The sequence below is a fragment of the Bombus vancouverensis genome, unplaced genomic scaffold (genome assembly GCF_051014615.1).
Source record: "Bombus vancouverensis nearcticus unplaced genomic scaffold, iyBomVanc1_principal scaffold0028, whole genome shotgun sequence".
NCBI lineage: Eukaryota > Metazoa > Arthropoda > Insecta > Hymenoptera > Apidae > Bombus > Bombus vancouverensis.
Genome location: NW_027468919.1, coordinates 528,926 through 813,215, shown reverse-complemented (window position 1 = coordinate 813,215; position 284,290 = coordinate 528,926). Strand labels below are relative to the sequence as shown.

At 38.2% G+C, this 284,290-nt stretch overlaps 7 protein-coding genes and 3 pseudogenes across 28 annotated transcripts; 5 read left to right on the top strand and 5 right to left on the bottom strand.

Moving 5' to 3' along the window:
• Positions 1-41,919: 41,919 nt before the first annotated feature.
• LOC143304253 (uncharacterized) lies at positions 41,920-48,616 on the top strand (annotated as a pseudogene).
• A 16,012-nt stretch (positions 48,617-64,628) lies between these two features.
• On the top strand, positions 64,629-191,592 carry LOC143304254 (uncharacterized). 19 transcript variants are annotated; one of them, XR_013060986.1, is made up of 5 exons: positions 186,812-188,356; positions 188,494-189,140; positions 189,239-189,554; positions 190,336-190,421; positions 190,511-191,219. XR_013060986.1 is itself a non-coding variant. In XM_076626657.1 (5 exons), the coding sequence occupies exons 3-5, from the start codon at positions 189,885-189,887 to the stop codon at positions 191,367-191,369; spliced, it is 192 nt and encodes a 63-aa protein (XP_076482772.1). In that variant the 5' UTR covers positions 186,817-188,356; positions 188,494-189,140; positions 189,239-189,884; the 3' UTR covers positions 191,370-191,592. The 19 variants fall into 19 exon arrangements, 7 of the variants coding, with proteins under 7 accessions (XP_076482766.1, XP_076482767.1, XP_076482768.1 ...); XR_013060983.1 differs by lacking the exon at positions 190,511-191,219 and adding an exon at positions 191,275-191,592 and having other exon boundaries at positions 186,813-188,356; XR_013060981.1 differs by adding an exon at positions 189,661-189,895 and having other exon boundaries at positions 186,813-188,356; positions 190,336-191,219.
• Positions 134,880-138,657, bottom strand: LOC143304257 (omega-amidase NIT2-A-like). 2 transcript variants are annotated; one of them, XM_076626664.1, is made up of 4 exons: positions 138,374-138,657; positions 136,224-136,408; positions 135,654-135,822; positions 134,880-135,379 (listed from the first exon to the last, which is right to left on the bottom strand). In XM_076626664.1, the coding sequence occupies exons 2-4, from the start codon at positions 136,305-136,307 to the stop codon at positions 135,246-135,248; spliced, it is 387 nt and encodes a 128-aa protein (XP_076482779.1). In that variant the 5' UTR covers positions 136,308-136,408; positions 138,374-138,657; the 3' UTR covers positions 134,880-135,245. The 2 variants fall into 2 exon arrangements, with proteins under 2 accessions (XP_076482779.1, XP_076482780.1); XM_076626665.1 differs by lacking the exon at positions 138,374-138,657 and adding an exon at positions 136,916-137,570.
• Positions 165,534-172,997, top strand: LOC117161846 (uncharacterized). Its single transcript, XM_033343584.2, has 8 exons — positions 165,534-165,616; positions 165,868-165,965; positions 166,223-166,376; positions 167,246-167,391; positions 167,518-167,743; positions 168,262-168,486; positions 168,567-168,674; positions 172,379-172,997. Exons 3-5 carry the CDS (start codon positions 166,277-166,279, stop codon positions 167,575-167,577), a joined length of 306 nt encoding a protein of 101 aa, XP_033199475.1. The 5' UTR covers positions 165,534-165,616; positions 165,868-165,965; positions 166,223-166,276; the 3' UTR covers positions 167,578-167,743; positions 168,262-168,486; positions 168,567-168,674; positions 172,379-172,997.
• Positions 191,593-192,641: 1,049 nt separating the features above from the next.
• Positions 192,642-193,916, top strand: LOC117164952 (uncharacterized). Its single transcript, XM_076626650.1, has 2 exons — positions 192,642-192,683; positions 192,825-193,916. The coding sequence occupies exons 1-2, from the start codon at positions 192,642-192,644 to the stop codon at positions 193,359-193,361; spliced, it is 579 nt and encodes a 192-aa protein (XP_076482765.1). The 3' UTR covers positions 193,362-193,916.
• Positions 193,917-195,037: 1,121 nt separating this feature from the next.
• LOC117165262 (survival motor neuron protein-like) lies at positions 195,038-200,739 on the top strand (annotated as a pseudogene). Its single transcript, XR_013060972.1, has 7 exons — positions 195,038-195,341; positions 197,535-197,615; positions 199,185-199,367; positions 199,493-199,607; positions 199,997-200,294; positions 200,415-200,494; positions 200,563-200,739. The product of XR_013060972.1 is annotated as a survival motor neuron protein-like (transcript).
• On the bottom strand, positions 196,155-197,265 carry LOC143304268 (adrenodoxin-like protein 2, mitochondrial; the record flags this gene model as incomplete). Its single annotated transcript, XM_076626675.1, is given in 4 exon segments — positions 196,155-196,484; positions 196,852-196,984; positions 197,149-197,211; positions 197,214-197,265. Coding segments are annotated over 4 exon segments (339 nt in total), but the record flags the coding sequence as incomplete, so codon positions are not given.
• On the bottom strand, positions 200,659-204,748 carry LOC117161851 (katanin p60 ATPase-containing subunit A-like 2). The gene is made up of 8 exons (XM_076626648.1): positions 204,552-204,748; positions 204,422-204,494; positions 203,938-204,135; positions 203,574-203,862; positions 203,229-203,322; positions 203,058-203,170; positions 202,645-202,844; positions 200,659-202,494 (listed from the first exon to the last, which is right to left on the bottom strand). The coding sequence occupies exons 1-8, from the start codon at positions 204,553-204,555 to the stop codon at positions 202,221-202,223; spliced, it is 1,245 nt and encodes a 414-aa protein (XP_076482763.1). The 5' UTR covers positions 204,556-204,748; the 3' UTR covers positions 200,659-202,220.
• Positions 204,749-232,937: 28,189 nt separating this feature from the next.
• Positions 232,938-236,723, bottom strand: LOC117161850 (omega-amidase NIT2-A-like). The gene is made up of 3 exons (XM_076626663.1): positions 236,283-236,723; positions 235,713-235,881; positions 232,938-235,438 (listed from the first exon to the last, which is right to left on the bottom strand). Exons 1-3 carry the CDS (start codon positions 236,364-236,366, stop codon positions 235,305-235,307), a joined length of 387 nt encoding a protein of 128 aa, XP_076482778.1. The 5' UTR covers positions 236,367-236,723; the 3' UTR covers positions 232,938-235,304.
• A 40,788-nt stretch (positions 236,724-277,511) lies between these two features.
• LOC117161854 (glutathione S-transferase pseudogene) lies at positions 277,512-278,559 on the bottom strand (annotated as a pseudogene). The gene is made up of 2 exons (XR_013061009.1): positions 278,382-278,559; positions 277,512-278,124 (listed from the first exon to the last, which is right to left on the bottom strand). The product of XR_013061009.1 is annotated as a glutathione S-transferase pseudogene (transcript).
• Positions 278,560-284,290: the final 5,731 nt, after the last annotated feature.

Here is a 284,290-nt window from a genome sequence, read left to right as displayed (position 1 = left end):
ATATGTCGGAGATGAAAGAACACCGGAGCCTTTGGAATTTTGGATAATCCCGCAACATTGTAACCTAGAGTCTACTATAGCTGTAATTGAACAATTGTAGTTATTCAACCCGATTGTAATTGTTCGAGAGTCGTGATAATGAGCTTGGGCTCGAGGCGACAGTCAGTCGCTGAACGTAGCCGCGGTCACGGGATGAACGCTTTGTCTAACAAAGGTATGGAGTAATTCTATAGCTCTCCTTAAAAGAAATATTCGTGGCGACACGCGACAGTAAACATTCCAGCGGTTTCTGTCCTGTGGCTCGCCACACGCAGACCCTATTCTTCGAGTAAGATGATTGCCAGATGTCGATGCGTCTCCGCAGTACATGTTCGGCTAGCTCGAGGGCCCGTTATAAATCTTAAGGTTTAGTTAACTAAAGTCCTTCAAACAGACAAACAGTCTTTGTCCCAACTACGGGAAGATAGGGGAGACATATTTTTCAACGAGCGGCGTCTTCCACTAGCAACTTTCCCTCGAGGGCGGCTAGCATCTTTTTCTAACCACCGATATGGAGATTGACCAATTAGCAACGCCAATTTCCCTTACTTTCTGAACGAAGGCTTTTCTCGACGAATCCGATGATCTCGTGTCCTTAGACACACCCCATTATAGTTTTCCTCTGTGGCATGATCGGGACGGGAAAGACATTCTTTCTCGCGATCTCATTGATGAAAGGAGTAACTCTTTACGACCAGTGAATATTACGCGTCCGACTTAGATTTTGTGAGTACGTTCATCTATCATCCCGTCGACCGCGGATTCGTTATTGAACCTAGGATCATTGTCATTAGTTTCTCGAGCACCTAACTACCGCGGTTACTTGTCCGGTTCTATAATAATCGTATTTGCACTAGTCAATGTCTTCTCCATTGCATAACGACAACGTGTAACCCAAACGAAGATTCGTTTCACGCCCCTAACCCTAATTCTAATGTAAACCCGACATCAGAAGTGGGATCAGTGCCGGTTATAACAGTGCAAGAGCTTACGACCATCGTGCGCGAGTCAATTCCGTCGCTAGTGCAAAAATCGAGTGTGGAACCTAACAATTTTTCGACTCCGCTGCCTGGTGCGCAGCTACCAATCTGATTATGGAGAAAGATCCTTTACAAAGCAGTGCCCTGAATATAATTTCAATGCCGAGTGTCGAATTGACTTCTACGTAGTGGAGGCGCTAACTGGTACATCAAGCCATCCGGGTGAGTCGTTTCCATTTTACCCCGATTTCGGAGCCGAGTGTTCGCTAATTAAAGAATCCGTAGTCTTGAGAATTTCTGGCAAAAGAACGATTGATATAGTAGTAATGCGAGGAATAAGAGATATTGGTACTAAACGTATCGCTCAAATCTTGCCCGTTGCAGGTGTTAGTGGTTAGAGATAAATTTTTCATGTCCTGGCTGATAGTTATTTAAAAATACGATATCGCGATTGCTCGTCAAATTTTAAGCCAAGATCTTGACGTAATATTACACAAACTAGCCTCGCTATGTGTAAAACAAAAATAATTCATGCCCGTAATAAAACCGCTGAAAACGAGATCGATGTCAATGAAGTTGACAATGAGGTACGTGGTAGTGATAAAAGTCGATTAATCTTTCTTTTCGAAAATTCAGAGATTCATCCGTTACGGGTTCCCTACGTACTCGTACAAAAAATACAGGACAGTTAGAAGTACAATTAATTGATCCTAACATCGCCGTACAAGGAGTCCTAATAGACTTCGCGAGCGCAGAGTAGTACGTGATAGAACAAGCGACTTAATTACAGCCAAAAATCATAAAGCCTAGTAATTCACCGTTCGCGAGCCCCGTGTTACTCGTGAAGACGAACAATGGTTCAGATAGATGATAGACAGATTTTCGAGAACTAAATAAATATACGGTCGCGAATCGGTATCCTTTACCCCTCATTGCGGATCGAGTCGCGAGATTGCAAAAGCGAGATTTTATTATCCTGGACATGGCCGGTGGGTTTCTCCAAACCCCTATTCATCCTAATTCTAGGAAGTATACAGCATTGATTACCCTCGATGAACAATTTGGATAATAAGTTGTTGTTTTCTTCGAATTCTTTTGTGCCTTTGTTCGATCCATTCGATGTCCTTTATTTGCATAACATAAGTGCGTGCGCGTTTAATGTTTCTTCCGGAAGTCATTTTCGGGACGGCGATACTATGCTGACTCCGTCGAAAATGGGGATTCTTATATCTTCGGACAACCCTAATAATTTTGCAACTCATACTTGTCTAAATATTCTAATATTTATGTTCTTCCTTGCTACAATTTTGTAAACCATCAAAGCGTTTACTACGGAAACCCTCAGGAGTAGTCGCGTGCCAAGTCTTCTGTAGCATTTGACCCTTTTTAATTGTGGTGACATAAGAAATCATTTGGTCGGAGTGATCTGTACTACACTTTCCTTCATTGTATTCAGCAGCGGCTGCTGATTTCGATGTTGCGAACAAACGAAACGAGAGATCGTTCTTGAGATTCCTTTGAAAACACGTATAACAGCCAACGTGCCATTCGTACGTTGTCGTCTATTTGGATGATGTCCTAATTATTGCCGACTCGATAGATCAAGCTCTAAAAGTATTGCACACCGTACTAGATACCCTTGTAAAAGCCGGATTCTCCTTTAACTTTTCAAAATGTTCTTTTCTAAAGGCATCGGTACTCTATTTGGAATATGTAATTTACGACGGAGAAGTTCGTCCAAATCCGGGTAAAATGCACGCCTTGAGTTCTTTACCTGCGTCAACGACCGTCACACAGCTCAGGCAGTTCATAGGTTTAGCCCTTTATTTCCGAAAATTCGTCCCTAAATTTTCACGGGTAATGAAACCCTTGTATGCGCTTACTTCCGATAATAAAAACATGACTTGGACAGATAGGCATGGAAAAATAAGGCAAAAGGTAATTTCCGCCCTGACCGACGCGCCGGTGTTAATGGTATTTGACCCGAACTACCCCATAGAACTTCGTATCGACGCTAGTTCGGATGGATATGAGGTTATTTTAATGCACAAGAGTGAAGGTAAAAATAGAGTAATTGAATATTACAGTATAAGAAGTAGCCCTGCGGAATCTAGGTATCATTCTTACGAACTAGAAACGTTAGGAGTTGTGAACGCCGTCAAGCATTTCCGTCATTATCTCCACGGACGAGAATTTCTTGTCGTCTCCGATTGTAATCCTTTGAAGGCATCCAGTAGTAAGGTAAATTTAAATGACAGGGTTTACAGGTGGTGGGCTTACTTACAAACTTTTACTTTTGACATTCTGTACCGGGAAGGTAAACGAATGGCCCACGTAAATTTTGTCTCGCGAAATCCCGTAGACTTGGATCACCTTACGATCAACGAAGTCATAGAGAAGGAAATCAATCTGACCGAAATCTCCGAAGACTAGCTATTAGTGGAATAACGTCGCGACTCCCAAATTTCTGGGATCGTCAATAAATTACAGAATGAAGAGCTCGCGGAAGACGTCGCGAATACGTATGAGTTACGGTCCGGTACCCTTCATCGTAAAATACAGAGAAAAGGCAGAACTCTCTGCTTGTCCATTGTCCCCAGAGGTTTTAGATGATCTGTTATTAACCATGTGCAACAGTCAATTATGCACTTAGGTTGGGATAAAACGCTTGAGAAACTGTGCGAGTGTTACTGGTTCGAAGGAATGGCGGAGTATGTTCGCCAATTCGTAGAGAACTGTCACGCTTGTCAAGTTTCGAAGGCCAGTTCAGGTAAAATACAAGCTGAATTACATCCTATACCTAAGACCAGCATACCTTGGCATACAGTTCACGTGGACATAACGGGCAAACTAAGCGGTAAAAGTGGTTCGAAAGAGCATGTCATTGTTTTGGTCGACGTCTTCACTAAATTCGCATATCTGCATCATACTCGTAAAGTAGATTTCCTTAGTACCGTTAAAGCACTTAAGTACTATATTTTTATTCGGCAGTCCCTGTCGGATAATAGCGGATCAGGGAAGATGTTTTACGGGCAAAGAATTTCGAGACTTTTGTCAAGATAAATACATTAAACTCCATTTAATTGCGACCGGAGCTAGTAGGGCCAACGGACAGGTAGGGCGTATTATGAGTACGCTAAAAAAAACATGTTCACAACAATAGAAACCAACTGGCGGTCCTGGCAAGACGCGATCGGGGAAATACAACTGGCCTTAAATTGTACCACCAACCGCGTGACTAAGTCAAGCCCGTTGGAACTACTAATCGGTAAAACAGCGAGACCCTACGGCTTATCCCTACCCGACAATATCGAAGAAAGAGAAGTAAATATCTCCCATATAAGACAGCAGGCGATAAAGAATATAGAAGCAAGCGCCAAATACGATAAGGATAGGTTCCACGAAAACAAAGCTAAAATAGTTAGGTTCAACCTTGGCGATTTCGTATTAGGCAAAAACGAGGAAAGAAACCAGACGAAGTTAGATCCGAAATTCAGGGGTCCATTCGTAATAGCAGAGACTTTGGAAGGAGATAGATATACCCTAAAAACCTTAGACGGCAAACGATCATATAAGGACAGACACGACAGACTGAGAAAAATGCCAGAAGGTTGCGTCCCTGCTGAGTTAGACGTCTGCGGTGATGACAACGGCGGTGATAATAACGATGCAAGTACACTGACCTCAGAGGATCATTAACACTGCGTTGTGGTCATAGTAATACACCGAGTGGTTTTATATGCTTTTTGTTGTAAACCGTTGAGTGGGTTTACGTGCTTTTTGTTGTAAACCGTTGAGTGGGTTTACGTGCTTTTTGTTGTAAACCGTTGAGTGGGTTTATGTGCTTTTTGTTGTAAACCGTTGAGTGGGTTTACGTGCTTTTTGTTGTAAACCGTTGAGTGGGTTTACGTGCTTTTTGTTGTAACCCGTTGAGTGGGTTGATGTGCTTTCTGTTGTAACCCGTTGAGTGGGTTGATGTGCTTTTTGTTGTAACCCGTTGAGTGGGTTGATGTGCTTTTTGTTGTAACCCGTTGAGTGGGTTGATGTGCTTTTGGTTGTAACCCGTTGAGTGGGTTGATGTGCTTTTGGTTGTAACCCGTTGAGTGGGTTTATGTGCTTTCTGGGTGTAATGCACCCAACGTGGCAATATGATCCAACAAACTGAGGTTCACCAGTGTACGAAATCGAAAATGATCTGTTGTGTCATTACGGTCTGACTGGCGACTCACAGAACGCACCTAACACTTTGAATACAAATTATAACATTACAAATTCCTATTCTCTTTTATTTTTCTGTTGTCAAACCTCCGAACGAAACTTTGTTATTGCACTGGATCCTTGACTTGCTTGGACATTTAGTTAAATCGTAAATAATGTCAGTTGAATCTAATGTAAGAAAACACGATATTTTAGTTACACACGAGGACGTGTGATAGTCAGGAAGGCCGTGTCGGAGATGAAAGAACACCGGAGCCTTTGGAATTTTGGATAATCCCGCAACATTGTAACCTAGAGTCTACTATAGCTGTAATTGAACAATTGTAGTTATTCAACCCGATTGTAATTGTTCGAGAGTCGTGATAATGAGCTTGGGCTCGAGGCGACAGTCAGTCGCTGAACGTAGCCGCGGTCACGGGATGAACGCTTTGTCTAACAAAGGTATGGAGTAATTCTATAGCTCTCCTTAAAAGAAATATTCGTGGCGACACGCGACAGTAAACATTCCAGCGGTTTCTGTCCTGTGGCTCGCCACACGCAGACCCTATTCTTCGAGTAAGATGATTGCCAGATGTCGATGCGTCTCCGTAGTACATGTTCGGCTAGCTCGAGGGCCCGTTATAAATCTTAAGGTTTAGTTAACTAAAGTCCTTCAAACAGACAAACAGTCTTTGTCCCAACTACGGGAAGATAGGGGAGACATATTTTTCAACGAGCGGCGTCTTCCACTAGCAACTTTCCCTCGAGGGCGGCTAGCATCTTTTTCTAACCACCGATATGGAGATTGACCAATTAGCAACGCCAATTTCCCTTACTTTCTGAACGAAGGCTTTTCTCGACGAATCCGATGATCTCGTGTCCTTAGACACACCCCATTATAGTTTTCCTCTGTGGCATGATCGGGACGGGAAAGACATTCTTTCTCGCGATCTCATTGATGAAAGGAGTAACTCTTTACGACCAGTGAATATTACGCGTCCGACTTAGATTTTGTGAGTACGTTCATCTATCATCCCGTCGACCGCGGATTCGTTATTGAACCTAGGATCATTGTCATTAGTTTCTCGAGCACCTAACTACCGCGGTTACTTGTCCGGTTCTATAATAATCGTATTTGCACTAGTCAATGTCTTCTCCATTGCATAACGACAACGTGTAACCCAAACGAAGATTCGTTTCACGCCCCTAACCCTAATTCTAATGTAAACCCGACATATATATATAATATAACATATTATATATATATATATATAATAATAATATATATAATAATAATATATATAATAATAATATATATAATAATAATATATATATAATATATATATATATATATATATATATATATATATATATATATAATAATTCTATATTGAAAAAAATATGAAACTAACATGATATATATATATATGTCGGAGAAGCCGGGGGGATAGGGTTGTCGGTGTTTGAGGAGTCTTCATTGAAGGTAGCCATCGTTGCGGTGTAACGAAGATACGATTTATTGACACAGGTATGAATAACACAGGTTTGACAATCTATCACGGCGGTGAGACGTCCGCGACACTAGTGACAGTGATCTCAGGTTCAATAACGAATCCGCGGTCAACGGGATGACAGATAGGCGTTCTCGCTGAATCTAAGTCTGACTCGTAAACGATAATTGCTGAGCGTAAAGACGTTACTCTTTAGTCGACGGGAGCGCGTCAAAGAATGCGCGTCCCGTCCCGATGATTCCACAGAGGAAAACTATACTGGGGTGTGTCTAAGGACACGAGATCATCGGATTCGTCGAGGAAAGCCTTCGTTTAGGAAGTAAGGGAAATTGACGTTGCTGCTAATTGGTCAATCTCCATATCGGTGGTTAGAAAAAGATGCTAGCCGCCCTCGAGGGAAAGTTGCTAGTGGGAGACGCCGTTCGTTGAAAAAAATGTCTCCCCTATCTTCCCGTAGTTGGGACAAAGACTGTTTGTCTGTTTGAAGGACTTTAGTTAACTAAACCTTAAGATTTATTACGGGCCCTCGGGCTAGCCGAACATGTACTGCGGAGACGCATCGACATCTGGCAATCATCTTACTCGAAGAATAGGGTCTGCGTGTGGCGAGCCACGGGACAGAAACCGTTGGAATGTTTACTGTCGCGTGTCGCCACGAATATTTCTTTTAAGGAGAGCTATAGAATTATTCCATATGTTTGTTGGGCAAAGCGTTCATCCCTTGACCGCGGCTACGTTGGGCGACAGACTGTCGCCTCGAGCCAAAGCTCACCGTCACTAATCTCGAACAATTACAATCGGATTGAATAACTACAATAGTTTAGTTACAGTTATAGTAGACTTTAGATTGCAATGTTGCGGGGCTATCCGAAGGTTCCGGTGTCCTTTCATCTCCGACATATATATATATATATATATATATATGTCGGAGATGAAAGAACACCGGAGCCTTTGGAATTTTGGATAATCCCGCAACATTGTAACCTAGAGTCTACTATAGCTGTAATTGAACAATTGTAGTTATTCAACCCGATTGTAATTGTTCGAGAGTCGTGATAATGAGCTTGGGCTCGAGGCGACAGTCAGTCGCCGAACGTAGCCGCGGTCACGGGATGAACGCTTTGTCTAACAAAGGTATGGAGTAATTCTATAGCTCTCCTTAAAAGAAATATTCGTGGCGACACGCGACAGTAAACATTCCAGCGGTTTCTGTCCTGTGGCTCGCCACACGCAGACCCTCTTCTTCGAGTAAGATGATTGCCAGATGTCGATGCGTCTCCGCAGTACATGTTCGGCTAGCTCGAGGGCCCGTTATAAATCTTAAGGTTTAGTTAACTAAAGTCCTTCAAACAGACAAACAGTCTTTGTCCCAACTACGGGAAGATAGGGGAGACATATTTTTCAACGAGCGGCGTCTTCCACTAGCAACTTTCCCTCGAGGGCGGCTAGCATCTTTTTCTAACCACCGATATGGAGATTGACCAATTAGCAACGCCAATTTCCCTTACTTTCTGAACGAAGGCTTTTCTCGACGAATCCGATGATCTCGTGTCCTTAGACACACCCCATTATAGTTTTCCTCTGTGGCATGATCGGGACGGGAAAGACATTCTTTCTCGCGATCTCATTGATGAAAGGAGTAACTCTTTACGACCAGTGAATATTACGCGTCCGACTTAGATTTTGTGAGTACGTTCATCTATCATCCCGTCGACCGCGGATTCGTTATTGAACCTAGGATCATTGTCATTAGTTTCTCGAGCACCTAACTACCGCGGTTACTTGTCCGGTTCTATAATAATCGTATTTGCACTAGTCAATGTCTTCTCCATTGCATAACGACAACGTGTAACCCAAACGAAGATTCGTTTCACGCCCCTAACCCTAATTCTAATGTAAACCCGACATCAGAAGTGGGATCAGTGCCGGTTATAACAGTGCAAGAGCTTACGACCATCGTGCGCGAGTCAATTCCGTCGCTAGTGCAAAAATCGAGTGTGGAACCTAACAATTTTTCGACTCCGCTGCCTGGTGCTCAGCTACCAATCTGATTATGGAGAAAGATCCTTTACAAAGCAGTGCCCTGAATATAATTTCAATGCCGAGTGTCGAATTGACTTCTACGTAGTGGAGGCGCTAACTGGTACATCAAGCCATCCGGGTGAGTCGTTTCCATTTTACCCCGATTTCGGAGCCGAGTGTTCGCTAATTAAAGAATCCGTAGTCTTGAGAATTTCTGGCAAAAGAACGATTGATATAGTAGTAATGCGAGGAATAAGAGATATTGGTACTAAACGTATCGCTCAAATCTTGCCCGTTGCAGGTGTTAGTGGTTAGAGATAAATTTTTCATGTCCTGGCTGATAGTTATTTAAAAATACGATATCGCGATTGCTCGTCAAATTTTAAGCCAAGATCTTGACGTAATATTACACAAACTAGCCTCGCTATGTGTAAAACAAAAATAATTCATGCCCGTAATAAAACCGCTGAAAACGAGATCGATGTCAATGAAGTTGACAATGAGGTACGTGGTAGCGATAAAAGTCGATTAATCTTTCTTTTCGAAAATTCAGAGATTCATCCGTTACGGGTTCCCTACGTACTCGTACAAAAAATACAGGACAGTTAGAAGTACAATTAATTGATCCTAACATCGCCGTACAAGGAGTCCTAATAGACTTCGCGAGCGCAGAGTAGTACGTGATAGAACAAGCGACTTAATTACAGCCAAAAATCATAAAGCCTAGTAATTCACCGTTCGCGAGCCCCGTGTTACTCGTGAAGACGAACAATGGTTCAGATAGATGATAGACAGATTTTCGAGAACTAAATAAATATACGGTCGCGAATCGGTATCCTTTACCCCTCATTGCGGATCGAGTCGCGAGATTGCAAAAGCGAGATTTTATTATTCTGGACATGGCCGGTGGGTTTCTCCAAACCCCTATTCATCCTAATTCTAGGAAGTATACAGCATTGATTACCCTCGATGAACAATTTGGATAATAAGTTGTTGTTTTCTTCGAATTCTTTTGTGCCTTTGTTCGATCCATTCGATGTCCTTTATTTGCATAACATAAGTGCGTGCGCGTTTAATGTTTCTTCCGGAAGTCATTTTCGGGACGGCGATACTATGCTGACTCCGTCGAAAATGGGGATTCTTATATCTTCGGACAACCCTAATAATTTTGCAACTCATACTTGTCTAAATATTCTAATATTTATGTTCTTCCTTGCTACAATTTTGTAAACCATCAAAGCGTTTACTACGGAAACCCTCAGGAGTAGTCGCGTGCCAAGTCTTCTGTAGCATTTGACCCTTTTTAATTGTGGTGACATAAGAAATCATTTGGTCGGAGTGATCTGTACTACACTTTCCTTCATTGTATTCAGCAGCGGCTGCTGATTTCGATGTTGCGAACAAACGAAACGAGAGATCGTTCTTGAGATTCCTTTGAAAACACGTATAACAGCCAACGTGCCATTCGTACGTTGTCGTCTATTTGGATGATGTCCTAATTATTGCCGACTCGATAGATCAAGCTCTAAAAGTATTGCACACCGTACTAGATACCCTTGTAAAAGCCGGATTCTCCTTTAACTTTTCAAAATGTTCTTTTCTAAAGGCATCGGTACTCTATTTGGAATATGTAATTTACGACGGAGAAGTTCGTCCAAATCCGGGTAAAATGCACGCCTTGAGTTCTTTACCTGCGTCAACGACCGTCACACAGCTCAGGCAGTTCATAGGTTTAGCCCTTTATTTCCGAAAATTCGTCCCTAAATTTTCACGGGTAATGAAACCCTTGTATGCGCTTACTTCCGATAATAAAAACATGACTTGGACAGATAGGCATGGAAAAATAAGGCAAAAGGTAATTTCCGCCCTGACCGACGCGCCGGTGTTAATGGTATTTGACCCGAACTACCCCATAGAACTTCGTATCGACGCTAGTTCGGATGGATATGAGGTTATTTTAATGCACAAGAGTGAAGGTAAAAATAGAGTAATAGAATATTACAGTATAAGAAGTAGCCCTGCGGAATCTAGGTATCATTCTTACGAACTAGAAACGTTAGGAGTTGTGAACGCCGTCAAGCATTTTCGTCATTATCTCCACGGACGAGAATTTCTTGTCGTCTCCGATTGTAATCCTTTGAAGGCATCCAGTAGTAAGGTAAATTTAAATGACAGGGTTTACAGGTGGTGGGCTTACTTACAAACTTTTACTTTTGACATTCTGTACCGGGAAGGTAAACGAATGGCCCACGTAAATTTTGTCTCGCGAAATCCCGTAGACTTGGATCACCTTACGATCAACGAAGTCATAGAGAAGGAAATCAATCTGACCGAAATCTCCGAAGACTAGCTATTAGTGGAATAACGTCGCGACTCCCAAATTTCTGGGATCGTCAATAAATTACAGAATGAAGAGCTCGCGGAAGACGTCGCGAATACGTATGAGTTACGGTCCGGTACCCTTCATCGTAAAATACAGAGAAAAGGCAGAACTCTCTGCTTGTCCATTGTCCCCAGAGGTTTTAGATGATCTGTTATTAACCATGTGCAACAGTCAATTATGCACTTAGGTTGGGATAAAACGCTTGAGAAACTGTGCGAGTGTTACTGGTTCGAAGGAATGGCGGAGTATGTTCGCCAATTCGTAGAGAACTGTCACGCTTGTCACGTTTCGAAGGCCAGTTCAGGTAAAATACAAGCTGAATTACATACTATACCTAAGACCAGCATACCTTGGCATACAGTTCACGTGGACATAACGGGCAAACTAAGCGGTAAAAGTGGTTCGAAAGAGTATGTCATTGTTTTGGTCGACGTCTTCACTAAATTCGCATACCTGCATCATACTCGTAAAGTAGATTTCCTTAGTACCGTTAAAGCACTTAAGTACTATATTTTTATTCGGCAGTCCCTGTCGGATAATAGCGGATCAGGGAAGATGTTTTACGGGCAAAGAGTTTCGAGACTTTTGTCAAGATAAATACATTAAACTCCATTTAATTGCGACCGGAGCTAGTAGGGCCAACGGACAGGTAGGGCGTATTATGAGTACGCTAAAAAAAAAAACATGTTCACAACAATAGAAACCAACTGGCGGTCCTGGCAAGACGCGATCGGGGAAATACAACTGGCCTTAAATTGTACCACCAACCGCGTGACTAAGTCAAGCCCGTTGGAACTACTAATCGGTAAAACAGCGAGACCCTACGGCTTATCCCTACCCGACAATATCGAAGAAAGAGAAGTAAATATCTCCCATATAAGACAGCAGGCGATAAAGAATATAGAAGCAAGTGCCAAATACGATAAGGATAGGTTCCACGAAAACAAAGCTAAAATAGTTAGGTTCAACCTTGGCGATTTCGTATTAGGCAAAAACGAGGAAAGAAACCAGACGAAGTTAGATCCGAAATTCAGGGGTCCATTCGTAATGGCAGAGACTTTGGAAGGAGATAGATATACCCTAAAAACCTTAGACGGCAAACGATCATATAAGGACAGACACGACAGACTGAGAAAAATGCTAGAAGGTTGCGTCCCTGCTGAGTTAGACGTCTGCGGTGATGACAACGGCGGTGATAATAACGATGCAAGTACACTGACCTCAGAGGATCATTAACACTGCGTTGTGGTCATAGTAATACACCGAGTGGTTTTATATGCTTTTTGTGGTAAACCGTTGAGTGGGTTTACGTGCTTTTTGTTGCAAACCGTTGAGTGGGTTTATGTGCTTTTTGTTGTAAACCGTTGAGTGGGTTTACGTGCTTTTTGTTGTAAACCGTTGAGTGGGTTTACGTGCTTTTTGTTGTAACCCGTTGAGTGGGTTGATGTGCTTTCTGTTGTAACCCGTTGAGTGGGTTGATGTGCTTTTTGTTGTAACCCGTTGAGTGGGTTGATGTGCTTTTGGTTGTAACCCGTTGAGTGGGTTGATGTGCTTTTGGTTGTAACCCGTTGAGTGGGTTTATGTGCTTTCTGGGTGTAATGCACCCAACGTGGCAATATGATCCAACAAACTGAGGTTCACCAGTGTACGAAATCGAAAATGATCTGTTGTGTCATTACGGTCTGACTGGCGACTCACAGAACGCACCTAACACTTTGAATACAAATTATAACATTACAAATTCCTATTCTCTTTTATTTTTCTGTTGTCAAACCTCCGAACGAAACTTTGTTATTGCACTGGATCCTTGACTTGCTTGGACATTTAGTTAAATCGTAAATAATGTCAGTTGAATCTAATGTAAGAAAACACGATATTTTAGTTACACACGAGGACGTGTGATAGTCAGGAAGGCCGTGTCGGAGATGAAAGAACACCGGAGCCTTTGGAATTTTGGATGATCCCGCAACATTGTAACCTAGAGTCTACTATAGCTGTAATTGAACAATTGTAGTTATTCAACCCGATTGTAATTGTTCGAGAGTCGTGATAATGAGCTTGGGCTCGAGGCGACAGTCAGTCGCCGAACGTAGCCGCGGTCACGGGATGAACGCTTTGTCTAACAAAGGTATGGAGTAATTCTATAGCTCTCCTTAAAAGAAATATTCGTGGCGACACGCGACAGTAAACATTCCAGCGGTTTCTGTCCTGTGGCTCGCCACACGCAGACCCTATTCTTCGAGTAAGATGATTGCCAGATGTCGATGCGTCTCCGCAGTACATGTTCGGCTAGCTCGAGGGCCCGTTATAAATCTTAAGGTTTAGTTAACTAAAGTCCTTCAAACAGACAAACAGTCTTTGTCCCAACTACGGGAAGATAGGGGAGACATATTTTTCAACGAGCGGCGTCTTCCACTAGCAACTTTCCCTCGAGGGCGGCTAGCATCTTTTTCTAACCACCGATATGGAGATTGACCAATTAGCAACGCCAATTTCCCTTACTTTCTGAACGAAGGCTTTTCTCGACGAATCCGATGATCTCGTGTCCTTAGACACACCCCATTATAGTTTTCCTCTGTGGCATGATCGGGACGGGAAAGACATTCTTTCTCGCGATCTCATTGATGAAAGGAGTAACTCTTTACGACCAGTGAATATTACGCGTCCGACTTAGATTTTGTGAGTACGTTCATCTATCATCCCGTCGACCGCGGATTCGTTATTGAACCTAGGATCATTGTCATTAGTTTCTCGAGCACCTAACTACCGCGGTTACTTGTCCGGTTCTATAATAATCGTATTTGCACTAGTCAATGTCTTCTCCATTGCATAACGACAACGTGTAACCCAAACGAAGATTCGTTTCACGCCCCTAACCCTAATTCTAATGTAAACCCGACATATATGTCGGGTTATCATTAGGATTTAAGTCGTGTAATGTTTCTTCATTTGAATTAGCCATTGTTTAACAAAACAGAGAATATATTTACACGAATAAACAAGATTTTACAAGATATTATGAATAATGAGTTTTAAAATGATATGATTGATTAACAAATGATAAATTTAATTAATAATTAGATTAAAGAATAATAAGTTTTATCGAACAATAAGAGGAACGAATAATATATTTTACGAATGATAAATTTAACGAATAATGAAATTAACGATTGATAGGTTTTACGAATAATGAATTTAATTTATGCTATTAACAATGTTCCGGGGTTCAAACGAATCCACGGTCAACGGGATAACTCTAAATAATTTTTATAACACAAAAATACGTTTGCTGAATCACTCGGTAAATTACTTGATGTATCACTTTCCAAGGCGATCACACGAATGAATATCTGATTAAAATCTTTTTCGTTATACGACTGCATTTGTTTGTTATATTCTCGCTGGAGACATCGAGAACGTTCCAATCGTTGTTGCTAGGCAATATCTGTCAAAAGTTTGTTGTATACTCTTTGGAAACATCGAGAAAGATCCAAACGCCGATACTAGGCAATTTCTGTCTGGAGATTGATTCCAAATACAACGTGTCCCATTATATCAGCATCTCTAAAGTACAATTCTATGTGATTTCTAGGGAGAACAATACAACCAATCCACACCTTCATCAAGCAAAACGTTTATCCCGTGACCGTGGCTACGTTCAGCGACCAGTTGTCACCTCGAACCCACTTTCGCTTTTCACAAATGTCAAACAATTACAGATGACAATTGCTTAATTACAGTTATGATAAAATCTAGGCTAAAGCATTAGAAGGCTTCCTCAAAATTGCATAGGGAAGGCTCCGGTTTTCCTTTCATCTCCGACATATATGTATATATATAACTGTACATAATACATTATAGAATAACATAGTATATAATTTTATATTTTAAAAATATGAGGCATACTATTTAAGATTGTCATCGATTTAAAATCAAAGTATGAAAAGGATACCCTGGAGAGAGTAAAACACAGAATCATTCTAACTAAACATTCAGATCGTACCGACACCTAGATATCGTCTTACAATTAAATCTCGGTCTCGAATGGATTAAAATGAAATACATACTTGCAGCTTCAACATCTTCAATATCGAGGAGATTCAAACTTTACAAATAAATGTAAATTGCGATGTAAAACAAAGCGATGTAAAAAGGGAAAAAGGAGGAAAGAAGGAACAGGGAAGCAAAGAGAAGAAACGAATTTTTCATTTTCTCGAAACTGGATCAAGTTTCAGGAAGACCATCCAAGTAATTGATGTCCTCTGTAATTATTTGTTAATCATGCGCGGAATCAGAACGATTCGACCTCGTTCCAAAGCAAATCGTTACTAGAGTAGAGACGGGAATTAATAATTCGTGTCAATTGTTCGATCGTGTTCACAAATTCAAATGCGGTTGAGTGGCGGAAACCATTTATAACACGTCCCATACAGCGTAGATCGCATACACGTCTTAGGATGTATTTTTGGTACTTATATATACTCTATATATATTCTTACTCTATATATACTTATATGTACTCTATATATATTCTCTATCTTAGATATACCATAAAATATTTCGTGAAATCGCGTATTCGTGTCTAATGTCAGGGATTCTCTTTCCATAAGTCTGCGTTTTTTATATTATCTTTCTTCCTTATCAGTAGGCATTCTCACAATTTGTGATTAATACTGCTCGTACAGGAATGTTAGGTTTTTGACGTTGTAAAATTTCACGTGAAATAATAATGCCTATATATTGACTAATTTATCAATTAATTAAATCCGTGTATATCAAGTTTTCTATAATTTAGTACTTTCGTGTAACTACAGAAATTTGATGCAATATAAAACTTGATTAAAACAGCGATTCATTAGGAAACGAGAATAATGATGCAAATATTTTTTGTAGCCATTATATAGGATTTCGATCGCATAATTAATCAGTATCAACTTACCAGTCTTTAACGGAAGAACAGAAAGAAGGGCAGGCGGTACACAGACCGCAATCATGATCATTTTCATGTAGACTGTCAGACTGCCGTACATCTTCGTTAGTCGTAAGAAGTCGCGATGAGAAGCGTAAAAGAAGTCTAGTAGTAGTGTAGGTACTGCACTAGCCAGAAGTATCTGCGACAGAAATCAGAATACACTCGTTTTCGCATGGTTGGATCAATTTCGCGTGGGACTAACCTGATTGAACCTAAAGCGGGATAATTGTGTTAGGGAAGTGATACATTTACACTGTACATGAGAGTGTGTGTGTAAGGGCCAGAGGGCGTCAAGGTCTTAGTGGAGATAAAAGACTGTTGCCAGATGTTAGAAGAATCTAGGATAGTCGGTTGGCGACAAGCGTGCGTGCAAGACGTTCTTCAGAGTGTAATATAGATGTATAACTGTTGTGTAGGAAATATAGTCAATTATTTGTATTCCCAAATCCTCGAATTTCCTTAACATGGTAGCAGAGCGTGGTTACTAGTTTTGCAAGATATTTAGTGCGTGGTTACGATCTTGCGAGTGAGTGTTCAGTAAAGAAAAAAAACTTTCAGAGGAACAAAATATACTTCGAGCACGTAGGAGCGCTTGAGTAAGAAAAGAAAAAAAAAGAAGAATCAATTAAAATGGAGAGATCGGAAATCATGATACCTATATTCGATGGTGAGGATTATGGAATGTGGAAGCAAAGAATCACGATGTTTCTCAAATATAAGGAATGCGAGGTTGTGACAACTAGAATGAAGAACGAAAGAGACGATGAAGACTGGGACAAAAAGGATTTGAGGGCGATAAATATAATTTATAGTGCAATATCGATCAGACAATTGGAGTATGTTAGGGAAGGAAAAACGGCGTATGATATAATAAAAAGGTTCGATGAAATGTACTTGAAAGAGTCGACGGCACTGCAGATCGTATGCAGAAGGAGATTGGAAAACATAAGACTGGAGAACTACAGTGATTCAGCATCATTCTTTAACGATTTCGAAAAATTAATAAATGAATTAAAAAGTGCGGGCGCAGAAGTAAGTGAGAGGGAAAAGCTGAATTACATGCTGAATACGTTACCCGAAGAATACAGCTACATAGCGGACATAATAGAAGCATTGAAAGAAGAGGATCAAACGGTAGCGTATGTAAAAAATAAAATAGAGATAGCAGAGAAGAAAAATAAATCCAATGGAGGAGAAAGGCAAACCAACGCCTTTTCTGCAAAAAAGGAAGGATGCTTCAGATGTGGAAGATTAGGACACTTTGCGAGAGAGTGTCAAAATGGCGTCTAAGCGGGAAGCAGTAACGGCTATTGGCATGGGCCAACACGTGGTCGAAACAGAGGAAGAGAGAACGAAGGCAATACGAGCAGAGGAGGGGGGAACTTTCATCGTCAATCAAGAACCGGCACGGGAGAGCATGGAAACTCTAGAGCAGGCATATGGACAGCAACGGCGCACGCAGCAAACAGCAGTGAGACGAATGAAATAAGTAGGAACGAAATAGTGTGGCTATTATATAGCGGTTGTACCGATCACATAATTAATAATATAAATTATTTCGATAAATCTATCGACCTAAAAGAACCGGTAAATATATATTTAGGCGATAATAGACCGATAAAAGCGACAAAAGTTGGGAATGTTATAAGTTATTTTGAAGCATTCAGAAAACAAAATAAAGTAAATATGAGGAAAGTATTTTACGCGAAAGAAATGTCCACAAATTTGATTAGTTTAGGTAAACTAACAGACAATAAGAATACGGTTATTTCCAAAGGAAATATTGCGAAAGTAATAGATGAGGATAATATACTTACAGCTGTAGCGTTCAAAGAGAATGGGACATATAGAATAAAAAGTATATTGAAAGGGAAGAAGCACATAGTAAACAGCGCCGAACGTAGTGGTATGAGTAAAAAGGAAAGATGGCATAGGATGCTAGGACACGTAAATTTTAAATATTTAGAGATTTTGGGTAAAGAGCAGCTAGTGACTGGCATACCGAATGAATTTGAAAAGGAACTTTTGAAATGTAGGGTGTGTATAGAAAGCAAAATGCATAACTTACCTTTCAAAAATAATCGAACTAAGGCTAAGGAAATAATGGAAATTATTCATACGGACGTATGTGGTCCCTTTAATACTACCGGATTCAATGGAGAAAAATATTTCATTTCATTTATCGATGATTATAGTAAAATAGCTAGGATCTATTGTATAAAATCAAAAGATGAGGTCTTCGATTCTTTCGCACAGTTCGTAAATGAAGCCGAAAATTTAACGGGCAAGAGGTTAAAAATATTAAGATGCGATAATGGTAAAGGATATTTAAATAATCGAATTTATAAATTTGCTAGGGATAAAGGTATAAGAATAAATAATTGCTCAACATACGTACATGAATTAAACGGGACAGCGGAAAGGTATAATAGAACAGTGATGGACATGGCGCGTTGCTTGTTAGCGGAAGCGAAAGTACATAAAAGGTACTGGCCGGAAATAGTTTGTACAGCGGAATAACACCAGCTCAGATAAATGACCCTCTAACTTACCTTTGTCCTTGTCACGTAATTTTTGGGTTGGTTGGTGAAAATAAAATATAGTTGAGTCGTAACCCAACTATTAACTTGGTTTTAATCAACCTTTATTATGAATTCAGCAATCACAATGTAACACGGACTGAATTAACATAAATCACAATTCACTCCAACCACGTTATGTAAGACTTAGTTACAACAATACATTAAGTACGCGACTTATAAGAGTAGAGACCGACATAGATATGTTGACTATTCTAAGGATACAGAATAAGTGAAGTCTTACTGACGATACTGTGTCTGAGGAAAGCTAGGGGTGGGGGTATCTAAGGACAAGGGACGGAATTTACGACAGGAAATACTCGCTTGGTCCGAACCACCTTAACTATAAAAGTGCCAAGGCCCGTGGTAGGCACTTAAGACTATTGAGGGTGCGTGCCAGGGATATGCAGGTATCTGGGTGCCATCCTGTCCGTGGTGTATGGCCTGGTCTCTGATATGAATTGACGTTACATACCCCCCTTCTTAGATTGATTTTGGTCCTCCAAAATCTTAGTTTTTCTTTAAGATTGTTCTATGGACGGTCTTGAGAATGATTTACATCTTGAGGTTGTTTTTCGACGGGATTGTTCTTCTTCAAGTTTTTCTGTAATCGGTTTTCCTAAACTTCTCCATTTATTCTGTTCTTCTTTGAGTTTTGGTACCTGGCTATCCTTCTCTTTAAAATATTTAATTTTATCAGAAAGCTCTCCTTCCGCCAATTGTTCTGTCGTACCTTTCCTGTAGATAATAAAATTTGTATGTCTTCAATTTTTCCTTCCTATGGTGGTGTTGCCGCTGCTTCCAAAATAGGTGAACATTCAATTGGGTGCTTGTAAACTTTTTTTTGCGAGTGATTCATCGAAAGCTGTCAGATCTTCCAAATTAATTTCTATCCATGATTGACCCAAATTATAATTACGTTTTAAAATATCTCTATATTTGTAATTGGAGTTTCTCTCGTGGAATCGTGTAATAAATTCCATAAACTTCTTCTTCGAATGTTGAAAATTAGTTCGCGTCTCATTAAATTCACCTATCGAGTAGTTATCGAAAAAGAATATTCCTGGGTCATCAAACCCTTCTATTATAACTTGATTTTTTTTTCTTTCTTTCTTTCGTTCTTTCTCTCTTTTTTTTTCTAACGTAAATCACATTTATCGTCTGGTATATTTTTTGCGGTAATTTCTGTCTGTACATTTTCTTCTTTTCCCTTACTCCCCTTTCTCTTTCTAATGAATTCTTTTTATTCCGCAAAATAGTTTTTGTATATTCAATTTTGTTAAGTGCAATCTTTATTTCTGATAACTTACTTTTATTAGATAATTCTTGTGAATCTTCTACTACATCTTCCATATCATTTTGAGTGCGGCTTCTACCTTCAGTAAATTTAATATCTTGAACCGTATCATTAATTTCAATAGCTCTTTCGGTATCAAGTAAATCGCACTTATTATTTAATATACCTTTTGAATTGACTTCTGTCTCTGCAGTTTCTTCTTTTGTATCTTCTTCGAGTTTTCTTTGTTCTTCTAATCCACCCTTCTCATTTTGTAGGATCTTCCTTGTATCTTCATCTTTTTTAACTTCGACTATATCCGATCTCCTAGGTCTGCCTCTATGTGAGGTGGTATAGTGATAGGTGCGTAAGGAACTACTCTTGGTGTTTTTACGAACAATAGTTTATTAGAACTAATCAACAATCAGAGTTAACAATTAACGATCAACAATTACACTTAACAGACAACAGGTAACAACTAACAAATAACGATAGACACCGAGAGGTCATTCGACGCGTTGCTATCAAATAGTACCGAGAAGTTACACATTTAATGGCGCAAGACAGACTGACTCTGCTTTTGTTTCGGATCGCGCAGATTCTTCCCTTCGTAGCCCATCGATATCCCCACTAGCGTGCATTCATTAGATGTGCCGCCAGTGCTGGCACGTGTATGCTCTTCCGAGAATTCGGCGGAAAGAGTGTGAAGATATCGATGGTACATTGGGCACGTCGGTGTTGCGCTTTGGCGGCGTCGCGCTTTGTATCCGGAGCCGTTGAAAAGTTCCGTGGCCCGTGCCGCCACATATGTTTCGCTTCATCAGTTGCTATTACACCCGTTACTCCAATATCATTTTCTACAGATTTATACCTATCGCTATCACTAGCTGTGGTCGTTAAAAGAACTTCCCTTCGTTGACGAGTATCAGTTGTTTCGTTTTCACTATCTGAACTTGATTTTTGTTTAACACCTCTTTTTTCTTCTTTGGCAAATTTATTTTCTATATTTTCCGATGCCTTTTGTTTATTAATTATTTCAGACTTGTCTTCGATTAATTTCGTCTTTAAAGCGCTTCGCAAAATTGTATTTGTGTTTGATTGTCTGGTTTGATTATAAACAATTTCTTCAAATTTTGGCAAAGTAGCAGGCTTTGCAGCAACATTATAACGACTGCTCCGTTTACTACTATCTAACATAGATGGAGATGGACTTTTGTCATCTTTATTCTCTAAAGACTTCTTTTGTGTATTAGCATCTGAATTTCTCGACATAAGATCTGCTGAATTTTTTAATTCTGTAGTGTCACACGCAATTTTCGCTGTCATCATTTGGTCTTCCTCTATAAGCAAATGTTCATTATTGTAAGCATTATCTCTTGTTTTTTGTATGGATACTAATGATATATTTTGTTCAACGTTGTCTATTGATTTTGTATCATTTTCAGCAGTTGATTTACTAACTGCTTCTAATTCCTTCGTTTCAATTTGGTTTTCTTTATTTGTATCGCCGTCCAAAATATTTCTCATTGAAATATTATCCTTCTTGTTATGATCTTTTTCTGCTTCTCCTAAACTTTTACTTTTTTTTTCGAACCGTTCTTGTAAATTTTGAGTATCTTGTGACGAAGATGGTGACAAATCATTATACAATACTGCAATATCTTCTTTCCTTCGTTTCACAGACTCTTTCTGGTTTTCTGTCGAGATATTTGCATCAAACATTAAGTCTGTTTTAGTGAAAATGTAATCCTGTGAATCGGTGTCGATTGATACTTTCTTTTCACAAGAATTTCCTACATTAGACTGCAATTCTTTTGGAAATTCTTTCAAAACCATCTCTTCATTTTCTACAGAAACGTTTTTCGTCTCCAAGCTTTTGTTCAAACTATTAGAAACTAAACTATCCTGACAACTCCCACTAGTCGCTTCTTTAATAGTGGCCTTTGATACAGTTCTCGTTTGTATTCTTGCTAACTTATCGTTTATTCGTGCGATCTCTGCTACGAGTCGGTTAAATCGTTGCGTGGAAGTCTCGCTCTCTTTCTGCCATGCGTCTATTATAGCTCTAACTGTTGGGTCTATCCCACTACTAGTTAAAGCGGCTTCAACCATTTCGGTATTACTTTCTTGTGGCGTTGCCATTGTTATACTACTTGTACTGTCTGTGCTATTTGGCAAAAGAGTTCAGCGTTCGCTCACCTTGATCGTTTAGCCCGTAGGAAAGGTTCCGTTGCGGTGTTCCTTTGTCGAAACGTCAGAGGTCGAAACGTCTGCTCTGTTGCAGTGGTCCGTTGATCCTCAATCTTCGAAGTTGACCGTAGCCCGAAATGCGTAATTTCGTTTTCTCGAAGCTGATGGATCCTGGCACGGATCGCCAAAATGTCACGTAATTTTTGGGTTGATTGGTGAAAATAAAATATAGTTGAGTCGTAACCCAACTATTAACTTGGTTTTAATCAACCTTTATTATGAATTCAGCAATCACAATGTAACACGGACTGAATTAACATAAATCACAATTCACTCCAACCACGTTATGTAAGACTTAGTTATAACAATACATTAAGTACGCGACTTATAAGAGTAGAGACCGACATAGATATGTTGACTATTCTAAGGATACAGAATAAGTGAAGTCTTACTGACGATACTGTGTCTGAGGAAAGCTAGGGGTGGGGGTATCTAAGGACAAGGGACGGAATTTACGACAGGAAATACTCGCTTGGTCCGAACCACCTTAACTATAAAAATGCCAAGGCCCGTGGTAGGCACTTAAGACTATTGAGGGTGCGTGCCAGGGATATGCAGGTATCTGGGTGCCATCCTGTCCGTGGTGTATGGCCTGGTCTCTGATATAAATTGACGTTACATCCTCATCGACGTCAGTGATTTTAAAGCTAGTTATAAAGTGCACTTCTCAGCCAGCGTCCACGGCAGTCAATATTATTTAACGGGTCTTAACGCGATGTAAAAAGGGAAAAAGGAGGAAAGAAGGAACAGGGAAGCAAAGAGGAAAAACGAATTTTTCATTTTCTCGAAACTGGATCAAGTTTCAGGCTGCTCGCCAAAGAGTCTGTAGCTAACGAGACAAGATTAGACAAACTACGCTTCGTAAATAATGTCAGTTGAATCTAATGTAAGAAAACACGATATTTTAGTTACACACGAGGACGTGTGATAGTCAGGAAGGCCGTGTCGGAGATGAAAGAACACCGGAGCCTTTGGAATTTTGGATAATCCCGCAACATTGTAACCTAGAGTCTACTATAGCTGTAATTGAACAATTGTAGTTATTCAACCCGATTGTAATTGTTCGAGAGTCGTGATAATGAGCTTGGGCTCGAGGCGACAGTCAGTCGCCGAACGTAGCCGCGGTCACGGGATGAACGCTTTGTCTAACAAAGGTATGGAGTAATTCTATAGCTCTCCTTAAAAGAAATATTCGTGGCGACACGCGACAGTAAACATTCCAGCGGTTTCTGTCCTGTGGCTCGCCACACGCAGACACTATTCTTCGAGTAAGATGATTGCCAGATGTCGATGCGTCTCCGCAGGACATGTTCGGCTAGCCCGAGGGCCCGTTATAAATCTTAAGGTTTAGTTAACAAAAGTCCTTCAAACAGACAAACAGTCTTTGTCCCAACTACGGGAAGATAGGGGAGACATATGTTTCAACGAGCGGCGTCTCCCACTAGCAACTTTCCCTCGAGGGCGGCTAGCAACTTTCCCTCGAGGGCGGCTAGCATCTTTTTCTAACCACCGATATGGAGATTGACCAATTAGCAGCAACGCCAATTTCCCTTACTTTCTGAACGAAGGCTTTTCTCGACGAATCCGATGATCTCGTGTCCTTAGACACACCCCATTATAGTTTTCCTCCGTGGCATCATCGGGACGGGAAAGACATTCTCGCTCGCGATCTCATTGATGAAAGGAGTAACTCTTTACGATCAGTGAATATTACGCGTCCGACTTAGATTTTGCGAGTACGTTCATCTATCATCCCGTCGACCGCGGATTCGTTATTGAACCTAGGATCATTGTCATTAGTTTCTCGAGTACCTAATTACCACGGTTACTTGTCCGATTCTATAATAATCGCAGTTGCACTAGTCAATGTCTTCCCTATTGCATAACGACAACGTGTAACCCAAACGAAGATTCGTTTCACGCCCCTAACCCTAATTCTAATGTAAACCCGACATATATAATAATTCTATATTGAAAAAAATATGAAATTAACATAATATATACATTACTACATAAGTTATATATAAAATATGTATATCTCATTTTTTAATCAGGCGATGGATCGATTTGAAATCGTATTGATTTCGAGGATTATTATAGTTCTGTGGGAATTTTAAAGCGTGGTTTGTCTAATCTTGTCTCGTTAGCTACAGACTCTTTGGCGAGCAGCCTGAAACTTGATCCAGTTTCGAGAAAATGAAAAATTCGTTTTTCCTCTTTGCTTCCCTGTTCCTTCTTTCCTCCTTTTTCCCTTTTTACATCGCGTTAAGACCCGTTAAATAATATTGACTGCCGTGGACGCTGGCTGAGAAGTGCACTTTATAACTAGCTTTAAAATCACTGACGTCGATGAGGATGTAACGTCAATTTATATCAGAGACCAGGCCATACACCACGGACAGGATGGCACCCAGATACCTGCATATCCCTGGCACGCACCCTCAATAGTCTTAAGTGCCTACCACGGGCCTTGGCATTTTTATAGTTAAGGTGGTTCGGACCAAGCGAGTATTTCCTGTCGTAAATTCCGTCCCTTGTCCTTAGATACCCCCACCCCTAGCTTTCCTCAGACACAGTATCGTCAGTAAGACTTCACTTATTCTGTATCCTTAGAATAGTCAACATATCTATGTCGGTCTCTACTCTTATAAGTCGCGTACTTAATGTATTGTTATAACTAAGTCTTACATAACGTGGTTGGAGTGAATTGTGATTTATGTTAATTCAGTCCGTGTTACATTGTGATTGCTGAATTCATAATAAAGGTTGATTAAAACCAAGTTAATAGTTGGGTTACGACTCAACTATATTTTATTTTCACCAATCAACCCAAAAATTACGTGACATTTTGGCGATCCGTGCCAGGATCCATCAGCTTCGAGAAAACGAAATTACGCATTTCGGGCTACGGTCAACTTCGAAGATTGAGGATCAACGGACCACTGCAACAGAGCAGACGTTTCGACCTCTGACGTTTCGACAAAGGAACACCGCAACGGAACCTTTCCTACGGGCTAAACGATCAAGGTGAGCGAACGCTGAACTCTTTTGCCAAATAGCACAGACAGTACAAGTAGTATAACAATGGCAACGCCACAAGAAAGTAATACCGAAATGGTTGAAGCCGCTTTAACTAGTAGTGGGATAGACCCAACAGTTAGAGCTATAATAGACGCATGGCAGAAAGAGAGCGAGACTTCCACGCAACGATTTAACCGACTCGTAGCAGAGATCGCACGAATAAACGATAAGTTAGCAAGAATACAAACGAGAACTGTATCAAAGGCCACTATTAAAGAAGCGACTAGTGGGAGTTGTCAGGATAGTTTAGTTTCTAATAGTTTGAACAAAAGCTTGGAGACGAAAAACGTTTCTGTAGAAAATGAAGAGATGGTTTTGAAAGAATTTCCAAAAGAATTGCAGTCTAATGTAGGAAATTCTTGTGAAAAGAAAGTATCAATCGACACCGATTCACAGGATTACATTTTCACTAAAACAGACTTAATGTTTGATGCAAATATCTCGACAGAAAACCAGAAAGAGTCTGTGAAACGAAGGAAAGAAGATATTGCAGTATTGTATAATGATTTGTCACCATCTTCGTCACAAGATACTCAAAATTTACAAGAACGGTTCGAAAAAAAAAGTAAAAGTTTAGGAGAAGCAGAAAAAGATCATAACAAGAAGGATAATATTTCAATGAGAAATATTTTGGACGGCGATACAAATAAAGAAAACCAAATTGAAACGAAGGAATTAGAAGCAGTTAGTAAATCAACTGCTGAAAATGATACAAAATCAATAGACAACGTTGAACAAAATATATCATTAGTATCCATACAAAAAACAAGAGATAATGCTTACAATAATGAACATTTGCTTATAGAGGAAGACCAAATGATGACAGCGAAAATTGCGTGTGACACTACAGAATTAAAAAATTCAGCAGATCTTATGTCGAGAAATTCAGATGCTAATACACAAAAGAAGTCTTTAGAGAATAAAGATGACAAAAGTCCATCTCCATCTATGTTAGATAGTAGTAAACGGAGCAGTCGTTATAATGTTGCTGCAAAGCCTGCTACTTTGCCAAAATTTGAAGAAATTGTTTATAATCAAACCAGACAATCAAACACAAATACAATTTTGCGAAGCGCTTTAAAGACGAAATTAATCGAAGACAAGTCTGAAATAATTAATAAACAAAAGGCATCGGAAAATATAGAAAATAAATTTGCCAAAGAAGAAAAAAGAGGTGTTAAACAAAAATCAAGTTCAGATAGTGAAAACGAAACAACTGATACTCGTCAACGAAGGGAAGTTCTTTTAACGACCACAGCTAGTGATAGCGATAGGTATAAATCTGTAGAAAATGATATTGGAGTAACGGGTGTAATAGCAACTGATGAAGCGAAACATATGTGGCGGCACGGGCCACGGAACTTTTCAACGGCTCCGGATACAAAGCGCGACGCCGCCAAAGCGCAACACCGACGTGCCCAATGTACCATCGATATCTTCACACTCTTTCCGCCGAATTCTCGGAAGAGCATACACGTGCCAGCACTGGCGGCACATCTAATGAATGCACGCTAGTGGGGATATCGATGGGCTACGAAGGGAAGAATCTGCGCGATCCGAAACAAAAGCAGAGTCAGTCTGTCTTGCGCCATTAAATGTGTAACTTCTCGGTACTATTTGATAGCAACGCGTCGAATGACCTCTCGGTGTCTATCGTTATTTGTTAGTTGTTACCTGTTGTCTGTTAAGTGTAATTGTTGATCGTTAATTGTTAACTCTGATTGTTGATTAGTTCTAATAAACTATTGTTCGTAAAAACACCAAGAGTAGTTCCTTACGCACCTATCACTATACCACCTCACATAGAGGCAGACCTAGGAGATCGGATATAGTCGAAGTTAAAAAAGATGAAGATACAAGGAAGATCCTACAAAATGAGAAGGGTGGATTAGAAGAACAAAGAAAACTCGAAGAAGATACAAAAGAAGAAACTGCAGAGACAGAAGTCAATTCAAAAGGTATATTAAATAATAAGTGCGATTTACTTGATACCGAAAGAGCTATTGAAATTAATGATACGGTTCAAGATATTAAATTTACTGAAGGTAGAAGCCGCACTCAAAATGATATGGAAGATGTAGTAGAAGATTCACAAGAATTATCTAATAAAAGTAAGTTATCAGAAATAAAGATTGCACTTAACAAAATTGAATATACAAAAACTATTTTGCGGAATAAAAAGAATTCATTAGAAAGAGAAAGGGGAGTAAGGGAAAAGAAGAAAATGTACAGACAGAAATTACCGCAAAAAATATACCAGACGATAAATGTGATTTACGTTAGAAAAAAAAAGAGAGAAAGAACGAAAGAAAGAAAGAAAAAAAAATCAAGTTATAATAGAAGGGTTTGATGACCCAGGAATATTCTTTTTCGATAACTACTCGATAGGTGAATTTAATGAGACGCGAACTAATTTTCAACATTCGAAGAAGAAGTTTATGGAATTTATTACACGATTCCACGAGAGAAACTCCAATTACAAATATAGAGATATTTTAAAACGTAATTATAATTTGGGTCAATCATGGATAGAAATTAATTTGGAAGATCTGACAGCTTTCGATGAATCACTCGCAAAAAAAAAGTTTACAAGCACCCAATTGAATGTTCACCTATTTTGGAAGCAGCGGCAACACCACCATAGGAAGGAAAAATTGAAGACATACAAATTTTATTATCTACAGGAAAGGTACGACAGAACAATTGGCGGAAGGAGAGCTTTCTGATAAAATTAAATATTTTAAAGAGAAGGATAGCCAGGTACCAAAACTCAAAGAAGAACAGAATAAATGGAGAAGTTTAGGAAAACCGATTACAGAAAAACTTGAAGAAGAACAATCCCGTCGAAAAACAACCTCAAGATGTAAATCATTCTCAAGACCGTCCATAGAACAATCTTAAAGAAAAACTAAGATTTTGGAGGACCAAAATCAATCTAAGAAGGGGGGTATGTAACGTCAATTCATATCAGAGACCAGGCCATACACCACGGACAGGATGGCACCCAGATACCTGCATATCCCTGGCACGCACCCTCAATAGTCTTAAGTGCCTACCACGGGCCTTGGCACTTTTATAGTTAAGGTGGTTCGGACCAAGCGAGTATTTCCTGTCGTAAATTCCGTCCCTTGTCCTTAGATACCCCCACCCCTAGCTTTCCTCAGACACAGTATCGTCAGTAAGACTTCACTTATTCTGTATCCTTAGAATAGTCAACATATCTATGTCGGTCTCTACTCTTATAAGTCGCGTACTTAATGTATTGTTGTAACTAAGTCTTACATAACGTGGTTGGAGTGAATTGTGATTTATGTTAATTCAGTCCGTGTTACATTGTGATTGCTGAATTCATAATAAAGGTTGATTAAAACCAAGTTAATAGTTGGGTTACGACTCAACTATATTTTATTTTCACCAACCAACCCAAAAATTACGTGACAAGGACAAAGGTAAGTTAGAGGGTCATTTATCTGAGCTGGTGTTATTCCGCTGTACAAACTATTTCCGGCCAGTACCTTTTATGTACTTTCGCTTCCGCTAACAAGCAACGCGCCATGTCCATCACTGTTCTATTATACCTTTCCGCTGTCCCGTTTAATTCATGTACGTATGTTGAGCAATTATTTATTCTTATACCTTTATCCCTAGCAAATTTATAAATTCGATTATTTAAATATCCTTTACCATTATCGCATCTTAATATTTTTAACCTCTTGCCCGTTAAATTTTCGGCTTCATTTACGAACTGTGCGAAAGAATCGAAGACCTCATCTTTTGATTTTATACAATAGATCCTAGCTATTTTACTATAATCATCGATAAATGAAATGAAATATTTTTCTCCATTGAATCCGGTAGTATTAAAGGGACCACATACGTCCGTATGAATAATTTCCATTATTTCCTTAGCCTTAGTTCGATTATTTTTGAAAGGTAAGTTATGCATTTTGCTTTCTATACACACCCTACATTTCAAAAGTTCCTTTTCAAATTCATTCGGTATGCCAGTCACTAGCTGCTCTTTACCCAAAATCTCTAAATATTTAAAATTTACGTGTCCTAGCATCCTATGCCATCTTTCCTTTTTACTCATACCACTACGTTCGGCGCTGTTTACTATGTGCTTCTTCCCTTTCAATATACTTTTTATTCTATATGTCCCATTCTCTTTGAACGCTACAGCTGTAAGTATATTATCCTCATCTATTACTTTCGCAATATTTCCTTTGGAAATAACCGTATTCTTATTGTCTGTTAGTTTACCTAAACTAATCAAATTTGTGGACATTTCTTTCGCGTAAAATACTTTCCTCATATTTACTTTATTTTGTTTTCTGAATGCTTCAAAATAACTTATAACATTCCCAACTTTTGTCGCTTTTATCGGTCTATTATCGCCTAAATATATATTTACCGGTTCTTTTAGGTCGATAGATTTATCGAAATAATTTATATTATTAATTATGTGATCGGTACAACCGCTATATAATAGCCACACTATTTCGTTCCTACTTATTTCATTCGTCTCACTGCTGTTTGCTGCGTGCGCCGTTGCTGTCCATATGCCTGCTCTAGAGTTTCCATGCTCTCCCGTGCCGGTTCTTGATTGACGATGAAAGTTCCCCCCTCCTCTGCTCGTATTGCCTTCGTTCTCTCTTCCTCTGTTTCGACCACGTGTTGGCCCATGCCAATAGCCGTTACTGCTTCCCGCTTAGACGCCATTTTGACACTCTCTCGCAAAGTGTCCTAATCTTCCACATCTGAAGCATCCTTCCTTTTTTGCAGAAAAGGCGTTGGTTTGCCTTTCTCCTCCATTGGATTTATTTTTCTTCTCTGCTATCTCTATTTTATTTTTTACATACGCTACCGTTTGATCCTCTTCTTTCAATGCTTCTATTATGTCCGCTATGTAGCTGTATTCTTCGGGTAACGTATTCAGCATGTAATTCAGCTTTTCCCTCTCACTTACTTCTGCGCCCGCACTTTTTAATTCATTTATTAATTTTTCGAAATCGTTAAAGAATGATGCTGAATCACTGTAGTTCTCCAGTCTTATGTTTTCCAATCTCCTTCTGCATACGATCTGCAGTGCCGTCGACTCTTTCAAGTACATTTCATCGAACCTTTTTATTATATCATACGCCGTTTTTCCTTCCCTAACATACTCCAATTGTCTGTTCGATATTGCACTATAAATTATATTAATCGCCTTCAAATCCTTTTTGTCCCAGTCTTCATCGTCTCTTTCGTTCTTCATTCTAGTTGTAACAACCTCGCATTCCTTATATTTGAGAAACATCGTGATTCTTTGCTTCCACATTCCATAATCCTCACCATCGAATATAGGTATCATGATTTCCGATCTCTCCATTTTAATTGATTCTTCTTTTTTTCTTTTCTTACTCAAGCGTTCCTACGTGCTCGAAGTATATTTTTTTCTGAAAGTTTTTTTTTTCTTTACTGAAAACTCACTCGCAAGATCGTAACCACGCACTAAATATCTTGCAAAACTAGTAACCACGCTCTGCTACCATGTTAAGGAAATTCGAGGATTTGGGAATACAAATTATTGACTATATTTCCCATACAACAGTTATACATCTATATTCCTCTCTAAGAACGTCTTGCACGCACGCTGGTTGCCAACCGACTAGCCTAGATTCTTCTAACATCTGGTAACAGTCTTTTGTCTCCACTAAGTCCTTGACGCTCTCTAACCCTTACACACACACTCTCATGTACAGTGTGAATGTATCACTTCCCTAACAGTAACGCTATTAGCCGTTTCAGTATCAGGGATGTTTTAAAAATCCGTATCGGATTGTCGAAACATACCGTTCAACGCGTTCACGCTTCACTTCATCAGCTATATCAGAAACGTTACACTAAAGAGTCAAAAGGTTGCCAAATATTCGTGCTTTACCTTTTGTTTGTGTGACGTTCTGTAATTGGTTTTCCAATTCAAGAGGTAATTTATACATTAGTTTTTTCTTTATTTGGTTTACGATTATTTGAAAGAAAAGTAATTACGAGAGGAAACTCTGATAGACTAGTGACAAGCTACGTTCGGAACCGAGCGCGTTGTGAATTGACAATCGTAACCAAACATCGCGACACAGTTCACCACACTACGCGTACAGCATGATCACGCTGAGTGGCGTTGAAACGGTTAACGTAACTGCGCGTACGACCGTCGAATGGCAAAGATATTCAAGCTGAGAATCGTCTTCAGATGCTATAGACGACAACTGTACTGACTTTCAAGGAGAAACCATTCGACATGGTCTTATGCTTGTGCCGGGACCTGCGGTTTGCAGTCTCTGCATCTGCTATCATTCGAAGCCGAAGTGGTGCCAGGTGATCTCATGCAAACCACCCGTAGTGAGTATATGCTCATTACTTAAACACTTAACACAACCAGAGAGAAACTAAAGCACACCGTTAACGCTTGCACGCTGGTCGTTAAAGCACATGCTACGCGAATAGGGTACACAGCGATTCATCTAACTTGCCTTGAATTACTTTTACAAAGAGAAACATGGACAGGAATAATTTTTTGTTACGAGTCGTTTAATTTATTCGTTCGTTAGGACGATTGGTCTGACAAATTCAATGTCTTGTTCCGTATAAATATTTTTAAACAAGCACGTCATAAGCTTTGTATATTTTTTTTATCGCAACGAAGAAAGTTCAGAGAAATGTTGAAATTATTAATTACAAAAGAAGACATTTACGTAGTAAAAATGTCAGCGAAAACATTTGTGAAAAAGTTACTTTGTTATAAATTCTAGAAAAAGAAATATTGAAAATCACGTCCCATTTATTCAGTTGCACGTATGAAAAGTATTTTGCATTCGCGCAAAAAAATCCCTTAAGGATACATATTTTATAATAATTGGAGTGTCAAAGTTATTACGCGGATTGGCGTACCTTAACCACGTGCCTTTTAATGAAACTAGGTTATTCATTTGTTATTCGTTCCTAACTTTCAACTTTATGATTTTTGCGGAATAAAATTTTATATTCCGGTTCAGTTTATAAATGATCCATTTTGAATTTAATAAAATTAGAGTTACAGCAGTGCAATTTAACAAAGAACAAATAATCATTTGTACTTTATTAAAATGTTCTTTTAGCGTCTCGTTTTAATATTTCTCTAATAATATTTTGTTAACCGTTATATTTAAATGAAGGTTTTCAAAGCAGAGACGTACTTTAACGTAGGAAATGGACGTACATTTATAATGAGAATTCAGAAGCAAAAATATTTCATACGAAAATAAATATTCCCCATGTGTAAATAGCTACGTTATGACTTTTATATGTATCTAACGTCTTTCCATGCAAGGTAACGTATATTTGCATCTGTGCTTCTTCGCTTCTGAGTAGTAAAACCTGGCATTCATGCGGCTGATAGGTAGTTACGCGTTGACAACGAAAAACATAAAATGAATAAAAAACATGAGCCATCCTATAAAAAAAATAAAGCTGCTTTTATCTTTCATTACATATTCGTCAGAATATTGTTAATAAATATTTAAGTTCAGATTTCAGCTTAAATAAATGCATAGGATTGGACATTTATTTATATATGTATCTGTGAACGCTTTTTGACATAAAATTTTTATAACGACTAAAATGACATATTCCGATATTAAATTAATTTGATGAGAATAAAAACTGAATTTTTTAAACGAGATTTTGTATGAAGTTACATTTATTGGGAAAAATTCATTCTTTTATAATATGATAAAACGAGACTCATAATAGACTCTGTATAAATCATTTCATGGAATATTATGCGTATGTACATGTGTTCTACGCTTTTATTATAAAAATGCTAAATGAACGTAACGATCAAATGCATCGACAAATGCATTGAACATATCGATTGTTATTTTGAAAAATTGATTGTCTTTTATTTGTTTCGAACTACAAATTGATTGAGACATTCGTGTTTGCTAAATTGCGAATTTAACGCAATGAAGTCGTCTGAATGCCTTGCGAGCATGTAAATATAGCGTCGAATTAACAGGTCAATTACTTGAGGTTGGAACTGAAAGAAAGAGAAAGATGGAGGAGGTCTTGCCTTTGAATGCTGGACACTTCTAAAGCCCACAGTTCGCTGAAATTGCCAGAGAATTCAATTAAATGGCAAATTAAACCATTGAACTGAATCTGTTTCCAATCGTGAGCTTGGAGGTTCTACCCTTTGAATTTTTAAACCAGTCAACCTTCTTTTGTACGTATGGTAACGAATATAATTCATAAACTAATGAAGTGTGTAATTCAATTGAAAGCTCTTTTCACTGAATTCAGTTTAGACTAAGAAAAATGATATGATAACGAAATTATCAATTTACAATTTATAGAGAGTATACTTTATTCGAAAGTGAAGTTTATTACTGCAAATATTATTTGGCTATTTATAGCCTGTTTGAAAAGGTGATTTAATTTCGATTGATTTTCGATAAGTTTTTGTTGGTTTACTCAGGTTAATTAATCTCCAATAAAATAGAAATACCAATCCGGTAGTATAATTGCTTTCTTGCTTATTACTTTTTTACTAATTAGCGATGCACGATTCCAGACCAGTAAATATTTTTCCATCGGGAGAAGTCAGGTTGAGAGATAGAAAATGAACGAACTGAATAATAAATGCATTATCGGCATGAAGATTGCTTGATGTAGGCCACCGCTTTTTTTCTATCCTTCCGATACCATTTTTCTTTTTTTTTTTTGCGAAACACTTTGCTAGTCGTGAGAAGCAGCAATTCCCTTCTGCGAATCAATTACGGTTCACGAGAAATTGTATTATAGCCTGGAACGTATCCAAATTATCTTCAATTATTCTCGGCTGTTTCCATTTCCATTCGTCTCTTACGTAAGTACTCGTTTGATGTACGTACATAGTGAGACAATAATCGTTAACACCTTTAATGTCTTCAGTATTATAGAATAAGACGCGAAAATACGTGGAAACCTGACTTTTAGATTCGCGAGACTCTATAAGGCTTCGAAAGTCTCTTGTTTCAGGCCGAATAAAAAATTGTAGATGAAGAATTACATTGCGAGGTCTGTTAAGGAAAATTTTAAATCGTATCGTTGTAATAGGATTATTTCAGCGAGGGAAATTACGTGTTGCGTGCGAAGCCACGAGCTTTCTTTCAGGCTAATATACATAATTGTCCTATCGAACTTTCCATCTAAACCGTTGCGCTCACACGTGGATTTTGCATTTCAATTTTCTTACTTACAGTCCAGTCCAGTGAGACCAAGTTAAATTTTTCAGCCCTCCGAGGTAGAATATGTTTTATAGAGAGACGTACAACGCCATGAAGGGGAGACAGATCAATAAATTGGGTTATCTTTAAATTACTGACAATCATTTCATCGACGCGGTTTCACCGACACCGAGTGGAAGGAGAGCTATAAAATTATTCAATGCCTTTGTTAGACGGAGGGTTTGTCCCGTTGACCGCGGCTACGTTCGGCGACTGATTGTCGCCTTGAGCCCAAGCTCATTGTCACAAATCTCAAACAAATACAATTGGGTACAATGACGGCAAATCGTTTAATTACAACTGTAGATTTTAATTACAATGTTATGGATTTTCCCGAGGTTTCAGAGGGAAGGCGCCGGTGTCCTCTTATCTCCGACAAATATAAATTTAAATATAAATATACGTACTCTCGAGAGACGCGTACAAACGTATTCGCAAAGACAGTGTATGATTGCTTGCAAATGACTCTATAATTCGTATAACTCCGTTAATTACCGTTAATAACTCGTGAAACTCGAATAATAACTGACTCGCTCGCGACTGCTTCCTCTTATTTATACTGGTTGGGCGAGAGTCGGAAAATTCGAATTCGTCTTTGATCGGGGGTTGCACATACGGCGACATTATTTTGCCCGGAGTTTATGTATCGTTACGTTTCGTGCGTTAAGGAAGTGTCAATGTCCGTTTGGACTGTACGTTCGGAATAACTGTTAGTGTACACAATTATTCATCTAATATAGTAAATAAGTAAATAGTAATAAGTAAATAGCTTCATAATATGTAACCTAATTACTAATCTTAAAATCCACTCTTACTGTTGCTAATACATCTAATAAGCCTAAAAATTTCTATTATTTTGTTAATTCATTGTTCAATCATTCATAATTTGGGAACCTTTTTTTCGCGAGGAGGGGAAAATGCATTACGCACAGCTGACAACCCGCGTCGCCGGGTTATGTAGGACTCGGCTGATGGCAGTGCCATACCCACTAAATACCCCTCCTCTTCCAATCCTTCTTCGAGCGTAGGGTTACGTCGCCACTGTCAAATAAACATTACTTCGGCGAAATCCCATTCAACGCGTCTACTCCTTATCTATCAAATGCCTCCATTTCCTCGGAGATAGTCAAACATCATCTTTCCCATCTTCTAGTAGCTCCGCCTTGGGCCCTTTCTTGTGTCTGTCTCGCCTTCATCACTGTCCCGTAGAAGCTCTGGAAGGGCCCCCAGATATTGTCGTCGACCGACACCAATGCGATTATATTATTCACTGTAAACGTGTCGACAACAACATTCTCCAGAGTGGTACGTTGGACTGCCCATCTTGGACATCTCAGTAAGTCGTGCTCAGCAACATCTGGACACGCATCGCAATCCCAACATTTGTCAACGGTTTCCTTGTTAATCCTAACCCTATACGTGTTGAAGATACCATGTACAGTCAACAGCTGCATGGTATAGTGATCGATATTTCTCTTCCTCTTCCGGAAGGTGGCTGCATCCTCAATCAACCTATTTGTCTAATTGTTCGCGTTGTACCTGGTCTACTCACTTCTCCACTCGTCCACCGCCTCCTCTCCGTAAAGATGGAGCTGATTCAAGAGCACTTCTGATTTGCCGAGGTCTGGCTGAGCTAGTTTCTTCCTAACCATGTAAATTCTCCCTCGCCACCGCGCTCTGATATGAATGGACATGGTCCCCGTCAACATGCACAACGCCGCATGCGAAACCGTCCTGTAGGCCGTAGAGGTACTTATCAAAGTCTTACTCTGTGTCCTGCAGAGTTTTCTTACTGTCTTGACCTTGCTAAGTGCATCCACTCAGACCGGGGAGGCATACAGCATGACTGACCCGATAGTACAACTTTCTACAGGCGTCAGAGGGGCCGTTCACATTCGGCAGGAGCCCTCTGATGGCGCCTACAATCGCGTCTGCTCTAGTACAAACTGCGTCGATGTGGTCACTGAATTTCCTTTCGGAGTCCGACACCACGCCTATGTATTCAACCCTTTCGCATGTGATAAGTACCTGTTCTGTCAAAGTTATGTTAAAATTCTTTGAAACTTCTTTGCTATTTGGAGATCCGAATCTTCACACCATTTTAGGATCGTCTTCATGTGGAGATTCAAGTTGACCACCACACTTTCCTTCTTCTTCAGACCCACCAAGATAGCAAGGTCGTCCGCAAACGCAAAAGCTCTAAATTCACTCGATTGTCAAATCTGGTCAACAGACCATCGTAAACTAGGTTCCACAGAAGCGGGCCTACTACAGAGCCCTCTGGAACACCAGCAAAAATTTGTTTAACGATAAGACCACTCAGGTTGTCTGGAACTATGAATCAGTCCTTGAGGTAGTTTGCGAGAACCCTCGTCAGAATGTAAGGGTGGCTCCTGCGCTTCGCCTCTTTCAGGATTACCTCCCACCGCAGTGAATTGAACGCGTTTTTAACATCGACGCACATCGTGACGCAGACCATGCCCTTCATTCTGCAAGAATCAGCGAACTTGCAGACCTACGTGATGACATCGATGGTATTTTTCTCTTTGCGAAATCCAAATTGATTTCGGTGGAATGGGTCCATTCTCAGTTTCTTCTCGATGGCCAACTTGACTGTGTATTCCCACACTTTGTTCATCGCCGGTAGGATACTTCTTAGCCAATACGACGAGACCAACATGGGATCCTTACCCCGTTTATTGAGCAAGATCAACCTGGTCATTTTCCAATTCGCTGGAACTTTTTCCATCACGTAAATAGAGTTCACCGTATCGAGCAGATCGTGCGCCCGATGCCCGAAAATCCACTGAATGACCGTTCCCGGTACCTCGTCGATCACAACGGCTTTGTTTCCATTCAGCCGACCAACCGCTACCTGAGCTCGTCCATTTGGGCCACACCAACTCCGGGGGTTCCTCCGCCATTTTCCTCTATTACGTCCTCATTAGCAACGTCCGTGTCCTCGATTAGGAAGAGTTTGGCGATAATATTCTCAGCTTGCTGAGCTTGGCAATGGCTCTTTTATATGGAAGGCACCATGGATCACGGTCGAGGGTAGCTGTGAACTCCTTCCAGGCCAGCTTCTTGCTCGAATAGATAGCTGACCTGAGCTCTTTCCTATTCTTCCTGTAATCGGCATCAAGCTGAACAGCGTGCTCCTTATTTTGTCGCCTCGATCTCTGTGTTAATCTCCTCTTCCTAAGCCCCCCCCCGAAGCCACGCTATCTCGTCGTTCCACCAATAATTTGGGTTTCTTTTCCCTTAGGGGGAAATACTTTATTGAGTGGTAATAGGTAATCCTCTTGTTTTATCGTCTCCCTGGGCTGATCCTTCAATAATTTATTTTTCTTGTCGTCGAAACTACTTAAAAACTTCTCGGGCATAACGCCCTTCGTCGAATATTTAAAACATTTCTTCCTTCTATAATTGGCGCCTCCTCTGAACTCGTGCAAAACGTATCTGTGATCCGAAGCACTGCATTCTCCAAGGATCCCAGAACGCTTATGCTTCTCGAGGAGCTTACTGCTCGCGTTCATTATATCCAGGAAACTCCTCTTCGAGCCTCTCTGAAATGTAAAGCCATCCAGGATCCCAATAGGAGCCTCCGTCAGCGTCTTTTCCCTTCTGTCGTTCTTAGGGCAACCCCATACTATGGATTTCACATTGAAATCACCAACCATGTTCACTTCATTGCACCTCCTCGCAGTTGTCCCGATGGATATGTCGAGCCTCTCAGTGTACTGATCATAGTTAAGTACTGATCATAGGGCGAGCAGTAACCGCTCACGCAGTACACTTCCCCTATCTTGATCCCGACAAACCCCTCTTCTTCAGCGTATTTTCGCTAGGGTGAAGGCCATTAAATCTGGTTGCCAAGATAGATGCATCCCCCTTGTTCTAAAAGGGGAGCTGTCTATTTGGTTCAGATATGATGACTACATCGACGCGCCCTTCCCAGGCCAGCTGCTGCATCAGGTCCTGGGCAGGCCTACTCCTATTTAAATTTATCTGAACCACCTTCAGGGTGCTCTCCCTCTAGTTGCCTCTTTCCGTATTATCCTGCTGAGCATAGAGCAGGCTAGAGACGCCATGACATGATTAGTCCGTAACTCGTACCCCCTACTGCACAGTGTGCACTTCAGATCGTTTTCTCAATTTGATATTGTGTGCCCTTTTTTACGCGAGAAGGGGAAAATGCTATTACGCATAACCAGTGACCTCATTGCCAGAACATCATTGCCTTCGGTTTTGAACTGAACCGGTCGTGACATCGGATTCGTTCCTTCTCCTCTCGCTGCATATCTCCGCGTACGAAGTATCACGTCTCTTTGTCCTTTTTATGTCGTCCCCCTTTCTGTCCTCTGTTGGTGACACAATTTTCCTCTTACTACTGTATTCCACTAGTACTCACTTTCCCTACTTCGACTTGGGCCGAAGCGGGAGGGGAGTTATGTTGAAGCGTTTACCTCGGCGGGCACATCCACCCGCCTCCTGCCTCTACGACCCTTCTTACTCAATATTACGTTTAATTTATCCCAAACACAATTTATCCCATTTTCATATCGGCCGATGCTGCTATTTCCCCAATCTTTGAGTCCTTGTTGGTATACCTCTTAAGCTTATCCGCCGCATGTCTCATTTCATCGATGGCATCTGTCATAAAATTCCTTAACTCGTCCCACTCGTCGAGACTAACTAGCACATAGTTTGCTTTTTCAGGCTCGATTCTTGATGTAATAATATTTTTATTCTTCATTGCCACTCTAGAGAGTGGTTACCTCGGTTGTTTGGCTTTAAACATCATCGGCGTATTATAGCTGCTGCTCTCCGAGGCGGAAGCCTCCCCCTCGGACGCGTTAGCAGTCTCCTCGACCGTCTCATTGGTCGATTTCGCCGCCATACTCGACCAAGATACGAGGGACCTTTCCTCACTTCCGATGGCTTCTTTCGCGACAGGAGTTAAGAATTCCCCCTTGTCTGTAATAACAGAGACTATTCTCGACGGCGCCCGTCCACTGCTAGTCTTTAGGCTGCCCGAGCCCTTTTTCTCTACCGCCTCTCGTATGCCGTTGGTAAACTCCAGCAACTTCGCACTCTTCTTGGGGGGAGGGGGGGAGACCCTTCACCGCTTTATAACTCTTTCTGCTGCTCCTCTGGTTTCCTGCTCCAATTCTGCACCTCGTTGCACCATTACTATGGTCCCCGGTCGTATTACCCGATCGAGAGGGCGCCCCGGATCCCACCCTCCTCTCGTCGTTTGCCCACTCGCTAGATAACCGCCGAGTAGAGCTTGGGACGTCACTCGAGTCAGCCACGGGGCCTGGGGTCACCGAAACCCCCTGCGCCGTTACTTTTTTTCCGATAATATACTTCTCCATATTTATTAAAGGTAAAGAATAGTCCAAGGTCATAGCCAGTCGTCGTATATCTAACCATAACGCCACCCAAAACGCAAGACAATCATAGTCCCAATGCAAGCCAACGTCGTCATAATAAATCAAAATCCTAATATGTGGCTATACATAAAGTTGATTTACTACATCATACATATGTCGGGTTAAGATCGGAATTTTGGGCGCGTGACAACTCTTCGCGTGGACTAGCCATCGTTTCACAAAGCCGAGATTATATGTACACGTATATACAAGACTGTTACAAAACTTAACAAATAATAAGTCTAATGAATAATAAGCTTAACGAATAGTAAGATTAATGAATAATATGATTTACGAATAATGAATTTAATGAACACTATTAACAATGTTTTTGTTGGGTTCAAACGAATCCACGGCCAACGAGTTAACTCTTTACTAAGCGTAAAAAAATAATCTTAGGCGAAAATACGATTGACGAAAATGCTCGACGTGTCACTCTCCAAGGCAATCGCACGAATGCCTGCCTCGTGGAGATTTTTCTCGCTGTACGATTGCCTTTTGTTTTTGTATACTCGTTTGGAAGCATCGAGAAGGTTCCAAACGCTCGTTGCTAGGAAACTTCTGCCTGGAATTTGATACGCACTTGTTGAAAGCATCGAGAAAGTTCCAACCGCCGTTGCTAGGCAGTTTCTGCCTGGAGTTTGTTTATTGATACAATGTATGTTCCATTGTATCGGCACCTCCGAGGCAACCTCACACGTGGCTAGGCCCGCTCTCGAGGCGGCACGCCGCCACAATCACACTTCTCGGAAAACCCATACAACCACTCCAGACCTCCGTTAGGCAAAACGTTTATCTCGTGACCGTGGCTACGTTCGGCGACTAATTGTCACCTCGAACCCAATCTCGCTATCACAAATTTTAAACAATTACAGCTATGATAAAATCTAGACTAAAGTACTAGAGGATGTTCCCAAATTTTCCAAGGAAAGGCTTCGGCTTTCCTTTCATCTCCGACACATATAATCCATTATTTTTTTTACCTTATGGCACTTACCTTATTTTTAGATACTTTACCTTATGGTATGGTAATTATTTTTACCTTATGGATTATAATCAAATTTCAAATGTCTTAAACTATTGATTATCGCAGAGCACTATGTTTTATACAATTTTTTAAAGTATTATATATTATTATATTGTTTAATATATTATTTTGTTATTTATTGTTGAAAATGACAATGTGAGTTCGTTCTCGCCATCCATATGCAAATGCGTTACTTATAAGAAATAGTAACTAGAAGATAGTCTTAGTTACAATCGATAGATTTAATCGATAGGCTCAAGATGCCTTTTTGTTTTTATCCCTAGTTTTTGTAAGAGCGTGCAATGAAGGTTTTTTGGCTCAGAACGGTGTGATAGATTTATTCATTCAATAAAATAATTACCATTGTGATCCTATCTCTGAGTATAGAAATAGCAACAGGTTACGGGCCCAGGTGCAATAATTAGTTATTATTTTATTGAAAATGTTATTAATAGTAATAATTTTGAGGAGCGCGGAAGATAACCTAAAAACAAAAGAAATGGGTGCGTGATCGATGATTCAGTGTTGAATATCATAAGGGCGCTTTATCGAGTATACAATAATTGCTTGCGTGATAATACAGTTGTCAAAAGAAAAAAAAAAAGAAACAAATGTCGAGCGGGGCGAGTTTAAGTATTAAAAAGCTAAACAAAGTAAATTACGACACATGGAAATTACAAATAGAGGCAATACTCATTAAAGATGACTTGTGGAAATATGCAAATGGTTCAATAATTAAACCTGAAGCAGTGGATGAAGCCTCTTTATGGAATAAAAGGGGTGGTAAAGTCAGAGCCAATGTTATTCTTACCATAAGTTCGAGTGAGCTATGTCATGTGAAGCAAGAAAAGCTACGCTCCTAAAGCAATTATTATTCACGAAAATGTCCGGTAGTGAAAATATGTACGATCACTTAAATAATTATTTCAGTCACGTGGATAAATTAAAAGAAATGGATATTCCAGTCGCTGATAATTTATTGTCAATCCTATTATTATATAGCGTCCCGAACACATACGTAAATTTTGGATGTGCAATCGAATCGCGGGACCAATTACCTACTCCAGATGCGCTTAAGATAAAATTATTAGAAGAAGCTGATTCTCGTCATAATTCAAATGCTGTAGAAGATTACCAAGAAGCTCTGCAAGTGGAAGATTCAAATAAACACAAAAGCTATGATAAAAATAGAAATTCTTAAAATAAAAATGGATTTATTAAAGCTAACAAAGTAAAACACATCGAATGTTTTTATTGTCACAAACGTAAACATAAGGCAAATCAGTGTTTGAAGAAGAAAAACGATGATCATAAAGCTCAACTAGTACAAGTTCCTGAAATACCCAAAATTGAACAATGCTTGCGTGCTTCCAATATTCAGGATGAAGATAATCAGCATAAAATAGTATTGTTACTGATATTTCATTGAATATAAACATGGAACCACCGATGGAATAGTGCATTGACAGCGGTGCTACGTCACATATGTGCTGTGACATAAACTGTTTTGAATCTATAGAGCCAGTCAGAAATCAGAAAGTAAAATTAGAGAATGACATATTAACTGAAGTCAAAGGTAAGGGTACTGAAATATTATTTAGTTGTATAAGAAACAAACTTGAGAAATTTAGATTGGAAAACGCTTTATACGTGCCAGAATTAAAAGCAAATTTGATCTCAGTATCAAAAGTTACAGCAAATGGAAAAAGGATTGTATTTACAAATAGAAGGGCTACAATATTTGGAAAGAATGATGAAGTCGTTATTACTGCTATTCGTAAAAGGGATTTATATGTCGGAGACGAAAGGAAAACCGGAGCCTTCCCTTTGCAATTTTGGGAAAGTCTTCTAATGCTTTAGCCTAGATTTTATCATAGCTGTAATTAAGCAATTGTTGTCATTCAATCTGATTGTAATTGCTCGATATTTGTGATAGCGAAAGTGGATTCGAGGTGACAACTGGTCGCCGAATGTAGCCACGGTCATGGGATGAACTTTTTGCTTGACGAAGGTATGGATCGGTTGTATAGTTCTTCCTAGAAATCACATAGAATTCTACTTTGGAGATGTCGATATAATGGGACACACGTTGTATTAGGAATCAAACTCCAGACAGAAACTGCCTAGCAACGGCGTTTGGAACCTTCTCGACGCTTCCAGCGAGCATATAACAAACAAATGCAGTCGTACAGCGAGAAAGATTTTCATCAGATCATCATTCGTGTGATCGCCTTGGAAAGTGATACATCGAGCAGTTTACCGAGCGACTCAGCAATCGTATTTTTTTGTGTCTAAAATTATTCTACGCATAGTAAAGAGTTATCTCGTTGACCGTGGATTCGTTTGAACCCAAGAACATTGTTAATAGCGTTTATTAAACTCATTATTCGTTAAACTTATTATTCGTAAAACCTATTATTCGTTAATCTCATTATTCGTTAAACTTATTACTCGTAAAACATATTATCCGTTAATCTTATTATTCGTTAAACTTATTATTCGTTAAACTTGTTATTCGTTAAACTTATTATTCGTTAATCTAATCATTAGTTAATCTAATCGTTTGTTAATCTTATTATTCATTAAACTCAACATTCATAATATTTTGTAAAATCTTGTATATACGCGTAAATATAATCTCTGTTTTGTAAAACGATGGCTAATTCAAACGAAGAATCGTTACGCGCCTTAAATTCTAATGTTAATCCGACATATATATTGTAGATACAAAATCCGAATATATTGATATGGTATATGAAAACAGAAATACACTTATGGATTGGCGCTATCCATATGGACACTTAAATGAATCTGATCTTCGGAGATTAATAAATAAAAATATGGTAAATGGTCTACCTAATATAAGATTGAGTAAAATGAATACTTGCGATATATGTTTGAAAGGCAAACAGGCAACAACCCCAGTGCCAAAAAGATCTGAATTAAAGATGTTGGAAAAATTAGAACTGATACATTCTGATGTATGTGGCCCTATAAGACAAACATCTTTGGGTGGAGCTGTTAAGGAAATTCGAGGATTTGGAAATACAAATAATTGACTATATTTCACACACAACAGCTATACATCTATATTACACTCTGAAGAACGTCTTGCACGCACGCTTGTCGCCAACCGACTATACAGAATCTTCTAACGGCAGTCTTTTGTCTCAACTAAGACCTGGACGCCCTCTGACCCTTACACACACACTCTCATGTACAGTGTAAATGTATCACTTCCCTAACAGAAGCAAAGTATTTTGCCACCTTTATCGATGACACGTCAAGGTTTGTATATGTGTATATCCTTAAGACAAAAGATGAAGTTGAAAGTTCATTTTGGAGATTTAGAGCTTTAGTTGAAAGGCAAACGGGTAACAAGGTAAAAACCCTCTGTAAATTCGACCAATTGCGGGGAGACGTAATCGCGAGGAGAGACGTCAACGGGAGTCGTAAATTCCCGTTATGATTATACCAATCGCTCACTTAGATTACACTGATGAGCATAGATAGATAGATAACAACTTGTCGCACGAAGATGCGATAGATATGTACGCTAGAGCAGAGCTCTTATAATGGAAGTTAATGTATTAATAGACGTAGCACTATAATATATTTAGGAGAGGAGATGTATGTTCGACAACACCGAGAACCGACAAAAGGTTTGCGTGAAGTATGCGACTCTCGCGCTATGTGTAGACTGCCGCGTTAGGCGTTAGTTTTAGACTGACTGTCGCTCTTTTTCTAATACGGACGAAAAGTTCGGTGTGGGTGGCCCCTGTGCCTAAAGAACGCGGATTCGTTGTTCCCACTTTCGTTAGGAAAAGTGAGGGTAACGAACCACGGTGTTGATTGGTCATGACCTGCACTACTGCTCGAAGGGATGAGTAGGAAGTCTCCTACCGTCGTGGTGATAGATGACCGTATTCGTGAAGAAAACCCAGCTTGTTTTATTAGAGGGCTATTCGGATTTTCCTAATGGGCGCATACCCGCTTTCTCCGTGTTTTAAGTGCGCCTAATAAACCCAAGGACCTCTCTAAAAACCGACTGTGTTTCGAGAATATTTTTAAGCTTTAGAAATTCTTCAAGACAAACGGATTGAAGACACACGGCGAAACAATACAGGGAAGTGAAAGTTATGGTGGGTCCTTAGGTTTATTGAGGGTCGAAGTGACGTTACGCAGGCCGGTTGTTGTCCGGTCGCGCGGGCTGGCGTGCAGATGTTTTAGGCGGCGTAACACCCTCAGAACTGATAATGGTTTGGAATATTTGGGATAGTATTTCACAAATGAATTGGAAAATTGTGGTATTTGCAGGAAATTTACAACTGCCCACACACCTCAGCAAAATGGAGTAGCTGAGCGAATGAATAGAACACTCGTGGAGATGGCACGATGCATGTTGATCCAGTCAAAGTTACCTATCCAATTTTGGGCAGAAGCTATTAATACGGCATCATACATTAGGAATAGGTGCCCAACAGGTCATGGTAAAACACTATATGAAATTTGGCACAAAAGGAAACGAAATGTGAATCACCTTAAAATTTTTGGTACCGAAGCCTATGTATTAAATAAATGGCCCGATAAAAGTAAATTTGAAGCAAGATATTTCGATGAATCAAAAGCGTTTCGACTATGGGATCCAAGTAAAAGAAAAATCTTAATAAGTAGAGATGTTTCTTTCTTAAGAAATATTGAGTACCACAATGATAAAATTAAAAATAAACTTGAACAATTTAAATATGAACTGATAAGTCAAGAACTTGACGAAGAAATCACAGAAGAGATTCATGAGGAAGAACATGATGATGGTGAAAACATAAATCAAAATGAAAATTATGTTCAAGATAGAACTGTGGTCAAGAGGGGAGGGGGGAAGGAAGGACACACATAATGCAAACAGGAAATGTCGGTAGACCAAGGAAAATTTATAAGACTGTCCCAATTGATCAAGAAACGGTACAATTAGTCAATGATGATTCGACTGAGTCAATAGATGAATTATTATCTGGACCTCATGCAGAAAAATGGAAAGAAGCCATGAAAGAGGAACATGATGTGTATTTTCGATCAATCACAGGGAGACGTAATCGCGAGGAAACACGTCAACGGGAGTCGTAAATTCCCGTTACTATTATAATAATCGACGCCGCGAATAGATCGATTCCCTGATTTCCGTTGAGATAATAGGGGTGGTTGAGGTGGTATAATGCTGCGATTAACAGGGTTACAAAATTTATATTTCCAACACTTAATACACTCAAGAGTTACACCGTTTCGTATGATATAAGTCGTAGACGATGATTTGGCGTATCAAGATGCGATATACATGCACAATATTCTTTGGGAATAGAGCAAGGCCCTTACAGTTGAGTTTCTTGTTGTAGTTGAAGTAGCAATAGAGGAGACGTAGAGTTGACACTGCTGATGTCGTAGAAGAAGTATAGAGATGTAGTGACAGCTTTGTAGTCTAGGGGATCAGTGACGTTCGTTCTTTTGTGATTACGGAGGAAAGCTCGGAGTGGATGTGTCTTTTGAACTAAGAACGTGGATTCGTTGTTCACACTTTCGTTAGAACAGTGAGGGTAACGATCCGTGATGCCCATTGGTTATAGCCAATATTAATAAGTGAAGATTGGAGGAGGAAGCCTCCTACCGACGTGACTCGGGGGTGACCTTGTGCATAGGAAAAACCTGCTTTTCCGTTAAACACCCATTCGCTTTCTCCGTAATCTGTAAGAACGTGCAATAAACCTAAAGACAGTTTTAAATACCAGGTATAAACTGAAAATACTTGCAGGATTAAAGGTTCCTGCAAGCTAGTAAGATTCGGTTTATGGTGGGGCCTTAGATTTATTGAGGGTCTGTCGAAAGAGGATTGGGCCTTGACGGTCAGACAGTGAAGGACGTCGCACGGACCATTTCACGCGACGTAACATGACGCCTTGATCAAAAATAACGTTTCGGAATTAGTAAAATGTCCAGTAAATAGATCTGCAATTGCATCAAAATGGGTTTTAATGACCAAATACAATGAAAATGGAAAAGTTGAACGCAGAAAAGCTAGGTTAGTAGCGAGAGGTTTTGCTAAAAAACCAAGTATTAAATACAATGAAACCTTCGCTACTGTGGCACGATTAACTTCCATTAGAGTTATAATGGCCTTAGCTGCTATATTAAAATTGGATTTATATCAATTGGATATAACCATGGCATATACCTATAGTGATCTGAATGAAAATATTTAGATGCATCAAGCCAAATATTTTGAAGTACCGCGCAAGGAAGATTATATATACCATCTAAAGAAATCTTTATATGGATTGAAGCAATCTGGTAAACAATGGTTTGATAAATTAAATGGCTGCTTGAAAGAACTTCCCCTTAATCAAGTTGAAGAAGATTCTTGTGTTTATTCAATAAGAGATGGAGATAAAATCCTCACACTGGCAGTTTATGTGGATGACTTAATAATAGCCACTAATAGATATATGTTGTTTACTTACTTAACAGAAAATTTAATGGAAAAGTTCGAAATAAGAGATCTTGGAAAATTGAATTTTTGTTTGGGCCATTTATCAAAATGAAGAGATCAAAGAGGTAAAAATAAGTCAAGAGGAAATATATTACAGATATGGTGAGGAAATTCGGTCTAAAATCGCAACTACCCCATTGGAAGCAAAAATAAATTTAAGCAAAGATGACGATTCACCTGAAATTGATTCGAACATCTATCAGCCATTGATCGAATCATTAATGTATGTCGTCATAGCTACCTGACCCGATATAATGTATGCTGTGAGCGTACTAAGTTGTTTTAATAACAACCCAAAGGAAAGTCATTGGTTATCCGCCAAAAGGGTCTGACGTTACCTTAAGGGAACGTCTAACATTGGTCCGTGTTTCAGGGATATTGGTGATGATATAACAGGATATGTCGAATCCGGCTGGGGGGAGGCGGGTGATATTGATGATAAAAAATCCAGGACTGGCTTCATATTCAAACTATCGAATGGTGCTATATCATGGGAATCTAGAAAGCGAAAAGGTGTGGCAATTTCCAGCACCGAAGCAGAACGCATGACGCTAACAGAAGCCACTCCAGAAGCCGTATACTTGCGACGATTTCTAAGCAAGTTTGATATGATCGCTGAAGAAAGAGCAATCGAAATATATTGTGACAACCAGAATGCAGCCAAGTGAATTCAAAATCCAGTGTTCCACGGTCACACGAAACATATAGACATCTGCTATCATTATATTCGTGAAATTTTCCAAAAAGGAATCATTGGAATTCGCTATATGCCCACAAATGAGATGCCAGCCGATTTACTAACGAAAAGCTTGAGCAAGCCAAGTCATAGTGTTCACCTAGAGACCATTGGTTTGACGAGCATTCGAATTCCGTTGAGAGGGGGTGTTGTAAACGACAACGTGAATTCGTGCTCGCCATCCATATGCAAATGCGTTAGTTATAAGAAATAGTAACAGAAGATAGTCCTAGTTACAATCGATAGATTTAATCGATAGGCTTAAGATGCCTTTTTGTTTTTACCCCTCGTTTTTGTAAGAGCATGCAATAAAGGTCTTTCTTTTTGGCTCAGAAGGTGTGATAGATTTATCCATTCAATAAAATAATAATTATTATGATCCTACCTCTGAGTATAGAAATAACAACATTTATTTTATTGTTCATTATTTTTATCGTTATGCGTGCGTATCAAATAAATTACGTTTCATAGTATTTAGCAACTTTATTCTCTAAACATTTTTTTTTTTTAATTCGCATTTTCCAAAATGTACCAGATTTACAACTGAGTTCGGCTCTATGTTCAATACATTCACTGGCAGTTTACTTCTCCACTTCGAGTCGCCACTCTCATATGTCACTAGTTCATAGTTTTACCAGTACGCCGCCGACAAAGTGGCGGCAACCGGGAACCAAACTCGTGTCACGTAGAATAAGAAAAGGAAATCTCAGATGAAAAGAAAAATAAAATATAAAAAAATAAAAAGAGAATTTATTTTTGAACGCGTGGTTTATACTAATTACGATTTGGTTCTGAACTCCAGCCGTGACTTTCCAAGATTGAAGCTCTTACAATTTGCTCATTAAGCACTTCGGCGATATAAATTGTCGCCGAGTGCCGCCACATCTTTATCTCCATCATCAGTCCATCGGGGTTTGTCTGATCGCGCCAACGAAGGTTTTTGAAAAATTTGCGAGGAAGTGTATTTGCTACAAAATATTGGGATCGCTATGAACCGATTTTCTGCAGGTAATGGTACAAAAGTTATTTCGTTAATCTTAAATATAGCAATTTTACAATATTTGATAGTGTTCAAAAAGCTAATGATTTTAGAGGAGCAATCATGTTGTAGTTTTCGATCGTGAATTGGCTGGGTTTGTTTACAAAGCGTAATTCCTATCCCGTGAATTTAAGGCAACTAAGAGTATTATTACTAGTATTATTTTAGAGTATTATTATTAGTATTATTATTAGCAGTATCCTGAAAAAAGTACGTTTTCAATCGGTCACCATCTATCTTTTTCTTAACATTGTCAATAGAAATAAAGTAATAAGAAGTTTTCACATCGTTGATTCTGTAGGGTTCTAACCATTCAATATCCAACTTATCTCTTTTATGGCCGTTGTGAATTAAAACAAAGTCTCCTTTCCTAAACACGGCCTGAGTTTTAACAATCTTTCTCTCTTAGTCTCGCTTGTATCGTTGCTTATTCTGAATGAGCGTTTTGCGAGCTGTTTCCCAATATTTATTCAACTATTTCTGCCAAAGTGAGTACATACCATAGGTAAGTGTGGGGAATTTGGATATTGCGGAAGGTAAGTTAGCTTTTCGCCCAAAGGTCAATTCAAAGGGAGAGAATCCTGTTCCTTCATGTTTCGCGGTGTTGTACCCTAAACAAATGAAATTAAGTACTTCATCCCATTCTTTGTCATTGTCGTGTAATGCAGTACGAATTAAATCTTTAACTGAGGCATGCGTTCTTTCGAGGGATCCGTTACTTTGTGGGTGAAATGAAGTTGTTTTGATGTGTTTGATTTTAAAAGCTTCTTCAAATTTCGTCATTAAATCGCTAACAAAATTTTGTCCCTGGTCTGTTAGGATCGTCTTTGATGCCGAAAATACGTAAATATAGTGTTCAGTGAGCGCGTTAATTATGGATTCAGTTCGCTGCGTTTTAAGGGGGACTAATATCAGATATTTCGTAAGTTTATCGTGAATTGAAAGTATGTATTGGTTTCCGCGTTTGGTTTTCATCGCGTTTGGTTTGGTCATCATCGGTCCTATGATGTCCATAGCGATTTTGTCGTTAGGGTTAAGTGGCGTGTCTGAGACTTGTGGGGATTCTTTGGGTCTGATACGTGGTAGTTTCTCCTTTTGACATATGTCGCATGTTTTCACAAAGTTTTCTACTCTTTCTAAAAGTCCGGAAATTTTGAATTTATCCTTGATCCGTTGATACGTTTTCTGTATCCCTAAATGTCCTACGGTGTCGTTGTGGTTTTCATTTATTGCTTGTATTATTTCGTTTTCGTCTAGTTTTAAGGTGGGATTAGGTGCATAAGTAATTTTCTTGTACGTGTCGTTAAAATATATTAGCATGAGTTTAATCTGTGTTTTCTCTAATTCAGTGAAATCGTTATTTCCTTTGCCGACTTTTGTTGTATCTTTAAGAATTTTGTAAAGTCTTCTGATCCAAAGTGTCTCGTCGTATTCTCCTAAATCGTTTCGAGATAATTGGTAAAATGTTGGCAACCGGACAAATATGAATTCGTAAAACCCAAACTAGAATACTTAGGCCATGTAGGTAGTTTCATCCGAAGGAGTTAAACCAAACCCCAAGAAATTAGACGCTGTAAAAAGACCTCCTTCTATGAGCAAGTTATGCTTCGAAAAGAGGTTGCGGAGAGGGTGAGGGTGCGGACTCTCACCCTGAGAGGATTGACCGGCGAGGGCGCGGCAGAGGCCATGGACGCGCTTCGGTGAGGCGCGCTAGGTCCGCCGCACCCCCCTATGGGGTGCAAACTTAGGCGCTGGCAACTCAGCGCCCCGGGGCCGCAAAGCAGCCCGGCGGCTCCGGCGACGAGGCGCGGTGTGACAATGGCCACACACCACTCCATTAAGCCGTGGTATTCGGCGGGGGGGGGGGGGAGGATGTATCGCTCACACCGGTTCCCGGGCCCTTTTCGATCGCAGCCGGGACGGTCATCGTGGAGGTTTTAGTCGGTTGGCGTCCGGCACTACCAAGCCGCTTTTCCCCAGAAGCGACTTGGTGTCCGTGCGGACTTCCTCCACGTTAATAAAAAAAAGCCCCCCAAAGTGCTTGTGTGGCACAGCATTCTTCACGCCCACCGGTACCAAGGATGAACTCCTCCTCCAAGTCGGTGGGGCCTTTTTTGCGCGAGGGGAGGAAAATGAATTTAAGCATACCCAGTGACTCGCGTCACCAGGTTATGTGGGACTCCAGATGACATCGTCGTACCCACTAAAAACCCCTCCTCTTTCCTCTGATTTGTTAGACACAGACAACCCCAGCAGAGCCGATCAGCATTCATCAGGGTTGTCCTCAACCGTGTCGCCGCATATTATCGTCGCGTACTGGTGGCGCCCCTCCTATTCGCTGACTCCATTGCCTTCTCCATATCCCTTTTATATCTCATTATGCCCTTACAGAACTCTCTGAACTTCCTCCAGTATTTATCCCTGGTAACTACAGTGTCCACCAAGTTGTCCACGCTTATCCTGACACCCAAGAAGTTTTCGAACTCGATTCTTCTATTGATCCATTTAGGGCACGCGAATAAGACATGCTCGGCGTCGTCATTCGGGTCTCCACAATCCCAACACTTCGTGTCGACCTCCTTACCGATCCTCTTACGGTAGCTGTTGAAGATGCCGTGTCACGTGATCGATGTCTCATCTATTCCTGGCGAATATGATCGCATTACTTATTAATCTCCTGGTCACATTATCCTCATTATACATGCTTCATTCCGCCTGCCACTCCGTTGAGGCCTTCTTCTTTACTTCTTCCAAATCTTCTTTCTTTTCCGCATGCCTCTCAATCACCTCCTCTCCAACAGCTGAGGTCTTATAGATCTTCTTTCTCTCATATATCCCCGTCAACATTCGCACTTTAATGTAGATCGGTAAGTTCCCGGTCAATACAGAAAGCGCCGTGTGGGATACGGTGCGGTAGGCCGTGGATGTGATGCACAGGGCAGTTCGTTGAGCCCTTTTTATGATCTTCTTGTGTTTCTCATACTTCATCGCATCAGCCCACACAGGCGCACCGTATATTATTATGGATTCCCACACGCTGTAATATAGCCTTCTTGCCAAACCAGGCGGGCCCTTAATATTCGGTAGGATTCCTCGTAATGCTCCTATTTGATGCCCGCTTTATCGCACAATGTGCTTGCCAAATTTCCTATTCGTGTCAATTATGACGCCAAGATATTTCGTGGCCTCTACCGTGTTGATAGCCATGCCGTCCACATTCAGGCCGATAACTTTGGACGCCCTCATACCCGTAATGAGGATTATTTCCGTCTTCTCCTTAGCCAGCGTCAAACCCACTCTTGCACACCAATCGCACACTGTTCTCATGATCTCCCTTACTATTCCGCTAACGCCTCCGTTTTTCTTCACGGCATATGCGATTGCCAGGTCATCTGCAAACGCGACCGCCTTAAACATTACCCTGTTATCTAGCCTTTCCAATAACCGATCGTAGACTATGTTCCATAGGAAAGGCCCCAGCACAAATCCTTGCGGAACTCCAGCCGCAACCAGGTACTCCACCGTACCAAACTGGTTGCTGACGATTATCCTCCTGTCCGTCAGGTAATTTTTTACCAGTCTAATGATCTTGCAAGGCAGCTACCTCCTGGTCAGTTCGTCAATAATGCTGTTCCAACTAAGGGTGTTGAATGCATTCTTGATGTCCAACGCAATCATCAAGCATACCATCCTTTTCTTCTTGCAGGTGTCCGCGAATTTAATCACCTGTGTAATCGCGTTCACCGTACTCCTTCTTCTCCTGAACCCATATTGTCCCCTATGAAATGGGTCCACTCCCATACATCTTTCGATAATCAACTTGAGACACTTCTCCCACACTTTGCATAGTTCGATAAAATAATGAAAAGATATCTGAATAGAACTCTGGTCGACCCGACTTTATTCCTTCGTAATAGGGGCTTACACCTAGCCGACCATACGTTCTCTACGCCACATGGCGACGCAGCGAAGCACATCTCATGCGCGTGCGCGTGCTTTCTAGCGCTTCAACGGGTAAGATGGCATCAAATTCCTCCCACGTGCATATCTTAATTAAGTATTACGCATCGCGCGACCGTAAAGTGTCGCGGCCCCACGAGTGCAAACATCTAACAAACAAATGTGCCGCGTCGTGTGTGATCGTATACGGCGTCAATTACCAATTACCAATTGATAATTTCCCGATTACCAATTGATAATTGTTGACAACTTTTACTAACTTGCATCGGCCATATCGACGTGTGACAGTGCGTCTATTCTCATGCCATTTTAATCCTCCATCGTTCATTGTATGCAACGAAGAAACATACGAAGAAGTACTTACGCTATCCGCCTAACCACTCGCAACTCGGCCGCGCGTGGCATGTCCCTCTCCTCCGTCAATGTCTACAAATGGCGCACCATCTCACATCCCCCGGTATCTCATCTCTAATTACTGGTATTATGCCCCCACACGTTAACTCCTAATAATTTCTTACAATTTCTTATGAGCAGTAAGCAGTAAGTACCCGGCTTCCTCGCCAACTGATATACCCACTTGATTCATTCTCATTTTATTATCATAGGTATTAATCCTGTGTCGCGTAAAATTAAGATAAAAATAAGACACTTGTCAATTTCCGGACAGGAGATCGAGTTCTTTTTATTTTTACTCAATTTGTACAATATTATTTTCGGTTTGCGATGATACACTTTCGATACTTGGGTTAGTTAAGAATTTTTTAGACTGACTGGATGATTTTGAAGGGAGCATTTATATTCTTTTATTCGTTGCAGTGGGAGAAGGCTTTGCTTGTACTTATCATGTATTTCGGAGAACGACTGGAGTGACCGAATGCCAACCAGGCGGCTGAGAACGGGTGCTGACCGGACGGTCACATGTGATAAGGCGCTCGGAATTTTGGTTTATCATATGGCTTGCTCGAATTTCACCTGTGACATTCCCCCTTCTTAGATTGAACTTGGTCTCTTCAGAAGTTTTCTTCAGAAGACTTTTGTGGAATCGAACTTGACGTGGCTTGAAAATTACAGCTGATTCCTCCTCTTCATCTAAGTGGTATGTGTTGGTTGGAATATAGATGTTGGGTGTTGAGGCCAGGGTGAGTGATACTGGTGGGACTGTCGCATCGTGGCTGTTGATTACGGTTTCATTTCGGCAGCAAAATAGATTGATACATAATTTGTTCGGTATACATTTCCTGATGCATTTGAATATCCCTATTTTGTTTAATCCATATATACCTAGTATGCCTAATGCTATGTGCCCTAATATCTGGAGCGCGGTTAGTCCCCAATACTGTATATTTTTGATTCTATGTTCGAAATAAAGAGTTTCTATCTCATCGCCTATTTTATCGATCGTTGTTTTATAGCCTTGTAAATTATCTATTATCTTCGGTGCTCGCTCGAGTTTATCTAACAGATGAGTGAAACTATCGTTTGTTTTGAGCGCTAGGGTTTTTGTTTTGATTTCGTATTTGACTTCGTTTGTTGTTTCGCCCTTACGCGTGTGTTCGTCTTTGTAAAATATATCGCAAGAAGTGTTGGCTCTTATGATGGAAGGCTTGTCAAGTTTTTGTAAGGTATGTTTCGTTTGGCAAATTGTGTCTATTTCTATCGGATTTGCTGGTATCGCAATGTAACAGTTGCTAGTATTGAGCGGTATAAAGCTAATGTCTTCAATCTTAAGTACAGTTGTTTGACAATGTTCAATGTGTGGTTTGAAGTTTATTATTTCGCTGCGACAATCGGTTCTTGAATTTCTGTCATGGATTGGTAGTGTTTGTTTGCATATAGTGGTTCCGGCTCGATTCTTACAAAGTTCGTTGAAATGCTCGATATCAGCGTTTATAAATGAAAGACCTGAGGTTAAATATATCTGATGTTCGACTACTGGAGTCAAAAATACTCCATTTCTTTTACTCGGGATAGGATATATCTGTAATATGTTCCATTCTGTGTTAGAGACTAAAGGTACTATGATTTTGAAAAATATTTTGTAATTTATTATGAAGATTTTAAGATCACTGATGTCGAGTATGAATTGAAAATGTTCGGTTTTGGCAGAAATCGCGGGGTTGTACATCTGGCTACCTATTGCCTTAGCGTAATTTTCTATGAATTCATCGGGGTCGAATATTTGTGGACTAATTATTCCTTGTTTGCCTAATATCATGACGTTAAGTATTTCATCTAATTGGAAGTGTAAAGTTTGCATCGCGATGTCGACTTTCATGATCACCTTAAGCACAAATCTAGCGATATTTGCCTGTTGTTGTAGTTTTAATATATAACTATATGATTTCTCTAAGTAGTTTAGGTTTTCTGAGTTTATAATTTTTCTAATAAGTGCTGTTTGATTAGCTATTATGGTCTTGATTTTATTATTATCATCGAATAGTTTGTCCATATCCTTGCTTATGAGCGTAAGATCTCATCATCCGAACAGACTTTTCGATACGGAACCTATGATGTTAAGCAAACCTCGTGTGCTCCGGGTATGTGTTAACGCTTTCAAGTGTTTTGCGAGTTGTTTTAGGTTATTGATGCGATTTTGTAATCCGCCTAACTCTTCGACGTATTGTTTGCTGATTGCACGTGAGTCTATCGTTAATTTATATGATTCTATTGCGCTTATCTGTTCGTATATGTCGCTAGTGTCTAATCCTACTATTACATTGGCAGTGTCGCTGTATAAATATCCTTTTCCTATGTTTTCTACGAATACAGAGTTTCCTTCTAATGGTGTAATATTTATTTGCGCGGATACTATTCCGGCAAAGAGGAGCGTCGACCTGGAAAGTAAGGTTTTAAACGATTACCGTGTATCTTTTTGTCTTGAATCAGATAGTATGGAGTACATACTTTATCAATCGTGTACGGTCCTAACCATTCCACATCAAGTTTATGCCTTTTATGATCGTTATGTATTAAAACGGAGTCTCCTTCTTTGAAAACTGATTGAGGTTTTATAATTTTACGTTTTTGATCGCGCTGATATCGCTGTTTACTTTTGATCAATGTTTCGCGAGCGTTTCGGAGTCTAGAGTCCCATTCCTTTTTGCGGAACGTGACTTCGTCTGCGTATGTGCGCTGGGGACTCTTGGATATTGTGGAGGGAGGATTGGCTTGGTGTCCGAATGTGAGTCCGAATGGCGTGTAACCAGTGGAGTCGTGCATCATTGTATTATATGCAAGGCATACAAAGTTAAGTTGATCGTCCCATTCTTCATCCGAATTTCGCTGTATCGATTTTAACATGTCTGTTACTACTGCGTGTGTCCGTTCTAAAGATCCGTTACTTTGTGGGTGCAAGGATGTCGTTTTGATATGTTTGATTTTGAACGCGTCTTCGTACTGTTGCATTAAACTAGATATAAAATTCTGTCCGCGGTCAGTTAATATCTTTTTTGGAGCGGAAAAGATGTAAATGTAACGATTGAGGACTGCGTTCCAAATTGTTTCCGTTTGCTGAGTTTTTAGTGGTACGAGTATTAAGTATTTTGTCAGTTCGTCATGTATGGATAGATTGTACTGATTGCCTTTCTTCGTCTTTTTCAGTGGGCCTAATAAGTCCATACCAATTTTATCGTTTGGTTCGAGGGGTGTGTCGGTGATACAAGGTTCTTCGCGCGGTCTGATACGTGTAGTTTTAGATGTTTGGTAGGTGTCGCATGATTCTATATGTTGTATGCGTTTCATCAAATCTGGTACTCTGTGCCGTTCACGAATGCGGTCGTATGTCTTTTGTATACCGGGGTATCCTACTAAATGGTGATTTTCTTTTAATAATTCGTCTATTTCTTCGGCGCTATATGTTTGGATTGGTTCCCATGCAAAATTTAATTCTTTTACTGTGCCGTTCAGGAATAATAAAATTCGTTTGATCGCGTTCTTCTCGGTTTCTGTGAAACTGTCATCGCCTATACCTATCTTCTCGTTTGTATGAACAATTTCGTTTAATTTAGTTAACCATTCGACTCTGTCGTAATTTCCTAGCTCTGTTTTGGATAATTGATAGAAAGATTTACGGTTCGGAGTCATTTTGAGAATTTTGGGTAACGCGTCGGTAGATTTTTCCCAATCGTGAAACTTTTTGTCGAGTTCTATGTTCAAGTTCTCGCGTCGACTGGTCAGAACATGTATTCTAGATAGTGCGTCGGCTGCAGTGTTATCTTTTCCTTTCGTATATTCTATGTCGTATTCGTATGTTAGGGAAGTGATACATTTACACTGTACATGAGAGTGTGTGTGTAAGGGTTAGAGGGCGTCAAGGACTCAGTGGAGACAAAAGACTGTTGCCAGATGTTAGAAGAATCTAGGCTAGTCGGTTGGCAACCAGCGTGCGTGCAAGACGTCCTTAGAGAGGAATATAGGTGTATAACTATTATATGGAAATATAGCAAATAATTTGTATTCCCAAATCCTCGAATTTCCTTAACATGGTAGCAGAGCGTGGTTACTAGTTTTGCAACATACTTAGTGCGTGGTTACGATCTTGCGAGTGAGTTTTCAGTAAAGAAAAAAAACTTTCAGAAAAAAAATATACTTCCAGCACGTAGGAACGCTTGAGTAAGAAAAGAAAAAAAAAGGAATCAATTAAAATGGAGAGATCGGAAATCATGGTACCTATATTCGATGGTGAGGATTATGGAATGTGGAAGCAAAGAATCACGATGTTTCTCAAATATAAGGAATGCGAGGTTGTTACAACTAGAATGAAGAACGAAAGAGACGATGAAGACTGGGACAAAAAGGATTTGAAGGCGATTAATATAATTTATAGTGCAATATCGAACAGACAATTGGAGTATGTTAGGGAAGGAAAAACGGCGTATGATATAATAAAAAGGTTCGATGAAATGTACTTGAAAGAGTCGACGGCACTGCAGATCGTATGCAGAAGGAGATTGGAAAACATAAGACTGGAGAACTACAGTGATTCAGCATCATTCTTTAACGATTTCGAAAAATTAATAAATGAATTAAAAAGTGCGGGCGCAGAAGTAAGTGAGAGGGAAAAGCTGAATTACGTGCTGAATACGTTACCCGAAGAATACAGCTACATAGCGGACATAATAGACGCATTGAAAGAAGAGGATCAAACGGTAGCGTATGTAAAAAATAAAATAGAGGTAGCAGAGAAGAAAAATAAATCCAATCGAGGAGAAAGGCAAACCAACGCCTTTTCTGCAAAAAAGGAAGGATGCTTCAGATGTGGAAGATTAGGACACTTTGCGAGAGAGTGTCAAAATGGCGTCCAAGCGGAAAGCAGTAACGGCTATTGGCATGGGCCAACACGTGGTCGAAACAGAGGAAGAGGGAACAAAGGCAATACGAGCAGAGGACGTGGAAACTTTCATCGTCAATCAACAACCGGCACGGGCGAGCATGGAAACTCAAGAGCAGGCATATGGATAGCAACGGCGCACGCAGCAAACAGCAGTGAGACGAATGAGATAAGTAAGAACGAAATAGTGTGGCTATTAGATAGCGGTTGTACGGATCACATAATTAATGATATAAATTATTTCGATAAATCTATCGACCTAAAAGAACCGGTAAATATATATTTAGGCGATAATAGACCGATAAAAGCGACAAAAGTTGGGAATGTTATAAGTTATTTTGAAGCATTCGGAAAACAAAATAAAATAAATATGAGGAAAGTATTTTACGCGAAAGAAATGTCCGCAAATTTGATTAGTTTAGGTAAACTAACAGACAATAAGAATACGGTTATTTCCAAAGGAAATATTGCGAAAATAATAGATGAGGATAATAAACTTACAGCTGTAGCGTTCAAAGAAAATGGGACATATAGAATAAAAAGTATATTGAAAGGGAAGAAGCACTTAGTAAACAGCGCCGAACGTAGTGGTATGAGTAAAAAGGAAAGATGGCATAGGATGCTAGGACACGTAAATTTTAAATATTTAGAAATTTTGGGTAAAGAGCAGCTAGTGACTGGCATACCGAATGAATTTGAAAAGGAACTTTTGAAATGTAGGGTGTGTATAGAAAGCAAAATGCATAACTTACCTTTCAAAAATAATCGAACTAAGGCTAGGGAAATAATGGAAATTATTCATACGGACGTATGTGGTCCTTTTAAGACCACCGGATTCAATGGAGAAAAATATTTCATTTCATTTATCGATGATTATAGTAAAATAGCTAGGATCTATTGTATAAAATCAAAAGATGAGGTCTTTGATTCTTTCGTACAGTTCGTAAATGAAGCCGAAAATTTAACGGGCAAGAGGTTAAAAATATTAAGATGCGATAATGGTAAAGAATATTTAAATAATCGAATTTATAAATTTGCTAGGGATAAAGGTATAAGAATAAATAATTGCCCAACATACGTACATGAATTAAACGGGACAGCGGAAAGGTATAATAGAACAGTGATGGACATGGCGCGTTGCTTGTTAGCGGAAGCGAAAGTACATAAAAGGTACTGGCCGGAAATAGTTTGTACAGCGGCATACTTGAAAAATCGAATATTAGCGAATACTATAGAAAGAAAGACACCTTTTGAAATATTCTTCGGGAAAAAACCAAATGTTAAAAATCTACATCTATATGGTAGTAAAGTTTTTGTAAGAAGGCCAGAACAAAAAAGAGTTTCCAAATGGGACAAAAAGGCAGATATGGGAATTCTATTAGGATATAGTGAAGTAGGATACAGAGTCTTATTAGGTGGGAAAATAACAATAGCTAGACATGTAGAGGTCATTGAGACAGACACTAAATGTATCGGTTTTGAGGAAAATTCATTAGAGGCAGATAGAAATGATAGCGAAGATAACTATTCATTGGATGGTATGGATAAGGAAGAGTTAGAAGGTAGGAAAGATGAAAATAATAGTAGTATTGAAAGCTCAAACACTCCTAGGAGATCTACACGTATTAAGAAAACTCCAGTAAGGTATCCAGAAAAGGAAAATATTTGCGAGATTCATGCAAATTATTGTAAAGTAGATATCCCTCGTACATTTGAGGAGGCGATTTGTTGCGAAAATAATGAAGTTTGGAAACAGGCTATGGATAAGGAAATAGAATGTCTCTATAAGAATAAAACTTGGAAATTGGTAGAAAGGGTAAAAGGCAAAGAAGTATTAGATGTAAAATGGGTTTACACGAAAAAATCAGAGGACAGGTATAAGGCTAGATTAGTGGTAAGGGGATTTCAACAAAGAAACGTAGCCGATGACATATATTCTCCAGTGGCGAGTAATCAGACCTTTAAGATATTGCTATCATATTGTTGTCAAAATGGATTAATAATTGAGCAAATGGATGTAGAAACTGCCTTTTTAAATGGTGAAGTAACCTCGGAGGTATATGTAAATCAACCAAAGGGATATGCGGACGGAACGAATAGAGTTTGTAAATTATCGAAAGCGCTTTATGGGTTAAAAGAAAGTCCGAGGGACTGGTATGAGTGTTTTGATAAGTATGTGACGAGATTAGGTTTTAAAAGGAACAATATAGAGCTGTGCCTATATACTTATGGAGAGGGAGAAAATGTTGTTTATTTGTTAATATACGTAGACGATTTGTTGATTTGTAGTAAAAACAAAGGGAAGATACAAAGTGTAAAAAAATTATTAACTGATAAATTTGAAATGAAAGATTTAGGTGAAGTAAAAGAATATCTTGGAATAAATATAGAGTATGATTATTTAAAAAAATGAAATGAGATTAAGCCAAAAGAAATACATAGAATCATTAGCAAACAAATATAAATTACATAACGGCAAATTGTACTGTACACCTATGGAGACCAACTTAAAAATTGAAAAAGCTGAGATAAATAGAGAGGACATTGGATACAAGAATTTAATTGGCGCATTGCTGTATATTAGTGTAAATACCAGACCCGATATAAGTTATAGTGTGAATTATCTGAGTAGATTTCAAGATTGTTGTAACGAGACACATTTTAAATATGCCTTGCGAATATTGAAATATTTGTACCGGACTAGAGATTTAGGGCTACATTATAAAAGAAATGAAAAATGCGAAACGATAGATTGTTATGTGGACGCTGATTGGGCAGGAGATCATATAGATAGGAAATCGACTTCTGGGTATGTAATTAGATTGTATGGAAATGTAATTGGATGGAAGTCTAAAAAACAAAGGTGTGTGACAAAAGCCTCGACGTATGCAGAGTATGTAGCTCTATCGGAAGCGGTGAGCGAAGTAATGACTATCAGAGAACTAATGAAAATCTTCGATGTAAATGTAGACGATAACCCTGTAAAAATCTATGAGGATAACTCTGGAGTAATGAGTATAGCAAAATACGGAACTTTTACAAAAAATTCTAAACACATCGAAGTTCATTACCACTACGTTCACGAGTACGTAAAGGAAAATAAGATAAACATAATAAAAGTAAGTACAGAAGAAAACACTGCGGATATTTTTACGAAGGCACTGTGTAGAGAGAAATTTGAAAGGTTTAGGTCATGGATGAATGTAAAATAAGAGAAATGTAAAGAAAGCGATAAATGTTAAATATTTTGTTAATTCGACAAGTATGTAAATAAAATTAAGTGTACAGTATAAATGTAAGGAGGCGTGTTAGGGAAGTGATACATTTACACTGTACATGAGAGTGTGTGTGTAAGGGTTAGAGGGCGTCAAGGACTCAGTGGAGACAAAAGACTGTTGCCAGATGTTAGAAGAATCTAGGCTAGTCGGTTGGCAACCAGCGTGCGTGCAAGACGTCCTTAGAGAGGAATATAGGTGTATAACTATTATATGGAAATATAGCAAATAATTTGTATTCCCAAATCCTCGAATTTCCTTAACAGTGAATTAAATTAAAAGATCCAGAATTTGTTAGACTTATTAAAAAATGGTATATTCAAAAATAGCATATTCTCTTTCGAAGACATTTTTCTCGATTTATCCTATTGGAAAGTACAAACTTCATATATCACTTGAATCTCGATTAGAATCTCAATTAAAGTAATCATCATTCCACACAATCATTATCGCCAAAAATGCCATTCAATTTGTGGCAGAAAAATTCTTTTCTCGTGTCCATCGACATACCGTTGTAACGTAAAGTGCGTTACAGTATACGCGAAATAATTTATGCAAATGTTACCAAGCCCCTAGAAAATAACAGTTATGTCACGGACTGGTCACTTTCGGTTCTCTCGTCATTAATACTCTTTTTTTTATCTAAGTTCGTGGTAATCGCAACGAACATTAATTACACAGAACCGTAATAAATAACCATCTACACTTATGAAACATCTATGTATGGACTGTTTTAAATGTTTTACATATGCGCTACGTCGGTGATTAATCGAACGCGATCATCTCGTAGATTTCGTGAAAGATCAAATCTAACCGCAATTATCTTACAAAAAATGTCATTAAATTAATAATATTTTAAACGAACTTAATTCTACGAGAAATTTCATTGAACGCCAGTAAATTAACGATATTTAAATAATAAATAATATTTCATCAAATAAAGAAATAATTAATCACTTAAAACTTGCAGGAACGATTTTATAATCGATGTAATCATCGAGATTGAGATTGAGATCTGAATCGTGTAAATTGCACGGTGTAAATATCATATCATGTTGTACGATGGTTGAAAAAAAGCGAGTTTGTGCAAAAGTGGATTTCTCTTTGGGGTATGAAAGGTTTCTTAGAAGACGAAGGTGGTTGGGAAAGAGTTTAATTGGCGGCAAATTAAGGATTCAATTATCAAAGGGAGCAAAAGCTTTCGCGCGTATATTTTATATTGAAAATGATTGCTCTTGATTCAACGTTTATAACGTTGGCCTTCGTGAAGTAAAAGTAAAATGGCGTTCGCTAATGGTGTCGAATTTTTTCTTAACGATTCTAGTTGAATAATATCACGAATTTGTCGGGATTATTGTAACAATAATTTTACTTACTTGTTTTAATTATCCAGTAATTAACTGTAGTAATCGTTCACTGATAGAATCAAATTTTTATCGAAAATTTTATTTAAACAAGATTCAAAGATTAATACAAATTACTATGGAGCTACAATAATTTCGTTTACTTCTTTCATAAGCACACAATCTTTACGATAAATATCTTCCTTGATAATTTTATTTATGTAATACCTACTTGGATTTTTTAATAATTAACTATAATTGCATTTTTATTGGTGCTTGTTTCTTAACTGAATAATCTTAAAAAAAAAAGGCAACAATCGTGTGACATTCTGCACAGTGTCAAAATAAGCAGGAACCGGAGGTATGGTGCTCTATTATTTAAAATTTTCATTAATTGTCTTTGGAATTAATTATTATTTACACATTACGCACGATACATTTTGTGTATTTCATGATCATTTCTTCTAAACAAACTCTTCTATTCCAATGACAATTTACATCTGATTACATTACATTTTTATTTAACAATCCTCACGTCCCAAAAATATTATCTTCCTATTTGCAAAAAGGATCTAATAAGAAGCAAATTATTTAAAGGACACTCCAGTTAGAACGTACAAGTGACAGCAATAAGCCTTCGATAGTATCCTCCATTTTGCAATAACCTTGCAAAAATGTTCAAGGATCTTTCCTTTTCTCTTCCTCTCTAGCAAATTCAAATCACTTTTTCCAGTACACTCTGTATCACCTTGAATTAGCCTTTACCTAAGATATTATCGTGTCAAAAAGTAGCATGGCAATATATCTAGACAATACAAACATCTACTTCCTTTCATCTCGACTTTAGATTTCATCTTCTTCATCTTGATTTCAACAATGTGGTTCACCTCACCTTGAACCCGTTTAAGAAAATTTAGCGAAGAAGAGATTTCTCCGCTTAAGAAGAGAAAGATCATAACACGTTGATAAACATGAGAAATTATCCGGCTAAATGTAACGAAGAGATAGACATAAGAGAACTTGCTACTAAAACAACAGTCGCTCACATGAAAGTACTCGGGCACTTAAACAAACCTTTGGTGATTTTTATACGAGACACTTTGAAATTTCATTGACACTGAAGTGAGACACGATCGTCGTAATTACATTGAGAAAATTTGAAACAGATCTAAACGTGTATATAGAAATTACATATATTTATTGGAAACATATATTATTGTTATTTTATATATAAAAATTACCAGAGTATTTGAGCAGTCAATTATTCGCTAAATTAATAAGAATAATAAGCCACGATGTACGTAGTAAAATCATCATCATGTGTTATATACATATTAATTTTTCATTTAACATATATATTTGCGAAATATATATACATTGTCTCATGTAACTTCAATATACAATCTCAGATTGATTCCAAATTTTACTATTATAATCTCGATAATCGTATCTCGTTAGAGTGCTAACGAAATTATAGAACGTTTCGTGATATGAAAGTGTTCGAGTACTTCCGTGAGCCACTGTATATCATAAGATCGATCACCTTGATCGTTTATCGATCTGTATTCGTAAAACACATAAAAAGGTATGAACGCATTGCAACACGAATTTATTCGACGACCTAATAATACCCCATTCACCTTGAACTTAGTTTCCTCGTAACGTGTAATTCGAGTTAAGTAGGTGATCGAGGATCATTGATTCGCAGATATCGAGATAATGACAGTCATGGTGGAGTCCGTAAAAGCCGAGGAGGGCGAACGTCCGAAGATCGAAACCTTCGACGACATACTACCGTACGTTGGCGAGGCCAGCCGCTATCAATGGTTCCTTTTCACCATGCTCCTGCCCTTCACCTTCGTCTACGCGTTCCTCTACTTCACGCAGTTCTTCATCACGCTATTGCCAGCTGAACACTGGTGTACCGTTCCGGAACTCGAACGATGGAACCTCACAGACAAACAAAAGTAAGTGACACTTTATGTGCAATTTGTCTTATTTGAATTTTTGAGTTATACGTAACGAACGATCCTACATAGTTTCTTTATGTTCGAATTTACCCTGTTACGCGATAGACATTTTCAGCTCGGTCAGATCGAAATGGTCAATAATCATGTTGATCGTATAACAAATCAATACATGTTTTCATTAAAGACGTTCCTTTCGATGTCTAGAATTAACCACCTTCTATAGGAGACAATTTATATGCATATGTACATATCTGTTCAAGTCACGTGCACGTAGTTTAAACCAGACTTCTCGAAAGCCTGTTTGTTTTCCATGCAGGTCGCAATAAATATTCTCGACGACAGAATCTTCCACTTGCACGGAGATTTCCATTTTCTCAGCTGTGATAACGTATCGCATCGCGGCAATTTGTTTCTTTAAAACCACAATATAATATCTGATAACTTGCACGAAACAACTGTGTTTATTGAATCAAGAAAACCCAGGTATCGCGTTGTATATGTAAATGCATATGTAAATATCGTGTCGTACGGGAGTGGGGGAGATACCTGTAACCAGTTTGCGACGAGATAAAAATAGTTGGAAATCGCGATACCATAGTTATACTATTATCAACGTCTTTTTCACGTGTTCTATTTCAAGAACGTAAGGAATTACCGGTGAAAGGATAGGAAGTCTGGATGGCACGATTCCAACGAATCGTGTTACCATTCTTGACGACGCACGCGAGATCTGGTTTTCTGCGATGCGTCAACGAGGAAAATCGTTCGTTAAGCTTGTTTTCCATTGAATCACCCTGGCCAATGCGAAACTATCGCTTTGTAGATCGACGATTTCTTAGCGTTCCGGGGGCCCGCCGGAAACCAGTTTGGTCGACGACCTCCGGCAGATTCTAGACGTTCACGTGTTCCGCGAACTTTTTTTTTTTTTTTTTTGTACGTGGAGAAATCCTCATGGACACTCCGCTGCTGCAATAATCGCGTAACGGCAGAGTAGTGTCGGACTCCTACCGACTAAAACTCCACGATGAACATCTTATGCGCGTGACAGGGGTGCTCCAGGAACCTCTTATGAATTAACTTCAATTGCACCCCCTTCTCGCGTTCTCTTGTTCGAGCCGGCTATTGAGTAGGCGTTAGGGGGAGGTCGTTGCCCCTAGCGCTGTCACTTCTTCTGGTCGTAGTCCGTTGGGGTGGTGGCGGGGCGGCTCTGGGTCGTCTGACTGCCATCCTTCTCCATCGTCTTATCCTGCAGGGGTGAGAGTTTTTTTTTCTCTCCCTTTCCGCTCGCTCCTTCGCGAGCATAACTCGCTCGCAGAAGAGGCGGACGGCCTCGTATTCCTGTGACCCTCTCAACATCGCTTCTACAATCGCTGAGGGTGTCAACGTTTCTCCTATGGCGTGCCGCAGGGTGTAGCGGGGCAGCTCCCACGCCGGACAGAGCTCCAGGGTGTGCTGCGCTGTGTCCCTGCCCTCTCCGCAGTGGTGGCAGGTGTCTGTCGTCTCTCGCCTTATTCTCTTCAGGAACTCACCGAACACGCCGTGTCCGGTGATCACTTGTGTCATCCTGAATGTGAGTGGGAGGCCGTGGCGGCTCCTCCATGCCTCCCAGTTTGGTAGGACCGCTACCGCGCCTCGGTGTTCGCTTCTCCCGTTGATCAGTTGGGATCGCCACAGGTTCCATGTGTCCTCTTCGGCGGTTCCTGTGTCGTTTGGAGCCGCCTGCTCGGTGGGGTCTTCTCCCGGATGCCATTCTCTCCGGCGGGTGTATCTCTTTTTGAGCGCCAGCGCCCGCAGCTCCCACGGGGGGGGGGGGGGGGCGCGGCTAGGGTGGACGCCGACGCGTGAGACACCGTCCGGTATCCCCTAATGATTCTGATGGCGGTCACTCTGTGCAGCCTTCTCAGGAGCAGAATGCTGCGACGGCTTGCCATCAGGTCGTCCGCCCATACTGGGGCCCCGTACATCACTCGTGACCGAACGACGCCCTCGTAAAGTCGGCGCACCGCGTCTCCGGCCCCGCCGATGTTCGGTAGTAGGCCGCACAGGGCACTGGCAGCCGCAGACACCTTCGGGATCAGAGAGTCGAAGTGCAGCTCGAACGTCCACTGGCTGTCGATGGTGAGTCCCAGATACTTCATCTGTGATCCCACCCGGACGGTTTTACCTGCCATGTTTATGCATAGGCCGGGCGGTGGTGTCCCTCGCCTCTTCCTGTCAAAGAACCAGGTGGCCTCCGACTTCGCAGGGGAGACTCTCAGGCCCAGTTCGTTCACGGCACGGATCGCACAGGCCGTTGCGATTTCGCCAATGCGCAGCGTCTCGTGCCAGCCACGACCCTCGACCAGGATTAGGGTGTCGTCCGCATAACATATCATGGCCGCGCCTGGGGTAGCGGGCATCGCAGTACCTCGTCGTACGCAACGTTCCATAGTATGGGGCCCAGCACAGAGCCCTGTGGGACGCCACGCTCGACGGATCGCTTTTCCTCTCCTTCCTTACTGGTGTAACACACCCACCTGTCGTCGAGGTAGGCTCGGATCAATCGGACGAGGTAGCTGGGAACCTCGAAGTGCTCCAGGGCCGTCACTATCCTATCCCATGGCATGATGTTGAACGCGTTGACGATGTCCAGGGAAACCGCCAGCGCCACGCCTTTCCGGGAGACCATGTCCTCCGCAATCGCTCGTACGCGTCTGACCGCGTCAATCATCGAGCGCCCCTTCCGGAAGCCGTACTGGCTTTCGCGCAAACCTGGCACTTGGCCCGCTATGTGTCGTTCCAAACGGGCGGCGACTACCCTCTCGAGTAGTTTGCCGACCTCGTCCAGTAGGCATAGCGGCCGGTACGCTGACGGCGAGGTCGTCGGTTGGCCCTCTTTATGGAGCAGGACCAGTCTCGTCGTCCGCCACGCCCGGGGGTAGACTCCCTCCCTCAGGCATCTTGTGAAGAGGTGCCGGAGTCTGGGGGCCATGACCCCCATCACTTCCCTCCAGATCCGGCCAGGGATTCCGTCCGGGCCCGGTGCCACGTTGCGGGAGGTCATTCTTCTGGTAGCCTCCCATATCTCCTCCTCCGTGACTTCCCAGTCGTCCCTCCATTCCAGCGGTCGTGTCGTTTCCCGTGGCCGTTCCACCGCTCTGTTTTCTTGTGGGGGAAAGAGCGTTCCGGTGATCCGCGTCAGCAGCGCAGGTTCCATCTCCGTCGTTGTCAGGGGGCCCTTCGCGCGTAGTTTCTGTGTCACCGTCCTGTATGGCCTTCCCCATGGGTCCGACTCGACTATTTCGACCAGTTCGGACCAAGCACGGTCCTTCGCTTTTTCAATTTCCTTTTGTAGCGAGCGCCGTAGCGCGCGGTACGCCCGGTAGCGCAAGGAGACTTCTTCTTCGTCGCGTCGTCGCCAGCGGCGGGCCCTTAGGTACTGTCTTCGGGCCCGGACACATCTCGTCCTCAGTTCCGCGATGTCGGGGTTCCACCAGTAAACTGCTCCGCTTCGCACCGTGCCCGGTGTGGCCCGTGGCATGGGTGCGTCGCAGATTGCTGTCGTGGCTTGGCGGAGGTTCTCGGCCTCCTCTTCCACGTCTGCTTCGGTCGTCGTTGTCGAGGCCTCCCAGCTCCAAGCTGTTGCTATAGCAGCCGCCCGGAGTAGATCTTCATTCCTTTCTTTTATTTTCCATCTGGGCGGTGGGCGCGCGCGCCTCTCCCTCGGCGGGCCGTGCTCGTCGTTTGTCGTCGGCATTCCAGGTACAGGTGCGACCACCTTCATGAATATGTAGAGGTAGTCAGACACCTTGGCCTGGAATGCCTCCGACACCGTGGTTTCCTTCTCCTTTTTCTATTCTCTGCAGTCGTTCCTCCAGTCGGTGCAGCAAGGATCTCATCTCCTCTGCATGGTGTTTGACTGCAGCGAGACGCGCCCTGTAGCTGCTCTCATCCGCGGTGGGGCGCGAGGCCGGCTCTTTTCGGAGTGCCTATACCGCCGCCTCCAGTGTTGCTATGCGTCTTTGCGCTATAGCGAGTGCGTCGGTGAGTAATGTGTATCCTGAATCAATGTCGAATGGAAATTAGACAGTTCTATAAAAATAATAATTCTCACGATTCCACAACTTCATACCTTAATTAAATACAATTCTTCGGCGATATAATTACAAATACATTTACAGGAATTGTGTAATATGATAAATATCTCGTTAAAGAAATTGAAATCGTAAACTATAGATTCTAGTATTCTTTCACTTTCATGTTTCCTATGAGCCCTTCAATCGCTAAATATTTTGCAATGAAACACGTATTATTAAACAACATAATCATACTAAATTAATTTAATGTGACTATTTATTATTATTATATAATAACACAGTGATGAAAGAAATAAACTGGTCAAGTAATCTAAGGAACGATAATACGTATCTATGTCAGTGACAGTGAGAAAAATTCAGATATCTGTACTTAAGTGATTACACTTATAAGTATCATTATATATTATATAAATATGATATTTCGAATGGTATCATTTATCACTCATTAAACAAGAGTGTCAGATCCAGAGAAATGATTTTACATATCTTAATCTTTGCTTTGATTACGATAGTAATAATTTCTATCAAACTTGATGAGGAAGATACATGAATAATTATCTAAAAGCTGAAAATCTTGGCAAATTCATTTGTACATAAACTAACAGGAGTGAATTTTAAAGATACACTCTGCTCTCAACAATTAAAGCTGTCTTGTCGCAACAAAGTTTCAATAATTTTTTATGGACAACATGGCCCAGTTTGCACAAAGACTAAAAATTTTAACATTAAATTTGGATAAAAAATCTTACGGTAGAAGGAATGATATATCCTTTATTTTTGCCAATAATCTGGTCGAATTTAGTCAAGTAAAATGGTATTGTTTCGTTCAAAAGTTGATTCTTCCTCGCTTCCTTCTTTTCAGGATTCTCCTCCATGCGATAGTAGCAGATAGCTGAAACGTATATGAAACCAACCGTTACGTTCATTTGTGTTTTTCCCCCCAAACGAAGAGAAAATAAGTTGTGAAAGAAGGAGTAGCCTCTCATAGTTCCTACAATTTCTTCATTCTCTTTGCTTTCTTCAATATTGCCTCAACAAGTTCCTGTGGTTCACGATACTTGAAATATATACAATGTTACCAGCGTGGAAATTGTCTTGGAAACTTGGAAAATCTTTCAAGAGGAACAACATTGCTAACTGAGATTCGAGAAAGGAAAGGTAAGTAAATCCTTGCTTCTACTTAGAGCTTTTTTATTTACTTCTGGCGAGTAAAGTACTGTTATTAAAATTTGATTAAAAGTACCAAGAATGTCGAGATATAAACAACCATTTGTGGAAAGGTCAGGAGAAGCAGAATTATCGAATAAACGTTATATAACTCTTAGTGATTAAGTAAGAGAAGAGAAACGAGAAAAAAGTCTTTTATCTAGGTCTTAATAAAGTATACTATATTTATCTCCATATCAAGAATAACAACAAGATATAAACAGTCTTCTAGAAATTGAGTAAATATTACATAATTACATCTTGAGCAATATTTTGCGTCTTAGCTTTTGCTTAATCATTATGATAATCTTAAATATCTGTAAATTCTTCACAGACTCTTTGCATCTTCTATACAGGTATCTCATGATCATGTGATAACACACAGGAAGAAAAAATAGAGGGAAAAACAGCGTAAAAAAAAGTTGCGTAGGAGTATCGTCGCACTACATCATTCGACAATTGATGCACGTCATGGCGATCGTCACGGTTTAAAGCAGGCCATCAAAAACACGTTTGTTATCGTACGGAAAAATCTGCGACCTTCCAGCTGTTCAGGTGCATCGAATTGTGAATCATCGGCGGTACGAAGCAAGGCGAGGGGCGTAAATAGAGAAAGAAGAGAAGAGAAGGATTCGCATAAATGATAAAATATAATCGTTCGTTCCTCGTCGATGGCGGATGGATAGCTTTAATCGTGGACGATATCGATACGATTATATTTTATACATTTGAAACAAATATAAAAGACGAGCAAAAACCAGAGATACGATCGTTATGATATTATTCAATCGGTAGCCTATTTACCTCGTTTTTTGTTCACCTTCTCTGTCTAGTAATAATTTTTCGATTCGACTGGCGTGACGTTACGTTGGCGGTGTAAAAACACGATTTTAAACACCTGCGGATAGTTGCATGAGTTTCGAGCGATTCCATTCCCTTCGATTTATATTTATGCGATCAACGCGCGGATCGTTAACGCATTATGCAGACAGCAGATGTTACGTAATCACACATATCGTAATTGGAAATTAGTAACGTTATCGCGTACCAGGATCTTCCTGTCTTTGATCATTGAGTAACACTTCGTTGTCCTCGCTCCTTCCGCGGATAACCAGCGTTTATCATATAGAGACAGGGATTTGCAAAGAATAAAAGTTGTAGAACGTTGAAAGGCGTTGAGAGAAACGTGATGTTATCCCGTTATTCGTTAACGCAACGCAGTTAAAAAAAATCCCGTAGAAAGATTACGATAATAGATAACCTGAGTCGAGTGTTTGTCGGGGGATCTAAAAGATTCTTTCGAGTTGAGCGTCTGAGATTGCAGAGCAGAAAATTTGGAAGCCATCGAATTCGTGATGTCGATAGAAATCTTTAGTTGGAATCGTTGTATCATAACGTAGTCTGCTTATTGTCGATAAGACTTTACTAAACTAAAAGTGACTACTAAAAGTTTCTATCCTCTAAATTCTATCTACGATTCTATAATCTAAAAACTGACTTTTGCAAACAAACTGTAACATTCGCTTAACGGAAAGACATACGTATCTTGTTTGTACTCGTCTTTTCACAATGAATTCTTGAACGTCTGTCTCTGTGGTGAGACAAATGCAAAGTCATCTCATCAGTTACTCACCTTGCTTCAAATCTCCAAGAGTATCGACGAGCTCGTCGCATATCATCGCATCCCATTCGTCCTTTCCCATTAGATCGTACTTCCTCGCCAAGTATCGCGCCACAGCGTTACTCTGCGCTACCGGTTTCCCGTCTATCTCCAGCACAGGCAGCTTTTTATAAGGCATTGCTAAGAACAAACATGGCTCATATGAACACTGTGTAGAGGGAAACGATCGATAGGAAATCACAACACAGCTTCCGAGGCCGTTGCGTTCTTGTGAATAGATGAATCGAAATCATTTCGGTTTTAATCAACATGGCCTAGTAAAGAAATGCAGAAATGTCTTCTTTCTCCTTTTTTTCTTTTCTTACGATTACGATGGACAGGGTATCGCGTGTTTTTGACTGTTGGGAAGAACAGAAGTTTTTAAAATCAAGGATAAAAGATAATACCAGACACGGAAAAAATATTAGAAAATGTACACGGTTCTTGTAATGAAAATTGAAATGCAAGGAATATAAATCGAATGTCTCTTGCGAACGTAATTTTGTGTTTTACACCGACAGGATTGATTTACAGACTTACGTTGATTTTTTGTTTCTCTATCTGCAAGCGACATATAAGATTATATCGAAGACTATGCTGCGTAAAACTTTTATTATACTATTTACGATAGAAATGTCGCTACGGAAGACCGAATTTTATGTCTGCTTTGTTCTTTCGACTTTTTAGCTATGTTCTTGTTCATTTCCGAACTGATTTCAATTTTTTATCCTTTTTTTCCGACAAGTCCTAAAAAGTTTTTAAATTAACGAGAAACGTAGAAGTATTTTTGTATTCCTATTTTAAGTCACCTATTTACGGTTTTCTCAAAATATTCGAAATGCTTCGATTCATTGAAAACAATAAAGATTGCAACACAAAAATTCGAGAATCGTAAGTGAATTAAGTTGGTATTCGATAAACACGACATTACGGAAGCAAAACTTAATGAAAGGTTCGACTTTATTCCGTATGAAATTTTACTTTAAGTAAGTTTAGCCTGCACGTGAAACGAAAGTTTTATATACAGAAAAGTTTGAGTAAATGGTAGATATCTGAGAGTTGAACGATGAAAGTAAAAATCGATTCTTCACGCTTACAATCCTTGTATTCAGGCCAGAGTTCTTCGGGGATCCTCTCGTCGGTATACTCGATGCCAGTATATGCAAATATGTACCGTATATGTTCGGCACGACCACGGGCATTGAAGTAGATTAGTTTGTAGGTATGTTTGTCGCTCATTTTCCTTGCTCTGTCAACTTATCGAGAAAAATGTTACAATTAACTCGTGTAATTAACAGACTGTGTGCGTGTTTGTGTGTAGAGAGAACAATTTATTTATAGATGGAATAATTCGTATAATACGCAAAATAAATCATTTAGAAGGCTGGAATATGTGTTTTTGAAACAATTAATTATGTCGAAAAATATTTCAGACGAGATATAATTATGAAAAAAATAATAATTAAATATATGTAAATGTATGTAATAATAGTTAAATGTATGTAAATGTAATAATTAAATGTAATTAGTTGTGAAAAAAATAATAATAAAAAATAAATAAATGTAAAAAAAGAATGAAATGTAATTAGTTTCTTTTTACGCACGCGATATTATTGGCGATATATGAAGGTCAACTTTATTTTTTTAAATAGACATATTTATACATATATTTATAGATATAAATACATATATTATATAGATATAATAGTATATATAATATATATAATAATATATATGTCGAGTCTGAGTCTCCGAGTCCGAGCTCGAGGCGCCCTCCCGTGGAGGGCTCGCGGGAGGGGTAGCGGTTCTGCGTTGAAGTTCTGCATCGTCCGGTCGCGCGTGGGGTACCTTTATTGTCGATAGTTACACTAGTGACGAGGGCCTCAGGCTTGATAACGAATCCGTGACCAACGGGAGGACAGGTTCCCTTGCTCTAACTCACACGTCCACCACTCCCTGCTCGGAAGGCACTCGACTTCCTTCACCGATCAGCTCTCTAGCAAGACTGCTCGTCATCCCAACGACGCCACCGAAACAAGACTCCGGTCGAGTGTCTCAGTACACACGGTCCTCCGATCGACGTACGATTGCTATCGGTTTGGATACTTGCGATTGTTTCGTTATGGCTATATTAGGCTCTAGGTTGCAAGGTTAGGGTGTTGTCCTGAAGTTCCAGAGGGGCCCCGGCGTCCTTTCGTCTCCGACTCGGCCATCCTGACACTTACACGTCCTCGTGTGTGGCCTGCTGGCTTAGTCTACCCGTCGGGGCTTCCACCACGCAGGCGTCGACCCGGCGCTCGTCCTCGGGGCAATGTTTTTCTTCTCGCCGCGATGGACAGCGAGACGCGATGTGTCCCGGCATGTGGCGGTGAAAGCACAACGCTTTTGGTGGTGCAGCCGGTCGGCTTTCCTCCGGGCGTCGGGGGTCCTTCTTCGGTTCCCACTTCGCCCTCTTGCGGCATTCGAATGTCGGATGTCCGTAAATACCGCAGTGGCCACACCTGGTCCCTCTCGCCCCGGGTGACCTGCCTCGTTTGTTTCCGGAGCTCGCTAATGACCTCCACGGCGGGGGCGTTGGCCACTCTGTGTATAGGAAGGGCTTCATTTCTCTTTGGAATTGTTTCACCGACGTGATGTCACTCGTGAGCGCTAGTCGTTTAAAACGTTCATCGCGCGAGCCCAGCAGATGGAGGGCGGTGGCGGCTAGTACCTCTTCCCTGGTTGAATTTCGCCACTTCGACCCCAGGAGGGTGATGATACGATTTCCGTACGCTCCTGGTGTTTCGCGGTAGTTCCTCGGCTACCTTGATTAGCGACGCGGCTGCTACTTCTTGGCCACCGAAGTGCGCGGCGAATTGTTCCTTAAAATCTGGCCAGGTGAGCTCGTCGCCGTTCATTATCTGCGTAAGCCAATACGCTGCCGGACCCTCTAGGGCACGGTTTAGGGCAGAATACAGTGCGCTGTTTTTCAGGGGGTGGTCCCTCATGAGCAGGCCGACGGCTGTGCACCAGGCGGCTGGATCTGCGTCCGCGGCTTCGGGGTTGAATCGCGGTAGCGATATCCAGGTTGCCCGGTGTCCTTTCTTCTTCTTCTTCTTCTTCTTCCTCTTCTTCTTCCCTAGCGACCGCTTTAGTGCGCGCACGATACTCTTACGATCCCGTGCCGACAACGTGTGTTCGGATGCCACTTCTGATGTCGAGTCTGAATCCGAATCCGAGCTCGAGTCACATTCCGAGTCCGAGCTCGAGGCGCCCTCCCGGGCAGGGCTCGCGGGAGATTGCGATTCCGTGTTGGAGTTCTCCATCGTCCGGTCGCGGGTGGGGTACCTTTATTGTCGATAGTGACACTTGTGACGAGAGCCTCAGGCTTGATAACGAATCCGCGGCCAACGGGAGGACTATCATATAAAAAGCAACAGGATACACGAAATAATATAATTCTGACTAGGACAACATAAACGCAAGAAGTGTTGATATTGAAAAAAATATTTAATTTTGTATATAAATATTTTCATATTTAAAAAAGTTTCCGGAAGCAGGAAGATGTACAAACAAATAATGTCATAAACCGAATGTTTCATGATCCTTTTCTAATTAGAGTGTGTGACAGCATGTGAGAACGTTTCTTAAAAATATGACTTATTGCAATTACTTAATCGCAATTATAAACGATTAAGACCTTCTCACAACGAGGCAATCTATCCAAAGTATAAAACTCGTTATACTTGATGAGAAAACAAATCTCTACTTAGGTTTCATTTCGTTTCATCGCGTTCATGAAAAGTGAATTTGTATGAACACATCGTGCAATTTAGTAATTAGGACCGTTGATCTCGCTGCAACATAGATGGATAGAAAAAAGCCATTTAAAATGATACAACGTCGGGAAGACAATTATGAAAATTATAAATGGAACACAAGATAAAATTGTTTAAGATTAATTCTTCTTTTTTTTTTTTAATCGCGAGTGTTTGCAAACGAAGTTTCAATCTGTTTACAATGATAGCAATGAGAGGAGGATGTCTATGAAAGTTATAAATGCGATATTGAATAACATTTCTGCGAGTGGGTTTGTTTTTCGTTACAAATGTTTTTTAAACGAATCTGCAATCTGTTGGTAACGGGACGACTGATAGGGAAATAACAAAGATCGCGTTTTATTTGAACAGACAAATCTTTGAAATCTATTCGAAAGTCTATTTGAAATGGTACGAGCTCGAAAAGAACGGTGAATACTATAGAAGAAGGATTAATTAAAATTCTTATTAATCTGTACGCTTTGTATATTAAATACCTTGATCGATGCCAAGATGACAAATTATTATACAAAAGAGTGAAGTATCCACGTCTGACATTAATATTGAGTATTACCATTACTGTAATTTAATTTTTAACCGATCCTGAAAATTCCTTAGAACGTAAAAAGTATAAAATGTTACTGTGCATTTCAAGATTAAATGCACTGTAATTTAGAAACAGTTATGAAGCGGAAACAAATAATTTATTCAGAATAAGAATTCTACGTAATCATGTTAAAAAAAACGTACTTATAACGCGTTTAAACTCCAAATATGTAAAGACAATAAGGGAAAAAAATTAAACGAAGAATCGTATTTTTTGTAAATTCACACAAGATTTTATCCAAAAAAAAATTGGCCTGCACCAATATTTTTATTTGTCGTTACCAGTTACGAGGGTATTAAAAAATTGGCCACGAATGGACCAGAGATAAGAATTTATCAGACTTGCTCTCGTAAATTTCAAGACGTTGCATCGGATATTCTTGAAAATCTTTGGACAATGGCTTCGATATTTCGCAGCTTCTATCCTCGAAGCGGAAGAACTCGGCGTTAAAAGCGACAGAACTGGAGAAACCCGGTGACCGCGAGCCTTTCACGCTCTCGACAGATTTCTCATCCCTCGTAATCCTCCCGGTGTCACCCAATTTCCACCCTCGTATTGCGATTTGTTGCTTCCAACGAGGCGACACCTTGTCTTGTGATTTCCTTTTTCGTCGCGTGAAACACGACCGAACACTTGTTCAAACACACAATTCATATTTATCTAACTCGACAAAACGCCGTGTCATTGAAACAATAGCATTCTTTGGCTTTTATGTAAATTCCAATAAATTATGATAATGTTCGTGGAGACATTATTGCTACCTATTTTATCTGTCGTGATCCAAATTGATTTGTGGCTACGTATGTATATATATGTCGGGTTAACATTAGGATTTAAGGCGCGTAACGATTCTTCGTTTGAATTAGCCATTGTTTTACAAAACAGAGAATATATTTACACGAATAAACAAGGTTTTACAAATATTATGAATAATGAATTTTGTAAATGATATGATTGATTAACAAATGATAAATTAAATTATTAATTAGATTAAAGAATAATAAGTTTTATCGAACAATAAAAGAAACGAATAATATATCTTACGATTTACTAATTTAACGAATAATGAAAATTAACGATTGATAAATTTACAAATATTGAATTTAATTTACGCTATAAACAATGATCCGGGGTTCAAACGAATCCACGGTCAACGGGAAAACTTTAAACAATTTTATAACACAAAAAGATACGTTTGCTGAATCACTCGGAAAAAATTACTCGATGTATCACTTTCCAAGGCGATCACACGAATGCCTCTCTGATTAAAATCTTTTTCGTAATACGACTGCATTTGTTTGTTATATTCTCGCTGGAAACATCGAGAAGGTTCCAATCGTTGTTGCTAGGCAATATCTGTCAAAAGTTTGTTATATACTCCTTGGAAACATCGAGAAAGATCCAAACGCCGTTGCTAGGCAGTTTCTGTCTGGAGATTGATTCCTCATACAACGTGTGTCCCATTATATCGACATCTCTAAAGTACAATTCTATGTGATTTCTAGGGAGAACAATACAACCGATCCACACCTTCGTCAGGCAAAACGTTTATCCCGTGACCGTGGCTACGTTCAGCGACCAGTTTTCACCTCGAACCCACTTTCGCTTTTCACAAATGTGAAACAATTACAGATGACAATTACTTAATTACAGTTATGATAAAATCTGGGCTAAAGCATTAAAAGGCCTCCTCAAAATTGCATAGGGAAGGCTCCGGTTTTCATTTCATCTCCGACATATATATATATATGTCGGAGATAAGAGGACACCGGTGCCTTCCCTCTGAAACCTCGGGAAAATCCATAAAAACATTGTAATTAAAATCTACAGTTGTAACTAAACGATTTGCCGTCATTCTAACCAATTGTATTTGTTTGAGACTTGTGACAATGAGCTTGGGCTCAAGGCGACAATTAGTCGCCGAACGTGGCCGCGGTCAACGGGACGAACTCTCCATCTAACAAAGGCATTGAGTAATGCTATAGCTCTCCTTAAAAGAAAGATTTGTAGCGGCACGTGGCAGTAAACATTCCAACGGTTTCTGTCTGGTAGCTTGCCACACGCAGATCCTATTCTCCGGGCAGGATGTTTACCAGATGTCGACGCGTCTCCACAGTACGTGATCGGCTAGCCCGAGGGCCCGTTATAAATCTTAAGGTTTAGTTAACTAAAGTCCTTCAAACAGACAAACAGTCTTTGTCCCAACTACGGGAAGATAGGGCAGACATATTTTTCAACGAGCGGCGTCTCCCACTAGCAACTTTCCCTCGAGGGCGGCTAGCATCTTTTTCTAACCACCGATATGGAGATTGACCAATTAGCAGCAACGTCAATTTCCCTTACTTCCTAAACGAAGGCTTTCCTCGACGAATCCGATGATCTCGTGTCCTTAGACACACCCCAGTATAGTTTTCCTCTGTGGAATCATCGGGACGGGACGCGCATTCTTTGACGCGCTCCCGTCGACTAAAGAGTAACGTCTTTACGCTCAGCAATTATTTTTACGAGTCAGACTTAGATTCAGCGAGAACGCCTATCTGTCATCCCGTTGACCGCGGATTCGTTATTGAACCTGAGATCACTGTCACTAGTGTCGCGGACGTCTCACCGCCGTGATAGATTGTCAAACCCGTGTTATTCATACCTGTATCAATAAATCGTATCTTCGCCACACCGCAACGATGGCTACCTTCAATGAAGACTCCTCAAACACCGACAACCCTATCCCCACTGCTTCTCCGACATATATATTTGTATTTTCTTTTGTTCTTTCTTTTTAATTTATGTGATCTGAGAATTACATTTCTGAGAGTTCGGTGAAATTCGATGCTTTATTTTTATCAGTAGAATCTTCCTTGTCATTGTCAGAGCGCAGACGTTTACGCGTTTACGGAAAGTTTAAGGATACAAAAATACAGAAAAATGTAGAAAATATGCAAGAATATGTAAAATATCGAAAGTACAGTACTTCTAATAATACTTAGTAGCATGCTTACAAACAAATTTCTTTTGTATTTCTTGAAATTGCGGAAAGATTCGCGGTAATTATCGGATTTTTGTCCTCTTTTATCTGCTTTTTTTATTCGCAACTTATACGAGATATGAATTAATATTCAACGACGTGCGCTCTGTGCCACGAAATGAATTATCTCGCGTTAAGACTGCGGCAATTCTTACGTTTGATATTTCATTTAACGAACAGCCGCGCGTTCCTGAGTTTAAAAACCGCCACTCTGAACTTACGCTGAGAATAATATCAGGAAAAGCGAACGAGAGATGATTAGAAAGAAAATGCGAGGAGCAGTGAGGGGGATATTACTAGACTGCGCTTTTTTGTGCAAGTATAGCAGGATGTTTGGGAGTGTAAAATTTTAACGAATGCGTATAATATGAAAAAATATATGAAATATCCAAGGTATAGTTTTATTAAACTTACTTTTTATAATGCTTCGTAGGTAAAACAATTTTCTATCCAGATTCCACTTTCTCAATTATATTTTCAAAAATGCTCGATAAGGAGTACAATTTTCTACCCAGGTTGTACCTTTCTAATTATATTTTCCAAAATTCTTGATAGGTGAAACAATATTCCACCGACGATTTACTTTTTTAATTGTATCCCCAAAAATATGGACCTGCTTAACGTTTAGATATTATTATTTTTTTCGTTGTTACTTGATACGGCTAGCAATTAAATAGTGAGAATAAGAAGAATTGGAAGTGCCATTTTCGAAAAAGAATTTTGTTTTTCCTTGAAGAGGTTGTTTGTATGAAGGTTAATATCACTAAATATGAAGGGAAGTGTAATCATAATAATTCGTACAGTTTTTAACGTTTCATACGTGATATAGGTTGTGTATGATGTATGTTATACGATTAGTTCCCTAAATTAGACTGTGTGCACCATGTGCCAGCAAACTCCCTCCATCGTGCTTGAACATGTGCGTAGATAAATCTGCCTCAATTATCCCATCAGATAAGAAAATCTCTACTGACCTTCTTAAGCAAACTACATAATGGACTTACATATCTTCTCTTAAGATATAAAGAAGATATTTTTTTTATCGTTAATTAACAGATCTTTGAAACGATAGAATAGAGATATCGTAAAATTATACAAAGTATTATAATATGCGTAATAAATAAGTATCGTTATATTTTTCTAATAAATAACATTCCCATAAACAAACAATTTCTCATAAACAGTCGTTTCCCAGAAAACTTTAGCTTCGATACTGGCAACTTTATCTACTTCCGCTCTTCAATTATGAAGGATTAATCTTTACGAAACTTTTGGAACGGCTGAAGATTTCTCACGATGAAACGCGACGAATTCGATACAAACTACGCGGAAATAAAGACAGCTGCGATGGAGGATCGCGGGATTGATATTAATTAATTAATCTGTGGCAACCATTATATCGATTCGTTACGTTATTGCGACAGGCCACGCAACATTTTATTGCTTCTGTTTCTACAATTTAATTACAAAGTATTCAATTTCCCGTTATAAACAAGGAAAGGACTGCAAGTTTGTACAGCTTTTATCAAGATTACGTGCCATTGAACATATCGATTGATTGACTTCTCATGTTTCGTATTAATCGACATCCGATATAGCTATGGGACCTGGAATATTGAAATATTGGGAAGTCAGTTATATTCAGGTGTTCTATAGATTTGACGTATAAGCCTTGTAACATGTACTTCTTCATCAGACGTTTACGAGATACTGAACGATGGCTACGCTTGTAGTATCCAAAAATTTTACGTCGATTTATAATCGAAGATTCGATCAAACTATAGATAGATTTGAATATTCTAAGAATTGAATTTAATATTAAGAATTTTAGTTGTATAGATCATCGACGAAAGTCCGTTACACGGACCCTTTCAACAGTTCTATACACACTTCTATTATATATTTTATTTTTTAAAAATAACGCTTTGGCATGATCAAGGATCGGAAGTATAAAAAATAATTGTGACAATTCGAGCAGTGAAAGCCTCTAGAGTAACATTATATTGGTCTCTATAGCGACATTGTGGTACCGTGTCATTTTCAAAGTTCTCAGAATTGGTACTGTATCCGATTTCAATGTTTAATATTCTTCCCGGTTCCTGGAAGAATTTCTTCAAAACTACGTTAACCCATGAAGAATCAACCAACAGTTTCTCATAATGCCGTTTTATCCACATCCTTTGAAACTCATGAAATTGTAGAATCCAGATAGAAAAAGTAGAGACGAGGTAAACGCGAAGCTCATCCTTGGAATTGCTTGTCATGGTGATAATGTTAACAAATAGAATTCGATAACGCAAATTCATTGGGGAAAAGGTGACAGATGAAATTCGCTAACGCAACGTTGCCCGTTAATGGGCTAAGAATTACGCTCCATGGGATCGCTCACTGCATTCTTCGAAACGACCCTCGTAATCCATAGGCTCGTAAACGGCTTCCGTAACCGTAACGAATTTCAATCTTGTTCACGGATCTCTGACCGCTCGTTTCGAGGGTAACGAGGGGGTTGCGTGTTCACGTGCGTGCAACAGAAGGTGTTATCGTGATTGTAAGGCGTGATGGAGCAGATAAGTCCAATATGCTCGCGGAAATCGTCGAGATTCATTGCCCAAAGCTGGCTGATAGTCGAAATTAACTTCGCCTCGTCCGATTTCCGCGTTCACATCGCTTTGACGATGGTTAGGCGTTTCTTCGTTCGTTTCTAACGCTGAGTTTTCCCGTGTCGCAGTCAACCCATATTTGGATGTGTGTACACGTTGCACAGAAAATGTGGTCGGGGGTTGAAACGCGGACAGAATGGAAAACGGACTATGGGAAACGCCGAGAAAGAGGCGTCGATGAGTTGAAGACACGTCGATGCTGAAGTACACGTGTATCTCGCGTCTTATAGCGAAGGATGGATACGTGTGAAATTTTAGAAAATATTGGCTGGAAAATATTCTAACGGACATTGAAGAAACGAATTTAAATTGTAAAAAGAAAAAGATGGTAGCCTAAAGACGTTCCGCTTTCTGTCCCATTACGGAAAACTGCAAAAGCTATGTATCTTGAGAACAGATAAAGTTAAGAAATGAAAAGGAAGAATTCGATTTACTATGTATTTTCGCTATATTTTATATTTACTGTATATTATCGGAATAGCCATCCCTGATTCAGAAAATCAATTACACATATCCCTTGGCGAGAGGGAGTGAGAATTAATCCGATTAATTGTAATGGTGGATCAGCTGGATCCTCATATTCTGAACGTCCAGAGACTCGCTAACTACGAAGCAACTGGTCTGTTTGTGACGCCTATCAATTGTTTGCTAGAGATTAATCTGCTGGTAAGCAGCGTCAAAATGCGACGATAACTAAACCGTCCGAAGATCGAATTATAGCAAATGAAACGCGTCTCTGCGCTAGTCTGACCGATTAACAGGGCCTATGGGGGTGGCTTTCAAATTTGCAAGCAAGGAATTACCGTGTAACGAGCAACTCGTATCGATTATTCAATGGGTTCATATGGAGGCGAATAGAAACTCGAACTCGAAACGTTTTCGACTCGACGCTGAGTATCGCGTTCATCCTTTAAATGCTACTTCAACATGGGCAAACGTTCATTTTGGTAATGTCGAGTTTTCTCATTGAATAATCTTCCGTTCGTCGATTTTACACGCTTAACCGACTAGATAAATTCGATGATTTTAAGCAACGTAATTAATGTAATTGATTAATTTTTCTTAAAGTGTGAACTATGGATGAAAGATTAGAAACCGTGACATTACAGAGTACAAAGTTAGAAATACAGGGGAACTTTATATTTTTCTTCACTGCTGATTAATTTCTTGCTGAACGTGCAACGACTCGGGAAAACTGTCGTTACCTGTTGCACACTGATCGTAACATACATAGATCAAGGAACATCACAAATTTCACTTGACTACTTACGTTCGTACAACGAAGAATCCACATAATACAGTACGGCTAATATATTACTATAGAAATCGGATGGTTATACATACGCAACAATTTGGAAGAGGATATTTGCTTTCGGGTTGGGAATATCAGGGAATAGAATTGTTATTATGCGAATGACTGACGTTGATTCAATGTAATTAGTTAGGAGTAGAATTACAGTAGAAAAGGCATCAATACGATGGAATTGCACAGTTATTTTAAAAAAACAAACGATACTACATAATATATTTAGGTATACAGAAACAGTGACACTTCTGTATTGTCAATTATGATATAATTAAATGAGATAATACGAATAATTGTAAATGCTATTAAATTGTTAAATTTTAATAATTTCCAATTCATCTTCGTATCAAAGCAAATATGAACAATTTACAACGTTGCTAGTTATGACAATAAATTTCTATTTCTCGTGTCAGTAATTTCAAATGTCGTTGGTTGCAATCAAAAATCTGTCGGCGGAAAATTTTCACTCAAGCTTCGTCAAATAAATGAAACATCGTATTATTCTCGGTCAATATCGAGTCACTTTCGAGATTACACGAATAAAATTTAAAAAACTTTTTTGATGAATTGCTCGTCGAGGCATCGTTCTGATGTCGATATCGCATTAAGCAACTCGAAGATCGAAGTCTTGGTAACGAGATTGTCGCGTCAAAGACGAAGCGAGGCCTATTACCCAGGCGATGATGGAAGCTATGCAACTATAAAGAATACTAGCGCCTTTTTCTACGATTTTATACGACTCGATGCCAGTCGAAGCTCTTGGAAAATATTGCAACAAAAAGTCAATATATAAAACAAAAAATAGGAGGTTTTTCCTTAAAGCAATTTAATCACTGTCCACGCAACTTTTATTGTTCTCATCTAGAACCGAGCAAGAAAAATAACTATTTTATTTTTATACCTTCTCTATATTGGGATTGTAAAAATTTGTCTGTTTGAAATGCATTGGAAAATTTCGTCGAGTTATAAAGTTACACCGTTGGTTGTCACCATAGAATCAATTTTAGAATGGATTTTAAAATAACGTAAGAACGATTTTAATGAAATTTTGAGAGTACATATGTACGTACATAGAGAAGCGAATGTAGTTCACACGCATTGCTACTAGGAATATTTGTGACCTACATAGGTTTCAGGGAAAATAAATGTCTGTTGCAAATAACACTAATTACAAATTCTATTTTTTCAAGCTTCGTGAAAACTCACATGAGAAATTAATACTACATTTTTATATAATACTATCTTGACAAGTACATTTTACAAACGAACGAATATTACTAATTCGATACGAATAATTAATTAGTTTTTCAAGTTTTCTAAGATAAATAATAGAATCAGACATTATTCCAATTTCCACGAAGATCCATTGAAATATAATATCAGAAAATGATCTATTAACAATTTCAATTTTATTCGACGCTACTATAACCCTTCGCAATCGAGGGCTCCGCTAATAATATCAAATAAATTAAATAATTAATAAATTAAAAATTTAATAAATCAATAAATTAAAAATTTGTCCTTAACCTGTCAAATCATAATTATCTCACGTATTCTTGCAACGAACAGGTAAGATACAATCAGAAAAATAAACCGACGTATTGGCCGAAGATATATTACACTACCAAGCAAAATCGTATCGCACTGCGCGATGATAGTGAGTGAGTGAGTAGGTGATGAGTGATGCGGCTATGTTTCTTCATTCTACGCATATATTTAACCAATTATACGAAAACACGTTCTTTCTACTGAAATTACTTGGAGTATCTGGTAATATGAATAAATGAAACCTTCGAATGCAAAGTATTAATATTATTAACGAAAATTGGAAATATAATTTATCAAACGGGATACGTGTATATAGTAAACCAAAGAATACAATGAATTATGCAATAACGACAGAAAAATTAACAGATATGACCAGATCTAATTGTTCAACCACTATACCCCTACATGTTCGAATCCTTGGGCGAACACCAGCAAACAGTTCGATCGATATTTTTCAACAACTAAAATATTTTCCAACGTTACAATGCATCCTGTCCGCAATTACATCGTTAATTTCGTTTCCGAGGTTCCGCTACAATACTTCGCAACGAGCAATTCAATAATTGAGACAACGACTCGCGTGATGCGCAGCAGTACGCTGGCCGTGAATCAATTGCATCGGATTACCTCGATTAATACGATTTTCTAGGACTACGCTGTAATGTCGAGTTAATTAATACGATAAAGTGCAATCGCGATCCAATGGAAACGCCTTCATTCTTACTTTTTCGCGCGATTTCACATCGGAGTCTAAGGAAAACGAGCTGCATCTTGCGGCATCTTGCGGAAAAACTGAAATTCATAGGACACAGGAAACCTGGTAATCAATAAATACGGCATGGTTCCACGATATGGACGCAAAATCAATGCTGGATGGCACGCTAATTCGATTGGCGGCTGGACAGGTCGAAGCATAGAGCTCAAAGTGTTTCCTCAAAGTGTTTCCGTTCCCTCATCCTCCCTTCAATAAATCTTGTTTCTCTCTCTGTCTCTTTCTCTTTCTCCTCCGAAAACTTGATCATCCGATTTGTGTAACGGAGTTTATTTTGTCTTTCTGTTAATAATCTGTTAATACCAATAAGTTGCCTAATCGCGACACTTCTCGAGAAAATTTCTTTTAATCGCAAGGCCGCATAATTTTGACGAAATCCATGTGAAAAGAGTGTCCGGAATTAGGATGAAAAATATGTTTATATTTCATACGTGTATATGTTTCAAAATAGTTGCAATATAGAAATACCTTGTTTGTAAAGAAGGTTGACTCTATTGAGATTAATCGTTTGGTTTCTGAAGAGTTCAATGTGAATAAGGTTTTACGGTAAATTGAAAGATGTAAAAATACGCGCGAAAGTGTACAAATATGCAAAGTCTAGCAGCTATTAATAGTTCAGTAAGTAAAATAAATTTCTGTCTAGGTTCTTCTCCTTCGTCGCGCTCTATAAAAACATAAATTTAAATAAATATTAGCAGTGAGTGTAGCGATTTAGTCGATCAGATCTTAGAACGAAAAAACTTGTTTAAAAATGGAATCGATCAATTTAACTTCTCACTGGCTCACTTATCAGTGTTTATGTAACTCTTTCTCCCATTTCCTCTGCGTGAAACATGCAGCTTGGGAGTTTCGATTCGATAAAAAGTTGCGACTCTGAATATCCTTTGATCGTAAATTGAAGCATGAAAATATCATATATGTCGTATTTCGCTCTGAAACTGGATGAAAGAGGGAAATTGACTTGGTTCTTTCGCTGTTCCATTTTTTTTCTTTTTTTCTATCTTTCGGCTATAGAATTACTCTGCCTATGGTGAAATTTGTAAAATTTAGTTGAATGTTACTAAGAGATACGCGATTCATCGATGGAAAGAAAGAAGAGAAATATTCACTCGTCGAAAGCTTAGTAGAACAACGTTTACTTCGCAGATGTAGAACATTTATTTCGGTTACCTATCGGTTGTATCGTTATCGACTTGCCAATCATGAAACGCAGACGCCACCGGCCAGTTTATTCAATAATAAATTATCTGACGCGTCGATTGATCACGAACACATGCTGCCCACGAAATTGAATTGTGTTCCAATCTCTGCATTATAATGTTTATATATATGTTTATGTTTATATATATGTTTTGTAAGGATTCGTTTAGTCGTAAATATGGTTTAGTCGTAAAACAGAATTTTTACACTCAACTCGATTCGCGTAATGGAAATCATAAAATTAACAAAGGACAATTGCAGTTAGATTTAAGATTAGGTAAGTGGCGAATAATGGCTCGTATAATTGATTCTTCTCTCCTTCTTTGAGGATATCTTCGCCGCTCTATAGTTTCTTTATTGTTGCAAGTGTGTAACCTTATTTTGTATAAATTAGATCAGTAACGAGGATTTAAGACGAGGATTAATTTAACAATAGCATATGAATTCTTTTCATTGAGATTTTCACACGAGAAACTGATCAGCCTTGTGAAAAATATAAAATTAATATAAAATTCCTCGATTTAATTATTTAAGCATATAATTAATATTCAGCATGCTAGAAAACGAACGATCTATTTTTCCAAATTTGCAATTATCTATCGCAAGGAATTGTAAAAAATCACAGGCTCCAAGGTAAATTTTCAAAAGCGTTTGTAATTGTTTTCTGTTATTTTTCTCTGTGCTTGAATTTATGAAGGTGATCAGCGTGGCACCTGAGCAAATTAAGCTAACAGAATGAAATACTTTCAGTATACAATTTCAATATTTTAATATATGATTACAGAATTTCAATATTGAAATTTAAATTATTATTTAGTGTTACGCCGTAAATAATATCAACGATACTTATTACGTAAAGTACGAAATACAAATCAACGTATATTATTGAAACTCTAAAATTGAGTAACTATTGCTGTACCAAGAATACTAATTAAGAGTTAATCGCATGGATCTGCCTGAGTGACTAAGGAATTTAACAATAGAAGATTTTTAATCGAACTTCTCTTTCAAGCTGAGTTGACCGTGATTCAATTCACGAATATCGGAGAGGAAAAGTCGTAACAGTCTTACAGTTTCGATTCACTTTCATCTCTTTTCGAGGGGGTACTCGCGATTCGCGGCTGCTTCGAGAGCTTCCTCCTGGTTCATCCATTGAACCGCATTCTTCGGCGTTCTTTCAATCCCTCGTCTTCGCGAACCGTCGCGAACCACGCGAAAAATATCCAGCCCAAAGGAACGAACGAGAGAGAGAGAGAGAGATAGAGATAGAGATAGAGAGAGAGAGAGAGAGAGAGAGAGAGAGAGAGAGAGAGAGAGAGAGAGAGAGAGAGAGAGAGAGAGAGAGAGAGAGAGAGAGAGAGAGAGAGAGAGAGAGAGAGAGAGAGAGAGAGAGGGGGGGGCAGGAGGAAATGGAAGAAGAAAAATGCGAGAGAAATAAAAGGGAGGAGACCGAAAAGAGAGCTGTTCGTATTAGGTCGGTGAGGTACGTATAGACGACTTTGAATTGGGTACATGAATAAAAAATATGCCGCTAACACGCGTCGACCTATTTCGGCTTCTTTCTTCTTACTTTCTTGTAACCATGAATATTAAAACGCGTATAGTTCGTGAAATGTTAAGGGCCAGTTATCGAGTAGAAATTTTTAAGGAATTAATCGATACATCGATTCTGTTTTGTCTTTCGCTTTTCTTACGAATTTCAATAACTTTGAAGGAAAGCAATCTTTCGTTTATATTTAAATTTAATTAGAAGCATCGTAATTTAGACAAAAATTATGTTCCATTATGTAATATGGAAAAACGTGTAAAATATTCGAGGAATAGTACTCGATATAATATTATCCAGTGCTATTATCGAGTATTATTTAAATTATATCTATAAAAATATTAATTTGCATATTCAACCTACAGCATAAGCGATATACAAAAGTATTAGAATACAAAAACATTAAGGGATTAATAAACATGAAAGTTTATATTATGAAATAATTCATCTCTTCTAGGTGATGCTTTTAATATGTTATTAATCATGTCAAGTACTGTTTTATTATTATGTTATGAGATGTAAATGGTGGGTGGGAATGACAGGGGATGAATGGGATTATATCATTGAGCAGAACATTTTGATAAGTTACGACAAGAGGTATTTATAACTTCCAGCACTAAGTAATAGTACAGTAATGCATGGGAAAGATAAAATGATGAACATTGTATTTTTCTCATTGTACCTTAGAAGTTTGAACAGTGTCTATGATTTTTTTAAATGACCAATATACGTAATCGACATATACAATTCAAAATTCTTTCTAAAATCTAAATGTAAGCACAAACACTTGCGTCTATCAAAAATGTCAAACTTCTGATGAAGATTCTTTCCACAAGTGAAACACAAGCGAGGAATTGAAACTTTCATTTCACTTTCCAATCCTAAACTTCACTTTTCATTCACTGCCAGAGCAACAAGTTCAGAGGATTCATTCATGCCTCGAAACAGTAGAAAGTAGGGGAAAAAGAGCGGGCACAAAGTGGGACAAAGGACACGTATAAATTAGAATATATTCATTTTGCTACGATTACTGCACAGAAAATAATCGATTCGAACTGACCAGCAGTCTCCTCGTATTTAAATTGCTACAATCAATCAGATCAAATAAAAAAGAATCGGACAAAGCTAAGGAAAGGACCGAAGACGCACAAAAATCAGAATAAATTTTATAATTATTCGATAGACAATGATCGAGCGAAACTCAACGTCGATGGTCTTGCGTATAAATTCAATAAAGGATGGACGATGCAAATTTATCAACAGTATCCTCGCATAAAAGTTCCTCACATTTTTGACCAAGTAAGAAACAACGCGAAATGAAGAAAAGAAATTACACACAGAAATAAATTAGAATGATTTCTTGTAACTACATTTAGTTAGTCACGATGATTTCATAGAAGATATAGTGGATTTAAACTCACCGATGTCACCGAACTCAATGTCTTCACGTTGGAATTCCACCCTTTCGAGCAGGTTGGATGAACACTCGTATGGAGCGCAACTGGTACGGAGCTGTGGCGAAACTAGGTTGTGGTGCTCCTTCTCCACCACTTGTTCGCTTGCCAGCGGTTTCCAGCTATGTCGAGCACGATGCGCAACCTCGAATATTTATGCAACCCTCCCCACCAGCAGGACGAGCTGTTCGAAACGAAAATTGTTTCAGGACTCGGAAAGTTTTCCCCTTCTCTTCCGACATTCGCCTATCCGCGCTTCGGCTCGATTCCTCCCCAGCCACCGACAAATCTTTTCTCATGCAAATAAACGAACGATTGGTATTTTGAACGCGGAACTCCCGTGGTTGGCTTAGTAGAGTTAAATATGGGAGGGACTTCAGGTTTGTTGACGTCAGGTACGTTCCTTGATGCGTGATGGTAATTTTAGACTGACGCAAATTGTTCTTCTTGGGCGGCTTGTTTTCGCAAATAAACTTTTATGATTGACGAAAGCGCAAAATGAGATTTCGGGGAAGGGGGAGGTCTGTAGAATTTTGAACATAATTGAAAAATGTAGGTATTTCATAATTTTATGGACAGGATGTATATGGAATGGATGTGGATGGTAACTGATGGTACAAGCGGAAAGGGGGTGAAAAAAGTCGAAAATATAGAATAAAAATTTTTTTCTTAATTTTTCCATCGAGACAACGATCTACAGTGAGATCCGTTATAACGAGATAAGATTCAAAGTTGATTTTCTCGAAAACAAAGCCTCGAACGAAAGATTTCTATTCTATATTTTCTTTTTTCGCGTAGAATCACCCCCTTTCCGCTTGTATCACCAGTTACCAACCACCCTGTATATTCGTACGTGAAGCTAGTCTAATGTCTATTATTATAGATACTAAATGTACAGAAAATCGGTTAGGTGTTCGAACTGTAAGACATATCCAAGTAAAATCATATATCTAAAAAGACGAGATTCTATGTTTTTTGTTTCGAGGAAATAGGAATAATTTCTGAATTTCGCCACTGGTAATTAGTGGTACACAAAGTTGGTAAAAACAAATCAAACAGATGTTATATTCAAATACGATTGCTCACGTGCAGCGGATGCCTGGCAGCCGCAGTAGAGCGTGCCTGTCTATGGTCAGACGCGTGCAAACAGGCGGAAACACAAATTAACAGTAACAGCTTAATCTTAAATCTTCCTACACCTTAACACATCGTTACAATTCCACGTATTTGCCCTTTCGAGTTCTCATTTATTCTATTAAAAAGTTTCTTTAAAATTCTGATCACTGAATTAATTGATTATACATAATCTATAAAATTTAATTTTTTTTTTTTTGTAACCATCAAAAAACACGATGTCTATGTTAAAATACCGTTAGGCAAAAAACAGTTTCTGCGACCATTATCATCGTTATCATGCGAACATAGTCTCATGGTAATATACCTCTCGCATTTGCATAAAAAGGCATTTTTAATATTTATCTAATATTATAAATATTTATGATGAATTTCTTCTTTTTGCAGTAATCTGCTTCAGAAAACCTTACGTTGCTTATTTATCAAAAATTCCTGATTTAAAGACGTGGTACTCCGTTACGAATATTCTTCGTTCACTCGACGAAATCCTTACACTTTCAAAATTATAAATCAGAGAATAAAAATATTTCATCTGTCGGAGATGAAAGAACACCGGAGCCTTTGGAACTTTGGATAACCCCGCAACATTGTAACCTAGAGTCTACTATAGCAGTAATTAAACAATTGTAGTTATTTAATCCGATTGTAATTGTTCGAGATTGGTGATAGTGAGCTCTGGCTCGAGGCGACAGTCTGTCGCCCAACGTAGCCGCGGCCAAGGGATGAACGCTTTGTTTAACAAAGATATGGAGTAATCCTATAGCTCAAAAGCTTAAAATCCTATAGCTTAAAAGAAATATTCGTGGCGGCACGTGACAGTAAATATTCCAACGGTTTTTGTCCCGTGGCTCGCCACGCGCAGACCCTATTCCTGGAGTAAGATAATTGCCAGATGTCGATGCGTCTCCACAGTACATGTTCAGCTAGCTCGAGGGCTCGTTATAAATCTTAAGATTTAGTGAAATAAAGTCCATCAAACAGACAAACAATCTTTGTCCCCACTACGGGAAAATAGGGGAGACCAATTTTTCAACGAGCGGCGTTTCCCACTAGCAACTTCCCCTCGAAAACAGCCAGCATCTTTTTCTAACCACCGGTATAGAGATTGACCAATTAGCGGCAACGACAATTTCCCTTACTTTCTGAACGGAGGCTTTTCTCGACGAATCCGATCTCGTGTCCTTAGACACGCCCCAATATAGTTTTCCTCCGTGGTATCATCGGGACGGGAAAGTCATTCTCGCTCGCGATCTCATCGACTAAAGAGTAACATCTTCGCGATCAGTGGTTATTTCACGTTTTAACCAGACTTAGACTTTGTGAGTACGTCCTTTTGTCATCCCGTTGGCCGCGGCTACGTTGGGCGACAGACTGTCGCCTCGAGCCAGAGATCACTATCACCTATCTCGAACAATTACAATCGGATTGAATAACTACAATTGTTTAATTACTGTTTTAGTAGACTCTAGGTTACAATGTTGCGGGGTTATCCAAAGTTCCAAAGGCTCCGGTGTTCTTTTATCTCCGACAGGTGTTCTTTCATCTCCGACACATCGATTTCCAATCTGTCTTGAATAGATCGATAAAATCGCGAAGGTGAATATTTTTATGGCCCACGAATATAATTCCAATCGAATTGCCATGAATATTTGATCCGTCAATCGCGTGAAGGTACTTGTAACTCACGCTGGGATGATCCGCGTGAGCGAATTCATCATCACGCGAGATTCCCTCGCAACGCGTTTTCATGTAACGCTATATCCATCGCGTAAACGTGGCCACGTGAACAGGGGAAGGCGGCGAGTGTACGTTAAATATTATGCCGTAGTTGGGTTGGTTAATTGGTCAGAGCAAGCCAGTTAGTTTCATTACGTTATCTCCATCTTCGTGGGTTTCGCACAATGGAGGCCTCTTCCAGTATCGGGGCCACTAGGCCTGCGTGCATTCTAGAGCCTCTTTATCCGAACGAGACCGATTCCTCGATCGAATTCTATCGTTCTCCATAGTTTCCTGCTTTCTTTTTCGTATTTTTCATATTTCGATGAGACATGGATTTTAGTAAATGATTTTTTTGACGTATTAGTATGGCGTATTACGTAAATAATTTGGAATTTCTTATGTAAACTATAACTGATGCATAAACACGTTGCGTAAACTTGGCTTAATTACTGGTTTGTGATAATTTATATGTTCTAATTTTACCGATGAAAATTATATCATCCAGAAAATATGACATTCAAACGCTGATTTCAATGACTGCATCTTCCGAGATGACAGACAACCGTCTGTGTAACTTAAGAACATTTTTTTAGATATAGCGCGAGTTTGAGCTAATTCTGACTGCGAACTGAAGCAATTAGTTATACATATCGTAGCAAATATTTATTGTTTAATATCCACTATTACACTACACACTGTACGATGCGAACAATCGGATGAATTTCCTACTCAATAGCAGTATTGTTTAATCTTAAAGCTGATACAAACGTATTACACATATCGCTGACGTAGTCGACTGCATATGTGCATAGATGAAGTATTATGACAGAATTACCGATACGTATTATGCGAGGATAGGGAACACCATTGGAAATGTCATTGCATGTTAAGAATAACATTATATTGCGACAAAGAAAAGGCATCTATAAGAAATGAGCAGAATTACACAAGCAAAAGCTACATAAATCTCAGATGTATCAAATAAATTCCTTAAAACATGTACGATGAATATATTACGAACACTCTTAAAAAAAGTTCTTTTCAATAAGCTTAAACGCATAATTTTTCGATTCTATTTCCCAGTCCCTCTCATATAACCTCTTTTCCAACATACAACTAAACTACTCAATCTTCCATTTCCTAGCCCGACTTGTAAACTGTTTCCCAGCTTCTCTGCAAGCCTCTCTTCCATCGTATAACCCTCTTCAGTCCTCTTTTTCGATCAGACTTTACTCGAATACAAAAATGCTTATCGTGACAACACATCGTTATACTATTCGCGTGAGAATCAAATTTGATCAAGGATATTTATGTAAATTTACACCTTCGTGTATCAAAGACATTATTTAGATGAGAGAAAAAAAGAAAAAATATGTCAAAAGGCAAAGTTTATACTTTAATGAATGATCAACGAAATAGATTGTAAGCAGAAATTTGTTTATTTACCAAATATTCTGGAACATTATAAAGAATACATTTTTGTATATTAGGAGCGTCTTACGGATTTTCTCGTTTCTAAATTTCCTATAGATGGATAAAACTCCACACTAATGTTCTATCTATGCACATTAATGTCTCAATGAAAATTAATATTTTTACATTGGGTAGGTATTAGGAGAGTATTAATTAAAGAAATGTTGAGATTAACAAGAATAAATTGTGCAAAAGATCGCTATGAAGAACGACATCTTTTTATGTAGCACCGAATCCATCGAAAAATAGAATATTTTTATGATGCAGTAATGATTTTTATTCAAAGCTTCTCTAGTTTCTCAAAAATGCATAGAATGTACGTTGCATAACCATCTATCAACCACGCGTAATAAGTATATGGTAGATAGTAGCAACGACAATATGGAACAAGTTTACTATAGAAAATTAGATCTCCTCGTAGAGGATCGTGCGTTTTAAAAATCACAATGCTTTCGACATTCGTTGAATGTTCTCATCGAAAGCCTTTTCAACTGCCCGCGAACGTTTAAAAATCCACACAATCTAATAATCGACTCGAGTCAGCGAATAACGAAGATCATAACTTTATCTTGCATTTTTCGATCGAAAAAAGAAAAGAAGCAAAGAAGGTGAACGTAACGAAAAAGAATAAAGAGGATAAGAAGCGCGTGCACGAGAATTACGCGAGCTTCGAAAGATCGTGGAGGGCATCGTTAATGACCCACTCTAAGTGGCGAAGAATTACACGCTGGCACGCTCTCCACGTACCCTGATCGAATGCAGGGCCTCTAAAATGCTGAACTACGTCCGCAAGTTTTGTTATCGTTGCCAGAGCGAGGTGACAGAGCTTTAGTGCAAGGTTAGTCGGCGATGAGTGAAGTGGCAATCCTCTGCACGGCTATTATTCTTCGGTAGCGGCTAGGACCAGAAAGGATTTCGTTCGAATTCCTGTCGTGAGTACATTGCTTCATCGGATGGAATATTTCTAAAAACCGACGTTCCTACGCGTCGATTTCGGTTCCTTTCTCTCTGATGTCTCTGCATCATTTACGCACGTAGCGAGTCTTCTGGATTTACAGTTTGTCCAAACTATTTCTCATTAAGAATCTCTAAAAAAGTGAATATGATATGGTGTCTTTCTCTCAAGACTATCGGTTTTCTTTATCCTCGATCGAGTCGTTAAAAGTTTGTCTTAGATATTTTATGCAAAGATTGTCAAGAGAAATGTTATCACATTTACTTGTAGGATTTTAGTATTCGAATTATGAAGGTTTAATATGTGTAAAAATATATGTACACATTTTAAAAACCTGTTAAGCTATAGCTACATCGAATTACTCCTAGTAATTTTTGTTTTGAAACGATAAATTTGTCAGTGGTAATTTTCTTCAGTTCGATAGAATTCTGATGTAAAAGTTTTCTAACAGAACACAAAGTCCTGAACTGACTTTCTCTTAAATTCTTGAATTTTATTACAAATGTTTGATCAATAGCGTAAATAATTATGATTGAAGCGATATAACGAAAACCGTAACAATTTTGCCAATTGTAATGTACAAACGAAAAATCGGTCTGTGTCATTTTAACAGATTTAGCAATCTTAGTGTTGAGAGGGTGGTTTTTCATTTCTTTGTTTTAGCGGGGTAAATATAAGAGAACTGTAAGTCGTTAGCTTAGTGGAAGCGCGTTTCGCAGAAATAATTAATGCATCTTTTATTCCATTGTATCAAACTGTGATTAATCGCGACGAACGTGCAATTAAGATGTGTACCGGAGAAAAATCTGCTGCATTTAGTTGCGTGAATTCGAGTTAACCCGAGGCAGTGGAGAAATAATCTTATCGATAAATAACACGTAATTTTGTCGTATATTTCATGCCAGGAAACCTTGTCGACTGAAAAATTGTGATTTTCGTAAGTGATAATAAATTTACCAAACAATTTGTTTGTTCCTGATTAGAAAACCGATCGACTTTAAATTCTGAGAGAACGTGTTTCACAAATGATGAAGAATTTTCGAAACAATAGTGGCAAAATCTTTAATTTGATCTCTCAATAAAAAAAATCTGTACTCTCATTATGTTCTTAACTTCGATCGGTTCACACGAATTTAATCTAACAAGTCGTTACTTGGTACTGAAATAAACCAAATTTAACATGCAATCATATGATACAATATTTTAATTATTAATTTTTCATAGAGAGTTTTTCAACGTTTCTTAAGTTGAAAACCTAAAGGAACGGTGAAGAGATATCTTCAGTCCTATGTAATTCAAATAAAACACTACAAAATACATTGTTATGGACGCTTGGAAAATTCAAAACAAAGTCCTCCGCGTGAATAGAGATATAGCACACATAGGATTAATCTTTCAATAATTTTCTAATAATATTTACGTATATTCAAAAATATTTCTAACAAATATAATATTAGTAAAATTGTCTACAATTCCAAGAATACATATTTCGCTGAAGATGGTCTCGCGTGAAAGAATTACCTGAATTTAAGTACAAAACAGAAACGAAACAAAAATCCGCGACGGATCAAGTCTATTGTCCCAGCGAATGGAACTTGAAATCGAATTTGGATTGTTCGCCACGGACACGATTTCCAGGTAAATCGATACATTCTAAAAAGCAAGGAAGCCCGTGGGACGGGACAACAAAAATAAATTGAGAAGATTAATTGCAATTACCACATAGGTCGGGTTACACCATTGTTTGACCGACGTCCCTCCTGAACTTCGAAACTGGGTTGCATAATGCGGTCGAGGCACGAGCTTAACCCTGCATTGGGCTAAAATTTCATACATGCTCGTCAAAGAAAGCCTAGACGATGATAATTACCACTTTCAACTATGAAAATTATCACGGAAACTTAGAATTGCACAGCATTTCTGTCCATCTATTAACACGACGTAACATTTCTTCTTCTAGAAAGAAATTCAGAAGAAAAGATGATTGTGTCTAAAAAAAAAAAAAAAAAAATGAAAAATGAAAAACACGAGATTCAGGTTTACGATCATAGAGAGTTTTCACCGTAACGTTGCGTTTACACAATTTTTATGTATTATTTTGCTACTTGGTTCTTAATAAGTTAATCGATGCCGTGACCAAGGGCACTCGAGAAGCAGAGTCGCGAGAATTCGAGACGTAGAGACCGTGCCAGTCAACGAATTTCTCGAGAGAAAAGTTTATTCGCTCGAGAGGAGATAAACTCTTAAACAACATGTAATTTCTTTTCTCTTGTATTTTCCCAGCGTTTCGTTTACTTTCTCTCCCCTTTGATAAAAAGTTACGATAGTTGACATGGTTCAGCATTTTGAAACATCTGATTTTTAATTGACAAGTTTCTCGATCGAAGAATATTAAATGGAGAACCTTTTAATTGAAAAGACGTTGGGTTTTTAAAATCACTGAGGAGCTTGTTTCAACTTCTGAAACTTTTCAGTCGGGATAGATTTTTGGAAAGTAATTTTAATTGATACGCTTGTACTTCGCTTAGTATACTACACCACCTGGAATATTTTCAATTGGATATTTTATTGCAAAAATTTATTAATATTGAGAAAACTTTATTCTGCAACTGCATTCTCTTATACAAATATTTCTTCTTCATTTGCTACCCACCTCATTCTATAAATATTTCTCCACGATAATTTTGTAGCTCACTCTCTCTTATAAATTTGTTCCAATAATTAATATACGCGGGCAGTAGTCAAACGAAATCCATCTGATTATTTTACAAATTTCCATTTAATATTAAGGGGACAAATATTTAATTTGTTATTTTCACGATTTATGCTAAGGATCGCGCTACATCAAAACTTTCAGTTCGTAATGTACGTCAATTTTAATGTCATCTGAAGGTTGGAATTATTCTGTATTCCTATCTCATTTAAAATTTAAACTCCACTCTGTAGCATTAATTTGCAGCCGAGACAGCGAATGTATGTAGTAGTCATCTTATCCGTATGCTACAGCGTTCAACGAATTTGCAACTCGTTAATCTAAGCGACACACAACAAGTATTTTGTTTTAGCAGCATTGCCATTCGTTTCAACTTCATCTGAGCGAATGGAAAATCCACGTTCGATCAAAGGAAATATGGTGCGCGAGTTATTCAATTAATTGTCGTATTTATTGATAGTTTAATTAGTTTGCACATTTTCTTTATTTTCACCACAAATTCTGACCAGTTACAGCCTCCTGTTCTAATGTATTTGAAAAAATTAGTGGTTTTATATACAATTTATATACAATGATAAAATGAGAATATTTTAACGTTAATCGAACAAGCTTTCCTTTTAATCAGTAAAAATTATATCCTCGCGAAAAGTTATGACCATCGATATATTCTACCAATTCACGATATATTACGAGTCGTTAACGAATTAAAGAGCTCGTTTTCAAACATAGATCGTACAAAAATTGTTCATCAACCGAATTTGACGAATCACCAGGCAATTTCTTTTAATTGAAAAAAAGAAACGCGAGGTCTTTTAATCCACCGAGAAGATTATTCGTACAGTTGTAAAATGTCGAATAGATAAAGATTGTACGTGTCTTGTCTTAAACTCTCATTAGCGTAGGTTGATTCGTGCAGTAAAAAAAAAAAGGAGGGGAAAATAACTTTGCTAAATTCAACCAGGCAGCTTTCGTCGTATTAAAAGGTTTAGGGTTGTTTTATAATTATGAGCCGAGGTTTGCGACAACGCGACGCAGTTTACAATAGTTCGTCGCAGTTGACAATACTTCAGCAACGCGTAGAATAACAGACGATGAAGAATAGTGATGCAAAAAAACGAATGATATATTATAACGCATGTCGTCATTGATCTGGAAACTCATTAAACGATAGGATTACGGCCATATTCGCGGATTGTATCCGCGACGGATATAAAACGACAAATTCCGTGGATAGGTTCGTTGTAACAACGTCGACCACTTGGACACAATACTCCTTGATTATCCGTGTGATTTTATTCGCGGGCGTGGAATTTCCACGAAAATTCGAAACTGTATGCCACGGTTTCGTAAACCGGTGTTCCATCGCGAAAGTGCTGGATGAAACTGAGTATACAACGTTCAATTCGCGCAATTCTCTTCAATTGACATCATTTCGCCCTATGTTGCATGACGTTTACGTCATGTTTCGAAGAATTTGACATAGGACGGCGCGAACACCATAAATCTGTTAAGGAAATTCGAGGATTTGGGAATACAAATTATTTACTATATTTCCATATAATAGTTATACACCTATATTCCTCTCTAAGGACGTCTTGCACGCACGCTGGTTGCCAACCGACTAGCCTAGATTCTTCTAACATCTGGCAACAGTCTTTTGTCTCCACTGAGTCCTTGACGCCCTCTAACCCTTACACACACACTCTCATGTACAGTGTAAATGTATCACTTCCCTAACACGCCTCCTTACATTTATACTGTACACTTAATTTTATTTACATACTTGTCGAATTAACAAAATATTTGACATTTATCGCTTTCTTTACATTTCTCTTATTTTACATTCATCCATGACCTAAACCTTTCAAATTTCTCTCTACACAGTGCCTTCGTAAAAATATCCGCAGTGTTTTCTTCTGTACTTACTTTTATTATGTTTATCTTATTTTCCTTTACGTACTCGTGAACGTAGTGGTAATGAACTTCGATGTGTTTAGAATTTTTTGTAAAAGTTCCGTATTTTGCTATACTCATTACTCCAGAGTTATCCTCATAGATTTTTACAGGGTTATCGTCTACATTTACATCGAAGATTTTCATTAGTTCTCTGATAGTCATTACTTCGCTCACCGCTTCCGATAGAGCTACATACTCTGCATACGTCGAGGCTTTTGTCACACACCTTTGTTTTTTAGACTTCCATCCAATTACATTTCCATACAATCTAATTACATACCCAGAAGTCGATTTCCTATCTATATGATCTCCTGCCCAATCAGCGTCCACAAAACAATCTATCGTTTCGCACTTTTCATTTCTTTTATAATGTAGCCCTAAATCTCTAGTCCGGTACAAATATTTCAATATTCGCAAGGCATATTTAAAATGTGTCTCGTTACAACAATCTTGAAATCTACTCAGATAATTCACACTATAACTTATATCGGGTCTGGTATTTACACTAATATACAGCAATGCGCCAATTAAATTCTTGTATCCAATGTCCTCTCTATTTATCTCAGCTTTTTCAATTTTTAAGTTGGTCTCCATAGGTGTACAGTACAATTTGCTGTTATGTAATTTATATTTGTTTGCTAATGATTCTATGTATTTCTTTTGGCTTAATCTCATTTCATTTTTTTAAATAATCATACTCTATATTTATTCCAAGATATTCTTTTACTTCACCTAAATCTTTCATTTCAAATCTATCAGTTAATAATTTTTTTTTACACTTTGTATCTTCCCTTTGTTTTTACTACAAATCAACAAATCGTCTACGTATATTAACAAATAAACAACATTTTCTCCCTCTCCATAAGTATATAGGCACAGCTCTATATTGTTCTTTTTAAAACCTAATCTCGTCACATACTTATCAAAACACTCATACCAGTCCCTCGGACTTTCTTTTAACCCATAAAGCGCTTTCGATAATTTACAAACTCTATTCGTTCCGTCCGCATATCCCTTTGGTTGATTTACATATACCTCCGAGGTTACTTCACCATTTAAAAAGGCAGTTTCTACATCCATTTGCTCAATTATTAATCCATTTTGACAACAATATGATAGCAATATCTTAAAGGTCTGATTACTCGCCACTGGAGAATATATGTCATCGGCTACGTTTCTTTGTTGAAATCCCCTTACCACTAATCTAGCCTTATACCTGTCCTCTGATTTTTTCGTGTAAACCCATTTTACATCTAATACTTCTTTGCCTTTTACCCTTTCTACCAATTTCCAAGTTTTATTCTTATAGAGACATTCTATTTCCTTATCCATAGCCTGTTTCCAAACTTCATTATTTTCGCAACAAATCGCCTCCTCAAATGTACGAGGGATATCTACTTTACAATAATTTGCATGAATCTCGCAAATATTTTCCTTTTCTGGATACCTTACTGGAGTTTTCTTAATACGTGTAGATCTCCTAGGAGTGTTTGAGCTTTCAATACTACTATTATTTTCATCTTTCCTACCTTCTAACTCTTCCTTATCCATACCATCCAATGAATAGTTATCTTCGCTATCATTTCTATCTGCCTCTAATGAATTTTCCTCAAAACCGATACATTTAGTGTCTGTCTCAATGACCTCTACATGTCTAGCTATTGTTATTTTCCCACCTAATAAGACTCTGTATCCTACTTCACTATATCCTAATAGAATTCCCATATCTGCCTTCTTGTCCCATTTGGAAACTCTTTTTTGTTCTGGCCTTCTTACAAAAACTTTACTACCATATAGATGTAGATTTTTAACATTTGGTTTTTTCCCGAAGAATATTTCAAAAGGTGTCTTTCTTTCTATAGTATTCGCTAATATTCGATTTTTCAAGTATGCCGCTGTACAAACTATTTCCGGCCAGTACCTTTTATGTACTTTCGCTTCCGCTAACAAGCAACGCGCCATGTCCATCACTGTTCTATTATACCTTTCCGCTGTCCCGTTTAATTCATGTACGTATGTTGGGCAATTATTTATTCTTATACCTTTATCCCTAGCAAATTTATAAATTCGATTATTTAAATATTCTTTACCATTATCGCATCTTAATATTTTTAACCTCTTGCCCGTTAAATTTTCGGCTTCATTTACGAACTGTACGAAAGAATCAAAGACCTCATCTTTTGATTTTATACAATAGATCCTAGCTATTTTACTATAATCATCGATAAATGAAATGAAATATTTTTCTCCATTGAATCCGGTGGTCTTAAAGGGACCACATACGTCCGTATGAATAATTTCCATTATTTCCCTAGCCTTAGTTCGATTATTTTTGAAAGGTAAGTTATGCATTTTGCTTTCTATACACACCCTACATTTCAAAAGTTCCTTTTCAAATTCATTCGGTATGCCAGTCACTAGCTGCTCTTTACCCAAAATCTCTAAATATTTAAAATTTACGTGTCCTAGCATCCTATGCCATCTTTCCTTTTTACTCATACCACTACGTTCGGCGCTGTTTACTAAGTGCTTCTTCCCTTTCAATATACTTTTTATTCTATATGTCCCATTTTCTTTGAACGCTACAGCTGTAAGTTTATTATCCTCATCTATTATTTTCGCAATATTTCCTTTGGAAATAACCGTATTCTTATTGTCTGTTAGTTTACCTAAACTAATCAAATTTGCGGACATTTCTTTCGCGTAAAATACTTTCCTCATATTTATTTCATTTTGTTTTCCGAATGCTTCAAAATAACTTATAACATTCCCAACTTTTGTCGCTTTTATCGGTCTATTATCGCCTAAATATATATTTACCGGTTCTTTTAGGTCGATAGATTTATCGAAATAATTTATATCATTAATTATGTGATCAGTACAACCGCTATCTAATAGCCACACTATTTCGTTCTTACTTATCTCATTCGCCTCACTGCTGTTTGCTGCGTGCGCCGTTGCTATCCATATGCCTGCTCTTGAGTTTCCATGCTCGCCCGTGCCGGTTGTTGATTGACGATGAAAGTTTCCACGTCCTCTGCTCGTATTGCCTTTGTTCCCTCTTCCTCTGTTTCGACCACGTGTTGGCCCATGCCAATAGCCGTTACTGCTTTCCGCTTGGACGCCATTTTGACACTCTCTCGCAAAGTGTCCTAATCTTCCACATCTGAAGCATCCTTCCTTTTTTGCAGAAAAGGCGTTGGTTTGCCTTTCTCCTCGATTGGATTTATTTTTCTTCTCTGCTACCTCTATTTTATTTTTTACATACGCTACCGTTTGATCCTCTTCTTTCAATGCGTCTATTATGTCCGCTATGTAGCTGTATTCTTCGGGTAACGTATTCAGCATGTAATTCAGCTTTTCCCTCTCACTTACTTGTGCGCCCGCACTTTTTAATTCATTGATTAATTTTTCGAAATCGTTAAAGAATGATGCTGAATCACTGTAGTTCTCCAGTCTTATGTTTTCCAATCTCCTTCTGCATACGATCTGCAGTGCCGTCGACTCTTTCAAGTACATTTCATCGAACCTTTTTATTATATCATACGCCGTTTTTCCTTCCCTAACATACTCCAATTGTCTGTTCGATATTGCACTATAAATTATATTAATCGCCTTCAAATCCTTTTTGTCCCAGTCTTCATCGTCTCTTTCGTTCTTCATTCTAGTTGTAACAACCTCGCATTCCTTATATTTGAGAAACATCGTGATTCTTTGCTTCCACATTCCATAATCCTCACCATCGAATATAGGTACCATGATTTCCGATCTCTCCATTTTAATTGATTCTTCTTTTTTTCTTTTCTTACTCAAGCGTTCCTACGTGCTCGAAGTATATTTTTTTTCTGAAAGTTTTTTTTTTCTTTACTGAAAACTCACTCGCAAGATCGTAATCACGCACTAAATATCTTGCAAAACTAGTAACCACGCTCTGCTACCATGTTAAGGAAATTCGAGGATTTGGGAATACAAATTATTTACTATATTTCCATATAATAGTTATACACCTATATTCCTCTCTAAGGACGTCTTGCACGCACGCTGGTTGCCAACCGACTAGCCTAGATTCTTCTAACATCTGGCAACAGTCTTTTGTCTCCACTGAGTCCTTGACGCCCTCTAACCCTTACACACACACTCTCATGTACAGTGTAAATGTATCACTTCCCTAACAAAATCAATTGTTCGACAGGCGATCGATCGATTTTAAAGTAAGCTTAAACGCCGTTAGATGAACGGCGTCAAGTGAGTTGGCCGTCGTGTCGTCTGCCGGAAATCGAGCTGGCGACACCAGTTTCGCGCTTGTCACGCGCAAGTGTTAGATTGTTTTAAATGGCGTGACGCGGATGACACTTCTGTAATTGTTAAAATTGTTGATTCTTGTCTTTGAGATAACTGGCAAAGAATTGTAAAAGATAGCCTATTGTCAAGAGAAATTTCTCAGGAGTTCGATGGTTCGTTAAGAGGTTCAAGTTGTGCGATTTAGTATTGTTAAACACTGTATTGTGCAACTATTTGCACGTTCATAATGTATATTGATAAATCTAAATGGCGTGACGCGAACTATACTAAATGGCGTAATTGCTAAAATTGTTGGTTTTTGCCTTCGCGATAACTTTGAAAGCTTCCGTGAAAGATAGCGTATCGTCGAGGTCCGAAGTTTTTTCAGAAGTTCGCCGTTTCAGAAGTTTTATTTCAACTCGTATACTTTAGGATTTTTACGCGGCTTTATGCAACTATTTGGACTTTTATAATGTGTATTGATAAATTTAAACGTTGTGACGCGAATGGTATTAAATATTATGATTGTTAAACTTGTTGATTCTTTCCTTTAACATAGCTTTAAAAAGCTTCTATAAAAGCTAGCGTATTGTCAAGGTTCCTCAAAAAATCGGAGTTTTGTTGAAGATTCAAACTGGTTTAGGATTCTAAAACATTGGATATTTCTATTTTGAAACATTTTATAGCCGCGTTTTACGTTTAAGATATACTGAATCTTCATTTATATTACAGACTGTATCATTATGCTGTTATACCTTTAAATTACAAGACCGTATCTTCAAGACTAATTATTAATCATCTTAGAATCTCAGGATTCGATCCTTCGACTTTTAAATTACGTTACGGTATGAAATCATATTACATGGTAATAAATTTTACCAACTTGTTGAAATAGCTTGTACTCTGCGCAAATCAAAATCGTATTATCATTAGATTGATATACAACTAAGTTACTGTATGTCATAGCAACTTTTCAAATCGATCGAAAATCAAAAACGACGCGGTTCGTATCGCGGCAAATAGTATGCCGTGTGTCACAAACATGAAGATCTTGTAGTAGACATTGAAAACTGTGGAAAAATATATATTACGATATTTATATATTATTAATATTATAACATTGCGAAGATATTCGTTGTTGCAATTTAATTACATTAGGGTTGAGTAAATTAAGCTCATTAAATGTCAGTATAAGAAGAGACAAAATTACATTTTAAATTAAGAACATCGATTTCAAAAATCTCTCGATATTTTTTATTTCTTTTTTTTTTCCTCTTAAACATTATAGATCTTTAACTACAGCGCGTTGCAATGTAATATACTCGCGTTTAATAATTTTGCAGAACGATATCCTACGAATATTAAACCTTAATCGTTTCCTAGAATTAACTCAAATAAATCCAGGAAATCCCTCAGAGCCATTGATAATTGTCTTACCTGGTAGTAAGTACTTTAATTACGAAACATTACATTACATCGACGACTGTTAATGCGTTAACTGAATTATCGTTTATAGACTAGTAAATTAAGTCACCCTACATAGAAATACAAAATTAGATTTTACGTTGAAAGCGTTGATTTTGGAATCTGTACTGGTCGATCTTATAATTCTACGCCTGTACGAAATTCTGGCAACACTATATCGGAGAACGGAATGGCATACTCATGGGAATAAGGAAAAATACAGTTTAAATTATTAATATAAGAACTACTTCAAGTAAATTCAGATTTGCTTCTGAATAATCATGGTTTTCCCATGCTGAAAAATGATCGAGCAATATGAATAATAAAGAACCATTTCTTAGAATTAAATGAGTTTCTATATTTCATTTTCCTAATATAAAATTTTACCAAATACCAAAATTAATACACTTGGACCTAATTAACTAGTATGATATAATAAATACAATGTTATACTAAATAAATATATTAATAATTACAATGCTAAGTGTATTTCGAAATTATTTCTTATTCCCTTTAACAAAATCCTTGCACCTATCATGTTTTTGCAACAGCCTGTATATACAAGGTGTCTCGTCTTGATCGAGCCAGGCAAATATCTCTTAAACCGTATATTATTCGAAAGAAGTGTTTCTTCGAAAAATACATAGCTTCGAGATCTCAAGGTGACCTTCGTTTATTCAAATGGATTTCTACATACATTTTTTTCATACGCTATTCGATGGATTTTTTAATTCCCTACAAACCAGTATTAGAGTACTTCAATGGAAAAATGATTAGTTCAAAAGGTATTCCAGCTTCAACCTTGTAAAACTTATCGCATGAAAGACAAGGAAAGATAACACAGCGCACTTACGTTTATATGTTTCTTGTCCTCCCCACGCTCAATTTTAATGAAATTAACAATGAGATATCTTTTAAGCTAAGAATTTTCAGATACAACTACCTTGATACTTTTCCGTAGAGAACTAAAAAGTGCATCGGATGGTGTATGAAAGATAAAACGTATAATTCAATTGGAAGAAACAACGGTTATCTTAGAATCTCGTAAACGCTTCCACTTAGACAAATCCAATTGAACGTCGTAAGATGGGCCAATTGAAACCGTACAATTTTATTGTACGCTCTTTCTCGAATTACGTATAGTTTAGGATATATGTTTGCGTGGAATGATCAAAATGAGACACCATGTACATTAATACATTCCACATTCATTATCGCGAAATTGCGTTTCCCTTTGACTTTTTCAAGTTTCCGGGACGCGACAGCACGTTCCATTCAACCGCAATTCGCGTACTCGCTTACAATTAGTCAGGGTCGCGATATTCGCGAGTTCCACTCGCGCGATTAGTCATAATGGCTATTATTTTATTGTGTAACAGCTTTTTCCCTCGTTGCTTGCCAATCGAATTGCCTGTTACCGAGAGGCACTACTCGATACGCCCGCGTCTTTAAACGTTAAATGCCTTGAATATTAATGTCAGCGACGTCTGATATAGTGCATTTTACCGATGATGAAATCCACTCGATCACTAGGGAAGAACACGGCGTAACGAGGGCGTGTGTACACGAAACGTGGATCATTTGCTCCGCACGATCGATCATGCTAATGTAACGAATATAACAAATCGTTACGATAGCTTCTACTCTTGGAAGAAAGAATAGAAATACCAGCAGACACTGGGAAAATGACAAATGTACAATCATTTCCAAGTAATCTTGAAAACATTGACATTCTTTGTTTAAATAAAGCATGTAGGAGTCAATCTGACAAGCTGAACTGATCGATTTCAATGTTTGAAAAGTTTTTAATTTTACGTATCAAAATACGTAGATAGGGTTCATTTCGCAGAAACGGAACGATTAATTAACCTCGATAGAATTGGTCAGTTTTATTTCTATATCGTAGTTACTTTTTGTTTTATTACGCAAGAATAAAACAGTTATGTTAATCGTTTTGTTACGAAATACGTTAACTCTACGCTGAAATTTTAGAAGATTTTACTCGAGTATAAATAGCCTTTCTATTATGAAGACTTTTGTATGGGAATGTAGATGCCGAAAAATGTCAGCTCGAAAATACAGAAGAAAGATTTATATATAAAATTCAGCATAAACCGGAAACGCCACTTCAAGACGCGTAAATGTACCAATGTATCTTTCATCAAGATAGAAAAAGAGACGTCGAAATTATTAATAGACTAAATTAAGATAAATCTGTTGAATGGTTTAATCGAGACACAATGGAATACACAATAGAATTCTTACAGAAATACATAATAACAGAGTAGTGATACATCAACGGCTGTCATCAATCTCAGGTGTGCGTTATTACGTTGACCCTGGCCACGGATTAGCTAACACCTTGATGGTGACGTTATTAATCGATGTGGTTTTTACTTTCTGAATGATATACAGCATTATGTGACGTTTCCTATTTCAGCAGATTGACTTTAGAAAGAAAGAAACTGTAGAAAGAGAAAGGGAGAAAATGGGGAGTCATAAATTCTCGTATCATTAATAGAAGTCTAAATATCACGTGATAAGTTTTATATTAATTTCACATTTTATATCTCGGAAATATAAATGTCACAAAGTCACACAAAACAAAAATGTTGTCAACGCAGACCCAAAACGTAAAATATTCGGCTTACCTTTTCAATTTAGTTTCCATCAAAGATAGATTACGGATTTTTATGCAAATTCATATCTTTACGAATATAGCTGAAAGGAATGGGACCTCGATGGATAATCATTTTTTCGATAGATATTATAACGAGTACTATAGTTCGAATTTATTCATATATTTTTGCTTATGTTTCGCGTTTAAGTCTCCCATAAGTGCGTAAAAAGTTGCATACTAGTCAAAAATTGAATGGTCACACATTTTGGTCAAACTTGAGTTAAAAGTAAAATATGGTTCTACAGTGTTTGTAAATTATTGCAGATATTGCGATCAAAAGGCGATTTAATGTTAAACACAAGAAGCACATTAGGTGCTCGAAACTTGTGGCACAGCGTAGCTTAAAAACTCCTTTATCTCGACATGCGCTAAATGTGTTTCAGATCTTTACTCTCGGTTTCCATTCGATTAAAAACGTAGAATGAGAAACAAAACTCCAGAGAGTACAAACGTCCCTTCCATAGGATTCCACAGGAATCACCCCCATTCAACATACATAACATCCGTACGTACATCGATAAAAGTCCAGTATTTCTTTCCGATCGGAGAAAGCAAGCCATTCTCATGAGACTTAAAATTCGACATACTAAACTGACACACTCTCATAACTTTATCCTATTTGTAGATGATAATCTTCTTAATCGTAGCAACGTTAATGCATGAAAAGTAAATTAAATTAAGAAATAAATTCGCTCTGCCAAACGAGATGCAGCATGTCTAAATCAGAAGCATTGAAGATCTTCTTTATCTTCTCAAAGATATTAATGTAATATCGTGTTGTAATATGTTTACAAAAAGTGGACAATAGAGATGTTAATCAGACAGAAAAGACGATTGTGGCTTAACTTGAACTATTCATACCAAACGTACAGAAAACAGCGCAATCCACACTCTCTCGGCAACGCAACTCGCAACCTCCGTCTCCGCTCGACTCGCACTCTGCTTCTCGACTCGCACTCTGTTTCTCGACTCGCACTCTGTTTCTCGACTCGCCCTCTCTGGCCGTTGTCCCATTCTATTGCCTTTTTCCTAGGCCCACCGCACACGTGTTCTGCAGACGCTCGTAGCCAGGGTCACGTAGGTCTTTTCCACGAAACTATGCACTTGAAAAGACCGATGACACATTGATGGGCCCGACGGCGCCTCGGCTCTCGCGACACTGTTCATAGTTCGCCCGATATTTCCCAGGCCTTTCGTCCACGATACTACATTAATCTGTATCAGCAATTATGATATCGTAAGCTACCTGCTTAATTCTAACATACGCTGTATCGTAGTATAGATACCGTTGTTTGAGTTTCTAACTTGCCTTATTGCATTCTACGCTTTGCTCTTTGTTACGTATTTTATTAATCGCGGTAGCTACCTAATCCCGGACCATAAAAATCATGAAAACGATAAAGAAATAAATAAATAAGGAAGAACAGAGCATCGACTATTAGTAAAACCTACTCGACGATAGAAGCGCCTTTTCTTCGTTTCGCTGTGCCGCGAAAACGAAAGAAAAACCGCGGCCAACAGAGCGAAGGTAAAGAATCGGAAGCCGGCGGCAGAATTAAGAGGAACGCCGTTGGCTGTTTACAGTGAATACCGGTCGCGATAAATCCAGCCTCCGGTACACTCGAAATTGCTTTTCGAGGGTCGCCTTGAAGCGGATGCAATTAAACAGGATCACTGTACGCTCGTAATAAAATCTCCAAGTTCCAGTGCGCTTCCAGGATGAAAGAATCGGCTGCCTCCGCGGTGCGACGCTATTCCCGGCCGTGCAAAAAGTTCCCTTGAAAGCGCGCACTCCTCGTAACGAGCTTTTGCTAATTTTTTTAATTAATTCAAGATCGAATAGGTATCGATTAGAATCGCGATCCACATTTACGCGTTTCGATGAAACACGAATTATTAACACGAAAACACTTTCGTATTAGGTTTGAATAACATATAACGAGGTTTGAAACGAGCAGAATGTTTAATTGAAAAATTTAACTTACATTTTTACGAAGCGTCAAGACATTGTGAGATATATTTCGAAGGATTATATTTTGCTCAAATGTTTGCATTGATTTGCACAAATTATGCAGCTATATTGTTACAATATGGAACGTATTATAATGAAACGTATATTGTTACAATAATGTAAGGTAAAACCAATCCATAAATTACAGTAATGAAATTTCATATTGAATATGTACGATATTGTAACTATACAAATTAATGAACAGTTTAACAGTTTAATTAATGAACATGATAAACAATTTAATAAATCACAACTGAAGACCTTAGTAAAATAGACGTGTAAGTGCAGTTATTCAAGAAGATGATAAAAACGCTCATACAATTCCAGTTTTAATAGCATGAAAGTATAACTGCACTTACACATTTCAGAAATATTAATTATTCTAGTACTATTGCTCTTTTAATATAACGTTTTTGAACACGTAACATTAAAATCACGAAATCTATCATGATGGATCTGCCACATTATGTTCAGTTATGTTTCCTGTACTTCTCACGGAAATTACTTAACGAAATGAGGTTCGACTACGTCTAAATTTAATCTTAATTCTTTTATTTTTTTTAAATTTGCTAAAAATCTCGTGTTATTTTTAGCTCATTAAAAAGCTCATTAAAAAACTCATTAAAGGTTATCATATTCATATATTTATACAAATTGGTGGGAGGATTTTAATTAACGATAGCCTGCGTCCATCGAGGCAAGTGGAATTAAATTTGATCTTGTAATGAAAGTTTGCCAGTTGCACTCTGTGTTTAAACGGTTCGAAGGTATTTAGTGTTTTTTGTAGAAAATCGAGAGCCGCAATGTTATACAGATTGTGAAGCTGTTCGCAAGAGATACGAAAAGTTATGAAGATGGCTACTCGAAAGTTCCCATTAGCCTACTTAATCCAAGTGCGTCGCCCTCAACGACAACGACACTTATACTCACCAGTCTCCACCAAAATATGCAAACTACCCCTATGAGAGGTATTTTTCTTTTCTTTTGATAAAAACAAAACTGTATAATAAGCGATACAGAACTTTGCAAGTATAATCACATAAAATCAAGCGGCGTTAGGTAAAACTTTGGTAAACTTGTTATGAATATCGTAACTTTGATCTTCAAAATATAGTAAATATACCAAAATATACCATCAACCCTTAACGCATACCAAGATAGGACAAGCGATGTCTTCTTATCAAGAAGGCTATTAACATTCTCAAAAAACTGTACGATCTTTTTAATAGTTCCATCGATTAGCATTAATATATTTTTTTTTTAGAAGAATATTATACAATATCGCGGAACATTTTACTCGAAGGATTTTATTAAAGTAAAAAGTACGTCAAAATAAAATTACGCTCTGACCAGAAATTATTAACAGTCACTGTGTACGCTATCATTTCGTAAAAGCGCGTTATAATTAAATTTTATTAAAAGGATAATACCGTTAAACAGTTTCGAGGCAAATACTAAAAGTATCGGATAAGCGTTTTTTCATCCAGCAAAAATTCAACAAGAACGTACTGTAAAATGGTAAGAAACTTCTAAAATCCTTTAATACGTCAAGAAGTTGGCGTTCGAGTCTAAAGTGGAGATAAAAAAATGCTTGTTTTCACCGAAAAGGCGAAAGCTCAAGAGATCGTTTTAAGCGTCTTAAGAAAATTATAGCCCGTAAGCATGGAACGTTGAAAAAGTAAATTCGAAGAACAGAATATTATTTGGAGATTGTTTTATTGGGCATGCGCATAAAGGAGCGCAACCACCTCTCTATGAACGCTTTCTACATACGAAACGGTTGTGTGCTGAACAAACATCGGACTAATCTCGGTTCACTTCTTCCCTCGCGGCCTGCTTTCACGAATCTCCATCCCTGAAACCATCCGTTCATCCCTCGTGGTCGTGGGTTTTTTGACGCTTCTCTCGTGCGATTGAAAGTAAAGGGAGAGAAAAGAATTAGAGCGATGTTCATCGATTAGGGACGAAGGGTGAGAAAGCATACAACAGTGAAATAGCAAACAGAGAACTTTTTAGGCCTTTAGGCTTTTAATCATTTTTGATAACGTTAGAATCCCAAGGGGAAGTGTAACTGGAAGTCCGCTTTACTGCGGAAGGCAGAATTATGAAATGTAAATAAATAAATAAAGTAACTTTAGAATCTTCAATTTTTAATGATTTAAAAATCTCTGATTTTTAATAATTTTAGGATCTTTAAGAGAAGATTAATCTTAATAATTTTGGAATCTATGGACAATTTTCATAATTTCATTGATCGATTAAAATGATTTTTGATTCCAAAAATTAATGTTTCGCGTGAAATTTATTTTTATCAATATCCATAGTTTTTAACAACAAAACACGAGATTCAGTATAAAATAATTTTTGTACCATCGCGCCGGTGTGAAATTTTAAGCATGGACACTGTGTACCTGGAAAATAAGTCGAATACAGAACGTAAAAACGCGTAAAATAGGTTTGAAGTAGAGAAAATGAGGTTTGTAGAATTGTAATCCTGCTGTACCGAGCAGGATTTTTTATTCAAACGAAGTACTTTGTGGTCGAAAGTTTTACGGATTCTAAAGCGATGAGAGCAACAGGTCCCCTACTAAATGTTTCATATTTTTAACTAATTGTTAAGAATTTCAAACGGATGAGATAACCTCGTTAAAGACCGTAGAGAATTTTAAAGTTTGTCGTTTTGTATATAAAATCTGATTATAGACGGTCTCTACTGATACCATCTTTCGGTTTAAATCTTCTTCTTTGCAAATCAATTAAAAATTCTTTCAAATAAAAACTATTTATACTTATGTAAATTATTATGAATTTATAAATATATTTAAATTTGTTGTGGTCAGACACGAAGGCCTAATGTAAAATAAACTGCCTTGCATAACTTACGTGTAATAACAGCTGGACAAATCTTTAATTCTGTGGTTGACGAGGAAAAAAACAAAAAATGTTTATCACGGAAAACGTATAAATATAAACTCGTTGATTCGATAAACGCAACAACGATGAGCCTTTGCGTCATTCTTATGCCAATACTATTGATCGAACTGAAAGAAGCTTTCAACACGTTGAATGCTAGCTTTACAGGGATTACCCGTGGCGCCATAATGAATTTTTTATTATGCGATAAATGTAACGGTGAAATATTATAGGTCTATATTTCATGTATAAATAAATTTATTTTTATATGTTTTATACTGTATTAATTTCGTCACGCCGTTGTAGTAACGATGGTGATAATGAACAATCGACATTTGTTCAAATTTTTTGATTTTATTTTTACCAATCTTGGCACTCCGGTTACCGGTGACCTCCATGGCGGCACCGACAAGTTGAGTGTCGGTGACCGATGACCCCCGTGGCATGTGACATGCTAAAATGAACGCGGTTCCGATCAGTCCTTGAAAAACTGCGTGATTCTCGTTTACAATAACATCATGACAGAAAAGTAATTTCAGATATAAAATATCTCAAGTTTTACAGTTTAGGTGTTAGATGCTGTGAAAAATTGAAATAGAATAAAATTGTCTAAAATATAATAACATAAGTCCAAACGAAACGTTTATGAGTCATTCGCGATTCGATGACGTTAACTAAGCATTACATGCTATTTCCAATGAAATTAAGACAAAGTACTGTATAATTAATTTTATCGTAAACTATGTATCCCATGAAACAATGGAATGAACTGTGAAACGCGAAAACTGGAAAATTTCAATCTTCTCCTTCCATCGTTTTTGAAAGCAGGAAAATCGTAATTCAGAATGGAAACATTGTAAACACGATATTCTGTTCATAGAATTATCAATTCGAGTAGGTACATGATTTATTGTAACGTAAAACCGGACACTAACGATGATCGAGCATAATTCCCTTTCGCATAATTACTCGAGTTCTCTAATAAACGTTCACTAAATCAACCAAGGTTGCTCGTTCGATTGAAACGAAAAACCATTCGAATAAATAGTCTGAACGTTTAAAAAGCGGATCGAGAGGCAAGTTATATCAAGGTTTCCACGAAAAGAACCTACAAACGCCGCTAATAATCGCTGAGAACGAATCACCAACCAAAGCTAACGCGTTTGCCGATCGTGTTACGATAATGACGCGCTACGTCAAACCATTTCGATCTTAGATTTAAGCGAAGTTTTTTCTTCCTAATCTTATATTCATCTATCGGTATATTGATTCTGGATAATGGAAAAAGTCACGGAACTGCGACCGATAGAAACTTGTTAACACGTTGCGAGAATTCTTTTTGTTCTTTCGTCTTATTAGAAGTGGATCAGCGAGTATTGATCGATGAAATAAAGTAATAGATGCAGATGGAGTTTCACTGAAAGATCGTATAACACTGTCGTCTAGTTGATACTTCCATGGACCCAGTTTCGATGGATATACTTTGACGTAAAACGCGACTCATTACTTCCATCGAACCACGTTTACCGTATCGTGCAACTATTTCCCTGGAACTGTTCCATTTATCGCCGGTACTCGTTAAGGAAACACTTCCTGTCCTTGGCTAACCCGGTCGTAGAATGCATCCTGAATGCTCCGTGATATTTTCAGAAATTCTAGGGAATTTGAGGTCACTTGTAATCGTTGTTCGTGACGTTACACGTCTAATACGTGATTCTTGTTTAGACACGGATTGATATAATGCAGCGATTTTCAATTTTTGTTCAACCTACCGCGCGTCTAAACTAATTATCCAGCAAAATTTTGCTAAAATTCTATTGAAATTCTGGTACGTTAAAAAATATATTATATTTGATTTGACATATGCCATATGCTGTATAGCTATCGTTATGTTTATTTTCTTGAACGCGTTCAATTTTTATATATTTTGCTTTAAAAGATAGATTGAGATGTACGAGGTAATGTTTATTCTTTGTAATGTGTTATTTTGTATTGGCACTGTTGGAGGAAAACACTCCACTCTTCCAGGAAAATTCTACGTCTGCTCTACTGTTTAGTTTTCCTGATTTTCGAACCTATTAAGCATTATCTATTACTAAATTAATTTGAAGGGCCTTCCAGACCAATAGCCTTTTCTGGAATATGCCTTGTGTAGATGATGCAGCGAGATGTAAACAAACTGGATTTTTGGAATTATAAATACCATAGGCCCATGGCTTCGGGGCTCTATTGTAATGTCACGCTGCCAGCGTGCAGATCTGGATTAGCATACACTGAACTTATACCGTTATACTCGAATATATTTCTGTTACACATTAACAGAATACAGATAACCCCAACAGGTACAATTTTTCTCCAACGATGTTATTCAAATGGTTCATGTTGTTGACAATTTTTTAATCCGTGAAATTCCTGTTTTAACCATTTTAAAAGATTCAATTTATTTTACCTAGTTGGTCACCGATAACCACCGTGGCAACTAACGTGTCAACGGCGTGAAAAATTAAATTAAAGCAGAATCGTGAAAACACTGTAAATTCCCACCGATAAAAATTCAAAAATAAATGTACCAAACAAATATCGGTCTTTTAAAATCAACGTCTAAAATACATGTACAAATCTCAAAAAGTAGTTTCCACGATTTTCTCCAGGAACTAATAGAACAGCATCACTACTTCCCTTCCAAAATCCAATCGATTCGAAACTCGTCAACTTTCAAAATCCACCTTAGATTCCCATGGAAAACAAACGCAAAAAAAAAATCATTTGTTTGAAGCAATTCAGCAAGGTTAGCCCGCGAAGGGAAACTCAAGATAAAGTGTTTCTCCCTAGTGGGAAGTGTGACGACGGGCCTCCGGCCGCGTTAACGATGACACGTTCACATTTCCGGCACGCAACGTTTGCCTCTCACCTAATTACAACACTTCATCGTTCATCTTTGTTGATGTCTCCAGAAAAAGTTTTAATCGATTAATATTATTGTTATTATTGTTGTTGTTATTATTATTGTTGTTATTATTATTGTTGTTGTTATTATTATTATTGTTGTCGTTGTTGTTGTCGTCGTCGTTGTTGTTGTTGTTGTTGTTGTTGTTGTCGTCGTCGTCGTTGTTATTATTATTATCGTTGTCGTTGTTGTTGTCGTTGTTGTCGTTGTTGTCGTTGTTGTCGTTGTTGTCGTTGTTGTCGTTGTTGCCGTTGTTGCCGTTGTTGCCGTTGTTACTAGTATTGATATAATTTTGTAACGTCTCATGGAGAATCTCTTCGAGTGCCATGAAACATTACAGACGTTGCACAGGACCCGAGCCTAAGATTTGTAGCCTTGATAACCGGCCTCATGAATTATTGATGAGACATTTGAATTCATTTGAATGGCACGGCACGAAATCGCGAAGAAATCTCCGAGTATCGACGAGAGGATATCATCGCCTGACCTATCGTCATCCTCGTGCAATTCGTGAACCTGCATCTCATTTTTCTCTGCTTCTTTATGCCAGTTAATGCCACTAAAACTGCCGCGTAATCGATTCTCTGCTAATTTTGGGGAAGAGTTTGCTTTTTCTTTGACTTTGGTCTTCGCTGAACTTGTTAGCGAATCTGTTTCGCTTTTAGTGGGCGTAAGAAATAATTTAAGTATGGAATTATTTGAATAATCCTTCAGTTGGGTATTATTTTAATAATTTTTCAAATAAGATTATTTTAATGATTTTTTCAAGGGTTGGAATAATTTCAATATTTTCGCAAAAGACATTTTTCTATTTTAAGATCGTTGAACGTTATATAGAATATTTTATACGATCGCTGGCGATTCCTGAACTTGCACGCTATTTCCTTCTTCTTCTTCTTTCTCTCGCGGGTTACATCATTGGAACTTTCGTGAGATCGATTCCTCGCTATATGTTGACTCGTGTGTAACTTTTTCTTTATTCTTTCTAAACTTCGTTATTGAATCTTTTCCTGTCTTAATGAATATAAGAAGGAAGTTAAGTAATGTCAATAGAATTCTTGTATGAGAGATACCAATACATCCTGTTATTAGACTTTCATTATTTAGAAGAATGAAAAAAGAAAAAAATAATGTTAACTCAGAATAAAGATATATCGATGTCTCAAGTCGTGTCATGTGCGATGATTCGAGAAATGAACAAATGTTATATAAATTACTTGAGCTAAGGAGGGCTGTATAATTCCAAAGATATTAAAAATCGTAATTTTCCTCAAACCGCCCTGCAATTATTATTTCACTTAAAAGCTAATTAAATTATACACGATAGTTATTACTAATACACGCGATCGCTCATGGTAATTATATCTTTCAAGTTACGACGAGATAAAAAATTGCTTCAACCTGATAAACTCTATTTAACCAATCGCAAGTTGATTAAAATATTTCCGCCAGGACTTGTTTACAATATCGATTGCAATAATTCCCCATGATCATGAAAAGGAAAAATCGCGTCTCTGTCTCTCCTCCTGTTCCACGTGCGCGATCGTTTTCTTCACGACGTACCTGGAAAAAATCGTCGATACTACAAATAACTGATTTGTTTACTCTTTCGTGTAATATCAATCCATGAGCCAGCTGAGCGTGTCCAACTCGATATTTCCAAGGATACCTGGCTGAAAACGCATAGCAGTAGGGAATAAATGGAATTACAGTTATCGAAAATCGTAGAAAACAAGCCCGAAGAGCTATCTGACGTCCATCGGTGGAATCCACCGAGGAACGGTCGACAAACTTCGGAAATGTGGTCAGTCGAAGCTTGCTTGATCAACAATAAGGGACAGGGCATGTCCTGAAAATTGATCATGGACGAAGGGGAAATAATTAATGTACAATATATCCAGTCCATATACAATGTATTAAAATTACATACGTCATGATTAACGTCTAACTGTTGAAAATGTGATGGCAATATGGGGGAATATTTTTCGTAATTGACAGAAAAGCTTTAACCATTTAATCATCGTTTATATAGATTTCATAAAAAATTCAAATGTTCTATAATTAAGTAAATAAATTGCGATTAATTCACGTTTAACATGATATCAACGTACATTTCGATCGAATAAAAACAAACTTAATTTTACTAGCTAAAAATGTGCTTAAGGTAAAGTTAGTCCTACTAAAAGTTAGTCACAGATTAAGATCATCGAATTTTATTGCATTCTAAATCACCTTATTTTGACGATTCGATATGCGTACGAAGAAACATGAATATAAACATACATACAAAGAGACATATGCTTATGTGCATGCATGTATGTACGTGTAAGTACCGTACATGTATGCACGTGTACCGTTCAACGGTACAGTCACCTGTTTTTATGCCGCAGATACAAGTAATTAACACCGTATGAGTTGTTATTCGCCTTCAAGACAGATTAATTACAATGCAACTTGTTCAGAACAATTTGAAGCAGTTATAGAATGTTGACATTTCGACCACACATGCACGCTGCTGTACAAGGAATTGCTTCATACGCGAGGAATTGCACTGTCCTCCTCGCGCGCACGGCTTCTCCGAATCTCTTTCATCCACAATAAATTATTTCCTTTTACAAACAAACCATCCATTTTAAAATCGTATTTAGCGTCGATGAAATTTTAATTACTCGCCGTGAAAACGTCGCGATTGTTTTCGACACCCCTCTTTGCCGGGGCAAGAAACGATACAATCAAGAATTCCTTCGTATACGGAAAAGAGGGTCATACGCGCACGCCATAGCTGTACATTTCTACGTCTTCCCTTTTTTACCGACGAATCACGTAATTGTTGCGTTCTAACATTCTAAAATTGGACCAATCAACGATCCTTTAATTACTCGTCACGGAGACTTGGCAATTGTCTTCGACACGTGCCTTTGCCAGGACAAAAATTATTCCATCAGAAATTCCAGATTCTACGGATAAGAAGGACACGCGTAAGAACGTCGTTTCCGTCATCCTGGTAACTAATTACTGATTCTTGTTCGTTAATTGCACGATTTCTCGAGATTCTCGAGAAAAAAAGAAGAAGAAAAAAAGGAACAAGAAGTAAAGGAAAACGATTCATACGCATACTACATAAAACTGATCGAATCATTTGAAAAATCCAAGCTGGCTCGAGGGCATTTTTTATCGAGAACGCCGGTGTAGTATCAACGTAGCGTCGTTTTTAAACCCAAACTAGCGAGGCGCTCCTTCAACTCCTTCGTATTCATTTTCTCAACATACTCACCTTCGTTACAATCACGCTCAGCTCTCTGTACATTTTCTAAATCTCGTTGACCGGTTAGCTCTTCACCGCCCGTCGATCCCTTACGATACGATTGTCCAGCCCTACACGCCCGATTCAGCCTTGCAATCAGCACTGACCTCGCACCCGATATAGGGAGGTTCATTCGCGCGAGCTTATTCCTCAGCTCCTCCAGCGTCGAACCCTCTTCACCCGACAATCGTTCGTCCCCGACGTTTGCCATTTTTCACACTACACAAACTTAAACAGTCAACGATATCGTCTTTTACCGCACCGCGTACCGGTAAATTCACAACTAGCTCGAATGGCTCTGTTAAACCGTTTCGTTTTCTGTCTTGTCCAATCCCGGACGAGCCCCCAAAAATATGTAATATCGTGATGTAATATGTTTACAAAAAGTGGACAATAGAGATGTTAATCAGACAGAAAAGACGATTGTGGCTTAACTTGAACTATTCATACCAAACGTACAGAACACAGCGCAATCCACACTCTCTCGGCAACGCCACTCGCAACCTCCGTCTCCGCTCGAGTCGCACACTCGGCTCCTCGACTCGCACTCTGTTTCCCGACTCGCGCTCTCCTCCTCGACTAACCCTCTCTGGCCGTTGTCGCATTCTGTTGCCCTTTTCCTAGGCCCACCGCACACGTGTTCTGCAGACGCTCGTGGCCAGGGTCACGTAGGTCTTTTCCACGAAACTATGCACTTGAAAAGACCGATGACACATTGATGGGCCCGACGGCGCCTCGGCTCTCGCGACACTGTTCATAGTTCGCCCGATATTTCCCAGGCCTTTCATCCACGATACTACATTTATATCCAAAACCACCCACTTTTTTATATTCACCCTTTAGTTCGTCTAGTTCACATTGAAGGGCAGATTATTTGTCCTTGTGGTTCAAGAACTACATTTTATCTCTTTTGCATCTTTAGCTCCAGCTTCACGTTCCTCCATTGAATTACTAACACATGAATTAAGTTTGGCCTTTTTTTTTTTGTTCCAGCAAGTCAACTTCATATTTATGACTTATGTTATTTCTTCTAATTTTATTGTTAGTTCTTCAATTTGTATTCCAAAAGATTGAACTCTTTTTACCTGCGTGCGTGTGTGTTTTTCTTTTTTTTGTAACTCGTCGAGTTGCAATTCTAATTTTTGCACTTCCTCCTTCATGTTCTCTATGTGCTTCTCGAACTCTTGTGCCGTCCTGTCTTTGTCGAAACATTCTACTTGAAGATCAGCGAGTTGATGCTCGGGATCGTAATTCAATTTTTGGTCGTTAGCAGTAATAAGCTCACGTAACTTCACTTTTGAACTTGATCTTGTTTGGTCTTGATTGTGTTTTCGTGGTGCTTGTGGTGTTCTAAAAGTAATCGTCACGTTGCTTGCATTTTTAGTGCACATTGATACACTGCACTCTGCACAGGCAATGCTTTTGTTGTCATGAAATCTCTCTAACCTTTCAGTAACAAAACCTTTTATTTTATTATTTAATTTTGGATCATGCGCCCCTGGTGAAGATACATTATGTGTTCTCTTTACCTTTATTATGCACACGTTTTCCTTTTGCTCTCAATTTTTCGATCATCTTGTGCTGTTCTATATATTGTGTTCTTATGTTCTTCGCATATAAATCCTGTCGATTGATTTTATCTTTCAGTTGAGGTACATGTTTAATTCTTTACCTTTTTTTTTTATGGATTTCTTGATAATCTTTTAGAAGTTGCTCGTTATATTTGGAAAGCTTTCTCACTTCGTCTTCAGCTGTTTCCTAACGGGATTTTTCTTCTTCAAGTTTTTCTGTAATCATTTTTTCTAAACTTCTCCATTTATTCTGTTCTTCTTCGAGTAATTCATTACGTTTCGGTATCTGGCTATCTTTTCCTTTAAAACATTTTATTTTATCAGAGAGTTCTCCTATTTTCAAACTTGCTTCATTTAAGGTAACTTTATGAATTTCCGATTGATGCTTTAACATTTGATGTAAGTCTTCTACTGCTGTTTCACGTTCTTTCAACTGTTCATTAAATTCGTTGTTTAGCATATCCACTCGAGAAATTTCGAGTTCTTGAGCATCGTTTCTTCTTTTAGAAATTTGGCTTATTTTCTCTCGCCTGCTGCTACATGTTGCTGTCATTTTATCAACTTCTTTCTTCTTTTTTTTCTTTTTTTTTTTGAACTTAAAATCTTGATGTAAGGTTTGTGTTTCACTATATGATTTATTATTATTAACTAGTTCAACATTATTCTCAGTAGATTTTTTTTCGCGTGATTTTTATACTTATTTAAATAGTTTAACATGAGCAAATGCATCGTACGTCAGATATACCATTTTTAATAAATTGTCGCCTTTACAACTCGAGTTACCTCTGAACGAGTCGCACGATTGATCAATAAGCCATGAGTAATTATGCAAATTCAGTTTTTTTTTCATCTATTTATTTGAATATTATAATATTATAGTCTTATGATATTATAAGACTTTACATTGAATATTTTATTAAAATTGTAAGTTTTTCATAAACGCTTCAAAATCCACAGTCTATTGATCAACTCCTCTATCCTTTCTCTTTTTCCTCACTAAAATAGATAAATTCCTAATGTAGTTCGTGGATAATATTTTTTTTTTTTTTCTAAAGCAAATCACATTTATCATCTGATATATTTTTTGAAATAATTTCTGTCTGTACATTTTCTTCTTTTTCCTTACTCCTCTTTCTCTTTCTAATGAATTCTTTTTATTCCGTGAAATAGTTTTTGTATATTCAATTTTGTTAAGTGCAATCCTTATTTCTGATAACTTACTTTTATTAGATAATTCTTGTGAATCTTCTACTACATCTTCCATATCATTTTGAGTGCGGCTTCTACCTTCAGTAAATTTAATATCTTGAACCGTATCATTAATTTCAATAGCTCTTTCGGTATCAAGTAAATCGCACTTATTATTTAATATACCTTTTGAATTGACTTCTGTCTCTGCAGTTTCTTCTTTTGTATCTTCTTCGAGTTTTTTTTGTTCTTCTAATCCACCCTTCTCATTTTGTAGGATCTTCCTTGTATCTTCATCTTTTTTAACTTCGACTTTATCCGATCTCCTAGGTCTGCCTCTATGTTTCGCTTCATCAGTTGCTATTATTACACCCGTTACTGCATTATCATTTTCTACAGATTTATACCTATCGCTATCACTAGCTGTGTTCGTTAAAAGAACTTCCCTTCGTTGACGAGTATCAGTTGTTTCGTTTTCACTATCTGAAATTGATTTTCGTTTAACACCTCTCTTTTCTTCTTTGGCAAATTTATTTTCTACATTTTCCGATGCCTTTTGTTTATTAATTATTTCAGACTTGTCTTCGATTAATTTCGTCTTTAAAGCGCTTCGCAAAATTTTATTTGTGTTTGATTGTCTGGTTTGATTATAAACAATTTCTTCAAATTTTGGCGAAGTAGCAGGCTTTGCAGCAACATTATAACGACTGCTCCGTTTACTACTATCTAACATAGATGGAGATGGATTCTTGTCATCTTTATTCTCTAAAGACTTCTCTTGTGTATTAGCATCTAAATTTCTCGACATAAGATCTGCTGACGTTTTTGATTCTGTAGTGTCACACGCATTTTTCGCTGTCATCATTTGGTCTTCTTCTATAAGCAAATGTTCATTATTGTAAGCATTATCTCTTGCTTTTTGTATGGATTCTAATGATATATTTTGTTCAACGTTGTCTATTGATTTTGTATCATTTTCAGCAGTTGATTTACTAACTGCTTCTAATTCCTTCGTTTCAATTTGGTTTTCTTTATTTGTATCGCCGTCCAAAATATTTCTCATTGAAATATTATCCTTCTTGTTATGATCTTTTTCTGCTTCTCCTAAACTTTTACTTTTTTTGTCAAACCATTCTTGTAAATTTTGAGTATCTTGTGACGAAGATGGTGACAAATCATTATACAATACTGCAATATCTTCTTTCCTTCGTTTCACAGACTCTTTCTGGTATTCTATTGAGCTATTGACATCAAACATTAAGTCTGTTTTAATGAAAATATAATCCTGTGAAGCGGTGTCAATTGATACTTTCTTTTCATAAGAATTTTCTACATTAGACTGCAATTCTTTTAAAAATTCTTTCAAAACCATTTCTTCATTTCCCACAGTAACGTCTGTTTTCTCCAAGCTTTTGTTCAAATTATTAGAAACTAAACTACCCTGATAACTCCGACTAGTCGCTGCTTTAATAGTCTCCTTTAACAGTTTTCTTAAATTGATTTCGTTCTGCTTCTGCATAGCGTCTAGTATGGCCCGAATACTTGGATCCACACCAGTAGCCATAGGGCTAACAGAAGATGTGTCTTCTGATTTTTTGCTCATGGTGGTTATTGTACTGTTGTTGGAGTCTGTACTAGCGAAGCTATTGCGACGAGTACGATAATATTTAAAAGAATCCAGTTCTTTACCTGAATATTCTTCTTTTCGTGACCAGTTTCAATTTTGGTGATGACCGTAGTCCGCTTTCCGTAGAAATCGTTTTCACGCAAAGTGAGCTGATCTGCAGAGGTCCGCTGATCCCTCAATCTTCAATGATGCACGTATGCCGAAATGCGTAATTTCGTTTTCTTGAAGTTGATGGATCCTGGCACGGATCGCCAAAATGTCACGTAAAGTTGGTACTTGGGTGGTAGTAAGAAGGCTGAGTCGTAACCCAACTACTTATTTTCCTTTATAAAACTTTATTATAAACACAAAATAACACCGAACCGGAGAATAGGGGTTGTATGAGTACAGCAACTAGAAGAGGAACAAGAACTGCCCGAGCTGGGTGAAGTCTCGGTTTATATACGTTTTGGTTTTAGGATGTTGAGGGGCTAGGTGTAGGTTATGATAGTCGGTCGCCTCGATCGCCTCGCGCTCGTCGCAGGCTTCGATGGCGTCCAGGGGTAAGAGGAGGAGAATAGCAGCCACAACCCCGGAGGTGTCCGAAGAGTTGGAGGCGCAGATGAGGACGAGCTCCCCGGCGGACATCAGCGCGGGCCTGACGATGCACGTGTCCGAGATAATGCACGTCGCGACGACGTCGTCAAACCTCAAGGGGACCTACATCAGATCCCTGAAGAACGCGGCGAGCTACATCACCGCCGCCTGGAACACGGAATCCTCGAGGAGGACGAGGCCAGCGCGAGACACCGACACGAGGCTGTCCGTGCTGGAAGAGAAGAACGCAGCCCTCCGCCAGGAACTGAGGAGACTGGCTGCACGCGTCCACGAGTGCCCGCGATGCACCGACGCGACGCCCGAATACGTCCGTCCTCCGCGGGAAGGGGGAAACGACAGGACGTGTCTAGACGCCCTGGAAAGAGTAGTCCGAGAACTAGGACCTTCCATTCTCAGGACCGTGGAGGAACGATTCGGGGGCACACGATTGCAACACACCCCCGAAGCACGACCGAGCAAGGACCGCTCCGTCGATCCCCGCGCTGCCCAAACGACGTCGCCTCCAAGGGAGCAGGAGGACGGGGGATGGGAACTGGCAGAGACGAAGAAGAAAAGAAGGTGAAGGGGGAAGAAGACGAATGGGTCGAAGACAGCCGCCGCCGCCGTCGGAGGAGAGGCGGCGAGGAAAGGACCGACCGCGCCACCACCGACGCGAGCACAACGGCAGCAGCCCCAGCCCGGCAGGACTACAGGCGCACCGAAAGCGAGCGCCCCCGCAACGCAGAAAGGACCACCGCGGACACCCAAGGCGGCCACGCCCCCTCGCGCACCGCGAACATCCGCGGTGACCCTGACGTTGAACGAGGGAACGAGGATGTCGTACGCCCACGTCCTGGAAGCATCCAGAACGAGGATCCCGCTATCGGAGCTCGGCATGGAGCGCTTAGAGATGAAGAAGGCGATGACGGGTGCCATCATAATCCAAGTCCCCGGAGACAAGGACAGGGGAAAGGCGACGCTACTGGCGACGCGTCTGGCCGAGACGCTGGACCCGACGGCGGTGAGAATCGCCACACCGACCAGGATGGCGGAGCTACGCGTGACCGGGATAGACATCTCGGTCAAGAAGGAGGAGCTGCGAAGAGCACTGGCCTCAGCGGCAGGATGCGGCAGCGCGGAGGTGCAGGTGGGCGAGATCGGCGCCACCAGAGGCGGCCTCGGGTCGGCATGGATCAAGTGTCCGGCAGCAGGAGCACGCAAGCTGGCCCAGGCGGAGAAGATAGCCCTGGGCTGGTCAACCGCGAGGATAAGGGCCATCCCGAAGCGGCCGTTGCAGTGCTTCAGGTGCCTGGAACTGGGGCACGTACGCGCCACCTGCGTATCCGGCGAAGACCGAGGACACCTGTGCTACAGGTGCGGCGGGAGCGGACACCGCGCCAGAGACTGTCCTGCGTCCGCTCCCAGGTGCCCCCTGTGCGAGTCGCTCGGGGCGCCCGCGAATCACAGGATGGGCGGAGAGGCATGCACCCCCCCCCCCCCCCCCGCAAGTCAAGAGGAAGAGACCGATCCGCCAACCAGCAGCAGCAGCAGCCGCGGAAGGGATACCAGGAAGCGCCGCCGAACCAGCAGCGGCGGATGGCCGGGAGGAGGCCATGGAGGTGACCGCATAATTCAAGCGCCTGCTGCAATGCAACCTCGGTAGGTCGAGAAGAGCGCAAGATCTGCTCCTCCAGACCATCCGGGAGAACGAGGTCACCCTGGCGGCGGTGGCCGAACCGCATCGCATTCCCGACTCGCCCAACTGGATCGGGGACCTGGACGGATCCGCGGGGATAACGTGGACGTCAGCCTCGGGCGTCCTGCTGGACCGTGGCAGCGGCTTCTTCGCGGTCGAGTGGCGGGGAGCAGCGGTGGTGGCGGTATACGTCTCCCCGAACATCGACCTGGCCGCGTACGTCGACTTCCTGGATCGAGTCGGCGAGTGCATCGGAAGATGCCTCCCCCGCCAGGTACTCGTCCTCGGGGACTTCAACGCCCACTCGACGCAATGGGGAAATCCCAGGACCAACTCCCGAGGAGGGATGCTCACCGATTGGGCAGCGGGTCTAGGGCTCCTGCTGGCGAACAGGGGCTCGGCGAGCACCTGCGTGGCGTGGAGAGGATCCTCGGTAGTGGACATCACGTGGGCTACCCCGGAGCTGCTCAGGCGAATTCACGACTGGAGAGTGGCCGAGGGGGTGGAAACGCTGTCCGATCACCTCTACATACTGATGGAGGTGACCCTGGGGGCCGAAGACGACGCCGGGAGACGACGAAGACCGGGAGAAAACCGTCGCCGCCCGCCACCGCGATGGCGTCTCAAGGAGAGGGACAAGGAGATGCTACGGGCGGCCAGGATCGTGTCCGCCTGGAGCTGGGACGCCCGACGGACGACCGAGCAGGGAAGCATCGACGAGGAGGCGGAGGAGCTCCGAAGATACATGACCGCGGCGTGCGACGCCTCGATGCCACGCTCCGTCCCGGAGGCTGGACGCGACCAGGGAACGTACTGGTGGACTCCGGAGATCGCGGAGATGCGAGAGAACTGCGTTCGGGCCCGCAGAAGATTCCTAAGGGCCCGTCGTCGCAGACTGACGCGCGACGAGGAAGAGATCTCCAGCTGCTACGAGGAGTACAGAGAGGCGAGACGCACGCTTCAGCGGGACATCAAGACCGCCAAAGCTCGGTGCTGGACGGAGCTGATCGAGGAGGTCGAATCCGACCCGTGGGGACGGCCCTACAAAATAGTCATGAAGAAGCTACGACCTTCGGCGCCCCCGCTGACCTCGGACATGGATCCGGCGTTGTTGGACAACGTCATCGGGACGTTGTTCCCGCCGGAAGACACGGACGCGAGCCAACTGGCGCCACCCTCCCCCTCCGTCGACGACGACGAGGAGGCGGCGACGACGACGACCGCAACGGGATGGAGCGAAGAACTGCGAGTGACCGACGAAGAACTCTTCGAAGCAGCCAGGAGGACGGCATCCCGCGACGTGGCGCCGGGCCCCGACGGAATACCTGGCAGAGCGTGGGTGGAGTCGATCGTCACCATGGCTCCCCGCCTGCGACACCTGTTCACCAGATGCCTGGAGGAGGGCGCCTACCCCCGGACATGGCGGACGGCCAGGCTGGTCCTACTGCGGAAAGAGGGCCGCCCGCCGGACTCGCCGTCCGCGTACAGGCCGATATGCCTGCTGGACGAGGTGGGCAAGATGCTCGAAAGGATCATCGCCGCCCGGCTGGAGGCCCACATGACCGAGAGGACGCCCGGATGGCACGACAGCCAATACGGATTCCGCCGCGGCCGCTCGACCGTGGACGCGGTGAAGAGGCTGAAGACCATGGCCGAGGACAAAGTCTCCCGAGAAGGGGTGGCAGTGGCGGTATCGCTCGACGTCACCAACGCCTTCAACTCAATGCCCTGAGCCAGGATCGTGGAAGCCCTGCGACACTTCAAGGTCCCGGCGTACCTAGTAGGGATCATCCGAGCGTACCTGACCGACAGATACATCGTCTACGCCGGGAAGAACGGGGAGGAAAGAAGACGGATCGAGCGCGGCGTTCCGCAGGGGTCGGTGTTGGGACCGATGCTCTGGATCACGGCCTACGACTCCGTCCTCCGATGTCCGATGCCCCCGGGAGCAGGCATGGTGTGCTACGCCGACGATACCCTGGTCCTGGCCGGGGGACGGTGGTGGCACGACACGGCGAATCGCGCGGAGGACGCCGTGGCGTGCGCGGTACGCGCCATTCGGAGGCTCGGCCTGACGGTGTCGCCGGCCAAATGCGAGGCACTGTGGTTCTTCGACCAGCGACGAAGAGAAACATCTCCTCCCGGACTGTCGGTGAACATCGGCGGAGAAGAGGTCCCGGTGAGACGCCAGATGAAGTACCTGGGTCTCACGATCGACAGCGGGTGGACCTTCGGACCGCACCACGAGCAACTGGTCCCGAAGGCGACGGCCGCAGCCAACGCCTTGTGCGGCCTCCTACCGAACATCGGCGGAGCAGGATCGAGAGTCCGCCGACTCTACGAGGGAGTAGTTCGGTCCCGAGTCCTCTATGGGGCACCCGTCTGGGCCAGAAGCTTGACGGCCAGTCGCCGCAGCCTGACACTGCTGCGGAGGCTGCAGAGGACGACCGCCATCCGCATAGCGAGAGGCTACAGGACGACGTCGTACGCGTCGGCGACAGTGCTGGCGGCGTCCCCTCCGTTCGAGCTTCAAGCCCTGGCGCTCGAACGCGTATACGAACACCAGAGGAGCCCGACGCCATCGACGGCCAGCCAGCCGGCCCCGAACATCCAGGAGGAGGCGAGGAAGGAGACATGGGAACGATGGCGCTCAAAGCTGATCCAGGAGGACGCCGCGCGGCCGCACCGGGCCGTTCGCGCCGTGCTTCCCAACTGGGAGGCCTGGAGGGATCGAGGCGGAGCGCCGCTGACCTTCAGGATGACGCAGGTGCTCACCGGCCACGGAGTATTCGGCGAGTACCTGCTAAGGATTCGACGAGAGGCGACGTCCATCTGTCACCACTGCGAGGAAGAGGAGGACACGGCGCAACACACGCTGGAGTTCTGTCCGGCGTGGGCGGAACCACGACGCGTCCTACGACTCGAAATCGGCGAGAGCTTAGCCCCCGAAGTGGTCGTCGCGGCCATGCTCAGAGGGCGCCAGGAGTTCGCCGCCATCCGCACTTACTGCGAGCAGGTCATGCTGGCGAAGGAGCGGGCGGAAAGAAACCGGGAACGAGCCCGCGATCCGTCCAGGACATCGCAGCACCCGAGGAACACAAAGCGCCACAGGGGCGCGACGCCGCCACCGGCGCCGCCGCGGCCACCGTAGAAGCGTGAAGAACCAGGAAGAGGCGTCAGGGGACGGGGTCCCCAGGATGACGCAGCAGGAGCGAGGCGCTAGGGGGGCGTGGTCCCCCCCCCCCTAGCGGTCCAAGAAGAGCAGGACGCCTCCCTTCGACGAAAGGAGAGATAGACGCCCGGGGATAACCGGTAGTAATTCGGGAGAGATCCCGGGTACATCTCGACTCAGGCGTCAGGACAGGCCACCGTGGAGTTTTAGTCGGTAAGAGTCCGACACTACCCGCTAGCGGGTGTTCGTGAGGATTTCTCCACGAAAAAAAAAGAGGTGTAGGTTATGATGTAGAAAAGTGTCCGAAGGTCGGGGGTCCATATCCTATCTCTGATGTGGACGGAGGTGCGTCACAGCCTTGGTGTATGCTATGATGATAAGGTGGTGATGTGTCCAAAAGTGTCCGAAGGTCGGGTGTCGATGTATTATCACTGATGTAGGTTGAGATGTGATTGATGTCACAAGAGCTTGGTCGAATATTAACTTTCAACAACTCTTTCCAAACTCACCAGTCACAAGCCACGGTTTACTGGATACATCTTTTTGGAAAATCCTTTTTAGATTTTCGTACAAGGAACATGGTTTGTTTGACAAGGGATTTTCTTTTGAAGCAATTAGGGGTCACAAAAAGGTCTTTTTGTTAGGTACCTTATCAATAAAAATGATTTATTAATGACGTAACTGGAACGAATACTAACGAATTTAAATAGAATCGACGACCCAATGGAATATATCTTCTTTTCAATTTTCATAAATCGAAAGCCCTATGGATACGTGTAAATGTTTCTTTTACTCGTAGTAAATTATTATTATTCTATTATACGTGTGTAGACTACAGAAGGACCATACTAATAGGCACCAACAGCTTTCATCTAACATAATATTTTCATGGAATCTTATAATCATTTTCGCCTCATTGTCTCCAAATAAGTCGTATTTAACAACATTTCGAATTTCGATTTGTTGAAAAAGCCGCTCAATTTGATGCACAAATTTGACTTCGCAAATCGCCTTTTTGTACTCCCCGTACTGGCGAGAACGAAGATAAATGTTCGGCACTGAGCTACTGCTCAGTTGCTACGAGTTAATCCTCGTTTTGCTTCAAGTAAATGAAACGCTCTAATCTGTAAGACGTCCATAAGATTCGGTTGACGGTGGCTGTTTCGTGTTAATCGGTGTCTCAATTTTCTAATTTAATTATTGTGCTCGATTTAATGACATGGCGATCTGGTCCAAAAAAAAAAGTGACTCCTTTTTTTGCTTTGATATAAGATTTTTATTTTTACGTATGAAATATGGCGAAGAAGTAGTGGCCTCTCTTTTATCGATGTAATCATATTAGGGGAACGCAGTAAATGGCTTCTGCAATATCATTGAACTATTCGTATCCCTCGATTAATCAAGTTCCCCTAGGTCAGTGGTTCTCAATTCTCGCAGCGTTTATCGATTAAAAAATAGTTCTAAATCTTCTTCGATTTTCTCCAAAGAATTTTCAAATTGAATATTTAAGACAACATTTAATGAATTCAAATTGAAACGCCTTATTTTATCACGTAAACGATAATTAGGAAAGAGAAAGAATTCGTATTCTATATAGAATATATATTCCATGCAAAGTGTTCCAACAATTTTTAAACCTTTACAAATTTTCCATAACATACTAAAGGAATGTCAGTAATTTGTCATCTCAGTATGCCAATTTCCTTAAATTATGCCAATTGCCAATGTATGCCAATTTGTATAAAATTTAAATCTACCTTTTATTGGTAATTTAAAAATCATTACTTTCTTCAATAATATAGGAAATAATACCTTAAAAATTGCTCAAGAAATACGCAAAATGCGTCGAAGGTAACCTAGCCAAAAAGATAATAAATAAATAAATAAAAAAGAAATAAATGAATTTAATAGTAAACACGTGGGTACTTGTTGAAATTTGCACCATTTGAAGCGAGCAAACCGTTCGAAAGGAAAACACGTTCAGCCGCCAGAGCTGTGGAATTGAGATCACTTAATTCCGTTTGAATCCATCCATTCTCGTTTAATGGCCTATTTGTTTTCAATATCATATCATTTCCAAACATATCGTTCCCGAAAGGCGAAACAAAATGGCAAAACAAATGTGAATACATATCACGAGCGAAGCAGAAGTGCGAAGGTTCTTCGGAACGATAATAATAAAATTGCATGGGAACTATGGATGGAATACAAGGCAAAGGTGTAAATGGTATTATAAGCTTTGAAACGACCGTATGGAACGAGAAAAAATTGATCAAAAAATTGAGTTAAGCCCTTTGAAGCTAGGAACAACACGCTTTGATGTTTTGTTTAAAAGAGAGAGTTACGCAAAAATTGTATAGGTATTCCCTGAAGGTAAATCAGATTTTGTTGCCGAGTAAATAAACGAGATTTCAAGTTTCTTTCGAATATTACAAATTTAAAGGTTTTGGTGGCATTTTATCATTAGTTCTATGATAATACAACTTTTTCATGAATTCTTTTATTATAAAAATATTACTTCTAAAATCCCCGCTTTAAGGGACCAAATCACATGGCTAAAATTTTTAATCTTTTTGATAGATAGTCGCTGTTGATACTTGACCGAGTATGGTCATATAGTCGGTTAAATAAAATTTCCATCCTTTCAAATATATATTATATTCGTCAGTGGTAAATGTTATCTGTGTTGGCATAGTGAATAAATATATTGACGTTCCGTGTTTTAATCAGCAGAATCGTAATCAATACGTGTTTTCTATGTGTATAGAGTGCTAAAAACTTACTTGTTATAGCCGTGGGAGATGGTGATCTGTTATAAAAAATGGATCACAAAATTGATCTGGAGTATAATTTTCAAGGACAACAGTTTTAATTGCGTCATAAAGTTCTCATGACGAGGAAACAGAAATGTTATAGTCCTTACATGGATATAACATGTTCTTTTGGAAAAAGCTGTTTAAAATTTCATTAACCTTTACTCTGTATTTATTATGTTGTTGAAAGTATGTTTCAAATAACAGTTAATATAAGCATCAAAATAAATAAACAACAATTAATTAGATAATAGATCGTAATAATATAATATAATGGGTGTAATAATAAATAATAAAGCTTAGAAAATGTGCTCTTGATGAAGCCGGTGAAAATTATCCTTTGTTCCGTGGTATATATAGGGTAAAACGAATGGTAGACCGCAGCATAGTGGTTTCCAACGATCCACACTTGTTCTAATTCCTCACTCAACGTCTTTCGTGTCCATTGACGTAGAAAAAAGTAAGTTATTGTAATATCGGAATATATTAAAGGTGTAATTTTGTCCGATTAATTATAATTTATTAATAATGGATTGAAAATACAGATATTAGTTAGACAGAGAAACGATGTTTGATTAACAGGAAAACTAAATGCAACGCTCGTATTTACATCAAATAACTTGACAACTATTTGGTAACTCTCTCTCTCTCTCACTAGCAACTCTAACACTCGACACACTCGCAACTCAATTCTAACGACTCTATGCTTCGACGTCTCGATCAACTCTGAACCTCGCCAATGCATTCCTGCTCGGTCCTGCACACACACACACACACACTTTTCGGCTCACATACTCTGGCCTCTCGATTGCCACTCCTTGAAATATGAAACCGTACTTCTGTTTTGACGCTGCTTATCTTTTCTCGCGTCACTGTTACTAGGCGCTCTTGGATGTAAACAAACCACAAAAAGACGGCGTACACGGTGTTTTCTAATTTCAGCCGATCTCCAATCAAAGCTATTCTACGATATTACATTATCGTATAATAATAAGCTTTTAATCGTTTAATAATAACTCGTCAAGTAGAAATTCCACACGAAGCATTGTGAAGAATAATACTTGAAGAAGATCTATGTTCTTACGAGATTGGCTGTGTACAAGAACTTTGTTGGATAGATTGTATCGTTTGACGAAAATTTTATTGTTGAAAGTTCAGAAAGTTGGAAAGAAAACCCACGCTGTCTCGAAGATATCTTGTTTTTCAGATGCTGTAAATTGACAAATAACTACATATTAGTATTGACATTATTTGATGTCATATCTGACCTTAAAGTATAAATAAAATCAATCTAGGAATTAATGAAATTTCAAACATTTTTTCTAAGAAAACAGAAGTTTTGTTTCTCCTAATGAGTATCACATGATGCAATAGAAAAATAATTTGACATTGAAAATCGTGTCAAGATCAATTTCGAAGCTATAAAATCGTCTTAAAAAAACGCCGTGATAAAAAATTTTTTGACACCTTGTACAAAGGTGTATATCAACGTAAGTGTACCTGTATGTCTATATTCGAGATTATTTATCTATTCAAGATAGCAAAGTAAAAATACTATATAGAGGATTTAATTAATGTGTGGATCAACGTATGTTACGTCGCGTAACACTCCACCTAGCCCAGGCCACACACCGCGGGCAATGTGGCAACCAGATGTCTTCGGATACTCGCAGCGTATCCTCCATAGTTTTAAGCACCGTCCATAAATCTTATAGATTTCCTAGAAAAGGTCCTTTAAACAAAACAAACATCTGGTTCCGAAGAATTTCTAAACACTATTGTCTACCACGGCTGGACAAGGGAAAGCTGGTTTTTCTCACGCACGCTGCAACTTTCCTCCCACTAACCACTTTCTCTCGAGGGCGGTTAAGACCCTTCGTTCAACCAATTAAAAACGAAGCCTATTCCCTCACTCTCCTAAATAACATCGGCACCAACAAATCCGATGGTCCCGTGCGCTAGACACACTCATCCTTAGTTTTCCTCCGACACATCATCGTCTCCCAAGACGTACTGATTTCACATCCTTCGAACGGTCAACATCCTTCGAGCGAGTATACACACCCGCAGATCAGTCACTCACTCATCTCGTACATACGCACCAGTGTAACTATCCTCGTTATATGTTGTGGAATAAACGGTGAAATATAACTTACTACTGTGTCATATTCAATCAACCACCTCTGTTATCTTAACCGAAACAGGGGAACGACTACTTCGCGGCGTCGATTCACCGAATCGTAGCGAGAATTTACGCCTCTCGCTGACGCGTTTTCCTCGCGACCGCGTCTCTCCGCGAACGGTCGTAACAACGTATGTATCACTATATGTAACAATAATATTGACTGTATATGCACGCGTGTAATAGAAGATTTTCGGTTTACAATGTTTATGACACTGATATAAAAATACCATATAGAGGATTTAATTAACGTGTATATCTACGTATATATCTGTAATATCGTGATATAATATATTTACAAGAAATGGATGATAAGAAATTAGTAATAATTCACAAAAAAGGGATATTGTAGTAGGAATATTATAAAAAAACATTTTCTGCTTTAGTGTAGAGTTACTCCTTCTTACAGACTGTGTCGTACAAATCTGTACGTCTCTGAGAAAATGTAGGTATCTGAGCCCTTACTTCCTCAACAACTTTTAGATCTGATAGAAAAAAGAAACATACGAAGTAATAAGTAATGCTTACTAATAAATTCAACAAATACAGAGGAAGATGGCTAAATCGACAAACTAACGAGACTAAAAATTAATTACATCATGGATCTCTCGCTTTTAATTTTAAGCTGTAAATTACCGATGTCGGTGACTTTTTTTTTTTATTTATTTGTTGAAATTTTTTTTTTTTTTTTCATATCGGTGACTGCCATATTCTCTTGAGTTTCCAAATCGTAAAGAATCTTTCCCCAGGGATTGGTCAACTGTGTATGTCCCCATGCGACGTAACTTGCTTAAGGAACACGAGCCGGTGATATGCAGGCAACGTATAATTGATTATCATTCGCTCTGAAACGCTGAAGTAATGACCAGTGCAGTGGTCCAGTGGTCATATTGAATGCCGCTGGATATATCAGCATTTGGCAACCTAACCCAGAGAAGCAGGAAATATGAAGCCACCGAATACCAATTAACTTCGTAGTTGCACGGTTCACATTCCATCATTTCTGAATATGCGAGGACAGTCCTCTTATTGTGCTTTTAATTCTTTTATTTGTTTCATTTTCAGCAAATATACTGGTTTTTTAAATTAAGCTTCTTTTTATACAGAGTTGCAGATTATATTAATTTTATATAGAATATATTTAAGAAAGATATTTAATTTTTTGCTAGTTAAGTATTGATCGATTAAGTTACTGTACCTTTGTTCCGATAAATGCGTGCCATTTCCTCGAATCTAATATCATAGCAAATGCCAATACCTATTTTGCAGCCCTTCACATCGAACGTCGTTAGGGAGTTACCAGGACTGAGTGAATCACTCTCTCGAAAAGTAATCTTATTAGGAATGTCGATGTCGAATAGATGTACCTAATAACATAAAAATGTAGTCGCTAATTCTATTGCTGCAACTTTTGTAATTTAATATCAAAGTTACCAACTCCTAAACTTTAATTATTTTTTATTTAATAACTGACAGCGTTTTTATCACTTTCTTTTATTAAAAAATCTTATCATTTAATAATGTTTAAAAAGGAGAAAAAATAAGTATAATAATATTTTAAGTATGTGAAAAATTTATACAACAACAAACACATTACAACAAAAATGGGCGTTTCCCGTATCATAACGTATTTTATAAACCGTAAATTATAGAATTGGTTATAGTATACGTATGTACATATGTATATTCCTAAATTATTCCTAGATAGAGTCACTTTCTTCACCCCAATATTTTCAAATTCAAAGCCATAAAGGAATATATTACTTACCTTTCGGTGTTTTGCTATCAAAGTTCCATCGGGTCCCCAAATAGTACAGGTATTGTACAATTTATCGCCCTCTATTTCAGGCATCGTACCACCAACTACATAGATGTTGTTTTCTTTAGCTGCGTTCGATGAAGCAACGCTCGTTTCACCATCAGGAATACTCTCGGCGTATTTTGGAAAGTACTCTGCATTGCAATATTTCAATTAATGAAAAATAACTGTCTTTTGTTCCAACCATAAATTAAATTGAAATGTTTGTCAGTTTTTTATTTTTTAAATTATTAAAATAACTAAGTTTTATATTTCGACTTAATTAAATATGCAATTACTTAGCTAATAGTATATATAATAAATTGTTTCTACAGGTTCAAAATGAAAAATGAATATTTAGAAATATTTAATTACGACAATGCTATTTGTGTTAGCATCAGTGGATTGTTACTCAACGACTTTGCTAGTACTTTTTGAAACATAAAGTTAGTTTTCAATTAACACTTATACTAGAGGCGGAATTATAAATGCAAAATAATTGATAATACTAATTTATAACTACCTAATTATTAGTATCTTAAAAAATATATTTATACAAAAATCACAATAATCATGAAAATGGGGAAATCCTATATTCACGAATCAATTCACAATTTATTTTGTATATTAATTAGATTCCGCGCTCATCAGTACGTAATCACTGGCGACATCGAGAAAATGTATCGGCAATTCCTCGCACGACCAGAGGATCGGAAATATCAAAGGATATTATGGCGCAGCGCGAGTGGAGAAACAGAAACATATGAGCTTAACACCGTAATACTCTTATCATAGAAATAGAAGCAGTCCTCAATTCCCGCCCGCTAACTCCTATCTCCACCGATCCAAATGATCTCCTAGCCCTCACTCCCGGACATTTCCTCATTGGCGATTCATTAATGTGCTTACGTGATCGAGATTTCAGAGACATTCCATCGAACCGACTCTCCAAATGGCAGCATATCCAACAGCTTAAACAACATTTTTGGAACCGCTGGCATAAGGAGTATTTGAACGAGCTAACCAACCGCAATAAATGGAGCAAGGGTGGACACAGCATCCAAAAGGGCACAATCGTCATCCTCAGAGAGGACAACGTTCCCTCCATGCATTGGCCTCTGGGCCGAATTATCAAGGTTCATCCAGGCGCCGATGGTGTCATCCGGACAGCTACAGTTCAGACGGCAAAGAGCATTTTGGATCGGGGCGTCAAAAGGCTTGTCCCACTGCCAATTCAACCCGATCTCGAGAAACCCGAACAACTAACCACCGAGACGAAATAAGATGGGAACTTCAACCACACCTCCCTAGTTTGATCGGTACCCTCTCAACGGGGTTACGTTGAGAATGTTACGCCATGCGGCTTACCATAGGTCATATTCTTAACTATCGATCGCGGCACTATAATGTCGCAGACGGATCGTCGCGTCTGCCTGGCAAACAAACATTGTAGTGGCAAGCGCGTGGTTCATTAAGCAGGGCGACTTCCAGAAACGTCGACTCGTGGCCCGTATTTTACCTCGCAGTAAAAGAATGTGGCGTGATCCGAACGTAGTGGCGGTCGCCTTCCAGAAAAAACGAAAAAATCGAAAGGCGTTCAGAACTTTTCGAGAAGTCGAACCGTCAACACATGTGGTATGTCGCGCATTACTTATCAACCAAAACGCAGTTACATTTTTTTTGTTCCATTTATATCTTTATAGTTAATAAGTTGTTGAAATAAACATTAATTTATTTGTGTTAATTCTGTGGAATTTCATTGAACTACCCTTATTATCATAATCGAAATAAGGGGATCGATCAGTTCGTGGCGTCGATTATTTAATCGTAACGGGAACTTACAACTCTCGTTGACGTGCTATCTCGCGATCGCGTCCCTCCGCGAACGGCCGAAACAAAATGATTCACTAAAAACTGTCCTGAATTCCTAAGAATTTATTTACCGCAAAACTGACAAAGTGTTTATTTAAAAAATGAGGTTGAAGGTAGTCCTTTTCTTTCATTTCATTCATTTTCATTTTCTTTCTTAAGTATGGCTAACACAATATCTAATCAATTAAAATTTTATATTTTCACGTGAAAAGTTTCTTTAGATAATTATTATCAACATGATGACTAACTCTTACGGATTAATACGTGTCTGTAGGGCAATCCGGTGGACTTGATCGGCTTTTTACTTCGAAAGTTGTGTAATCGGTGTCGCTTTCTTACGCATCTTTGAACTGTATAAATGTTTTAAAATTGTTTGATCCAGAATGTACCACACCGGACAATCAAGAAGGCAGGTGCCTTGACTACAGAAAATGTAAACCTCTGCAAGAAATATGGCAGATACAGTACCGTACAGCCACCGATTTTTATAGACGATCAGTGTGCAGATACCAGGGCAATGTTACGATCGTTTGCTGTCCGAACGTTCCAAACAAAGAGAAGAGAGAAATTTTAATAAAAACTGTGTACAAGTATAAGGCTTTGCGACCACCATACTGTGGTTTTAGCAACGTCTCTCATACCAGGCTGGTCGATGGTAAACCAGCTGAACTTGGTACGTTTTATGTCTTTCTTTCCGATTAATAATAAGCCATTTACTGCAAAGAATGAACTTTAAAGGCATTAAACAGCACATCAATGTACATTTCAATTAGACTAAATAATAATGCTATGATTTCATCGGTAGTAACTTTACTTATTAACTTGAATTATTTCTTTCTTTTACTTCATGTTAGGAAGAGTATCTTTTTGCTTGAAATAAAAAATTGATATAGGAGTAATAATATGGACAGAGATCAAAAACTGTTAGGGCAGAAATTACACGTTTGAACTTTATAGTTCAGTATAGTTCAAATAGAAATTATATAGAATTATTTAATAATTTGTATTCCACTGGAATAAAAATTTAATTTCTGTCTTTATCAAATCTCTATTTCAGAGTATTTGTACGTATGTACTTATCGTCTGCTGTATGATCGAATATCGAATAGGTAATAATCGTTGTTACTCGTTACGTGAGAAAAAATTATGTATATTCACAACTATGACTATTGCATTTTAGGCGCTTGGCCATGGATCGCTGCATTAGGTTTTCGTAATCCCCGAAACCCAGACAAACCACTATGGAAGTGCGGAGGTTCCCTGATATCGGCTAGGCATGTTTTGACCGCAGCACATTGTGCAGATATGGATGGAATAGAAAACATACACAATCATAATATTGCCATTCTTAGATTGGTGGAGGAGATGCCATTTTCGAGTAAGTCCTCAAATATATATATATATATATATATCTTTCTTATTTTCTTCGTAGGACGACCACGACGTAATGCATTAATGGTAGTACAAATGCCAGTGATTAAGAACGCCGAATGCAAAATAGCTTATTCCAAATTTCCTAATGCATCTGATATCACTGATGGTATAATATGCGCCGAACATGCTCAGGGTGGAAAGGATTCTTGTACGGTAATTAAGTTACAGAGTTACTACAAACTATACGGTATCTGAAGACACGTCAATTCGAATTAACATCAAATCGACGTCTTAAACATTAGAAATAATAGATAAACACAATTCAATAGTTTTGCCCACTTCTCACACCTCATGTGTGACACGTCCGCGACACTAGTGACAGTGGTCTCCGGTTCAATAACGAATCCGCGGCCAACGGGATGACAGATGGGCGTTCTCGCTGAATCTAAGTCTGACTCGTAAAAATAATTGCTGAGCGTGAAGACGTTACTCTTTGGTCGACGGGAGCGCGTAAAAGAATGCCCTTCCCGACCCGATGATGCCACAGAGGAAAACTATAATGGGGTGTGTCTAAGGACACGAGATCATCGGATTCGTCGAGGAAAGCCTTCGTTTAGGAAGTAAGGGAAATTGACGTTGCTGCTAATTGGTCAATCTCCATATCGGTAGTTAGAAAAAGATGCTAGCCGCCCTCGAGGGAAAGTTGCTAGTGGGAGACGCCGCTCGTTGAAAAATATGTCTCCCCTATCTTCCCGTAGTTGGTACAAAGACTGTTTGTCTGTTTGAAGGACTTTAGTTAACTAAACCTTAAGATTTATAACGGGCCCTCGGGCTAGCCGAACATGTACTGCGGAGACGCATCGACATCTGGCAATCATCTTACTCGAAGAATAGGGTCTGCGTGTGGCGAGCCACGGGACAGAAACCGTTGGAATGTTTACTGTCGCGTGTCGCCACGAATATTTCGTTTAAGGAGAGCTATAGAATTACTCCATACCTTTGCTAGGAAAAGCGTTAATCCCGTGACCGCGGCTACGTTCGGCGACTGACTGTCGCCTCGAGCCCAAGCTCATTATCACAACTCTCGAACAATTACAATCGGATTGAATAACTACAATTGTTCAATTACAGCTATAGTAGACTCTAGGTTACAATGTTGCGGGATTATCCAAAATTCCAAAGGCTCCGGTGTTCTTTCATCTCCGACATATAATTATATAATGACTCATTGAAAACCAGCTTTCATTTTTTGTTGATAGTATGGTAAGAAAATGTGAAGTTCGAACGCTTGTAACGATTGCCTGAGTTGCGTCATCCTTGGTTTTAAGAAAAGATAGGGAAGTCACTCAAGGGTGTCGCGGCTTCGATGTCTTTCGTAGCTGTGACGCGGAGGCCACTCGGTTGTTCTTTGAACAATCGTCAACGTGGACGAACGTCAAAGCGAAACCACGCGAATTCGGCATTTCCGATAATACGGAACACTGTAAACGCGACTGCGTTGAATTCGTTCGATTAATTCCTAGCAGTATCTATAAACAGTGAACCTAAGGCCCCATACACAACTGCATACGCTAGGTTGTAAGAAATAATAGCTATATAAGTATGTAGCGGCACATGAGTTAGAGAACGATGCAAATCGAGAGCGACTCATATTATTGTTTTGCCTCGTGACACTTACACAGTCTTGACGTACATGTAACGTCAACAAATATCTCCAACAGACTCAGGAAACCTGAACCGCCTTGCACACGACACCGACTCCCAAAACAAAGGAATATGAATTCGGCGCATAGGCATAAGATAAACGAACATCTAGAAGGGCTGAGTCTTGATCGAGTCTTTCAGTCTTTCGGTAACGGTCAAATCGCACACTTGTAATCCTATTATAAAATAAAGGTACCTCGAACTCTGGTTCAAGAACCCAACATTTTTTTATTATTATTTTCCCATTATTTTTACGTGACATTTTGGCGATCCTGCCAGGATCCATTCGCTTCAGTGTAAACGAAGTTACGATTTCGGTCTACGGACATTATTGAAGATCGAAGGATTCGAACTACTTGTGTTATGAACTTTGGTGCCAATAATTTACCACGGTGGACCAAAACAACGGGGCCACTGTCAGCATAGAACAAATCAACAGAACGAGTTTGACACTCAAACAACACATTTGAACGCGCCACAGAGGAAAACACCGCAAGGGAACCTCATTCTACGAACTTACGTATCAAGGTGAGAAAAGTCGGAATTCTTTTAAACAATATAGAACGCGAAAAGTTAGTTTCTCTAGTAACTCTAGCGAAGAGACAATATGAACAACAAGAAAGACTCAAAAGCCGAGACAAGTTTACCCTCTACAAGTGGAGTCCAAAATAAAACGGGATCACTCGATTCCTCTATCAGAGCAATTTTAGACTTAATACAGAGACAGAACGAAGAATTTCGACAACAATTTAACGAAATAAAGAATGCTTTAAAATTAGCGAACGAAGAAAATAGAAAACGCGCTAACGAAATGGAAATATTAGGTAGAAACCTCTCTCGTGTTAAACTACCACAAATAAACGTAAAATCAACTGAATTCGGTTCTATGATGACTGACGATGACGATAATATATCAGAATTAAAACACGATACTAATCCACCTCCACCTATGCCACAAAAGCCACCAACATATGTCCAACCATCCAATCCAACAGCTGCAAACTCTGAAAATCTAAAAGCTGTTTAGTATCTCCGATACTAAACGGAGAAAACGATATAAGTGTAGAAGATTTTATTCGTGAAATAAAAGAAATGAGAATGATGTGTAGCGAACAAACGTTATTATTAAAAATGATCAAAATAGAGAAAATTGTAGGAAAAGCCGCAATGACAATCCGCAATATCCATATTAACGAATTCGAAACTCTGTACGAAGGATTAAGACGTAACGTAGCTACTCAAGCATCAGTAAGAGAACACCAAGATCAGTTAAGAGTGATAAAGCAAGGAATAACCGAAAGCGTGCAAAATTATAACATTAGATTTCGACGTGTTTTCAACAAACTTCAATACAGCATTACCAATGAATATAAAGACGAACTAACTCGATGAGCGATGAACGATCGACTATACATGGTTTCTGTGATTGACTATACATGGTTTCTGTGATTGACTATGTAAGAGGCCTTCATTCAGAAATAGGACACGTGCTATTGGCTAATCCCCCCCCCCCCCAAACATCATCGATGCAGAAAAAAAGGCAATGGACGTGGAAAAATACTTTCGCGAAGACAACGCTCGCAGACGGATGACACGACAAACAACCACTCCACCATCTTATCGTAACCAGACGTCTCGTCCAGTAGGTAACCGCTTCACGATTACAAGTAACATGAATAACAAAACTCCACCCACACAAAACATTCAACCAAGAATGAATAATTTTACAAAGCTTGAAAATAGACCATTAAACGAAAGGCCACAAACGAAATGTTTCAAATGCAATCGATTGGGACACCTTGCCAATCAATGCCAAAATTTTCGAATACCGCCTCAAACAAAAGCCCCTCCAGGAATAAACCACATTCAAGAACAATCAGAATTAACAATGCTACCTCAGGAAGATTTTCCACAATACGACTACAATTACCAGGACGACCAGGATTGCGATTTTTCGTTGACTCGGGAGCAGGAATCAACTTGCTTAAACGAGGATGCTACCCAGGAAGAACAATAATACCAGACACATAGAAATTCTCCATGGAACATTCCAAATACGAATCCAATTCCAAAATTAAACTAAATTTATTCAACAAAGAGATAGAATTTTCCTTAGTAGATGATAATTTCCCTATCATAGAAGACGGCATATTAGGCTTACACGGTTTAAATCAATATCGATTCGAACTCTCCAATAAAACATTAAAATTAGATAATAATACCCTTCTGCTGCAGCAAGAACCAACCCTCGCATCGGGAGAAATCGTTCAAAAAATTGTATACTTCGACGGAAAGCCAACGCCAGTATGCTTTATCAATGGTGGTAAGTTTTCAGTCCAAATTTCTAACATTATTGAAAATATAAACACTGTAGATCAAATCGAAAAATTCAAATCTTTGATTCGACTATCGCACATAGAAAAACCTCTTAGAGAACCTATGTAGTATTTTCGTCTGTACCTACTTAAATTATATTTATCTTATTTTCCTTTAGGCATTCGTGAACGTAGTGGTAATGAACTTCAATGTGTTTAGAATTTTTTGTGAAATTTCCGTACTTTGCTATACTTATCACTCCAGAGTTATCGTCATAAATTTTTACAGGGTTATTGTCTAGATTTACATTGAAGACCTTCATAATTTCTCTAATAGACATTAATTCACTCACCGCTTCCGATAGAGCTACATACTCTGCATACGTCCAGGCTTTTGTCACACACCTTTGTTTTTTAGATTTCCAACCGATTACATTTCCATACAATTTAATTACATATCCAGAAGTAGATTTCCTATCTAAATGATCTCCTGCCCAATCAACGTCCACATAACAATCTATCGTTTCACACTTTTCATTCCTTTTCTAATGTAACCTGAAATCTTTAATATTAAATATTTCAATATTTCGGTACAAATATTTCAATATTCGCAAAGCATATTTAAAATGTGTCTCGCTACAACAATCTTGAAATCTACTTAAGATAATTCACACTATAACTTATATTGGGTCTGGTATTTGTACTAATATACAGCAATGCACCAATTAAGTTCTTGTATCCAATGTCATTTCTATTTATCTCAGCGTTTTCAATTTTTAAATTTGTTTCCGTTGGTGTACAGTACACAATTTGCTGTTTTGTAATTTATATTTGTTCGCTAATGATTCAATGTATTTCGTTTGGCTTAGTTTCATTTCATTTTTTATATAATCATACTCTATATTTATTCCAAAATATTCTTTTACTTCACTTAAATCTTTCATTTTAAATTTATCAGGTAATAGCTTCTTTACATTTTGTATCCTTTTTTTGTTTTTACTACAGATTAACAAATCGTCTACATATATTAGCAAATAAACAACATTTTCCCCCTCTCCATGAGTATATAGGCACAACTCTATGTTATTCTTCTTAAAATCCAATGTCGTCACATACCTATCAAAACACTCATACCAGTCCCTCGGACTTTCTTTTAACCCATAATGCGCTTTCGATAATTTACAAACTCTATTCGTTCCGTCTGCATATCCCTTTGCTTGATTTACATATACCTCCGAACTTACTTCGCCATTTAAAAAGGCAGTTTTTACATCCATTTGCTCAATGATTAATCCATTTTGACAACAATATGATAGAAGAGAAGAGAATATATGTCATCAACGACTACGTTTCTTTGTTGAAATCCTCTTACCACTAATCTAGCCTTATACCTGTCATCTGATTTTCTCGTGTAAACCCATTTTACATCTAATACTTCTTTGCCTTTTACCCTCTCTACCAATTTCCAAGTTTTGTTTTTATAGAGACACTCTATTTCTTTATCCATAGCCTGTTTCCAATCTTCACTATTTTCACAACAAATCGCCTCCTCAAATGTACAAACGATATCTACTCTACAATAATTTGCGTGAATCTCACTACTGTTTTCCTTTTCTGGATACCTTACTGGAGTTTTCTTATTACGTGTAGATCTCCTAGGAATCTTTAAGCTTTCAGAACTATTATCATTTTCATCTTCTCTACTTTCTAACTCTTCCTTATTCATGCTGTCCAATAAATAATTATCTTTACTATCATCGCTAACTGCATCGAATGAATTCTCCTCAAAACCGATACATTTTTTGTCTGTTTCTACGACCTCTACATGTCGCTACTGTTATTTTTACACCTAATAGGACTCTCTAACCTACTTCACTATATCCTAACAGAATTCCCATATCTGCCTTCTTATCCCATTTAGAAACTCTTTTTTGTTCTGGCCTTCTTACAAAAACTTTACTTCCATATAGATACAAATTTTCAACACTTGGTTTTCTCTCGAAGAATATTTCAAAAGGTGTCTTTCTCTCTGCAGTGTTTGCTAGTCTTCGATTTTTCAAGTACGCCGCTGTACATACTATTTCCGGTCAGTACTTTTTATGTACTTTCGCTTCCGTTAACAAGCAACGCGCCATGTCCATCGCTGTTCTATTATACCTTTCCGCTGTCCCGTTTAATTCATGTACGTAGGTTGGACAATTATTTATTATGATACCTTTATCCCTAGCAAATTTATAAATTCGATTGTTTAAGTATTCTCTTCCATTATCGCATCTTAATATTTTTAACCTCTTGCCCGTTAAGTTCTCAACTTCATTTACAAACTGTACGAGAGAATGAAAGACCTTATCTTTTGATTTTATACAATAAATCCTAGCTATTTTACTATAATCATCGATAAATAAAATAAAATATTTCTCTTCATTTAATCCGGTAGTCTTAAAGATACCGCACACGTCCGTATGAATAATTTCCATTATCTCCCTAGCCCTAGTTCGATTATTTTTGAAAGATAAATTATGAATTTTACTTTCTATATACACCTTACATTTCAACAATTCCTTTTCAAATTTATTCGGTATGACTGTCACTAGCTGCTCTTTACTTGCCCAAAATATTTAAGTATCTAAAATTTACGTGTCCTAGCATCCTATGCCATCTTTCCTTTTTACTCATCACTACGTTCGCCACTGTTTACTAAGTGCTTCTTCCTTTCAATATACTTTTCATTTTATATGTACCATTCTCTTTGACCGCTAAAGCTGTAAGTTTATTGTTCTCATCTATTATTTTTGCAATATTTCCTTTTGAAATAACCATATTATTATTATCCGTTAACTTGCCGAAACTAATCAAGTTTGCGGACATTTTTTTCACATAAAAAACTTTATTCATATTTATTTTATTTCGTTTTTCAAATGCTTCAAAATAGCTTATAACATTTCATTCTTTTGTTGCCTTTATCGATCTATTATCGCCCAAATATATATTTACCGGTTCTTTAAGGTCGATAGATTTATCAAAATAATTTACATCGTTAATAATGTGATCGGTACAACCGCTATCTAATAGGCATGTTATTTCGTTACCACTTATCTCGTTCATCTCGCTGCTGTGTGCTGCGTGCGCTGTTGCCATCCATGTGCCTGCTCCTGAGTTGCCATATTCGCTCGTGCCGGCTGCTGATTGACGATGGAAGTTTCCACGCTCCCTGTTCGTATTGCCTTTGTTTCCTCTTCCTCTGTTGCGACCACGTGTTGACCCACGCCGATAACTGTTACTGCTTCCCGCTTGGACGCCATTTTGACACTCTCATGCAAAATATCCCACTCTTCCACATTTGAAGCATCCTTCCTTTTTTGCAGCAAAGGCATTAGTTTTCATTTCTCCTCGATTAGACTTATCTTTCCTTTCCGCTATTTCTATTTTATTCTTCACGCACGCTACCGTTTGTTTCTCTTCTTTCACTGCATCTATTATATCCGCTATGTAGCTATACTCTTCGGGTAACGTATTGTTTTCGCACGTTCGCGGGGAGACGCGATCTCGAAGAAGCGCGCCAACGGGAGTCGTAAATTCCCGTTACGATTTGCTAATCAACGCCGCGAATCGCTCGATCCCTTATTTCGTTTAGGATAATAAGGGTAGTTAAATGAAGGATAACGCTGTTGCTAACAGGTTATTATATATTTTCACAAACCAACAACTTCGGTGTAACACAAAATGAATATTTGTTATGAGATGACTACGAATGAGTGCGACCTGAGTCTCTAGACGGATTATCGCGTATACTGATGGATTTGTCGACTCACTGTATTCGAATTGCTGACCGCTTGACGAGATGCTTGATTGAGACTGACTGATCTTCGGGTGTAAACCCGGTCGAAGGATGTTGACTGTTCGAAGGATGTAAAATCAGTGATGTTCGGAGACGATGCTGTGGCGGAGGAAAGCTAAGGATGGGTGTGTCTAGCGCACGGGACCATCGGATTTGTTGGTGACGATTTTGACTAAGGGAGTGAGGGAAATAGTCTTCGTTGTTAATTGGTTAAACGAAGGGTCTTAACCGCCCTCGAGAGAAAGTGGTTCGTGGGAGGAAAGTTGCATCATACGTGAGAAAAACCGACTTTCCCTTATCAAGCCGTAGTAGACAAAGGTCTTTAGAAATGCTTTGGAAACAGACGTTTGTTCAGTTTGAAGGACCTCGACTAGGAAATTCCTAAGATTTATGGAAGATACTTGAGACTATTGAGGGTACGCAGTGAGTATCCGAAGACATCTGGTTGCCATCTTGCCCGCGGTGTGTGGCCTGGGCTAGGTAGAGTGTTACGCGACGTAACACGTATTTATCATGTAATTCAGCTTTTCCCTCTCACTCACTTTTGCGCCTGCACCTTTTAATTCATTTATTAATTTTTCAAGATCGCTAAAAAACGATGCTGAATCACTATATTTATCAAGACTTATCTTCTCCAATCTCCTTCTGCACACGATCTAGTGCCGTCGATTCTTTCAAGTACACTTCGTCGAACTTTTTCATTATTTCATACGCTGTTTTTTCTTCCCTAATATATTCTAATTGTCTATTTGAGAAGGCACTGTAAATTATATTTATCGTCTTCAGATCCATTTTATCCCAGTCTGGATTGTCTGTTTCAGTCTTCACTCTAGTTATAACAATATCACATTCTTTATATCTCAGAAACATTGTTATTCTTTTCTTCCACATACCGTAACCCTCACCATCAAATATCGATAGCATAATTTCCGATCTCTCCATTTTAATTGATTTCCTATTCTTTACTCAAGCGTTCCTACGTGCTTGAAGTATTTTTTCTTTTATTTTATATTCTTTGAACGTTTCTTCCCTTACTAAACTCGCAAGACTAAAAACCACGCACTAAATAGCTTGCAAAACTAGTAACCACGCTCTGCTACCATGTTAAGGTATAGAGAGGATTCGAAAATACAAATAGCTTACTTTATTTCGCACACAACAGCTATACATATATATATTACACTCTGAAGACTTCGATAACCTTCTTGCACGCACGCTTGTTGTCAACCACCTCCTCTAGATTCTCCTAACAGCCTCCAATCGTCTTTTGTCTCTACTGAGACCTGGACGCCCTCTGAAGCTTACACACACATTCACGTGTACAGTGTAAATGTATCATCTGCCTAACAAGATCATCAACGTAAAATCCTACCGTCCTCTCGAACATCATAAAACCGAAATAAATAAACAGATGACTGAAATGTTAAACAAAGAGATTATAGAACCCTCCGACTCCCCCTATAACTCTCCTGTCTGGATCGTTCCAAAGAAAATCGACGCATCAGGGAAACAAAAGTGGCGAGTAGTGATTGACTTTAGGAAGTTAAACGAACTAACAGACCAAGACGCGTATCCACTACCTGACATTGACGATATACTATCACAGCTAGGAAATGCGAAATATTTCTCCTCTTTAGACTTATCCTCAGGGTTCCATCAAATACCCATGGACGAGAATTCAAAGAAATACACTGCATTTAGCACACCACAAGAACACTTCCACTATAATAGAATGCCATTCGAGCTCAAGAACGCACCTGCTACCTTTCAAAGAATGATGGATACCACGTTAAGAGGTTTGATTAACAATCATTGTTTCGTTTATCTCGATAATATCATTATATTCGGGCAATCGATAGAAGAACATACTAAAAACTTAGTCATTATATTCCAAAGACTCGGGAAAGTAGGTCTAAGAATACAACCAGATAAATGTGAATTCTTAAAGCCCGAATTAGAATATCTAGGACATGTAGTGACAGCAGATGGAGTAAAACCTAACCCTAAAAAGATAGAAACAGTAAAGAATTTCAAACTACCAAAAAATCCTACAGATGTAAAATCATTCCTTGGGCTAGCTGGATACTATAGAAAATTTATTAGAAACTTCTCTAAAATTGCCAAACCTCAATCTATTTTTAAAGAAGGACATTTAGTATTAATTCATAACGATCATAAAGAACACAAGATAGATACTGAATGGCCAGGGCCATACACCATTGAAAAAGTGAAAAACCCCTTATTATGAAATAATAGTAAATCACTCGATTAGGAAAATACATGGTAACCGTATTAAACCTTACTTTCCAGGACGATCTTCACCTTCTTCATAGTTAGCTAAGCTAAACGTTATACCCCTTAATGGTAGTTCTATATATCAAGAAAAATTAGCTCATGCGTACTTATATAGCGAATCTGTAAACGTAATTATAGGTTTAGACATTAAGGATATATATGCAAAACTCAGCGAAATTAAAAGATTTAGACTAATGTTAACAGAACATTTTAAAAGTGAATGCCCGTATTCCAATGAAATGATTACACGCGCTCGCAAAAGAAATTTAGACAATGTAATCATGCATATTAAATTTATGACACACACTTGTTACCGAAGAGGGTCATTGAATTTTGTTGGATTCATTTCTAGAAGTCTATTTGTAACTCTGGATAACGATAATTTAGAATTAATGAATAAAAATATAGATAAATTTTTTGATGAAAACAATAACTTAAAAACCAATATAACTTACAAAACAAATTTCAAAACTATAGCTTTACGCTTAACTGACAGTCTAGAAGAAATCCTAACAAAAATTGAAAACGCTCCAAAAATCATTAATAATGTATAATCGTATAGAATGCACCTCAATCAAATTTCCAACGAAGTAAACTCTCTTAATTATGAACATAGAATTAGAAGTCTTAAGAAATAGGAACTAAGTGTCTTATAAATTATTAGTTATATTGATCTAGCATTACTAGGAACATATGTATATTTAACAAAATAGGATTATTCGATATTATAAGCAAATGCCTACCTTCCAAATTATGTATTCGCGTATTATGTTGTAAAACCAAAGAAAAAAAAAGACACAGGTATAAGCAATATCTCTAGACCAATAGAGACACCTAGCGCACCTTTAAACACATATTCCACACCTGAAATACAACCATTACGAGAATTACCTGAAGACACCAATTCAGTCATCCTCGAAGCAAGGCATGTAAGATTCCAAAAGGGCATACAAAAGGAGGCACTACACCGAAAATAAGAGTCTGGAGGACCAGCCGCACTCTAACACTGGGGGAATGTAACGTCAACAAATATCTCCAACCGACTCAGGAAACCTGAACCGCCTTGCACACGATACCGACTCCCAAAATAAAGGATTATGAATTCGGCACGTAGGCATAAGATAAACGAACATCTAGAAGGGCTGGTTCTTGATCGAGGCTTCAGTCTTTCGGTAACAGTTTAATCGCACACTTGTAATCCTATTATAGAATAGAGGTATCTCGAACTCTGGTTCAAGAACCCAACATTTTTTTATTATTATTTTCCCATTACTTTTACGTGACAAGCAAAGCGTAACGATAAACAAACTCCGGGCAAAACAATGTTGCCGCTACGTGCAATCGTCAACCGAGGTTGAATTTAAAGTTTTCGATACTCCCCCGAGTATAAATAAAAGAACACGATCGTTAAGACAGTTAGTATCGAACATTCTTATAGCGAATTAATATCGAACGAACGTAAGCATTACCTTGTATACACATATCGAGCAACACTAAGCGAACGACGACTAATTCTGTACTGCAAATAATTTTAAATACATTTGACTACACTAAGTATCAACTCGTCTGGTCATTAATCAACAACGCGTTTAATCGCCCTCCACATACATGTTGTATAAGCTACTATGTGTATATTTATTTATGTTTCCCATAGTACAGACGTATTCCTTATTTTATTGTAGCTGTGTAATTTCAGTAGTCTTGCATAAAGGACATCTGTTTTGTTGCAATTGTATCAGCTATTAATTGTAATACTGGAAGCGTTTGTATCTAATCGTCATGCATCTGTGGTGGCACTCGACCATGGAACTTTCCAACGGCTTCGCGACACAAAGCGCTATACCTTCAAAGCGTAAAGCCGATACGCCTAATGTACCATCGATATCCCTACAGTTCTTTCGCCGAATATTCGGAAGAATGCATACGCGGCAACCGTTGCGGACATCTAATAAACGCGTGCGTAGTGGAGATATCGAGGGGCAACAAAGAAAAGAATCCATTTGGTTTCGAATCAAAGATTCATTCTGCCCCGAGCTGCGGAGTGCGAAAGGCTAAGCGTCATAGCGAAGCAAACGCAATTAGAGATACGTGATTATTGACTCTTGATAGTTAATCGTTAATCGTTGATCGTTAATTGTTGTTCATCGTTAATCCTTAATTGTTTTTGATCGTTCATCGTTAATCGTTAATTGTTGTTGACAGTTAATCGTTAGTCGTTAATTGTTGATCATAAATTGTTGACTGTTGATTGTTAATAATTTAATTAACTTTTTTGTTGAAAATCAAGAGTATTTCTTGTGGGCACCTTCACCCACTATCCACCTCACATCGTTATTCTACATACGGAAGGCAAGATTGATATCAAGTTCGAAGGACAGACCGCAGAAGTCTGGTCTCTGCTATTACCACGAGACCTTTCGAGACCGCGCAAGGAAGTGCCGGGCCAATGGACCCAGTGAAACGAGACCAGCTGTCCGTAAACGCGGCATGTGGCGATGGCTTTAGTATCCCGTCGCATTTTCGTGACGGACAGGGCACCAAGGATCTCTTTCCTCGTGAACACCGGTGTCAATATAAACGTATACCCGTGCAACAAACTACGCGGATCCGCGAACAAAGATACGTACGAGCTGTTCGCGGCGAATCGAGTGGTCGAAGCAAACCGAAAACGCCTTTCGCGAGTCAAAACGCGTCGTCTCTGACGCCACAATGTTAGTGTCACGACCGGCATACTTCAAATCCGATGGACTGACGATGGAAATAAAGATGTGGCGGCACTCGGCGACAATCGGCGGCAATATCGCTGAAGTGTCTAATGAACCATCAACATCCCAACGGTCCTTCCGCCGAAGGTTCTAGAAGAAAGAGCACGTGGCAACGGTCGCGGACGCCTAGCAAATGCAAATGCATGGTGGGGATGTTGAGGGATGACAAAAGAAAGTAATCGGATTCGATCGAAAGTCAAATCATAAGAGCTTCAGTCTTGGAAAGTCACGCCTAGAGTTTGGAAGTGGATTGTAAAGTGAATTGTTGTTAGAAAAAAAATAAAGTTTCTTTTTTTTATTTTTCACCTCAAATTTCTTTTTTTATTTTGTTATTTTACGTGACATTAGCGCATCCGGTATCGGCAACAGCGCGTGAACGACAAATGGCAGCCGCTAGGATTCGTTACAAAATCTTTGTCTCCCGTGCGATTAATTCTGTATTTGGAATAATTTTAAATATATTTGACAATATCAAGTATCAACTCGTCACGTCATTATTTAAATCATCCACCACAAATCCAAAAACAGAATAAGGAAAACAGAGAAAAGAACAAATAGAAAATTAAGTTGCTAACATGTTTTTCTATAATAATATTTTAACATCAATATTGTAATACGCAATGTGAAAATGAAAAAATTGGAAGCAACCGAACAACGGATGAAACTAAATCACTTCGCTGCTTGTAAAGATAACTTTTAGTGTTATAAACATAAGTCAAGTAGCAAAGAGCATAAATTGAATTTACCCAAACTCTTCTTGAAATCTGACAAAATGATTCTTTATTTTGTCAAAAAAATCTTTACGTATTTTCCATTCCCATTCGTCGCTTTTTTCAGTGACGTGTTTATCGCTACGTCGAAACTCCGTCGGGTAGCAGTTAATTTCATTTAAAGTAGAAAACTATTCAGAAACGTGTATACGTTACACAGCAACAAACCAGTCACCCTGTTATTACCTCGTTCTCAACAGTTCAAATTTCAGGGACAACCGACTACTTAGTATCGACCCAGTACGTCATATTTACTCGCCAAAAGTATTGTAAACGAAAATTGTAACCAGACGTGCCGTTAGTAACTACCATTTTTCGCGAAACTTCTTTTTCATTTGGCGGAAATTTAAACAAACCCCGAAACACCGTGGCGTTTTGCAACTGTCTTTAATCCTTTAAGATAAAAAAGATTGACGCAAAATTTTGACGGGATGAAATTTCACGATATATTCAGGTGAAACGATGCGAAATTAGAGCGAAGCTTATAATGGGAATATAGTTTGCTTGTCTGTTGTCATAAAATGAGATATGCAGAATATATTAAAAAATAGAGTATATGTAATACGAAACTTTATATTATTCATGTTATTATGGACAAAATATCACAATATGTTCATATATTTAAATCTCCTCCGAAAAAGATTATTGTATGTAGAACACAGTTTAACTGCATTTTGAATTCTTGTTTATCAGATCACAATTGATAAGTTGATATTAGGATGATTATCCTCATTTGAAACAATTTTGTGACTGTTACTTGTCAATATACTTTATATCTTATGTACATTTTAAATATAGTACGCAAACTCGAAGTTGCAAGGAACATTAATAAAAATTCAATATTTCAATAACGCCTTTCATGATTATAATTAAATATTTTTTCAAAATGTCGCATCAGTGTTACATCTAGCACCCCCTCCCCCACACACAAAAGTTTACCAATTTATAATATATGTACTAGTAGATTGACAAGTTACGATTTACAGGTTATATAGAATTCTATTTTATGATTTTATAATTTTTCGTTAAATAGAATAATCAAATAACTTGCAATTAGTAAAATTTCATTTGTTTTATCGTCAAACTTGTGCAAGGGAACATATTAATGCTGGTAACTTTAGTGACTTGCAAAATTTCAATAGTGCAAGACAGGCCAGATATTCAATTGCAATTGGTTGCTATCCATATTTTCATCGGTCTTACAATAACCTTATGTTATCAATTATGAATTAAAAAGTTAATGAAATCACAACTCACCCAAGGTCAATGGGTATGACTTCTTTTCGAAGATCGATTGAAATCTCGAGTTTGTTGTTTGAGATATTCAGTTACCACAAGACAAAAACACCACTCCATTACAGCCGACGTAAACAAAACATGACAGATTCTTCCAATTCTCGGACAACAAACATAGGCTTACATACTTACTGTTTTAAAGTCACAGTCTGTCGTTGAACTTTCGCCAAGTAACTTGATACGTACATATACACGTCCCTCGAAATCAGTTTTCGACGAAAATACATACGTGACATGTTATGTTGCAACCGTACGTGAATTTCTCGCGGGAAATAGCCTGATATCGTTTATTTATGCGTCTCTCAAATACGAATTTTACTATACACTTCGTTTAAGGCACGCCATTTTGCAAAACGATTATCGAAAGATTACTGCTTACATCGAGATCAAGAATAGATTCGCAGGAAGCTGGATGCCGCGATTTCTTCCCGCGCTTTACTTCCTTCCGAAGTTGTGTGTTACGCCGGGCGACCCTCTGCCTGGCCCAGGTCACACACCGCGGGCCAGACGGACACCAGATGTCAGCTCTTCCGTAAATCTCAGGAATTTCCTAGTAGAGGTCCTTCAAACCAAACAAACGTCTGTTTCCGAAGAATTTCTAAAGACTCTTGTCTACCACGGCGTGACAAGGGAAAGTTAGTTTTTCTCACGTATGCTGCAACTTTCCTCCCACTAACCACTTTCTCTCGAGGGCGGTTAAGACCCTTCGTTTAACCAATTAACAACGAAGCCAATTCCCTCACTCTCCTAACTAAAATCGTCACCAACAAATCCGATGGTCCCGTGCGCTAGACACACCCATCCTTAGCTTTCCTCTGACACAGCATCGTCACTCAACTTCACTTCTTCTACATCGTTGGAAAAGTCAACTACTAAGTATACGCTAATGCCCAGCGGGGCAGTCTAAGCACAACGCGAGAGTCGGTCTCGGTATTGTCGAGCCTACATTTCCTCTCCTAAATATCTTATAGTGCTACGTCCACTAATACATTGAATCCAATTACAAGAGCCCTGCTCTAACGTACATATCTATCTTATCTTCGTGCGATAAGTGATTATCTCTCTATCTATGCTCATCAGTGTAATCTAAGTGTTGGAAATATATAATTTATAATTCTGTGAATCACAGTGTTATACAAACTCAATCACCCCTATTATCTCACCGGAAATCAGGGGATCGATCAAGTCGTGGTGTCGATTGTTATAATCGTAACGGGAATTTACGACTCCCGTTGACGTCTCTCCTAGCGACTACGTCTCCCCGCGATTGGTCGAATAAACATTGTGATTGGTTGATTTCCTGCTGCCATATTCGGTTTTGCCGAGAATCGTGAACACGTACGCTGGAAGCAATGCGGGGTAATTATTTAATTTATTTCATAATATTATTTGACATATATCGTGAAAAGTTCTGAATATTCGGATTCTTCTGTTATCGTTTCATCGTATGTTAGCATTATCAGCTCTCGATATCGAATTGACAAACAGAATTTTTCTCATACAAAGTAAGTCACATTAAGTATATGTATATGTATAGTCGAAGCAATGAAATTAAAAATTTTTCCATTTTAATTGGAATTATTTATCACAGACATTTTACCTAGCATTCATTTTATAAATCTTATACATATATATGTCGGAGATGAAAGAACACCGGAGTCTGTAATTGAACAATTGTAGTTATTCAATCCGATTGTAATTGTTCGAGAGTTGTGATAATGAGCTTGGGCTCGAGGCGGCAGTCAGTCGCCGAACGTAGCCGCGGTCACGGGATGAACGCTTTGTCTAACAAAGGTATGGAGTAATTCTATAGCTCTCCTTAAAAGAAATATTGGTGGCGACACGCGACAGTAAACATTCCAACGGTTTCTGTCCCGTGGCTCGCCACACGCAGACCCTATTCTTCGAGTAAGATGATTGCCAGATGTCGATGCGTCTCCGCAGTACATGTTCGGCTAGCCCGAGGGCCCGTTATAAATCTTAAGGTTTAGTTAACTAAAGTCCTTCAAACAGACAAACAGTCTTTGTCCCAACTACGGGAAGATAGGGGAGACATATTTTTCAACGAGCGGCGTCTCCCACTAGCAACTTTCCCTCGAGGGCGGCTAGCATCTTTTTCTAACCACCGATATGGAAATTGACCAATTAGCAGCAACGCCAATTTCCCTTACTTTCTGAACGAAGGCTTTTCTCGACGAATCCGATGATCTCGTATCCTTAGACACACCCCATTATAGTTTTCCTCTGTGGCATCATCGGGACAGGAAAGGCATTCTCGCTCGCGATCTCATCGATAAAAGGAGTAACCCTTTACGACCAGTGAATATTACGCGTCCGACTTAGATTTTGTGAGCACGTTCATCTATCATCCCGTCGACCGCGGATTCGTTATTGAACCTAGGATCATTGTCATTAGTTTCTCGAGCACCTAACTACCGCGGTTACTTGTCCGGTTCTATAATAATCGTATTTGCACTAGTCAATGTCTTCTCCATTGCATAACGACAACGTGTAACCCAAACGAAGATTCGTTTCACGCCCCTAACCCTAATTCTAATGTGCGCTCCGACATCAGAAGTGGGACCAGTGCCGGTTATAACAGTGCAAGAGCTTACGACCATCGTGCGCGAGTTAATTCCGTCGCTAGTGCAAGAATCGAGTGTGGAACCTAACAATTTTTCGACTCCGCTGCATGGTGCGCAGCTACCAATCTGATTATGGAGGAAAATCCTTTACAAAGCAGTTTCCTAAATATAATTTCAATACCGAGTGTCGAATCGACTTCCACGTAGTGGAGGCGCCAACTGGTAGATCAAGCCATCCGGGTGAGTCGTTTCCATTTTACCCCGATTTCGGAGCCGAGTGTTCGCTAATTAAAGAATCCGTAGTCTTGAGAATTTCTGGCAAAAGAACGATTGATATAGTAGTAATGCGAGGAATAAGAGATATTGGTACTAAACGTATCGCTCAAATCTTGCCCGTTGCAGGTGTTAGTGGTTAGAGATAAATTTTTCATGTCCTGGCTGATAGTTATTTAAAAATACGATATCGCGATTGCTCGTCAAATTTTAAGCCAAGATCTTGACGTAATATTACACAAACTAGCCTCGCTATGTGTAAAACAAAAATAATTCATGCCCGTAATAAAACCGCTGAAAACGAGATCGATGTCAATGAAGTTGACAATGAGGTACGTGGTAGTGATAAAAGTCGATTAATCTTTCTTTTCGAAAATTCAGAGATTCATCCGTTACGGGTTCCCTACGTACTCGTACAAAAAATACAGGACAGTTAGAAGTACAATTAATTGATCCTAACATCGTCGTACAAGGAGTCCTAATAGACTTCGCGAGCGCAGAATAGTACGTGATAGAACAAGCGACTTAATTACAGCCAAAAATCATAAAGCCTAGTAATTCACCGTTCGCGAGCCCTATGTTACTCGTGAAGACGAACGATGGTTCAGATAGATGATTGGTAGATTTTCGAGGACTAAATAAAAATACGGTCGCGGATCGGTATCCTTTATCCCCTATTGCGGATCGAGTCGCGAGATTGCAAAAGCGAGACATATTATTATTCTGGACATGGCCGGTGGATTTCTCCAAATCCATATTCATCCTAATTCTAGGAAGTATACAGCATTGATTACCCTCGATGAACAATTTGGATAATAAGTTGTTGTTTTCTTCGAATTCTTTTGTGCCTTTGTTCGATCCATTCGATGTCCTTTATTTGCATAACATAAGTGCGTGCGCGTTTAATGTTTCTTCCGGAAGTCATTTTCGGGACGGCGATATTATGCTGACTCCGTCGAAAATGGGGATTCTTATATTTTCGGACAACCCTAATAATTGTGCAGCTCATACTTGTCTAAACATTCTAATATTTATGTTCTTCCTTGCTACAATTTTGTAAACCATCAAAACGTTTACTACGGAAATCCTCAGGTGTAGTCGCGTGCCAAGTCTTCTGTAGCATTTGACCCTTTTTAATTGTGGTGACATAAGAAATCATTTGGTCAGAGTGATCTGTACTACACTTTCCTTCATTGTATTCAGCAGCGGCTGCTGATTTCGATGTTGCGAACAAACGAAACGAGAGATCATTCTTGAGATTCCTTTGAAAACACGTGTAACAGTCAACGTGCCATTCGTACGTTGTCGTCTATTTGGATGATGTCCTAATTATTGCCGACTCGATAGATCAAGCTCTAAAAGTATTGCACACCGTACTAGATACCGTTGTAAAAGCCGGATTCTCCTTTAACTTTTCAAAATGTTCTTTTCTAAAGGCATCGGTACTCTATTTGGAATATGTAATTTACGACGGAGAAGTTCGTCCCAATCCGGGTAAAATGCACGCCTTGAGTTCTTTACCTGCGTCAACGACCGTCACACAGCTCAGGCAGTTCATAGGTTTAGCCCTTTATTTCCGAAAATTCGTCCCTAAATTTTCACGGGTAATGAAACCCTTGTATGCGCTTAATTCCGAAAATAAAAACATGACTTGGACAGATAGGCATGGAAAAATAAGGCAAAAGGTAATTTACGCCCTGACCGACGCGCCGGTGTTAATGGTATTTGACCCGAACTACCCGATAGAACTTCGTATCGACGCTAGTTCGGATGGATATGAGGTTATTTTAATGCACAAGATTGAAGGTAAAAATAGAGTAATAGAATATTACAGTATAAGAAGTAGCCCTGCGGAATCTAGGTATCATTCTTACGAACTAGAAACGTTAGCAGTTGCGAACGCCGTCAAGCATTTCCGTCATTATCTCCACGGACGAGAATTTCTTGTCGTCTACGATTGTAATCCTTTGAAGGCATCCAGTAGTAAGGTAAATTTAAATGACAGGGTTTACAGGTGGTGGGCTTACTTACATACTTTTACTTTTGACATTCTGTACCGGGAAGGTAAACGAATGGCCAAGTAAATTTTGTCTCGCGAAATCCCGTAGACTTAGATCACCTTACGATCAACGAAGTCATAGAGAAGGAAATCAATCTGACCGAAATCTCCGAAGACTAGCTATTAATGGAATAACGTCGCGACTCCCAAATTTCTGGGATCGTCAATAAATTACAGAACGAAGAGCTCGCGGAAGACGTCGCGAATACGTATGAGTTACGGTCCGGTACCCTTCATCGTAAAATACAGAGAGAAGGTAAAACTCTCTGCTTGCCCATCGCTCCAAGAGGGCTTAAGTGGTCCGTTATTAACCATGTGCAACAGTCAATTATGCACTTAGGTTGGGATAAAACGTTTGAGAAACTGTGCGAGTGTCACTGGTTCGAAGAAATGGCGGAGTATGTTCGCGAATTCGTAGAGAACTGTCACGCTTGTCGAGTTTCAAAGGCGAGTTCGGGTAGAGTACAAGCCGAATTACGCCCCATACCTAAGACCAGTATACCTTGGCATACGGTTCATATGGACATAACGGGCAAACTAAGCGGTAAAAACGATTCGATTAAGGTTTAGTTAACTAAAGTCCTTCAAACAGACAAACAGTCTTTGTCCCAACTACGGGAAGATAGGGGAGACATATTTTTCAACGAGCGGCGTCTCCCACTAGCAACTTTCCCTCGAGGGCGGCTAGCATCTTTTTCTAACCACCGATATGGAAATTGACCAATTAGCAGCAACGCCAATTTCCCTTACTTTCTGAACGAAGGCTTTTCTCGACGAATCCGATGATCTCGTATCCTTAGACACACCCCATTATAGTTTTCCTCTGTGGCATCATCGGGACGGGAAAGGCATTCTCGCTCGCGATCTCATTGATGAAAGGAGTAACTCTTTACAACCAGTGAATATTACGCGTCCGACTTGGATTTTGTGAGTACGTTCATCTATCATCCCGTCGACCGCGGATTCGTTATTGAACCTAGGATCATTGTCATTAGTTTCTCGAGTACCTAACTACCACGGTTACTTGTCCGGTTCTATAATAATCGTATTTGCACTAGTCAATGTCTTCTCTATTGCATAACGACAACGTGTAACCCAAACGCAGATTCGTTTGACGCCCCTAACCCTAATTCTAATGTAAACCCTACATATATGATATGTAATTTATAAACAGAATTCATTGTAATGATATAGATAGATTTCTTAGATAGTTAAAGAAGGTAGTTGTTCGCAATCATGCACTTGACAACATATTCAAAAGTCATTGAAATCGGAAAAGACGTTACGGTTCTATAGTTTCACCCAATCAATATTTATTAATCATAAACGAAGTAGCTATAAATCTTGACAATTCCCAGTTAAACTTAAAATAATTATTGCATTTTTAAAAATAATGAAAATTTATTATTTGGATAAGCGATCTAATGATCATTCTTGCGTTCTTCATTGTAAATTGAAATAAATAAATTATACACTTTACTTTGTACCGCTTAGGACTGAATTATAACTTTATCGAAACAGTGCAAAGCATTCTTTAAAATTCTCTAAAATTCATTTGCATTCATTTCATTTATATACATATATTTATACATATGTTGAGTTGATAGTAAAAAGTACTTCAATGGAAATTATTTAATAATAATAATTATCTACTGTGCCCTGTTCTTTAAGGATTAAGTATGTAGTAGTTCCTGTGCTCACAGTTAGAAAATAAACTATCTATCTTGTCTTGTGCGTTCGGTTCCTCATTGTGTCTTTTGATGCCGTTGATGACACATATCACTTCATAGTGAAAAAAGCAACATTCAATCACGGACCAGCAACATACTCGAAATCTTATAAGGAAATTCAAGAAATTCAAAATAAAATAGAGTCGAACTCAATCCTAAAATCAAATGGAGTTATTATTACTCGACTGAACTATTTTCAATCAACTCTCATTGAGAATTATAGGTAAATTCTTTTGGCGTGGTACTGTAACAAGCAAAATTTAACATAATTTTGAGACGAAACGCGAAAGTAAATCGATAAAAAGGAGGGAGGGTTATATTTCCCCTTTCCTTCTTGAAAATAGGCCGAAATCACATTGAAGCGGATCAAATAGTACATATATACAATTACATAGTCAAATAAATACTAACAAAAGGGAAGCCAGCACCAATACCTTGGGCCTTGATATATGTTGACAAGGACACACTTCTGATTAACTTCCAGAAGATTTTAGCCATCACTCGTTAGTCCTTAAAAATTTATTAACAGAAGCATATTGCTACTACTATGTACAGCGTGTTAAAAAATTTATTTGTCAAAAAAGTGGAACGCTAAATTTCCTGAATGTTGAAATGGTTACCACTTCTAAGAAAATTCTACATCTGGTCTTTTTAGTTTTCTCAAGCACTGAAGTCATTGACAGCGCGTAGACAAAAGACTGCGACGAAGTCAGGCCATAAACAGTAGACAGGCGACGTTGGCTTCGGGGTTTTCAGTTATTGGGTAACACAGCTAGCGTGCGGATCTGGACCAGCTCAAATTGTATTCTTACTTATAATTACACTTCTATTTAAATATATTTTCTGTCTCACAATTTATCCACGTGTTTTCTCTGTTTACACATCGAATAACCTCAACACTGAACATGATTAACAAGGCCAAATTTTTTGCTGTTGCAAAAATCTGTTCTCTTAGGAACAGGTATTTAAAGTGTCCTGAATTTTTAAACTGATTTTGTTCATATTTTAAAGTCAGATATGTAGTATCGTGGACAGGTTGCCTAAGAAATATCGGTTTTTTTTTTATTTACCGTACCGTATAATCTACCGTACAAAGTTCTTGCATTATATGAACCATATAAAAACATAGACCTTCTTTACGTATTATTCTTCTTACTGCTTCTTGTGAAATTCCTACTCGATAAGCTATTGTTTGCAAATACATCAATAGATTTATACGTACACTGCACAAACGACACTTGCTCTTTCTTACGTCAATGTACACAATGAGCGTCGAGTGGAAATCAACCTAACCCCAATCAACGATCTGAAACTTCTACTTCACGCTGTGATCTTCCATCAGGTCTTGAACAAAGAACAATTCCCAGCACGCTTTCTAAACTTTATTACTTATTATTATGTTCATAATATTATTAATTTTGTATTAATACAATAATAATATCGTATTATTATTATATTATTTCTTTATTTTTCTGCTTGTATTGTCTTTTATTCGTAATATATTATCGCAATATAATAACAAAATTAGTTTAAGGGATAATGGAACCTTAAAGATTTTTTTCAAATGAACGGGTCATTTGCAAACCATGATTCTTTTTAGACATTTGTTCTTCGTGATAAGTACTATATGACGCGGTAAAAAAATTTGATTTTGAATATCATGTTCAAAATCAGTTTTGCAAATCATTTTTTCAACAGATCTCCGCAGATTTAAAGATGTAGCATCACCCCCCCCCAAAGCAATTACAAATAATTTCCTAGTTTTTATTTGAAAGGAACATCACATATGTTGGTGGTTCCACTCGGTCCGCGAACTCTGCGAGTTCATAAAAATCTATTCCAACCCAATGTTCCATATGCGAGCGAAGCGGCTTCTCTAACTTTCGGCCAAAGAAACATTTCTAAAAATTTCTTGTTCGCTCGCATATGAAACTGGTATTAGGTTGGACTACCCTTTTTACGAGCGAGTAGAGCGAGCAACGAGAACAGTGTTTCTCTACTATATGTAAATGAATACTATACATTGTTTTTTATAAATATTTTTTATTGATAATTTCTTAGGGAATAACAGGCGATCGCTAAAATCTTCTAGAAATTGCTCAGGAAAATGTCCTTGACAACATATATCGAAGCGAACATCATTAGCAAAAACTCTGACGGATCATATATTTTTTAACAAGAACTTTAAGATAAAATATGCAAGAGAGCATTATTTAAAGAATTGAAAGAAGGATAAGTATGAGAGAGAAAGCAGGTTGTGACTTTTATAGATATAACTGTTTTACTATACTAGCAATAAGAGGGAAATTGAACAAAACAAAAGCTAATTAATTACATATATATGTCGGGTTCACATTATGATTAGGGTTAAGGGCGTGAAACAAATCTTTATTTGGATTGGACATTATTGTTATGCAATAGAGGAGATATGTACTAGTGTAAATATGATTATTACAGAATATGGCAAGTAACTGTGGTAATCAGATACTCGAGAAACTAATGACAATGATCCTAGGTTCAATAACGAATCCGCGATTAACGGGATAACAGAATGCGCCTTCTTCCAAGGTCCACGTTGTACCCAACTTCCTTGTTTACGGTTCAAGTATTACTGAACTAACTCTTTGTTAAAACATAGAATATCCACCGAGCGTAAGGACGCTATGTAACTAGCTAATGTGACCTCACGAGGGAATAAGTCTCCGTCGCGTTGGGGTGTGTCTAAGGACACGAGATCATCGGATTCGTGGAGAGATGCCTTCGTTCGGAAAGTGAGGGAAACTGACGTTGCTGTTAATTGGTCAATTTCCATGTTGGTGGTTAGAGGAGGATGCTAGCCGCCCTTGAGGGAAAATTGCTAGCGGGAAGCGTCGTTCGTGAGAAAAATAGATTTCCCCTATCTTCTTGTAGTTGGTACAATGACTGTTTGTCGGTTTGAAGGACTTTAGTTAATTAAATCTTAAGATTTATAACGGGTCCTCAGGCTAGCTGAACATGTACTGTGGAGATGCGTCGACGTCTGTTAATCATCTTACCCGAAGAATAGGACTTGTGTGTGGCGAGCCACGGCACAGAAATCGTTGGAATGTTTACTGTCGCGTGCTGCTACAACTATTTCTTTTAAGGAGAGCTATAGAATCACTCCATACCTCTGTTAGGTAAAAACGTTCATCCCTTGACCGCGGCTACGTTCGGCGACTGGTTGTCGCCTCGAGCCCAAGCTCACTATCATAAATCTGGAACAAATACAATCGGATTGAATGGCGGCAATCGCTTAATTACGGCTATGGTAGAATCTAGATTAAAGTGTTAAGGGACTTTCCCAAAATTCCAAAGGAGAGGCTCCGGTGTCCTTTCATCTCTGATATATATATATATATATGCTCAGATTTCAGAGCTTAGTTTTAGGAGTAATGTAATATCGTAAGGTAGTTCGAATTAGAAATCAGTTGAAAATAGATAAAACCGAGTACGTCGTCTTTCTGTGGTTCGTTTACATTTAAGAGTGCCTGCGTGACTAAAGGCACGTAGTTGGTAGTTCTTACATAGGTATGAGGGAAACAATAGACAACGTTAGAAGAAGGACGGTTTCGCTATCCAAGGCGGGACGACCGAAAGATCAGAGTGTGCGAGTCGAAAAGTGTGCGTGTTGCGAGAATCAGAGCTAATTGAGTCGTCGAAGAGTAGAGTCGTGAGAATTGATAGAGTTGTTAGAGAGAGAGAGAGAGTGTGTGTGTTAGATTCGTTGTGACGAGGGTGGTCAAATAACTGTAAAGTTATTTGATATAGATACGAGTATTGCATTTAGATTCCGTTAAATAAACATCGTTTTCTGTCCAATTTATATTTGTATATTCAATTTAATATTAATAAATTGTAAGTAATCGGAAAAAAAATGCTATCCTTATTTCCACGATATTACAGTAATATATTGTATTTCCCAGATTACTTTCATTAATATTCGTCTTAAGACATTAATAACACTCAATTTTAATTTTATCAAAGCAAAATAAATATTTTTGTTTAATTAAAACTCTACTCCTAAAAAAATAAAACTTTTCTATTTATGCAAAATTGCATGCAATAAAAGTTTCAATGAATACACTTCGTTTTGTAACTGTTTTCTTCAATCAGAAAAGATAACGGCCAAAAAATTATTGTTATTCCACAACTAATTGGAAATTTTGACAGTTTAATTCGATCATTGGATCGATTACACGTACGGTGATTTTTCAAATTCGGAATCAGTTACAGACCTGACGGAATCAGTTACTATCCCTGACAGGAACAGTGTGGCAAATCTATTCGTTCAACGCTGATTGGTTCCGCCATTTATAAAAGCGCTTCCTGCAGCAGTTATGTATAGATTGGTATAAATATAAATGTATAAAGTATACGTTTACAAAGTTGTCTGTAAACAAAGTGTAATAATATTTACCGTGTATTGGAGTATATATAACGACGGAAATAAAGAATAATAAGAAAAAGTAAGATATTATTAAAAGTCGCTCTTATTAATAGATATAAATAATAGTTAAATAACCTTTTCATAAGATTGCTAAAGATAACCTCAAAAGAAAATACAACTTTTTTGCAAAGTTTAACAATAAATTATATTACAATTTTAAATTAACATCAAATTTTGAGCTACACACATCTTAGTAATTAAATCTGTATGGTGTTATCCGTTTTTACTTTAAGGTGATTTATACTTCGTGTTTATTACAAATTTTTGCAGTCATCATAGAGAACATACAGAATTAACATTTAAGTTTGGAACGTTAGTTCAAATGCCTGATTACTCAGCCAAGGGATGCAGAAACAAGTCAAAGAGTGGTAAGAAAATGTATTATCTTCCAAACGATCCCAAACGAAGAGAGTAATTGCGAATTAATTGCGTAACTCTTGGTGGAAAATAGAATGTAATTGAATATAAATCCAATTTTTAATATATTATGTTTAACAAAGTATTTGCATTACATTATTCCAGTCATACAGTATTTAAAAAAAATATATAATAAGCATAAAAAATGTATTTAAGTTTTCATTAATAAAATTAGACACTAATGACTTTACGCTGTTAATTTCCCTAGGCCATAGTTGTACACACAGGTCTGTTAACTGCTGTAAAGGAGATAAGGTTCTTAATGTCGCAAGATGTACTTTACCAATCGGTCACCATTGAACACTGCGATCGAATAGCTAGGATTTTGTGTTTGGCGCCATTCTTCGGTGAAAGCACTAAAAGTAAAGAATATAAACTAAAGCAGTAAACTTATTCAATAACTAATACTATATTATGTATTTATTATAATTTCTCACCATTTATTTCAAGCAGATACAGATGTACAGATACAGATAAATGGAGTATTGTAGATACAATACTCCATTTATTACAGAAAGCATTGTTTAAATGAATATTAATTATGAACCATTATTAAACATGCATTATTATTACTAACAAACAAGTTTAACAAGACCACAATTTTCAAATTAAATATGTACACATATCTTTAATGCTTTTATATTTGACGCATATATTGGAAAGTAAGTTTGTTTTTAGTTTTTTCTTAATTTATTAAAAAATTGTGTAACTATTAACATTACCTATAACATACGTAAATAGTGTCATACTTAAAATATTACCCATGATTAAAAATTTTCAATGTTATTAAATTCTTTATTGAGGAAGCTAAATTATAATATAATTATAGAGTTTACAAAGGATTTTAATAATGAAAAAATATTTATTTTACATAACATTTATTAGACATTAGTTAGATATAAAATAAGAATAATATAATCATAATAATCATATATCTAAGATAAAAGTTGATCTCTATGATCATTAACATGGTGTTGCTTTTTCCTCACACCCTCCTGCTACACGCTTCGAAGCAGAACATACAGCGAGTAGATATTACGGAATCAGATCCAACAGCAAACAATACAATATGTATAGAACTCTAATCATGGCAACACCAACACCTTTGGTAGCCGAAGTTATGCACAAGTAACTAACCAATCGCCACCCTTAACACCAACATAGCCAAATCCATCAGTAATACGCTCAAGCAACCACCGTTACAATACTAACTAACGGCAATTACTTCCAGATGTAGCAGTATATGCACCACTGCGAACAGGCAGTACATTGACAGAGATTATAGAAGTAGCATTGGCAACTACTACTTATGAACCAAATAACAGGCAAACAAAAATAATTCCGCAAGACTTTCTTGACAAAATCAGAGGGAAAAAGGTAAGCGAAAGCAAAATGACAAAAACATAGAGCACGTGAAAGCAAAAAAACATCTAAACAAACTTGCAAAGGAAATAGAAAGTAAAATAAAAGATCATAATAATAACGAATTCTCAAAATTCATAGATTCACTTTCTGCGTACGAGAATTCCAACTATTTCCTATGGAAAGCCACGAACAAAATAAAGGAGCCAATTAAACTAATCCCAGCAATCAGATTAACGGACAACACATGAGCCAGAAGCAACGAAGAGCAAGCTGAAGAATTTTCCAACCACCTTTGTTGAAGTTATCTCTTCGAGGAACGCGTGATGAATGTGTATCAGAAATATATTTAAGTATAAGTGTAACTGTAAGTATAAGTATGTAGTATCGTGGACGAAAGGCCTGGGAAATATCGGACGAACTATGAACAGTGTCGCGAGAGCCGGGGCGCCGTCGGGCCCATTAATGTGTCATCGGTCTTTTCAAGTGCATAGTTTCGTGGAAAAGACCTACGTGACCCTGGCCACGAGCGTCTGCGGAACACGTGTGCGGTGGTCCTAGGAAAAGGACAACAGAATGCGACAACGGCCAGAGAGGGGAGTCGGGAAACAGAGCGCGAGTCGAGAAACAGAGTGCGAGTCGAGAAGCCGAGTGCGAGTCGAGCGGAGACGCAGGTTGCGAGTGGCGTTGCCGAGAGAGTGTGGATTGCGCTGTGTTCTGTACGTTTGGTATGAATAGTTCAAGTTAAGCCACAATCGTCTTTTCTGTCTGATTAACATCTCTATTGTCCACTTTTGTAAACATATTACATCACGATATTACAAGTATAAATATAAGCATAAGTATAAGTACAGTGTATACTAATCCAGAACCACACTGTGGCAGCGTTACATTACAACAGAGCTTCGAAGCCATGAGTCTATGGGTATTTATATAATTACGAAAGCTGGCCCGTCTATATATACCCTGCTGCACCATCTGTGCATGGCATATTCCTAAAAAAGGCTATGAGACTGAGAGGCCCTTCAAATTGATTTAGAGCTAAACAATACTCAATAGCATCAGGGACTAAGAGAACTAAATGCTAGAGAAGATGTAGTTTTCCTAGAAGTGAGTATTACTTCAACACCCTCCCTAACACTCGAAATCTTTACAAACGATTACTTTTTAACATCATTGTTATTTTTCAGACCTAATTTTTGTCGTAAATATTGAAATCTTGGTTTCGGTAACGCCTTCGTAAATATATCTACTTGTTACATCCGGCGACTCTCTACACAAAGCAGACTCCACGCCACGTGAGTTCTATTAGAAACAGTGACAATGACTGTTTTGTATCGTATCTGGTTATATTATTTATTGTTCTTACTTGGTGTCCGATTTTTGTTAGTTCCTTGCATATATTTTTGGTGTTTGTTCTTGGGTATAGGTCTCTAATTACTACTTTGTGGTTCTTTTCTGTTTTGAGCTGGTATGTATGATGTATAGTATGTTTAATACTTGCGCCACTTTTCGAAAGATTTTTGGAGTATTTGTTTGCACTTTGACTTGTTCCAGTTTTAATTCCTTTATACTGTAGTTTTCTCTTCCGACAGTGTTGTTTAATAGTTCAATAAGGGTATCTGTTATTTGAGCATGAATGTAGATCGGTGGTGGTTTAACGATATGTGTTGTCATTTCTTCCTCTGAACTCGTATCTCTGTCTTTTATCAGTGAGCTGAAAGAATTTCGGAGTGGGATGTCCTGTAGCCACTGGTACATTTCTGTATCGGGAACTTTTATAGCGCTTGTATTTAGGATTATTTTACGCCTTTTGTGAGCTGTTGCTACCTTCCAGTTTTCATCTTGATAGGATAGTTCGTTATTGTAGCTGTTTTCTTCCTGCTTTTGCAACGTTTCCATTTCTTTTATAGGCTTTCCTGTTCTTTGTTAATTGGTTGTTTTCTGCTTAACGTATTTGTAGCTTCATTTATGAAACATGTCACCCTTTTTTGTTTGGCGGCGGTATTGGTTGTTGCATTTTGAAACTTTTACCATGTGACAGTGTTCGTTAACGTTTTAACCTCCTAAATTCACTATTTATCGCACTAACACTGGAGCACATTTACTCGCACCTGTTTACCTCGACTGCTCGGGCAGAATTGTCATTACAATGCAATTATCTATATTGTTACATCGAGGCCTTTCTTCTATTTTGTCCGGCAATTTTCATTTTTAACGTGATGAACATTTTCTTCTACATCATATTTTAAAATTTGTTAACAATCACTGTTTACAAATTGACGGCAAGTACCTGATTTGGGGTTATACGTTCTATATACATCGAACGTAACAATAAGGAACACAGAAAGCAACTGAGATATAACACGATATTGAAATTAGAAATTAATTACACCCTCGTAGCGGTGCCTGCATCAACTTGGACTAATTCGCAAACGATGGAAGTTGTATATGTTAGAGCGAAAAGAAGCCTCGCGTATTCAATCTCAGAATGTCATGTCCGAAGGAAGTCCATCTCCAACGTAGCTAATCGAACTATGCGTCTAATCGAACTTTTCGGGGTTACTTTCCTGTTCGGTATCATTTTGATCAAAAGAACCTCAACAATTCAATTAAAACAACGTTTTGTCGATGAAATAAAAGATGTAGAAGCTTCATTTTTTCTATCGAAGAGATCTTAACAAAAGAACGATAACAGGTTGTACCTTAATGCCTCGATGAAAGAAATTTTATATTTTAACGTTTCAACATTTTAATGATACAATAGTATAATATTTTAATAAGAAGGGAGAAATGTACGATTTTATACTTTTAATCGGCAAAAATGATGTTGGAAGGGTAGAAAAGCTATTGAAAAACATTTGGATAATTTCTCATCGAAGCATCTGCAAATAGATTTTAATTCGATCTGAGGCGTCTATGTTGTCTGTAATAATTGTAGCTGCTGGCTGTAGATGTCGCTGCTGGGGTACTGCTATATTTTTCTAATTTAGATGCGTGGAAGAAAAATCGGACTACGGGCGCCGGGATTCGAATCCGAGTCCCGAACGTTCGTAACCTAAGGCGCTAACCACTGCGCTACCGTTGTCCGGTATTAGTTAGTTGCGGTATTTGTTGTCGAGTGCCGCGACAGATCTATCGGACGATGGCCCGCGGCCGGTTCGATCGTAACGTCGATTAACATGTATCAACGGCTGGACCCGCTAGTAACATCAAAATACAATTTCTTTTGTCAAGGGGAAACATTGAATTATAGGCTCGCCCTATCAACTCAAAATCAACTTCAAATGACGACTAATTAGACACTTTGGAAAGTTTCACATACATCACGATCACGATAGACATTACGCAGGACGATTAATTCGTTTCTAAGTTTCTCTTTGTACAGAACCATACCGTCGACCGATGGGTCCGCGGTAGAAAACGGTAACAAGGAAGGATGGCCGCAGGAAATCCCTGACTCCTAAAGCCGCGAGCAAGGAGGTTGGAGCGGTGGAAGCGGCGATTGAAGCCATGAACTTAGGTGATTAAGATTAAGGGTGCGCACCCTCCAGAACAATCTGGGACAGTCAAGACCTGCTTTTCCAAACCATTCTGGAGAGCACGGTTGCCCTAGCGGTGGTGGCCGAGCCATACAGAGTCCTGGACGCTCCGGACTGCGCCGGAGATACAGACGGCTGTCACCTGGACATCAGCGCCGGCATCGTCCGCCCACAGGGATCCGCTGGAGCGCGGCAACGGATACGCAGCGGTCGAATGGTCAGAAATGGCGGTAGTGGCCGTATATGTGTCGCCCAACAGCGAATGGACAGCGTTCGAGGAGTTCTTGGACGGGGTAGGCGACTGCCATTACGATTACGAGATATAGTATTACGTTATAATACATTACATTATAACGTATTCCGTTAAATTGAATTACGTTATATCATATTACGTTTTGCCGTTCCTTCACATACTGAGCAGAAGGCGAACGTTACCATTATCGCGGACGGATATTAAGACAGGTAGAGTGGGGATATGGTAAGAATAGAAAGGGAAGCAAGTGGGTCAACACAGCAGTTGCCCGTAACCAGTCGTCAGTAGGAATCGCAACCAGAGAGTTCTGAAGAAGTCGCTGGTCAAGAAAGTAAACGAACTGCGGAACGAAGCGCCGCGTATTAAGTTGGCAGCCTTCACGTAATAGAGTACATTCAGTAATATAGTATTACGTTATATAGTATAACGCTATAACGCATTACGTTATATAGTATAAGTAAAATCCAATGCAACCACAGCTATCAATATTGAAGATTAAATATGTAATTGAACGAATCTCCGCTTCTATTGAGGATATGTAGACAATTCGATGCGCGTTATACTCCACGTTTGATGCCAAATACAACGCACATCATCTGGTTTGCGCTATGTTCACTCTTTTCCTGTCAAATCCGATGCAATTATAATTTTTAATGCTCAAGGCTAAATATTCAATTCTACGAATCTCCGCTGCTATTGGACAAATTTCGACAATTCGATACGCGTTGTACTCCACATTTGCTGCTTTACACAGCGCACATCAGTCGGTTTGCACTATGTCATCTCTTTTGCCTGTCAAATCCGATGCAGTTAGAATTTTTAATGCTCAAGGCTAAATATTGAATTCTACGAATCTCCGCTGCTACTCAGGATACATAGGCAGCTCGATGCGCGTTGTACTCCACATTGGCTGCTTTATACAGCGCACTTCAGTCGGTTTGCACTATGTCATCTCTTTTCCCTGTCTAATCCAATGCAATTAGAATTTGTAATGCTCCAGGCTAAATATTCAATTCAACGAATCTCCGCTGCTATTCGGGATACAGAGGCAGTTCGATGCGCATTGTACTCCATATTGGCTGCTTTATACAGCGCACATCAGCTGATTTGCATTGTGTTAATCCTGGACCCTGTCAAATCCAATGGAGTTAGAACTTTTAATGCTCGAGGTTAAATATTGAATTCCACGAATCTCCGCTGTTATTAGGGATACCTAGGCATGTTGGGTCCCAAAGGTGCTAGTGGTATCATTGCACTGTTCACGCCCAGTAGTGCCAAGTGCCAACTCCTCCTCCAAGTCGGTGGGGCTGGTGAATTCTGACTTGTCAGTGGCTGCGTAGATGGCGACGTGGCTTAAGAACTCATCCTGCCCGAGGAAGAGAACATGCATCATGGCGTAAACAATCACACGTCGCAGACCCGATCGGGTGTCGTGGCGGGTTAAGCCTTTCGTTACTGGCGGCTTCTCCTGCGTGACAAGCGCTCTGCGTCAAAAAGAAAAAACTTTCCTCGAAACAGAGTATTTATAACTTCTTAACACACTCACTTTTAATTGAAATTTGGGTAGGCCTACTTTGGGGGGGGGGAGGACAATCGTCTCCCCTAACGCCACATTTAGTTAGTTAGTTCATAGGATAGGCCTAACGAGAAGACGCGGGGAGTGTACCGGCAGTAATTTCCAAGAGGTCTCGGGCACTGCTGCCAAACGTGTAGGTTGGCCACCGTGGAGTTTTTGTCAGTAGGAGTCTGGAACTACTCCACTAATTCTCCAGAATGCAGCGGAGTGTCCATGAGGATTTCTCCACGTAGAAGAAAAAAAGAAAGAAGGTGTTGAAGCATATAAATAGGTGATATATCGTATTTCAATTCTTTGAATTTTGTTTGAATTATTGTTAATTACAGTCACAATTTCTGATAATATCATGCACACGATTAAGTGTAACCACGCTCTTAATCGTCATCGTTGTCAATTACAATTATAATTCCAAGTTTACTTACATTCATTTTAACGAAACCAATGTTTACTGCTAGAACACGCACATATTCGTACAACGATGTTAAAAATCTGAGCATAATGGAAATGTACGTACAGCAGATACTCACAGGTAAAACCAACGAGACTAATAATAAAATCAATGAATTAGAAAAAAGGAGCTATAGACAAATATCTTATAATATACCGTGGCATAATCTGCAATTTATTATAAAATAATTGATCCGAGCAGTATCAATTATAAAAGAAGATGGCTGAATATGATAGACACTGTCGAATACTAATCAAATATAATGATTTAGTTAATCTTTAAGATTTAAGTTAAGATACATCTTTGAGGAATCAATAAGTCTTTCGCTAATAGCCTAATAGATCTCTTGATAGATCAAACGAAGAAATACCTAACCGCGATTACAGCCAATTGGTACATATTATTCGATACATAATTAATATTTGTATCACGTACAGCGATGCAAGTGGTATTGAAGAAAATAGCCATTTTATGTTACAACTATAACGAGTAAATTTACTCGTTTAACTTGAGAGGAATTAAAAAGGTACCTGACTTTTAAATAAGCATTAAATAAGAAATTTAAATATCGCAGACGGTGATGTAGGTGTTATTCAAGAAAAGAGAACATTTTATTTTGTAATTAGCACGAGTAAATGAACGAATATCGATAATATAATATAATGATTAATATGAATTTTATCTGGCTGATTATTTAAATACCATAACATATTTCACAGTAACGTCATCGACTGCCATTAGGCTCTTTTCCCTTTTTGTTCAAACTAATTGATAGTCGAAAACTAGTATCAAGGAGGTGTGAATTTAGTCGTAGTTTGTAGAAACTATTAAAATGATAAAAATGGATACCGTATTAAATCGTCGAAGGCGCCAATTTACGATAAATATTAAAAATTACGATTAAAATTGTTCAATTTGATTTTGTTATAATGGAAAACCCGTCCTTTGCTATGTCAAGAGATCGTTAACGTTTGATTGACATCTCGACACCTTGTCAAGATATATAAGGAACGCGGAAGTCGCGCGCGAGCTCTTTCGTGCCTGAAATTCCGGACAGTGAACATCCAAGAAGAATTTAAATATAAGGTAAATAAAAAAAAATATCAAATAACAACATTGTAACTAGTAATTTATAACGTCTAAGCCATTAATTTACAATACTTGAGAAATTAATTTACAATATTTAAGCTATTAATTTATAACATTTAAGCCATTAATATATAACATATAAGCAATTAATTTATAACGTCTAAACTATTAATTTATAACATTTGTTGAGATATGTATAATTTTCTGTGTTGGACTGGGTTAAATGTGTAGTAGAGATACTTGTAAGGGAATATCAGCGTGTGGATGTATGTGTGTGCGCGGCGTCTCGAAAACAGATGAATGTAAACTGTTCAGTCGGTTAACAGAAATATAATACGTTATATGGTATGCCGTTATAACGTATTACGTTATATGGTATGCCGTTATAACGTATTAGGTTATATGGTATGCCGTTATAAAGTATTAGGTTATATGGTATGCCGTTATAACGTATTAGGTTATATGGTATGAAGTTATAACGTATTACGTTATATGGTATGACATTATAACGTATTACGTTATATGGGATGACGTTATAACGTATTACGTTATATGGTATGACATTATAACGTATTACGTTATATGGGATGACGTTATAACGTATTACGTTATATGGTATGACGTTAGAACGTATTACGTTATATGGGATGACGTTATAACGTATTACGTTATATGGTATGACGTTAGAACGTATTACGTTATATGGGATGACGTTATAACGTATTACGTTATATGGGATGACGTTATAACGTATTACGTTATATATTATAACGTTATAACGTATTACGTTATATATTATAACGTTATAACGTATTACGTTATATGGTATGCCTTTATAACGTAATACGAAATCGCCAAGGTTGAACCTAACTATTTTAGCTTTGTTTTCGTCGAACCTATCCTTATCGTATTTGGCGCTTGCTTCTATATTCTTTATCGCCTGCTGTCTTACATTTTTTTTTTATTTATTTGTTGAAATTACAATCAATTCTCGCGTTGAGAATTTTCAGTAATTTTTCTGGCGTGGCGCAGTGACATGGCTGTTTATTTACAATAAGTTAATACTTATTATAGATAGGTATAATTTATAAGTATTATAAGTAAGTGCATATGCTTAATTTGGATAATTAAATGAATCTAACGTTTAGGTCTAGCGGGTAGTGCCTCTTCAGCCTGCGAATCTGGTCCGTCGTATCGAGTAGTCCAGTGATCAGGGGGTTTCGGTGTTTGTTGATTCTTTTGCTATATCTGTCGCTATATTTTGCTATTTCCTCTTTGACGGTGGGTATCTTGAGGTCGCGGTGTATTGTTTCATTGATTACATACCAAGGTGCGTCAATTAGGGATCTTAGCGTTTTCGATTGAAAGCGTTGGAGTATTTCAATGTTGGAGTTACTTGCTGTTCCCCATAGTTGGATTCCTTAGGTCCAGACAGGTTTTATTACGGTCTTGTAGAGGGTAATTTTATTCTGTATGTTTAGTTTGGAGCGTCGGCCCGTGAGCCAATAGAGTTTTTTTAGTTTGTCCTTTAGTTGCTTCGTTTTATCTGAGATGTGTGTCTTCCACGTTAGTCTCCTGTCCAGGGTCATGCCCAGGTATCAGACTGTGTCCCTGCTAGGAACTGTTGCATTGTTGATGGTGACCTGGGGGCAGGTTTGTTTTCGGAGCGTGAAGGTTACATGTGAGGATTTCTTTTCGTTGACTTTGAAGCCCCATTTGTGAAACCACTTTTCCATGGAGTCGAGACTTCGCTGGAGAGTGGATGAGGCTATTACCGGGTCTGCGTGGGTAGCTAATAGCGCTGTGTCGTCTGCAAATGTCGCTATTGTTATATCGTTTGATATAGGTATTTCGGCAGTGTAGATGGAGTACAGTAGGGGTCCGAGGACACTACCTTGGGGTATGCCGGCTTCTATTGGGAATGTTGCGGAAGTGGCGTCTAGGCATTTGACCATGAATTGTCTATTGGTTAGGTAAGATTTTAGGATGGAGTAGTAGAGGTGAGGTAGGATCTTTTTAATCTTGTATAGTAGCCCTTCATGCCATACTTTGTCGAATGCCTGTTGGATGTCGAGGAAAACCGCTGAGCAATATTTTTTCTTTTCGAGTGTTTGACTGATCGTATGAGTTAAGCGGTGGATTTGCTCTACTGTAGAATGATGTTTTCGGAAGCCGAATTGGTGATCTGGGAGTGTTTTCAAGTTCTCTAGGATTGGAAGGAGTCGGTTCGTGAGCATCTTCTCGAATAGTTTGGACAGGGTAGGTAAAAGACTGATTGGGCGATAGGAGCAGGTTTCGTATATCGGTTTACCGGGTTTAGGGATGAGGGTAATCAATGAGATTTTCCAGGCCTTAGGATAGTGTTCCAAGCGAAGGATAGCATTAAAAATCGATGTGATGACTGCTATCCCTTTTGTGGGAAGTTCTTTGATTGCTGTATTGCTTATTAGGTCGTGTCCTGCTGCTTTCTTGGGGTTTAGGCGACTGATTGTTTCCATAGTCTCTGCAGAGGAGAAGGGTTCGATAGGAGGGGACATTTGGAAGGGGGTGTGCAGGTATTCAGTAACGTCCGCGGCGGCTTTGGGGGAATGGGGTTTGAATACTTTTGACAAGTGTTTAGCAAACAGGTCGGCTTTTTCTATAGGGCTTCGCGCCCATCCACCTTGCGGACGGCGGATAGGTGGGATTATTTGTGGGGAGCGTGTGAGTTTCCTGGAGGCCTTCCATAGTGAGTAGTTGGCGTCGGCTGTGGGGGATAAGCTGGCGAGGTATTTATGGAAACAGTCGTTTTTATAGTTTTTTAAGGTTCTGGATAGCTTTCGACGGGCAGGCAGAGAGTTCTATCTTTTCTCTGTATTTTACGATGAAGGGTGCCGGACCGTAACTCATACGTATTCGCGACGTCTTCGTTCTGTAATTTATCGACGATCTCGGAAATTTGTGGGTCGCGACGTTGTTCCGTAAGTAGCCAATCGTCGGAGATTTCGGTTAGGTTAATTTCTTTCTCTACAATTTTGCTGAACGTACTGCGATCCAAGTCTACGGGATTTCGCGAAAAGAAATCTACGTGGGCCATTCGTTTACCTTCCCGGTACATAATGTCAAAGGTAACAGTTTGCAGGTAAGCCCACCATCTGTAAACCCTGTCGTTCAAGTGTACCTTATTACTGGATGCTTTCAGGGAGTTGCAATCGGTGACAACGAGAAATTCTCGTCCGTGTAAGTAATGACGGAAGTGCTTGACGGCGTTTACAACTGCTAACGTTTCCAATTCGTAGGAATGATACCTAGATTCCGCAGGGCTAGTTCTTTTGCTGTAATACTCCACTATTCGATTTTTACCTTCGACCCTGTGCATTAAAATGGCTCCATCTCCTTCCGAGCTAGCGTCCGTATGTAGTTCTATGGGGTAATTGGGGTCAAATATCATTAGCACCGGCGCGTCAGTCAGGACGGAAATTACCTTTTATCTTATCTGTTCGTGCCTATCCGTCCAAGGTATATTCTTGTTACTCGAGGTAAGTGCGTACAGGGGTTTCATTACTTGTGAAAATTTGGGAATGAAGTTTCGGAAATAAGAGGCCAAACCTATGAATTGCCTAAGTTGTGTGACGGTCGACGGTGCAGGTAAAGAACTCAAGGCTTGTATTTTACCCGGGTTTGGACGGACTTCTCCGTTACGAATTACATATCCCAAGTAGAGTACCGATGTCTTTAAAAAGGAGCATTTTGAAAAGTTAAAGGAGAATCCGGCTTTCACGAGGGTATCTAATACGGTGCTCAACCTTTCTAGGGCTTGATCTACTGAGTCGGCAATAATTAGGACGTCGTCCAAGTAAACAACAACGAACGAATACGCGAGGTCGCCTAAGGCGTTGAGAATGGCCCTCTGGAAAACGGATGGTGCATTTTTCAATCCGAACGGCATAGTCACGTACTCGTATTGCCCGTCGGGTGTGACGAACGCCGTATATTCCGTCGAATTGGGATGAATGGGGATTTGGTGGAATCCGCTGGCCATGTCCAGGCTAATGAAGTATCTCGCCTTCTGCAATCTCGCGATTTGATCCGCGATGAGGGGTAGGGGATACCGGTCCGCGACCGTATTTTTATTTAATGCCCGCAAATCTACGCACAGTCTATCTGAGCCGTCTTTCTTCTTTACAAGTAAGATAGGGCTCGCGAACGGTGAGTTGCTCGGCCTCACGATTTTTGCTCTAATTAACTCGTCTATTCTCTCACGCACTATCCTACGCTCTTCTTCGCTAAGTCGGTAGGGACTTCTTTGCACGGTAACATTAGGATCGATTAACCGTATTTCTAATTGGCCCGTGCTTACGCGAGTACGTGGGAAGCCCGTAATGAATGAATCTTTGAATTTCTCGAGGACAGAAATTAACCGACTTTTATCATTACCAACCACGTCAGTGTCAACCGCATTGATATTGATCAATCATCAAAACCCTGGCTTAAGATCTCGCGGCCAATCATGATATCATAGTGCAAGTGACTATCGGCCAGAACGTGGAAGGTTATCTCCAATGTAAAACAGTTAATGCGTACCGTAGATAAGATCTGGGATGTACTCTTAACGCAGGTGTTTCCTATTCCTCGCATAACTACTATATCTGTCGTTCTCCTACCGGAGAATTTCGGAGCGACAGATTCTCTAATTAATGAGCACTCGGCTCCGGAATCGAAGTAAAATGGGAACGACTCACCCAGATGACTTAAACTACCGGCTGGGGACTCCACCACGCAGGTGTAACGTCAATTCATATCAGAGACCAGGCCATACACCACGGACAGGATGGCACCCAGATACCTGCATATCCCTGGCGCGCACCCTCAATAGTCTTAAGTGCCTACCAGGGGCACTTGGCATTTTTATAGTTAAGGTCGTTCGGACCAAGCGAGTATTTCCTGTCGTAAATTCCGTCCCTTGTCCTTAGATACCCCCACCCCTAGCTTTCCTCAGACACAGTATCGTCAGTAAGACTTCACTTATTCTGTATCCTTAGAATAGTCAACATATCTATGTCGGTCTCTACTCTTATAAGTCGCGTACTTAATGTATCGTTATAACTAAGTCTGACATAACGTGGTTGGAGTGAATTGTGATTTATGTTAATTCAGTGCGTGTTACATTGTGATTGCTGAATTCATAATAAAGGTTGATTAAAACCAAGTTAATAGTTGTGTTACGACTCAACTATATTTTATTTTCACCAACCAACCCAAAAATTACGTGACACAGGAGTTGACTTTACGCTCATCCTTGGGGCCTGTTCTACCGTCCCGTCGTGCCGGGCAGTTAGATGCGATATGGCCTTCCGTATGACACCTGTAGCAAACCGCCTTGGACGGTGCGGCCGGTCGGCTTCCTTCCTGGCGTCGTGCATCCCTCTGCTGTACGTTCTGCATCCTCTTGCGGCAGTCCTTTATTCTGTGTCCGAGAGTACCAGTAATGACACCTCGTCTGGTGGCCCGATAACTTGCGTCGCTTAGCTTCGGGTTCCGCCGGTGCATCTCTCGGCGAAAATGTCGACTCTTCTTCGTAACAAAAGGGTCGCATTTCGCTCAGAAATTGGTCCTCCGTTCTGATATCGCTCGTGAGGGCCAATCGTTTAAGACGTTGGTCGTGTGGAATTAATATGTAGAGAGTGACAGCGTTAAGTATTTCGTCAAGCGTAGAATGTTGCCACCGCGTCTGCAGGAGGGAACGGACACGGCCGGCAAACGCCCCCGTGGATTCGCCCGTTCCCCGCGATTCCCTGGATACCTTGATTAACGATGAGGATGTCACGTAAAGTTGGTACTTGGGTGGTAGCAAGAAGGCTGGGTCGTAACCCAACTACTTATTTTCCTTTATAAAACTTTATTATAAATGTTCACACTTACAAAATAACACCGAACCGGAGAATAGGGGTTGTATGAGTACAGCAACTAGAAGAGGAACAAGAACTGCCCGAGCTGGGTGAAGTCTCGGTTTATATACGTTTTGGTTTTAGGATGTTGAGGGGCTAGGTGTAGGTTATGATGTAGAAAGTGTCCGAAGGTCGGGGGTCCATATCCTATCTCTGATGTGGACTGAGGTGCATCACAGTCTTGGCGTATGCTATGATGATAAGGTGGTGATGTGTCCAAAAGTGTTCGAAAGTCGACCGTCGATGTATTATCACTGATGTAGGTTGAGATGTGATTGATGTCACATACCCCCCTCTTTAGATTGATTTTGGTCCTCCAAAATCTTAGTGTTTCCTCAGTATGGAGCGATGGAATTGGACTCTGACTGGCTCGACTTGTACTTGTTCTTCTTCGTCGTGGTATATGCTTTTGCTATTTCAACCTGTGAAGGTTGTTGGCTGGTTAAATTTCGACTACGATTAATAGGGATAATTTGCGAAGTTTGACGAAATGCCGCAGTATCACGTGTTGAATCTTTCGTAGACTTTCTAACAGCCTGTGATATAGAATGAGTTAGTGGTCTTTGAGTAATGGTTTTATACTATCTTGTTGTTTCTTTATAGTTTAATTGTTATCCAGTTGTTCCTTTGATACTTGCATTTCTTTGTTTTGTTTAGCAACTTCTAAAGCCTTTTCAGCATCTACAACTGGTTTTTTTTCCATGCATGTAATTTCTTCTTCGACCAGTACAACTGTGCTTTCCTCTATAGTTCGTGTTTTTGTGTCATTTAGTAAACTTTTCAATTCAATTTGCACAGTATCTGGAGCTTTGGATACCGACTGACTATCATCTTCTGCATTTTCAACACCCCAATCATCAAAGATATCCTGAATTGCATTTCTTTCGTTAGTTATGCGCATTTTATCTGCTTCACTTATAGATTTATTCCTTCCTTCTGTATTAGCAACATGTATAAGTACGACAATTTTATTATGAATAATTTTCTTTTCTACATTAATTTTATGTGAACTATCAAAAGATCAATCTTGCCATTTCCATTTGTTGTTTCTTGTTATTCTTTTCTTTAATATCAATGTCATCTGCAGTTTCTAGATCACTACTCCTGAGGTAATAGGAGTTATAGAATCGTTTCTTGTCTTTGTATGATTTAATACGTCATAATTGTCTTTCTGGCTACAATTTTCAGAAACTTCTTGAGCCACAATTTCTGTTGACATTACTTCTATAATTGTTCCATCACATTCTCGCGCATAATCTATCAAATTAAATTCTTCATTTGCAATTTCAGCGTTCTTCGTTCCTTTTTGTTCGGCAGAAACATTTTTTCTTCATTGGAATTTACAACAGCATCCTTTTCATGTACAGTTAAAATAATATTTTCTTCTGTACTTTCATTCATATCATTAATATAATAGTTTCTACAGTTAGTACCATTACTTCTGAACTACTATCAACTAGTTTAGACAAATCTGTGTCTGTATCCGTGACATGCAATGTTTGGGCTTTATCATCAAAAGTTTCACGAAGTGTTTTAATTAATGCTTGACACTGAGCATTAATAACACTAACTGTATCTATATTTAACACTGTACAAACGTTGTGTTTCTCAATGTTTTGTTCACCCTCATTTGTATTAAATATTTCAACATCATTCGTACTTTCTTTATCTAAAGATGTGTCACCTGCATATCTTGAATGATCTCCAATCTCAGTTGTATTTTCTGCTTGCTCTTCTTGAAATTTCTCATCTTTTTTTTTTTACATTGATCATCAATTTGTGGGCCCTTATTTATTATTTCTTGTTCTACTTCATTAATCGCAACGTTCTTTATGCTCTCTGTCTCACTACTTTCCTTACTGTAGAAATTTTTTTTGTTTTTATTTAAATCTGTTACATCACATTTATTTACTATTAAACCATCTTGAATTGTATTATCTGTACATTCCAGGTGACTTATTTTTTTTTTTTTTTTTTGATTTTCTGGAATATCATGCACATTCTTTATAATATCAGTCGTTGATTCTGATATTAATGAAGAAGATACATCTACTTTTATCGATGATTCTACTTTATTAATGTCACTGTGCACTTCATCTAGTTGTTCCATAGTAAAACATCAAGATTGTTACAATTACTTAAAAAGTCATGGATTGTTATTTAAATATTTACTGCACCTTTCCATCAATGTAACCCTTTATGGCAGTTTGACATTCTACAGAACACCAATGCTGTATCAGTTTATATTTTTCTTCATCATGAAGTTTTATTATATCACCTAATTCTTCCTGATGTTTTTTTTCCTTTTTTTTCAATTTTCAAATAAGAGTGTGTTTTCTATGTGAATCTTCTAATTCGTGGTTCGCCTCGAGTAAGCGATTATTAACATCTTTGGAAAGTTTTTGGACGTTTTCCAGTTCTTTTCTAAGAAAATTATTTTGTTCGTTCATATCTTTTACTTTACCTTCAATTTCTACCCTACGCAATATTTCAAATTTATTTTCATTGACAAGGATCATTTTTCTTCTTTTTCAAAATCCAGTTTCAATTTATTAGTTTCTTCTTCATATTTATATCCAAAATCACCCACTTTTTCATATTCACCCTTTAGTTCGTCTAGTTCACATTGAAGGACAGATTATTTGTCCTTGTGGTTCAAGAACTACATTTTATCTCTTTTGCATCTTTAGCTCCAGCTTATCACGTTCCTCCATTGAATTACTAACACATGAATTAAGTTTGGCCTTCTTTTTGTTGTTCCAGCAGGTCAACTTCATATTTGTGACTTATGTTATTCCTTCTAATTTTATTGTTAGTTCTTCAATTTGTATTCCAAAAGATTGAACTCTTTTCACGTGTGCGTGTTTTTTTTCATCTATCTATCTGAATATTATAACAAAGACTTTACATTGAATATTTTATTAAAATTGTAATATTTTCATAAACGCTTCAAAATCCACAGTCTATTGATCAACTCCTCTATCCTTTCTCTTTCTCCTCACTAAAATAGATAAATTCCTAATGTAGTTCGTGGATAATTTTTTTTTTTCTCTAAAGCAAATCACATTTATCATCTGATATATTTTTTGAAATAATTTCTGTCTGTTCATTTTCTTCTTTTCCCCTACTTCTTTTTCTCCTTCTAATGAATTCTTTTTATTTTTTATTAGGTAATTCTTGTGAATCTTTAAAGCGCTTCGCAAAATTTTATTCGTGTCTGACTGTCTTGTTTGATTATAAACAATTTCTTCAAATTTTGGCGAAGTAGCAGGCTTTGTAGCAACATTATAACGACTGCTCCGTTTACTACCATCTAACATAGATGGAGATGGATTCTTGTCATCTTTATTCTCTAAAGACTTCTCTTGTGTATTAGCATCTACATTTCTCGACATAAGATCTGCTGAAGTTTTTAATTCTGTAGTGTCACACGCATTTTTCGCTGTCATCATTTGGTCTTCTTCTATAAGCAAATGTTCATTATTGTAAGCATCATCTCTTGCTTTTTGTATGGATTCTAATGATATATTTTGTTCAACGTTGTCTATTGATTTTGTATCATTTTCAGCAGTTGATTTACTAACTGCTTCTAATTCCTTCGTTTCAATTTGGTTTTCTTTATTTGTATCGCCGTCCAAAATATTTCTCATTGAAATATTATCCTTCTTGTTATGATCTTTTTCTGCTTCTCCTAAACTTTTACTTTTTTTGTCAAACCATTCTTGTAAATTTTGAGTATCTTGTGACGAAGATGGTGACAAATCATTATACAATACTGCAATATCTTCTTTCCTTCGTTTCACAGACTCTTTCTGGTATTCTATTGAGCTATTGACATCAAACATTAAGTCTGTTTTAATGAAAATATAATCCTGTGAAGCGGTGTCAATTGATACTTTCTTTTCGGCTTCAAGGATATTGTATGGTGGATTGGCGAGTAGTAATTTTCCTATTTCGCCTTTCAGGCCTCGGATAAAATCGATCACGGAATCTTTTAAAATCCTGTCGTTCATAGCTCGTCTAGTAATTTCGTCACGGTATTCGTTCGTTATACTGTATTGTAACTTATTGAGCGCTCTGCGGAACCTGATGATATAACTTTGCACACTTTCGTCATGACGCTGTCTCGTTTCGCGTAGCTGGTCTTGATGTTCTTTAACAGAGTCTTGGGTGGCTACGTTTCGTCTTAGGGCATCGTACAGGTGTCCGTATTCGTATATCGGTATATTGCAGATGGCCATTGCGGCTTTACCCGTGATTTTCCCGATTTTGATCATTTTTAATAGTAGCGTGGGTTCGCTACACATGGCTCGTAATTCGCGTACTTCGTGTATGAATTCTTCTACTCCGATATTGTCTTCGCCGTTTAATTGCGGAATACATACTATCGCGTCTTTGGCCCGTAAGCTCGGAGAGGCGAATTGCGGTGGACGGTCTTCGTAAGAGGGATGGTTGTCTTCTTCTGTTCGAATTGGAACGCATGGTGGGGAAGTTCTATCTCTCGCGGCAACAGATTCGTCCATAGTAATAAGGGAGCCTAGTTCTGTAGTAGCGTCGCGTCCTATTTTTATTTTAGAGATATTTTTGCCTAATAGTTCTATTTCCGCTGCACGCTTCTTATTTTCACTGTCGGCCGTCCGTTGTGTCTCTTCTACACGTTGCGCAAGAATTTCAATTTGTTTTTGAATTACGTCGAGTATGGCACGAATCGAATTGTCCGTACCTCCGTTTGTAGAAACGGTTTCAATAGTTTCGACTTTGTCTTTTCGTGATGTGGGCATGATTCTAATTGAGCTTATTGAGTCTGAACTATTGTTGCTATTTGGACTCGAAGCGCTTGAGAAACTGGGTTTTCTCACACGGTATCGTGAAAATGAATCCAGATTTTTCAGCTTACCGTAGTAGCTATGACCGTTGAGGAGTCTCAGGCATGTTTCCTCTCTGGTTGGTTCTAGATTCCGAATCATATTCGTAGGCTTGCTCTGCGCTGACCGTAGTCCTCTCGTCTAGTTTCACCGTAATGGAACGTTGAAAGTTGCTGCAGGGCTTCGTAGTAGCAAAGATTCGCACTGGGTCCGTTGATCCTTCGATCTTCAATGATGCGCGTACGCCGAAATCGTAATTTCGTTTGCACTGAAGTGAATAGATCCTGGCACGGATCGCCAAAAATGTCACGTAAAGTTGGTACTTGGGTGGTAGTAAGAAGGGTGAGTCGTAACCCAACTACTTATTTTCCTTTATAAAACTTTATTATAAATGTTCACACTTACAAAATAACACCGAACCGGAGAATAGGGGTTGTATGAGTACAGCAACTAGAAAAGGAACAAGAACTGCCCGAGCTGGGTGAAGTCTCGGTTTATATACGTTTTGGTTTTAGGATGTTGAGGGGCTAGGTGTAGGTTATGATGTAGAAAGTGTCCGAAGGTCGGGGGTCCATATCCTATCTCTGATGTGGACTGAGGTGCATCACAGTCTTGGTGTATGCTATGATGATAAGGTGGTGATGTGTCCAAAAGTGTTCGAAAGTCGACCGTCGATGTATTATCACTGATGTAGGTTGAGATGTGATTGATGTCACAAGGACGTCGTCTCTCGGCCACCGAACTGTATAAGGAATCGTTCCTTAACTTTAGACCAAGTAACTTCTCCGTCTCCCGTCATTCGTGCCAGCCAATGTGCTGCAGAACCCTGTAGAGAGTCACTTAAGGCAGAGTATAGCGCGTCATCTCGCAGGGGGTTGTTCTGCATGGCCCTACTAACAGCCGCGCACCACGCGGCTGGGTCGGCGCCTGCGACTTCTGGGTTAAAATGTGGTAATTTGGTGATTCCCGTATTTGGTCGTTGCATTAGCGTATGAATTAGGTTGTTCATGACAGCGACCTGCCCTTCCAGCGCTCGCAACCGTTCTGATCCCACTTCTGATGTCGGATCGTCACTGGGAATGGGGTTGTGGGCGTCAAATGAATCTTCTCGAGGATTAGCCATTGATACGGTACACACAGGCGTAGTTTATTGCAATGATAGAATTATTACAGTCTTGACAATTGATCACGGCAGTTCGGCACTCGCGACACTAGTGACGATGCTCTCGGGCTCAATAACGAATCCGCGGTCGACGGGATGATAGATGAACGTACTCACAAAATGTAAGTCGGACGCGTAATATTCACTGGTCGTAAAGAGTTACTCCTTTCATCAGTGAGATCGCGAGCGAGAGAATGCCTTTCCCGTCCCGATGATGCCACAGAGGAAAACTATAATGGGGTGTGTCTAAGGATACGAGATCATCGGATTCGTCGAGAAAAGCCTTCGTTCAGAAAGTAAGGGAAATTGACGTTGCTGCTAATTGGACAATCTCCATATCGGTGGTTAGAAAAAGATGCTAGCTGCCCTCGAGGGAAAGTTGCTAGTGGGAGACGCCGCTAGTTGAAAAATAAGTCTCCCCTATTTTCCCGTAGTTGGGACAAAGACTGTTTGTCTGTTTGAAGGACTTTAGTTAACTAAACCTTAAGATTTATAACGGGCCCTCGGGCTAGCCGAACATGTACTGCGGAGACGCATCGACATCTGGCAATCATCTTACTCGAAGAATAGGGTCTGCGCGTGGCGAGCCACGGGACAGAAACCGTTGGAATGTTTACTGTCGCGTGTCGCCACGAATATTTCTTTTAAGGAGAGCTATAGAATTACTCCATACCTTTGTTAGACAAAGCGTTCATCCCGTGACCGCGGCTACGTTCGGCGACTGACTGTCGCCTCGAGCCCAAGCTCATTATCACGACTCTCGAACAATTACAAACGGGTTGAATAACTACAATTGTTCAATTACAGCTATAGTAGATTCTAGGTTACAATGTTGCGGGATTATCCAAAATTCCAAAGGCTCTGGTGTTCTTTCATCTCCGACATATATATATGTCGGGTTTACATTAGAATTAGGGTTAGGGGCGTAAAGCGAATCTTCGTTTGGATTACACGTCGTCGTTATGCAATAGAGAAGACATTGGCTAGTGCAAATACGATTACCATAGAACCCGCGGGTTCAGTAACGAACCCGCGGACAACGGGACGGTAGCCGTACGCACTCGCAAAGATCTAAGTCGGATTCTGTGTTAATAGTCGCTGGCGTTAATCTCTTTTTTTTGTCGATGAGACCGCAAGAGAGAATGACTTTCCGTCCCGGTGATACCCCAGAGGAAAACTATGACGGGATGTGTCTAAGGACACGAGATCATCGGATTCGTCGGGGACATCCTACGTTCGGAAAGTAAGGGAAATTGATGTTGCTGCTAATTGGCCAATCTCCATATCGGTAGTTAGAAAAGGATGCTAGCTGCCCTTGAGGGAGGGTTGCTAGTGGGAGACGTCGTTCGTGGAAAAATAGGTCTCTCCTGTCTTCCCGTAACTGGGACAAAGACTGTGTATCTGTTGAAGGATTTTAGGTAACTAGATATTAGTGTTTATGACGGTCCTCGGGCTAGCCGATCACGTACTGTGGAGACGCGTCGACATCTGGTAAACATCCTGCCCGGAGAATAGGATCTGCGTGTGGCAAGCTACGGGACAGAAACCGTTGGAATGTTTACTGCCACGTGCCGCTACAAATCTTTCTTTTAAGGAGAGCTATAGGATTACTCAATGCCTTTGTTAGATGGAGAGTTCGTCCCGTTGACCGCGGCCACGTTCGGCGACTAATTGTCGCCTTGAGCCCAAGCTCATTGTCACAAGTCTCAAACAAATACAATTGGTTAGAATGACGGCAAATCGTTTAGTTACAACTGTAAATTTTAATTACAATGTTTTTATGGATTTTCCCGAGGTTTCAGAGGGAAGGCACCGGTGTCCTCTTATCTCCGACATATATAAATTATATTTAAGAAGTTTAGGATAGTTTAAAGATGAAATAAATTGCTTTTTAAGTTTAATCTCTTACTTTCGACGAAATCAAGTTTCTCTGGAATTTGGTGGAGTTTAAGATTTGATATCGGTGTCGTTGGAGTTATGTGACACTTTAAGGTGGAATAAATCTAGCGAGGAGTTTAAGGTGCGGCAAAGGAGCGTGGAATGTTGCAATAGAAATTTATTGCAGTGTTAGTGCATTGGTAGATTGATCAAATTTACGTGTAGCGTGGGTAACCAATGGTAAATATTTTGCAATGTGTATAATTTCTCAGTAATCTGAAGCTTATAAAATCTATTGACAACTAATGGAAATTGTTGATTTAATAGATCAATTTTAAATTCCTCGTTAATCTAAATTTTTTTAATCCTATTTACAGCTAAACCTTACGACGAAAAATTAACGAAGTGGAATAAAAATGGCATTGTGATTCTTCTCGTCGTGTATTGGTGTCACATCAAATTTAAGAGACAGTTTTACTTGCGGATGCTGCATGTTACGTTGGTGAGGTCGACGAAAGCGTAAAATAGGAACTCGTCCGAAATACACTAACGCGGAAGGTTAAATTTAACGCAAAAGGCTGAGAAATTAGTTTAGAACTCGAAATTTCATTGGTACGACGCTCTTGAAACGCATTCAAAGAGGTCGGCGACCTCGAAAGGGGATGAACGCAACTGTTTCGTGGGAATTTCTTATTGTGGCTTATTTGGATGAAGCTGCTTTAAAATCAGCGCTGGATTCGTCTGTATTTTGCCCGGAAATCATAAAATGTTTAGGCCAGGCGACTCCATGTACAGAAAATGTTATGTCCACTTTTTACGTCCGTAGAATTCAACTCTTTACTACTATGCACTTCTTCTCCAAAAAAAATATCGCGTTTCAATATTAAAAAAGTTTCAATAATATACTATCCATTAGAAGAATGATAACATGATAACCTTACAAATTATTAGTATTAACAAATTCTTATTGTCGTATAGAAATGCCAACTATTGCTTCGGTAAAACAAGCAAAGGAATTTTACAGGTAAATTTTATAAATTACAAGTCATCTTATAACGCAAAATACGACGTGTAAAATTGTCTCAATTTATTAATAGTATTAATAAATTATTATGATAAAAGATGCAGGAATCTTAGCCTCATGAGAAATTAGAGATGAAAATGAGTGGGAAAAGATTAATCACTGGTCCTCCTAAAAAGATGCAGTCCCATGGATAGATGGTTGTGCGAGTATTAAAGCAGCGCAAAACCGTTCCCCGAATTCTCATCCCGGACGTCGTACGACCAAAGACAAAAACAACTCACTCGAGGGCATTGCGGAGAGACATTCATCGAGGACACAATAGTATTATTCCAGGAAGTGCTAGTTCTTCCTAGATTCCGGTTACAATGTTCTTAACGCGTGGAAATTAGTCTTGACCAGGAAACATCTATAACGGCATGTATTTTCTGCCGTGATTGTAAATCTGTTTGGAACATGCGGTTTGTCCGTTAATCTAGGCGCTGTTGTTCAATTGAGTCAATATTATTTGTTGGTAGATTAGTGTGTGCAAGAGCGCTCTATCCATTATTGACCAATTCGAGCACGTATTGGTAAATTTCACACCGGCAATTACGGTGAAATCGTTCGTGGTCGCTGGAAATTAGCAGTATCGTTTGCGGTCGTGAGCTGATTGACACTGCGTGAGCGGGGAATTATGTGAAGCAGCTTTGCTTTGTCGTTTCATGCATTTAATAGGTTTACGGCGGTGGACAGAGTTTGTAAAACATGAAGACAAGGTAGAAAAAGATTATTTTTCATTTTTTACTATTAGATTATTTTCAAAGTGATCTTTTCAGTGAAATATGATTGACAAAAAATAAGATCTATAATTGAATCATTATAGAAAATAGAATAATATTGATAATAAAGAAATAAAAATCAATTATAGAATAACATATAATAATAATAATAATAATAATAATAATAACAATAATGTGGATAGACTTTATGTTTACTTTTATATGTATAATGATACTGTTTGATCCTTGAATTAAAGTTAAGATTAACGTTGCGATTATGATTATCCTTTGTCTGACTAAATATATTTGAAGTATCAATTACAGTAGAATTTTTGAAAGATTCTTGGCTGTTAAACAAAAAACTGGTTCCTTTATATTTCGCTCAATTATCATAGAATCGTGAAACTGACTTTCACTTCAAATTTTGTCTGTTTCAGGAGTAACAAGTACCTGCAAAAATCATCCATCAGCCGGATATGTGCTGTCGGAGGGTTTTTCATTAGCATTCCCGTCTTTCTAACTGGTAAGAACCAATTCCTTCAATTCTGTCAACTTTAACCTTTTGAAAGATACTAGTACATAAGTTATACGTTTAATTTTTCTTGAATTCAGGCATGAATCTAAAAGATACTGTGAACTATCTCTGAGTGTATGAAATCAGTTTAGAAATCCAATGGAAATAAAGTTAATTTTAACGCCGAATAGTCATTATTTTTCTTAGAAAAATAAAAATGATCGTCTTTTAGGGAAGTTTTAACAGATTAATTTATAAAGAGCTGAAACAGAATATTCATGTCATGCATGAATACGGCTGGTGGATGGATCGAGATCTAATCTAAAGTTTACGTTGTGTCATGCTAGTTTACACAGCTATCATTCGCTCGATCGAACGTTAAGCTGTTGAACTCGATTCAAGACGGACATTTTGACTCTGTTCAGAAGAAAACTGTGTTTTAATAAATTTGACGGAATAGAAATTATGATAGACTACAATGTTTTTTTAATTATATCATAAAATTTATTTATTTTTTTTTAATGTCATGTTAGAAACTTCAAATACTGTCCAAAACTTCGAACGTAATCGTTTTAGAAATTTGTAAATTACTTAACGACCAAAAATATTGAATTCTCTATTGTCTGAAGATAGATTCTCTATAATTTAAGTAATTTATTCGTCGAGAATTGATATATAAAGACTTAAATAATAAATTAATTGAAAAATAATTTGCGACTAGTATTGAAAATTTCAATGAAAAGCATATGTATATAGTTTACGCTTCGAGAATTATATGTATTGAGAATATGTATTTGCGCTGATTCTTTGTCCCACTTGTTATGGCATACGTGTTATAATGATCCTCTAACAATGCTTTCAGGTATGATATTGTATACATTCATCCAGTTTCATTCGACGCCGGTGTCACGTAAAATGGATACTTGGGTTGCGAGAGAAAAGAAAGCTGAGTCGTAGCCCAACTATTAATTCTCTTTTATCGAACTTTATTATGACTTTGGCACTTACAGTAGAATAACGTTGAACAGAGAAAGGGGTGTTGTACAAGAACAGCAACTAGAACGAGAACTCCCCGGGCTGGGTGAAGTCTCGGCTTATATACACCCTGGCTTGGGGATGTTGGGGGGTTTGGTGTGGATTCCAAGGAGTCCGAAAGTCGGGGTTGGGGCCTTATCTCTGATGGGGACTTAGATGCGTCGCGGCGTTGGCGTCCGACAGTCGGGAGTCGATGTCTTTTCTCTGAGAGGTAATTGGTGTCACACCGGCAATCGTTACGTCGGTTTTCATAGGCCTTGGCATCGTGTTTTGTGGATGCGCAATGGTCCATAACGTCTTCGTGTGGCAGAGGGTAAGAACATATCGTTATTAAAAAAGAAAACGAACACGTTCAAACACGTCTAAATCATCTTTTATGTGTATTTTACCCGGAAATCATTTTATCGTGAAATTTTGTTTTTCAGAGTTACCATAATTTATCTGGTAGAGTTCATAAAAATTTTTCTGAAATCAATTGCAAGCTTTTAGGAAACCAGGATTTTTCACATTTTTAAGAAGCGTTATAATTATATTTCTGATCTTTATTTTATTCGTGCGAAATTGAAAAGTACGCAAATGGCGCAAAATGCATAAAATGCGCTAAAATATACGTATATAAGAAAACAAATCTCGATTAAAATTTTATTTCTTTGATTATGTTCGTAAAACTACAAACTTGTATAAAAATACGCATTCTAGTTATAAGTGTTAAAACATTCGATCTAGTCCTTATCACATTCATGAAAACCTCCATTTAACCATTCGTTGTATCAACAAACATTCATATGCAAAACTTACCACCTACCACATCCTCCGCGTATTAATATAATCCCCTTTTATAAATTATACACTTTAGAATGGACTGGTTGGGTCAGAGTCATATAAGCTTACAAGTTCTCGAGGAGTTCTACCGAAGTTACATTTACGTTTGCATAATTTCACCGAAAAAGATACTCTGTAGAATGACAGGTTCGTTTGTTTATGTGATCCGCGATCGCAACTATTTCAAGGGGATTTTATAAATAACCATACACACGATATTCAGTGTATTTTCGCATTCTCGTTTATTTTTGGGAGATTTGTAAAACTGTTGAACAAAATAATTGAGTAACGATTATATTTGCTGAGAAAACGTCTTTTTCTCTGTACTCCTCCTTCTACTTCAAGCATGTAGTATTGACAATAGGATTGACAATGGCTGAAAGTAATCCAAAAGAGTTTTCACCATGGTTATCGGTAACGAAAAAGATTTGAATCATCTTTAATACTTATTCGTAACTAGAATCATTTCAACTAAAATGTAAATTCTTATATTATAACTTTTTTAATTTGTTATGGCCCCTGACTACAACCTAACCTATCATTCTTATTTCGTAGGAGAAGACGAATGCCGTGAAGGCGTTAGCGCGCGAACAGTGCGAAGGGGCGGTACAGCTGCAGCGTCAGCAGCAGCTGCAACAGCACCAGAACCAGCCCCAGCTACAACAGCAACAACAACTACGTGACCCGTTAACCATCCACCATGCTGGCTGCCCAACGAAAGTCGGGCCCGTGACGAACCAACTAAATACCAGCCACGCAACGCACGGCCGAGCTGCACAGTACCAACACTATCATCACCATCATCATCATCGACACGTGTCAATGTCTCCACCGCCCTTGTTGCTCTCATCGCCAGCTCCGATCGCGGCGACGCACAATCATCTGAACGTGAGCGGACACAGAAACGTGGTTACGCCACCGGATATACCAGCAGATAGATCGCCACCGAGTCCTGGAAATAAGCTAAATAGATCGCAGCATTTGCCACGGGAAGCAACCGGCAGCGTCAGTCCTGGTCTTCCGGCTGCCACATTAGATCTAAGTAGCGCAGCAACCACCAATAGTCCGCATGAATTGTCCACGTTAGTTTAGAAATTTGGTCCGAACATTATATCTTCACATAGGATTGGAGATTAATAGTTGATAGTTAATTTACACATCGATCTTTTTATTTGTAAATTGGGTCGTGGTTTAGAGTTGGTTTGTAAAAATTCGGTCCTAATTGTTAAATGATGAATATTGATTAAGAATAATAGGCATTGATGTACCAATCTTTTTTTAACTTATATACTTGAGCACACGCATTGGAGATTTCACTTTTATTCAGTGAAACAGCAACTTCATTACTCGCTTATTCAATACGGCAATTGCATATATTTCATGGACATTTTAACAATGTTTTGAATAATTTCTAACGGTACAATTGTGATGAAGTGAAAAAAATCGTGATAAGAAACAGAGAGAAAACTTGCTCGTTAATGAATATTGACCAGAAATAAAGTAATTTCTAAAGAATATCCCGAAGACGTCGTAGATATTACGAAAGGAATGATTAATTTATACCCGCCTGTATCTTGCCATTACCATACTATTATTATTATTATTAATATTGTTAGTAGTACTTGATTACATTATTATTAATATTAATATTATTGCCTTATTATTATTAATGTTATGGAACCTCTAGTCCTAGGTTACTTTCGCTGCCACGAAAGGATAAGATTTTCGAATTTTTGACTATTACGTGTAATTCAAGTTTTCCTGTTGCGCATGCGCAGTAGAAAGAAAGTTAGCGGAACTCAAATCTCGAACTATAGAGAGTTGAAAAGCAGTAAAAGTAAAAAAGCACGAATAACATTTGTATTTGTGCTGGATTAAGTTTGATAATTGAAAATTGAGTTTGATGATAACATTTTTTTCGTATTCGCTTTGGTAAATATTAGTTTTATTTAAAATTGAACAAAGCATTTTATGTTTTTCAAATACGGCACATAATCGTAATATCGAATTTTGTAAACTGATAGTAAGAAACTCTATAATTCGAGACTGGAACTTTGATCAAGTTCACATTGAACGTAAACTGACTTAATTTTGTTATTTAAGCGTATATACTATACGTGTTTGTTCCTTCTTCTCTTGTGCGCAGGCTATAGCTTAATTACTTCCAATAAACGCAGTTATATCGAATCAATGACCGATACAAATTTAGATATCAGGATTATTTAAACAAGAGATTAAAAACTAAAAAGTATTGTTTTTATACTGCATATGTACATATGCAATATGAACGACAGTTTGTGTAATAATATGTACCCCTCTTCTTAGTTTACTTTTGTATATTTTGCGACATTTGATATTAATTTTATGAGGAACGTACTTACACTTTATCTTTGTAATTAAATGTGAAATGAAAGAAAAGAAATGACATGAGAAAAGGAAATTCGATGTATGAGTATATACGAATTGACGGAATTAAAATTTAACGCTATATTTAAATAGAAAACGTGAAATATCTTGTCATCTTAAAATAACTTGATCATTCCTATTCTTTTACATAAAAACACTTTTCGACTGTAACTTAAGAAAAATGTCTGCTAACGTGAAAAGTGCCAGAAAAAATTAACAACTTCCATTAAATTGGCAAATTTCTCATTAATATCGTAAAACTCGCGTTTACAAAGATCAGATCAGTGTACATAATATACAAAACAAATGCAGAATATATAAATATAGCACATACGTTCTGAATTATATTCGAATTAGGCAGGGTAACCAAGTGAAAATATGTAAATTTCACGATGTGTAATGTACACTTTATCGAACTTGTAAGTAGTGTAGAAATAGAATATTTTACACGTAACAAAATATACAAACGACAATACACAAGTTAAATTATTTGTTAGATCCATGTATAACAAGCATAGTACAAAAGTGTTTTAGCTTTATGTACTGGTAATTATGAGAAATACCAACTTAATAGATGTATTTGGTATGTACCTAGTTAAGAAAACAATAAATTATTCTGAACAGATAAAGCGTTTAGTAGCTTGTGAAGTATGAATTTTCGAAAACGTAAGTATTTTATATCTAAGTAGTTAAGAAACGCGAGCAAGGGAAATCAAACAAAGGAACAAAGTTTTTTTGTTTAAAAATATTTAATTTGTTGTTCTATTATCCGAGGTTAGAAGCGATAATGTACAAAATCTGAATAAATAAGATTCCTCAATATTATTGAATTTTAATTCTAGGGTAAAGTAATATATCCGCATATTTTATTTATATACAATATGTATAAATAATGATGTGATTTGACTAATTTTGTTGAAAGTATATTTGTACTTTTTACGTAAAACTTTCTTGTCTTTTACAAACTTTCTTGTAATTAATAAACCAGTAAACACAATATTAATAAAATCTATTAAAATTATAAACAAACTCATAAGTTTTAATTTTAGTCCTTAAAGGTTGAAACATTTTGCACCAATGTCGAGACATTTGTTTTAATCCAAAACATTACTATACTGAATCGATAATGTTGCATGTGCCACGAAAATGACGATAGTGTCAGATAACTTGTTGTGAAACGAAAAAGCATTGCATGTACATTTCTGTTGTTTTGTTGACCATGAGTTTGATGATCTTTTAAACTTGCCCACAGCTAAGAAATCAAACAGTATATCTAAACGAAATTAATTTCAAATTATTTTTTAGGTTCTAAGCTTTTATCTAATCTTTCAGAAGTTGCAAAATTTATTCCACAAGAGTCTTTTTTATCATAACCAAGTACACATCTTAAAACCATTTAAGTCTTCCTTAGTAATTTCTTCTTATCTTTAATAGTAACGAAAATAATTTAGATGAACGTTTTAAAATTGACACCCTGTATATTAAAAATAAAAGATATATTTTCTTCATAATTGGATAGGCTTTTTACAATGGCAATGTACAAATATCAAAATTGCAATTATACTATAACATATGTATATATATAAGCTTCACATTTAAACACAAGATTCTTTATTATATTTTTTAATACCAATATTTTAATAATTATAACAAGGGTTTTTTAACAAGAGATGTATAACATTGTATACAAATTTTCAAAAACCTATAGATAATTTCAGTTATGCTCTTGCATCATTAATTGTTGATGTAACTCTTACCTCAATTCCATCTAGTTCCTTAGACATTACTATTTGACAGCCTAGCCGTGACCTGAAATTAAATATTATATAACTGAATATGTCAATAAATATATTTATTGCTATACAAATTAATACTAATACACAATAAGATTTCTATTTATCCATTTGAAAATCAACATTGTAAATATGCTAATTCCAACATAGATTTGTAATGATTATAGGGTCATAAATAAAAAACTATGAAAATTTATTATAATTTCAGTTTCGTAGTATTCAGAGATAGCGATTTGAAATTCTACATTGAGATGCAGATTTCGAAATACCCAATACTAACCTGTTTTTACATAAATTTAAATAGAAAAATTCACTTTATAAAATATTAAAAGGTAATAGAATTAATAATGTGAATGATTTGATACTGATTATTATGAACTAACGTATCTGTTAATTCATATGCTCAATCCAACATGTCTAATTCTTCATCTGTTGGGTTGTCAGGAAGTGCATCATAAACTTCTTTCGAAAATATTAAATGGCACGTACTACAAGTTAATGTTCCTTCACAAGCACCTATATCAATTATATTTTAATATTACAACATACTTATATAATAAAGTATCAAAAGTTAAAAATAATAAGAATATTAAACTTGATAAAAATGAAAATTTTCAAATATTTTCTACCTCAAAATTATTTATTTTAAATTAAGTAAATTATGCTTCTTTAAAACATACCATATCCATCTAAATCAATTTCATTATTTACTACTATGCCTAATATAGTATCTCCAACTTTCTCTTTGCTTTGATTCTCTCTCCACTTGCTTTAACAAACGTTATATTTACTCTGAAAATAATATTTATGAAAGATAAAAATTATCTCAATATAATTATTTTCTTTATTTTTTGTGTTTCTTCAATTAATCTTCTCTTAATTATACCTTAATTATATGTATCACTTATGATAATAGAAATAATTTAAAAATAAGATATACTTGTCTTAATAATATATAAATAAAATTCGTATATCATATATTTATAACAGTGTTATATTTTTAGTTGTTCACTGTCAATGTTGTTCTTATTAATACTATTCTATTAATACTATGTTATTTTTCTAGATGTTGTACTCCTACAAAGAGAAAAATTTCTTAGACATTATTATTAGCATTATTATTTTGACACCAATTTTATATTGGAAGGTAAGTACTGAAATTCTATTAAAAAAAGAAGGAAAGCACAAGAAAATTTGTATCACTTACTCTTGTTTTTCTGAAAGTGGTTGCGTGGTCGATATTCCTCTTGTTGCCTGCAAAAAGGGCAACGTTGTGTTGCTTGTATATTTTGAATAATTTGATGCAATACCGAGAATTGATCTCGAAAATTTTTGTAATTGATTTACTAACGCCATTCCACTGTCATAAATATCATGAGTATGGGACACCCTGACCGAACACCAGATATTGCGGAAAATATCAATTGTAGATCAATTGTACTTTGTACAGAAACTTTCACGGCATTCTTCGGCTGCTATACTGGGACGTTCCTTTACTGTGATAGGTTATAAAACGATTCCTAACACAAGTGACGTATCTCTACCGGACACGTGCTCTTCGGGCCACACGTTTTATGATACAAGACCAGCAAAATGATCAATGTGTAATTTTACATATCTTACATTTTTTCCAAATGAAATATTGTTTTTATTAAACGTTTAAAACCTCAGGCAACATTTATTTCATCTGATTTCAGTTTTACAAATATATATCTATAATACATATCTGTATAAATTACGGTCTGGTTATATCAAACAGGGACCGACACTCGCTAGGGAAAACTGCCCAAAAATTGAATCGTAAAAACCAATATGAAAGATAACAAATTTCTCGTTCTGCGGAACAAATAGAAATGAGCAGAGTATCTTTATCTTTATCTGAGACATTCAAAGCGTATCACGCATACGCTAAACCTGAAGAAAACTTTCTTGTCTTCCATGTTCATTTTTCCCTTTCCATAACGGTTTCTTCTATATTTATTTATATGTTCGTGATTGATGCTATTGACAACATACAACTAAGGGGAAATACGAATAGTAATAGATAGATGTATAATTCATTATGCAATTTTATAGAATTAAATCTTATTTATCTTCAGATATAAAAACTATATTTACCAGCTGAAACACTAACGCATATGCAGTATAATATAATCTACTTAATAATCTCGTTTTAGTTATAATATGTGATTAATTCTTTTGCTATTTCGCTATAAACAGTTTTTTGTGCATACAATATTTTTTTATAGTATTCTAATATATTGTTAGATATTGTAAAGAAAGTAAAATACAGTTATTGAAGTCTGGGAACATTCAATGTTAACCTTGCTTCAAAAAATAATCTTTCGAATGAATGGGGAATAGATTTTTAGTATTATAGTTGGTATAATGTCATCATTGTTTACAATGTGTTAGAGTTAAAGAAATGAGACAAATTAATATTTCAGAAGCAAATTCAATATTTAAATGATGTTATTTTAAAATGGCAGATGATATGAATGTTCTTTTTATACGAGGAAATGGAAACGTATGTATGGTAATGGAAACGTAATGGTTTTAACATTATTTTAGTACAAGATCTTAGCATAATAGTAATTAACAGTATCCATTACCTTTTAGTCGATTTTTGAAAAATGACATATATGATAATTTGCAATAGTTTGATAATAAAATACTTGTATCAATATTAATAACGTATAATTTGCTATCTCAAAAGGATACAGACACAGCCAATGATAATGTTTGGGATGATAGTGCATTAATAGAAGCATATGATAAAGCAATAAATTTAGCAAAAGAAGAAGTTATCAAGCGAATGGGAATGGATGTTGGAAATTCTCAACCGAAAGGAAACCTACAAAATCTTAAGCAGCCTAAACACGCAAGTAAATTACACAAGGTTGTGATTTTGATAGAATATTACAAATTTGATACAGAATATTATTAAATATATTGATTAAGAAGCAAATTATTTTATTTTGCTATTTACTTATATTTATTTGTATACACATCTTTTCTCTATAGAAATGGATCATAGGAGCACCTTGTCGTGCAATATACTCAGAGGATGGAGAAATTTATGAAGCTATAATATAAAAAATTTACGAAAACAATGGCACGTGTGTTGTAAAATTTGTAGGTAATACCTTTAGCATGATGGTTATGTCAATTAAGAAATGTACTAAAAATACATATATATATATGAAGTAAAGGCTTTCGCATAGTCTATCACAGTGTCATTCAGCAGGTCCTTAACTGGGCAGGAGTACCTGTCAATGTCTATGGGGAGACCCGTGGGATATAGGGTCATGAACCATAAACGTGCATGTTACTTATTGTTCATTATTAGCTGCTTGGAATATAATTCTCCTCATTAGACGAGTGATTATTACTACATATATCAAGGCAAACATTTATACATATACATTTATGCACGGGAAATTCTAATACATTGCCTGTAAGGACAGTAACTGAATGGCACTCAGTCATTCTATTAAATGACAAAAATTTCTTTTACTCTGTGTTTAGGCTATGGTAATACAGAGAAAGTCGAGTTGAGTTCTCTTTTAGAATCAGAAGGTTTGCAAAGTCAAATAGCACAACAAAAGAAAGCTTTGAAAGAGAAATTCAATGAAGAGAACGACGAGACTTGTGAGACTAATTTTTCTACAAATGTAAATTCGAAAAAATATAATGTAGAAAAAATGGATTGTGACTCTGAAGAAGCAAATGCGTATAAACATCGCTTCATACCGGGACCATCTTTCAATTCGATGACTGATATAATGCCACCTGCACCTCCTTTACCACCACAATTAATGGCCAAGTAAGTACAATTTAAAAATTCTAATGGAATGCTGAATACTTCTAATATTAATAAGTAATTTGGAATAAGTTTAACATTTTATTTGGAAAAGAAATACGAAATTTTAATAAAATGTACTAGATTACCAGATAATGATACAGACGCACTTTCAAGTATGTTGATGTCATGGTATATTAGTGGTTACATGGTATATTACACAGGTAATTATTTCATATAAGTATTTTATTGTATATTAAATTTTCAATGGACTATGTTATTTCTTTTGTAGGTTATTATCATGGTTTGAAACAAGCAAGAAACTATCAAGAGAACAGGAAGAACTGTTGATTATATCAATTTTTTCAATAACAATATAACGATAATATAAGATATAATAAAATATAAAACTCATTGTATTTATTTACTTCAATTATTTGAAATAAAGAACAGCTTTATTTTCATATAAGACTTTAAGACTTTTTTAAAAATAATTACTAAGATAAGAAAACATAAAAAACATATTTTTGATAAAATACACTCACATATATATGTCGGGTTATCATTAGGATTTAAGGCGCGTAATGATCCTTCGTTTGAATTAGCCATTGTTTTACGAAACAGAGAATATATTTACGCGAATAAACAAGATTTTACAAAATATTATGAATAATGAGTTTAATAAATAATAAGATTAACAAACGATAAGTTTAACTAATAATTAGATTAAAGATTAATAAGTTTAACGAACAATAAGAGGAACGAATAATTAGCCATTGTTTTACGAAACAGAATATATTTACGCGAATAAACAAGATTTTACAAAATATTATGAATAATGAGTTTAATAAATAATAAGATTAACAAACGATAAGTTTAACTAATAATTAGATTAAAGATTAATAAGTTTAACGAACAATAAGAGGAACGAATAATATGTCTTACGAATAATGAATTTAACGTATAATGAGATTAACGATTGATAGGTTTCACGAATAATGAATTTAATTAACGCTATTAACAATGTTCCGGGGTTCAAACGAATCCACGGTCAACGGGATAACTCTTTACTATGTGAAGAATAATTTTAAACACAAAATACAATTGCTGAGACACTCGGTAAATTGCTCGATGTAACACTTTCCAAGGCGATCACACGAATGAATATCTGATGAAAATCTTTTTCGCTATACGACTGCATTTGTTTGTTATATGCTCGCTGGAAACATCGAGAAGGTTCCAATCGTTGTTGCTAGGCAATTTCTGTCAAAAGTTTGTTGTATACTCTTTGGAAACATCGAGAAAGATTCAAACGCCGTTACTAGGCAGTTTCTGTCTGGAGATTGATTCCTAATACAACGTGTGTCCCATTATATCGATATCTCTAAAGTACAATTCTATGTGATTTCTAGGGAGAACAATACAACCGATCCACACCTTCGTCAGGCAAAACGTTTATCCCGTGACAGTGGCTACGTTCGGCGACCAGTTGTCACCTCGAACCCACTTTCGCTTTCACAAATATCAAACAATTACAAATGACAATTGCTTAATTACAGTTATGATAAAATCTAGGCTAAAGCATTAGAAGGCTTCCTCAAAATTGCAAAGGGAAGGCGACGGTTTTCCTTTCATCTCCGACATGTATAATACAAGGATATAATACAACCGAACATTTTAAACTTAGCCTATAGCGCGTGCGCGCACACACACGCCCACACATGACACACATGACACACATGCGCGCACACCCATGCGCGCATACACACGCGCGCATACACACATGCACACACATGCGAATGATTTCTCGAACGATAATCCATTTATTTATATTTTTCAATATCTGTCCTTACGATTGCGTATTTATTTGTTCCACGTATCATATTTATCTATTTGCATAACTGTAGGTGACATTTTTTTTAACAATTTTGCTAATATTTCATAACTTTTTCATTCATATTTCAAAGTGGTAACAGGTGTTTCTTTCTTTTCAAGTCTCCTCCATATCGGGCTTATTTCTATTAGCCACGCTTGCTTACAAAGCAATTTTATATCTGCACAAGAATATCTTTCAGTACATTTTACTATGTGGTGTACAATATCTGTATTTTCTAATAAGTGGTTGTTAAGGTACAATTTGAATATACCAAGTCGAGCAACTTCATTGGGTAATGATACGTATATTTGCTTTTCGAGACGCCTGAGTAAAGCTGCATCAATGCCCCTAATAACATATTTACAATAAATATTATCGTTCTATTATATTAATAATAATGAAGGAATACTTCAAACAACACAATAACATATTTGGAATTTGGAGAAATATTACGATATTTTCTACTTAGAAAACATTGAAATAACGTGATATACGTACCAAGGGGAATTAGTTGTAGCCAGAAGAACTACATTAGAATTCTCATTAGACACTAATCCATCCAATCTAGAAAGAAGTTCTGATCTGAATCTCTTTGCAGGTTCAGACAATATACAGTCTCCTTTATTTGTGGCGATCCAGTCAATCTCGTCGATAAAAATAATTGTAGGCGAATGACTATAGGCAAGTTCAAATAAAACCTGTTCAGTTTAACAAATGTATTATTCATTAAATATTATATTCGAAATTCTTTAAATTCATTGCCTCATCACGAATATGATATCATTTCGTTTTCCAAACAACTATTCTATTTATATATAAATGACGAAAAATGAAATCAAATCTTTTTATACCTAGAATCTCTCCTTCATAGACAAAGGAACAAAGAAACTTACATAGACAAAGCAACTTACACGTATATACTTCTCGGAATCGCCTCTCCATTTGCTGACCAATGAGCTGGCAGTTATGTTAAAAAAGGTGCAATGGCATTCTGTCGCGACTGCCTTCGCTAACTTTGTTTTCCCTGTTTTGTATATTTCTTGTAAACACGTACAGAAATGAAAAGAATACGAGTATCTTACCTGTACCAGGTGGGCCATACAGCAAAATACCTTTCCAGGGGGAAAACGGGCCATCAAAAAAGATATGATACTTAAGGGGATACACAACGGCCTCCTTAACAGCGGTTTTACATTCCTCTAGGCCTATAACGTCATCCCAATGTACATTTCATTTGTTTACTATGATCTCCTGTGACGATACAAAGATAAAATGGCGTCTTCTCTATATTAAGTAAGTGTTACGTAATTTGATATTTGAAGCGTTTCTGAAATCATGTCATCGTTGATATACGTTGAACGGTTTATCGACGGGAATTTTATCGTTTAAAAGCTTTACGATACGTATATTAATCGAAAATAACTTACGCATGAGATGTCCTCAGCAATCTTTCGTAATTCCGGATTATCTGAATAAAGCTTTTCAATGCATTTCAATATCTTCGATTGCATGGATTGTTCCATTGGGACGTTAAATAGCTCTTCTGATGAACGTCCATCACTCTCATTGGGAAATATTGACGTCACTGTCATTGCGAGATTAATATGATTCGTATTGTCATCAGTTATCTTCTGCTGTAGATTCGTCTCTTTCACAGGCTCACTTCTCGTTTGTTTACTAACAGATTTGGCTTTTGTCTCAATACTTCTACAAACACTGGATCATATTGTAATACGATACGTTGAATACGTTGAATACCGTTTAATATCGTTAAATAATTTAAATTCTTACGTTTTGCTTGCATTTGTCACTTCCCTCGTCATTTCCCTTCCAGTTATTTTCTTACACAATATGGGATATTTTTGAAATTTCATCTTGTAATAATTTTCATACTCTGCAACGATAATTTCCAAATCGATGTTGTCGCAGACCCGATGTTCGGGAGATAGACGAGCTTCCCGGAATAATACATCGCTAATGTCTATATACCTAAAGAAATGTAGTTTTTAATTAATTATAGTTTTTAACTGATTAAAAATATTTTTCGCAATGACTGAACACTATAAGATAACCATCAAACAACTGTTTTATCTCTAGGTAAGACAGGCAAAAGAATGTATTTACTATATAAATCCTCGAAGATAATTTCTTGTCTTCTGCTCTTTAATTTCCAATTTTTAGGTGGATAAGAATAATTTGAATTTATATTTCATATATTTGTTTATAACTAGTTAATCTACATTATCGATTGAGTTATTCTTAACTACTGAATTACCGATGTCGAATTTTCAAATTTGGTTTCGCCTTCTCTTTCCACGATGTCCACTGATTTCTATTTCGATTGGTCACTGACACTATTCAAAAGAATTGGAACTAGGAATATATTTTAATTATAATATACTCACCCATTGTGTTCCAAATAATCACATACAAGGTATAATATGTTCCGATGACGTTCCGAAATACGACTCTCCTCCTAATATAATTATTTTTTCATTACAATAATATAAGTTTTTTCATGTAATTTTTTGTTACATTTGCGAATTCAACGAGTTACACATGATTTTTCATGAAACACGAACGTTAAAAATATTTGATACAGCCTAATTATAAAAATTGTTAGAAGCAAAAGTCATAGATACTATGTGCCAGTATCGCATGAAACGAACAGCTATTAAGAGAACTGCAGCAATATTACAAATCAAATAACAAAACACACTCGTCTGTGACGTGGAAATTCTAAAATCTAAAATCTAAAATCTAGAATATTCCTTACCTTTTTTCGCAGATTATAAAATATCTTATTCATACTACCTTGCATCGATAAATCACCGTTCATAGTGACACTTTCAAATCGCCTATCGTTTCTCAATGGATACGAGAATTTCCGTTTATTACTTTAAAAACAACCCGTCCATTACGTTTCTCTTAAAAAATTCTTTCAACTCCGTTGAAAACCGAGCATCAAACAAGAGACAAACGATTTGTTGCCATGGAAATGTTTGGTTCACACATAAGCAACGCACAAATATAATGATAGAATAGCTGAGTGTGTGTACTGTATAGTAAGATGGATGCAACATGGAAATAGAAAGAGAACACCATGTATAGATACTTCCTGTCCTTGTTTAATCAGGCGTGCACACTAGTGGACACTGACGCTGCTCGTATACCCCTGTTACATATTTCCTGTACAAGTGCGCGTCATTAGACAAGGACGGAACATCCTCTCTCTACTTCTCTATCGCGTTTTTAGTTCGCTCACGCGCTGTGTACTTATATCTATTACATTTCCACCATAAGCAGCGGCCGTGCAGTGACTTACAAAAGTTCCGAACGGTTCCATCCTGGGCGGACGGTTAATTGCGTTCGGTACTTCGAGGCAGGAAGGTGAGTACAGAATCGCTCCTCTTAGTACTCTTATTAGAAGTGTTATCATCGAATATAAGTTTTTTCAATAAATTCTTATCGTTTTACAATCTTTCTAGAATACAATGACGTCAGCAATCGATCATTTTCGCGAATTTATTGTAAATTAATTGGGGGAATATCTGGAGTTCTTTATCGGTTTCGACTGTAAAATCAGCAACTATTCGAATTTTTCATTCATAATTGTGACGTTTTCGACTCTTCCGTTGCCAAGACCCTCTTGAGAGATTTTTGGCACGTTCCATCACCCTTGTTAAACGAGTGCACATTGGTGGATATATTGATTTTAAAAACCAATACGTGAACGAGGTTTATTATCTCACTGGGACAAAGAAATCCGTTTTATTCGCGAATTTTCCGTGTTTCTTCTTAATTTTCGTGAGTGTCTGGCGCGGAGCATTATTTGAATGAACTTTTCATCGTTCAGATTATATTTCGTTTAAAAAGATTGAAATTGATGTCGAGAAGAAATGAAACAAGGTGCTCGGGCATTCCATCGTTTCCCGGGGAAAGAGAAATATGAAAAAAACGGTCGTTCTTCCTTCTGCCATTTTCGTCCATTACCAAAATGGTATGACCCAAATGTCCCGGGTCGTGCATCAATCAAGCGAATTTTGAATAATTTTTGAATAATATCCAGTTAATAATTTGTGAAACAAATTAATTTCATTTTATCGTTGGAAACAAATTAGTTGGATTTTTCTTTCTTTAGCAGTTTTCGCCGGAGTTGACCTGACGTGCTACTTCAGTTTCCATCTTCGCTTCTCGAAACTTCCAACGTCCTTGGTGTTGGAGTTTCCTTGCCCAGGTGAGTACATAGCTTCTAGATACTCGTCGCTGTTCATCCTTACGAGCCTCTCGAGCTTTAGTTGTCAATTGTTATCGTTAAAGGAAGAGAAGCTCGCGACAGATGTTATCGAACAAATCGTTTGTTCTCGAAAAGTTCGAACTTGTTCGTTGCGTTTGAATATATATGGACGGACGCCATTTTTCATGACATCTTCATGATTTGTCATGTCGTGAGTATAGCTTCTGACTACCATATGTTTGTGATTTATGTGAAATTTGACCACTATACCGTGATAGAAAAATATTTCCAATGAATTATAAATATTTTACATTGTGAATTATAAATATTTGTTACAAATTATATCGTACTTGAGGTGAAAATGAACCATATATCTGCTTATGGAATACGAGGTAGTAAATCATTCGAAACATAATAACGATTAATTAAGCACATATACAATAACGTTTACGAATGAATATTGCGAATTATTGTATGGCTTTAATGCGGTATTTAATGTTTTGATTGCGGTCTTTGAAATGGTATCATAGGTGCTGATATAATATCGCGCGAAGAAGGAAAGACCAGTGGTTAATATTGCAGGTGCACCAGTGCGTTGCGCTCGTCGGGGGTGGTTTTGACGCCGGTGCCGAGGAGAGACGCAGAACGTGTTCGATCGACCCGCAAACGTAGCCCGTGCTCATACTGCGACAGAGTTCGTTTCAGTTAGGCTCAGTCGCTGTTTGTCCGTCGACAGCGTATAGTCGCGTCGGCCTACGATTCCTTTTTTCTTCTTGTTTCTTGCGAACTCTCTCGCAACAGCCGTTCTATACGTACGCCGCCAGTATATCGCGTGATCATCGTTCCCGTTGCTTCCCTTACCCTCTCACGTCCTTCGAAGAAGACCTCCCTTTGGTTTTTCCTTGTTTGGAGGGAATTCATCGCTCGGACACATGGACTGCGAAGCACGAGGGTTGATCGAGGCATCAGCGTGATGTACTTTTCAGGTTTCATATTTTCTCTATGAGACTTTCTAAGGAGAATTTGGAAGATATACATTTTTAGGAAATAAAGGTTTTTATGGAGTCATCGATAGGTTAGAATTTAATTAACTCTCTTATAACAGGTATTCCAATTTTTTAATATATAAATTTAGTTTCCTCTATGGTGTTAGAGAACATAATGCGGGCATTTTATGATATAACGAATATATTCGTATATATTTTAGTTTATTCATTCGTCAAATTTCCCTAGTAGGCCGGCCTGCAGCTCACATGCAGCACTTAGTAAAAATTTGTTTTGTTAGAGGTTGGCCATTCTTCTTGCTATAAAAATATCGTGAAGTCATATCATATGATAAAGCACCTTCTGAAAGCTAGATGCTCGATAACGAGCCTAATGATTCTCGGTAGTTTGTAATGTCAAGCTTTGAATTGGCGAGATCGCTCTGCTGTCAAACCGCCGTCCAGCGGCGACCACATTCTTTAACCACGTTCAAGGGGTATATCACGCTACAGAAACCATCAAAGGGTTTGCAAGTTAGTTGCCTTTTAGAAGTGGGGCAGTTGGTTGTTACATGTCATCCGTAGTTGCTGGCTGTTCTCCTTAGTCGCCATACATCATAGAGACGACAGTTATAGTCGCCAGTTGTCCTTGCTAATGGTTGCTTGTTGTCGCTAGTTAGTTCTCGTTATCGTTATGTATTCCATCAATCACGCGAAATTTAACGTATGGGAATTTATTCTTCTTTATTCTTTCTGTAGGGAGATTTTATAAGACGAGGAAAATATAGAATATTTCAAGACGACGGTAAGGTTTGAATTTAAGTAACTATTTTATGATACAACAAAGTGGAAAAACGATTTAATTTTATAAAGTTTAAGGTAATTTTTTAAAAAACCTCGAATTTAAAGGATTCAAATAGATATCTTAAACGTAATTAAACCCTCCATATCGTAAGAAATTAAATGAAATTGCGCAAGAAAGTTAATACATTTAATGTATTATTTTAAACATTTCTTTAAAAACATTTATTTAAAATTTAAGTGTAGGCGTTGACGCGCGCGCGCCATTCGAAGCATTTGTCAGTTCGTTACATCTGCGGTAAAAGTTGTAACTACGAAGAAGCTTAACATATGGTGCGTCTCAAGACGACAGTAAAAAGTATTAAGAGATTTTTCGAGATTTTTTCTTTTAAGTTTCCAAGTACTTTTTCTATTTAACTTCTTTTTTTTTTGCATTTTCTCACAATATTCGATAAATAGAGACGAAATATGACAGTTCTTAGTTCGGGGATTTATTGGTTCGAAAGTTACTTCAAAAGTGTTTCTGGAGTTCGTGCGGTTAATACTTTTAAACTACTGAGTACGACTTATTCCGTATGGCTGGACAAATCTTTGTTGATACTGTAAGCGTAACTGGTCCGGATATTGTCTTGTGGAGATAGAAAAATACACGAAGTATTGATTGAACTACATATTTTTTTAATTCTTTTTTAATTCTTTTAGTTCTTCATATATTGATAATAAAACGATATTCCGCTACTTTGAGCACAATATAGTAATGTTTAAATAAATAATAAAATTTACGCATTTCGTCTTCATGCGTCGATAAGAAAATGCAAAAAAAGTTAAAGAAAGATGATGCGCAGACGCGAAGTTTAGTCAGCAATAATATTTAAAACCTCTAAAATATATTGTACACATTTATTTGCAAATAAGCTCAATGAAATTGAACTGTAACTGTGTTTCCAATAATGTCTTCGATGTATTGCTCGCCATTATGTCGGATTAACAGCTCTAAGTGATCGACCTTAATCACTAAATGGCGGCCGTGATTCAGTGGTATAGCTTTACATATGACGGACATCGCAGGCGCTTGTAAGACGTCCATTGTGAAACGTTTCCAATAGCACCGTTTATGTGATGGTGAAATCTGAATATATATATCGCTGAAATATATATCGCTTATCACTTGAGTCTGACACGATCGTTTTTAAATAGAATCACAATTTTTTATTCTTTACAAAATCAGTCTTTAAAGATTATGTGCAAATAAAATAGATAAATAGATAAATGGTTGTACAAACTTATAAAACAGATATTACAAGTATATCTAAATAAATGATATATTTATAAATTGTAATATTTGATCTAAAGTTTAAATAAATAAAAGAGATACTCGTGACTTACAATAAACGTATTTTTTTTTCAATTTTTAAACAAAGCAAAAGTGGATAACAATTTTTCAAAATGTAAAAATCAACACAATGGTTGGTTTCTTTAATTAATCAATAACGTTTAAAGTTAATTAATGTCCAGAGTGGTTTGTACATTTTGTATTTCGCCGTATTTCAACGTTCGATGTGTAAATAGAACTTGATGCCTGAAATATCGAAAAAATAATTAAATCCGATCGTTCCGTCGAATTTGCAAATTGTATACTCGTGTAAAATCGAGTGCGCTTGTGTATGCTGATACGAAAAGTGGTAGTATATTTTTCTTTTTTCGATTATCGTTATCACTTTTTGTGTGGAAAAATTAATTCCGTGAAATGGAAGTGCAATCAATACGGCTTATCACGAAATAATAGCACAACGACGGTACATATTGGTATTGACGTCAGCTTCACAAAATTTCTCGAGTATCGCGGTCGACTATTTGGGTTAAGAATTCATTTTCAAGGTTCTACAAGCACGAGTATCTTATGGATATGAGATTTTCAGTGTACATTTTAATAACCATATTTCATATTGCATGCTGCGGTCCAAGAAAAATCCGCAGTTAATATTCTGCTAATCCCTGCTGCTTTTAAAGACCATAAGTAGTCGTCCGTAAGGTTTAAAAGATTTCGAGTAGATTTGTATTACGTATTTTATCTTCTAATTTTTAAAGAGAGGGTCGTGTTTAATTAATTGAAAATGACGAAACTGTAATGGGACATTATTATCAAATATTAAACGTGGTTCCATTGGGTACTTTTATGGTCTTTGCGAGATATATATGCATTATACGTTGCTATTAGCAACGCGTAGCGATGAACGATGGAGAGTAGTACCTTCGTTATCTCGTCTCGATTGTGTACATATCAGTAATGCACAGTACTCGTACTAAATATCTTACAAATTCCATACAGATTTTCAGATTAGTTTCGAATAATACCAACACGACCATGATAGTCACAGTACAGTATTAAATAGTGCCACTATGCATAATACACTCCTAAAATGTTTCTACAAATATATTTGTCCGAATATTTTTGTCAGCTACTATATCCTAACCACGATTTATTAAACAATATATAGATTTAAAAAAGAATATATAACGACATTACTTGTTTAGGCTAGATTGGTTTAACTTGTATAGTTTTAGTAACTGTGTAAGATCAAACAAGAACTTATCGTTAGTTTGGCGAGATTTGATTACACGAAGCAACATAATTGCTTTGAAACTCAGGACAGAAAACAATGTCAACCGGTAGACGCGTTTGTCTGGTGAACGTGTAACGCGTGAATAATAGATAGCGACAATCACGCGAACGCTAGTTACAGCTGACTTGGCTTACATTGTAGCATTCAAACTAGAGTATACGAGCCGTAAGCGCTATTGAAAGTTCAAAGGCCGACTAGTGAGCTTCATCCTATCTCATTTTTTAATCAGGCGATGGATCGACGAATCGTATTGATTTCGAGGATTATTATAGTTCTGTGGAAATTTTAAAGCGTGGTTTGTCTAATCTTGTCTCGTTAGCTACAGACTCTTTGGCGAGCAGCCTGAAACTTGATCCAGTTTCGAGAAAATGAAATATTCGTTTCTTCTCTTTGCTTCCCTGTTCCTTCTTTCCTCCTTTTTCCCTTTTTACATCGCGTTAAGACCCGTTAAATAATATTGACTGCCGTGGACGCTGGCTGAGAAGTGCACTTTATAACTAGCTTTAAAATCACTGACGTCGATGAGGACAAAGGTAAGTTAGAGGGTCATTTATCTGAGCTGGTGTTATTCGACCTGAACTCTGCAGCTTTTCAGAGTTTCTTTCGTTTTTCTTTTAAGAGCAGAGATGTTAACTGGTCTCTTGTTACGTGTAAGAAGTATGTACTAAAGCTTATTTATCACCAATTGGTTGCTCAAAGTCGAGATATACATACCTATATTATATTAATACGTTACAGAAGATCACGCGTTAGTTAGCTTATGAGAATTTATAGTGTGTCACAGATCACAAAAGCAGAATGACTACTTTTTCATAAACGATATATGTATATGAATTGAAAGTTTAACTATTACGCCACATACTTCTCTCGATAAACGTCGTCGAATGCATATTGTTAAGGAATATTAGCCATTTGAATTCAATAGTTTCGAAGATACTAATGCTTCTGTGAAGTTTTTGCAGGCTGTTAATTTTTTATTGAGATACTACAAATTTTGAATAACTTCGATTAGAAATAAAAATCACATTACATTAACGCGTAGAATGTAACGTAACGTAGATAATGTAAATATAAATTATATTACAAGGAAATAATACGGGTAAGTAATGTGAAACATTCTGGTTAAAATTGCATCCTTTGAAGGCTAGGACACACAGTACTTACGAAGTAGATTAAGTACCAAATGGGGTACTTAAGAAAATTCATGTTGTCATTGTTTAATAAACATCTTCAGCTAATAGCTTTCTGCAAAAGCTGGTTTAAGTTATGCTAGCTTATTCCTTATTAATTGCAATTATATTGTTCGTATCTCCTAGAGGATTAACAATCCATTTTTATAATGGATAATAAAAGTAAATTCCTATTAGGTTGTGCCAAGTTTCTTTCGTTTTATAAAGAAATGACAGTTATGTTATTCTATATTATTTTATATTAAATTGGAAAAAGGTGGATCACACGTAATTCAATAAAATAATATAAAACGAAAAATGTTGTACATCTATTACTTTCTTATAAAACGAAAGAAACTTTTGGAACAACCTAATTTTTCTCTACTACGACGCTTCTACAGTGCTAAAATATTTGATAAAAATGTTAAGAAATTCTAATATTGATTTAAGCGTATCGATTTATCTGCTCTTCATATTTGATCAAACAGAAATTGTTAATTATGATTTCCACTTAAAAGCGGATTGCATATTATGAGGATAAATTATCAAATTCATCTCTAATATAGACATTAGAGAATCATTCATAGCCGCAATCCTGTTTACCGCTAACATTCCTGGTACTCAATAATTCATTAGGTGACTGCTTTAGCCGCACAGAATACACCTGTAAATAATTAATCGCCATTAATATTCCATCGACTTTTGAAAATCCCTCATGTGATCTATTTCATGCGATGAGAATATGTATAAATTGAGATTGCGATCGACCATCCTCAGTCGGATAAATCGAGTGATTCAAATTATAACACAAAAAAAAGTTAAAACTAGTTACATTATCTTTTTCAATTTTTATGTATTATTTGGCGGAAGAAACTTTGGTAATTGGTAAGTAAAGTTCACCTCCTTAATGTTAATGATTTTAATATGTTATTAAGCTCAAAGTTCTAAGGAATTTTCTATATATATATACATATACATAACTGTGTGCGTATATATATAATATACGTATAACAGCCAAAGTTCAGCTCTCAAGTGTACGCAAAACTTTTATGTTCATTTTACGCTATACCAGTATGTTTCATGAATTTGTTTGCTAACAGTATCGAAACAAATAACAAGCAGAGGACGAGCTATTCATGAATTGTTTTGCCAGCGTGTACGCTCCCAATATTTTCTATTTGAGAAAACATACTTGTTGCTATTGCAACTACAAATATTTTTACAGTCGACGCTTTTGCCGCGAATCATTGGCTAACTTGTAAAATCGAGAAAAAACATGGTTTATTGTGATGGAAATGTGGAAAACCGCAAAACCGATATAGAAGGGAAGATAAAGGAAAGGAAGGTAGGGATAAGTAGAAGCTTGGGACCAAGTTTAATTCACTGAAACCGAGCTGCTTGTATTATCACAAAACAAAATTGCCAGTACGTCATTTCCGTACTCTCGTCCTCGCGAAAATGGTTTTGCTCGTTAAGAAAAAACGAAGAGACAGGGAAGAGAGGAAAAAGCAAACGGAGAGCGCTTTTAAAAAGCTGGCGAACCGTGTGTTACCACAACGAGACACGCGGTGCTATTTGTCGCTTTAAATTGTGTCGCAACTCGTTTTTGAGATCTTTGCCAGGGATGCGTTAAAACACGCTGCAAATATATTTCTGGCTTTTCTGGGGTTTAACTGAAATATGACAAATAACGTTGTAAAACATATGTACTTATGACTTACAGAGTAATTGAGTGTACAAAATATAATAGCCAGCGATTTAGGGCTTTAAAAGATGAAAAGAAAAGAAAAGAAAAGAAAAGAAAAGAAAAGAAAAGAAAAGAAAAGAAAAGAAAAGAAAAGAAAAGAAAAGAAAAGAAAAGAAAAGAAAAGAAAAGAAAAGAAAAGAAAAGAAAAGAAAAGAAAAGAAGAAAGATAATATGTTGCGGCAGTTTAAGTCGATCTAAGAAAATAGATAACGGGAGGGGGGGAGGGCAAAGCTAGTTAATCTGGAAAGAATCCAAGCGTCAATTTCAAGCATTTACAGAGAATCAAGCGGGCTGGTTAAGGTCGTGAGTTGAGCAATTATCCCGCGTTAGGTTCAATCAGGTTAGTCCCACGCGAAATTGATCCAACCATGCGAAAATGAGTGTATTCTGATTTCTGTCGCAGATACTTCTGGCTACTGCAGTACCCACACAGTGGTTGTTGAAATAACCGCTTCTTACGACCTCTTACTTCTAACGACTTCCTACGATCAAGAAGATGTACTGCAGTTTCAGATTGTACATGAAAATGATCATGATTGCGGTCTGTGTACCGCCTGCCCTTTTTTACATTCTTCCGTTAAAGACTGGTAAGTTGATACTGATTAATTATGCGATCGAAATCCTATATAATGGCTACAAAAAATATTTGCATCATTATTCTCGTTTCCTAATGAATCGCTGTTTTAATCAAGTTTTATATTGCATCAAATTTCTGTAGTTACACGAAAGTACTAAATTATAGAAAACTTGATATACACGGATTTAATTAATTGATAAATTAGTCAATATATAGGCATTATTATTTATTATATTATATATTATAGGCATTATATATTAGTAATGTATATATACACTTTTGAATTTTAGCCTTCTATTATTCTTATATCCTTTAAACGTCATTTCAAGCTACAAGCGACTTTAACTCAAATAGCTCGATTTCAAGTTCTAACGTATACTGTAAAGCACACTTGCGAAGTGAAACAGTAAACACGATATGAAAACTCTCTCCCCAGTAAGAAATCGAATATCCAATTTCAATCGTGCTTCATCGATGAAGCATCAATGCTACGTAGAAGCATCGTGGCAGCCGCAATGCGGATCCGTTGAACAAAAATTTCCTGGCACGATCGTTTTCGTAACGCTATTAGCCGTTTCAGTATCAGGGATGTTTTAAAAATCCGTATCGGATTGTACCATGAAGCGCAATAGCGCTTCGTTTATTTATTTACGAGAAGTGCCGATCAACTCGATTGCACTGCTCTTTTTTTTTGTCGAAACACGCTTCACTTCATCAGCTATATCAGAAACGTTACACTAAAGAGTCAAAAGGTTGCCAAATATTCGTGCTTTACCTTTTGTTTGTGTGACGTTCTGTAATTGGTTTTCCAATTCAAGAGGTAATTTATACATTAGTTTTTTCTTTATTTGGTTTACGATTATTTGAAAGAAAAGTAATTACGAGAGGAAACTCTGATAGACTAGCGACAAGCTACGTTCGGAACCGAGCGCGTTGTGAATTGACAATCGTAACCAAACATCGCGACACAGTTCACCACACTACGCGTACAGCATGATCACGCTGAGTGGCGTTGAAACGGTTAACGTAACTGCGCGTACGACCGTCGAATGGCAAAGATATTTAAGCTGAGAATCGTTTTCAGATGCTATAAACGACAGCTGTGCTGACTTTCAAGGAGAAACCATTCGACATGCTCTTACGTTTGAGCCTGGACCTTCGGTTTGCAGTTTCTGCGTCTGCTATAATTCGAGGCCGCAGTGGTGCCTGTCGATCGTATGCAACCCGCCCGGAGTGAGTATATGCTCATTACTTAAACACTTAACACAACCAGAGAGAAACTAAAGCACACCGTTAACGCTTGCACGCTGGTCGTTAAAGCGCATGCTACGCGAATAGGGTACACAGCGATTCATCTAACTTACCTTGAATTACTTTTACAAAGAGAAACATGGACAGGAATAATTTTTTGTTACGAGTCGTTTAATTTATTCGTTCGTTAGAACGATTGGTCTGACAAATTCAAAGTCTTGTTCCGTATAAATATTTTTAAACAAGCACGTCATAAGCTTTGTATATTTTTTTTATCGCAACGAAACTGTTCAGAGAAATGTTGAAATTATTAATTACAAAAGAAGACATTTACGTTGTAAAAATGTTAGCGAAAACATCTGTGAAAAAGTTACTTTGTTATAAATTCTAGAAAAAGAAATATTGAAAATCACGTCCCATTTATTCAGTTGCACGTATGAAAAGTATTTTGCATTCGCGCAAAAAAATCCCTTAAGGATACATATTTTATAATAATTGGAGTGTCAAAGTTATTACGCGGATTGGCGTACCTTAACCACGTGCCTTTTAATGAAACTAGGTTATTCATTTGTTATTCGTTCCTAACTTTCAACTTTATGATTTTTGCGGAATAAAATTTTATATTCCGGTTCAGTTTATAAATGATTCATTTTGAATTTAATAAAATTAGAGTTACAGCAGTGCAATTTAACAAAGAACAAATAATCATTTGTACTTTATTAAAATGTTCTTTTAGCGTCTCGTTTTAATATTTCTCTAATAATATTTTGTTAACCGTTATATTTAAATGAAGGTTTTCAAAGCAGAGACGTACTTTAACGTAGGAAATGGACGTACATTTATAATGAGAATTCAGAAGCAAAAATATTTCATACGAAAATAAATATTCCCCATGTGTAAATAGCTACGTTATGACTTTTATATGTATCTAACGTCTTTCCATGCAAGGTAACGTATATTTGCATCTGTGCTTCTTCGCTTCTGAGTAGTAAAACCTGGCATTCATGCGGCTGATAGGTAGTTACGCGCTGACAACGAAAAACATAAAATGAATAAAAAGTATGAGCCATCCTATAAAAAAAATAAAGCTGCTTTTATCTTTCATTACATATTCGTCAGAATATTGTTAATAAATATTTAAGTTCAGATTTTAGCTTAAATAAATGCATAGGATTGGACATTTATTTATATATGTATCTGTGAACGCTTTTTGACATAAAATTTTTATAACGACTAAAATGACATATTCCGATATTAAATTAATTTGATGAGAATAAAAACTGAATTTTTTAAACGAGATTTTGTATGAAGTTACATTTATTGGGAAAAATTCATTCTTTTATAATATGATAAAACGAGACTCATAATAGACTCTGTATAAATCATTTCATGGAATATTATGTGTATGTACATGTGTTCTACGCTTTTATTATAAAAATGCTAAATGAACGTAACGATCAAATGCATCGACAAATGCATTGAACATATCGATTGTTATTTTGAAAAATTGATTATCTTTTATTTGTTTCGAACTACAAATTGATTGAGACATTCGTGTTTGCTAAATTGCGAATTTAACGCAATGAAGTCGTCTGAATGCCTTGCGAGCATGTAAATATAGCGTCGAATTAACAGGTCAATTACTTGAGGTTGGAACTGAAAGAAAGAGAAAGATGGAGGAGGTCTTGCCTTTGAATGCTGGACACTTCTAAAGCCCACAGTTCGCTGAAATTGCCAGAGAATTCAATTAAATGGCAAATTAAACCATTGAACTGAATCTGTTTCCAATCGTGAGCTTGGAGGTTCTACCCTTTGAATTTTTAAACCAGTCAACCTTCTTTTGTACGTATGGTAACGAATATAATTCATAAACTAATGAAGTGTGTAATTCAATTGAAAGCTCTTTTCACTGAATTCAGTTTAGTCTAAGAAAAATGATATAATAACGAAATTATCAATTTACAATTTATAGAGCGTATACTTTATTCGAAAGTGAAGTTTATTACTGCAAATATTAGTTGGCCATTTATAGCCTGTTTGAAAAGGTGATTTAATTTCGATTGATTTTCGATAAGTTTTTGTTGGTTTACTCAGGTTAATTAATCTCCAATAAAATAGAAATACCAATCCGGTAGTATAATTGCTTTCTTGCTTATTACTTTTTTACTAATTAGCGATGCACGATTCCAGACCAGTAAATATTTTTCCATCGGGAGAAGTCAGGTCGAGAGATGCAAGATTTATACGCTCGTTCTGTCAGTTATCCTATTGTCAAGTTATAGAACATTATGGAAATTGCCAATTAAAGTCATAAAAAACAAAAAATAAGGAAGTTCGTTAAAATATGTGATTTTCCAATCAAGATATAGAATTTATTCGAGTAATATAGATTACGGTAGAGATGGTGACGGTAACAATGAGTGGACTGATTCTTCGTGCGAAAACAAATTGGAAGCGCAGAGCGATGTATTGTTTCAGCGAATATCGATTTTAAAGCACGGTTTTAAAGTACGTGTGCGTTTGACTAGGTGTGTTAATTAATATTGCTGTCTGATTTTCGATATGTAAATACAATATCTACATATCTTTAAACTTATGATAATTGAACTAACAATTTTTTTAAATTTAAATTAAACTTATGATAATTGAACTAACAATTTTTTTAAATTTAAATTAATATTTATCCTTTTAAATGCAACAATTTTTTTTAATAATAACTTCACGCGTAAGTCAGCTGCGCACATATTTGATCGTTCTTTAAAGCTTGAATCTCTGCGAAGAGAAAAAATCTTTCAACCAACAAGAACTGGTTCTACGTTTTCTATCCATTTCCTTCCAGATAAATCTCTCTATCTAAAATCCTTATTTCCGTATTTCCTTGAAAAGGTTAAAGTCGTTTTGTATAAAATCCAACGTAGAGAAGAAGGAAGATCCGCAAAAGATTCTTTCAGCTTTCCCTATGTTTGAGCTCGAATCAAAGCAATCCTATTCCCAATAGGGTGACTATGCGTTTAACTTCTCATAGAATCTCTCTGATTCCGTGTGATACCTTCGGTGTTTTTGAAGTATGTAATTGATGTCGTAACGTCGACGCTTTGCAGTGCGAATTCAATTTTGAGTTGCAATTTCCCTGTTTGCGTGGCAAAAGCATAAAAAAGCATAAAATCGATAGCGCACGTTTCGATAAACACGTTTTCTTTGCTGATGGCGCACTGTAAATATAAATATTTGAATAAATATCGCGAATTTCATGTTGCTAAAAGATTTATACTATTTATTCGTAAATAACTGTTGGATATGTTTAAGTTGAAACCACTGCATTAGGTCTTCTTTCTTGTTTAAAATTATTTGTATTGGTAAATTGAATGAAAGTTCTAACATGTAATTTGTTCTTCTTTTATAAATAGTTTACAGAGGATAAAGCGTGGGTAACTCACGACTGTCGCGATCATGACACTATACATACCTATGTATAGCACGTATACTAAGCTAACTAAAATAGCAAGTCAGAGAAATGGAAACTTAGGAAAATCTAAAGGAAGATAAAACGTTCGAGCCTTACCAGGAATATAAGATGCTAAGTAATCTTCCTAAGTAATCTCCTCCAGCTTTTTCTAGTTTGATCAATAATTATTAGTACATGTTAGGAAAATAAATAGAATTTTTGTTCTCAAGCGAGGTATAATTTAAATTTTGTATGTACACAAAAATGTTAAATATCTGTAATAAACATGATATAATCAATTTTTTTACATAAAATTATATTGTATAGGCTATTGTTATTTAAACATTTTAAATTGGATGAAGGAAAAAAATGACGCAAATAAAACGTAGGACATTTTAATTAAAGAGACTAATATAGAGATTTATCTACTTAACTGTGATTAAATCATCTCCACTTAACGCTCTACCTCTTCTATTAATTATGCTTCGTTAAACTATGATTACAGAGGATGGGTTTTTTGATAAAATGACATTCTGACAAATATATATAGATCGATATATATAGATATAGATAGACAAATATATAGATTCTTACAACAGTAGTTATGAATGAACAGTAGTTATTGTATCAATTCCGTTCTTCAGAAGCTTCATTTGTGAAAAGACAATTCGCCAGAATATGGACTCACTGTAGTTATAGCTATAGGATTTCAATCTAGTTGACAGACTTGCTTTACGTAGAGAATATCTGTCTCTTGTTCTACCTTATCGCGATTCTCTCCTCATCTTATACGCTTTGTCGAGCAAAGTAATATTGGCATATATCTCGGCTCTGGTTACAACCATTAGTTTCCGCCTAAACGGTTAGAATCACATAGCTCGCGCTCTACTCTCGTTTATTCAACATTCAGGCCATATGGTCGCATGCGACGAGTTTTATGTTAATTCCGACCGATTACAATACCTTTCTTTCGTTTACAAGGAATGACGAGACTGGCAGTTGCGTGATTTCCAATGCAAAAGCCGCGATATCTGCACGATAACCTAATCTCAACCGATTTTGTTGTACTATTCTTATGTGGACTTCGTTTGTACCACTTTCGTAACAAAAATAGAATACGTAGAACACAGCATTCCGTTATGCGATATTGTCGATTCCTAACATCCGAAAAATCAGAGATAATTTTTTCCCTACAGTTGTACATTTGTGTGAAAAATTACGAACGTAAAGTTGTTTGGTGCATGCACAGTCCTCCCCTATTCTGCATTTGCGTGGACATGCTAGAAAGATTCACTTTTCCACGGTGAAACTGTATGTATTATAATTTCATTTTTACAAAGGTCGAACATCCTACTATGCATAAATTTAATATTAATATAAGCAGGTTTCGTGTTAAGTATTACATCTGACGTATAAGCACACGTGTGTACGAGCCTTGGTTTTAAATGTCTTATAGTAGACACCGAAAAGATTATTCAGTTGGATATCTGATTCAACATTGTTGAAGTGATTACCACTTCTAAGAAAACTCTACATCTGGCCTTTTTAGTTTCCTCAAGCACTGAAGCCATCGACAGCGCGTAGACAAAAGACTGCGACGAAGTCAGGCCATAAACAGTAGACAGGCGACGTTGGCTTCGGGGTTTTTCAGTTATTAGGTAACACAGCTAGCGTGCGGATCTGGACCAGCTCAAATTGTATTTTTACTTATTACACTTCTATTTAAATATATTTTCTACCTTACAATTTATCCACGTGTTTTCTCTGTTTACACACCGAATAACCTCAACAGGTTATGGGCCCAGGGCTGTAAATTGCAAGGTAGCAACGTGAAGTGAAGAAATTGTTAAAGTGTTGTGCTTAGTAAAATAAGGGATAGTGCTAAAATGGAAATGCGAAGGTCGAGATGTTACGCGGCGAAGAAAATTGGCTCCAGTGGCGTTTTGTTATGCGTACACTTTTGGAGGAAGATGACGACCTGATCAACGTGTGTGAAGGGAATTTGTGTCATCCAGGTAACAGCGCGGAGAAAGAAATCGCTCGTGGAAGATTTTTGAAAGCAGATCGATTAGCGAGAAAATTAATCGTGACCTCAGTAGGAAAGAAACCGTTGGATCTTCTTTTATGTTGCACGACAGCACATGAAATGTGGAAAAAGCTGAATACAGTATATGACATGAAGTCGGATGAGAATTTAAATATGGTCCAGAAGCAGTTCTTCGATTTTAAATGGGAAGAATCTGAAAATGTCTCTTACAACCTATCAAAGTTGGAACTCATAGCGGCGAAGATGAAAGCCCTTGGGAGTGAAATTGGCGAGAAAATGCTGATAACACGCATTTTATCGGTGTTACCAAACAAATTCGATCATTTTCACAGTGCGTGGGATTCCGTAGAAGAAGAAAAGAAGACCTTAGACAGGCTTAGTACCAGGCTGATGACGGAAGAAATTAGATGGAAGAAAGACGACCAGGAAACACCGGTGGCACTGGTAACAAAAGGTAATAATTATAAAAGGGAACAGCAGAAGCAGTCAAGTAAACGCGAATACGAGAAACAAGGACCAAGTTGCTTTAACTGTGGAAAAGTTGGCCATCTAAAGAAGGATTGCTTTAGATGCTTTATATGCAAAAGGAAAGGCCACACCAGCAAAAACTGTTTTAAAAATAACAAAAGAAGCAACAGTAGAGACAACCAGGAACCTAGAAACCAAAATCGGGATCACAGCGGAATTAGTCTATTAGGAAGTACCTCAGCGATACAAACGGCAAACCCTGATGTTTGGATAATCGACTCAGGAGCTACGGATCACATGACAGGACGACGGGAATGGTTCAGCGTTTTCGAAGAATTCGATAACACGGTGAAGGTAGAGATCGGCGATGGTACGTTCATGGATGCGTGCGGCAAAGGAAAAATCAGAGTAGAGACTTTTGTGGACGGCAAATGGGTAACATGTACAATGAACGATGTTCTATACGTACCAGGTATGAAAAGAAATCTGTTTTCGATTAGATCTGTCGCAAGAAGGGGCATAGATTTTTGTATTTCAAAGGAAGGGACCAATTGCATATTTTTACAAAATCAGAAAATAATAGCAAGAGGTTCTGTTATCGGAAATTTGTATAAAGTAGATATGCGAGTTATCATACCGTCAGTTTGTAATTTTAGCAATAGAGCGGAGTCAAACGCGGACACATTGCAGTTATGGCACGAACGGCTATGTCATCAGAACATCAGACATGTTAAAGAATTCTTAAAGAATTCAAATATGAAAGTTGTAGAGGATAATAACTTTTTCTGTGAAGGTTGCGCGTACGGAAAACAGCATAGATCGAGTTTTCACGAGAAAATCAATCGGGCGACTAAACCTCGCGAAATTATTTATACGGATGTATGTGGACCTATGGAAGTCGAGTCATTAGGCAAGAAACTGTATTTTCTGACATTTAAAGATGATTTTTCAAAATTCACAAAGATTTACTTCTTACGACGTAAGTCAGAAGTAATTGAAAAACTAAAAACCTTTTGCCTAGAAGTTGAAAATCAATTTAAGGATAAAATTAAAGAAATTCATAGTGATGGAGGGAAAGAATTCCAAAATAAAGAAGTCAAAGAATTTTTAAGAAGTCAGGGAATTAGGCACACGATTAACGTCCCATACACTCCTGAACAGAATGGTGTCGCAGAAAGGGAAAATAGAACAATAGTAGAGGCAGGTCGGTCGATGCTATATTCGAAACCAAATCTACCGCTGTTCTTATGGGCCGAAGCCATGAACACAGCAGTACATGTCATGAATAAGACGGGGCCGACAAGACAAGATAAGAAAACACCATATGAACTGTGGTACGGGAAACCGCCGAATTTAGAAAAGTTTAGGGTTTTCGGTACTGAGTGCTTTGCTCACATACCTGCGGAGAAAAGGACAAAACTTGACAAAAAGGCTAACAAAGGATATTTGGTAAGCTATTTAGATGACGGACGAGGGTATCGAGTGTACGTGCCAACAGTAAAAAATGTAATATTAAGCCGTGACGTAATATTTAAGCCCGAACTAGAAAATGCGAAATTCGTAAAATTAAGTTTACCGAAAATTGTCGAGCGCGAAGATGTGAGTGCGCAGAGCGATAGAGCATGTACGTATGAAAGTGCAGAGAGTGAACATGAAAAACAACCTCATGGAACTAGCGACAATGTGAGACAATTGAGAGATAGAGATAAGATCAAACGAACCGATTTTTATGGTAACCCAGTAACGTACGTAGCGGAAAAATTACCGGTGGATTTTAACGAAGCGATGAGATCCGAAAAGAAAGAGTTATGCGAAACAGCTATGAATGATGAAATGAAATCGCACCATGAAAATAAGACGTGGATACTTGTAGAAAAAACTAAAGATCAGAAGGTACTTAGCAATAGGTGGGTTTTAACGATAAAGCTAAATCCGGACAACTCGGAACGATACAAAGCGCGACTTGTAATAAAAGGGTGTTCACAGAAAGAAGGCATAGATTATAAGGAAACATATAGTCTCGTTGCTCGGTTTGACACAATTAGATTAATGCTCAGTATTGCAGCCAAAAATAATTTACACCTCGGACAGTTCGACATTAAAACCGCATTCTTATATGGAAGTCTGAAAGAAGATATTTATATGAAACAACCTAAAGGTTATGATGATGGTACAAATCGGGTTTGTAAATTGCTAAAAAGCCTATATGGCTTAAAGCAGTCTCCAAGATGTTGGACGGAATGTTTCACAAAATTTATCTCGAACTTAAAATTTTATCAGAGTAACGCAGATCCTTGTTTTTATATTTATACAGAAGACGACAAATTAATGTTGATGACCATATACGTAGACGATGGACTGGTAGCAGCTTCAGACGAATCTTTAATTGATAAATTCTTCGATGATTTAAATAAAGAATTCAAAATTACGAGTTCGAAAAAAGTAAAGAGTTTTCTTGGACTTGAAATTAATAGATTAGAAGATGGTTCAATATTCATTCATCAGAGTAGGTATATCGAAAACATATTGGAAAAATTTAATATGAATGAGGCAAACAGTGTTTCTACACCTATCGAGACTAATTGGAACGAAAGTAACATAGGCGATAATGATTGTAACGCACCATACAGAGAAGCCGTAGGGAACTTAATGTTTTTACAAACCATAAGTAGGCCAGATATTAGTTTTGCAATAAATATAGCGGCGAGACACTTAGAGAATCCAAACCAGTATCAATGGAAATTAGTCAAACGAATTTTGCGCTACATAAAAGGGACCGCAGACATGGGACTCTTATATACAAAAGCAGGCAGTCTCGAAACCTTTAGCGACGCTGACTATGCAGGCGACAAAGAAACAAGAAAGTCGACATCAGGCGTTGTATGTAAGTATGCGAATGCGGCCATCACATGGCAATGTAAGCGACAACAATGTATAGCTCTATCTACGACCGAAGCTGAATATGTCAGTGCAGCCTCAGGAGCGAAAGAAATTATGTGGCTAAAGAAAATATTTCTTGAATGTAAATTAGAGATCCTTAAGTATATGCTATGTGTAGACAATACTAGTGCCGTGAAATTAATTAAGAATCCAGAATTCCATCAAAGAAGTAAGCATATTGACGTAAGATATCATTTCTTGCGAGATTTATGCAATAGAGGCGAAATTGATATAACGTATGTAACAAGCGAAGAGCAATTGGCAGATATATGTACAAAGGCGTTGCCAAAACCGAGATTTGAATATTTAAGGAAAAAGTTAGGTTTGAAAAGTAAAAAAGATATTAAGAGGTAATTGTTTGTAAACATGTAGAGTTTTTAGGGAGGGTGTCGAAGTGATTATTACTTCTCAAAAAAAAAGAGGAAAAACTCTACATGATCTGTTTAGTCTTCTAGTTTTTTGTGTAATAAATTAATTTGTATGGAAAAGAGAAAGGCGGCTGGCAAATGTACTTGAGAAGGCATTGACAAATTAATTTTCAGATATTTACGACAAGAGTTAGAAAATATTAAGAGATAATTTGTAAATTTGAGATAATTGTTTGTAGGGATGTAGAGTTTTAGGGAGGGTGTTGAAGTGATTACCACTTCTAAGAAAACTCTACATCTGGCCTTTTTAGTTTCCTCAAGCACTGAAGCCATCGACAGCGCGTAGACAAAAGACTGCGACGAAGTCAGGCCATAAACAGTAGACAGGCGACGTTGGCTTCGGGGTTTTTCAGTTATTAGGTAACACAGCTAGCGTGCGGATCTGGACCAGCTCAAATTGTATTTTTACTTATTACACTTCTATTTAAATATATTTTCTACCTTACAATTTATCCACGTGTTTTCTCTGTTTACACACCGAATAACCTCAACAAACATCAATATTTTACTAGGAGATAACATGTTAAGAACACGTTGGTGGATGGCATGGGAGATGATGAATGAAGACATACTTCTGTGAGATACATAAAATAGTAGTCAGAACGTATTTTGGCGCTTGGGAACAGCAACAGCTGGTGATACTGTCATACACCTCCATTTATAAACTTTCGAAAATCGATGTGATCTTCAAACTTTAGTGTATTCTGTTTCACAGCACAAAATGTTTCCGAAACGTACGTTTATTGTTACAATGAACTTGACTAATGGCTCTGAAATACTATCCTTGAAAAAACAATGGGGGAATTGGAGCAAAAAAAAAGAAGGAAATAAACAAAGACCTTGTTGGTTCGTAAAAATAAAATATGCTACAGGAAAAACTTTTTCCAACGGATTGAGATGCGACAAGCTTTAAAAGCTATGACGCGAATCGAGCGTTTGTCTACAAGAGCGCATTTTCGGTGGATATATAGATATACATGTATATGTGACGAAATATACTAAAGCAATATTGACCCTTTGTCGCTGAAAGTATCAAACTACAAAACTTCCTTTCAAATTTTCAGAATAAGGAAATCAGGATCATGATAAATAATTGGAACATAATTAAAAATAATATATCTTCTCTATAAGATAATGAATACATTGGTTCATTTAGAGTATAAAATTCATAGCTATGAAATAACTAAAACTCTGATGTATTATTAAAAATATACGTTAGGTTGTATGTAGTGATACATACAAAGATTACATGTACAAACCCATAATTAACACAATGCTACCGCAACTATTCTGCAATCTACCTTGCCCAAAACACTCTTCCAGTCACCTCCAAACTCTTCAATTCTCTCCACCTAACCACCCACAAACCATTCACAAACATGCAATTCTCGACAAAAGAAGAACTTGTCGTCAGTTGTCCTTAACATCTCGTTCATTCATTTGGTCCCTATCCCCCTATTTCCTCCCACTGCGATGATCGCACTACATTTTTCCACGTCTCTATTCTATTCTCTGGATGACCTGAATTCTCGAGCAGTCGAGTGACGATTGATCTGTACAATTGATCGATTTCTGTTTACTACAGCCATGCACGAAATTTCGTCTTGGAAAGCGATGTTGTGATTTCGAATGCTTGGACCATGTAAAAAACATTACCGGAACCGGTGAAATTTATGTCCTTGAGGATAAGAAATCCTCCAGCTCCTCGACTCACCAACAAACGCTACTCTGGGTGATGAGCTCAATGGTGCTGTTGCGGCTATTTTAATTTTTCAACAAGGATCCAGATGGCGCCGTTGACGAAATTCAATCATTATAAACGTCAACGATCAACATCAGACATCAGGCAATTTCATATTTGTGACTTATTTCTTCTGTGTTATTTCTTCTAATTTTATTGTTAGTTCTTCAATTTGTATTCCAAAAGATTGAACTCTTTTTACGTGCGTGTGTGTTTTTCTTTTTTTTGTAACTCGTCGAGTTGCAATTCTAATTTTTGCACTTCCTCCTTCATGTCCTCTATGTGCTTCTCGAACTCTTGTGTCGTCCTGTCTTTGTCGGAACATTCTACTTGAAGATCAGCAAGTTGATGCTCGGGATCGTAATTCAATTTTTGGTCGTTAGCAGTAATAAGCTCACGTAACTTCACTTTTGAACTTGATCTTGTTTGGTCTTGATTGTGTTTTCGTGGTGCTTGTGGTGTTCTACAGTAATCGTAAAAGTAAGTAATCGTCACGTTGCTTGCATTTTTAGTGCACATTGATACACTGCACTCTGCAGTTCTCCTATTTTCAAACTTGCTTCATTTAAGGTAACTTTATGAATTTCCGATTGATGCTTTAACATTTGATGTAAGTCTTCTACTGCTGTTTCACGTTCTTTCAACTGTTCATTAAATTCGTTGTTTAGCATATCCACTCGAGAAATTTCGAGTTCTTGAGCATCGTTTCTTCTTTTAGAAATTTGGCTTATTTTCTCTCGCCTGCTGCTACATGTTGCTGTCATTTTATCAACTTCTTTCTTCTTTTTTTTCTTTTTTTTTTTTTGAACTTAAAATCTTGATGTAAGGTTTGTGTTTCACTATATGATTTATTATTATTAACTAGTTCAACATTATTCTCAGTAGATTTTTTTTCGCGTGATTTTTATACTTATTTAAATAGTTTAACATGAGCAAATGCATCGTACGTCAGATATACCATTTTTAATAAATTGTCGCCTTTACAACTCGAGTTACCTCTGAACGAGTCGCATGATTGATCAATAAGCCATGAGTAATTATGCAAATTCAGTTTTTTTTTCATCTATTTATTTGAATATTATAATATTATAGTCTTATAATATTATAAGACTTTACATTGAATATTTTATTAAAATTGTAAGTTTTTCATAAACGCTTCAAAATCCACAGTCTATTGATCAACTCCTCTATCCTTTCTCTTTTTCCTCACTAAAATAGATAAATTCCTAATGTAGTTCGTGGATAATATTTTTTTTTTTTTTCTAAAGCAAATCACATTTATCATCTGATATATTTTTTGAAATAATTTCTGTCTGTACATTTTCTTCTTTTTCCTTACTCCTCTTTCTCTTTCTAATGAATTCTTTTTATTCCGTAAAATAGTTTTTGTATATTCAATTTTGTTAAGTGCAATCCTTATTTCTGATAACTTACTTTTATTAGATAATTCTTGTGAATCTTCTACTACATCTTCCATATCATTTTGAGTGCGGCTTCTACCTTCAGTAAATTTAATATCTTGAACCGTATCATTAATTTCAATAGCTCTTTCGGTATCAAGTAAATCGCACTTATTATTTAATATACCTTTTGAATTGACTTCTGTCTCTGTAGTTTCTTCTTTTGTATCTTCTTCGAGTTTTCTTCGTTCTTCTAATCCACCCTTCTCATTTTCTAGGATCTTCCTTGTTGTTACGCCGCCTAAAACATCTGCACGCCAGCCCGCGCCAGCTCGCGCCACCGGACAACAACCGGCCTGCGTAACGTCACTTCGACCCTCAATAAACCTAAGGACCCACCATAACTTTCACTTCCCTGTATTGTTTCGCCTTGTGTCTTCAATCCGTTTGTCTTGAAGAATTTCTAAAGCTTAAAAATATTCTCGAAACACAGTCGGTTTTTAGAGAGGTCCTTGGGTTTATTAGGCGTACTTAAAACACGGAGAAAGCGGGTATGCACCCATTAGGAAAATCCGAATAGCCCTCTAATAAAACAAGCTATGTTTTCCTCACGCACACAGTCATCTATCCACCACGATGGTAGGAGACTTCCTACTCATCCCTTCGAGCAGTAGTGCAGGCATGACCAATCGACACCGCGGTTCGTTACCCTCACTTTTCCTAACGAAAGTGGGAACAACGAATCCGCGTTCTTTAGGCACAGGGGCACACCCACACCTAACTTTTCTTCTGTATTAGAAAAAGAGCGACAGTCAGTCTAAAAACTAACGCCTAACGCGGCAGTCTACACATAGCGCGAGAGTCGCTTACTTCACGAAAATATTTTGTCGGTTCTCGGTGTTGTCGAACATACATCTTCTCTCCTAAATATATTATAGTGCTAAGTCCATTAATACATTAATTTCCATTATAAGAGCCCTGCTCTAGCGTACATATCTATCACATCTTCGTGCGACAAGTTGTTAACTATTTATTTCTCTACGTCAGTGTAATCTAAGTGTTGGAAATATATAATTTATTATTCAGTGAATCACAGTGTTATACAAACTCAATCACCCCTATTATCTCAACGGAAATCAGGGGATCGATCAATTCGTGGTGTCGATTGTTATAATCGTAACGGGGATTTACGACCCCCGTTGACGTCTCTCCTCGCGGTTACGTCTCCCCGCAATTGGTCGGAATTTACACTTGTATTTTCATCTTCTTTAACTTCGACTTTATCCGATCTCCTAGGTCTGCCTCTATGTTTCGCTTCATCAGTTGCTATTACACCCGTTACTGCATTATCATTTTCTACAGATTTATACCTATCGCTATCACTAGCTGTGTTCGTTAAAAGAACTTCCCTTCGTTGACGAACTTATCAGTTGTTTCGTTTTCACTATCTGAAATTGATTTTTGTTTAACACCTCTCTTTTCTTCTTTGGCAAATTTATTTTCTACATTTTCCGATGCCTTTTGTTTATTAATTATTTCAGACTTGTCTTCGATTAATTTCGTCTTTAAAGCGCTTCGCAAAATTTTATTTGTGTTTGATTGTCTGGTTTGATTATAAACAATTTCTTCAAATTTTGGCGAAGTAGCAGGCTTTGCAGCAACATTATAACGGCTGCTCCGTTTACTACTATCTAACATAGATGGAGATGGATTCTTGTCATCTTTATTCTCTAAAGACTTCTCTTGTGTATTAGCATCTAAATTTCTCGACATAAGATCTGCTGAAGTTTTTGATTCTGTAGTGTCACACGCATTTTTCGCTGTCATCATTTGGTCTTCTTCTATAAGCAAATGTTCATTATTGTAACCATTATCTCTTGCTTTTTGTATGGATTCTAATGATATATTTTGTTCAACGTTGTCTATTGATTTTGTATCATTTTCAGCAGTTGATTTACTAACTGCTTCTAATTCCTTCGTTTCAATTTGGTTTTCTTTATTTGTATCGCCGTCCAAAATATTTCTCATTGAAATATTATCCTTCTTGTTATGATCTTTTTCTGCTTCTCCTAAACTTTTACTATTTTTGTCAAACCATTCTTGTAAATTTTGAGTATCTTGTGACGAAGATGGTGACAAATCATTATACAATACTGCAATATCTTCTTTCCTTCGTTTCACAGACTCTTTCTGGTATTCTGTTGAGCTATTGACATCAAACATTAAGTCTGTTTTAATGAAAATATAATCCTGTGAAGCGGTGTCAATTGATACTTTCTTTTCATAAGAATTTTCTACATTAGACTACAATTCTTTTGAAAATTCTTTCAAAACCATTTCTTCATTTCCTACAGTAACGTCTGTTTTCTCCAAGCTTTTGTTCAAATTATTAGAAACTAAACTACCCTGATAACTCCGACTAGTCGCTGCTTTAATAGTCTCCTTTAACAGTTTTCTTAACTTGATTTCGTTCTGCTTCTGCATAGCGTCTAGTATGGCCCGAATACTTGGATCCACACCAGTAGCCATAGCCAAGCCGGTGAAAATTATCCTTTGTTCCGTGGTATATATAGGGTAAAACGAATGGTAGACCGCAGCATAGTGGTTTCCAACGATCCACACTTGTTCTAATTCCTCACTCAACGTCTTTCGTGTCCATTGACGTAGAAAAATTCTTTTATTATAAAAATATTACTTCTAAAATCCCCGCTTTAAGGGACCAAATCACATGGCTAAAATTTTTAATCTTTTTGATAGATAGTCGCTGTTGATACTTAACCGAGTATGGTCATATAGTCGGTTAAATAAAATTTCCATCCTTTCAAATATATATTATATTCGTCAGTGGTAAATGTTATCTGTGTTGGCATAGTGAATAAATATATTGACATTCCGTGTTTTAATCAGCAGAATCGTAATCAATACGTGTTTTCTATGTGTATAAAGTGTTAAAAACTTACTTGTTATAGCCGTGGGAGATGGTGATCTGTTAGAAAAAATGGATCACAAAATTGATCTGGAGTATAATTTTCAAGGACAACAGTTTTTATTGCGTCATAATGTTCTCATGACGAGGAAACAGAAATGTTATAGTCCTTACACGGATATAACATGTTCTTTTGGAAAAAGCTGTTTAAAATTTCATTAACCTTTACTCTGTATTTATTATGTTGTTGAAAGTATGTTTCAAATAACAGTTAATATAAGCATCAAAATAAATAAACAACAATTAATTAGATAATAGATCGTAATAATATAATATAATGGGTGTAATAATAAATAATAAAGCTTAGAAAATGTGCTCTTGATGAAGCCGGTGAAAATTATCCTTTGTTCCGTGGTATATATAGGGTAAAACGAATGGTAGACCGCAGCATAGTGGTTTCCAACGATCCACACTTGTTCTAATTCCTCACTCAACGTCTTTCGTGTTCATTGACGTAGAAAAAAGTAAGTTATTGTAATATCGGAATATATTAAAGGTGTAATTTTGTCCGATTAATTATAATTTATTAATAATGGATTGAAAATACAGATATTAGTTAGACAGAGAAACGATGTTTGATTAACAGGAAAACTAAATGCAACGCTCGTATTTACATCAAATAACTTGACAACTATTTGGTAACTCTCTCTCTCTCTCTCACTAGCAACTCTAACACTCGACACACTCGCAACTCAATTCTAACGACTCTATGCTTCGACGTCTCGATCAACTCTGAACCTCGCCAATGCATTCCTGCTCGGTCCTGCACACACACACACACACACACTTTTCGGCTCACATACTCTGGCCTCTCGATTGCCACTCCTTGAAATATGAAACCGTACTTCTGTTTTGACGCTGCTTATCTTTTCTCGCGTCACTGTTACTAGGCGCTCTTGGATGTAAACAAACCACAAAAAGACGGCGTACACGGTGTTTTCTAATTTCAGCCGATCTCCAATCAAAGCTATTCTACGATATTACATTATCGTATAATAATAAGCTTTTAATCGTTTAATAATAACTCGTCAAGTAGAAATTCCACACGAAGCATTGTGAAGAATAATACTTGAAGAAGATCTATGTTCTTACGAGATTGGCTGTGTACAAGAACTTTGTTGGATAGATTGTATCGTTTGACGAAAATTTTATTGTTGAAAGTTAAGAAAGTTGGAAAGAAAACCCACGCTGTCTCGAAGATGTCTTGTTTTTCAGATGCTGTAAATTGACAAATAACTAGATATTAGTATTGACATTATTTGATGTCATATCTGACCTTAAAGTATAAATAAAATCAATCTAGGAATTAATGAAATTTCAAACATTTTTTCTAAGAAAACAGAAGTTTTGTTCCTCCTAATGAGTATCACATGATGCAATAGAAAAATAATTTGACATTGAAAATCGTGTCAAGATCAATTTCGAAGCTATAAAATCGTCTTAAAAAAACGCTGTGATAAAAAATTTTTTGACACCTTGTACAAAGGTGTATATCAACGTAAGTGTACCTGTATGTCTATATTCGAGATTATTTATCTATTCAAGATAGCAAAGTAAAAATACTATATAGAGGATTTAATTAATGTGTGGATCAACGTATGTATCACTATATGTAACAATAATATTGACTGTATATGTACGTGTGTAAGAAAAGATTTCCGGTTTACAATGTTTACGATACTGATATAAAAATACCATATAGAGGATTTAATTAACGTGTATATCTACGTATATATCATTATATGTAACAGTAACATTATGTGCATATGCGTATAATATTGGTTAAATGTTAAATGTTAATATTGGTTAAATGCGTTAAAGTGAAATGTTATTTACCTATTCAAGATAGCAAAGTAAACATACCATATAGAGGATGTTACTGTTAACACTCGGTATTCTCGTATTCAAAGTATTTAACCAAATAATTTGGGAATCCAGCGGACGAGCTTGTATTTAATATGATTATATTTAATATAACAACTTTACTCAATATACGCGTAGGATTTTAAATGTCATGAGGGTTGCAGCGGACTCAATTTTAATGTACCTCGATATCTTAGCTTCTTATAATATCCTAATAAAATGTTATTTATCGATTACAATTGTCCTGTCGTATTTTATAGTGTTTGCTTTATAAATGTGAACTTTATTCAAAAAGAGTTCATCGATGATTATCCATTACAGGTTGTTAATAAACCTGAATTATGCACAAAGGAATTGCCGTTAATAACTTAAGATTCTCTGCCCGTCGTACAGGGTATATATAGTAATTATTCTCGACGATCGTAACGTTTAAGTCCAATTCGAGCTTATAGTCCCATGCGAGTTAAACAACGACAATAGTTTGAATTTCTATTTGTTCGTTTGTCGTCTGTTTATACCCGGAGCACCTGCTGTAAACCAATACAAAATTTATTAGATCTATAAATAACACATATAAAACTTATTAATTTATAATTAATATAAAATAGGAGAGCACGAAACTTCCTATTTTATGGATATGTTAAATCTTTGTAAAAAATACCATATCATTAGTATCATTTTAATCGTTCTAAAGGATTTAGCCGCATAAAGCTGTGACCCTTGGAAGAATCGATGTTCACGCGTGACAAATTGAAATTGTGCGAAGGTTCCGGTACGAACATCACAAGCCGAACATCGATACCAGGGGCACAGGCACATGTTCTGGGTTCATTATATATTTATAAAGGGCTGACGATTCAGTGGATGGTCCGGGTAAATTTAAATTGTAAATGAACGCATTGCTGGTTTCAAGTAAAAGCCTGGATAAGAGCGGATATGGTATGAGAGTCTGTCGTGGAAAGGGGAACAGGCCGCTTTTATTTGTAAAGTTTGAATCTCCTCGATATTGAAGATGTTGAAGCTGCAAGTATGTATTTCATTTTAATCCATTCGAGACCGAGATTTAATTGTAAGACGATACCTAGGTGTCGGTACGATCTGAATGTTTAGTTGGAATGATTCTGTGTTTTACTCTCTCCAGGGTATCCTTTTCATACTTTGATTTTAAATCGATGACAATCTTAAATAGTATGCCTCATATTTTTAAAATATAAAATTATATACTATGTTATTCTATAATGTATTATGTACAGTTATATATATATATATATATATATATATATATATATATATAATAATTCTATATTGAAAAAAATATGAAACTAACATGATATATACATTACTACATAAGTTATATATAAAATATGTATATTATACCCTTGCCTACTGACTGATATGAATTTCTTTCGGTCTCGAATGCGTTAAAAGAGAGCGCAAAGAAGACGAAATTACATATTGTAATTAGTAAAACGACCTGAGAGGCAGACAGATACAAGAAAGAAGGAATATTATATTAGCGGCATTATCATGTTTTTGCTCTCTTTAAGTCTTTCATCGAGACAGACAATCTACAGGTATTAATCGACCAATTTCTCCAAGCTGATAACTTCGAATTGATGTTTATATATAAGAAGTGTTATGTGTTAATCTGTCTAAATGTTTAAAAGGTGTTATAAATTAAATGTTGTTAAACGATACGTAATTGCCTTTTGATCGTAAATTTTACTATCAAGGGGTCTTTTATGTATGCGTAATCATTGTGAATTATAACAATTTATGTGATCGATATTAAAGGTGTTTAAAAGCATGTATTTTTTCTATATTATTATTCTCCTATATTATTATCCTATATTATTATAGCATTCCTATATTATTATAATATCCAATTACATGTTGATACACAAGATATACAGATTATTATTTATAACGTTTTGGTTTTCTTAATTGAGTCATTCATTTAGTACAAATGATAAGAAATTAGTAATAATTCACAAAAAAGGGATATTGTAGTAGAAATATTATAAAAAAACATTTTCTGTTTTAGTGTAGAGTTACTCCTTCTTACAGTCAGTGTCGTACAAATCTGTACGTCTCTGAGAAAATGTAGGTATCTGAGCCCTTACTTCCTCAACAACTTTTAGATCTGATAGAAAAAAGAAACATACGAAGTAATAAGTAATGCTTACTAATAAATTCAACAAATACAGAGGAAGATGGCTAAATCGATAAATTAAGGAGACTAAAAATTAATTACATCATGGATCTCTCGCTTTTAATTTTAAGCTGTAAATTACCGATATCGGTGACTTTTTTTTTTTTATTTATTTGTTGAAAATTTTTTTTTTTTTTTTTGATATCGGTGACTGCCATATTCTCTTGAGTTTCCAAATCGTAAAGAATCTTTCCCCAGGGATTGGTCAACTGTGTATGTCCCCATACGACGTAACTTGCTTAAGGAACACGAGCCGGTGATATGCAGGCAACGTATAATTGATTATCATTCGCTCTGAAACGCTGAAGTAATGACCAGTGCAGTGGTCCAGTGGTCATATTGAATGCCGCTGGATATATCAGCATTTGGCAACCTAACCCAGAGAAGCAGGAAATATGAAGCCACCGAATACCAATTAACTTCTTAGTTGCACGGTTCACATTCCATCATTTCTGAATATGCGAGGACAGTCCTCTTATTGTGCTTTTAATTCTTTTATTTGTTTCATTTTCAGCAAATATACTGGTTTTTTAAATTAAGCTTCTTTTTATACAGAGTTACAGGTTATATTAATTTTATATAGAATATATTTAAGAAAGATATTTAATTTTTTGCTAGTTAAGTATTGATCGATTAAGTTACTGTACCTTTGTTCCGATAAATGCGTGCCATTTCCTCGAATCTAATATCATAGCAAATGCCAATACCTATTTTGCAGCCCTTCACATCGAACGTCGTTAGGGAGTTACCAGGACTGAGTGAATCACTCTCTCGAAAAGTAATCTTATTAGGAATGTCGATGTCGAATAGATGTACCTAATAACATAAAAATGTGGTCGCTAATTCTATTGCTGCAACTTTTGTAATTTAATATCAAAGTTACCAACTCCTAAACTTTAATTATTTTTTATTTAATAACTGACAACGTTTTTATCACTTTCTTTTATTAAAAAATCTTATCATTTAATAATGTTTAAAAAGGAGAAAAAATAAGTATAATAATATTTTAAGTATGTGAAAAATTTATACAACAACAAACACATTACAACAAAAATGGGCGTTTCCCGTATCATAACGTATTTTATAAACCGTAAATTATAGAATTGGTTATAGTATACGTATGTACATATGTATATTCCTAAATTATTCCTAGATAGAGTCACTTTCTTCACCCCAATATTTTCAAATTCAAAGCCATAAAGGAATATATTACATACCTTTCGGTGTTTTGCTATCAAAGTTCCATCGGGACCCCAAATAGTACAGGTATTGTACAATTTATCGCCCTCTATTTCAGGCATCGTACCACCAACTACATAGATGTTGTTTTCTTTAGCTGCGTTCGATGAAGCAACGCTCGTTTCATCATCAGGAATACTCTCGGCGTATTTTGGAAAGTACTTTGCATTGCAATATTTCAATTAATGAAAAATAACTGTCTTTTGTTCCAACCATAAATTAAATTGAAATGTTTGTCAGTTTTTTATTTTTTAAATTATTAAAATAACTAAGTTTTATATTTCGACTTAATTAAATATGCAATTACTTAGCTAATAGTATATATAATAAATTGTTTCTACAGGTTCAAAATGAAAAATGAATATTTAGAAATATTTAATTACGACAATGCTATTTGTGTTAGCATCAGTGGATTGTTACTCAACGACTTTGCTAGTACTTTTTGAAACATAAAGTTAGTTTTCAATTAACACTTATACTAGAGGCGGAATTATAAATGCAAAATAATTGATAATACTAATTTATAACTACCTAATTATTAGTATGTTAAAAAATATATTTATACAAAAATCACGATAATCATGAAAATGGGGAAATCCTATATTCTCGAATCAATTCACAATTTATTTTGTATATTAATTAGATTCCGGGCTCATCAGTACGTACTCACTGGCGACATCGAGAAAATGTATCGGCAATTCCTCGTACGACCAGAGGATCGGAAATATCAAAGGATATTATGGCGCAGCGCGAGTGGAGAAACAGAAACATATGAGCTTAACACCGTAATACTCTTATCATAGAAATAGAAGCAGTCCTCAATTCCCGCCCGCTAACTCCTATCTCCACCGATCCAAATGATCTCCTAGCCCTCACTCCCGGACATTTCCTCATTGGCGATTCATTAATGTGCTTACGTGATCGAGATTTCAGAGACATTCCATCGAACCGACTCTCCAAATGGCAGCATATCCAACAGCTTAAACAACATTTTTGGAACCGCTGGCATAAGGAGTATTTGAACGAGCTAACCAACCGCAATAAATGGAGCAAGGGTGGACACAGCATCCAAAAGGGCACAATCGTCATCCTCAGAGAGGACAACGTTCCCTCCATGCATTGGCCTCTGGGCCGAGTTATCAAGGTTCATCCAGGCGCCGATGGTGTCATCCGGACAGCTACAGTTCAGACGGCAAAGAGCATTTTGGATCGGGGCGTCAAAAGGCTTGTCCCACTGCCAATTCAACCCGATCTCGAGAAACCCGAACAACTAGCCACCGAGACGAAATAAGATGGGAACTTCAACCACACCTCGCTAGTTTGATCGGTACCCTCTCAACGGGGTTAGGTTGAGAATGTTACGCCATGCGGCTTACCATAGGTCATATTCTTAACTATCGATCGCGGCACTATAATGTCGCAGACGGATCGTCGCGTCTGCCCGGCAAACAAACATTGTAGTGGCAAGCGCATGGTTCATTAAGCAGGGCGACTTCCAGAAACGTCGACTCGTGGCCGTTATTTTACCTCGCGTAGAAGAATGTGGCGTGATCCGAACGTAGTGGGGGTCGCCTTCCAGAAAAAACGAAAAAAAATCGAAAGGCGTTCAGAACTTTTCGAGAAATCAAACCGTCAACACATCTGATACGTCGCGTTTTACTTATCAATCAAAACGCAGTTACATTTTTTTTGTTCCTTTTATATCTTTCTAGTTAATAAGTTGTTGAAATAAACATTAATTTATTTGTGTTAATTCTGTGGAATTTCATTGAACTACCCTTACTATCATAATCGAAATAAGGGGATCGATCAGTTCGTGGCGTCGATTATTTAATCGTAACGGGAACTTACAACTCTCGTTGACGTGCTATCTCGCGATCGCGTCTCTCCGCGAACGGTCGAAACGCCTATTTTTTAACGAACGACGTCTCCCACTAGAGACTTTCTCTCGAGAGCGGCTAACATCCTTTTCTAATCACCGATATACAAATTGACCAATTAGCAGCAATGCCAATTTCCCTTACTTTCTGAACGAAGGTTGTCCTCGACGAATCCGATTTTTCCTCTGCAATATTTTTAAAGCTACACATTTCGAATTTTCTAATTATGCCGAAACAATTGCGTGAACCACTCTATATATTCCATACAATGAACTATTTTTTGCGTTTTAAAGTAGTTGAATATTTTATTAAAATACTCTGAGCAATTCTTAGGTTTCTGTGAAAACAAGATAACCCAAATGTAGTTGTGTTTCCTTCAGAATTATGCAGATTTTATTTGAAATATGTGAGGTGTAAGTGACCCCGACGTGATCGAGCTAATGAGATTTCAATTATCGTGATTCCGGGCGCGCTAACGATATGTCAAACAAGAATAAAACAGTTACGACCAGTGAAGAGTCCGCGTGCCTTTGACGATGCCCTAGAAGATAGTGCTATGGTTCTCCTTACTAGAGAGATAGCTCGCGGCGGCGAGCATCGCGGGCGATGAAGAAAAATCTACCGCCCTCCAAGGGTGTCTAGAACCTGAGTACTTAGAGCGAATCGAGGACATAGCGTTGAATCCCCCGGCCACCACAATATGATGAACTCAAGGACGAAACACTTCTCTCTCCTTTTCCTTTATTTGTCGGCTCTACATCCATCCCCCTTGCTTACTCAAGTTGTTGTTTGTCTATATACGATTCAGCAGCTATGGAACCACATATGGGCAAGATGGATTGACAGAAAGGAAGCGGAGGATTTTCGCGACGGAGGATGTAATTGAAGGATGAGCGTTCTAATGAATTGGTTTTGGTTTGTAAATATATTTGTTATGTTCTTGCAGCACTTCTTCTTTGCATTCTCAAGTCCCTTGGACGGCCTTTAGAAGAGAACAAAGACACAAATGATAATTGTAGCTGCTGGCTGTAGATGTCGCTGCTAGGGTACTGCTGTATTTTCTTTTCATTTAAGAATCGTGGTAGAAAAATCGGACTACGGTCGCCGGGATTTAAGAACCCAGATCCCGAACGTTCGTAACTTGAGGCGCTAACCACTGCGCTGCCGTTGTGTGGTATTAGTTAGTGTCGAGTTGTCGTATTTGTGCTGTCGAGTGCCGCCACATATGTATGCATTTATGAATTGAGTGGTTTACGAGTAATTACAATCGATATACATTACAAGTAATTACAATTTATTACAAATGACTCGCTGTGCATATTACTATAACAGTCAGTACTAATTCTATAGATCAGCAGCATTATAACTTTCCAATAAACAACCGAAAATCACGTCGTTGAATAATAAATGCATTCACTGTAGAACGAAATTATTATTACGAATATAAGAGAAACGATTTAAAAACCATGTATTTTTTCATTTAAATTATTTGCATTTGCAAAGGGAGATACAAAATTTTAACAACGTTGCAAATTACAAAGACACAAATTACAGTTTCGTGTTTACGTTATTGTTCAGAGTTTGTTGGAATACAACGATATTAATCGCATACAGGTGAGGTGATTGATCGAACGGATTCTTTCCTTCGTTGTTCAGCGATATCCTCATTAGCGTGCGTTCGTGAGATGTACCACAGCGGCTAGCACGTGCATGCTCTTTCGAGAATTCGGCGGAAGAAGCGTAGGAATATTTTTTTTTTATTTATTTGTTGAAATTACAATCAATTCTCGCGTTGAGAATTTTCAGTAATTTTTCTGGCGTGGCGCAGTGACATGGCTGTTTATTTACAATAAGTTAATACTTATTATAGTTAGGTATAATTTATAAGTATTATAAGTAAGTGCATATGCTTAATTTGGATAATTAAATGAATCTAACGTTTAGGTCTAGCGGGTAGTGCCTCTTCAGCCTGCGAATCTGGTCCGTCGTATCGAGTAGTCCAGTGATTAGGGGGTTTCGGTGTTTGTTGATTCTTTTGCTACATCTGTCGCTATATTTTGCTATTTCCTCTTTGACGGTGGGTATCTTGAGGTCGCGGTGTATTGTTTCATTGGTTACATACCAAGGTGCGTCAATTAGGGATCTTAGCGTTTTCGATTGAAAGCATTGGAGTATTTCAATGTTGGAGTTACTTGCTGTTCCCCATAGTTGGATTCCGTAGGTCCAGACAGGTTTTATTACGGTCTTGTAGAGGGTAATTTTATTCTGTATGTTTAGTTTGGAGCGTCGGCCCGTGAGCCAATAGAGTTTTTTTAGTTTGTCCTTTAGTTGCTTCGTTTTATCTGAGATGTGTGTCTTCCACGTTAGTCTCCTGTCCAGGGTCATGCCCAGGTATCAGACTGTGTCCCTGCTAGGAACTGTTGCATTGTTGATGGTGACCTGGGGGCAGGTTTGTTTTCGGAGCGTGAAGGTTACATGTGAGGATTTCTTTTCGTTGACTTTGAAGCCCCATTTGTGAAACCACTTTTCCATGGAGTCGAGACTTCGCTGGAGAGTGGATGAGGCTATTACCGGGTCTGCGTGGGTAGCTAATAGCGCTGTGTCGTCTGCAAATGTCGCTATTGTTATATCATTTGATATAGGTATTTCGGCAGTGTAGATGGAGTACAGTAGGGGTCCGAGTACACTACCTTGGGGTACGCCGGCTTCTATTGGGAATGTTGCGGAAGTGGCGTCTAGGCATTTAACCATGAATTGTCTATTGGTTAGGTAAGATTTTAGGATGGAGTAGTAGGGGTGAGGTAGGATCTTTTTAATCTTGTATAGTAGCCCTTCATGCCATACTTTGTCGAATGCCTGTTGGATGTCTAGGAAAACCGCTGAGCAATATTTTTTCTTTTCGAGTGTTTGGCTGATCGTATGAGTTAAGCAGTGGATTTGCTCTACTGTAGAATGATGTTTTCGGAAGCCGAATTGGTGATCTGGGAGTGTTTTCAAGTTCTCTAGGATTGGAAGGAGTCGGTTCGTGAGCATCTTCTCGAATAGTTTGGACAGGGTAGGTAAAAGACTGATTGGGCGATAGGAGCAGGTTTCGTATATCGGTTTACCGGGTTTAGGGATGAGGGTAATCAATGAGATTTTCCAGGCCTTAGGATAGTGTTCCAAGCGAAGGATAGCATTAAAAATCGATGTGATGACTGCTATCCCTTTTGTGGGAAGTTCTTTGATTGCTGTATTGCTTATTAGGTCGTGTCCTGCTGCTTTCTTGGGGTTTAGGCGACTGATTGTTTCCATAGTCTCTGCAGAGGAGAAGGGTTCGATAGGAGGGGACATTTGGAAGGGGGTGTGCAGGTATTCAGTAACGTCCGCGGCGGCTTTGGGGGAATGGGGTTTGAATACTTTTGACAAGTGTTTAGCAAACAGGTCGGCTTTTTCTATAGGGCTTCGCGCCCATCCACCTTGCGGACGGCGGATAGGTGGGATTATTTGTTGGGGGCGTGTGAGTTTCCTGGAGGCCTTCCATAGTGAGTAGTTGGCGTCGGCTGTGGGGGATAAGCTGGCGAGGTATTTATGGAAACAGTCGTTTTTATAGTTTTTTAAGGTTCTGGATAGCTTTCTAGTTGCGTTGTTAAGTTTGCGTTTGTCCTCCGGTGTTCTATGGGTCTGCCATACTCTTCTTAGTCTACGTTTTTCTGCTATTTTTTTTAGTATGTATTGGGGATATTCTTGTTTGCTGTTAGATGGCTTTGTCGGTGTGGAGAGGCGGATTGCGTTTATTATGCTCGTCTTTAAGTATTCCGTGGCTGCTTCGATATCTTCCTTTGTTTTTAGTGGGGTGAAGGCTGAGGTTGAGTGTGTAAAGACTTCTCTGAAGAGCTGCCAGTTGGTGTGTTGGTTGTGAATGGAGCCATTAGGTGTATTCTCGATGATTGTTGAACTGACTGTTGCTATCACGGGAGAATGATCAGAGGAGAGATCAGCCGAGGAGTTGATCTGGACGTGTCTTGATGGGATATTTTTAGTTATGAAGAAGTCGAGAAGGTCGGGTATTTTGTTGGTGTCAGTGGGCCAGTATGTGGGTTCGTATGTGGTGAGGTAGTTGAGGTTGTTGTTTATTATGCTGTTTAAGAGGTTTTCGCCTCTTGCTGTAACCAGTCTGCTGCCCCATTGGACGTGCTTGGCGTTATAGTCTCCTCCAACTATGAATCTATTGCCCAGGGTGTCCAGGAAGTTATCAAAGTCTTCTTTGGCGATGGAGTGTCTGGGAGGGCAGTATACTGCTGAGGTGGTGATTGAGCCATGACAGTCTTCTATTGCTACGTTTGTTGCTTGGAGGTAGTCTTTCTGGAATGATGGAAGTTCGTAGTGCTTAATACTTGCTTTGATTATTATTCCGGTGCCACCGTGGGCCTTTCCGCTGGGGTGTTGGGTATGGTAGAATTTGTAACCATTTATTTTCAGGTAGCTCTTGTCGGTGAAGTGGGTTTCCGATACGAGCATTACGTCGATTTGCTGGTGTTTTAAGAAGAGTTCTAGTTCAAGTTTGTGTTGCGCTAGACCGTTGGCGTTCCAGAGTGCTATGCGCCTTGGTTTTATTTTGAGTCGGGGCGTGCTAATTTTTCCACGATGAGTGTTAGTAGCGATAGCAAGTGATTTATTTGCTCTGATTGTTTCTCTATTAGCTTTTCAAGCCTTGAGGAGTGGTCTGTGTTAGGTGGGTTGGGGACACTGTTTTGGGGAAGGTTCCTTTGGCTGTTCGAGTTATTTTGGATGCCTTGTGCTGCTTGGGCATAGGAGGTTGAGGTGGAGATGAATTTGGTAGGACTGGGTGTTTGGTTGGTTGAGGGGGTTGGGGTAGTCGTGAATTTCGGGCTGGGTGTTTGGTTGGATACCTCTTTTGCTCTGAGCTTAAGGTACCTGTTCGCGTATAGTGTTTTGTATGCTGGGCAGCCTTTGTAGTTGGCAGGGTGGTCCCCTTGGCAGTGGATGCATTTCGATGGGGTTTCCGGTGATTTGGCGCACTGGTCAGTGGAGTGAGTGCCTGCGCATTTAACGCAGCGGAAAGTATGGTTGCAGTATTTCTGCGTATGACCGTACCTTTGGCACCTTTTGCATTGCACTATTTCTTTTTTCACGAGCGGTGGTTCGATCTTTACTATCGCGTTCATTAGGCGACTGATGTTGTAGATTTCCTTATTTTTCGGCTTTTGTTTAATGTCTAGGAAGAATAAGGATAACGGGTCTTTCGAGACTCTATGCCTTATATTACTTACGTTGATGACTTCGTGGCCGAGTTTTGAGAGTTCGTATTTGAGTTCGTCTATGTCTGCTGAGAGGTGTATGTTTCGTAGGACCACCCGGAAAGCCCTTTCCTGTTTGAGTTGGTAGGTGTGGAAGTTGGCGTTCAGGGTCCTGAGTGTCTTGGTGAGTTTTCTGTAAGCTTCTGGGTTCGTCGGCAGTATTTTTACTTTATTGTTGCTTATCTTAAGGTTATATTCCTCCTTGCTGATATCTCTCTCTAGGGACTTGATCATTGTCTGTATGTCAATGACGTCGTCCACAAATATTGGTGAGGGAGGGAGGATTCTCTGTGAGTGTTGGTTTGGTGGCGGTTCTACGATTTCCATGGCGTCGTTTGAGGATTCCAATACGGCGAACCTGTTGTGTGTGTTTATTTGCGTTGCTGTTTCTATTTTCCTTTCCTTTGTAGTATTAGCGTCGTTAGTGCGGAGAGTTCTGCTACACTTCTGCCACGGGGGGGGGGGGTAGCACGGGGTAGCTGCGAGTCTACTCCGGAGAGCCTGGTCGCGGTTACTGGGCCATCATCGAGCTAGTTAATTCGGAATGAACAACTAGTCGTGAGGCTGTGAGGCTAGTATTCGGGTTGGGGTTAGGTGCGTGGGATTTTCTTCTCCCTAAAGGGTAAGGGACACTTTGCTGTGTTCTCTTTCGACGGTTGGGCGACACGTGTTGTTTTCGGACTACGCTGGGCACTAGAGACACGTCTGCACACTTCGGCACTCCACAGCGAACTGCGTAGGAATATGGATGGAACATTCCCGATGGGCACGTCGAGAAGCTACTAGAAGGTTCTGTGGCACATGTGACGCCACACAGACACCCACACAGGTCACACTCATTACTGCATAGAGAGTGGGGTTCAAAACCTTTTCAAGGGCCATGGGTCACTAAGCCAGTCAGTCTGTGTCTGTGTCTGTGCCAGTCAGTCAACTGTCTACATTCCAGAACACACACACTTATAATTCCTGTAATAATTGTTTAATAAATATCACATTATATTGTTTCAACACAAACATTGTGTCTTCCACAGATTATTAATCTTAATTCCAAGATTAAATTCTAACAGAGCTTCCTCATAATTATGGTACAATTGGTAAAATGATGATTTTACATGAAAAAAGTAAAAAATATATTAGATAATTGAAATAACGCGATATAAATATAATTGAAATAACATCAGTAAGAACGGATGTTTTAAGCTTTCGATTTTGAGAAAACAGGGTATGAATATGTTTAGTTAAAAAGCAATCCGTGTTTATTCGAGCATTCACGGAGAGACGCGATCGCGAGAAAGCACGTCAACGGGAGTAGTAAATTCCCGTTGCAATTAGATAACCGATGCCACGAACTGATCGATCCCCTGATTTCTGTTACGATAATAGGGGTGGTTCAATGAATTTAACACTGTATTAACAGGTTAATATAGCTTGTATATTTAAAAATAATGAATGTAATAATAAAAACGTCACAAATTATTTAGCGATAAATACAGTTGATATGTTATAGGAATTCGACCCGACTTTGCGATATCTCTCAATGAATTCGTTAGACTAAGCAATTTATAACGTTTGACTCTTCAGAAGGGACCGATTACTCTTCGATCCTTTTCGTTGTCTTCTCTGGAAGACGACCCCCACTACGCTCGGATCACGCCGCCGTTCGCGCCTATGATCACGTATACCACCTTCTTTATGCGGATAAAATAACGCACCGAAGGCGAATAGATGTTTCTGGAACTCGCTGCTTGACGACAACTATGCGTTTATCGCTACTTTGTGTATATCTCGACGGTCATGTAAGACGATCTGTTTGCGACGGTTAGGAACACGGCCTATAGTAAGCCTTGGGGCGTAATAAACGGAGAGAATAGAATAATCTACAGGATTATCAACGGTGAAGTATATAAATATACTAACGACTCAGAAAACATAATTGAAGCGAGTTGCTTAGATATGAAATTATTGTTAATAACTAAAAGAATAATAGTACAAGTTAGATTAGCAGAGAGACAAACGTGATTGTGCAGTGAGTCTAGGAAACAGGATAAAATATAAAACAAATAAAAATGGAATATGCAATACGTCCTATCCAAGAAGATTGGATACCAACTAATGCATAATAAAAGAATGTCCGCAATATTTGGAATTAAGAACAAAATTCTTAAAATAAACAACCACCATCTTTATGAACAGAGAAAATTGATTATTGAGACTAAAGAATTTTATTAAGAAACAACATGACGCTCAGAGCATAATAACTGAAGTTATAATAACCTGAGCACAACTCAAAAACTTAGCTATGACCCTTTTGTAATAACTAACAAACAAACATTTCAAACTTAATTAATTATAAACAAGCTACAGATAATTTGAAGTTGGATATGAATAAGCTTAATAACAAAATTACATAAATAGAATTTTTCTTATTTAAATGCGACAGTTCGTAGTACAAAACAAATTTTGTTCAGGAATAAGGTTTTCTGAAAATTTCCAGCGAAAATTTTTGCAAAAATTTCCTAAAGGAATTATAACCTATGAGATAAATGTAATATCGTGATGTAATATGTTTACAAAACGTGGACAATAGAGATGTTAATCAGACAGAAAAAGACGGTTGTTGATTAACTTGAACTATTCATACCAAACGTACAGAACACAGCGCAATCCACACTCTCTCGGCAACGCCACTCGCAACCTCCGTCTCCGCTCGACTCTCACTCGGCTTCTCGACTCGCACTCTGTTTCTCGACTCGCGCTCTGTTTCTCGACTGACCCTTTCTGGCCGTTGTCGCATTCTGTTGTCCTTTTCCTAGGCCCACCGCACACGTGTTCTGCAGACGCTCGTAGCCAGGGTCACGTAGGTCTTTTCCACGAAACTATGCACTTGAAAAGACCGATGACACATTGATGGGCCCGACGGCGCCTCGGCTCTCGCGACACTGTTCATCGTTCGCCCGATATTTTCCAGGCCTTTCGTCCACGATACTACATTCGGCCATCCTGCAATAACATCTGCCCTCAGATGTTGCCTTCTATCTCGCTGTCATCAGATGCGTCACTTTCGGCGTTTAGGACCCAAGGTTTCATAAAATCGAGGTGTGTGCGGGTCCTACCTTCGATACTGCTTCGCACGCTTTCTTCTTTTCTTGTAATTTCGCAGGTTCCCTTCTAGCTTACCTATGTTTCGTTCGGTTAGGCTACAGCCAAGGCAGTTGGATACCACGTGTTCGACCTTCTCGCGTAACCCCTTGAACCAGAAGTCCTTCTTGACCATAGCTTCTGTTTTGGTAACCTCAAAATGCCCACGCTCGTGCGCTTGCCTGACTACTTGAGCCCGCATCGCCTTCGATACTACTATTAGCACATCGTCCTTACACTCCTTATACAAAATATTGTTTCTTACTACCTGCCCATCGGCTTGACTGCACGTTGCGGCGTCCAAAATCCTACAGACTTCAATGTCCTTGTTCTGTGCCCTTCTCAACCGTGCAATCAGCCCGTCTTCACTCTCCGTTACATACATAGTGCTCGGCAGGGAGTTCCTACTCGGAGCATCTACATGCTGCATACTTTTCCCCGGCCGATGACACACCTGATACTTAAACTCGCCTAGTAACAAGGCCCATCTAGCCACACGCACACACAAATCTTTCTTTCTAACTACACCTACCGGACTCGCATAATCCGAGTCTGACGATTTGATGACACCCTCGTTTGTCCACGCTTCCATCAAATCATCTTCTTCCTTTCTTTCCGACGGCGCCAGTCTTCGCGGTCTTCGCGCTACCGGCTTGTCGCTTTCCAAAACTACTTTTGCGGTTATTCCGACGTCTCGCTTCTTCTCCGGTCTATACCCCCTAACGATATCTCGAATCGCTTCACGATAATGCGGTTCCTGTACGTGTGTCAGGTCTGTTTCGTCGGTCTGTTCTACCACGTTAACTCTAAACGCATCCGGCACGTCTTTGTTAGTCTGTTCGTCAAGTCGTAAAAATGTCACCTCGCCCCGTTTAACCCGTAACTCTACCTGATCCAGAAAATCAGTGCCTAACAACAGGCCGTGCTTCGTCAATATTTTGTTTGATACAACGTGCAAAGTGATTGGCAGTTTACACCCATCAACCGTCATTACCTTAGTGAATTCACCCCAGGTCTCATTGCCAGCGGAAACAAAACCGTCGAACTTAAGCTTGCATTTACCTAGCGGTGGTGACCCTAACCTCGCATACTCGTCTGATCGAATGAACGTGAGATCACTACCCGTATCCACTAGTGCCACAAACCTACAATCATCTATCGCCACTTCCTTCACATACTTCCCCTTTTCGGATCTTGACACTACGCAAGTCTCTTTCGGTCGTGCCGTACACCTCGCTGCAATATGTCCAAATCCGCTGCACTCGAAACACCTAACACCTTCTCCCCTCTCCGCACACTTAACACTTAGATGATCCTCACTATCGCAAATGAAGCATCTTCTTTTCTTCATTGCGTCTACAGATTGACTGGGCTTCCCGTTCTTCTGGGTTTTAGCCGGCTTCACGATCGACTTTGCTCTGCGACTCTTCTGCTCTTCGTACATCACTAACCTCTTCCTCAACTCTTTGATTGACGTAGCGCCGTACAATACAGCCTTATTGTTCTCGTCGTCTATTATTCCATCCACTATGTATTCCACCTTTGCTTCCTCCTCCATGTCCACATGGCTGGCTATTTCGAGCATGCGGTACATGTAAGCCAAACATGCTTCATCACTCTCCTTTTTTGTTTCTTCAAGTTTCTGATGTACTTGCCTACTGTTGACTTTCCTCGAAAATTCTTTCACTAGCCCCCTCTTCAACTTATGCCAAGTCCTGGCATGACACTCGAAGCTCGCAAATATTTTCGCTGATCCCTTCAGCAGCTTCCTTGCGTAGACTGCCTTCTGCCCATCCGACCATATGCACGTATCAGCGACTTCCTCGAACGACTCGAACCATCGTTCGACATTTTCACCTCTGTTGCCACTAAACGACTCTAATGCATCTTCGACGTCTCTAAAACTCAGTGTCGAACCAACACATGCCCTTCGACAACACTCGTCACGGTCCTGATACACCCTTCGCGTATCTCTCTTGTATCCTCTTGCGTTTTTCTTGTCATCTTCATCCTCACTTTCGTCGTCGCTTTCTTCTTCCGACGATATGTCGTTACCATCCATGGCCGCTTGTAGCCGTGCGCGTAATTCTACTTTTCTTCCCGTCGTTTTTAAATCCAAACTAGCGAGGCGCTCCTTCAACTCCTTCGTATTCATTTTCTCAACATCCTCACCTTCGTTACAATCACGCTCAGCTCTCTGTACATTTTCTAAATCTCGTTGACCGGTTAGCTCTTCACCGCCCGTCGATCCCTTACGATACGATTGTCCAGCCCTACACGCCCGATTCAGCCTTGCAATCAGCACTGACCTCGCACCCGATATAGGGATGTTCATTCGCGCGAGCTTACTCCTCAGCTCCTCCAGCGTCGAACCCTCTTCACCCGACAATCGTTCGTCCCCGACGTTTGCCATTTTTCACACTACACAAACTTAAACAGTCAACGATATCGTCTTTTACCGCACCGCGTACCGGTAAATTCACAACTAGCTCGAATAGCTCTGTTAAACCGTTTCGTTTTCTGTCTTGTCCAATCCCGGCTGAGCCCCCAAAAATATGTAATATCGTGATGTAATATGTTTACAAAGAGTGGACAATAGAGATGTTAATCAGACAGAAAAAGACGATTGTTGATTAACTTGAACTATTCATACCAAACGTACAGAAAACAGCGCAATCCACACTCTCTCGGCAACGCCACTCGCAACCTCCGTCTCCGCTCAACTCGCACTCGGCTTCTCGACTCGCACTCTGTTTCTCGACTGACTGTCTCTGGCCGTTGTCCCATTCTATTGCCTTTTTCCTAGGCCCACCGCACACGTGTTCTGCAGACGCTCGTAGCCAGGGTCACGTAGGTCTTTTCCACGAAACTATGCACTTGAAAAGACCGATGACACATTGATGGGCCCGACGGCGCCTCGGCTCTCGCGACATTGTTCATAGTTCGCCCGATATTTTCCAGGCCTTTCGTCCACGATACTACATATATATATATATATATATATATATATATATATATATATAACTGTACATAATACATTATAGAATAACATAGTATATAATTTTATATTTTAAAAATATGAGGCATACTATTTAAGATTGTCATCGATTTAAAATCAAAGTATGAAAAGGATACCCTGGAGAGAGTAAAACACAGAATCATTCCAACTAAACATTCAGATCGTACCGACACCTAGGTATCGTCTTACAATTAAATCTCGGTCTCGAATGGATTAAAATGAAATACATACTTGCAGCTTCAACATCTTCAATATCGAGGAGATTCAAACTTTACAAATAAAAGCGGCCTGTTCCCCTTTCCACGACAGACTCTCATACCATATCCGCTCTTATCCAGGCTTTTACTTGAAACCAGCAATGCGTTCATTTACAATTTAAATTTACCCGGACCATCCACTGAATCGTCAGCCCTTTATAAATATATAATGAACCCAGAACATGTGCCTGTGCCCCTGGTATCGATGTTCGGCTTGTGATGTTCGTACCGGAACCTTCGCACAATTTCAATTTGTCACGCGTGAACATCGATTCTTCCAAGGGTCACAGCTTTATGCGGCTAAATCCTTTAGAACGATTAAAATGATACTAATGATATGGTATTTTTTACAAAGATTTAACATATCCATAAAATAGGAAGTTTCGTGCTCTCCTATTTTATATTAATTATAAATTAATAAGTTTTATATGTGTTATTTATAGATCTAATAAATTTTGTATTGGTTTACAGCAGGTGCTCCGGGTATAAACAGACGACAAACGAACAAATAGAAATTCAAACTATTGTCGTTGTTTAACTCGCATGGGACTATAAGCTCGAATTGGACTTAAACGTTACGATCGTCGAGAATAATTACTATATATACCCTGTACGACGGGCAGAGAATCTTAAGTTATTAACGGCAATTCCTTTGTGCATAATTCAGGTTTATTAACAACCTGTAATGGATAATCATCGATGAACTCTTTTTGAATAAAGTTCACATTTATAAAGCAAACACTATAAAATACGACAGGACAATTGTAATCGATAAATAACATTTTATTAGGATATTATAAGAAGCTAAGATATCGAGGTACATTAAAATTGAGTCCGCTGCAACCCTCATGACATTTAAAATCCTACGCGTATATTGAGTAAAGTTGTTATATTAAATATAATCATATTAAATACAAGCTCGTCCGCTGGATTCCCAAATTATTTGGTTAAATACTTTGAATACGAGAATACCGAGTGTTAACAGTAACATCCTCTATATGGTATGTTTACTTTGCTATCTTGAATAGGTAAATAACATTTCACTTTAACGCATTTAACCAATATTAACATTTAACATTTAACCAATATTATACGCATATGCACATAATGTTACTGTTACATATAATGATATATACGTAGATATACACGTTAATTAAATCCTCTATATGGTATTTTTATATCAGTATCGTAAACATTGTAAACCGGAAATCTTTTCTTACACACGTACATATACAGTCAATATTATTGTTACATATAGTGATACATACGTTGATCCACACATTAATTAAATCCTCTATATAGTATTTTTACTTTGCTATCTTGAATAGATAAATAATCTCGAATATAGACATACAGGTACACTTACGTTGATATACACCTTTGTACAAGGTGTCAAAAAATTTTTTATCACAGCGTTTTTTTAAGACGATTTTATAGCTTCGAAATTGATCTTGACACGATTTTCAATGTCAAATTATTTTTCTATTGCATCATGTGATACTCATTAGGAGGAACAAAACTTCTGTTTTCTTAGAAAAAATGTTTGAAATTTCATTAATTCCTAGATTGATTTTATTTATACTTTAAGGTCAGATATGACATCAAATAATGTCAATACTAATATCTAGTTATTTGTCAATTTACAGCATCTGAAAAACAAGACATCTTCGAGACAGCGTGGGTTTTCTTTCCAACTTTCTTAACTTTCAACAATAAAATTTTCGTCAAACGATACAATCTATCCAACAAAGTTCTTGTACACAGCCAATCTCGTAAGAACATAGATCTTCTTCAAGTATTATTCTTCACAATGCTTCGTGTGGAATTTCTACTTGACGAGTTATTATTAAACGATTAAAAGCTTATTATTATACGATAATGTAATATCGTAGAATAGCTTTGATTGGAGATCGGCTGAAATTAGAAAACACCGTGTACGCCGTCTTTTTGTGGTTTGTTTACATCCAAGAGCGCCTAGTAACAGTGACGCGAGAAAAGATAAGCAGCGTCAAAACAGAAGTACGGTTTCATATTTCAAGGAGTGGCAATCGAGAGGCCAGAGTATGTGAGCCGAAAAGTGTGTGTGTGTGTGTGTGTGCAGGACCGAGCAGGAATGCATTGGCGAGGTTCAGAGTTGATCGAGACGTCGAAGCATAGAGTCGTTAGAATTGAGTTGCGAGTGTGTCGAGTGTTAGAGTTGCTAGTGAGAGAGAGAGAGAGAGTTACCAAATAGTTGTCAAGTTATTTGATGTAAATACGAGCGTTGCATTTAGTTTTCCTGTTAATCAAACATCGTTTCTCTGTCTAACTAATATCTGTATTTTCAATCCATTATTAATAAATTATAATTAATCGGACAAAATTACACCTTTAATATATTCCGATATTACAATAACTTACTTTTTTCTACGTCAATGAACACGAAAGACGTTGAGTGAGGAATTAGAACAAGTGTGGATCGTTGGAAACCACTATGCTGCGGTCTACCATTCGTTTTACCCTATATATACCACGGAACAAAGGATAATTTTCACCGGCTTCATCAAGAGCACATTTTCTAAGCTTTATTATTTATTATTACACCCATTATATTATATTATTACGATCTATTATCTAATTAATTGTTGTTTATTTATTTTGATGCTTATATTAACTGTTATTTGAAACATACTTTCAACAACATAATAAATACAGAGTAAAGGTTAATGAAATTTTAAACAGCTTTTTCCAAAAGAACATGTTATATCCGTGTAAGGACTATAACATTTCTGTTTCCTCGTCATGAGAACATTATGACGCAATAAAAACTGTTGTCCTTGAAAATTATACTCCAGATCAATTTTGTGATCCATTTTTTCTAACAGATCACCATCTCCCACGGCTATAACAAGTAAGTTTTTAACACTTTATACACATAGAAAACACGTATTGATTACGATTCTGCTGATTAAAACACGGAATGTCAATATATTTATTCACTATGCCAACACAGATAACATTTACCACTGACGAATATAATATATATTTGAAAGGATGGAAATTTTATTTAACCGACTATATGACCATACTCGGTTAAGTATCAACAGCGACTATCTATCAAAAAGATTAAAAATTTTAGCCATGTGATTTGGTCCCTTAAAGCGGGGATTTTAGAAGTAATATTTTTATAATAAAAGAATTCATGAAAAAGTTGTATTATCATAGAACTAATGATAAAATGCCACCAAAACCTTTAAATTTGTAATATTCGAAAGAAACTTGAAATCTCGTTTATTTACTCGGCAACAAAATCTGATTTACCTTCAGGGAATACCTATACAATTTTTGCGTAACTCTCTCTTTTAAACAAAACATCAAAGCGTGTTGTTCCTAGCTTCAAAGGGCTTAACTCAATTTTTTGATCAATTTTTTCTCGTTCCATACGGTCGTTTCAAAGCTTATAATACCATTTACACCTTTGCCTTGTATTCCATCCATAGTTCCCATGCAATTTTATTATTATCGTTCCGAAGAACCTTCGCACTTCTGCTTCGCTCGTGATATGTATTCACATTTGTTTTGCCATTTTGTTTCGCCTTTCGGGAACGATATGTTTGGAAATGATATGATATTGAAAACAAATAGGCCATTAAACGAGAATGGATGGATTCAAACGGAATTAAGTGATCTCAATTCCACAGCTTTGGCGGCTGAACGTGTTTTCCTTTCGAACGGTTTGCTCGCTTCAAATGGTGCAAATTTCAACAAGTACCCACGTGTTTACTATTAAATTCATTTATTTCTTTTTTATTTATTTATTTATTATCTTTTTGGCTAGGTTACCTTCGACGCATTTTGCGTATTTCTTGAGCAATTTTTAAGGTATTATTTCCTATATTATTGAAGAAAGTAATGATTTTTAAATTACCAATAAAAGGTAGATTTAAATTTTATACAAATTGGCATACATTGGCAATTAGCATAATTTAAGGAAATTGGCATACTGAGATGACAAATTACTGACATTCCTTTAGTATGTTATGGAAAATTTGTAAAGGTTTAAAAATTGTTGGAACACTTTGCATGGAATATATATTCTATATAGAATACGAATTCTTTCTCTTTCCTAATTATCGTTTACGTGATAAAATAAGGCGTTTCAATTTGAATTCATTAAATGTTGTCTTAAATATTCAATTTGAAAATTCTTTGGAGAAAATCGAAGAAGATTTAGAACTATTTTTTAATCGATAAACGCTGCGAGAATTGAGAACCACTGACCTAGGGGAACTTGATTAATCGAGGGATACGAATAGTTCAATGATATTGCAGAAGCCATTTACTGCGTTCCCCTAATATGATTACATCGATAAAAGAGAGGCCACTACTTCTTCGCCATATTTCATACGTAAAAATAAAAATCTTATATCAAAGCAAAAAAAGGAGTCACTTTTTTTTTTTTGGACCAGATCGCCATGTCATTAAATCGAGCACAATAATTAAATTGGAAAATTGAGACACCGATTAACACGAAACAGCCACCGTCAACCGAATCTTATGGACGTCTTACAGATTAGAGCGTTTCATTTACTTGAAGCAAAACGAGGATTAACTCGTAGCAACTGAGCAGTAGCTCAGTGCCGAACATTTATCTTCGTTCTCGCCAGTACGGGGAGTACAAAAAGGCGATTTGCGAAGTCAAATTTGTGCATCAAATTGAGCGGCTTTTTCAACAAATCGAAATTCGAAATGTTGTTAAATACGACTTATTTGGAGACAATGAGGCGAAAATGATTATAAGATTCCATGAAAATATTATGTTAGATGAAAGCTGTTGGTGCCTATTAGTATGGTCCTTCTGTAGTCTACACACGTATAATAGAATAATAATAATTTACTACGAGTAAAAGAAACATTTATACGTATCCATAGGGCTTTCGATTTATGAAAATTGAAAAGAAGATATATTCCATTGGGTCGTCGATTCTATTTAAATTCGTTAGTATTCGTTCCAGTTACGTCATTAATAAAACATTTTTATTGATAAGGTACCTAACAAAAAGACCTTTTTGTGACCCCTAATTGCTTCAAAAGAAAATCCCTTGTCAAACAAACCATGTTCCTTGTACGAAAATCTAAAAAGGATTTTCCAAAAAGATGTATCCAGTAAACCGTGGCTTGTGACTGGTGAGTTTGGAAAGAGTTGTTGAAAGTTAATATTCGACCAAGCTCTTGTGACATCAATCACATCTCAACCTACATCAGTGATAATACATCGACACCCGACCTTCGGACACTTTTGGACACATCACCACCTTATCATCATAGCATACACCAAGGCTGTGACGCACCTCCGTCCACATCAGAGATAGGATATGGACCCCCGACCTTCGGACACTTTTCTACATCATAACCTACACCTCTTTTTTTTTCGTGGAGAAATCCTCACGAACACCCGCTAGCGGGTAGTGTCGGACTCTTACCGACTAAAACTCCACGGTGGCCTGTCCTGACGCCTGAGTCGAGATGTACCCGGGATCTCTCCCGAATTACTACCGGTTATCCCCGGGCGTCTATCTCTCCTTTCGTCGAAGGGAGGCGTCCTGCTCTTCTTGGACCGCTAGGGGGGGGGGGGGGGGGACCACGCCCCCCTAGCGCCTCGCTCCTGCTGCGTCATCCTGGGGACCCCGTCCCCTGACGCCTCTTCCTGGTTCTTCGCGCTTCTACGGTGGCCGCGGCGGCGCCGGTGGCGGCGTCGCGTCCCTGTGGCGCGTTGTGTTCCTCGGGTGCTGCGATGTCCTGGACGGATCGCGGGCTCGTTCCCGGTTTCTTTCCGCCCGCTCCTTCGCCAGCATGACCTGCTCGCAGTAAGTGCGGATGGCGGCGAACTCCTGACGCCCTCTGAGCATGGCCGCGACGACCGCTTCGGGGGCTAAGCTCTCGCCGATTTCGAGTCGTAGGACGCGTCGTGGTTCCGCCCACGCCGGACAGAACTCCAGCGTGAGTTGCGCCGTGTCCTCCTCTTCCTCGCAGTGGTGACAGATGGACGTCGCCTCTCGCCGAATCCTTAGCAGGTACTCGCCGAATACTCCGTGGCCGGTGAGCACCTGCGTCATCCTGAAGGTCAGCGGCGCTCCGCCTCGATCCCTCCAGGCCTCCCAGTTGGGAAGCACGGCGCGAACGGCCCGGTGCGGCCGCCCGGCGTCCTCCTGGATCAGCTGCGAGCGCCATCGTTCCCATGTCTCCTTCCTCGCCTCCTCCCGGATGTTCGGGGCCGGCTGGCTGGCGGTCGATGGCGTCGGGCTCCACTGGTGTTCGTATACGCGTTCGAGCGCCAGGGCTTGCAGCTCGAACGGAGGGGACGCCGCCAGCACGGTCGCCGACGCGTACGACGTCGTCCTGTAGCCTCTCGCTATGCGGATGGCGGTCGTCCTCTGCAGCCTCCGCAGCAGTGTCAGGCTGCGGCGACTGGCCGTCAAGCTTCTGGCCCAGACGGGTGCCCCGTAGAGGACTCGGGACCGAACTACTCCCTCGTAGAGTCGGCGGACTCTCGATCCTGCTCCGCCGATGTTCGGTAGGAGGCCGCACAAGGCGTTGGCTGCGGCCGTCGCCTTCGGGACCAGTTGCTCGAAGTGCGGTCCGAAGGTCCATCCGCTGTCGATCGTGAGACCCAGGTACTTCATCTGGCGTCTCACCGGGACCTCTTCTCCGACGATGTTCACCGACAGTCCGGGAGGAGATGTTCCTCTTCGTCGCTGGTCGAAGAACCACAGTGCCTCGCATTTGGCCGGCGACACCGTCAGGCCGAGCCTCCGAATGGCGCGTACCGCGCACGCCACGGCGTCCTCCGTGGGATTCGCCGTGTCGTGCCACCACCGTCCCCTGGCCAGGACCAGGGTATCGTCGGCGTAGCACACCATGCCTGCTCCCGGGGGCATCGGACATCGGAGGACGGAGTCGTAGGCCGTGATCCAGAGTATCGGTCCCAACACCGACCCCTGCGGAACGCCGCGCTCGATCCGTCTTCTTTCCTCCCCGTTCATCCCGGCGTAGACGATGTATCTGTCGGTCAGGTACGCTCGGATGATCCCTACTAGGTACGCCGGGACCTTGAAGTGTCGCAGAGCTTCCACGATCCTGGCTCAGGGGATCGAGTTGAAGGCGTTGGTGACGTCGAGCGATACCGCCACCGCCACCCCTTCTCGGGAGACTTTGCCCTCGGTCATGGTCTTCAGCCTCTTCACCGCGTCCACGCGTCCACGGTCGAGCGGCCGCGGCGGAATCCGTATTGGCTGTCGTGCCATCCGGGCGTCCTCTCGGTCATGTGGGCCTCCAGCCGGGCGGCGATGATCCTTTCGAGCATCTTGCCCACCTCGTCCAGCAGGCATATCGGCCTGTACGCGGACGGCGTGTCCGGCGGGCGGCCCTCTTTCCGCAGCAGGACCAGCCTGGCCGTCCGCCATGTCCGGGGGTAGGCGCCCTCCCCCAGGCATCTGGTGAACAGGTGTCGCAGGCGGGGAGCCATGATGACGATTGACTCCACCCACGCTCTGCCAGGTATTCCGTCGGGGCCCGGCGCCACGTCGCGGGATGCCGTCCTCCTGGCTGCTTCGAAGAGTTCTTCGTCGGTCACTCGCAGTTCTTCGCTCCATCCCGTTGCGGTCGTCGTCGTCGCCGCCTCCTCGTCGTCGTCGACGGAGGGGGAGGGTGGCGCCGGTTGGCTCGCGTCCGTGTCTTCCGGCGGGAACAACGTCCCGATGACGTTGTCCAACAACACCGGATCCATGTCCGAGGTCAGCGGGGGCGCCGAAGGTCGTAGCTTCTTCGTGACTATTTTGTAGGGCCGTCCCCACGGGTCGGATTCGACTTCCTCGATCAGCTCCGTCCAGCAACGAGCTTTCGCGGTCTTGATGTCCCGCTGAAGCGTGCGTCTCGCCTCTCTGTACTACTCGTAGCAGCTGGAGATCTCTTCCTCGTCGCGCGTCAGTCTGCGACGACGGGCCCTTAGAAATCTTCTGCAGGCCCGAACGCAGTTCTCTCGCATCTCCGCGATCTCCGGAGTCCACCAGTACGTTCCCTGGTCGCGACCACCCCCCGGGACGGAGCGTGGCATCGAGGCGTCGCACGCCGCGGTCATGTATCTTCGGAGCTCCTCCGCCTCCTCGTCGATGCTTCCCTGCTCGGTCGTCCGTCGGGCGTCCCAGCTCCAGACGGATACGATCGTGGCTGCCCGTAGCATCTCCTTGTCCCTCTCCTTGAGACGCCATCGCGGTGGCGGGCGGCGACGGTTTTCTCCCGGTCGTCGTCGTCTCCCGGCGTCGTCTTCGGCCCCCAGGGCCACCTCCATCAGTATGTAGAGGTGATCGGACAGCGTTTCCACCCCCTCGGCCACTCTCCAGTCGTGAATACGCCTGAGCAGCTCCGGGGTAGCCCACGTGATGTCCACTACCGAGGATCCTCTCCACGCCACGCAGGTGCTCGCCGAGCCCCTGTTCGCCAGCAGGAGCCCCAGACCCGCTGCCCAATCGGTGAGCATCCTTCCTCGGGAGTTGGTCCTGGGATTTCCCCATTGCGTCGAGTGGGCGTTGAAATCCCCGAGGACGAGTACCTGGCGGGGGAGGCATCTTCCGATGCACTCGCCGACTCGATCCAGGAAGTCCCCGTACGCGGCCAGGTCGATGTTCGGGGAGACGTATACCGCCACCACCGCTGCTCGCCGCCACTCGACTGCGACGAAGCCTTTGCCACGGTCCAGCAGGACGCCCGAGGCTGACGTCCACGTTATCCCCGCGGATCCGTCCATGTCCCCGATCCAGTTGGGCGAGTCGGGAATGCGATGCGGTTCGGCCACCGCCGCCAGGGTGACCTCGTTCTCCCGGATGGTCTGGAGGAGCAGATCTTGCGCTCTTCTCGACCTACCGAGGTTGCATTGCAGCAGGCGCTTGAATTATGCGGTCACGTCCATGGCCTCCTCCCGGCCATCCGCCGCTCCTGGTTCGGCGGCGCTTCCTGGTGTCCCTTCCGCGGCTGCTGCTGCTGCTGGTTGGCGGATCGGTCTCTTCCTCTTGATTTTCGGGGGGGGGGGGGGTGCATGCCTCTCCGCCCATCCTGTGATTCGCGGGCGCCCCGAGCGACTCGCACAGGGGGCACTTGGGAACGGACGCGGGACAGTCTCTGGCGCGGTGTCCGCTCCCACCGCACCTGTAGCACAGGTGTCCTCGGTCTTCGCCGGATACGCAGGTGGCGCGTACGTGCCCCAGTTCCAGGCACCTGAAGCACTGCAAGGGCCGCTTCGGGATGGCCCTTATCCTCGCGGTTGACCAGCCCAGGGCTATCTTCTCCGCCTGGGCCAGCTTGCGGGCTCCTGCTGCCGGACACTTGACCCATGCCGACCCGAGGCCGCCTCTGGTGGCGCCGATCTCGCCCACCTGCACCTCCGCGCTGCCGCATCCCGCCGCCGAGGCTAGTGCTCTTCGCAGCTCCTCCTTCTTGACCGAGATGTCTATCCCGGTCACGCGTAGCTCCGCCATCCTGGTCGGTGTGGCGATTCTCACCGCCGTCGGGTCCAGCGTCTCGGTCAGACGCGTCGCCAGTAGCGTCGCCTTTCCCCTGTCCTTGTCTCCGGGGACTTGGATTATGATGGCACCCGTCATCGCCTTCTTCATCTCTAAGCGCTCCATGCCGAGCTCCGATAGCGGGATCCTCGTTCTGGATGCTTCCAGGACGTCGGCGTACGACATCCTCGTTCCCTCGTTCAACGTCAGGGTCACCGCGGATGTTCGCGGTGCGCGAGGGGGCGTGACCGCCTTGGGTGTCCGCGGTGGTCCTTTCTGCGTTGCGGGGGCGCTCGCTTTCGGTGCGCCTGTAGTCCTGCCGGGCTGGGGCTGCTGCCGTTGTGCTCGCGTCGGTGGTGGCGCGGTCGGTCCTTTCCTCGCCGCCTCTCCTCCGACGGCGGCGGCGGCTGTCTTCGTCCCGTTCGTCTTCTTCCCCCTTCTCCTTCTTTTCTTTTTCGTCTCTGCCAGTTCCCATCCCCCGTCCTCCTGCTCCCTTGGGGGCGACGTCGTTTGGGCAGCGCGGGGATCGACGGAGCGGTCCTTGCTCGGTCGTGCTTCGGGGGTGTGTTGCAATCGTGTGCCCCCGAATCGTTCCTCCACGGTCCTGAGAATGGAAGGTCCTAGTTCTCGGACTACTCTTTCCAGGGCGTCTAGACGCGTCCTGTCGTTTCCCCCTTCCCGCGGAGGACGGACGTATTCGGGCGTCGCGTCGGTGCATCGCGGGCACTCGTGGACGCGTGCAGCCAGTCTCCTCAGTTCCTGGCGGAGGGCTGCGTTCTCCTCTTTCAGCACGGACAGCCTCGTGTCGGTGTCTCGCGCTGGCCTCGTCCTCCTCGAGGATTCCGTGTTCCAGGCGGCGGTGATGTAGCTCGCCGCGTTCTTCAGGGATCTGATGTAGGTCCCCTTGAGGTTTGACGACGTCGTCGCGACGTGCATTATCTCGGACACGTGCATCGACAGGCCCGCGCTGATGTTCGCCGGGGAGCTCGTCCTCATCTGCGCCTCCAACTCTTCGGACACTTCCGGGGTTGTGGCTGCTATTCTCCTCCTCTTACCCCTGGACGCCATCGAAGCCTGCGACGAGCGCGAGGCGATCGAGGCGACCGACTATCATAACCTACACCTAGCTCCTCAACATCCTAAAACCAAAACGTATATAAACCGAGCCTTCACCCAGCTCGGGCAGTTCTTGTTCCTCCTCTAGTTGCTGTACTCATACAACCCCTATTCTCCGGTTCGGTGTTCTTTTGTGTTTATAATAAAGTTTTATAAAGGAAAATAAGTAGTTGGGTTACGACTCAGCCTTCTTACTACCACCCAAGTACCAACTTTACGTGACATTTTGGCGATCCGTGCCAGGATCCATCAACTTCAAGAAAACGAAATTACGCATTTCGGCATACGTGCATCATTGAAGATTGAGGGATCAGCGGACCTCTGCAGATCAGCTCACTTTGCGTGAAAACGACTTGTACGGAAAGCGGACTACGGTCATCACCAAAATTGAAACTGGTCACGAAAAGAAGAATATTCAGGTAAAGAACTGGATTCTTTTAAATATTATCGTACTCGTCGCAATAGCTTCGCTAGTACAGACTCCAACAACAGTACAATAACCACCATGAGCAAAAAATCAGAAGACACATCTTCTGTTAGCCCTATGGCTACTGGTGTGGATCCAAGTATTCGGGCCATACTAGACGCTATGCAGAAGCAGAACGAAATCAATTTAAGAAAACTGTTAAAGGAGACTATTAAAGCAGCGACTAGTCGGAGTTATCAGGGTAGTTTAGTTTCTAATAATTTGAACAAAAGCTTGGAGAAAACAGACGTTACTGTGGGAAATGAAGAAATGGTTTTGAAAGAATTTTTAAAAGAATTGCAGTCTAATGTAGAAAATTCTTATGAAAAGAAAGTATCAATTGACACCGCTTCACAGGATTATATTTTCATTAAAACAGACTTAATGTTTGATGTCAATAGCTCAACAGAATACCAGAAAGAGTCTGTGAAACGAAGGAAAGAAGATATTGCAGTATTGTATAATGATTTGTCACCATCTTCGTCACAAGATACTCAAAATTTACAAGAATGGTTTGACAAAAAAAGTAAAAGTTTAGGAGAAGCAGCAAAAGATCATAACAAGAAGGATAATATTTCAATGAGAAATATTTTGGACGGCGATACAAATAAAGAAAACCAAATTGAAACGAAGGAATTAGAAGCAGTTAGTAAATCAACTGCTGAAAATGATACAAAATCAATAGACAACGTTGAACAAAATATATCATTAGAATCCATACAAAAAGCAAGAGATAATGCTTACAATAATGAACATTTGCTTATAGAAGAAGACCAAATGATGACAGCGAAAAATGCGTGTGACACTACAGAATCAAAAACGTCAGCAGATCTTATGTCGAGAAATTTAGATGCTAATACACAAGAGAAGTCTTTAGAGAATAAAGATGACAAGAATCCATCTCCATCTATGTTAGATAGTAGTAAACGGAGCAGTCGTTATAATGTTGCTGCAAAGCCTGCTACTTCGCCAAAATTTGAAGAAATTGTTTATAATCAAACCAGACAATCAAACACAAATAAAATTTTGCGAAGCGCTTTAAAGACGAAATTAATCGAAGACAAGTCTGAAATAATTAATAAACAAAAGGCATCGGAAAATGTAGAAAATAAATTTGCCAAAGAAGAAAAAAGAGGTGTTAAACAAAAATCAATTTCAGATAGTGAAAACGAAACAACTGATACTCGTCAACGAAGAGAAGTTCTTTTAACGAACACAGCTAGTGATAGCGATAGGTATAAATCTGTAGAAAATGATAATGCAGTAACGGGTGTAATAGCAACTGATGAAGCGAAACATAGAGGCAGACCTAGGAGATCGGATAAAGTCGAAGTTAAAAAAGATGAAGATACAAGGAAGATCCTACAAAATGAGAAGGGTGGATTAGAAGAACAAAGAAAACTCGAAGAAGATACAAAAGAAGAAACTGCAGAGACAGAAGTCAATTCAAAAGGTATATTAAATAATAAGTGCGATTTACTTGATACCGAAAGAGCTATTGAAATTAATGATACGGTTCAAGATATTAAATTTACTGAAGGTAGAAGCCGCACTCAAAATGATATGGAAGATGTAGTAGAAGATTCACAAGAATTATCTAATAAAAGTAAGTTATCAGAAATAAGGATTGCACTTAACAAAATTGAATATACAAAAACTATTTTACGGAATAAAAAGAATTCATTAGAAAGAGAAAGAGGAGTAAGAGAAAAGAAGAAAATGTACAGACAGAAATTATTTCAAAAAATATATCAGATGATAAATGTGATTTGCTTTAGAAAAAAAAAAAAGAATATTATCCATAAACTACATTAGGAATTTATCTATTTTAGTGAGAAGAAAGAGAAAGGATAGAGGAGTTGATCAATAGACTGTGGATTTTGAAGCGTTTATGAAAAACTTACAATTTTAATAAAATATTCAATGTAAAGTCTTTGTTATAATATTCAAATAAATAGATGAAAAAAAAACTGAATTTGCATAATTACTCATGGCTTATTGATCAATCATGCGACTCGTTCAGAGGTAACTCGAGTTGTAAAGGCGACAATTTATTAAAAATGGTATATCTGACGTACGATGCATTTGCTCATGTTAAACTATTTAAATAAGTATAAAAATCACGCGAAAAAAAATCTACTGAAAATAATGTTGAACTAGTTAATAATAATAAATTATATAGTGAAACACAAACCTTAAATCAAGATTTTAAGTTCAAAAAAAAAAAAAGAAAAAAATAGAAGAAAGAAGTTGATAAAATGACAGCAACATGTAGCAGCAGGCGAGAGAAAATAAGCCAAATTTCTAAAAGAAGAAACGATGCTCAAGAACTCGAAATTTCTCGAGTGGATATGCTAAACAACGAATTTAATGAACAGTTGAAAGAACGTGAAACAGCAATAGAAGACTTACATCAAATGTTAAAGCATCAATCGGAAATTCATAAAGTTACCTTAAATGAAGCAAGTTTGAAAATAGGAGAACTCTCTGATAAAATAAAATGTTTTAAAGGAAAAGATAGCCAGATACCGAAACGTAATGAATTACTCGAAGAAGAACAGAATAAATGGAGAAGTTTAGCAAAAATGATTACAGAAAAACTTGAAGAAGAAAAATCCCGTTAGGAAACAGCTGAAGACGAAGTGAGAAAGCTTTCCAAATATAACGAGCAACTTCTAAAATATTATCAAGAAATCCATAAAAAAAAAAAGGTAAAGAATTAAACATGTACCTCAACTGAAAGATAAAAAATCAATCGACAGGATTTATATGCGAAGAACATAAGAACACAATATATAGAACAGCACAAGATGATCGAAAAATTGAGAGCAAAAGGAAAACGTGTGCATAATAAAGGTAAAGAGAACACATAATGTATCTTCACCAGGGGCGCATGATCCAAAATTAAATAATAAAATAAAAGGTTTTGTTACTGAAAAGTTAGAGAGATTTCATGACAACAAAAGCATTGCCTGTGCAGAGTGCAGTGTATCGATGTGCACTAAAAATGCAAGCAACGTGACGATTACTTTTAGAACACCACAAGCACCACGAAAACACAATCAAGACCAAACAAGATCAAGTTCAAAAGTGAAGTTACGTGAGCTTATTACTGCTAACGACCAAAAATTGAATTACGATCCCGAGCATCAACTCGCTGATCTTCAAGTAGAATGTTCCGACAAAGACAAGACGACACAAGAGTTCGAGAAGCACATAGAGAACATGAAGGAGGAAGTGCAAAAATTAGAATTGCAACTCGACGAGTTACAAAAAAAAGAAAAACACACACGCACGTAAAAAGAGTTCAATCTTTTGGAATACAAATTGAAGAACTAACAATAAAATTAGAAGAAATAACATAAGTCATAAATATGAAGTTGACTTGCTGGAACAAAAAAAAAGGCCAAACTTAATTCATGTGTTAGTAATTCAATGGAGGAACGTGAAGCTGGAGCTAAAGATGCAGGAGAGATAAAATGTAGTTCTTGAACCACAAGGACAAATAATCTGCCCTTCAATGTGAACTAGACGAACTAAAGGGTGAATATAAAAAAGTGGGTGATTTTGGATATAAATATGAAGAAGAAACTAATAAATTGAAACTGGATTTTGAAAAATAAGAAAAATGATCCTTGTCAATGAAAATAAATTTGAAATATTGCGTAGGGTAGAAATTGAAGGTAAAGTAAAAGATATGAACGAACAAAATAATTTTCTTAGAAAAGAACTGGAAAACGTCCAAAATCTTTCCAGAGATGTTAATAATCGCTTACTCGAGGCGAACCAAGAATTAAAAGATTCACATAGAAAACACACTCTTATTTGAAAATTGAAAAAAAAGAAAAAAAAACATCAGGAAGAATTAGGTGATATAATAAAACTTCATGATGAAGAAAAATATAAACTGATACAGCATTGGTGTTCTGTAGAATGACAAACTGCCACAAAGGGTTACATTGATGGAAAAGTGCAGTAAATATTTAAATAACAATCCATGACTTCTTAAGTAATTGTAACAATCTTGATGTTTTACTATGGAACAACTAGATAAAGTGCACAGTGACATTAATAAAGTAGAATCATCGATAAAAGTAGATGTATCTTCTTCATTAATATCAGAATCAACGACTGATATTATAAAGAATGTGCATGATATTCCAGAAAATAAAAAAAAAAAAAAAAAAAAATAAGTCACAGGAATGTACAGATAATACAATTCAAGGTGGTTTAGTAGTAAATAAATGTGATGTAACAGATTTAAATAAAAACAAAAAAAATTTCTAAAATAAGGAAAGTAGTGAGATAGAGAGCATAAAGAACGCTGCGATTAATGAAGTAGAACAAGAAATAATAAATAAGGACCCACAAATTGATGATCAATGTAAAAAAAAAAAAAAAAAAAGATGAGAAATTTCAAGAAGAGCAAGCAGAGAATACAACTGAGATTGGAGATCATTCAAGATATGCAGGTGACACATCTTTAGATAAAGAATCTTTTATAAAGGAAAATAAGTAGTTGGGTTACGACTCAGCCTTCTTACTACCACCCAAGTACCAACTTTACGTGACACTCTCGACCCTTCCATCCCGATAATCCCAATCAAAATTCGAATGAACCACCCAACGGAACGAGCATCGATCCCTATAGAATCTCTTTGAGCATTCTTCACTAAGGAATTGTCGTCTTTTACCTCATTACGTTCTTCCATCACAATCTTCGTAATGGTAAATGAAAAAGTAAAAGTTTTTAAAACGCGATGGCGCTATCACTTTCTAAAAGCGTCGTCTTTACATTTCCGATGGCCACGGGCACATCCGACTGCCAGATATACAATGTATTATAAGAGTATCATTACCATACTTTTCATGAAAAGAGCAATTTTTCTTGATAACTATACTCTGTAACATAGATTGAAGTCGCTGATTTGATCCATCTGATATCGTTGTCTTATGAGAGTCTCGCCTGGTCTTGATTGGTTCTGTTGACTCTTATCGTTGTGTACCTTTTTTGTATAGAGAATTATTTTGTGGTAGAATATAATGTTGTAATATTTGTGGTCTTTACTTTACTAATTTTGTCACTGAGCCGCTCTTTGGTTCGTTGAGCGATTCATATTCCGCATATATTCCGTACTTGCTTCGCTTGGTACTTTTATAATTTTCGCAGTTACAATAAAAAATTTAATTCTTAACAGATTAAAGATTTAACCTCTTGCTTTATAGTGTACAATAATTTTTTTTTTTTTTTTTTTGTATAGTTTATGTGATCCATAGTTTGAGTAAGTAGTACATATATATGTATATATATATATATATATATATATATATATATATATATATATATATATATATATTTACGTGACAAGCTTTCATTTCAATCTATATTTAAGATTAATATTTTATCAGTTTCTGTTCGTAACAACATCGAAGTAGTCAATAAGTTTGAAGAGTATAATTAATATATTTATCAATTTAATATATATTTATCAATTACGTAATATATTTAAAAAAGTAATATATTTATCAATTTCGTATACTTCCATCCTTCGTATAAGTGACAATGAATCAGAAGAGTTTCACAGCAATATTGAACAACATACAGTCAACTACAACACCATTAGATACATCCACCATACAGTCAACTACAACACCATTAGATAACAGCAATACAATAGATTATAATTTTCTACGTGTCATTGATTCATCATCATCATTTTCCATTTTTTTAGCATATGTAAAAACCATCCAATTTAAAATGTTTAAATAACAATAGCCTATACAATATAACTTTATGTAAAAAAATTGATTATACCGTGCTTTAAAACCGTGCTTTAAAATCGATATTCGCTGAAACAATACATCGCTCTGCGCTTCCAATTTGTTTTCGCACGAAGAATCAGTCCACTCATTGTTACCGTCACCATCTCTACCGTAATCTATATTACTCGAATAAATTCTATATCTTGATTGGAAAATCACATATTTTAACGAACTTCCTTATTTTTTGTTTTTTATGACTTTAATTGGCAATTTCCATAATGTTCTATAACTTGACAATAGACTGATAATATTTCAGGATATATATACATACATCATGTTTTTGAGGATTCTGTAGTAAAATATATTATAATAAATTATAGGAAAAACAAACTATTTAAGAAAAAATTACCACCTTCGAGTAATAAATTATAGAAGGTTACCAATGTAATTTAAAACTTAAAAATAATCTATTACACGTAACAAAGAAAAAGATTTCTTCGCAAACGGTAACTCGAAAATTACAGCCATTGCTATAGAAACATAGTTTTACAGGGAGAAGAATTTCGCTAGAAACTCTCGACGATGTCACATCAAGCGAAAATTCAATAAAGCGATTACTAACCATACTACCAGCGGCAATCGTGTTACGGCAATTCGTAAATAAGTTAGTCTTCTATTTGCAGAAACGTCTCTGGCAATATCGTCACACTCTTGATTACGTCGGCGCTATCAAATGGTCTTTGGAAGAAAGTTTTCCATTATCTACTTTTGCCCATGGCGTCGTTCCAACAAATGAATTCGAGTTTTGAATCGCTTTGTCTCGTATTACGACTTTATAACGGTGTTTCTTTAAACTTTAAACGATCGTAATAAATGTATTTACGGACGATGACTGATATCTGGTCTGTCTTAAAGTTTCAACTAATTAGTGCCCCGTTACTTTGGACGTTATGAAATGTTGTATAACCAAAGACTTATCTTTTCTTTTGGTAGTTGCATAAGAGAAGACTGAGCCATTGAAACGCTCGAATAGATTAGCTGATTCGCTTAACGTATTTTTACTTCCGACGAGCTAAACACAAGAGCAGAAAGCACATAAGGAATAATACAGAAACGTCAAACGCATACAGAAATATATTTCGTAAAAGCATTAGTACGTAACATGTCTTTATAATTCTATTTATGTATAGTAAAATGGCTTGTTTCCATTTTCATGAATTATAACTGACATTTCAAGGCATTCATGTAGATATGTAACTCTCGTTAATTAATAATTTAACAATGCGTCATGAAACGTATCATTTTCGTTTCTTCCTTTGTTTCGTTATACACAGGAACGAATTTGTAAATAAAGATGTATAATCAACGATAACATATGACAGCGAGTATAATAACTGTCAGCAAAGGAAGAGGTCGGTAAAATGATTGTGGTTGATCTCAGTGTATCGGTAAATAAGCTTCGACAGACGTTGCCGGGGGACTCGGTGTCGGTGAAACCGCGTCGATGAAATGATTGTCAGTGATTTAAAGATAACCCAATTTATTGATCTGTCTCCCCTTCATGGCGTTGTACGTCTCTCTATAAAACATATTCTACCTCGGAGGGCTGAAAAATTTAACTTGGTGTCACTGGACTGGACTGTAAGTAAGAAAATTGAAATGCAAAATCCACGTGTGAGCGCAACGGTTTAGATGGAAAGTTCGATAGGACAATTATGTATATTAGCCTGAAAGAAAGCTCGTGGCTTCGCACGCAACACGTAATTTCCCTCACTGAAATAATCCTATTACAACGATACGATTTAAAATTTTCCTTAACAGACCTCGCAATGTAATTCTTCATCTACAATTTTTTATTCGGCCTGAAACAAGAGACTTTCGAAGCCTTATAGAGTCTCGCGAATCTAAAAGTCAGGTTTCAACGTATTTTCGCGTCTTATTCTATAATACTGAAGACATTAAAGGTGTTAACGATTATTGTCTCACTATGTACGTACATCAAACGAGTACTTACGTAAGAGACGAATGGAAATGGAAACAGCCGAGAATAATTGAAGATAATTTGAATACGTTCCAGGCTATAATACAATTTCTCGTGAACCGTAATTGATTCGCAGAGGGGAATTGCTGCTTCTCACGACTAGCAAAGTGTTTCGCAAAAAAAAAAAAAAAAAAAAAAGAAAAATGGTATCGGAAGGATAGAAAAAAAGCGGTGGCCTACATCAAGCAATCTTCATGCCGATAATGCATTTATTATTCAGTTCGTTCATTTTCTATCGCGTAACAGACACTGGGATAACTGACAGAACGAGCGTATAAATCTTGCATCTCTCAACCTGACTTCTCCCGATGGAAAAATATTTACTGGTCTGGAATCGTGCATCGCTAATTAGTAAAAAAGTAATAAGCAAGAAAGCAATTATACTACCGGATTGGTATTTCTATTTTATTAGAGATTAATTAACCTGAGTAAACCAACAAAAACTTATCGAAAATCAATCGAAATTAAATCACCTTTTCAAACAGGCTATAAATAGCCAACTAATATTTGCAGTAATAAACTTCACTTTCGAATAAAGTATACGCTCTATAAATTGTAAATTGATAATTTCGTTATTATATCATTTTTCTTAGTCTAAACTGAATTCAGTGAAAAGAGCTTTCAATTGAATTACACACTTCATTAGTTTATGAATTATATTCGTTACCATACGTACAAAAGAAGGGTGACTGGTTTAAAAATTCAAAGGGTAGAACCTCCAAGCTCACGATTGGAAACAGATTCAGTTCAATGGTTTAATTTGCCATTTAATTGAATTCTCTGGCAATTTCAGCGAACTGTGGGCTTTAGAAGTGTCCAGCATTCAAAGGCAAGACCTCCTCCATCTTTCTCTTTCTTTCAGTTCCAACCTCAAGTAATTGACCTGTTAATTCGACGCTATATTTACATGCTCGCAAGGCATTCAGACGACTTCATTGCGTTAAATTCGCAATTTAGCAAACACGAATGTCTCAATCAATTTGTAGTTCGAAACAAATAAAAGATAATCAATTTTTCAAAATAACAATCGATATGTTCAATGCATTTGTCGATGCATTTGATCGTTACGTTCATTTAGCATTTTTATAATAAAAGCGTAGAACACATGTACATACGCATAATATTCCATGAAATGATTTATACAGAGTCTATTATGAGTCTCGTTTTATCATATTATAAAAGAATGAATTTTTCCCAATAAATGTAACTTCATACAAAATCTCGTTTAAAAAATTCAGTTTTTATTCTCATCAAATTAATTTAATATCGGAATATGTCATTTTAGTCGTTATAAAAATTTTATGTCAAAAAGCGTTCACAGATACATATATAAATAAATGTCCAATCCTATGCATTTATTTAAGCTAAAATCTGAACTTAAATATTTATTAACAATATTCTGACGAATATGTAATGAAAGATAAAAGCAGCTTTATTTTTTTTATAGGATGGCTCATACTTTTTATTCATTTTATGTTTTTCGTTGTCAGCGCGTAACTACCTATCAGCCGCATGAATGCCAGGTTTTACTACTCAGAAGCGAAGAAGCACAGATGCAAATATACGTTACCTTGCATGGAAAGACGTTAGATACATATAAAAGTCATAACGTAGCTATTTACACATGGGGAATATTTATTTTCGTATGAAATATTTTTGCTTCTGAATTCTCATTATAAATGTACGTCCATTTCCTACGTTAAAGTACGTCTCTGCTTTGAAAACCTTCATTTAAATATAACGGTTAACAAAATATTATTAGAGAAATATTAAAACGAGACGCTAAAAGAACATTTTAATAAAGTACAAATGATTATTTGTTCTTTGTTAAATTGCACTGCTGTAACTCTAATTTTATTAAATTCAAAATGAATCATTTATAAACTGAACCGGAATATAAAATTTTATTCCGCAAAAATCATAAAGTTGAAAGTTAGGAACGAATAACAAATGAATAACCTAGTTTCATTAAAAGGCACGTGGTTAAGGTACGCCAATCCGCGTAATAACTTTGACACTCCAATTATTATAAAATATGTATCCTTAAGGGATTTTTTTGCACGAATGCAAAATACTTTTCATACGTGCAACTGAATAAATGGGACGTGATTTTCAATATTTCTTTTTCTAGAATTTATAACAAAGTAACTTTTTCACAAATGTTTTCGCTGACATTTTTACTACGTAAATGTCTTCTTTTGTAATTAATAATTTCAACATTTCTCTGAACTTTCTTCGTTGCGATAAAAAAAATATACAAAGCTTATGACGTGCTTGTTTAAAAATATTTATACGGAACAAGACATTGAATTTGTCAGACCAATCGTCCTAACGAACGAATAAATTAAACGACTCGTAACAAAAAATTATTCCTGTCCATGTTTCTCTTTGTAAAAGTAATTCAAGGCAAGTTAGATGAATCGCTGTGTACCCTATTCGCGTAGCATGTGCTTTAACGACCAGCGTGCAAGCGTTAACGGTGTGCTTTAGTTTCTCTCTGGTTGTGTTAAGTGTTTAAGTAATGAGCATATACTCACTACGGGTGGTTTGCATGAGATCACCTGGCACCACTTCGGCTTCGAATGATAGCAGATGCAGAGACTGCAAACCGCAGGTCCCGGCACAAGCATAAGACCATGTCGAATGGTTTCTCCTTGAAAGTCAGTACAGTTGTCGTCTATAGCATCTGAAGACGATTCTCAGCTTGAATATCTTTGCCATTCGACGGTCGTACGCGCAGTTACGTTAACCGTTTCAACGCCACTCAGCGTGATCATGCTGTACGCGTAGTGTGGTGAACTGTGTCGCGATGTTTGGTTACGATTGTCAATTCACAACGCGCTCGGTTCCAAACGTAGCTTGTCGCTAGTCTATCAGAGTTTCCTCTCGTAATTACTTTTCTTTCAAATAATCGTAAACCAAATAAAAAACTAATATCTAGAAAAAACTAATGTATAAATTAGTAAAACTAATAAAGAAAAAACTAATGTATAAATTACCTCTTGAATTGGAAAACCAATTACAGAACGTCACACAAACAAAAGGTAAAGCACGAATATTTGGCAACCTTTTGACTCTTTAGTATAACGTTTCTGATATAGCTGATGAAGTGAAGCGTGAACGCGTTGAACGGTATGTTTCGACAATCCGATACGGATTTTTAAAACATCCCTGATACTGAAACGGCTAATAGCGTTACGAAAACGATCGTGCCAGGAAATTTTTGTTCGGATCCGCAACGGATCCGCATTGCGGCTGCCACGATGCTTCTACGTAGCATTGATGCTTCATCGATGAAGCACGATTGAAATTGGATATTCGATTTCTTACTGGGGAGAGAGTTTTCATATCGTGTTTACTGTTTCACTTCGCAAGTGTGCTTTACAGTATACGTTAGAACTTGAAATCGAGCTATTTGAGTTAAAGTCGCTTGAAGCTTGAAATGACGTTTAAAGGATATAAGAATAATAGAAGGCTAAAATTCAAAAGTGTATATACGTACATATACATTTCAATAAAAATAGCAGATAATCTCAAGTAAAAAAAGTAGATTCGCGCTAGTAAAATAGTTTCAAAATACTTGTGAAAAGTCAAACGACTTGACTAATTAAAAATGGATGTAAGAGCTTAAAGGACAAAGGCGTATAAGAGTATCAATTAAGTAACAAATTCACAGTGACAAAGAGGTTTCCAGTCGATCGAATTCAAATAAATCGGCTAATTTGAACGAAACTTTAGATGCACGAGAAGCGACACTCGTCCTCAAGGACTACGAAAGTTCTACTGGGATGAATGAAAACTATTGTCTGACCCGGTGTGTATACACAAGATGCGCGAATCTCGAGTACAGCTTGCATTAATTAAAGTAATTGGTTGGTTTGATCAAATTAATCGGTTTAAGCAAATCACTTTGAGTCCAATTACCGGATGTCATCGATGTGTGGCGGATCGGTATCAACAGGACGCCGACAGGTCGAGGCATCAACGCGGCGCAACACCTCCCGGGCGATCCGCGGGTACCAACCGCCAACACTAGAGGGCTACGACGACAACGTGTCTGTCTGTCTAACTCGCTAGCGGTCGAATATACGAGCGATTGATATAAATACCGCACCTAGCGAGACTCCCTCTACGTCTAAGGCAGGGACTACCGGGCATAGCCTTACTGACGAGTCCACCGGTAGTCCCGGGACGAAACGCACAACTCTCACTCTCTTTTCATCCGCCTCAGATGCTACGTTGAAATGGCGAACACCATCCAAGTAATTGATGTCCTTGTAATTATTTGTTAATCATGCGCGGAATCAGAACGATTCGACCTCGTTCCAAAGCAAATCGTTACTAGAGTAGAGACGGGAATTAATAATTCGTGTCAATTGTTCGATCGTGTTCACAAATTCAAATGCGGTTGAGTGGCGGAAACCATTTATAACACGTCCCATACAGCGTAGATCGCATACATGTCTTAGGATGTATTTTTGGTACTTATATATACTCTATATATATTCTTACTCTATATATACTGTAATATCGTAGAACGACGAACGATTGTCGGGTGAAGAGGATTTGACGCTGGAGGAGCTGAGGAGTAAGCTCGCACAGATGAATCTGCTTATATCCGGTGCGAGATCTGTGCTGGTTGCCAGGTTGAACAGAGCGTGCAAACCTGGTCGATCTACTCCTAAGGGTTCGAAGCGTGGCGAAGATCAGAGCTAATTGAGTCGTCGAAGAGTAGAGTCGTGAGAATTGATAGAGTTGTTAGAGAGAGAGAGTGTGTGTGTTAGATTCGTTGTGACGAGAGTGATCAAATAACTGTAAAGTTATTTGATATAGATACGAGTATTGCATTTAGTTTCCGTTAAATATCGTTCTCTGTCCAATTTATATTTGTATATTCAATTTAATATTAATAAATTGTAAGTAATCGAAAAAAAATTTCTATCCTTATTTTCCGATATTACATATACTTATATGTACTCTATATATATTCTCTATCTTAGATATACCATAAAATATTTCGTGAAATCGCGTATTCGTGTCTAATGTCACGGATTCTCTTTCCATAAGTCTGCGTTTTCTATATTATCTTTCTTCCTTATCAGTAGGCATTCTCACAATTTTGATTAATACTGCTCGTACAGGAATGTTAGGTTTTTGACGTTGTAAAATTTCACGTGAAATAATAATGCCTATATATTGACTAATTTATCAATTAATTAAATCCGTGTATATCAAGTTTTCTATAATTTAGTACTTTCGTGTAACTACAGAAATTTGATGCAATATAAAACTTGATTAAAACAGCGATTCATTAGGAAACGAGAATAATGATGCAAATATTTTTTGTAGCCATTATATAGGATTTCGATCGCATAATTAATCAGTATCAACTTACCAGTCTTTAACGGAAGAACAGAAAGAAGGGCAGGCGGTACACAGACCGCAATCATGATCATTTTCATGTAGACTGACAGACTGCCGTACATCTTCGTTAGTCGTCAAAAGTCGCGATGAGAAGCGTAAAAGAAGTGCACTAGCCAGAAGTATCTGCGACAGAAATCAGAATACACTCGTTTTCGCATGGTTGGATCAATTTCGCGTGGGACTAACCTGATTGAACCTAACGCGGGATAATTGTGTTAGGGAAGTGATACATTTACACTGTACATGAGAGTGTGTGTGTAAGGGCCAGAGGGCGTCAAGGTCTTAGTGGAGACAAAAGACTGTTGCCAGATGTTAGAAGAATCTAGGACAGTCGGTTGGCGACAAGCGTGCGTGCAAGACGTTCTTCAGAGTGTAATATAGATGTATAACTGTTGTGTGGGAAATATAGTCAATTATTTGTATTCCCAAATCCTCGAATTTCCTTAACATGGTAGCAGAGTGTGGTTACTAGTTTTGCAAGATGTTTAGTGCGTGGTTACGATCTTGCGAGTGAGTTTGCAGTAAAGAAAAAAAACTTTCAGAGGAACAAAATATACTTCGAGCACGTAGGAACGCTTGAGTAAGAAAAGAAAAAAAAATGAAGAATCAATTAAAATGGAGAGATCGGAAATCATGATACCTATATTCGATGGTGAGGATTATGGAATGTGGAAGCAAAGAATCACGATGTTTCTCAAATATAAGGAATGCGAGGTTGTTACAACTAGAATAAAGAACGAAAGAGACGATGAAGACTGGGACAAAAAGGATTTGAAGGCGATAAATATAATTTATAGTGCAATATCGAACAGACAATTGGAGTATGTTAGGGAAGGAAAAACGGCGTATGATATAATAAAAAGGTTCGATGAAATGTACTTGAAAGAGTCGACGGCACTGCAGATCGTATGCAGAAGGAGATTGGAAAACATAAGACTGGAGAACTACAGTGATTCAGCATCATTCTTTAACGATTTCGAAAAATTAATAAATGAATTAAAAAGTGCGGGCGCACAAGTAAGTGAGAGGGAAAAGCTGAATTACATGCTGAATACGTTAACCGAAGAATACAGCTACATAGCGGACATAATAGACGCATTGAAAGAAGAGAATCAAACGGTAGCGTATGTGAAAAATAAAATAGAAATAGCAGAGAAGAAAAATAAATCCAATGGAGGAGAAAGGCAAACCAACGCCTTTTCTGCAAAAAAGGAAGGATGCTTCAGATGTGGAAGATTAGGACACTTTGCGAGAGAGTGTCAAAATGGCGTCCAAGCCAGTAACGGCTATTGGCATGGGCCAACACGTGGTCGAAACAGAGGAAGAGAGAACAAAGGCAATACGAGCAGAGGACGTGGAAACTTTCATCGTCAATCAAGAACCGGCACGGGCGAGCATGGAAACTCAAGAGCAGGCATATGGACAGCAACAGCGCACGCAACAAACAGCAGTGAGACGAATGAAATAAGTAAGAACGAAATAGTGTGGCTATTAGATAGCGGTTGTACCGATCACATAATTAATAATATAAATTATTTCGATAAATCTATCGACCTAAAAGAACCGGTAAATATATATTTAGGCGATAATAGACCGATAAAAGCGACAAAAGTTGGGAATGTTATAAGTTATTTTGAAGCATTCGGAAAACAAAATGAAATAAATATGAGGAAAGTATTTTACGCGAAAGAAATGTCCGCAAATTTGATTAGTTTAGGTAAACTAACAGACAATAAGAATACGGTTATTTCCAAAGGAAATATTGCGAAAGTAATAGATGAGGATAATAAACTTACAGCTGTAGCGTTCAAAGAAAATGGGACATATAGAATAAAAAGTATATTGAAAGGGAAGAAGCACTTAGTAAACAGCGCCGAACGTAGTGGTATGAGTAAAAAGGAAAGATGGCATAGGATGCTAGGACACGTAAATTTTAAATATTTAGAGATTTTGGGTAAAGAGCAGCTAGTGACTGGCATACCGAATGAATTTGAAAAGGAGTCAAGGACTCAGTGGAGACAAAAGACTGTTGCCAGATGTTAGAAGAATCTAGGCTAGTCGGTTGGCAACCAGCGTGCGTGCAAGACGTTCTTAGAGAGGAATATAGATGTATAACTGTTGTATGGGAAATATAGTCAATAATTTGTATTCCCAAATCCTCGAATTTCCTTAACAATAAAAAAAATGATATTGCATAATTTACAATTATTTTCGATAGCTTACGTCAGTATGTTGGAGTGTAAACTATAAAATATTCAAAAACTGATACCATTTAGACATAATTTAGAAAAACAATAAATTGCGGAAACCGATAGTTAAAACTCGATACGATCGATACTCCAAAACTCTAATCCTAATAATTACTCAACAATAATAACCGATAATTCATGTTAATTAATGTTTGAACTCCGTTTTTCTTCTGTATGTGTATACAAATTTTGTACAGTTTGATAAAGCGAAATTAAATTATCATCTTTTTGTACTACTTCAAACATTGAGATTTGTGATCTTCAAGGTCGATCACACATATTTTCATATTGCGGAGTTGCAAGGGTAATTAATTTTGCAATCGGTTTTCCTTTGATACAGATGTGAATACAAATAGCCATTGATTGACAATATACCGAAGCAATTCTAGTTGAATTTGAAGTCATCGATCCTTTGATATTTTTGGAAGAATAGTAAAAGTACAGAGAAAACAAGAAAAAATGGCGTTAACTAAAAGATAGCTCCAATGTATCTCATAAATATTATCTATGTATCATTTGTAAGATGTAAGTGACCAAGATATCGAATTATACAAAAATTGTATGTAATGATTAATACTTGAACGTTACTTACATTTATGTACATGAAAATTTGATCTTTTATTAACTAAGTTATTGATCGACAAAATGACTTCCTACATAATTCTCCGCCTGAACTGAAATGCATATTTTTTTTTACGCAAGCCTTATGTGTAGCTAGCAACGAGCAAACAGATTAATTACTTTACACACGGTCGTATCTTGTTTGCTGTAGGCGAGTTCTCTCGTGTAATCAACGAAGTACTCAACTTTAAAGCGATAACAGAAGAACATTATTGTATCGATAAAAATCATGCTTTTTTCAAAGAAATATGTAACTCGTATTTTTTTTAAAGCAACCCTCATAACGTATTGAATAAAATAATCATACATTTTTTTTTGTTCAACATTTGTAAAATACGATATTATCAAGATCACCAAGGAGGTAATCTTCAATTCTTAATGAATATAATAAAAAACATAATTAATGATTGTTTGATGGTTTTATTATTATCTCTATAATACAAAAGCACAACATCGTGTCAACAGTTTATATAGTTCGTATGTTTCTGTAGGAATACACAAATAATAGTTCTCTATCACAACGTAATCTAAAGGGAAAACCCTAACTAAATGACACAAATATCGGTAATAACTGGAACTAATGAATGTTAAAAGCAATCAGTATATTCCATACAAACTTCCATCAACACGATTCGTTCTTCATTCTCTCAACACACTAAGACCGCAATCTTTAAACGCTTATAAAACCATAAGCAATCGTGAAGTTTAGAATTCGCTAACTGGGCGTCTCTCAATCCAGTTTTTGATCTTGGGCAGAAGGAGGACCTTTTTCTCCAGCAGCTTCAGATTCTCGTAATTCTCGATCAGATCAGACTTGTACATAAAGTTCAAATAATCGAGCAGAGCAACGAATGTTAAATCAGCCCAAGAGAGAGTACCATCGTAGAAGTAGCCGTCATTTTCCTTCACTTGCTGGTCCAAATGTTCTAAAATGAACGGCAGCGTCTCTTCAGCAGCCTTGCGTTTTGCAGCTTTGACCTTCTCGTCCTCCTCATAGTGGAAGGCGGCAATTTCTGAAAATTTGTTTTCAGTTAAATACTATTCGCTAATGTTATACTAATTTGAATACAGTGTTGTGCGAAATTTAAATGATACTGAAGATAGAATTACAATCCTTTTTAATCCTTTGTCTTGTATTGTTGACATACGTGTATCGTTCGATTAAATCAAATATTAAATCGGATTTCAACTAATAAATACCTGAACAGATATGTACTATCTGTTATCAAGATTCTCATAAGATTTATGCAAAACAGCACTGGATACTCACTATGACGAATATCATGAATAGTATCAACAGTGGCATCAATATGAAGATTTGCCCAGTCAGTCTTTCCAGCTAAGTCATATTGTTTGGCTAAGTAACGGCAAATAGCTGTAGACTGAGCAACCTTCCTTCTATCAGCTACGAGCATAGGAAGCAGGCCATAAGGAGTCACTAAAAACATACAACTAATAGAATCAAAGATTCTATCGAACAAACAGATTATGATGCTTCTTAAATATCTAGCTTCCTGTTATCTGTTTTGGAAAGATATAATTTAATTTATTGATAATTTATCAGCAAACAAAGGGCATTGTCTCCTTAACAATACCTATTGTTCTCCCACATATCTTATAGAGCAATGGAGAGTAAACAATAATCTCTGTTATACTCTGCATAATTGTGTTCTACTTTATTTAGCTACTTTAGTTAAATTAGGAAAGGTGAGATTTAAGAAACAGAACTTCTTTAAATTTTAAGCTTACAGGGCTTTATTTCTGGCCAGACGTCCTTTTTGATACGTTCATCTTCAAATGGAATACTAGCATAGCTGAAGAAGAACGGATTGGTTCTGCCAATGCCGTAACTGGGAAGTAAGTCAATTTATAGAGCGGCATCTTCCTGGAAGTATAATATATACAAAGTAAAAACAAAGAATCATTGATGACAAGAATTATATTATTACAAATTATGAAGTATAAGACAATTTAAGTAAAAAGCATCAACTACTAACTACTCGCATAGCTATTTGTATCTTTATATTTTAATATAGCTTAGATATAAAAAGAATATTATTTTTGGATGTAATAATGTATAAACTTGCGCCAAATATTATAACAAAATATTGCACTTTCTATTTAAGTAGGATAGACATATTACCGGCATTTATCTTTTTTCTATAGCAATGAAATTGTTTATAAAAAAGTTTATAAGAAAACTATCAATTAATGCAAACAACGCATTTCAAAATATTAATTACATTCGCGCGATTCGTTATCCCTAGTATTAATTTAACCATATGGTTCTATACACCCAAGACCCTCTAACAGTAATTTAGTACCATTACTAGTCGTATGTACAATGTATGTTTGTATACAACTTTCGTAACTACAAAACATTCAGCAGTGATTATATATTCTTCCAAACATAAGAAACATTTTCTAATTGCATACTTAAATTTATCGATCAATTATGAACATATGATAACATTTATTTCTTTCAACTACTAATTTTCAAATCCTCTGCTGTTCCGTTAATTGAACGACGCGCCGACTTTTCGTACAAGTATCTTGTATCTTATCTGTATTATTTAGTTATCAATAAAGAAGAAACATTTTCTAATTGTATATTTAAATTTATCGATCAATTATGAACATGTAATAACATTTATTTCTTTCAACTATTAATTTTTAAATCATCTGCTGTTCGGTTAATTGAAGGATGTCGGCTTTCTGTAGAAGTATTTCATATTTATTATTTAATTATGAATAAGGAAAAAACATACAAAATATAGTTTTTAAACGGTTTATTATTTATAAAGAGAAACTTTGACTCGGGATATATATACTATATACATACTATTTACTTACAATTTTTTTTTTAAGACTTCAAAGTCGAAACAAGCACAGGAAATTTCCAAGCCGGTTAACAGAAACTTGAATGAGACAAAAATAACCTTTAGATATCTATATGTTCTTCTTCCCCCCTGTTGCTTCCACGTAACTCTTATCCTATTGGTGGAGCTGTGCTGATATGTGAAATTATGACTACATAAAAACATCCGGAAAGACTCATTGAATGATTTTATAGTTTAAGGTTAATAAATTTCCATAAATTAAAGTTGAAAATTTATGAGAACATGTTTTCTGTAACAAAACTTAGTAAAAACAAACTAGTAAGGTTTATAGATTCTTTAATGATTATGTATGTATTCATAAACTAGTTCGATAAACATCGTTCGATAAAACGTCGAACAACACACAACATTGAAGCGCGAAATTTCAAATTCAAGGAAAGATAAATAACAAATATTGCGAACAAATGATATTAAATTTACAATAATCTCATGTAAGAAAGAATAAAAGGGATAAAAGTAGTACAGAAGATAGAAAAATCTATAAAACTGGTGGCTGGGAAATAGAAAATATATAAATTTATGTTATTAGAGTTTAGTACTTCTGTCGATCAATGTGTTACGACCGTTCGCGGAGAGACGCAGTCGCAGTAGCGAGAGGCGTAAATTCTCGCTACGATTCGGTGAATCGACGCCGCGAAGTAGTCGTTCCCCTGTTTCGGTTAAGATAAGAGGTGGTTAAATGAATATGACACAGTATAGTAAGTTATATTTCACCGTTTATTCCAACAACTTATAACGAAGGCAGTTACGCTGGTGCGTATGTACGAGATTTTTTTTTTTTATTTATTTGTTGAAATTACAATCAATTCTCGCGTTGAGGATATGTACGAGATGAATGAGTGACTGATCTGTGGGTGTGTCCTACCCGGTGGAAGGATATTGACCGTTCGAAGGATGTGAAATCAGAACTGTCTTGGGAGACGATGCTGTCTCGGAGGAAAGCTAAGGATGGGTGTGTCTAGCGCACGGGACCATCGGATTTGTTGGTGACGATTTTAGTTAGGAGAGTGAAGGAAGTGGCTTCGTTGTTAATTGGTTAACGAAGGGTCTTAACCGCCCTCGAGAGAAAGTGGTTAGTGGGAGGAAAGTTGTAGCATACGTGAGAAAAACTAACTTTCCCTTGTCCAGTCGGGGTAGACAATAGTCTTTAGAAATTCTTCGGAAACAGACGTTTGTTTGGTTTGAAGGACCTTTTCTAGGAAATCTATGAGATTTATGGAAGGTACTTGAAACTATGGAGGATACGCTGCGAGTATCCGGTGACATCTGGTTGCCATATTGCTCGCGGTGCGACGTAACAAAATGGAATAGAAAGATTATACCACAGACGAAATTATACTTTATACTTTATTATACTTTATACTTTATTATTACATTACATCAATTGACATCTTTGGAATTACAACGATTCGATACACATTTTAACGTTTAACATTCTAACATTCAGTTAGAACTTTGTATTGATTAGAGATATTGTAACGACCAGAAATATCGATACATATATCAATACGTTTACCTCGAAATTCGTAGATTCGTACTCTTCATTGTCCATACAAATTGTGTCATATATGTCCAAACCAAATTTAATTTCCAATTTAAAACCAAAATTCTTTTTCGAAAATGGCACTTCCAATTCTTCTTATTCTCACTATTTAATTGCTAGCCGTATCAAGTAACAACGAAAAAAATAATAATATCTAAACGTTAAGCAGGTCCATATTTTGGGGGATACAATTAAAAAAGTAAATCGTCGGTGGAATATTGTTTCACCAAGAATTTTGGAAGATATAATTAGAAAGGGTAGAAAATTGTACTCCTTATCGAGCATTTTTGAAAATATAATTGAGAAAGTGGAATCTGGATAGAAAATTGTTTTACCTACGAAGCATTATAAAAAGTAAGTTTAATAAAACTATACCTTGGATATTTCATATATTTTTTCATATTATATGCATTCGTTAAAATTTTACACTCCCAAACATCCTGCTATACTTGCACAAAAAAGCGCAGTCTAGTAATATCCCCCTCACTGCTCCTCGCATTTTCTTTCTAATCATCTCTCGTTCGCTTTTCCTGATATTATTCTCAGCGTAAGTTCAGAGTGGCGGTTTTTAAACTCAGGAACGCGCGGCTGTTCGTTAAATGAAATATCAAACGTAAGAATTGCCGCAGTCTTAACGCGAGATAATTCATTTCGTGGCACAGAGCGCACGTCGTTGAATATTAATTCATATCTCATATAAGTTGCGAATAAAAAAAGCAGATAAAAGAGGACAAAAATCCGATAATTACCGCGAATCTTTACGCAATTTCAAGAAATACAAAAGAAATTTGTTTGTAAGCATGCTACTAAGTATTATTAGAAGTACTGTACTTTCGATATTTTACATATTCTTGCATATTTTCTACATTTTTCTGTATTTTTGTATCCTTAAACTTTCCGTAAACGCGTAAACGTCTGCGTTCTGACAATGACAAGGAAGATTCTACTGATAAAAATAAAGCATCGAATTTCACCGAACTCTCAGAAATGTAATTCTCAGATCACATAAATTAAAAGGAAAGAACAAAAGAAAATACAAATATATATATATACATACGTAGCCACAAATCAATTTGGATCACGACAGATAAAATAGGTAGCAATAATGTCTCCACGAACATTATCATAATTTATTGGAATTTACATAAAATCCAAAGAATGCTATTGTTTCAATGACACGGCGTTTTGTCGAGTTAGATAAATATGAATTGTGTGTTTGAACAAGTGTTCGGTCGTGTTTCACGCGACGAAAAAGGAAATCACAAGACAAGGTGTCGCCTCGTTGGAAGCAACAAATCGCAATACGAGGGTGGAAATTGGGTGACACCGGGAGGATTACGAGGGATGAGAAATCTGTCGAGAGCGTGAAAGGCTCGCGGTCACCGGGTTTCTCCAGTTCTGTCGCTTTTAACGCCGAGTTCTTCCGCTTCGAGGATAGAAGCTGCGAAATATCGAGGCCATTGTCCAAAGATTTTCAAGAATATCCGATGCAACGTCTTGAAATTTACGAGAGCAAGTCTGATAAATTCTTATCTCTGGTCCATTCGTGGCCAATTTTTTAATACCCTCGTAACTTGTAACGACAAATAAAAATATTGGTACAGGCCAATTTTTTTTTGGATAAAATCTTGTGTGAATTTACGATTCTTCGTTTAATTTTTTTCCCTTATTGTCTTTACATATTTGGAGTTTAAACGCGTTATAAGTACGTTTTTTTTTAACATGATTACGTAGAATTCTTATTCTGAATAAATTATTTGTTTCCGCTTCATAACTGTTTCTAAATTACAGTGCATTTAATCTTGAAATGCACAGTAACATTTTATACTTTTTACGTTCTAAGGAATTTTCAGGATCGGTTAAAAATTAAATTACAGTAATGGTAATACTCAATATTAATGTCAGACGTGGATACTTCACTGTTTTGTATAATAATTTGTTATCTTGGCATCGATCAAGGTATTTAATATACAAAGCGTACAGATTAATAAGAATTTTAATTAATCCTTCTTCTATAGTATTCACCGTTCTTTTCGAGCTCGTACCATTTCAAATAGACTTTCGAATAGATTTCAAAGATTTGTCTGTTCAAATAAAACGCGATCTTTTTTATTTCCCTATCAGTCGTCCCGTTACTGTTCCGTAGTTTCCAACAGATTGCAGATTCGTTTAAAAAACATTTGTAACGAAAAACAAACCCACTCGCAGAAATGTTATTCAATATCGCATTTATAACTTTCATAGACATCCTCCTCTCATTGCTATCATTGTAAACAGATTGAAACTTCGTTTGCAAACACTCGCGATTAAAAAAAAAAAAAGAAGAATTAATCTTAAACAATTTTATCTTGTGTTCCATTTATAATTTTCATTATTGTCTTCCCGACGTTGTATCATTTTAAATGGCTTTTTTCTATCCATCTATGTTGCAGCGAGATCAACGGTCCTAATTACTATATTGCACGATGTGTTCATACAAATTCACTTTTTATGAACGCGATGAAACGAAATGAAACCTAAGTAGAGATTTGTTTTCTCATCAAGTATAACGAGTTTTATACTTTGGATAGATTGCCTCGTTGTGAGAAGGTCTTAATCGTTTATAATTGCGATTAAGTAATTGCAATAAGTCATATTTTTAAGAAACGTTCTCACATGCTCTCACACACTCTAACTAGAAAAGGATCATGAAACATTCGGTTTATGATATTATTTGTTTGTAAATCTTCCTGCTTC

Excerpts from the sequence above, each read along its gene's own strand:
- LOC143304254 (XM_076626651.1), top strand. The coding sequence starts at position 64,976 with ATGACAGTCATGGTGGAGTCCGTAAAAGCCGAGGAGGGCGAACGTCCG. Across the intron at positions 65,224-190,335 it reads AACCTCACAGACAAACAAAA|GAGTAACAAGTACCTGCAAA; the intron begins GTAAGTGACACT and ends TGTCTGTTTCAG. Across the intron at positions 190,422-191,274 it reads CATTCCCGTCTTTCTAACTG|GTATGATATTGTATACATTC; the intron begins GTAAGAACCAAT and ends CAATGCTTTCAG.
- LOC143304257 (XM_076626664.1), bottom strand. The coding sequence starts at position 136,307 with ATGCCTGAAATAGAGGGCGATAAATTGTACAATACCTGTACTATTTGG. Across the intron at positions 135,823-136,223 it reads TGATAGCAAAACACCGAAAG|GTACATCTATTCGACATCGA; the intron begins GTAAGTAATATA and ends TTATGTTATTAG. Across the intron at positions 135,380-135,653 it reads ACGCATTTATCGGAACAAAG|GTTGCCAAATGCTGATATAT; the intron begins GTACAGTAACTT and ends TCTCTGGGTTAG.
- LOC117161846 (XM_033343584.2), top strand. The coding sequence starts at position 166,277 with ATGTCGCAAGATGTACTTTACCAATCGGTCACCATTGAACACTGCGAT. Across the intron at positions 166,377-167,245 it reads CTTCGGTGAAAGCACTAAAA|ATGTAGCAGTATATGCACCA; the intron begins GTAAAGAATATA and ends AATTACTTCCAG. Across the intron at positions 167,392-167,517 it reads ACAAAATCAGAGGGAAAAAG|ATTCACTTTCTGCGTACGAG; the intron begins GTAAGCGAAAGC and ends CAAAATTCATAG.
- LOC117164952 (XM_076626650.1), top strand. The coding sequence starts at position 192,642 with ATGGCTGAAAGTAATCCAAAAGAGTTTTCACCATGGTTATCG. Across the intron at positions 192,684-192,824 it reads AGTTTTCACCATGGTTATCG|GAGAAGACGAATGCCGTGAA; the intron begins GTAACGAAAAAG and ends CTTATTTCGTAG.
- LOC117161851 (XM_076626648.1), bottom strand. Across the intron at positions 204,136-204,421 it reads AATTTGAAAATTCGACATCG|GTATATAGACATTAGCGATG; the intron begins GTAATTCAGTAG and ends ACATTTCTTTAG. Across the intron at positions 202,845-203,057 it reads ATTCCGAGAAGTATATACGT|GTTTTATTTGAACTTGCCTA; the intron begins GTAAGTTGCTTT and ends TAAACTGAACAG.
- LOC117161850 (XM_076626663.1), bottom strand. The coding sequence starts at position 236,366 with ATGCCTGAAATAGAGGGCGATAAATTGTACAATACCTGTACTATTTGG. Across the intron at positions 235,882-236,282 it reads TGATAGCAAAACACCGAAAG|GTACATCTATTCGACATCGA; the intron begins GTATGTAATATA and ends TTATGTTATTAG. Across the intron at positions 235,439-235,712 it reads ACGCATTTATCGGAACAAAG|GTTGCCAAATGCTGATATAT; the intron begins GTACAGTAACTT and ends TCTCTGGGTTAG.